The 288,358-nt window shown below is 42.8% G+C and overlaps 2 protein-coding genes across 2 annotated transcripts; one reads left to right on the top strand and one right to left on the bottom strand.

Annotated features, from left to right (window-relative positions):
* Positions 1 to 78,794: 78,794 nt before the first annotated feature.
* METTL25 (methyltransferase like 25) lies at positions 78,795 to 264,384 on the bottom strand. The gene is made up of 14 exons (XM_066591488.1): positions 264,273 to 264,384; positions 256,850 to 257,058; positions 185,742 to 185,906; positions 175,420 to 175,526; positions 169,942 to 170,565; positions 167,090 to 167,237; positions 132,907 to 133,001; positions 127,849 to 127,878; positions 121,612 to 121,685; positions 117,169 to 117,210; positions 116,528 to 116,621; positions 92,555 to 92,629; positions 84,442 to 84,513; positions 78,795 to 80,170 (listed from the first exon to the last, which is right to left on the bottom strand). Coding segments are annotated over exons 1-14 (1,827 nt in total). The 5' UTR covers positions 264,275 to 264,384; the 3' UTR covers positions 78,795 to 80,080.
* A 125-nt stretch (positions 264,385 to 264,509) lies between these two features.
* On the top strand, positions 264,510 to 285,843 carry CCDC59 (coiled-coil domain containing 59). The gene is made up of 5 exons (XM_066591487.1): positions 264,510 to 264,738; positions 268,573 to 268,807; positions 269,194 to 269,284; positions 271,154 to 272,624; positions 284,513 to 285,843. The coding sequence occupies exons 1-4, from the start codon at positions 264,546 to 264,548 to the stop codon at positions 271,313 to 271,315; spliced, it is 681 nt and encodes a 226-aa protein (XP_066447584.1). The 5' UTR covers positions 264,510 to 264,545; the 3' UTR covers positions 271,316 to 272,624; positions 284,513 to 285,843.
* Positions 285,844 to 288,358: the final 2,515 nt, after the last annotated feature.

Raw genomic sequence — 288,358 nt, 5'->3', positions numbered from 1 at the left:
ATATATACTCCCCTTCTCCCGGCAGCCGGAGCTCCGCGCGGCCGTCCTGCAGTGGGTGTGAAGGGGGTGTGAGTCAGACCTGCCCCCTGATTGGCTCAGCGCTGAGCCAATCAGAGGCATGTCTCACTCACACCCATTCATGAATTCATGAATGGATGTGAGTCAGACCTGCCCCTTATTGGCTCAGCGCTGAGAGGCAGCAGTCACTCACCCATTCATGAATTCATGAATGGGTGTGTAAGTGAAACCTGCCTCTGATTGGTCAGGGCTGTGACCAATCAGAGGCAGATCATTCAGCAGGCGGGGATTTTAAAGCCCCGCCGGCCGAATAGTGCCGAGAAGCAGTTCAGGAGAACTGACAGCGGCCGCGGCTGGACTCCGGCTGCAGCGGAAAGGTGAGTATACAATTTTTTTTTATTTTAACACATTTTAGGATGAATTGCAGGGAAGGGCTTATATATTTAAGCCCTTCCCGACAATTCACCCCGCGCACGCCGGCAGCCCATTGCTTTCAATGGAGCGGCTGTATTGCCGTCTCCATTGAATTCAATGGGCAAACATCGTTCTTCTCTGTCACAGCTGTTACAGCTGTGGCAGAGAAGAATGATTTGTCTTCTATATGCTCTCAATGGGGTCGGCGCTGCTGCCGCCGGCCCCATTGAGCGCATATAGAGAAGAGAACAGGAATCGCAGATCGCAGATAGGTGCGATCTGCGATTTCTGTTCTATAATTTATCGGACGAGCGCATAAAAAGCGCTCATGTGTCCGATACCATTGCAAAGCAATGGTTTTATAAAATCGCCGGACGCATGCGCATGCGCAAATCGCGGCTAAAAACGCCCGTCTGACTAAGGCCTTAAAATGTAGAATGTGAGAAGTTGCTTATGTGAAGGTTTGTTAGTAGAGATAAGTGAGCGTACCCGCTAAGGGCAAATACTCGAGCGAGTAGTGCCTTATTCGAGTACCTGCCTGCTCGTCTCAAAAGATTCGGGTGCCGGTGGGGGTGAGCGGTGAATTGTGGGAGTGAGCAGTGGGGAGGCGGGGGGAAGAGAGAGAGATCTCCCCGCCGTTCCTCCCCGCTTTCCACCGCCCCTCCCCGCCCGCACCCGAATCTTTTGAGACGAGCGGGCAGGTACTCGAATAAGGCACTACTCGCTCGAGTTTTTGCCCTTAGCGAGTACGCTTGCTCATCTCTATTTGTGAGCCTTTGGAGGGTAAAATACCATGAATGGCAACTTGAGGAAACTCTTTATTGGGAGCAGACTAGCTATAACGCATTGATTTTTAGATAAAGTATGGTTGAGGCCTCTTTCACTTGGGGACCAACGTGCGCAAAAATCATGCGCGGGAAAAAACTTGCAGCTATTAGAACCAATGGTTTCCTATGGCAACATTTAGATGATGGAATTTTAGACATGCCAAAAAACATCTGAACATTCCCATAGGAGACCATTGGTTCTAATGGCTGCAAGTTTTTTACGCGCGTGATTTTTGCGCGTGTAGGCCCCCGTGTGAAAGAGAAGTAGCGTGCACACAATGGCAACATGAAAACAATAAATAGTGATAGGTGTAATAATAACTTTACTATGTACTAATTACTATACTTTCCTGTTTTTTATTACACTGCAAACATTAACAATAAGTTCTTAATGGCTGTTATGACTGGAAATTAAATAAAAAGAAGTAAGGTCTCAGACTTTTGCACAGGATTGTATATGCACTGCGGATCCAGATGGCTTATGATTTGTTTTGTGCTTGATTCTGCATTTTTGCATATTTTGCAGATGAGAAATGAAGCTGGCAGAAACTATTTAGAACTGAATTGCTGGATTGTCCTTTTTGATTGCTATTTGATACATTCATCTCCTTTGTCATAAATTTAACCTTGATTAATAAATTCCATAACAATTATGCAAAAGTAATTGCAGTTATAAAACGGTGAACTAAGGCATAAAACAGCGATGAACTTAAAGCTTAAAACATCCAAACGATTAAAAGATGCTATTTACCCTTAATTTGGTAATATTTTGTTAACTATCCTATCTTTGGCAGCTTTAAATTTGGTTGTGAAGTCTGCAGTACACATATCAATAAGGCTGTTTATAATGCTTAAAGGAACAGTTCATTAGGATAGACTCTTGCCGACTATTAAAGCGGAACAACAATTATACTCCTTAAATAATCTCCAAAATGCTGACCAGAGGGTTAGAGACTCGTGTATATGGCAAGTATCAGGCCAATATGAGTGGGTGATATTTTAGTATTGTACTTTTCTCATACTTTGTATGAGATTTGGATTCTCTTTATGTAGTTAGGTCCTGCAAAAATGAAAACACTAAAGTGATGAAAGTTACCAAAGAGGTAGAACGTCTCTTCTGTTATATATAAAACTTTTTAAAAGAAGACTAAGAACTACAGTGTAAATGTACACGCTCAAATATTACTTTGTATTTTTGATCTAAAAAGGCATAAAATTCCGGGCTTATAAAAGTCCTCAATATATATTTATAGAAGTTGGAAGTTGCAGAGCACCATGAAAATGAATCGCAATGTCACAGTTGACAATGTAAAAATTCTAGCTACTTCTAACCTGCACCAGCTGGAGCTTAAAGGGCCACTCCTGCGAAAACACATTTTTCCATCCCTGCACCCCTCACCTGATTGCCTGTCACATTCTGGAGGTCTCCTCTGTGTATTGCAAATACTTCCATGCAGTGCAGCCCCCTGTCTGATACTTATCTGAGATATGGTAGATTGCTGATTATTTACATTTTAGGGTTTTTACCCAAGATGACTTTCATCATGATATTTATCTAAATACTACTTATCTTCTCCATATCTCACTCTTCGGTTAAAAGGTTGTTGCTAAAATTACATATAAATATATGGAGCCGATTAATATTACTACTATTGTCTAATGTATATATTGCTGATCGGTATATGTATATCTATTTGGTGGGTTGGAGCCAGTTTTCCTTGCAAGACTACTTACAAACAGTACTTTATACACATAAAGTGCTGTTTGCCACTGTATACAGGTGTTTCCGCGGTTCAGTGGTACCTCTATGACTATTCAGAACAGTGGAACCTCTAGCGCATGCGCACTTAACTTTTGTAGTCCCTTGTACTATATGGAGTCTAATGGTTATATCAGCGGCAACGTAGGACTCCAGGCGCATGCGCGATCAGACTCCCAAGATTCCCCCTGCTTTCCTTAATCTCGCGATAGCGGACATATTATGCACAGGGGCACTTGCACAGAAGACAAACCGGAAGCATCGGGCGCCATGGAGGACGTGAGCACATGCGGATTAGGTACTGTTCAGCTGTTTCTTGTGATTTTAATTTTTGTTCTACTATATATAGTCTGTAACTAAGGGTGTATGTATACTTGACAAAGATCACTGTGTTGATCGAAACGTCGTATGTGTATGGAGAAATAAAGGAAGAAGTTTTTACTGCATCGCTGTCTGCTGCCACAGTACTTCCCTTCTTGTTTGCACTACTTTGGGATCTTAGGATCCAGATCCCTATTGTGGCGTGCACAAGGTCGGTCCCACCCTGTGGGTATAAGTGGAGTGCTGCCCTGAATTGTATTACACGCATTGGATGGTGGATCCAGCAGGACGTGCACCCCCAGAAGAGAACCCCATGATGTAAAATCCCCTGGATGATGCTCCAGGCTCCATTACCACTTTTTCATATACCGAAGATGAGGTCAGTAACATATTTGCGGGGCTAAGATGCGATACTGCGTTCCTGAGCACCCCTTCTACTGAGAACTTATACCGAAGGTGGGAGAATGACAAGAAGAAAGAAATTTCATTGATGTTGCATCTTTCCACACTTAGTGAATATTATAGAGTCAAACGGATACCTCGAGGATTGCGTCCACATATACGCCCTACCCTGTTACCTAATTATGAAGCTTTCTGCAATAAGTTTGTGGCCATCATCAACAAATTCTCGTTTGACATTATTCTCCTTAATTTGGAGTATCTACAAGTTGAAATTGAGACCTACAGGAAGAAGATTGCAGAAACTGAGAGGATGCTCCTGGAGAAAATCTCTGCGCAAGACTGCGATGTCTTTTTTCGCAGTAAAGCACCAATTCTGATGAAATATAAAGAAGAACTCGAGAACAACAAGCAGTCGAAATGGTTCCGAGATTTTAATGATTATGCCCAGAAAAGGGTGTTTAATTGGCAGAGCGCAAAACAGGGAGATATGTCTATATCAGGAGCCAGTAATAGACGAATTAAACCCAAAAAGAGATATCCTAAACAGAAGAATAGGGCTGTTTTTTCCACTGCCGGGTCTGACTCGACTGATGACGCCTCTAGGGGCAATACCTCTGTAGAACCCTCTATTTCTGCGTCTTCCTCTTTTTTAGGGATCCATACGCGTACCAGACACAAGAGGAAAGAGGCCCCCGCATCTTCTGGCGGAGAGGCGGACAAAGACACTCCAGGGCACGGAAGAAATACTACAGGCCTGAATACTCTACCACCGAATTGGCAGTTGCCACCAACGCAGAAGAGATCCTAAATAAGGACATAGTGGTAAATATATCATCCAGATAACTAACTGATACTGAAATTAAGGTATTGGCAAAGGGTTTATCCTTTTGCCCGTCTAATCATATAGACTGGTTTAGCCTAGAATTAGATCTACAGAGGTTCTTTAGAAATCTCAACCTGAAACAGTATTTTGGTTTACAAGAGCATGTGCCTATTGAGGCGGCAGCCACTCCCTTGGGGGGATTTTCCCTCAAGGAAGTGGGTTTACGCAATAAAAGTCGGTTTGTACCACCTACAACTAACTATGCCATTGAGACTTTTTCCTCCCTTGTATTGAAAGACATCTCCAAATTGAGAATGATATCCCAAAAAAACAGGCTAATTTCAACTTGAATTTATCTAAAGCAGAATATCGGGCTTTGAACGACCTGTCCCAGGACAGGTCGATCATTATAAAACCTGCCGATAAGGGCGGAGCAGTAGTTGTGATGAATACAACCGACTACTGCTCCGAGATAGAGAGACAATTGACTGACCAACAAATCTATGAACCTTTGAGGGGAGACCCCACCCCAAAATTTCAGGTCCAATTAAGGATCCTACTGCATGATGCACTTTTGGAAGGTACAATAGATAATGCACTGTACAAATTTTTGGATGTACAACACCCTATCGTCCCGGCGTTTTACACGCTTCCTAAAATCCACAAGGATTTAAGCCATCCGCCCGGAAGACCCATAGTAGCCAGTTGTGACTCACTCTTTTCTCACAGTGCACAATTCCTTGATAAGATACTCAGATGTTTCGCCGAAAATGCTCAATCATACTTAAAAGATACAAGTGACTTTCTGAGGAAACTCAGTAATAAGATGGTAAATGATTCCACGATATTGGTCACGTTTGACGTGGTCAGTCTATATACGTCCATCTCCCATACGCGAGGTCTGGCGGCAGTCGAACATTTACTGGACTCCTCCTCTTATCCTGTCAACAGTCGGCGGTTTACCCTGTCGCTGCTGGGGTACATCCTGGAGAATAATTATTTCTTGTTCTCCGGGGTGTACTACCGGCAGCGACAGGGCACCGCAATGGGCTCAAAAGTAGCGCCCACGTACGCAAATATATACATGCGTGCGTGTGAGGAACAGTATATTTATTGTTCCGAACACTGGAGCCATATTATATGCTGGTACCGCTTCATAGACGACGTTTTTGTCCTGTGGGGCGGTACAGAGGATGGATTGACTGCATTTAACCATTTCCTTAACAACATCTTCCCTGAATTGCATTTTACCATGACCTATTCTCATACGGACATTCATTTTCTGGATGTCAAAGTAATCCATGAGGGTACTGTATTGAGGACGGATTTATATGTTATATATTATTTGTTGCTTGGCTTCCAGTATACATTGTCTCCCCTCCAAAAATATTCTTTCTTCTTGTGCATTAATGTGTGCCAAATGTGCATCATAAATAAATATTATTTCATTCTATGTATTGGCTGCTTCATGAGGCATTACTACAGGTTATGATTATCCAGGAAGCTGTACTCTAAGTGTTGGACCCATGAGTTTTTTGTATGAGATATGTATTATGATTAAAGATTTATTGCTGTGAGATATGGTAGATTGCTGATTATTTACATTTTAGGGTTTTTACCCAAGATGACTTTCATCATGATATTTATCTAAATACTACTTATCATCTTCTCCATATCTCACTCTTCGGTTAAAAGGTTGTTGCTAAAATTACATATAAATATATGGAGCCGATTAATATTACTACTATTGTCTAATGTATATATTTCTGAGCGGTATATGTATATCTATTTGGTGGGTTGGAGCCAGTTTTCCTTGCAAGACTACTTACAAACAGTACTTTATACACATAAAGTGCTGTTTGCCACTGTATACAGGTGTTTCCGCGGTTCAGTGGTACCTCTATGACTATTCAGAACAGTGGAACCTCTAGCGCATGCGCACTTAACTTTTGTAGTCCCTTGTACTATATGGAGTCTAATGGTTATATCAGCGGCAACGTAGGACTCCAGGCGCATGCGCGATCAGACTCCCAAGATTCCCCCTGCTCTCCTTAATCTCGCGATAGCGGACATATTATGCACAGGGGCACTTGCACAGAAGACAAACCGGAAGCATCGGGAGCCATGGAGGACGTGAGCACATGCGGATTAGGTACTGTTCAGCTGTTTCTTGTGATTTTAATTGTTGTTCTTCTATATATAGTCTGTAACTAAGGGTGTATGTATACTTGACAAAGATCACTGCGTTGATCGAAACGTCGTATGTGTATGGAGAAATAAAGGAAGAAGTTTTTACTGCATCGCTGTCTGCTGCCACAGTACTTCCCTTCTTGTTGATACTTATCAGGCACCATCTTGTTAGTAAAAATTTTCCTTTGACTTTCAAATCACGTGGCCTTGTGTGGTGCAGAGTGGGCAGCAGAAATGCAGTCCTAGGCTCTCACTCATGACCTGAAGGTTGCAGGTTCCCGCATGGTTCAGGTAGCCGCTCAAGGTTGACTCAGCCTTCCATCCTTCTGAGTTCAGTAAAATGAGTACCCGGCTTAAACAAATTATCTAGAAGCACTGCGGATTAAGTTGGCTCTATACAAATAACAAGTCGCTTCCCCCTTTTCTTCAAATCAATCCTAAGATGCATTAACTAAAGGTTGTACCATTTGTGCCTGCTGGGAGATTGATTTTATTATCTTTACCTTCTATATTTATCTAAATTAGCTACAGATCATAAGTATACTGTTATGGTATACTACCCTTGATATGCCAGCCCGGGTGTCCTAGATCTCACCCACAACCCCTGTCCCTGCCTGCTTGCCTCCACTCCTGGCTAACCCCAGGTGGGCAACTGGGCGGCGGTCCCTACTTCTCTTACTAGGGACCGAAAAGGGACGCTGGCGTACCTGGATGGAAAGGGTAGAATACCAACAGAAAAGGCAGATGTAAATAACCAATTCGAACAATACTAAGCTGAACTGAGGCAGATGGAAAAACCTGGCGGAAAATGGTAAATTATAGTAGACAAGATGACAGAGGCAGGAGACCAACAGAGGCAGACTAGCTAGCATACTGAGGAAAACCAATAACTGGCAGTGATTGCAAGTCTCTGCCAGACATTTAAAGAAAACCCTCCGCCCAGGGGTGGAGAGAGGGAGACAGCCAACTCCCAACAGAACATAATAAAAGGGAGCTCATGCATGGCAGCTGCACTTACAGGTGCGTGCGCGCTACCAGCCCCACGCCGGCCGGGCACCTGCGCCCCCGGCAGCTGGACCACAAGCCGGGAGGATGCGCCCCGACCCCGGGAACCCACACGCCGCCGCCCCAGGAGGACCAGCAACTGCCATATGGTAACATATACAATCAGCTGGATGAGGTATGATTTCCTCTATTATAACTGTGTGACAGGTGCTGTGTGATCATCATCAGTAACTGTGATATGAGTGCCTTCGTCCCCTTCTAAGCAGTTTCTGGTAGGTTTATGTAATAGCATCACACAGACTGAGAAACTGAACATATAAAACCCAGTAAATCTGAGCTGGTCAGAACTGAAATCACATGACCATCTAAGGAGAAAGAGGCCAGGAGTATCAGACAGAGAGAAATACCTAACAAAACACTAGCTCACATATGTACACTGAGGGGCTATCTGCATAGTGAATATTTTTTTTTTTTTACAAGAGTGGCCCTTTAAGAATTGACCGTAAAATATGTATTCATTACAGATACATAGAATACTGCTTATACTTTGAATTAAATTAATTATGGTGATTTCTACCTTTGTGTGAGAAAAACAGAGCCCTGAAAGTGTTAATGCCAAATTAACACATTAACAAAACATTGGACCCAAAGATTACATGTGGAAATCTGTTTGACTGGCGTATACAGTAAATAAAGTGCAGCTTGTTTTTAATGAAATGTAGCTCATAGAAAAGCAAAGGTATTTAGAAGATTGAATCTGTCTATCACAGGAAGACAAATTAGGTGTCATCACCATTAGACAGGGCAGATGAAAATGGCTTTGGAAAATGCAGGTTAAATGTTAAAGGCACCAAGCAGAGAGGAAAAAGGTGTTTGCCTCTTTTCTCACACAGCTGCCTCTCATCTTATAAAAACAATTAATTTCTATGAATCTTTTGGTAAAAACGGAAAAACGTCTAGATGAGGTATAAACATGCTGCAAGCTGTATCAGTTACTCATTACAGTACATGTGGGGATTATGGGTGGAGGCATACACATTTAACCTTGTGTCTCCATGCACATGGAATAAATTATGTCCCATAGGCATTCAGTAGCGGTTTGAAACTTCTGAAACAAAGACTGAAAACGAGAAAATAGAAACCAAAATACGGAGTACAAAATCATTCATAGGACTCTGAATGGGACTCTCTCCTGGGAAGGAGTAGTACACCAAAATGATTCAAGAATTAGTTTCAGTTACTTGTTGTGCATGACGGTTACCACAACTGCAGTATACCATATCGTGTATCGAGTATTGTTCACTTTAAGAAGCATGATAATTACATTACTTTTATGTAATGGTTTTACTCTGAAACTTTATGCAAATTTCTCTATTGATGTACATGATACAGAACTGCTTTCAAAATTATTTTTGAGAGAACATAAAACAATTTGAGCAGATCAACCCACTAGGAGAAAGTATGGTGGAAGTGGTGCATTGATGTACTTGAATAAAGGCCGGGGAGAAACCAATTATATAATGGTGCTGCCGGCCTAGTGAGCTGATCGATCAATGGTCAAGTTAATGTTAGATAATGTGATGAAAAGGGATTAAAAAGAGTAGGACTTTGGCGCAATCTGTTGGTGGGTATCAACTCAGAAAAGTAGAGGCCATAGTGTGGGTTAGAAGGATGATGCTTTATTTTAAAACTTGCAGGTAACGCATTTCGAGGTTCGCAGACCTTTTCATCAGACAGCTGGGTAGATATATGGAATATTGTTCAACATTTCTGAACCAAAAAGGCAAAAGCAGAGGCAATACAGACCATGACCAGCTAATAAGGAGTGTGTGGGTAGCCGAGGGCAGTAGAAGACATAATTGCAAATGCATCTGGATAAGCTCAGGGCTTGGGCAGAATAGTGGCAACACTGATAAATGTAAGGTTATACACATAACCAGGGAAGTACCTGTTATCATTACACACCAAATGGGAAACTACTGGACAAAACTAACATGGAAAAGGTCATGTAGATTTTACTTAACTGTAAACTGAACTAGAACTACCAGTGTCAGGCAGCTGCTGCAAATAAAACATTGCTCTTCCACTTTACAAGTCACTGGTCAGATCACACATGAAATATTGTGTACAGTTTGGGGCATCGGTGCTCAAGAAGGACATATCAAAGTTTTAGTGGGTACAAAGATGGGCAATTCAATTAATAAACAGCACCCTATACTGGCTTTATTTGTGTTGACAGGTTATCAAAATTGGGGTTATTTAGTTTAGTAAAAAAAAATTCAATACAGAGATCTCTCCAATCATCTAGTTATACCCAGTAATGTAACAACGGGGCGCTCTCTGTCTAGAGGAAGGAAGGTTTCTATACCAACATAGAAGGTAGTTCTTTACTGTAAGAGCAGTGAGACTGTGGAACTCTCTGCCTGAGGAAGTGGTGATTACAAACTCACTAAAAGAGTTCAGGAGGAGCCTGGATGCCTTTCTTGAATGTAATAATATTACATGTTATAGTTACTGATTACTCCAGGAGGATCGTTGATCCAGGGAGTTATTCTGATCGCCAGACTGGAGTCAAGAAGGATTTTTTTCCCCTCAATTGAGGAAAATTGGCTTCTACCTTATCAACTTTTTTGCCTTCCTCTGGATCAACATTGGGGAGTAATAGGCCGAACTGAATCAACATGTGTCTTTCTTTCTGCCTTACACACTATGCTACTATGTAACTGTTATTGTTGACGTTTAGTGTCCTCAGGTGTTGGGAGCAGAAACTGGAGCTGCAGGGGTTTGGTTTTGTGAGAGGCAAATGAGTTAAATAGGGCAGCTGATTTGCTTCCATGTGTGTAGTATAGAGATGAGCGAGCACCCAAATGCTCGGGTCCGCGTTATTCGAGTCAAGCTTTTCGTAAAATTCGAGAGCTCTACCCAAGTAATGAACCCTATTGGCTACAATAGGAGACTCGAGCATTTTGTATGTGGGACGCCGGGTCCCGAGCTTTTTCATGGTTCGTTCTCTTTCTCTCTCTCCCCTGCCTGCCAGACAAAAAATTTGCCATTGGCGCGCGCTGCATCGCCGCAGGGAGGAGCCAAAAACTGGGGCGTGATCGAACACGGCTCGATGCTTGTTCGAGTAATGAGCACCATCGAATACGCTAATACTCGAACGAGCATCAAGCTCGACAGAGTACGTTTGCTCAACTCTAGTGTAGTATTTACTAAACTTTCCTGAGAGCAGTTATGCATCCCAGGTAGTGGAGAAATTTGGCTTCAATTATGAGAAAGAAGCTGGAGGACCTGTGCCAGCTTCTTAGATCCAGTGTTGCCTTCTACTTTTTTGTTGCCGGAGACAGTTTGCATATCATAGGATATAGTTCCTGAGAGGGGTGATGCAGCAACTGGACACGGGGAGATACAGACCCTGTACTTCCTATTCCCTGCAAGCTACATCTGAAAGACTGAGTCCTGCTTTACACTATTAATAACAGTTCGTTGACAAAGACCGATGTGATCAAGCTCCGGCAAAGAGTGTACTAGAGGCCATGTGACTTGGCTTATTTGATGGGCTGCGGAGTGCTAGCAGTGATGCCGACATGTGGTGCACGCCCTGAAGTGATATATGACTGCTTTAGTTAGCCTTCCTGTGCCAATTCTTGAAGTTTGGACCCCCTTTCCACCACCCAAGAGGATGCAAAAATAATGCTTGATTATGGGACAATGTTTATAGGCTAGAGACATCCATGTGTCAGATTTCCATTGTGCTAAAAAATGGTGGACACATGTAGGGAACTGTAATGTATAAAATGTAGCACAACATGGAGCAGGGAATCTAAATTACATTGTGTTTATCTAATATTCATACCTATAAAGAACAGGTATTGGAAAGTCTTGACTGACTGTCTTACTGGTGAACTCTCTCACCTGTATTAGATGTCTTACCTCTTACAATACACAAGGAAAACTTCCTAAATAAAGAAGATATTGACAGCTGTGAAGAGATCAGCACAATCTTCTTATAAAAGGGTCTGTAAATTATGCAGTAGAGTCTTTGGCTTAGTCTAACAATGTGCATAAATTCTGAAGAAATGAAGCAGGTTTAAAGGCAGTGTGGTAAGTCATTTATTCAGTCTGCACTGATGATATGTACATATTGGATCAGGTCTCTGTTGTGCAAGTGGTGCCGTAAAATCATTATCTCAGTTGGGAGCAGATTTGTTTTACAGAAACAAATGCATCTTTATGGCATTAAAACTAGCTGCCTAATATTGTGTACGTGCTCTGACCCCTTAAGGCATGCAATCCACAAGACCTATGAAAGTGTCTTGTGGCATACAGCACCAAGACAGTCCTATACATTGTGAGGCAGGGTCTCCATGGATCGGTCTCAATTGAATTTGGAGGCTTCAAACACATCAACTTCAAAAATTGACTATTTTCTGGCTGCCTACTATATCGTACCTCTTGGCAGGTGCCGCTGTAAAGAGATAATGTTATATACTTTACCTTTCATGGATTTAATGTTATTAATATGTGCAGTGGGAAAAGACGACCCGGACGCAAAAGGACACGATGGCTGATACTGACATGGATATCGCACAACTGAAAGAGGCAGTGCAAACCAAAAAATATGGAGGGAGCTCACCTTTAGGGTCGTGAATGACTAAAAGACTAACAACAACAATGATGGTTCTATACTCCTACACACCAATAAGTCGTAACATTGCTACTACCTGCCTAATGTTGTGTAGATGATTCTTGTACAACCAAAACAGTTCTAACCGATTGACATAAGGACTCTATTACTAGACTTCTGAAGGTATCCTGTCATAACTGGCCTAAAGACTGGCATCCTGTGGTATCTGGAATCTCATTGACCTTACCAGTGCACATCGTAAGGGATTGTGGAGTGCGGCCTTCTGTTTGACAGTTTATGGACTAGGAGATTTCAACTGCACCTAAAAAAATTGAATGTTGAATCTTAGTTTTAAGAGTTTCTTGACAAGTATAAATGGTTTTATGTTACTGACAGTCCAACATTAATCCAAGAATAACATTCATATGGATTTGTTATTGATGAGAAGATCTTGTAATATTGTATTACTGCTACAGGAATGGTGTGGTTTCTCCTTAGGGAGAGAATCTAGTGAGGATACTTCTAAGGCCATGCATGCTCCTCTGGGAAATTTATGCAGATGAGAAGATGGAGCAATGCCTTTCAGAAATGCAGCCTTTCAATAGGTGATGCTGTAGAGGCATTATTTCCTCTTCTATTTGCATAAATTAACCAGAGGAACAGGCATAGGTTCATAAGTCTCCTCACTAGGTTCTAGTTTAGTTCACTTATGTGCCATATTATACTTTTTGATGACTTTTTCTAAGGTTCTTTATATTGCAGAGCATCTTTCAACTGAAACTCTTTTTGTTGGTACACAGGTTTTCTGAGAAGGTCCCCCTTAAACCGGGATTCTTGTTTGATTGCATCTTCTTGTGAGACGTACGTGTTGTAATGGTCCTCTACATATGAAAAAACACTGAAGAATGCCTATAGTTACTGATATAACGGTGCAAGAGCATGTAGATAGATGAGTTCCCAGAAGCATCCTGGAGGAAAATGCCATATGGGGGAGGTAGCAGGTGAAAAATACTGATGAACACAAACTCACACACCCATGACATAAGTGGCTGCTTAGTATTCAATTTGCACACAAACAAACCTAGTATAGGGTGCTGTTGCCACAAGTGCATATGGTGCATTATGGAGGCTTACAGCACCATTAGTTTCGCCCATGCTATTAGATAAGGCGGGCTACACTTTCAAAATGTACCACACAAAGCGCTGATACCCTGGGCTCCCCCCAGCATGTCAGAGCTCAACACATTTCTGCACATAAATATGAGGTACTAGTTAGTATTTTTGACAAAATGTGTAAATTCAAATTCAATGGTCCTCATGTCTTGCAAGTCCCTACACTAACATTAAAAACAATTAAATGAAAATGACAAAATCCACCAAAAAACACTGAAAATGGCCATACGTACTGATATAAGAGTACAAGGACAGGTACATAGACCAATTCCCACCAGCATACAGGGGAAAAGTGCTACATATGGGAGGTAGCAGGTGCAAAATACTGAGGAACACCCACAAATACACCCATGACATATTGGAGGGGTGGCTGCTTAGTATTATATGTGCGCATAAATAAAGCTTATATATGGATTTTGTTCTTTTTTTATTGAATTGTTTTTAATGTTAGTGTACCGACTGTTGCCATTGTTACCGGCCATTGGCCGGAGCCTACAGGAAGTGCCAAGCATTGTCACCATAGCTCCCATTAAAGTGAATAAGAACTATGCAAACAGTGTAGCACAGCAAGCCACTTAGTTTTCGAAGCTCTCATTCACTTCAATGAGAGGTTCTTGGCTAAAGTACTTGGCTCTTCCCAACGGGCGGTTAGCACAAATTCTGTACTTTCTACCTTCTTAAACCCTTAAGGACCAAAAGCTGTAAATTTACGGCGCTTGGTCCTGGGCTTTAATCCCGTATGAGAGCAGAAATACAGTGGATTAAAGCCCCTGCTTCTGCAATCAAGCAGGAGCAGCTTGGTTTTTCAACTGTTAGTCACAGCTGAGAACCCAGAGGAGGTGGACTTTAACCACCTCTGCCTTCTCCTTTCCCTGCTACATAGCGCTCAATGAGTGCTATGTACTAAAAAGTGAAAGTGGAAGTTTTTCTTCCACTACACGGCCCGGCGATCAGATGACCGCTGGGAGATCATGGCACAGCAGAGCTGCAGGGTTCTGATCAGCTTTTACAGTGACTATTGTCACTACAGGGGGATGTTTTCCCCTGTAACTGTGGCTCCTATGGATGCTCCAGCTACAATGGAAAAGTGTTAAATAAAAAAAAAACCCATATGAATGTCCCACAAGGTTTTCACCCCCAATATTTAAAAAAAGCCCTATATGCCATGGGAAATAAAATGCATCAAAAATAATTTTGGTAGCTGAAGGAAAAAAAGTAGGGCAGTAAAAGCACCTCATGGGTTAAATCCATAAAAAGGTACAAAACTGCCTAGGTGGCTAAGACCTGGTTTCACATTTATTTGAAAGATTTGGAGTGGATGGATCACTCTTCACATGACGTACCAGGAGAGAAGGGGACAGGAATTGTGCCTCCTGTACTTTTTATGAATACCGCATGCACACACCATTTGGGGAGTTGATCTCCTTTTCTATAGTATAGGATTTAAAGACTTTCATTAGCTAAGCCACCAAGTTGCAGAGCCAGACCTTGCTTCTCACCATGGCATCCTATTTGGTAATTATGAATAGGCACCATAATAGGAGTGCTTTCTTTTGTCCAGAGTCTTGGAGCAGTATGAATCCACGCTATATAGGCTTTCTTCCAGCTGTTTCTATCTTGATTCATCTATTGGCCTCTAGATTTAATTTTTTTGATCTATGTGTTCTGCCGACCTTGATCATGATTCTTGCTGCAGCTCTTCTGTTATGATGTCTAGAATATCTATTTTTACATTGATGAATAATTTGGATGTCTGCAGATATAGCAGTTCATATTTTCTTCTTATGCGAGTGAAATGTCAAATGGACATAAGTGGGTTAATTTTATTAATTTTAGAGTGCACCATAAGTCAACTCTGAGTTCTAGGCAATGTGCAGGCCTCATCTATTTTTCACATTACTGAATGTGCCTATCCTGTGAATGGTTAGATTACTAGATGTGACATTATAGAAACGGGAAGATTAAATATATTCTTTTATGGTGTAGATGCTAAGTAGAAAATAATTACAAATAATGTAAGGATTTATTATGAGGAAAGAAGGTGGAATTATCCTCTAAGTATGTACATAGTCTACTTACACAAGTATTGCTAGGTGAAATCATATTTCCGAAATTCCAAATATTTATGTAGATTAACACTGAAAAGGAAAATTGTGTTTTGCAGTTCCTGGGAGTTAATCTTAAAATGTATTTAGTGGAGGGATTGCAGCTCAAACTTTGCGGTTTGTCTTTTAAGTCAATGTATACATGTAGAGGCTATTGAAATATTTCTTCTCACTTTCTTTGAGGCATCCCAGTAAACACCTCACACAAAATATCATTAAAGGGGTTGTCCCGCGGCAGCAAGTGGGTCTATACACTTCTGTATGGCCATAATAATGCACTTTGTAATGTACATTGTGCATTAATTATGAGCCATACAGAAGTTATAAAAAGTTTTATACTTACCTGCTCCGTTGCTGGCGTCCTCGTTCCCATGGAGCCGACTAATTTTCGCCCTCCGATGGCCAAATTAGCCGCGCTTGCGCAGTCCAGGTCTTCTCCTGTTCTCTATGGGGCTCCGTGTAGCTCCGTGTAGCTCCGCCCCGTCACGTGCCGATTCCAGCCAATCAGGAGGCTGGAATCGGCAATGGACCGCACAGAAGAGCTGCGGTCCACGGAGGAAGAGGATCCCGGCGGCCATCTTCACCGGTAAGTATAGAAGTCACCGGAGCGCGGGGATTAAGGTAAGCGCTCCGGTAAGCTTTCTTTAGGTCCCTGCATCGGGGTTGTCTCGCGCCGAACGGGGGGGGGGGGTTGAAAAAAAAAAAAACCCGTTTCGGCGCGGGACAACCCCTTTAACATCATTCCTAGATTTTATTGTTTTTAAGGTAAAAGTAAACTTCTCAATAAATAAACAATTTGTGAAGTACATATCCAGGCAACAAAGTTTTTCCCTTTATCTCCCTTCACCATTCTAGCCACTTTACCGCACACACTACGTGGGAGATTTTTGAAACTGTCTAGAACAAAAACTGTCTTTGTTGCCTATAGCAACCAATCTCAACTCGGCTTTCAATCTTCATAGCGCACTTGGAAAATTAAAGCTGCTTTTACATGGCCAAAAGCATGTGGCCGCTTGACCATCATGCTTATGTGAGGTGATTGAACATCACATTCCAAAACCATGGGCATTAACCCCTTAAGGACCAGGCTGTTCTGCACTTTAAGGACCAGACACTTAAGGGATTTTACCCATGTGGTGGTTTAACTGCCCTATTTTTTTTCCTTCAGCTACTAACATTTTTTTTGCTGTGCTTTCTTTCCGTGACATATAGGGCGATTTTTTAAAATATCTTTTTCACAATTTTTTTTTCTGTTTTTTTAGTTTTATTGGGGGTAAAACGCTAAACAAACATTTATAGTTATTTTTTTTAATTATTATATTTACACTAAAATAAAGTAAAGGAATGGGTTCCTCATTTTGCTTCAGTTTTGACATGTAATATGTATGATTTTGGATTACCGCAAATGGCGACGGTTTTCGATTTTCTCTCTTATGTATATATTTTAACCCCTTCCCTCCCCATGACGTAAGGGTACGTCACGGGAGCGGGGTACTTCCCACAAAATGACGTACCCTTACGTCATAGGGATAGCGCGAGATCATGACAGTCATAGCCGGACTTCCGCTGCAGCAGCGGGGGTGCATCAGAGATGCGCGCTCCCTCTGTAAAGTTGCCGAGCTCTCACGATATAATCGCAGAGAGCCTGGCCTGTTGCCATGGCAACAGGACACCAGATACTGGCGTCCTGTGTTGCCAGAGCCTATGATTGCTGTATAAGCGATAAAGCATGGCAGGGCAGTAGTCCTGCCATGCCTTATCACAGCGATCATCAGTGCTATACTGTAAATGCCCCAGAGTGACACAAATTGTGTCAATAAATAAATAAATAAAAATGTAAAAAAAGAAAAATGTAAAAAAAACCCTTTTTTTAATGCTTTTTCTTAAATTAGCATACAAAAAGGTAAAAAAAATTAAAATGGCACATATTTGGTATCAACGCATCCATAACAACGTGTACAATAAGCTGAATATGCTTTTTATTCTGCACAACAAAAAGCGTTAAAAAAAACTCACAAAAAACTGAGGCAAAATGCAAATATTTTGCCTCCCAAAAAAATGCAATAAAAGTGATCAAAAAAGCCATATATTCCCCTAAATGACACCATTAAAAGCTACAGCTCGTCTCACAAATAATAAGCCCTCACAGGGCTCCGTACATAGAAAAATAAAAAAGTTACAGGACTTTTAGTGCAGCGATTTAGAAAAAAAAAAGATTTCCAAAAAAAGGGTTTTATTGCAGAAAAGTGGAAAAACCTAAAAAAAATATAAGAATTTTGGTATCGTTGTAACCATACCGGCCTGCAGAAAAAATGTAGTGTGTCATTTATGCTGCATGATTAACACTGGAAAAAAAAATCTATGGCAGAATTGATGTGTTTTCTCTCCCTGCTATCATACAAAAATAATAAAAGTTTTACAATATAGTCTATGTACCCAAAAATGGCACCATCAAAAACTACAGCTCGCCACGCAAAAAAAAAACGAGCCCTTATACGGCCGGGTCGACGGAAAAGTAAAAAAATTATGGCTTTTGAAAAATGGAGATGAAAATCCGCCAAAAATCGTTGCGTCCTTAAGCCCAAAATAGGCCCTGTCCTTAAGGGGTTAATCTTATTCTGTAATTTTGTTTTACCTATTTATCTAATTATTTTTTACCATCTATGTCCTCCATGGCGTCATATAAGACCTCTGGGGGACATTCACATGTTTGCTTTTTTTTATTTGATACTTTCCCACTGTAGCTGAAGCATCCATAGGGACCCCAGTTACAGGGAAAACATCCCTTGTAGTGACAATAGTCACTGGCAGAGCTGATCAGGGTCTGATAGGACCCTGCAGCTCTGCTGTAGCAGAGAATCCCGGCGGTCTTGTGTCTGCTGGCTCTTCTGGTGGAAGTTACACTTCCACTTTCACTTTTTAGTACATAGGGCTCATTGAGTACTGTGTACTAGGGAAAGGAGAAGGCAGAAAGGGTTAAAAACCCTCCTGCCTTCTCCTCCGGGTTATCAGCTGTCACTAACAGCTGACAACCCGACATGCTGTTTAATTTATAGAAGCAGAGGCTTTAAACCCCCCGCTGTATTTTTACTATCGGCTGAGTTTAAAGCCCAGGATCAAGCACTGTAAATTTACTGTGCTTGGTCCTTAATGGGTTACTAGAGTTAGACTTCCTTTTTTTATTATTGTCATGGCACACAACTTACCCTCTACTGCGGCCGCTCCTGGGCCCTCACTTGCAGTCCTCAGATGCTGCATCCACTTCTCAGCAACATCGTTGCCCTCTGCCTAAAGGGTGCACACACGCTCCCACCCACCTTCTAAAAGAGTCAGTGCAATTTTTCCTATAGTTCCCCTACCTATCACCTGTCAGGCTTGGCAATAGTAGCCATCCTCCCCCTAAGGATCATGCCTAAGCAATTTGTGTAAGGCTATTTCCTGTGATCTGTGTGTTCCTGGGTTTTTTGACTTTGGCCTACTTTCTGATTGTTCTGAGTTCTCTGTTCTGATCATGGTTATGTTTTTTTTAGATTACTCTTACTATTCGTACTGCCCCGACCTGGATTGATTACTATATTGAACCCATTCTGCCAGCTGTGACTTTGCACCTCATCTCCGCATTGAAGTTTACGTTGCCTGCCCTGACTTTGGCTTATGTACTGGTTACACCTCTTTCTATACTATCAAGTACCACTCCTTGACCTTGTGTCTCATCAACTGCCACACCACTGTGACTATTTCTGTGAGATCCCCTCAGAGAACACAATATCCCAGTTGGAGGGGTAAAGGGTGCAAACTGGGGTTCACCAAGTGCTGTCTCCAGAATTAAGCTAAATAAGTGTGTTTAGCAAAGCGGCTTCACTACTCCGACAGTTATAAGGGTCTCCAGTATTCTGTGAAGACTTTCTTCAAGACTTTGTGTTGGAAGTTGTGCCCATTTAGCCAAGAGAACATTTGTACAGTCAAGCACTGATGTTGGATAAGAAGGTCTGTCTCACAAACAGGGTTTCAATTCATCCCCAAAGTGTTCAATTGGGTTGAGATTAGGTCTGTATGCAGAATAAAGGAGTAGCTCCACAGAGCACCAGTTAAACTATGACTTCTTGCATAGGCACATCGGAGCAGGAATGAGACTTCCCTAAACTATTGCCACAAACATGAGAGCATACAATTGACTAAAATGCCTTTGCACACTGTAGCATTAACATAACTTTCACTGGTAATAATTGGCCTAGCACAAACTCGGACAAACAGCCCTGTACTATTAGGTTTCCTTTTGTGGTGGACAGCTGTCTTTGTCTGCACAGTTATACTCTACAAGCAAGGCTGTTAATCTCCGAGCAAGACCAACCACTTGACTCCTGAGCACGGAAAGAGCAGAGATTTAAAGAAAACAGTTATACTGAATCTTTTCCCACAAACTATATCTCATCCTACTCAGCTTGTCCTGCTTTAAACCATGGAGCCTGCAGATCAGACACCCTGTTTAACCCCTTAATGACGCGGCCCTTTTTTTTTTTTCCTTTTCCTTTTTTCCCTCCCCCTTTTAAAAAATCATAACTCCTTTATTTATCCATCGCCATCGCTGTTTGAGGGATTGTTTTTTGCGGGACGAGTTGAATTTTTCAATGGTATTATGTAATGTACCATATAATGTACTGAAAATTTTTTTAAAAAATTCTAATTGGAGTAAAATGTAAAAAAAAAAACTGAACTTCCGCTATGTTTCGGTGTATCTGGTTTCTACGACGCACAAACTACACCAAAAGTAGGTTTATTCTGTGGGTCAGTACGATTGCTATGATACCAAACTTATATTTTTTTTTCTTTTGCTGTACTACTAGAGATGAGCGAGCACCAAAATGCTCAGGTCCGCGTTATTTGAGTGGAGCTTTTCGAGAGCTCTACTCGAGTAACGAACCCCATCAACTACAATGGGAGACTCGAGCATTTTTGTATGTGGGACGCCGGGTGCCAAGCTCTTTTCGTCTCTCTCTCTCTCCCTCTCTCTCTCCCCCTCTCTCTCTGGGTCGAACACGGCTTGATGCTCGTTAAGGAGCACCATCGAGTATGCTAATACTCGAACGAGCATCAAGCTCGGCAGAGTATGTTCGCTCAACTCTATGTACTACTTTTATTATTTTTTTTTCAAAGACCTTTATCTTTTAAATTATTTTCTGCCGCCATCTCCTGCACACAATAACTTTTTTATTTTTCAGTTGGCTCATTTTTTGTAGAACATCCTGTAGTTTGCGTTGGTACCATTTTGGGATACATATGACTTTTTGATCGCTTTTTATTGCATTTTTGAGACAGGGTGACCAAAAAAGCGCATTTCTGGCGTTCGTTATTTTTTTGCTGACAACGTTCATTGTGCGGGGCAAATAATGCCTTACTTTGATATTGATATTTTTGTTTTGCAGTTTAGATTCTTTTATTGTGAATATGACAAAAGTTGTTTGTTTTTTTTACTTTTATTAATATTTCTTTCTTTCAACAATTAGAAAAACTTTATTGTTATTATTTTCACTTTTTGTTTTTGCCTCCATAGTGGACAACAACTAGCGATGCTTTAAACTGAAAAAACACACCTCACCTTCCGCTGTCGCTTCTATGTTTCAAATAACGAAGAGTTGGTTTCAGCAGCGATATACTCACGTACTTACCTCTCGGTGGTTACACTTGACTGTAATAAATGATGTGGAGGAGAAAAGGACTTGATCCGAGTACTTAATCGTGACTGCTTTTATTAATATAGTGCCGGGAACAACAAGGAAGACGCGTTTCAGTTCACAGAACCTTGATCACGTCATGCCGTGTCTGCATTGTTCATTCATTTAAATATGAATGATTGCTCCTGCCATAGTATTACATCATACTGCGATTGGGCAGGCAGTCTGTCAAGCCAACCCACCTTTCAAAAGGTCCCTATCTGCCATGACACCCACACGGCTCCCTGCGATCTCATCGCAGGGGGCTGTACGGGCTGTACGGGACTCCCAAACATTATACGGGGGATTTAAAGGGTTAACTGTGCGGCTTAGTGAAGCTGTTGCCGCTGAGTGTCGTCTGTAATAAACAGCCATCGCTCGCGCTGTATGAAGGGAGCTCGTCCCATGATCTCTCTTCATACATACCCTGACCCTGCAAGACGTAACTGTACGTCCTATAGCGGGAAGGCGTTAATATAGGTTTCCTTTACATAGCCACTCTGGTGATTTTTTTTTTCATTCATTATGTAAATAGCCTTCCAGTATATACACATCAGCTAGCATTAATACCTTGTTTAGTTATTTCTCTCTATCTGAAACTCCTGGAGTCCTTCACTACAGGTGAGTCATGGGATCCCATTAGTACCACCTGATATTTACTTGGCTTTATGTGCTCTCAAATTAGTCAGTTTTTCAGACATAATAACTCCTGTATGATGGAGCCTACTACACAAGCTTGTTACTGTTACAGCTCAGTTATAACAAAAGAGATCACAATCCACACTCATGACTGTATATTTAGAGTCTGTAGCTTATCTAGATGAATATACCTGTAGAATAAAGATGATAATGGCATTTTCCCCCTACAGGCAGAGATGGTACATGCTCTACCTGCTGATTTGATGTTGTGCTAATGTTTAATGGGATTGATAGCACAGAATAGTGATAGAGAAAGCAGGGACAAATATCTGAATCAAGATTTATGCCTCGTAAAAATCAGACAGGAGGCTGTTCTGCATAGAATTGACTGAATAATACATAGGAGGCATCTAAAGTGTTACAGGCAATCAGGTGAAGGGTGTAGGGTTTTTCACCAGAGTGACCTTTTAAAGTTATTGAGCTTTTTAGTCTGACCCATGCTACTACCAGTGTTTGTCTACAGAGATTTCTGACATAAATAAACCTAACATAAATTTTTAGGGAAAAATTGTCACCACAACAAAACATAATACTGTCACATTCCATATGTAAATAAGACGTAATTGTCAAACTTTGGCTACTTCATCGTTACTGATTGACCATTACATGATATTTTGCATGAAGATACTCTTTAAAAAGTCTCCAAGTTAATGCAGTCATTAAAAGTTATAACCTTCTTTGCTGATGTAGATGCTGTTGATAAAAGTCATACATATAGTCTTTTAGCCTAGCCAAGAGTGCACCTACCATTAACACACATAAACAGGGTCTGGGAATTGACCAAAGCTTGGAGAGGCTCATAGATTTTCTATTAGGGAAAGGTTGAGTCTCTTCAAGGGGCTTCGATGAAGATAAAGTTGATTGATAGAGTATGGAGAGCAATGTGGAATAAAAAGCAAACTGGAAAGCGGTTTGTGGGGTTGATAAATAGGTTCAGAGGAAGAGGAAACATCACAGTTTTCATGCTCTCACAAGACCGTGCTGCTGTAATATCCATGAAACATGGTTTATGGGAGAGCAAAAAAGAAAGACAGAGCCAAGAGGTCGTGCTTCAATTATTTTGTAAACCAGTCTAGTGAGAATATATTGTCATGGGCATTGTAAAGATCCATATGGGAGGTTATGAGCAGAGATAGAGCAACTAGCACACTATAGTACAAGCTCTATGTCTTAAAAGAGCGTAATAGTAATGTCACTTGCTAATTATAATAGACCACTTCATAATATACTCCTTAGATAGACATGTATAAAATGCACAAAAACTAATATGTTACATGTATGGAGATTTTATATATCTTGGGCTATGGGCTCATTACTGACCAGGCGGACCTCTGCATTCAGTTTCTATGTTTTCCCTAACTGTACATGTACCAAAAAAATAAGTAGCTTTTCAGCATCTCTAGAATTATATATCTGTGATTTTTTTTGAAGATGGAGCAGTATCAGACTGGCCCACCGGAGGACCAGTAAATCCTCTGGTGGTCCCCAACCTGGCACTGACCTATCATGCAACATGCACTATACATATAATAGCGCTGCAACATAAACTATAGATAGAGCAAGAGGGGAGAGGGAACACAACAGCACTTGTAGCAGCTAGTACTGTCTGGCACAACTTATGGCCGCATAGTTGAGATGACAGCGAGTGCCACCCCGATCCCCGAATCCTCTATGTCGAGTATTCCTCCTCCACTACCTTAGTCTTCTGTTCCTCCATATTTCCATCCCCTTCCCACTCTGCATCTTTACATTTGCAGTTATTGGCAGTGTAGTGTCTGAGGAGCAGGCCCTCAACCGGCATGGTGGCCTTGCTGTGGCCCATCAGGCTATGCGTTTTGGCCAAAATGCAGAACTAACACCCGCATTTAGTAGTATGTAGCAGTATTTTTTGTATGCAGTTTGCTAAAAATTTTGGGGAGCCCAAGATGTCAGCCAGTGTGGCCAACTTTGTAGATACAGGGCAACCCACTGCTATATCAGTGAGAGTTGCTATCCTGTATGGTTGGCACACCTATCTTTGGCTGGCTTCTTTGCTATCGTTCACATTGCAGGCTAGTTTTGTTTGCAGCCACTCCTCCTCAATCTGGGCTGGGTTGAGTGGGTGAGTACACATAAGTAGGCACTGAATAATTTGCTCTTCTATATCATAGTCTAGCTAACTTCATTCTATTAGGGTTTACGGCGATTGTGCCTGCCCTATGGTGAGTGTGCCTGCGGTGATTGTGCCTGCTCTGCAGCATATCAGGTATTACATTTTTTGGCCTTTTCAGTGAATGTTGACATGAAAATCATACATATTTTGCTGCAGATTTGCTGTAAAATGGCTGCTTGTATAAAAGTACTGTGCAGACCTTTCCCTTCATCTCAGCGGGCTGCAGAGTCCTCTGCTCTGTGCAGAGTCCTTCTCTCTCCTCCTCTTCTTCTGTGCTAGCTGCCCAATCCAGTCTCCTGTCTGCAGCCCTTCGCTTTACTTTTGCAGGCTGCATCATCCGCTATAGTGTAGAGATTTTGTTTTGTCTTTTTAACTGTGAGCTAAAAGCAACAATCCTAGATTGGCCCATTGAGGCTGAAGAGCAGAAAACAAGCAATTTCTTGCCAAATTGTTTCTCATGCATAGTGGCAATCGACAGTGCTGACGTTACTCAACAGCAAGTTCAGTTACAAGAAGCTCTTCTTCATTATGGTGGGCTCACACAGCATTAATTTCTTCACACAGTTCAGTTGAACGGTGGAAAACAGTATGTAGACAGAGCTCAGAACGGAATCATTGACTTTAGTGAGGCAACAGTGCAAAGTTTGGTCTTCGTCTGACCTGACTTATGTTCCTTTCTATCTTTTTGAAGACAGAATACTGTAGTCCCCATGTTCAAAGACAACAAAGTTGCTACTTGGTTAAAGTGCCCCTTTAATGTTACTTTCATTTGTCCACAGACAGATTGGGCATGGAGAGATGGAGATCCACGTTGGGTGATCACATTGCCATGGCCATGATATAAAGCTCAGCACGTTTCTTGAACAGAACCTATTCTTTGGAATATGACCCATGCACAAAACTTGCTGGATGTTGGGGTTGGTTGCCCTCCCAGTATGGAGTTGTATTTCTCAATGCCCAATCTAAAGATCAGACACAAGAATGGAGGGACACTTTAATGCGAGAGTATAAAAATAACTGCATGGTGCAAGTACTGTCTCGAAAATTAGGGCAAGAGTGCAGAAAACCGTTATCATCAAGCTGCAGCGCGTGGTGCGCAAAGTCAGAGAATGAGAGGCAAGGTTTGCTGTCAGATGATTTGATGAAAGGCTCTGCTGACATTCCCTTTAAATCAGATGTCATTTACTTTGCTTGCACAGTTATTGCAAGATTCATTTTCTTCGAAGTGTTAACTGCTTTAAGGAAACATTTGCTTTTGCTGTTCAGCTGTTTAAGCAAGCTTTTGAGAGTCTTTAAAGGAGATGTCCCGCGCCGAAACGGGTTTTTTTTTTTTTAAACCCCCCCCCCGTTCGGCGCGAGACAACCCCGATGCAGGGGTTAAAAAAACCACCCGCACAGCGCTTACCTGAATCCCGGCGGTCCGGTGACTTCAATACTTACCGCTGAAGATGGCCGCCGGGATCTTCTACCTTCGTGGACCGCAGCTCTTCTGTGCGGTCCACTGCCGATTCCAGCCTCCTGATTGGCTGGAATCGGCACGTGACGGGGCGGAGCTACACCGAGCCGCTCTCTGGCACGAGCGGCTCCATAGAAGAAAGCTGAAGACCCGGACTGCGCAAGCGCGGCTAATTTGGCCATCGGAGGCCAAAAATTAGTCGGCTCCATGGAGACGAGGACGCCAGCAACGGAGCAGGTAAGTATAAAACTTTTTATAACTTCTGTATGGCTCATAATTAATGCACAATGTACATTACAAAGTGCATTATTATGGCCATACAGAAGTGTATAGACCCACTTGCTGCCTCGGGACATCTCCTTTAAATATACTGACATTTGACAGTTTGACTGGGCTGAGGAACTTTTGTCTTTCTGTACTTCTTAGTCTGTATTAGATATTTGATTTAGCTCAATAGCCAAAAACTGGAGACGCAAACAACCTATATGTGACATCCAATACTATACTAGTAATCTGCACTAGTTATATATTAAAGGACACCCTCAAAAAATGGCATTGCAGTTTAGAGCAATCTATTGTCTGTCCGCAGCTAACTCAAAATCAAGAGAAGTTGATTGCCTTGTGCCGAATAAAGATATGAGCAGTACAACAGTTTGAGTTATTAGTTTAGTTAGATTGTATTTGTCTAGAATTGTGACTAAGATAACGGTCAGAATACATTACATCAATATCAATGCAGAAATCCAAGTCATTCCAAAAGGTTCATTCCCTTTTTCTTGCAACCATTAATGTTAAGTATTCAATTATTGGATCTGTTTGTGTCACCAAGGTTGCTTGCTTCAGTGACTTAAATCTTGGAAAAGATACGCACTAGTAACAACAGGTTACTGCATGGGTGCGTTAACTAAATTACTTCAATTTAGAGCAAATTGTAACCAAAGAGCTCAGAGGATGCCAGTATTCCCTCCCAGAGCTGCTGTTTTGAGGTATACTGACGCCTACTCTAATACATCTTCCTTTTAAGGATGCTTCACAGGTTCTCAATAGGATTGAGGTCAGGAGATGATGGTGGCCAAACCATGATTTTTTTTTCCTTTTACATCCATAGCGGCCAAGAAGTCAATGTTTTTTTTGCGGCATGGGATGGTGCATTGTCTTGCATAAAAATAATTTTACTTCGTTTGGCATAGAGTGTTAAGGCAGCAGAAAAGCAGTCCTAAGCTCTCGCTCACAACCTGAAGGTTGCAAGTTCAATCCCCGCAGGTTCAAGTAGCTGGCTCAAGGTTGACTCAGCCTTCCATCCTTCCGCGGTCGGTAAAATGAGTACCCAGCTTGGTGGGAGGTAATATATAAATGATAATGTCGTACAAATAACAAGATTTTATTTATTTTTTACCATGGCAAAAAAAGGTTAGATAGGAATGCTGCATATTCATTCATTCAGAGTTCATTTCAACACCCTCAGTGACCCTAAAGGGGCCTACCATCTCGCTTCCCAAAATTTTGGCCCAAAACATCACTCTGCCACCTCCTTGCTGACATATTAGTCGTGTAGCAATACGGTGGCCGTTCAATAGCCATCCAGAACTCCATCCAATACCCTGGGAGGTTATCAAAATTGGGGTTATTTAGTTCAGAAAAATGACGGCTGAGCAACAACCTAACAACTATATCAGGGGACAATACAGAGATCTCTCCCTTCATTTATTTATACCCGGGATTGTGAGTGTAAGAAGGGGCTCCCTCTACGTCGACGAGAAAGAAGGTTTCATCACCAACATAGAAGGGGTTCTTTACTGTTAGAGCAGTGAGACTACAGAACTCTCTGTCTGAGGATGTGGTGATGGCAAACTCGATAAAAGAGTACAAGAGGGGCGTGCACAGCTTTCTTGAGTGTAACAACATTACATGTTATAGTCACTGATTTCTTCAGAAGCGTTGTTGATCCAGGAAGTTCTTCTCATTGCCAGATTTGGAGTCGGGAAATAACTTTTTTCCCTAAAAAGGGGAAAAATTGGCTTCTACCTAATGTGTTTTTTTGCCTTCCTATTGTCAACATTACAGGATAATAGGCTGCACAGGGTGGACATGCCTTTTTAAAGCCTTACATACTATGTTACTATGTAAGTGAACAAAAATATTGTTGAGGAAGCTCGTGCGTGACCAAAAAAATTCAATTACATGTCAACTCCACATTACTACTAATGATACTAAGTCTGGACACTGGCATAACTATAGGGGATGCGGTTGCACCTATGCCCAGGAGCCTTAAGGGGCCCATAAGGCCTCTCTTCTCCATACAGGAAGCCCAGTACTATGAATAAACCATTATAGTTGGGGACCTTGTTACAGATTTTGCATTAGGGCTCAGAGGCTTCAAGTTATGCCTCTGAGTCTGGATATATGTACTGGCGAATCAAGAAGAGAGTTCATAATTTGCATCACCATCTCCTGGATTCTCTGGTACAACATGTTCCTTTAAGGCAGAAGTCTGCTCAGTTGTTGCTTAGCGCATTAAAGCTATATGTGAATGGCCCAAAGAATGTGACTATTATGGTAGCAGGGTACGTGGTCCAGCAGCTGAGGTGGCGTCAGTCTCTGGAGCATCAGAGATGAGGGACACTTCATGAATATTGGGTTACTTTCACTGGAAAAAAGAATAATTGGAGAGGCTGTGGATAACTGAATGCAGAAAACCAAGACACCAGGAAAGGTTCAAAAAGCCAAAGAGGACAGAGTGATAATTATCAATTTTCTATCATGTTCCACCTCAGCTTTTGCTATAGAGCTCTATGGTTAATTGATAACAACTGGTTTCTTCATCCTTTTATAAGTAATCTAAAGATGTTCCTATTCCAAGTCCTGTTGATTTGTGTATTCTATTTGTTTTTGGCAGCACCATGTATACCTTATATTGTGGACGGATGAATATAGGGTATATATTGCTTTTAGTGTCTGCGTTACTGATCAAATCTTCAGCACATCTAACATGCTAAATAGTAATTACTGATCAGAGATGTTTATCCCTCCAGCACTGAACTCTGCCAGGAGAGCAGCATAGAAAATGATCTTTTATATTAGCATGTTATTAGTGTTACCATATTCTGGTCGTAGAATACACTTGGTGGCAGAGAACAAAAAACTCAATCTAATTTATCCAAACGTAATGCATTTTCATTATTTCACAAAATCTATTATATATTTGTGGCATATTTATAATGAGAAATACTGAACAGCTTTATTGGAGCAGAAAACATACAGAAGGCTTGTAGCTGACATTTATTTCCTTAGGACAATATACGGTATATATAAGGAAGGTCGATACTGACCTCTGCTGGCAATCATTTTTTGGTGGCAACGATTCCAAATTCTTTATAATTATTCTGTTTTGTTATTAAAAGACAAAAATCTAAAAGTTAGTTAGAACTTCATAGATTTCAATTGAGGATTTAGATCTTCCAAATAACATTGCATAGTCAATTTCCATCACTTTTCTCCTCATTAACAATTAGGTCAATAAACCTCCCAGCAGCATTGACAACGCAGGAGAAAAAAATTGCAATGACACTCAGTCCATTCATATCAGTGTATATAGGCATCATTTTACTACTTGCTCATCAAGGGGTGGATGTGTGAGATACAGCCAGCATAGCATTCATGCCAAGTTCACAGCGTCCAGTACCATCACTTACTGTCACGGCAGATGGTCAGTATGCTATAAAAGTAAATGCTGGAGCAAATATAAAAACACACAGAGCTCCATTCTAACAGAACCCATATTATGGATGTTTTATTACATAAGCACCACCAAATTCACAGCTACAATCCATAAACAACATAGAATTGATGACTGTGAACACTGGGATAGCCTGAGGGCTGGCTGTTCGGAGGAAAACAGTATTAACGGCTGAACTAACAAAATGTATTTGGAATCCACGCACCATGTGTTCCTAGTTTTTCCTCAAAAAATCCTCTACAGCACATTTGGGGTGGAATACTTTTTGGAATTTATTGACTTCTCCTTTCGAAAAAAACTACAAATTCTGGCCATCGATTTACTCGAAGCTCCTTTGTGAATTGAGACCCACCCTTTATTTATACCACTATCTAAGCGGCCTTTCACACGTGCACCTAAAGACACAGCTAAATTTGATGCTGCAGATATCTTCTCCATAACCCATAATATACATATGCAGATATTGTTGCAGAATCTTCTGCATCTTTAAGTGCGTCCTGCAGAAACATTCTGCCTGCATGAAAGCTCCCTAAAGGAAATAGACCTGTGGGATCTCTACTGCTAGAGTAGACAGTAATCTCCATATAGATATGTCACTTTGCACTAAGGACCCTTGGATATGAATGTGTATTTATGTATGTGAATTAAGGAGTTAATCTCAATCCCAGTTATGAGATCCCAGAAAAAGTAATGTAAACAACTGTGTAATTGTTAAACTTGTGGAGGATGCAAGTATGTCATCAACACTTCAGACCAAGACGTAATTATGGTCCACACTAGATCAATATAGCCATACATCATATCACGAAAACATAGAGAACGCAAAAAAAAAGAGCAAACACTAACAGAAATATGGGGAAGGGAACCCTATCCCTAACCAACTTTGGTTGTCCGGAAGCAGGGCTATCGCCCCAAGAGGGGTGGCTCCATGTCAGGAACCTAGGAGGCCTAGTCTATCTCTAGATGGAGGATAGGGAAGATATTTAATGCAGATGAAAAAATCAATGCACACTTTTTGACAAAAAAATCAAGCACCTAGAAGGAGTTTTGTTTTGCTGCAAAACTTGGCATCAGTTACATATCTGGCAGTGGTTCCACCCCTGATCTATATAAAGACTTTCAGAGGCTACTTGTGTGTAGTGACCCCTTTTTCCACTTGTGTAGAGCTTGTTGACCACTAGACGCCTCTAAGATGCAATCAAAAAGATTTCGCCCAGCTAACAGAGTTTGAGAGGGGCGCTTTATTGGAATGCAAGAAACTGGATGGCCGTGTTGATGAATTGCAGGCAACTTGGGCTGTTCTTACCAGACTGTTAGGAGGTGTTGGAACTAGTGGATGCATGAGGGCATGCATACGAGGTGACCAGACTCAGGACTCTCTCAACACACCACCAGTAGAGAGCATTGTCTGACCATCCAACAGGCACAAGCTGTTCCAACTGTTTTGTTTTCCACCATCCATAGACAAGTAGCACCATCATTATAGGTACCAGTGACTGTTGAAACTATTACTAGGCACTTGGCTTAAGGACATTTAGTCTCTTGGCACTCGTTACATGTACTGCCTTTGACACAGACCCACCGTTGCCTCTGTTTGCAATGGTGCCATAAAAACTGGACTGCTGCGGAATGGAATCAGGTTGTCTTCAGTAATTAATCCAAGTTTAGATTTGGCACGGACAATGGCCATGTTCGTATCTGGAGATCTGTTAGTGAGCGCCTCAATCCTACCTTTACTGTGGAGTGGCACACTACCCCCACTGCTGGTGTGATGGTCCGGAGGGGCATCTGGGATGCTAACTTTAACAACTTATGAGTTTTCATGATCTAGAGCCTCAGTTACAGCAAATTTGGACTTATATGTCGCAGGACATCATACAGAACCTGTATGCCTCCATGGCCGTCTGTGCCACATCTTGTATCCAAGCTAAAGGCGCTACAACAGGGAACTAGATCCTCCCATCAAGGGTTCAGTTTTCCTCACTAAATTATCCTTTTACTCTGATATTCTAATCACTTACTTATATGAATGTTACAATCACACATGTAAAGTTTCATTAGATTCTGACAACTCCTTCTAGGAGCTTGATTTTTTTTACAATGAGCATACATAACACAGTATTTAGTAGATATGAATAAGCTCCACACAAAATAAATAGTCACAGGTACTTGGCTGCCAGGAGTCTTCTGCCTCACCAAACAGCTCAGGCTTGACAATAACTGGTGCCCATGAAGGGGCAGGCCTGGTATAAATACACTCATTGGCTGGCTAGGGGAAACACCTCCCTGTTAGCCAATCAGTTCAAACACCATGTGCAATCATCAGCCTCCTGACAATTGTGAGAGTTAGGTCCTATCAAACAGGCAGATGTGAATCCACCTTACTACACACCAGTCTGGCTGTGGGATAACTGTGGTAGCAGCACATGGGGAACCCCAATTTTAGCGCTCAACCCCTCCAAGCAGGATATCTGCTTTGCTGTGGGGTCCTCAAGCTTTTACACAAACAGATAGCCAAGGTGCAGTACTCAAAGGTCTGAACAGGTGCATAGTAAAAGGCCAGGCTTGAGTCAGGGCTTGCGGCACAGGTGCACAAAAGAGGTCCAGGCTAGTAGGTCAGGGCAGGCAGCAACAAAACAGAGTCTAGAAACATAGCTAAAGTCAGGACACACCAATGTCAGGATAGTCAAGAGTAGCAGAGGTTAGAACTAGGAACACAGACATAAGGGCTTTATCACAATGATATGGAACCAATTGCTTAGGCATCCTCCATGCAAAAAGAATGCCTGGTATAGGAGAGGAGTGATAGTGATTAGCTGAACAGAGCCAGAGGGTGCACACTTTCCCTTTAAGGAGGAGGGAAGCAGCATGCACATGCCCGATGGGCAGATGTCTGTGGGCAAGCAGAGACAGCAAAGAAGCTTGCATCATGCAAGAGGCAGCAGCGTCTGACCACATATAATGTATTATTTAACGTTTTGGGGGGAAGGAAAACAACAGTAAATATAAGCAGTGCTCCATGATTGACATGGGACAAAATAGTAAGATACGCGCTGGCCCTTTTGGACTGTGGTCATACGCATTTACATGTCCTTTGGACAGCAGATCAGGCTGGAGCAGAGTTCAGAGCCATATTTTTGCCACAGACATATATGCAACTGCCAGCAGAGAAAGATAAGGCAAGACAGTGGCCATGGATTGTAACACTCATAACATAAATATAGCACCAGGACCAAGCTCAGTAGATAAATACAGCAACAGAACCAAGCTTAGTAATATATACAGTGCCAGAGTTAAGATCAATAAGAGGGATAAAATTGCAAACTCAAGTCAGCCCCTCCTATAAGCATTTGTAATTAACAAGCTGTCTTGTCCTCCCCAATAATTGACAAGCTGTGCCTGTTACCCACAATAATTAATAAACCACAATGTATCCCCAGAATAAAATAAGCTTACTCACCTGCCTCACACTCCCTCAGCATCTTCCATCTACTCACTTGGCCTCTTCTGGCCCCGGATCTCACAGAACAATGCAACCAGTGGGTTGTTATCATCATGCCACCTGCATCACAGAGAAGATGCCAGAGCAGGGAGATGTCCTTCAGCCAGTGTCACTGCCATGGTCCAGATCAGATGGGCATCCTGGATCTCCTCGGTTCTGTGAACTGGCTTATATTTTAAAAACTACCTGTTTGGTAGAACGAGTTAAATACCAATCCTGGACCTCCTGATCACCTGGGCTGCATACTGCAGTACTTCATTATTGCAGTGTGTTATGCCTGTGAGTATAAAACTGACAGACAACCTATTAGTTCCTGCCTCTGTACCAAATAGGCTTCTGTATTGGGCAAGACCTGGGGACCACTTACATACTTAGATGTTGCATTCAATGCTGAGCAAAGGGCAGATGCCGACTGGCAAACTTTAGCCTGGGGGGCAAGCACAGAATACTGGCCCATGAGTAGCGGCACACCCTTGGGGTATGTTCATACGTGGCTGATTTGCTGTGGATTTTCTGCAGCTGAAATCACAATTGATTTCCGCTCGTAGGCAGGAAAATTACTTTGCCATAGCATGCCATAAATGGTTATTGCTGCGGAATCCGGGGGCAGACGCCCGCCCATGTGTGTGAGGCCAAATAGCTCTATATGTCATGGGGAAAAAGAATGGCAAAAAGAATTTTGGCAGCCCAAGAAACAAATATCGGGCTATATAACTAGTACATACATAAAATCTCTAAAAAGTGTCTGGTCCTTTAGAATCAAAACAGCCTTCTCCTTGAGGGGTTAACGACCAGTTGAGTTTAGAGATGATGTAAGATCGCTAAGCAGAGAAATTAGACACGATAAAGTACTAGTTAATTCAATTACAATTTTGGCTAGGGGGGGCCAAACATTGTGGGTAGAGATGAGCGAGCGTACTTGCTAAGGCAAACTACTCGAGCGAGTAGTGCCTTATGCGAATACCTGCCCGCTCGTCTCTAAAGATTCGGGTGCCGGCGGGGGAGAGCGGTGAGTTGCGGCAGTGAGTAGGGGGAGCGGGGGGGGGGGGGGAGAGAGTGGGAGAGAGATCTCCCCCCCGTTCCTCCCAGCTCTCCCCCGCTGGCACCCGAATCTTTTGAGATGAGCGGGCATGTACTCGCATAAGGCACTACTCGCTCGAGTAGTTTGCCTTAGGGAGTACGCTCGCTCATCTCTAATTGTGGGGTATGCAGAATCTCAACTTTTTCATAAATTCTAAATATCTATGAAAAGAAAGTCAACATTCAGAGCCTTCATATATTCTTACTTTCTAGTGACTTTTTTCGCACTCTTTTTCTACCCAACTGAATGACTAAATAAGAAAGCCAAGAGATATAATGGTTGTTCATGTAGTAGCGGATGTGGGGTAAATAACCACTGATGATCATTATCAGAAACGTGTGAAAACGTTCCTGCCAACAACCCCTTTACGCATTTTTGTAACGAGCACAAATGGAACATTTACACTGTGGTTTTGGAAGCTGTGCAATGAGTTTTGCTGTTGATTCCTGTGAAATGTTCCATGGAGCATTCAGCAAACTCGGGCGTTCAGATGAGAAAGCAAGGCATTTCATAACGCAATTCATCAGACGAAAGCTCAGTTCTCAATTCTATATTTTGTCTCCAAGGAAATAATATACTGAATTAAAAACATCAGGTTTCCCCATTAGTCCCATGATTAGGAATTGAGAAACATCTGATTTGTACATAGCATTAAGGATAATGGGAACATTTCAGCAAAGTGTGACGGCTTCTAAATGTAACCGTTCCTTTCTATTCTGTCATGTGGTGTAAGTGATAAATGTCATATTTTCCCAAAGCTTTAGACATCACCTCTTAGCACATCAGTTCTTATCTCTACAAATTCCCTTGCAGCCTTTCCATTTATTTCCAATCAGTCTTGTCCATTCCTTCCCGTCTGCAGTTGTCTCATTCTACAGGACGGCTCGTTTGGACTGAACAATTCAAATTTCTGCAAGGAAACTCTCAAGGGGTTGTCTGTCGGAAAGCAACTTTACTGTAAACTACATGTCCATGTTTGAATTAACTCCAAAAGTCGGTGCCAAATAATTTCATAATATATCTATAGAAGGGTGGGGGATCTGTATTTTCTCTCATAGAGCTACACATTCTCTTTTTTCACATTGCTATATAGTTAAAGAACACAATTCTAGCAGCCTGAAGCCACCACAAGGTGAAGCTTAGACTGCATTTCCCTCGGGTGGTTTTTAAATGCTTTTACTGCACTTTTGCAGCGTTTTGCAATTTTTTGTAATTATCGTAAAAAACACTTTAGGCCGTTTTTGCGCGGCCTGAGAAAATCGTGCGAGATTTGTGCGTTACAAGACACACACATCTCGCATGAATATGAACCCCATTCTTTTGAATGGCGGTATACATGTGAGCAATGCAGGAAACTAATCGCAGCATGTCCTATCTTTGGACGTGCTCTTGCATCGCATTGCCCATTGTTTTCAGGTGCATGCAGTGCGATGTGATGCGAGGTTTCGCCGTGAAAACAATGGGAGAAATTCCGTGATCCTCCCCGAAGTGCTGCAAGGCGGTTTTGATATACTAACGCTTCACATCCACAGGGATATCGCATGTTGGTAAGTGCGATATCGGACCATGATTCACTACCTGATATCGCACTCACTCATGTGAAGTTAGCCTTAACACCACATGCATTTGACTGCAAATCACCATGGTTTTGCAATGCAGTTTTTCTGCATGAGGCTTTTACAGGTGTAGTACATAGTTTAGAAATTAGCAGTTTTATTGTAATTGATGGTATTAGCTGCAATACCATGTTGACATCTACAATGAAACTGCTTTTATATGCCCTCAATTAGAAGACCATGACGATCTGCATGTAGTGCAATTTTGGCCGGAATGTGCCTGCAAAATGTGAACACAGCTTTAAATTCTGCCACATCATTCATTGTATCTTGAGTATCAGTGTACAGTTCACTGTTGCAGTTTCTGATACCAGTCCCATTTCAGCAGAGTGGCTGCTTAGTATTATACTTACAGGTAGTATCACACACACATATCAGTTGGTCTGACACCCTTTGTATGCCTTATCTATGTGCAAGTATAATAATAAGCAGCTACTCCCCTCAGTATGTGGTGGTGTGGGTGGTTGTTCATCAGTATTTTGCACCTGTGCAATGCTTCTCCATATTGCAAATTTGCCTGACTGCATGCTGACGGATGTTGTGCCGACACCTGCCATGTATTTTGCATCAGTATATCATCAGTAAGTATGGCCACTCGCAGTGATTTTTGTCTTAAGCTTTTACTCTAAGAAACATTTGCAACTTTTACCTTGCAGGAGAAGAACTTTGAAAGCAGTCCTTTCAGTCATAAAGAGTGTAAGCGAAATCCTTAAAATCATTTAAAAGGGTATTTTCATTATATAAAGTAAAGCCATATCACTTAGATTTCATTTTATGATGTGTAACTTTTCAACCTCTCGAACCTCCACCGGTATGGAATGATGGGGCACTGTGCTGGCATGAGACTCTTTTGGCTCATGTCCATGGCTGTATGGGTAAAACACTGCAGCCAGCCAGCCAGCACATCTGATGTGCAGTTCCACCGGGTCAGAAACCAAAACCCTGGATACGAGATAGCAAGCACAGAAAAGAAAAAGCAGAACAAAGTTGTTCATGGAGATGTTCCTCCAATGCAGTCAACAAGATTTAAAACATGAAAGAACCAACTTACTATTAGGTTGTGCTTCTGAGACCTGTAGTTCTATTGGTTTCCAAGAGCACACTGCCACATGTATGGGATGTTTGAGCTTGTTTAGTGTGAAGTTCTTCAGCCTGCAGCAGACCGGTGATGGCTGGCTCATATATACCAGCCCCTCTGGCTAGAGGGCGCTGGTTTCCTCATTCCTCCTTTTGTTTGCTTTCATGCTTGTTGCTCTGTGGGTGTGAGCTGCAATGTGTTCTGTGTATCTGTGCTGGGTGCCGTACATGTGTGAACAGTCCTGTTCCGTTATGTATGCATTCCATTATGTGTTAGGGTGAACTGTGTCCTATGCTGCTTGGATCGTTTACCATCTAGAGTGAGTTAGGTCCATAGGTTCCAGTGTGGGGCCGTCCCTATAGGGATGATCAGCCCGCTTGCAGGCAGGACTTCTGGGGTAAGTTGTCTTGTGAGAGTAAGGACCAACGAGTCATCAAGGATCCTTGTCGCGAGTCGTGGGCTTAATTGTCTTGGCCACAATACGAACCAATACCTTGTACTCACTGTAGCAATTACATCTGTTTATGCATGCAGGTATGCCAGGTGTTTTGGTTGTTAGTCGGTTGCTGTTTTATGTCTGTATTCGGTTCTATGTCTGATCGACCCATCCGTTTGTTGTTGGATGTCTGGTTCTTATTTGTTTGTACTACCCGTCCGTTAGTGGGCGGACACCGAGCCTTATCCTGTCCCCTTAATCCGTTGGTAGGTGGATGTTAGGGCCTTTTTTGTCTGTCTGACCCTGCGTCTAGGCACCTGTAGAGCAAGCTTACACGTCTGTCCTGGCTGCCTTAGTACCAGGTGATCCCTGGGTCTCGTTGCCAGTGCAGAACAGACGTAACACTTACTTTATTAGGGAGGTATAGCAAGAACAATAATTCTTCACAGCATTTCCAGAGTAAGGTTCACAGCAAATACCACTCTGTCAAGCACATGCAAAGAACACAGGACTAACTTGAATATAAATGATATCACTAATAAGGTAGGTCTACACCCACAGTTCGAATTGACACACGTCAAAACCGGATGTCATGCGTCCGCCGAAAATTCAGGTGGCAGTATTTCATCTGTGCGAATTGCATTCCATAAAATGATTGCACATAATTTTACATGTTGTAGCTAAAAACAATGCTAAGCATAAAAATAAATAAGCATAACAATCAATGCCAAGGATTTTAAAAAGTATAAAGTAAAACAATTAAATACCATAACTACAAAACGTGAAAAATATATAAAGCTAATGTAACTTAGAAATAAAAGAACATAGTATGTAAAGCCAAAAGTACAGATCTGTGAATAGAGGACTACATATATTCTAGGGCCTCATTCAGACCGTATTGTGTTAATGCATTCAAACGATAGATCCAACACATCTCTTTCTTACATAGTCTCTGGAATTCTCCCCATGGGACTTGTTCCATCATGGTGATTGACATGAGTGAGGTGTTTATTGTGGTGTCTCAAAAAATTTCTTGAAACACTGTCACTATATTGGATCTCCGTGCATGTTTGTTGATTCTTTCTCTCAGGGTATTAATTATCCGGCTTACATATTTACAATTTCATGAACACTCCAGTAAATAATGCACTTGGAGCTACAATCAAAATGTTGCTTGATCTCATAAGGTGTTTCACTAGCGCCAAGTCAATATACCATATATATTCGAGTATTAGCCGACTCGAGTATAAGCCGAGTCAATAAGTTTTACCACAAAAAACTGGTAAAACTTATTGACTCGAGTATAAGCCGAGGTATACTCCGGTATATACTGGGTAAAAAAACCCCACAATACTCACCTCCCAGCCGCTATTCTGTCCCTGGTGCGATGGTCTCGCTGGCGGTGCAGCAAGCTGCTTGAGAATTCTCCCCGATCACAAACGCCGGCTGGGAGGTGACTATTGCATTTTTTTTTCAAATTTTTTTTACCTCATTCAAGTATAAGCCGAGGGGGGCTTTTTTAGCATAAAAAAATGTGCTAAAAAACTCAGCTTAAACTCAAGTATATACGGTACTGCTTCTTGGGGGTGATCTCATCACAGCACTTACATCTTAAACCAGTACACTTAAAAACCCCAGTATTACTACTCAGGGTGGGGAACACACAATATCTCTTTATCTTCTTGGGCCATGAGGAGGCCAAAATGTTATCTAAAGTTCTTCTTCTTTGGAAATTTATTTTAGGTCTAATAGGTAGACGATTTCTCAAAGTGGGGTCTCTCTCTAAGATATTCTAATATTTCTTTAGAATCCCCCCATATTGTGTGTCCTATTGAGTAATGAAAGCAGTCGCTATACCCACTTGAACTTTTTCTGGATTCACTCTGGAGAGACTACTGATTCGTTGAAACTACCCACTTTCTCATCAGCTGATTGAACCAATGTTTTGGGGTAGCCTTTCTCTAAAAAAAATCTGTTAATTAAAGTTTTAGGTTTGGATATGAAACTCACATTTTTTTATACAGTTCCTTCTTTTAAACTAGTCATAAGATATATTTGTCTTCTAGCTTTTAAGGTGGCAGCTACCTAATTTAAAGGTGTTGTCTAAATTGTACGATCTCAGTACAACCTATTCCCCATTGAATAACAAAAACTCTTATATGCTCCCCACTCCCTCCATTTCCTGTAAGTGTACTTGGTCCTCCGCTCTGGTCTCTGTTTACAGCTGTCGTCCCGCCCAGTTTATGGGACGTCACATTGGCTGCAACCAATAACAAACCTTAGGGATCGATCGCTGGGAGAAACTCTAAGAATGATTGGGGTTTAGATTTCACTGCCTAGACGAACCCCACTTACACCATTTGTGTCCTCATTTAGACTGTATTTTTATTTTTATTTCGGTAGCTGCCACCTTAAGAGCTGGAAAACAAATATGTCTTATGGCCAATTTAAAAGAATCAGCAGGAACTGTACAAAAGATGTGTTTTATGTCCCAATCTATCTTTTTTCACATTTTGAATCTTGTTTGCTTCTACTTCTACATTGGAGGAACATCTCCCTCAGCGCCTTTGCCCCATTTTTTCTTTGCTGTGCTTGCTTATTTCCCTAGTTGGAAACACGGAATGTGACTACAATAGATGTTATACAAATATATATAAAGCTAGATGTTACTCAATTCCATGGACCAAAAAGGTTCAAGAGGTAAGATGTAACAACACTCCAGAGAACACTAGTAACCAAATAGACTTATCTGAACTCAGATGTCAGACTGGACCATAGGCTGCTGACATGACCAGAAATACCTTCACATCAAAAGTATAACCCGCATCCTCTGTGAGGAGGAGCCAGAATAAATGTTTACTAAAGCCGATTGGCCAGCTGAAATACAAGCCTCCAGCTGACCAATGAATCCACACACTATCAGAAGTGTCTCCACTGGTGTCCAGCACCAAATGCGTCTGAGTGAGAAACACATGGGCCAGATGCTATTATGTCACCCCAGTCCCGATCCTCAGACATGGCTGTCTAGCCATGGCAACTTTTCTGTAGTTCCCTGAACAGCTAGAAGTCTAGGAGCATTGCTGTGCAGAATAGACATAGAAGGGGACACAGTGTTAAATCAGCACCATGGCCCCTTCATTCTCAGAACTGGTGGAGCTCCCAGAGGTAGAAAAGCCACAGGTCATAAAATGATGGCATATCCAAATAATATGCCATCCCTTTATAACATAGGAACCACCCTTTAATAAAGGTTACAAAACCAATTCAAATTTGTAGGCAAAGTGGCTTTCAAATAAAACTTACAAGGAAAAAAGGAAAAGTATAAACATGACAAATATCCACATAATGTCACAGGTGTAATATTGTAAACCTCATATGTTTGGTAACAAGAGGCATGTATCAATCTTACATCATTTAATTTTTACAGATAAAGAAGGTCAAGCCATATCATTCTCATTGGCACAAATGGAGCTGAGGAAAGTCAGAGAGCAGATGGAAACATTCACCACAATTGCTAATTCTACTCTGAATAAGTAGATGATTTAGAAAGTTTCAATTTAATATGCTTGTCATGTATCAACCACACATGGAATCGTATGGCAGTTGCCCTTTGTCTATCACATCAAAGATTTTCTCATGCTATATCCCGTTCCAATGATGGACAACTCCTGTATTCGGATTTAGCGACTGCAGTATACAGCAGCTGTTGCCGTGTTTTGCAAACAAGTTCTCGTATCCCATAACCACTATTTATTTAGTAATATTCGAGTCGAAGACATTTTCCTTTGCATCTCTTCGCAATGCCAAATTAGAACGAGTCCATATATTTCAAATAAAAGCCTTTCTCCTGTGGGTATATGGCATTACACACTATTCTAGGTGAAGCCAACACAAATATCTTTCCTAATAGTGCATTCTGCTTTATAATTCCCATCATATTGTTTGCTGAAATGACTAGTGTGTCAATTACTACTTTTACATGAAGTCATTTTAACCATTTCCTTGTGTAGAGCCTGTATGGAGCAGTAATCTCGCTGGACCATTTACATCTTTTCATTTAAAACAGAAACTCGAAAGTAGTTTCCAAATTTCTAAATTGTCAGAACACATGACCTCGCTGCAATTTCCATAATCATTTTACTGCACTCAATTCGGTGCTCAGTAGATGCTCCTGTATTTCTCATTAAAAAATAAGGTTTGGTAGAAAATGTATATTTGATCAGACTATATAATAATTTTTAACCTTTAAAGGCAACTCCACCGAAGTGGATAAAAGCAATCTTTTCTTTAAAATGGTTTTTCCACTTAGCAGTAATGCTGTCCAATAATTACTAATAGCAACAAATAATCTACAATTTACTTAGCCATAAACATTTTCACAATACATCATCAGTAGATGTAAAAATATAAATACATAATACATAAGTTGAGATAAAGATGAATATTCTGGAAGGTGTCCTGAACCTCTAGACATTTTTAAGGTTCTCTCAAGAAGTATTAGAGATGACTACTACTCCCTAGATAGCAGTTAGTTGGACTTCACCTTCGAAGGTGCATGAAATCATGGTTTGTTAGTAGAGATGAGCGAGTATACTCGCTAAGGCACATTACTCGAGCGAGTAGTGCCTTAGCCGAGTATCTCCCCGCTCGTCTCTAAAGATTCGGGGGCCGGCGGCGGGCGGGGAGCGGTGGGGGAGAGTAGGGAGGAACGGAGAGGAGATCTCTCTCTCCCTCTCTCCCCCCCGCAACTCACTCACCTGTCACCGGCGCCGGCCCCCGAATCTTTAGAGACGAGCGGGGAGATACTCGGCTAAGGCACTACTCGCTCGAGTAATGTGCCTTAGCCATACCATTTACTTAATATAAGCCACTGAAGACTCATCATTATGTCCTGGAGCCATTCTTATATGGCAAATTGACCTGCTGGAAATGTCGAACCCAAGAAAAAGAAAGGGCCTCCAGGAAACACCGGCAAGGAACTTCCGATGCATGGGCTCAAGCTAGGAGTAAGGACTGGTTCACAGCCGGAATGTTCTTGCTTCCACTGTTACGATTCTGGATGTTTTTATTCTGCTGAAATAAAGTTTTTCATTTGGAGTTTCAGCTGAATGTTTACAACTTCTTGGGAGTCTGCTGAAAATATTCACTAAAGCTGAGGATTAATGATTGTTATAAATAAATTAAGTTTGTCGACAGTGCTAAAGTGCTAACCAGAGATGTGCTAAATTATACCACCCAGCAAGAGATTAAGATATTGATGCTACATGGGATAAATAAGTCCAAGAACTCGTCATCCTGCTAGTACCACATTGTACTCTTTGGAATGGGAATATTAGCTGGGGATTGCCTGGGATGGGTACCACATGGCACACCTTTATTTCAAGCAGCCTGGACACAGATCTTCCAAACTGAAAATTACATTTATTCTCTTCACTTTAGGTGCAGCAATATGGACACCAGCCAATTCAGATAACACCACAAAATAAAATCTAGCCTGTCCAGTACTAACTTTATGTAAACAGCCCTCACTGCTGACTGATGAGCTACCCCCCAGCCAAATCGCATGAATAATTCAAGTCCAGTTATGAGTTCCTTACTTACACAAGTCTTTCCCAGTATAGCAGCTCCCACAGCCTGGGCTTTCTAGGTCTCTAAGGCAGAGCTCAGAAGTGCACATCTCCTTGCCTTCTACATCCACCCACTGGTGCTTCTAATTAATTAGCTAGCAGAGGAGCTTTCTCCCTGCTGTTTCACAGAATGACAAGACTCTGGAGCAATATGCTTCTCGTATACTATGACTCCTGTCATCTTGTCACACTCCCCCCTCTCTGTTCAGGCACTTAGCCTGAGCACTTACCATAGTACATTCATAGACAGGGCATCAGTACTCCAACTTAACCAGCGGCCAGCAGGGAGGCGGGGCTGCTGCAGGAGATTTCACTCCTCACTCTCCCCTGCCCCTCTCCATTGACTTAACATAGCAGCCATTTAGTACTGAACAGCTATTTACACTGAACGATGAGCTCATCATCCATTGTATATGCAGCATAAACGACGGACGATGAGTTAATCACTGATCGCTCAATGTAAATAGCAGCCATTGAGTACTGAACGACCGCTATGTTAAGTCAGCGGAGAGGGGAGGAGGAGAGTGAGGAGAGAAATCTTCTCCAGCCGCCCTGCTGTGAGCCAGCGATACAAGTTCCTGTACACGAGCATGGGAGCGTGCATGCGCGGGGACGAGTGTCAGACATCGTTTGGCAGATGTTCGTCCCATCTAAATGGGCCTTTATATCTTCTCACTGAAGCTTCTAAATTATTAGCTAGCAGGTGAGCTATCAACCTGCTACTTCAGAGAATGACAAGACTCTGGAAGAAATATACCTGAGATATTAGAACTGATGTATGAGAAAAGCTTCTAACCATTGACCTCCCACTGAAAATCAAGACTGGAAATCTGGATCTGCACATTCATGATCACATGGTAAAAGTCAACCTAGCAATATTCTCTCAACACTGATGACTGGGGAAGTTAATAAATTTGTGAAGACACCCTGGATACCACTTAGATTATCAATCCTGCATGCAATAGATAGCTACTATTAGATAAAGGCTAAAGAATATGACAGACCCATGTATAAGTATGATGAGTGAAGTGCAGCCAGTCACTGGCCTTAGCAGTGACCTTCTATAGCCAGTGATTGGCTGCAGCAGTCACATGTTCTGGTCAGCAGCAACCAGGAAGGACAGCGTGGTTGTGAAGCTATTTTAAGTCATGGGAAACCCCTTTAAAAATATTCAACAAGACTTCTGCCTTAACATAAAGAAAAATGTACAAGTAGTTATACTGTAGGCCCTTCAACTTTCTACTTTAGTCAAGTTGTTAAAAATTCTATTCTTCTCGTAGTTATGACTGATTCGAGAAAAATTAGGTGACAATCAATATATAAATATATCAATATAGCCACCAGTACAAATTCTACTTTTCTAGAGTGTAGAATAACATATATCTAACCCATATACATAATGCTGCTCTTAGTACTACTTTCCCCTTTTTGATAACCAGACAAGCTTTTTAGGCCTCTTCCACGCGGAGGACAGTGATATCGATGCTACAAAATCACTGCAGTATCGCTGCTATGTACACGCAATTTTGTAGTTCAGTGAGGCTTATTTCTTGAGAAAAATGTAGCATCGCGTCGCTGCTACCCGCGATTTTGTCAGAAGGAAGTTAATAGACGTTTCTAATGTTAAAATCTCATTGCACAAAATTTTCAAGTTTGTGCTTTGCGATGCGATAAAAAGGAGGCTCCATAGGGAAACATGGGCTACAAAAAAAAAAATCGCAAATTGCGGCTGTATAGAACATGCCATGATTTTGTATTCTCGCAATGTAGCAGGCTGGAAAACATTGCTAATGTGAAAGAACCCATAGGAAAGTATGGGCTTTACATACATGCGATTTGTAGTTCTGTCGCATTGCGAGAAAACCGTGTGATTTTGTAGCCTGTGTGAAATGGCCTTAATCCTTTTGCTCAGTTACAATGAGGGTCTAAGCAGTGTCCAGGGAGATATTGTCATCCTTGTATGCAAAGGCAGTCATCATTTCAGTCCTGGAAATGTCATCTTCTTCCCATACAATCACCATCCAAATGTTTGTTGGTCAATCATACACATAGTCAAACAACACAGCAAATAGTTCATAAAGTTCATAAAGTTCTGGGCTCCAGCATTGGCCACACACCTTATAATTCACGTTGTTTATATATTAGCTGACCTCCCGCAAACAAAAACTGGGAAAGCCACAACTTAGCATATCTTTCACTGTAATATTAAACAAATAGCCCTCAGCAAGGATATTGTATTACATTTGTACATATCTTATATGGGTCATAAGAAAAGGAAAAGTCACGATAGACTTTGCAGCTGAAATCTAAGTCTTGCTTTCACTTGTGTCACAGCTGGTCTGTGTTTCAGGCATCCTCACCGTTCTTCACCACATGAACTTTCCACCATGAGATGGAGTCCCATGGTGATACTGAGATCCTATGGCATACAGTAATGGCTCAAACTCATTTTTTTTCTTTTTTTTTTGCCAGGCCTCACACATCGAAGTAAACTTCACCTACAGCGTGCCAAGAGCTGCAATGTACAAATGGTATTATTTTCTTCAACAGGCTGGTTAATACAGAAGAAAATGTACTGGGGGGAAAAGGTTATCAAATCCATAAAGCTACAAGGAGATATCCTACTGTGTGTTTTTAGCTTATATAGAACTCAATGACCAACTTAGGCCTCATGTACACGGCACGCACGGATTCTGTGTGGGAAATCCCACATGGAATCCTCCTGTGCCCGCTCCTGGTGATCCTGCATACCTGTCAGATGAATTCTTCTCCTGTAATGCGGATGTGCCGTAGGCGAGGCTAAAATGCGCAGTACACATTTCCCCGTGTTGTCGCCTAGGCAATGACGCGGATCCGCGTCACTTCCACAATGTTCATTACAGACGTGCTGCAGCAGGGACGGCTTCCATTGACTTCAATGGAAGCTGTCCCTGTGTATCTGCCCTGAAAATAGAGCATGCTGCGATTTTATTTTGGCATGCAGCATCCGCAAATAAAATCTGCTTGTGTATGTGGAGAGAGGAATCTCCGTGCACATCAATGGGCACATTGAGCAGCGGATCACCCGCGCCTGCTGACAAGCACAGGATCCGCAATTCATTTTGCCCCGTGTACATGAGGCCTAAAGCATATTAGACTATTCATTTATAGCAAAAAAAACTTTAATTCCTCCTATATTTAGCAAACAGCTTGTAGTGTTGAAGAAACTACATTCCTGGAAATTGGTGGGTGTGCTGATGAGCCTGGCTCCTGCCTAGAAAGGACCCACATTGCTCAGTTGATTCAGTATAAGGCCTCCCTCACATTTGCCTCCCTCACGTTTGCAGAAACGCTGTGTTTTTCAATGCTGCATTTACAGCGGTTTCAGCAGCGCTGTCATGTGTTTCCGACAACGTTTTGGCTGCATTTTTGACCCAGCTGAAAACAAAAAAAAGCAATACTCACTTAGCAGGCGCCGTCCGAGTTCTTCCCACTGCTCTCCGCCGCTCCTGCAGGCTTCCTGTACAGTTGTCAGCGCCGATAGAGCATCTATTGCTGGTAATGGGGATTGAAAACCCCGCCTCCAGGAAGAGATTGCTCTGATTGGTTTTTGAGCGCCAGCTGTGATTGGTCCATTGAGCGTTGGCTCTGATCGGCTGAGCAAGCGCTCAAGAACCAATCAGGGCAATCTCTTGCTAGAGGTGCGGTTTTCAATCCCCGTTACCAGCTATACATGTTCTGTCATCGCTGGCAAGTGCACGGGAAGCCTGCAGGAGCACTGGAGAGCAGCGGGATGGAAGGCGCCTGCTAGGTGAGTATTGCTTTTTTTTCTCACATAGCATAGCTTGGGCGTTTAGCGGTGCCAAGTTGTGCCGCGTTTTCAGCAGCACCGAAAATGCTGCCCATTCATTTCAATGGGTGACGCACAGCATTTAAAAACACTGGAATGCCCAAAAATAGAACATGCACTGCTCAAAAATTGCAGCACTGAAAAGCGTCGCGTTTGAGCGGCTGTGTGAGCAGTCCCATTGAAAACGATGACAGCATTGTACTCCAATAAGTGCGGTGCTGAAAAACAAACAAAATGCAGTAGATAAGGGGGGTTTCCCATCTGCACCCGGGATCTTGCTTTCCTGCTCCATCTGGGAAGTAGGAAAGGGGAATCCCCATAGCCAAACGGCTCCGTCTCTGGATGGAACTAAAGAGCACTGGATGGATCCCATTGACTATAATGGGGTCCGTCGACTTTCCATCCGGCTGTCCAGTTTTTGGACGGAAGAAAAAGCGCTGCATCCGGTGCTTTTCCTTCCGGTATTTTGAGATGGACCTGCGATGGAACCTTCAGCTGGAGGTTCCAACGTAGATGTGAAACCGACCCTAAATCATTCTCTTCAATTGCATTATACTAATCCATCTCAAATATATTGTAATTGGAAGGCGGTTGGACAGAATCAATAATTGGTCTTGCAACGCTGGAAATATTGGATATATGTTTTTCCACTTTTTCGAAATACTAAAAAGGCGTTGATTGAGATTTCAAAAAAAGTCTGTCTTATAGAAAAAGGGCCATTTCTTTCCAGAGGCATTTGGACCTACAATATAGGTCCATAGACATCTATGGAGGTTGTATAATGGATTTGTACAGCACACTATTGTATATATTAACGTGTGATATATATCATGTTTATATATGTGAATATACAGTATGTATCATAATAAAGGTCTTTAACTCTTACTTCAATAAATTGTCTTCTCGGGTTAGTCATCAACATTTGATGTCTTCTGGAGTCTGTATCTTATGTTAATACTCAGATGGAATATTCTTCATTTCCTATGAGTTCAACCTTGAATGAAACTGCTGAAGGTATGATTTCCAAGTTTTATTTTAGCTGTTTGAGGAACTTGAAACCTGCCACAGCAGGGGCGCGCCATTTCAGAAGAGATTTTCGGCAGCTGAAGTATCGACCATTACGGCACAAAGCATTTCATAGTCAGCACACAGGTGCATTTCTTTTTCTAACCATTTAATAATGCAGAAACTGTTTCATTCTCAGATGATGCTGCATACAGGGAATGCAGGGAAAGCTCGTGCCCACTGCCAAGTATGTGAAGCCGGAGCTTTGTTGTATCCATAGAAATGACTACACTCAGCATGTCAATATATGCACCACTGGTTTATTGATCTGACTAACAGCCAGGTACAGAACATCACAACAAATAGTCATATCTTTCAGGAACCTGCTTTTGTAAACTAGCAAAGAATCACACAAAATTCCAAATATAATATTTTATGTTGGGAAGAAATCGGAGGAGTCGGTCTACTTCTAAAACTCACAATACAATTTTCTGAGAAATAGTGCATTGTGACACTAAAGAAAGTGATACTCTCAATGCGCATAAATTACAATAACTGGCCCCGATTCTAACCTCTAGGTTGGCAGCTTCCCAGCATACACAATATAGGGCTGCGACAAGGGCTAATATGCTTTACTGCGACACAAACAATCATTAAGACAAAAAACAGAGAAAATTAAAGTGATATTTTGGGACCTAATCTACCAATGACCTAACCCCAGGATAGGTCACTACTAGTTGATCGACAGGGGCCTACTGCTCAAGATCCCCGCTGATCGGTCGGTTGGCCCGCTGTAAGTGCAGTAGGCGAGACATCGCCATCACTGGTCAGTGCTGGAAGTGTAATAGCTGACTTCACTCCCATTGAAATCAATGCCTCCTATGACTCTTCCGACTCCTCATTGCAGTCAGAACCAGGTGAACCACAATGAGGAGCCGGACGTGTAATAGGAATCAGCGCTCTAATTGAATTGGAGTAAAGCCATGCAATTAAACTCCCAGCACTGACCAGTAATGACAACATCCAAGCCGCTGCACCGACAGCGGGCTGTACGATCAGCAAGGATCCTAAGCGGCGGGCCCCCATCTATCAACTATTTTAACTATTTTTCCCTGTGCAGATGCATAGGAAAATAGAGCATGCCGTGTACTTATTTGTGAAAAAAATGCATGTGCAAAGTACGCTTATGTGAATTAACCCATTAAAATCAATGGATTCTATTCACTGCGTATTGCATGTGCAAATTTTTGGTGCATAATATGCTGCGCAAATATGGTCATGTAAATCTGGCCTAAGGGTGGCCTTGCATGAGTGTAAGCGCAAAATTGCAGTGAAGGAGTGTTTTTGTGCCAGTGCCTTCACAAATACTGAGCATATTTGCGCAGGGACTAGAGATGAGCGAGCATACTCGCTAAGGGCAATTGCTCGATCGAGCATTTGCGGGGAGGAACGGAGGGGAGATCTCTCCCCCCTGCTCATGGCCGCAACCTACCTGTCCCCCACGGCGGTAGCCGAACCTTCTCTTCCGAGCAGGGAAATACTCGCTAAGGAGAATGCTCGATTGAGCAATTGTCCTTAGCGAGTATGCTCGCTCATCTCTAGCAGGGACCCCTGATTCACACAGGCGGGGCAATCAGCTCCACTTTGATTTTAAAGGCTAATTGGCCCAATGAGGTGCTGGCGGTTGTGGGTATGAGCATTTGCACACCCTCATAGAATCCTATGGGGACCTTGGGTGTGCAATTTTGCACCAAAATACAGCACGTCACTTTTTTTTCCACACGAGTGATATGCATGCGCAAAAAGCAACCATGAAAATTGCTGTGCATTGTCTGTGCAAATACGCCCGTGTGAGGCTGCCCTTAGTCTCATCAGACCAGAGAACCTTCTTCAACGTGTCGGGTAGTCTGTCGCATGCCGATTGGTAAACTCCAAATATGTTTTCTTATGTTTTTCTTTCAGCAATGGCCTTTTCTGGCTGCTCTTCTATTAAGCCCCACTTTGTGGAATGAAAAGCTTAGCAACTTTGACGGCGGCATTTAAATGCCCTGATTAGTATTCCGGAGTCCTGAATGCCCCCCCCCCCCCCCCCCCCCCACACCTGTAATGAGAATACAAGTTGCAGCTCAGTTGTCATGGCAGCCTGGGACTTGGGCACTTCAGGACTGCCATGGCAAATTGCCTAATCAAGACTTGTGTATGGCATAGCTTGATGGACTGCCTGGCAGAACTCAGTATAATGCAATACTACAACCTTGCATTGTACTTTGTGAGCTTTGTGAGAATTTGTTTTTTTGGCATGACAGACTATAGTTTTTAGGCTTCTTAGGTTCCCACAGGGCGGAATCCCACCAGAAATCTTGTAGTTTGGCCGCAGCGAAAAACCACGAGATTTCCGCCGGGAAAGCACTGAAAAGCACTTAGCTGCAGGCTTTCGAGCCCCTTGGCTGCATGCTTTTCTGTTGCGAACGGCGCTCCCATAGAGGTGAGCGTGGCCGCAAGAGAAAAGCAATACAATTTGACATGCTGCGGCCGGGCAATCTGCGCCACAGCACCGGCTTCTGCCAGCTTTACCGCGTCAGATTGGCCATCCCGTGTTGACGATATTTTTGACAAATCTCGTCCACATTGCGGGCTAACCATGGTATTAGCGGCTGCAGGCAGATTTGCTGCAGTGAAATTCCGGACAGTATTTCCGCGGCAAATCCGCCCTGTGTGAAACCAGCCTTATAAGTACCATTTTGTGGTACATAAGGTTTTTTCGACCACTTTTATTGTGTTTATTTTGGTGGGCAAAGTGAATAAAATAAGCATCTTTTTTATAAGCAATTTATTGTACGGGTCATTACAGATATGATGGTACCAATAATAAGGGATTTAAAAAAATTTTTTTTATACAAACGGAAAAGTGCATGAAAAATTTTTTTTTTTAACACTACTTTTATTTATTTCATTTTTTTACATTTTTTATGTCTCTGCAGACTTGAACCATACAAGTTGTGATTGCTATGATAATGCATTACAGTACTTCTGTACTGCAATGCCTTATCGCTTACAATAGTGGTAATAGGCCATGGCAGGCCTCTGCAGGTAACCCATCAGCCCTCCGCAATTACACCTGTGAACCCTCTACATGCCACGATGTACATTGATAGGGCATGTAGGGGGTTTGTAGTGGTGATCGCCGTTCTCACTGATTCTTGTTGTTGCAGCCGGAGGCCGGCTATCAGTCAAAGCAGGCTCCGGCTGTGGAATGGCACAGGCTCACTTGTGAGCCCGTACCATCCACAGGACATAAGTTTATATGATCTTGTGTTAACTACCACCCTGTCAGGACGTAACCTTATGTCATGTGGCATTAAAGGGTTAAGCATGAGGGGCCCAAAACTATATGAAAATAATAACTCGGACAACCCCTTTAATGACCTCCTTGCCAGGTCTTTCAGTTTTGGTGAGTGGTCTGGTAGGGACCCCCCAACTGGTATCACACAGCTGTCAATTGAGTCAGAAATCTCTAAAGAGATAAGCGGCTAAATGTATAAGTCTAAGAAAAAATTGTCCAGAAATGTTTTATCACGAAGAATAGAGGTATTTACTAACATAGAGAGGACCTGTCAGTTCTGTTGACTGGTCTAACTGTACGTTCCCAAGGGGCGGATTTGTAACAGAAATCATTGCAACTGAAAATATGCTCTAAACATCTAAATGGGGTTCTTTGTGCAGCATGTGATCCATTCAGATGTGGAGAACAGTTGAAGAAGTTTCTGCAATCAATCTGCCAAATGTGAATATGACCCAAGAGGGGCAAAAGAACAGAAAGTTGTCCGTGTGAGATAACAGAGAGCAGGTATTCAAGTTAGGAAATCTTACAATATCATAGATTTACTACAAGAGCTCTTAACCTCTAAACCAACCTTCCTGTATTTTTACGATTTTCGAAATTAAACTGTACATTGAGCTTTAGGATTAGGTATAAGCATTTGAAATGACTTGAATGAGCAACTATATCTTTCCCTTACATCCACAGAATGACATATGTTTATTGTATTTCATCTAATATGCAGGCACCGGATCATATTTCATAATCCATCTAAGTGCAAATGGTATATCACAAAGGGTTTGTGGAATGTTTGCCATTTGTAAACAAGTAGTCTGAGAGTTCGACAAAAAGGCAAAAATTCTGAAGTGATCCCAAAGTGAATATTGTTGAAAGGAACAGAAATTGCCATAAACCAAAACAAATGAAAACCCTGACAATGACACCCCTAGCAGGATTATGGAGGATATGCTGCCATGGAGTCAACTAAAGTAATACAATGTAATAAAGTTCTCTTACCTGCTACAGCAACTCATGTAAAAAACTATTAAAAGCCCTAGATACAAGCCAGAGTACTCAACTTTATTGAGGCCTGGGAAAAAGTGACAACTTTTGTTCTGAAAGTGAATCACTATTTGTACTAATGAATTCCTCTAGGATTTAATTGCTGATATAGCCACTGGCGTAACTATAGGGGATGCAGTGGATGCAGTTGCACCTGGGCCCAGGAGCCTTAGGGGGCCCATAAGGCCTCTCTTCACTATATAGGGAGCCTATTACTATGAATAAAGCATTATAGTTGGGGGCCCTGTTACAGGTTTTGATTGGGGCCCAGGAGCTTCAAGTTACACCTTTGCGTTAAGGGGTTAAGAGAAGATGGGGGGCCCCAAGATAAACTTTTGCACCCGAGCCCATGAGCCTTTAGCTATGCCCATGGATATAGGATATTCTGGTAGTCAAATACTATACTGTATATCAATCATACTGTAATTGTTCAACAAGCAATAACATGTGGAAAGCATTGATTTACAACAGAAGACAATAGTTCTAGACACTATTAAGCAGGGTTCCCCAACTCCAGTCCTCAGGGACCACCAACAGGACATGTTTTCAGGATATCCTATAGTAAGAACACCTGTGGCAATGTCTGAGGCACTGACAATAATTACATTACCTGTGCAACACTGAGGAAATCCTGAAAACATGACCTGTTGGCGGTCCCTGAGGACTGGAGTTGGGGAACACTGCTATAAAGAGCCGAAATGAGGAAAGATACCATCAAAGCCACCTGACAAAGCCAAAAGAAGAGGAAGGAGCATTATCCAGAAACTAGGCCAAGGTCAGGATTGAGAGTCAGGAACTGAGCTAAAATAAACAAAGAATAGCCATGCAAAAGGATAACTGAATTTGCAAGCAATCTTTGAGCCTTGGCAAGTTGATGCTACCATCCAAGAACAATTGTGGCCCAACAAAGAGCATTGACTTAAGAAAGGGGTCATGCTGATAGACTGAGTGGCGTTTTCCCAGGAGTGCCAGCACAGGAATAGGGAGCTGGGTTAATATAAAAAACACATCCCTGGACTCAACGTTCCCTGCCCTATGAACACCATAACTTTGGTCATTGTGCCTATAGGATATAATAGCTCAATCATATTCAGTAATGTAAAGAAGAGAACATGTTTAAAATACAGCAGTATTCCCTTCCCCTCTCTCCCCCCCTTGTTTACTGTTTCAATATAGTTCTCCAAGTGTGGCTTGCTGTTTCCACCCAAGATTATCAAACGGTCTCGTCAAGTGTGTCTGCAAGAGTTACTAGGAGTCAGAGGTGGACACGGTGGATGTAAAATGTGATACCAGTATTTTTCTTGACAGTGGATTGTTCTGCATAAAGTAATAAAAAATACCAATAAAACTTGATTTAAAAAAAATACAGCAGTTACATTTAATTTTTAAAAAGGGCAAAATACTAATTTAAAAATATAACAGATTTCACATGGGATCCCCATATTCAAGCTGAGTAGACAGTACAGTCTTAGGGTGTTATTACACTGAGTGTCTTGATTCATACCATTATAAGGAGGAACACTATTGTTGAAACATAAAGGGAGCATTATTGCCGATTGGGTTGTAAGGCAAAACATTATGAGTGATGAGGGCATTAGAATTGAGTGGGGGTATAAAAGGGACACTTTTACTATGGGGAGGGCACTAAAAGCGGCACTTACTGTGTGGGGTCTAATTACTATATGGGGCACAATGGATGGGGAGACTGGAAAACGTACAGGGTACTGGTAAAACAAGGAGCCATAGATGTATGTCAAATTCTGAAGAGATAAGTTGTGACCAGGAGGTAGTCATGGTGGTCTGTGCCAGAAAAGAAAAGGAAAAGTGAAAGACTCCATTGAACAATAATAGAGTAATTAGGAAAGTGCATTAGGAAAATTAAAAATTATACTTGAAGTGTATAAAATAATCTGGACTCACCTGGTGTAGACACCTAGACCCATTAGATATACCATGCGGCAGTTGCTGGTCCTCCCGGGGTGGCGGTGTGCAGGGTCCTGCAGTCGGGGCGCGTCCCCTCGGCTTGTTGTTCGGCTGCCGGGGGCACAGGTGCCTGGCTGGCGTGGGCGGCATGGTGCTGGTGGCACGCGGCACCGTTCGCGCGCTCACCTGTGAGTGCAGCTGCCGTGAACGAGCCCCCTTTTATTATGTTCTGTTGGGAGTTGGCTGTCTCCCTCTCTCTGCCCCTGGGCGGAGGCTTTTGTTTAAAGGTCAGGCAAAGACTTGCAATCACTGCTAGCTGTTGGTTTCCTTCAGTGTGCTAGCTAGTCTGCCTCTGTTGGTCTCCTGCCTCTGTCATCATGTCTGCTATACCTTGCTATTGTCCGCTAGGTTTTTCCATCTTCAGTTCTGCTTAGTATTGTTCATGTTATTTTCATCTGCCTTTCTGTCGGTATTCTACTTCTTTCCATCCAGGTACGCCAGCGTCCCTTTTCGGTCCCTAGTGAGAGTAGGGACCGCCGCCCAGTTGCCTGTCTGGGGTTAGCCAGGAGTGGAGGCAAGCAGGCAGGGGGGGTCGTGGGTGAGATCTAGGGCACCCGGGCTGGCGTATCAAGGGTAGTATATCGTAACATAATAACTGGCCCTTAAAATTGCCCAGTGGGTTTTGTTTTTTGCTCTCCAATGGAGGCCATGAGAACCCTCACAAGTCAGTTGCAGAATTTAGTGGTCGTGATCCAAGACCTGTCCGGTCGTATGGTGGCCCAGGAGCAGCGGGATTTAGTCCATGTTTCTACCGCCCCTTCTATTCCCGAGCCCAAGTATCCTCTTCCTGAGGTATTTTCAGGGGAGAGGAGCAAGTTTTTTTGTTTTTCAGCAGGCATGTAGATTGTATTTTTGATGCGGCCCCGCTCCTCCGACTCCAGAAAGTTGGATTGATTATGTCCTTACTTCGGGTTCCCCCCCAGACAGGGGCCTACTCCTTGCCTGAGAGTTAGGCTTGCCTGCAGTCAGTTCATTTGTTTTTTCAGGAACTTGGAGGTATTTTTAATGAGCCGGACCGTGCGGGGTTGGTGGTATCTCAACTCATGTCTCTACGTCAGGGGCAGCAGTGGGTAGAGGACTATTGCTCTAAATTTAGATTGTTCACCTCTTGGAACAATAGTGCCCTTAAAGATGTGTTCCCCGACTAGCTCTATCCTGTGTTTTTCCTAATTAGTCTCCCTATATAAACCTGGCCCTCCTTGCATGATTATTGTGCTTCCAACCTTTAGTCAAGCTCCTCCACTTGCCTGCTCCTGTTACAAAAGACTGCTCCCGTGTAACGACCTCTGTCTTACTTAACTACTCCTATTGCCTGCCCCTCTGTGCTTCATAGCTGCTCCCAATGTACAGACCTCTGGCTTGCCTGACTACGCTACCCACCCGAACCGGTTATGACTAGAGACTGCGAACCAGAACCTGATTGCTACAGTAATGTTAGTCTTGGTATAGTGTGTTTTGTTCAGTAATAATATAGAGGTGATATGAATAGTGATTAGAGATGAGCGAATGTACTCGTCTGAGCTTGATACTCGTTCGAGTATTAGCGTGTTCGAGATGCTCGTTACTCGTAACGAGTACCACGCGATGTTCGAGTTACTTTCAGTTTCCTCTCTGAGACGTTAGCGCGCTTTTCTGGCCAATTGAAAGACAGGGAAGGCATTACAACTTCCCCCTGCGTCGTTCAAGCCCTATACCAACCCCTGCTGTGAGTGGCTGGCGAGATCAGGTGTCACCCGAGTATATAAATCGGCCCCTCCCGCGGCTCGCCTCAGATGCGTTGTGAGATAGCTGTTGGAGCTGCTGTAGGGAGAGCGTTAGGAGTTAGTGTAGGCTTCAAGAACCCCAACGGTCCTTCTTAGGGCCACATCTAACAGTGTGCAGTAGTGTGGAGGTTGCTTTTAGCAGTGTTGTACATTTTTTTTTTTTGCTATATCGGCCGTGCAGAGCATTGCGCCCTGCAGTAATACTACAGGGACAGAAGTGGTGGTTAGGCAGGGAGAGTGTTAGGAGTTAGTGTAGGCTTCAAGAACCCCAACGGTCCTTCTTAGGGCCACATCTAACCGTGTGCAGTAGTGTGGAGGCTGCTTTTAGCAGTGTTGCACTTTTTTTTTTTTTTGCTATATCGGCCGTGCAGAGCAATGCGCCCTGCAGTAATACTACAGGGACAGAATTGTGTAGGCAGGGCCAGAAGACATATATAGATTGAATATACGCAGTGGTCCTTTTGAAAAAAATATTTGAAGAAAAACAAATATTTGGCCTGCCTGTCACTCTGCTCAGTGTTCTGGGTCTGTGTCTGCTGCGGGTTGTAGTTCTCCAAATAAATACGCAGCCAGCTAAGTGTTACAGCAGGCTTGCGCCAAATTATTTCCTGGCTCTGAAATCACCGCTCTGTTGCACTTAATAACAGTGCAACACTGCAGTTCCGTGACACACACATCAGGGACAGAATTGTGTAGGCAGGGCCAGAAGACATATATAGATTGAATATACGCAGTGGTCCTTTTGAAAAAAATATTTGAAGAAAAACAAATATTTGGCCTGCCTGTCACTCTGCTCAGTGTTCTGGGTCCGTGTCTGCTGCGGGTTGTAGTTCGCCAAATAAATACGCAGCCAGCTAAGTGTTACAGCAGGCTTGCGCAAAATTATTTCCTGGCTCTGAAATCACCGCTCTGTTGCACTTAATAACAGTGCAACACTGCAGTTCCGTGACACACATCAGGGACAGAATTGTGTAGGCAGGACCAGAAGACATACACTACCGTTCAAAAGTTTGGGGTCACATTGAAATGTCCTTATTTTTGAAGGAAAAGCACTGTACTTTTCAATGAAGATAACTTTAAACTAGTCCTAACTTTAAACAAATGCACTCTATACATTGCTAATGTGGTAAATGACTATTCTAGCTGCAAATGCCTATTTTTTTGTGCAAAATCTACAAAGGTGAATAGAGGCCCATTTCCAGCAACTATCACTCCAGTGTTCTAATGGTACAATGTGTTTGCTCATTGGCTCAGAAGGCTAATTGATGATTAGAAAACCCTTGTGCAATTATGTTCACACATCTGAAAACAATCTAGCTCGTTACAGAAGCTACAAAACTGACCTTCCTGTAAGCAGATTGAGTTTCTGGAGCATCACATTTGTGGGGTCAATTAAACGCTCAAAATGGCCAGAAAAAGAGAACTTTCATCTGAAACTCGACAGTCTATTCTTGTTCTTAGAAATGAAGGCTATTCCATGCGAGAAATTGCTAAGAAATTGAAGATTTCCTACAACGGTGTGTACTACTCCCTTCAGAGGACAGCACAAACAGGCTCTAAGCAGAGTAGAAAAAGAAGTGGGAGGCCGCGTTGCACAACTAAGCAAGAAGATAAGCACATTAGAGTCTCTAGTTTGAGAAACAGACGCCTCACAGGTACCCAACTGGCATCTTCATTAAATAGTACCCGTAAAACACCAGTGTCAACATCTACAGTGAAGAGGCGGCTGCGGGATTTTGGGCTTCAGGGCAGAGTGGCAAAGAAAAAGCCATATCTGAGACTGGCCAATAAAAGAAAAAGATTAAGATGGGCAAAAGAACACAGACATTGGACAGAGGAAGACTGGAAAAAAGTGTTGTGGACGGATGAATCCAAGTTTGAGGTGTTTGGATCACAAAGAAGAACGTTTGTGAGACGCAGAACAAATGAAAAGATGCTGGAAGAATGCCTGACGCCATCTGTTAAGCATGGTGGAGGTAATGTGATGGTCTGGGGTTGCTTTGGTGCTGGTAAGGTGGGAGATTTGTACAGGGTAAAAGGGATTCTGAATAAGGAAGGCTATCACTCCATTTTGCAACGCCATGCCATACCCAGTGGACAGCGCTTGATTGGAACCAATTTCATCCTACAACAGGACAATGACCCTAAACACACCTCCAAATTGTGCAAGAACTATTTACAGCAGAAGCAGGCAGCTGGTATTCTATCGGTAATGGAGTGGCCAGCGCAGTCACCAGATCTGAACCCCATTGAGCTGTTGTGGGAGCAGCTTGACCGTATGGTACGCCAGAAGTGCCCATCCAACCAATCCAACTTGTGGGAGATGCTTCTAGAAGCGTGGGGTGTAATTTCACAAGCTTACCTCAACAAATTAACAGCTAGAATGTCAAAGGTGTGCAATGCTGTAATTGCTGCAAAAGGAGGATTCTTTGACGAAAGCAAAGTTTGATGTAAAAACAATGTTATTTCAAATACAAATCATTATTTCTAACCTTGTCAATGTCTTGACTCTATTTTCTATTCATTTCCCAACGCATGGTGGTGGATAAGTGTAACTTTTCATGGAAAACACAAAATTGTTTGGGTGACCCCAAACTTTTGAACGGTAGTGTATATAAATTGAATATACGCAGTGGTCCTTTTGAAAAAAATATTTGAAAAAAATCTATTTGGCCTGCCTGTCACTCTGCTCAGTGTTCTGGGTCTGTGTCTGCTGGGGGTAGTAGTTCTCCAAGTAAATACGCAGCCAGCTAAGTGTTACAGCAGGCGTGCGCCAAATTATTTCCTGGGGTTCCGTAAACGAAGTCAGCCTCCAACCACAGGCCAATAAGCGGCACATTTAATTACAGCGTTCTGTTTCTGCACTACTGCTAATACACCATGCTGAGGGGTAGGGGTAGGCCTATAGGACGTGGATGTGGGCGAGGACGCGGAGGCCCAAGTCAGGGTGTGGGCACAGGCCGAGCCAGTGCGGTGGCCAGGGGTAGAGGCAGGGCCAGACCGAATAATCCACCAACTGGTTCCCAAAGCGCCCCCTCGCGCCATGCCACCCTGCAGAGGTCAAGGTGCTCTACGGTGTGGCAGTTTTTCACAGAGACGCCTGACGACCGACGAACAGTGGTGTGCAACCTTTGTCGCGCCAAGATCAGCTGGGGAGGCACCACCACCAGCATGCGCAGGCATATGATGGCCAAGCACCCCACAAGGTGGGACGATGCCGGTTCACCGCCTCCGGTTTGCACCACTGCCTCTCCCCCTGTGCCCCAACCTGCCACTGAGATCTAACCCCCTCTGAGGACACAGGCAGTACCGTCTCCTGGCCTGCACCCACACCCTCACCTCCGCTGTCCTCGGCCCCATCCAGCAATGTCTCTCAGCGTAGCGTCCAGACGTCGCTAGCGCCACAGTTTGAGCGCAAGCGCAAGTACGCCGCCACGCACCCGCACGCTCAAGCGTTAAACGTGCACATTGCAAAATTGATCAGCCTAGAAATGCTGCCGTATAGGCTTGTGGAAATGGAGGCTTTCAAAAGCATGATGGCGGCGGCCCCGCACTACTCGGTTCCCAGTCGCCACTACTTTTCCCGATGTGCCGTCCCAGCCCTGCACGACCACGTCTCCCGCAACATTGTACGCGCCCTCACCAACGCGGTTACTGCCAAGGTCCACTTAACAACAGACACGTGGGCAAGCACAGGCGGGCAGGGCCACTATATCTCCCTGACGGCACATTGGGTGAATTTAGTGGAGGCTGGGACAGAGTCAGAGCCTGGGACCGCTCACGTCCTACCCACCCCCCGAATTGCGTGCCCCAGCTCGGTGGTGGTATCTGCGGGGGTGTATGCTTCCTCCACTAAACCCTCCTCCTCCTCCTCCTCCTCAACCTCTGTCTCGCAATCAAGATGTGTCAGCAGCAGCAGCACGTCGCCAGCAGTCGGTGTCACGCGGCGTGGCAGCACAGCGGTGGGCAATCGTCAGCAGGCCGTGCTGAAACTACTCAGCTTAGGAGAGAAGAGCCACACGGCCCACGAACTGCTGCAGGGTCTGACAGAGCAGACCGACCGCTGGCTTGCGCCGCTGAGCCTCCAATCGGGCATGGTCGTGTGTGACAACGGCCGTAACCTGGTGGCGGCTCTGCAGCTCGGCAGCCTCACGCACGTGCCATGCCTGGCCCATGTCTTTAATTTGGTGGTTCAGCGCTTTCTGAAAAGCTACCCCCACTTGTCATACCTGCTCGGAAAGGTGTGCAAACTCTGCGCACATTTCCGCAAATCCCACACGCACGCTGCCACCCTGCGGACCCTGCAACATCGGTTTAATCGGCCAGTGCACCGACTGCTGTGCGACGTGCCCACACAGTGGAACTCTATGCTCCACATGTTGGCCAGACTCTATGAGCAGCGTAGAGCTATAGTGGAATACCAACTCCAACTTGCGCGCCGCAGTGGGAGTCAGCCTCCTCAATTCTTTACAGAAGAGTGGGCCTGGTTGGCAGCCATCTGCCAGGTCCTTGGAAAATTTGAGGAGTCTACCCAGATGGTGAGCGGGGATGCTGCAATCATTAGCGTCACCATTCCTCTGCTATGCCTCTTGAGAAGTTCCCTGCAAAGCATAAAGGCAGACGCTTTGGAATCAGAAATGGAGGCGGGGGAAGACAGTATGTCGCTGGATAGTCAGAGCAACCTCATGTCTATATCTCAGCGCGTTGAGGAGGAGGGGGAGGAGCATGAGGAGGAGGGGGAAGAGACAGCTTGGCCCACTGCTGAGGGGACAGATGCTGCTTGCCTGTCATCCTTTCAGCGTGTATGGCCAGAGGAGGAGGAGGAGGAGGAGGGGGAGGAGCATGAGGAGGAGGGGGAAGAGACAGCTTGGCCCACTGCTGAGGGTACAGATGCAGCTTGCTTGTCATCCTTTCAGCATGTATGGCCAGAGGAGGAGGAGGAGGATCCTGAAAGTGATCTTCCGAGTGAGGACAGCCATGTGTTGCGTACAGGTACCCTGGCACACATGGCTGACTTCATGTTAGGATGCCTTTCTCGTGACCCTCGCGTTACACGCATTCTGGCCACTACGGATTACTGGGTGTACACACTGCTCGATCCACGGTATAAGGAGAGCCTTTGCACTCTCATTCCCGAAGAGGAAAGGGGTTCGAGAATGATGCTATACCACAGGGCGCTGGTGGACAAACTGATGGTAAACTTCCCATCCGACAGCGCTAGTGGCCGAAGGCGCATTTCTGCGGCCCAGGTAGCAGGGGAGGCGCAGAGATCAGGCAGCATGTACAGCGCAGGCAGGGGAACACTCTCTAAGGCCTTTGACAGCTTTATGGCTCCCCAGCAAGACTGTGTCATGGGTCCCCAGTCAAGGCTGAGTTGGCGGGAGCACTGTAAAAGGATGGTGAGGGAGTACGTAGCCGATTGCAGCACCGTCCTCGGTGACGCCTCTGCCCCCTACAACTACTGGGTGTTGAAGCTGGACATGTGGCCTGAACTCGCGCTGTATGCCCTGGAGGTGCTTGCTTGTCCTGCGGCTAGCGTCTTGTCAGAGAGCGTGTTTAGTGCGGCTGGGGGAATCATCACGGGTAAGCGTACCCGCCTGTCAACCGACATTGCCGACAGGCTTACACTCATCAAGATGAACAAAGCCTGGATTTCCCCAGACTTCTCTTCTGCACCAGCGGACAGCAGCGATACCTAAGCAATACGTAGGCTGCACCCGCGGATGGAAGCATCGTTCTCTATCACCATCCAAAACGGGGACCTTTTTGCTTCATCAATCTGTGTATAATATTCATCCTCCTCCTCCTGCTCCTCTTCCTGAAACCTCACGTAATCCCGCCGAACGTGCAATTTTTCTTAGGCCCACAAGGCTCAGTCATATAATTTTTCTAAACAATTTTTATACGTTTCAATGCTCATTAAAGCGTTGAAACTTTAACCTCAACCAATTTTTATTTTAACTGGGCTGCCTCCAGGCCTAGTTACCAATTAAGCCACATTAACCAAAGCCATTAATGGGTTTCACCTGCCCTCTCGGTTGGGCATGGGCAATTTTTCCCAGGTACATTAGTACTGTTGGTACACCAATTTTTGTGGGCCCTCGCCTACAGTGTAATCCAATAAATCTTTGGCCCACCTGCATTACAGCTGACATAACATCAGCTGTGATGGGCACTGCAATGGGATATATTTATGTACCGCCGGTGGCTTCCTGGCACCCACCCATGCTGTCGGTCCACAGGGAGTTGTAAATGCATCTGTTTCCACTTCTAAAGAACCCCAGTCTGACTGGGGCATGCAGTGTGGGCCGAAGCCCACCTGCATTAAGCACGACATTACTACCTCAGCTGTGTTGGGCAATGCAATGGGATATTTTTATGTACCGCCGGTGGGTTCCAGGGAGCCACCCATGCTGTGGGTCCACAGGGAGTTGTAACTGCATCTGTCCACTTCTAAAGAACCCCAGTCTGACTGGGGCATGCAGTGTGGGCCGAAGCCCACCTGCATTTAACATGACATTACTACCTCAGCTGTGATGGGCACTGCAATGGGATATATTTATGTACCGCCGGTGGCTTCCTGGCACCCACCCATGCTGTGGGTCCACAGGGAGTTGTAAATGCATCTGTTTACACTTCTAAAGAACCCCAGTCTGACTGGGGCATGCAGTGTGGGCCGAAGGCCACCTGAATTAAACATGACATTACTACCTCAGCTGTGATGGGCACTGCAATGGGATATATTTATGTACCGCCGGTGGCTTGCTGGCACCCACCCATGCTGTCGGTCCACAGGGAGTTGTAAATGCATCTGTTTCCACTTCTAAAGAACCCCAGTCTGACTGGGGCATGCAGTGTGGGCCGAAGCCCACCTGCATTAAGCACGACATTACTACCTCAGCTGTGTTGGGCAATGCAATGGGATATTTTTATGTACCGCCGGTGGGTTCCAGGGAGCCACCCATGCTGTGGGTCCACAGGGAGTTGTAACTGCATCTGTCCACTTCTAAAGAACCCCAGTCTGACTGGGGCATGCAGTGTGGGCCGAAGCCCACCTGCATTTAACATGACATTACTACCTCAGCTGTGATGGGCACTGCAATGGGATATATTTATGTACCGCCGGTGGCTTCCTGGCACCCACCCATGCTGTGGGTCCACAGGGAGTTGTAAATGCATCTGTTTACACTTCTAAAGAACCCCAGTCTGACTGGGGCATGCAGTGTGGGCCGAAGGCCACCTGAATTAAACATGACATTACTACCTCAGCTGTGATGGGCACTGCAATGGGATATATTTATGTACCGCCGGTGGCTTGCTGGCACCCACCCATGCTGTCGGTCCACAGGGAGTTGTAAATGCATCTGTTTCCACTTCTAAAGAACCCCAGTCTGACTGGGGCATGCAGTGTGGGCCGAAGTCCACCTGCATTAAGCACGACATTACAACCTCAGCTGTGTTGGGCAATGCAATGGGATATTTTTATGTACCGCCGGTGGGTTCCAGGGAGCCACCCATGCTGTCGGTCCACAGGGAGTTGTAAATGCATCTGTTTCCACTTCTAAAGAACCCCAGTCTGACTGGGGCATGCAGTGTGGGCCGAAGCCCACCTGCATTAAGCACGACATTACTACCTCAGCTGTGTTGGGCAATGCAATGGGATATTTTTATGTACCGCCAGTGGGTTCCAGGGAGCCACCCATGCTGTCGGTCCACAAGGAGTTGTAAATGCATCTGTTTCCACTTCTAAAGAACCCCAGTCTGACTGGGGCATGCAGTGTGGGCCGAAGCCCACCTGCATTAAGCACGACATTACTACCTCAGCTGTGTTGGGCAATGCAATGGGATATTTTTATGTACCGCCGGTGGGTTCCAGGGAGCCACCCATGCTGTCGGTCCACAGGGAGTTGTAAATGCATCTGTTTCCACTTCTAAAGAACCCCAGTCTGACTGGGGCATGCAGTGTGGGCCGAAGCCCACCTGCATTAAGCACGACATTACTACCTCAGCTGTGTTGGGCAATGCAATGGGATATTTTTATGTACCGCCGGTGGGTTCCAGGGAGCCACCCATGCTGTCGGTCCACAGGGAGTTGTAAATGCATCTGTTTCCACTTCTAAAGAACCCCAGTCTGACTGGGGCATGCAGTGTGGGCCGAAGCCCACCTGCATTAAATATGACATTACCTCAGCTGTGATGGGCACTGCAATGGGATATTTTTATGTACCGCCGGTGGCTTCCTGGCACCCACCCATGCTGTCGGTCCACAGGGAGTTGTAAATGCATCTGTTTCCACTTCTAAAGAAGCCCAGTCTGACTGGGGCATGCAGTGTGGGCCGAAGTCCACCTGCATTAAGCACGACATTACTACCTCAGCTGTGTTGGGCAATGCAATGGGATATTTTTATGTACCGCCGGTGGGTTCCAGGGAGCCACCCATGCTGTGGGTGCACACAGAATTCCCATTGCGGCTTTGTACCTGCCTGTGACTATTTATAAAAAACCGCGGTCTGACTGGGGCGTGCAGACACCTTGACAGAATGAATAGTGTGTGGCACATAGGTTCCCCATTGCTATGCCCACGTGTGCAGCTCCAGATGCAGGTGGCACAGGATTGGATTTCTCATTGCTTCTATACAGCATTGTGGGCTATCGTCCCGCCCCTTTTAAAGAGGGTCGCTGCCTAGCCGTGCCAACCCTCTGCAGTGTGTGCCTGCTTTTCCTGTGGCAGACGCCCTTATAAATGGACATGAGGGTGGCGTGGCATGAGGGCAGCTGAAGGCTGGGCAGGGACAGTTTGGTGTGCGCTGTGGACACTGGGTCGTGGGGGGGGGGGGGAATTGGCAGCATGTAACCCAGGAGAAGTGGCAGCGGAGTGTCATGCAGGCAGTGATTGTGCTTTGTTGGAGGTAGTGTGGTGCTTAGCTAAGGTATCCATTGCTAATGAGGGCTTTTCAGAAGTAAAAGTTGTTGGGAGGGGGGGGGCCCACTCTTGCCGGTATTGTGGCTTAATATTGAGACCTGGGAACTTGAGATGCAGCCCAACATGTAGCCCCTCGCCTGCCCTATCCGTTTCTGTGTCGTTCCCATCACTTTCTTGAATTGCCCAGATTTTCACAAATGAAAACCTTAGCGAGCATCGGCGATATACAAAAATGCTCGGGTCGCCCATTGACTTCAATGGGGTTCGTTACTCGAAACGAACCCTCGAGCATCGCGGAAAGTTCGTCTCGAGTAATGAGCACCCGAGCATTTTGGTGCTCGCTCATCTCTAATAGTGATATTTTCACCCTTTGTACATAGCATGTGATATAATTTAGGGGTCTGGTCTAGGGTAACATATCAGTGCTTAGCAGTTTCTTACATTACTCAAAAGGCCTCATTTAGATGACAGTGTTTGGTGAGTATTTTGTATCAGTATTTTTAAGCCAAAACACTCCTGGTTTTGGCTTACCAATACTGCCATTTGAATGGGTCCTAAGCCTATAAGAATAAGGGCAGACTTCTGAGCCTAGTTCTTTTTATCTTAGCACAACTGAGCAAGAAAGTGTGTTCTGGAACGAATATTTTACACAGGACTGGTAAATATTCACGATCAAGAGGGGGTGTGGGTCATTCAAAATTTTGCTATGGGGCACATCATTCTCTAGTTTCGTCCCTGCTCGCAAATCATCAATCTCTGTTTTTTTTCATAAAGCTGTACGTTGTGTTTAATTTGGTATACTCTTTCGGAATTGACGTTTTTACAGTTTATATTGCTGTATAAAGAAATAAAGAGAAATTTCTAAAATTAACGGGGCTTCCTGCATTTTTTTTCAAACGGATGACCTATCCTTTGGATAGGTCATCCGTAGTTGATGGACAGGGTCTGCCGCTCCTGACACCGTCCATCAGCTGATCATCTGGACAGCTGTTCAGTGCAGTCGGTCAGATGTCATCAGCAGACAGGGGAGAAGGTGGAAGGACAGCTTCACTCCTATTGAAATCAATCGCAGAACCGTGCTGCTATTCTACTTCCTGCCCCAGACAATATGTCAGTAACAGGAGCAAGAAGTGGAACAGCAGCTTCTATAAAGAATAAGAAACATCAGACAAGTCAAAAGAGAAGATGGAATCGGCAATGGACCGCACAGAAGCCGTGCGGTCCACCGAGGGAGAAGATCCCGGCGGCCATCTTCAGCAGGTAAGTAAGAAGTCACCGGAGCGCGGGGATTCAGGTAAGCGCTGTGCGGTGTTCTTTTTTAACCCCTGCATCGGGGTTGTCTCGCGCCGAACGGGGGGGGGGTTGAAAAAAAAAAAAACCCGTTTCGGCACGGGACAACCCCTTTAAATAAAAGATACTGCAGTCTCCAATAAACTCATTATCACAAGCTCGGATATTGTTTTTGCAGGTGTTGCTGCAGCTGAGACGTTCTCACTTTACTGGTCCAAGGTAACTTTGTAACAAATGGATTGGAATTTTACTACGGCAAATGAACATGATAAACAAAATTAGTTGCGGTACGGGGTGAAAAATCATTCTTTCATAGCTGATTTGTAGCATAGCATGCAATCACACAGAATACAGTTCCCCTGTGGAGAAACAGTTACATTTATGACCGCGACTGATGGTGGAATTTCCAAGAGTGATAGTGATATTTCATATAGAAAAGCATACAGATGCCGTTGAAAAGTATGGGATGGGCACTGTCTGATGTTGTGCTGCAGATAAATGGATAATACGTGTATGGGAAAATAAAGAATATATCTGTAACAGAAGACGTTAGTCACAGTTTCGGTGTATTAGGTTACATTTTGCTGTCTAGAATAGATTGAGGCTCTATAGACATTTTAGATTGATCACTTTTCTTAATCTTAGATGCAGAAACAAAAGTAACTATTTAACAGTCTCCCCCTTTTGAAAGAAATACCAGGGTTTAGAAGTAAAGTGCTTACAAAAACCACAACTACAGGATATCAACACCACGAGTATTAGATTTGTAATGCAATTCTTTCCATAATTTTAGATGGTAGATTTTTAATAAAGCCTATTACTATAAACTCAGAAGGGGATGTATACTAATTGATTCCTATTTATCTACAAAAAAGTATTAGTGATTAGCTGCTTTCCCTGTATGCACAGTCATAAACAGATAGCTGTTGATCACTAATAGCTCCGCCCATTGGACTGTTCAGCTCAGAATGTGAAGAGATATAAAGTGATAAAATACAAGATACACTGAATCTTTGCCCATAACACTATATATCAATCTGCTCAGCTCCTCCTGCTCTATAATGTGACACTGGTTATTTGGACAATACGTTTCAGCTGACAGATTCCCTTTAACTCAATGGTTCAGAGGGGGTAAGGTTAGTAGTTCTGATGTGGCTAGCACTGCTAGCTAACTCAAACTTGCAAGCAATCAAGCCCAATATCTCAGCCTTATCTTTCCTTATGCCAAGAGTGTGTAAGAATATTTCTAAACTCTTTTCCTTTAGCACATTCACGCTCTGCACACTATTTGGAGACAAAGGTTCGGTTGATGTTTAAGAATTTATGGGGCAAATATTTAGGAATATTTTAGATAAAACTATTAAGTTACTTTTTGCTTCATATTAGTTAGTTTTTCTCTCTTTTTCGGTGATTTCTTAGTCTACAATCTCTAAACACTGAAAGTTAATGTAAATGTTTGTGCCTCATGTTCATATTTTTTGCAATATGACAGTTATATCAATAGTACAGTTTATTTAACGACGATGAACAGCATCAAAATCAAGCACAAGACATTTCAACAAGTACTCTATACTATTTACAAGAACTGCAGAGGCCGGATCAGTCACACTGAATCTTAGAAACAGACCTGATGTTATTGTATAACAGTCCCTGCATTTTTTTCGCACTGAGCTTAGTTGCTCTACTCTACACCAGATCCTGCAATTTTGTAGTATTGTGCTTACTTGATTGATTTCTTAATATATTCGTTTATTTTCAAGCTAAAACCCAAACTGAGGGCCGGCTGATCACTATGGGTCTGGCAACTAAAGCCCCAACGATAAGCAGTTATCACCAGAAGCAGCAGGTGAAGCTTAGTTGGTATTACATGGTGCCCATTTAAATGAACATATGGTTGAGCCAAGTTCAACAGGAGCCATTATTTGCAACAGCTATCCACTTTGGCTAATGAGTGGGTGTCTTTCCAGTGGAGGAACCCTTCTATGATGTGCATTTGCCCTAATACGACAGGGATTGTCCTAATGAGACAGCCTCTTAAATCCTTTGTATAAAACTGCTAAATGACAGAATAGGACCAGTTATGTTTTATTACAAGTGCACTAAATGGCCATAAGTATGTGTGTTTGTTGGTCATCATTAGAGATGAGCAAGCGTACTCACTAAGGCAAACTATTCGAGCGAGTAGTGCCTTATGCTCGTCGTCTCTAAAGATTCGGGTGCCGGCGGGGGGCAGGGAGCCGCGGGGAGGAAAGGGGGGGGAAGATCTCTCTCTCACTCTCTCCCCCCCCGCTCCTCCCTGCTCACTCCCGCAACTCACCGCTCTTCCCCGCTGGCACCCGAATCTTTAGAGACGAGCGGGCAGGTACTCGTGTAAGGCACTACTCGCTCGAGTAGTTTGCCTTAGCGAATACGCTCACTCATCTCTAGTCACCATATTGTGGTTAAAATAGCCTACTCCTTTGCCCCCACTAATCAGGTGTTTTATGGGTGCTGGGCTCTGCTATGGAGCCATCATTATCACACTATCTCTGGGCTTCATAGCAGAAGCCATCGGCCGCCCTTGCAACTGCTGCACCTCCGCCCCCACTAATCAGCTGTTGGGCGGGCTGCTCTGCTCTCCTGCTGTGCTGGCTTTGTATGCCTGCTGCACATTCGCTCTATAGGACATACTGACTCCCCCCCCCCCCCCACTTTGGAGGGAAAAAAAGTGCATCTTATAGAGCGAAAAATACAGTATGTCTGTGGTCATTTTTGCTTATACAGACAAAAGAACATTTGTAAGGTCAGACACCAATGTTGACAAGTAGGTCTGATTAGCAAACGGCATTCCAATTCATGCCAAAAACTGTTTAGTAGGGTTAAGGCCAATTTACACATAACGATTATTGCTCAAAATTCGTTCAAATGATCGAAAATCAGAAATAATTTTTATATGTGAACACGGCATTGTGGACTTTTCGTCTGAACGATGACTTTAAGGTGAACTTAAAATTCATTGTTCATCTGCAGAGAGATAAAGTATCTCTCAACGACCTTATGCTGTGTTCTCCATGGGAGTCGGGTGATTACATTGTATTTTTCCAGCAGTCCTTGAGGAGAACAATGCAGCTTTGCACAGCAGGGTGTGTGATTATTCACACACTGGGCTTTGCAAACAGCTAGTGGAGGTCCATTTACATGCAAATGAAGATGATAAAGTGTAAATGGACATTAATATAAGCCCTTCCCTGAATAACAAGAAAAAATGGTGATAAAAATAAATTTAAAAACTACTCACCTTTCTTCAGCTGCTGGGGCTCAGCCGCGTCCAGCCGCCTCTTCTCCTGCATTGCTCTGAGGAGTATTCAGCAAGTGGGGATTTAAAATCCCTGCCTGCTGAATGAGCTGCCTCTGATTGCTGTGCTACCCTGCAGGAATGAAGAATTCCTTTGCTGCATCTGTCACAGATGTGGCAGGTGCAGCAGGGAATTCTCTTTCCTCGTGGGCATGGAGGAAACATCTGCCGCATGCAGATGTGTTCTTCATCCCCGCGGGGACACAGCAGCAGCGGACAGGTAAGTATTTTGTTTTTTTAACACGTAAATTCTTGTTTTTCAGGGAAGAGCTTATATGTAAAGCTCTTCCCTGAAAAACAATTCAGGGGTGCCGGCAGATCATTGCCTTTAATGGAGCCGCCGGTAGCAGCCGCGGCTGCATTAAAGGCAATGCACGGACCTGCATTCATGCGTTTTTGCACGTACATGGGTGCGCACTTATGTACACACAAAAACACGTTCGTGTGAAGCCACCCTTAACCATCACTGAAAATAAGGCTCTAGCCCAAACCCTAAAAAACAACCTCATGCTATTCTCCCTCCTCAATCAATTTTACAGTGGGCATTATGCAATCTGGTAGTGATTTATGGGCATCTGTCAAACCCATATTCAACTATTAGACTGCCCGATTGTGAAACATGATTCATTTCTTCAGAGAACATCTTTCCATTGATGCAGACTTCAGCGGCAGGGGCCTTTACTCCTCTCCAGTCTAAGCCTGGTATTGTGCATGGTGATCTTAGGCTTGTGTGCAGTTGCTTGACCATAGAAATCAATTTTATGAAGCTCCCAGCTCACAATTCTTGTGCTGAAGTCACTACTAGAAGCAGTTTGATATTCTATTGTGAGTGATGCAAAGAGTTTAGGAGAGGTTTATATACCATACATTTATGTCATGGATTATCTTAAGGATCCATGCTGTGCATGCATGCCATGGTGATAAATGGAAAGAGTGGAGGAGGACCAGGGGAGAATGGAGATCAAATCCTGTATTGAGATACAGGCAAAGCGATTCTGTGCTGGACAGTCACCTTCTTCTAGCCATTTATACAACACTCTGTTGTGTAAATGTCCAAAAAAGGGTGCTGGCATTGAACGGTTATCATGGCAGCTGTGCCATAAGCATCTGCCTATTATGCCAGTATAACACAGAAAGGCAATAATGCTTGGGAATACTATGTATTCCAAATACTTATCTATAAGAGATCTATTCCCCTAGAGGGAAAAAAAATCAACTTCCCACTAAGACATTGATCCTCTATCTATTGCATAGCAGATGTCGGCTCACTAACGGTCCAATCATTGGGAACCCCAGCAATCCAGAGATCAGTGTGTCCATAATCCTCCAAGAGATTGGCGCGGTGGTGCACATGCGTGACCACTACTCCATTCATTTCTATGGCAAAGAGGAAGATTGCCAAGTGCGAACATCCTCTGTCCCTTATAAGTCAATGAATCAGTAGAGATACATGTGCCCATCCACTCCAGCCTCATTCACGGAGGATTAGTGCATAGAGATATCAAAATCAACAAGCGTCCCAGCAGTCAGAGCACCAGGCGATGCAACATTTATCCGATATGCAGTGGACAAGGCCTCATATAGCTATATTGATAGAAAAATAGAAAACTACTATGGCTTTTGTAATGTGATGATGAAAACGCAAAAAAAAAAATTTGCCTGGACCTTAACGTTCAGAATATGCTGACCCATAAGCGGTATGTACACTGTGGCAACTATTAATTTTAATACTCCAATGCCTCTGAAATGAAGCAACTTGTTAATACTTTTTAATTTAAAAAACCCAATTTTTTTCCCGCCTTTAGATATTTTGTGTATATAATAACAATGAGGTGTTTTTGAATGGGATTTTTTTTATCCATCGAAAGGATTATTTTTTTTTTTAAAAGATACTATTTTTACTCAAACATTGGCAGCTGTATTTAAGACATTGGGTTATCATATATTTGGATTCTGAAGTCCAATTTGGGAGCCAAACGTTTGGGCACAAAGCACATATTTCAGTGTGATTTCATATTTATTAAAAAAAAAAAAGTTGATGAAATTCATGGATTGTTCAATATATATTCCTGAATGTAATTTAACACATTTACCTTAGCTTTCATATAATCATATCCTCTACTTTTAATTATGTAACCTATAGACCAAGTATGATTGGGTAGAGGGTTGTCTACAGAAAAATTTATGTGCAAATAATTGTATAAAAGGCTTCAGAGCATTTGGTAATAATTCAGAGCAGCTGTAGCGCTAAAACCTGTGGTGTGTTAACATGCACCTAAGTCTCTGGTTAATGTATTGCCCCGCTGCAATCTGTATTTCAAACACATTTTCAGTGTTTCATAATGTGGTGTTTTAAGTTAAAACAACATTCTCTCACTTGGTTGCAAAGGTAACGCAAAATCATGGTGCAGCAGATTATTTTAATATACTAGTCAATGTGACAAAAAAGAATAAAACTATGGCAAATGTATATGAAAACAATATTTGCCTCTTGAAGATGTTCCCTATAATCTTATATTCATCGGGCGAAGATGATCTGAGTAAAGTTACAATTCAGTTTTTTAATTATTGATATATTTAGGGAATAAATGTATCCAGCATTTTTATGGTCAAACCATGATGTGTGGGCCTAACCTAAAAGTTCACAAAGTGAAAAAATTCTGAGATAGATGTACTAAGACCAGTGTCTTATATACCGGTCTAAGATTACAATTGCAAGAAGTGAAAAATTTGTCTGAAGAGGTAGAAGGCCCAAGAGATTTGGCTCATCTTTGGCGCATCCATGTGTGAAATCCGACATCAAAGTTTATGGCATGAATTATAGTAAATCTGACATGTCATTACTGGCCATGCTCCTAAAATTGAAAAAAAGTGCACATTTTGGAGCACAAGATTGAATGTGCCAAAAAGTTCAACTTTAATTGGCTTCTGCCTCATTCAGGGGTTTTGCCTTCCTCTGGATCAACAAGGAAGGGCGGAGTGGGGAGGGGGTGGAAACAGGCTGAACTGGATGGATATTTTCTTTCAGCCTACCATACTATGTTATGTTACTATGTTGCACACTGTAAACCTTTTAATAAATGTGTGCCTATGACTTTACTCAGGTTGGTTCTTTCTATTACCACATTTTAATACGACAAATATAATGAAATAAACATGAACATCTAAAAGAAAGCTTTAAATATCTGAATGTAATGTTAATAAACATATACTGTACGGTGTAAAAATGTCAAGCAGGTTTGGAAAAAATGCTGCAAAGTAAGAATGCTTTAAAAATAGAAGTGATAGTTTTTGGGTCAGCTAACTAAATGCAAAGTGAATTAAAAAAAAGGGAAATCTAAATCAAATTAATATTTGATGTGAACACCCTTTGTCTTCAAAACAGCATCAATTCCACTAGGTGCACTTGTACACAGTTTTTGAAGGAACTCAGCAAACAACATGTAGGCTTCCTTAAATCCTTCTGACTCTTCCTGTAATTCCAGACAGACTGGATGATGTTGAGATCAAGGCTCTGTGGGGGCCAAATCGTCACTTCCAGGAGCTCCTGTTCTTCTTTACACTGAAGATGGTTCTTAATGACATTGTATGTTTGGGGTCGTTGTCCTGCTGCAGAATCAGTTAATCAGACGCCTTCTATTTTTGAAAAAAAATCTTAACTTGCAACATTTTTCCACACCTGCCTAAAACTTGTATACAGTACTGTATGCAAATATCTTTAATCCAGCACCCAATCTTCTGAAAGCTAAAACAGTCCTATGTCCGATCAGCACTGATGTTTGTGTATGCATTTAGTGTGCTGTCACACATGCAGGTTTCTTCAGGCGTTTTAAAGAAATTTTTGAAGCAAAATCAGGTGCAAACTATTAGTAGACATAGTACAAACGACAAATAGTTTTTTTAATCCATTCCGGATTTTGGCATCAAAGAACCTGAACAAAACTTGCATGTGTGACAGGACTCTTACAAACTAGGTATATTGTAGTCATATAATCTGACTTACCCTTGGATCAAACTAAAGGCCATTTTATACACAACGATGATCACTCAAAATTAGCTCAAAAGCCATCTTTTGAGCAACGTTGTGTGTAAATGTGCACCAATCATGCAGTTTTCATCCATTGCTTGCTTCAGGTGCGCATGAAATCCCCGTCCCTCGGGATAAGATAAGACGAGTTCTCCATGGTCAGCACTGATAACAGCTGATAACATTCTTTAACAGCTGTCAACAGCCACTGTCCTGCTGAAGAACAATAGTGATGTATTTAGAGAACAGACCACCCGCTGTTCTCTAAATACAGTGATACCTTGGGTTAAGAGTGCCTCAGCTTACAAACTCTTTGACATAAAAACGGGCTCTCTCCCGAATTTTTGTTCTGATTTAAAAGCAAAAACTTGGGTTACAAGCCTTGCTCTCAATGGGGCTGCCTCTGCTCCTGGTGGTCCCATTGAAAGTAATAGCCTGCCAGCAACCCCTGCACTGATTTTCGGGGAAGGGCTTTAAATACAAGCCCTTCCCTGAAAATCGTCCCTAGCTCTAGTAAAAAATATGCTGCTTGTTCCCTCTGCATTTTTAATCCCCGCCTGCTGAAAAGCTTCAGATCAGTGCAGGGAGAACAAGCAAAGTCTAGACACACCTGAGCCCCGGCAGCAGTGGAGAGGTGAGTATATGCATTTTTACTACAGCTAGGGGTGATTTTCATGGAAGGGCTTATATTTAAAGCCGTTCCCCGGAAATCACTGCAGGGGCGCCGGCGTTCTTTAGCTTTCAATGGGGCAATGCCATCCCCATTTAAATCAGTGGGAGAGCTCTGCAATCCAGAACGGATTAATGGATTTTCCATTCATTTCAATGGGGAAAATTGATTTGACTTTGTTTTGGGTTAATAGCTCCGTCACAGAACGAATTAAATTCTTAACCAAAGGCACCACTGTATAAGTAAATGAAGTACTGAAGGGCTGATTAGCCCATTAGTATCTATGCAAAATGAACGCTCAGAACTGTCAGTTTCTGATGAATTTTGAGCGATCATCTGTGCGTGTAAATGCACTTTAAATCATAGTTGGAGCTATCTATTCAAAAGCAGGCAGTACAACAGTACAGTAAAAGCCATTGTTTAAGACTACGTTCACACTCAATAGCTTTACTAGATTTTCGAAGCTCCAGGATTCAGTTATGGTGGCTGGATATTACATGGCTGTGGATGGATATTTAAACTGACCTATTTGAAATATAAAGCCAATAGGGATTAACTCCTAGACTCCAAAGATCAAAACCTGCATTCGTGGAAATAGAATCCAGACCAGAAATATACAGCACACACAAAATGTGACCAAGAAATAGAAGTAGAGTAACAACACAATAAATCTTAATAAGACACAACCTTTTTCAAACAATTCTATTGATACACATTCAGTAAGAGCAATGCAAGAAAACCAACCATGCGCTTATAGCTTTATTCTACAAAGCAATACTGCGCAGAGACTAATGGGTTAAATATCTACTGTGTTTTCTATAAATTACTAATAGAAGTTCATATCTCTTTTCAGACTCCAGTAACTAGGAGAATGTTAGTTTACTTGCAATTCTTGCTTACAGAAAAACATCCAAAGGCCATAACAGACAACTGAGAAAGTGATGATGATCCGTGACAGTCAGCTGTCATTCCTTGGTTGCCGAGACTAAATTTGTAGGAAAAATAAAAATTGGCTGGATACTTAAACAGGAAATTAAAATTTCTTGGCATTGAAAGAGGCAAGTTATAGAGGGTAGGGGAATACAGAAACATGGGTACGCTGGCCTCCAACTTATTTCCCTTCTGTCCCCTCACCTTATGGTTTTCTTCTTTCTATACTATAGGTTACGCTGGAATAACGTTCGTCATGATAATACTAGACATGATCTGCACCTCGATATTTAGTATGCAAGTCTGTGGCCACCTACAGTCCAGGTTTATAGATTGCCATGATTTACCAAATATTTTGAGATGATTTCCATGTCTTTATCTACTTTGTTTCACTTTTGTATGTAATATACAATCTAAACAAAGCAAGTCACCAAGAAAGGCCCTTGAAAATGGGTATTCTAATTTTATGTAAATAACGACTAATCACTGTTTGAAAAGTGTTATACAACTAGTTAAGCATGATTCTACATGGGTCGATAGTCGCCCAATTAAGAGCGATCATGAGCGACTGTCATCCCGTTCAAACACAGCATCCGACAGGGCAAGTGGGGGAGAATCATTCACTTGTCGGAGTTGCTCGGTTTTTAGTTCACCTAAAAATCAAATGACTGTTGACCCATTTAAATAGGCAGTTGTTTATCTATGAACAACTGCGTGGTTGCTCTGTATGGGGCTGGCAGCTGAGAGAAATCTCTGGCACACTCCATCTCTGTGTAAAAGTACCTTAACGGGTTGTCTAGTTACAGGACAACGCCACTTCAATTGCATTAACCCTTTCCAATCCACTGTTTGACGTCCAAAGACATTATGATTTAAGGCTGTACAGCTCCAATGTTGGAAGACATCCGCCGGGGTTCTCTTACTGTATATTGCCAGCCTCTCTGCTGTCCGAGCCTATCCAACGTGTCACCTCATGCAGTACTGGCTTTAGCCAGCATATAGCACTGTTGTATAACGGCAGAAAAAGAGTAATCCCCCTAGGAAAACCAGGATAAAAATTGGATTGGAAAGGGTTAAAATAATAAACTGCAACATACTTACCCCTCCGCGGCCGCAGGGATCCAGTGTTGCTGCTGGTGATTGTTGTGACAGATGATGTCACAGAAAATAAAGTGACCGCTGCAGCCAATGAGAGGCTGCAGCGTCACGTTCCCAAACTCCTGGCATCGTGGCGCTGAGAATGTGAGTGGTGATGTCGGGAGAGTCCGCAATGACATTGCATTGGCTACAAACCAGTACATACCAAGCCTTGCTATCATAAAGGAAGTGGATACAAATTCTACATCATCTAGGCAACGCTTCATGAGTTAATACATCAGCAGCTGCTGAACAAATCTGTCTAGTAGTTTACTATAATGCATCACTCTGAAGTCCAGGCTGTTTAGCTTACAAAACTTTTTCTGTAAAGTCTATGGATACTTTTACACTACTGTTTTTTAAACCGTTCATTTGCCTTCTAAACGCAAAATAAAAGAACTTTCTAAATAGTCATTAAAAATTACTCAACATCTTGTATCAGTAACTCCTTCATGTAGTTATCGTCCTGCTGCTTTTGACATACATCCAACAGAACAGTGCTCCTGAATGCGTCAGCCTTTGTGCACGCTCCACATCATCTCTTAGGGTTAGGGTCCTTTCACACGGGATGACCTCTGAGGCACAGATGCCCGACAGTCCTCACAGCCATAATCATTCCTGTGCTTTAACACACAAACGATCGTTGCTCAGTGAATGAAGGTGGAGCCGGTCATAGATTGTTCTGGCAAGCCTGCCTCATTTCACAGTAAACAGGCAGTTGTTCATAGATGAACAATTGCCTGTTTACACGGGCTCATATGTCATTCGGTATTTAGGTATGCATAAACTGAACGATCAGCGAATTATCGTTAGTCACTCAGTCGGTACATGCCTTTACACTGAATGACAATCATTCAGATTCTCACTAATCATGGGAATCTGAAAGATTTGTCAGCCCATGTAAAAGGGCCCTTAGAAACAGTAGAAGGCATGAAGGAGGGTGTGGGGGGGGGGGGGTACAAACAGGGTCAGAGTGTGGAGAGGGGAGAAACTATCATAGTCTGCAGGAAGGGCAGATCACACAAGCTAAACTGTATCACAGTATAGTGAAAATACACACGGGAGGGAGGTGCGAATCACACATGGGTTACAAAATAATTGCTACAAAACGCATGTATATGAAGCCCATGTTCTCCAATGGGTTCTTTCAGGCTACAACACAACTCTCATGTGAAAGATCCCATTGGAAACCATGAGCTTCACATACATGCGTTTTGTAGCCCGTGTGAAAGAGGCTTGGGGGTACGAAGAAAGAGAGAACCCTCTGTAGACTCAACAGGGGAGGGAAAATTCCACACTCCTCAGCATCAGCCAGCACAAGGAAGAAGAGATCCCTTGTGGTTTTAAGAAGGAGAAATCAGTCCTGGAATGAAACCGTGTTGATACATAAGAGCTAGTGAAAGCAGCAGCACCCCAGATCCACAGAACTTACAGTCTACATGTATTACTAGGAGGGACACGTGACAGAGGTCATCATTGGGTCTAAAAATGAATGAAGAAGTGAAGATTGCATTTTTAACTCAAGGCAAGCACTTGCAACAAATGTATATGTGTTTCCATCTCAAAATTGTTCACAGCCTTTTTTCTTTTATTTAAAACTAGAAAGCAACATAAAAGAGATCAGCCGATGTACACTAAAATATCATCCACAACTCATTTGGCAAAAAAAAAAATGCCATGGATGAGGCAGACATTTACTGTTGTACAATCAGCCCAAGAGGCAGTGTAAAGAGCAGCCTATTTAGGTTGGTGTCCATAATCATTCCACTCTGGGCTGAGATATACAACCTATAGCCCGCGGTGCGATCTGTTAGAGGTGTAACTAGGTTCTCCTGCACCCAAGGTAAAGATACAGTTACAGAGGCGGAGATAAAGGCTCATGGGGCCGGGTGTAAAATACAGTTTGGGGCCCTTTTGCACAACTTCTATTCATGGCTACTGGTAACCCTCCATCCATAACTTTCTGCTGCATCTCCCAGCAGTTCACACAGCGTACATTTTATAAAAATCCAAATCAGATGTGTTTTAGACACTTATAGGCTAGATTCACATGTGCTTTGGAGGTTCCATTTGGAGCATCTGATGCAGATCCAACATCAAATCCTGATCGAAGCAGCACAACATGGTGCGCTATTTCATCCAGGAACATTTCTCCCCGAATGCCAGAAGCTAAACAGACCCCATTACATTTATTATAGCCAATCCCCCATTTGCCATTATTCTGTTCGGCTCGGAGAACTGTAGTGTGACCCTATCCTCAGAAAGTTTTTTACTAAGTCCAAAAAAGGGAGTCTGGCTTCATGGGAAATGGGGACATTGTCTAAAATAAAACATCTGGCACGAAAATCTGTGTAAAAAAGACAACTAATAGGTGGTATAAAATGAGACTAAGCGGTCTAAAGATGCAGCAGATTTATCATCCAGCAGTCACTGATACATCGGGCACATTTTACGACTCTCCAAGTTTGCACTTTTATATTAGTAAATCTGCCTATTTCTTTAGGCTTACATCTCCTGAGTCGGCATGAAATAAAACAAAAAACATACGTTTCTACAGAATTCAGATGTGACAGGGAATTTGTGGGCAAAATATCATGTGTTTTGTAAGTAAAGTTAAATAAAGTATTATCAAATTATCTTTATTAATCAAATAGTCCAATCATGATCTAATAAAGAGTTTAAAAGCTCGGGATACATGTTCTAAAGCGTAGAAAACCACTAAAACGTATTTACAAAGACAGAAATAATGATTTCCAGCCATATTAAAAAAATATTTATATTCAAACAGACATATGTAAAAAGTAACAAACCTCTCAGAATACGTTGGGGTCGGCTGAAAACAAAAGCGATCTGTTCTACATTTGAACATAAAATACACAAAATATTTTTATATAAAAATCATTTACATTGGAACCAAACAACGAGGCTTTCTTCATGTTGCCGCAGAGCACACGTGGTCACAGTGCAAAGCACGCTATGTCCCACTAATGTCTTCATAGTAATACCTAGAAAGCTGCAGATCTATAAATGCTGACTGTAGCGTGTGGGTGGGTGGAATGCCTTTTAATACGTCTGTATTATGTGGGTTCCCATGTCATTCTGAGTAATCACAACAAACATTGAGATTAATGAGTTTTTTTTATTTTGTTGAACCATGTGTCTTCTATCAGAAACTCTTAAGGGTCCACGTATGGCTTTTCTGAAGTAGAAGCCTAAAATGTGATTGTGTGGCATGGCCCTTACATGGGACCTGTCATGTCCTTATGTCAGTGCAACCGGCTGTATTGGCTCTTCTTAGTTTTAGTTCCCAGAGTGGTGAATGTGTCAGGTGCCCCGCTACTCCCCCCCCCCCCCACTGCTCACTAACGATGGGTGATGTCAGATTTGATTGACAATAAGCATTGGTATGAGATCCACACAGACATGACATATTCACACTTGAATAAAGAAGAGCCACATGGAGGAGTAGAGGAAAAAGAGAGACATCGATGAGGTCAGCGGGGGAGTGGCTGTAAAGTTACGTAGCTGGTCCCGCTGACATAAGTACATGACAGCTCATTTTTAAACAGTAGCTGCACTTTTAACTAACTTTTAACATGTCATAGAGACATGTCAAAAGTACTGATCAGTGGGGGTCCTGCTGCTGAGACCGCCTGAAACTGAAAGGGAGGAGACACAGATTAGAAATTAGAAAGAAAACTTTCTGACAGTGAGGGTGATCAATCAGTGGAACAGGTAACCACAGGAGATGGTGAGTTCTCCTTCAATGGAAGTCTTCAAACAGAGGCTGGACAGATATCTGTCTGGGATGATTTAGTGAATCCTGCACTGAGCAGGAGGTTGGACCAGATGACCCTGGAGGTCCCTTCCAACTCTACCATTCTATGATCAATACTTTTGACATGTCTCTATGATATGTCAAAAGTTAGGTGAAAGTGCAGCTACTCTTTAAATTAAGCTAGTGACCATTATTTGATATATGTCATTTGTAGCTCATGGATGTTACAGCTGCTCTGTACACGATTATCTTATTCATACTAACATAATTCATCATGGCTGCTTCAATGAAACCACTGCATAGCATCGTGGAGATTTCACAGGATCAAACAACTTCACCAGTCCAGACCAGGCGATGTTGCCCTAGAAAAAACAAGAAAAACACTGAAAGCAAAACATTATAGTTCAACAGAAAAAAACCTAGACTCACCTTTTTTGTTTTAATTTTCAGAAAAGTAAATCATCCCAACCTCTCCCTCTCTACCCCTTTCTCTCTCTCTGTATGTGTGTGTGTATGTGTATATATATATATATATATATATATATATATATATATATATATATACATACACACACACACACACACGGTATAGACTGTAATTAATCTGTATACAGGGTACTATAGCCTCCATGCCCCCCTGTATTACATCTAGTATACAAGCTAGAGTCGGTACAACAGGGTACTAGAGCCTCCATGCCTGTCCGTATCACATCTTGTATCCAAGCTGGAGGCGGTACAACAGGGTACTCGAGCCTCCCATCAAGTGTTCAGTTTTCCACAATAAAATTATTCTTTTGCTCTGATTCTTTTGCTGAGAACAATCACATTTTGCTCTACTGGCTAACACGGTACCAGATCTTTGTTTTCATTATTTGCTCTGATAGTAACATTAATATAAGTAAATGATTACACAATCACACAGAGAAAGTTTAATTTGATTCTGACAACTCCTTCTAGAGGATGGATCTATTTTGGACAAGAAGTGTAGTTACTGTAGACCAAGCATTTAGAACTCATGCATGAGACTGGGGGGCCAGAAGAACAAGGGCGTATGGTAGAGACTGTTGTAATTCTGTGTAAAAGGTCCAGTGAGCTTGTTTAGTGGGTACCCATAAATGTTTTACACAAGTCACACTTAGAAGGAGACAATGGGCAAAGGGTTCTTGTGCTCCGCTGCCACAGCCAACTATCAGCCAATCACATGAGCGATTTTGACCAGTAGCGGCCCTGAGTAAAAGTGGGATCCAGCAGGGCACTGACCGAGAAATCACTCATTAGTCATGAGCTGCTTCGTTTCAACAAAGTGACTAATGAGCGACTGCTCGCTCAGTGTAAACAGGCAGTCACTGATCTTTGAGCGACTGCCAGTTCACAGTGAATGGAGGCAGGCGGCCGTAAGAGATCTCCAGCGTGCTCCACCTCCATTCACTATCCTTACTGTGTGAAAGTGCAGAATAGTGGTTGTGACAGTTGTTGTCCGACAGTCATCCCATGTAAAAGCACCCTTAGGCCACATTCATAAAGCATGGATGTGCCAAAGCCAAATCCACCATGGATATTTCTGAACAGAATCTGTGGTAACAATAAATGAACCGTGGATCTGAAAATCTGTAGTGCGTTCCTTATCCCTCCCAGCTTTTAATATATAGCACGCGTGAGACATAAAATACCCCATTCATATGCACGTGCATCAGCATGTCACTGGATTCTGCCAGGACTGAGGCATTTTAACCGGATCCTGAGCATGTGAACATAGTATCTACGTGAGACTAAGGCCTCATGTCCACGGGGAAAATCAGGCCCGCTACGGATTCTCCAGGGAGAATCTGCAGCGGGTCCCTCCTGCCCCACGGACAAGAGGGCTGAAAATAAGAATAAATCAGAATAAACTTACCTCTCGCACACTCCGGATACTTCCTTCGATGCGGCGTCATCTTCTCTGCGTCACGGCCGGATCTTCTTTTTTCGGCCCGGTGGATGCGCAGGATGACGTCGGTGACGTGCCCCGCGCATGCGCCGTCCCGAAGCAAAATGATCCGGCCGTGACTGAGAGAAGATGACGCGGCGGCGAAGAGAAGAAACGGAGCGGGTGAGTAAAATCTGATTTTTGTCTCCCGTGGATCCGGACGGCTTCCATAGGCTTCAATAGAAGCCCGCGGGAGCCGTCCCCGCGGGAGACCCGCATGAAAATGGAGCATGGTCCAGATTTTTTCATGCTCCATTTTTTTTAAAATCACTTTTATTGACCATCCGCGGGTATTTATCTACCCTGCGGGTGGTCAATGCATCCCTATGGGGTGCGGATCCGCGGGCAGGAGAAGAGTTAAAATCTGCTGCGGATTTTAATTCTTCTTTTGCCCGTGGACATGAACCCTAACTCCCATCTAGCTATGTGGCTTCTGTTTATAGTGAGGGATCTCTGCAGTGTCAAGAAGGACCATGTGACTTCATATGATACATTCAATCAAAATCAGACCCCTCTTTGTTAAGGTAGATGGTTCTCTGCTAGTAGTTGCTTTCAAGCTCAGAATGCAATTTAGGAGATACTTAATGAATATCTCATTAACTACCTGCATGGTAAAACAATGGAAAATCTCAAAGAGTAGCCTATGATGTTGTCTCGAAAACATACATTTCCATTGTTCAGTCTGGAGTGTGATAGGAATGACTCTAGGACCACATCTGGTATTTGTCTTAACAGTCTTACTAGCTCACAAAAGAGAGAGCTTATACCCAACCGTACAGGCCGGTCTCATACTTACCCTTCAGAATAACAGCATAACCCTACCAAAAAACTTGTCAGAAGCTACTGCGGGTGCTTGGCTCTGGCCAAGATGAGATGCCCTGTGCATGATGCCCACTGCCGGAGACTAGCAGTCAGCGTGAAACATGGGTGGTCACATGAATGCGATGCTAGCCACATGTCATGTGGCTTCAGATCACCATGATAACTTTTTTTGAATAAATTTTTTATAAATCCAGCTTTGTTACAAATAAAGAACTAATGAAAAAATCCATGGCAGAAGTTTCCATTTTAAAGTGCCCTACTGTTAAGAGCAGAAATGCAGTCCTCAGCTCTCGCTCATGACCTGAAGGTTGCAGGTTCAATTCCTGCTTGGTTCAGGTAGCCGGCTCAAGGTAGACTCAGCCTTCCATCCTTCTGAGGTCAGTAAAATGAGTACCCAGCCTGCTGGGGGGTAAAAAGATGACTGGGGAAGCTATGGCAAAGTACCCAGCAAAAACAGTCTGCCAAGAAAATGTCACAAGGTGATCTTGCCCGAGGAGTCAGTCGGGACTCGGTGCTTGCACCAGGGGACTTTACCTTTACCTTACTGCAAAAAAAAAGTACCATGTCCGTGCCCTAGCTCCACTACACCCCTATGCTGGACAGCTACGGTAGAACTGTTCTCATGCAAACAACTATGATGGGGGGGGGGGGGGGGGGGGGGGGAGGAGATCATTTACAAGTTCCCAAAATGCACAAAACCATTTCATCACACTAAACTAAATCTTTCTCACTATTATATGCATCTACAGATCGGAGCACGGGCCGACTATGTAGCGCGCACACTGCTATTCTACATTAAAGCTGCAGCATTTGTAAGCCATCTGTGCATGATTTAATAGCTGATTATATAAATAATTACCAGAGATCATTCTTGATTATTAGACAAGAACATCTAAACACTAAGCTCTTCTGGGGCTTCCTATTGTTGTTTTAGGACAATAGTTGACAGAGCTCACCATCGCATATGCAGCATTGTGTAAACTAGGTCAAATCTCCCTTTGGTTCAGTGAAAGTAAATCAGTAATACATGATGTATGCCTGATCTGCACGCCTGGAAATCATACAGAATTCTGATTTACTGTAAACTGGCAGCCAGAAAAATACATCATTATCTGCACATTTCAAAATAGCTTTTGTGTGTGTATAAAATACCATTTAGAACAATATCAAACATTTATAGCAACCATTTGATTCCAAGAAAGGATTAGAGAGGACGGCACTGCAATGGACACAGTGTTACTGTTAAAATGTTTATAGTGGAAAAACTGTGGCATTGCATTGCTGTGGAGTGTGTTTAATTTACGGAGATTGCAAACATCCTTTAGAGACATCAAAGCAAAAGTTGCATAAGAAAAGTTTTCATTTCAAAACGCTGCCAATGTATTTCCTAACTTTTGCTAAACAAGATTTCTGGCACTGGGGTACCCGTTAATGATACTGCAATCATAGATAATTGTAGTCTTTTAAATTAGGTGGCAGATTTAACGGCAATCAAACGTCACGGCGCAGGCTAACTGGAGTAAATTAGACAGATTGATCATTTCAACTAAAGCGAATGTCTGCGACTCCAACTATCTACATAGAGTTGCTACAAACATAATGCCTGGCGTCTTGCAAATTAGACTTTAATTAAAATACCATTAAAGTTATTGCTTTAACTTTACCAAAAATAATAACATCTGCTGGGCATATGTTCGAAACTATTTCTTCGCTTGCTTTCCAAGTGATGCACATTATCAAGTGTGTAGTCTTGCGAGTGAGAACTTTCCTTATACAGTAAGTGTGAATGATCTCATGTTAATGGGGCAAACCTGCTATGGGTCACACGTGTAAAAGTAAACATACCTGTTCTCTCAGATAGCAGAGGCGGTCCAGGAGGATCAAGGCTTCAATACAAGGAGCCAGAAAAACTTTAAGCTGAAAGGAAGATTGATGAGGCATTAATGGAGAGCGAAAAAAAAAAAAACCTCTCTCACAGTTTCAGGCAAAGACTGATGTTACATATAGAAATTGATCTTTGCAATCTACAGCGCCCAATGATGCAATGTAAAAAGTTAAACAAGAGTGACAGGGCAATATGTCTGCTCACAGATGCATGGTGACAGAGTAATACACCATGATAGTTCCCAATTCGGACAATAAACACGTACTGTAATGTAGGCCTGGCATATTAGCACAGCGGGCATCGAGAGGCTGGCGTGTCAAAAATGTATTCTTACCATTGAAATGTTTATACAAAAATGAAACAAAATGAGAAAAGTGTGGGCTTTTACTTTTCACATACCCAATCAACATTCTTTTTCTTGATTTAAAATTAAAGTGACCCTCCAAGTCAGGAGCTTAAAATTCTTATAAGTCAGTATCTACAGGAGAGGACTACCTGCTATGTATATTTCCTTAGATCTTGTTACTTGGCTGGTTTTTAGCTCAGCACTATCAGGACAGAGCTGTCATCTGTGACTGTAGTTTAGCTACAGTGGCTAATCTGAAGTGGTCTGGGACACACCCCCTGTCTTATCATTGGTTCAGGCTGCAGAGAAAGCAGCCTGAACCAACAATTAGGCAAGAGATGTGTATCAAGACAGAGCTGTGATCTGTGACTGTAGTTTAGCGATAAGGTTAAATCTGAAGTAGTCTGATACACACCTCTTGACCAATCATTGGTTCTGGCTGCTTCCTCTGCCACCTGAACCAATGATTAGACAGGGGGGGGGGTGTCCTAGACTACTTCAGATTAGCCACTGTAGCTACAGTGCAGTCACAGATCACAGCTCTGTCTTGATACACAGATCTTGCCTAATTGTTGGTTCAGGCGGCAGCGGAAGCAGCTCCTGACTACAGGGTGAGGTTAATGGAATGGTTAAAATGAGAATTCAAGAGCTAATAGACTCCTCTATTTGCTAATATACAGAATGAGCATTAATTTTAAAAAATGATGTAATTTTTTGGAGCCTCAATCAAGTCAACTCCCAATGGAAAGACTTCTAATACGGATACTGCTTCTTCATATCTTCCTCATATATGAAGGTGCACAATTCTAAAATGCAATTATCAAAACATTTAGAGTGAGACAGATCTCTACAGGGTGACACATTTGATTTCAGCGATTCAATAAAAACCAGGATACCCTAAGTGCAGCCTCCTTGGATAGCCCAAAGTCAAACCGGTGTGTGCGTCAAAGCGGATCCACATCTGTCTGTCTGTCTGATAACTTTGCATAGTACAGTTTTACAAAGGAGTAATAGCATGGCATGTTATACTATTATTTGTTAAGCTATCATTGCTAAACCCAGTAGTTCCAGTAGCTTTCCCATTGTCCTCCTCTGTTGTACTTTAGCACTGTTATGAACATAGCCTCACTTTTCCTCACATGCAGAGACAAGACAGAATACAAGAATGCACCATCTCCAGCAGCGGACTAGTGGAATAAAGACTTAATCATATTTGTGTGAGTCACTGCCTTTTGGAAAAATAGATGCAAGTCATTTCCCTATTCAAGTCAAGGATTTAATCTGCATCTTTATATAGAGAGAATTTTAGAGAGGGAACAAAATAATTGGATGGAAACAAATGTTCATTTTGAGAAGTGAAGTAAAATGGTATTAGTTGACTACAATAACATATGGCTTATACATTTCTAAGACGCATACAAAACACATCTCCAGTGATTATAGACCTAGACAGAAAATGACCCATTTGAGAGAAAGGCTCTCATGACGCCATACAAGGGAAGGCACTGTATTATGTCAAAGGCAATCACTCCCTGCGCTGTGCATACATATATCCCCATTGTGCACACTCTAGCGAAGTAACAACTTGTCACAATATATATACAGTGAAGGCTACAGAGACATGTAAATAAAAGTTATCTCCGTGGTGGTGAAAATGTTCTCCGTCTACAAGATACGCATTTAACTAAGTTTACATAAGGATATACGGCGAAAGTTGAAGCATGATAATATTCTGCAAGACTGAAGCATTGCATTACATATCTTACAGAAAGACCAAATATATGAGACATTGGGGCCCCTTAACTCTCATTGGGAAGATATACATGTGGGAAATTACCAGCACTATACATATCAAAACATTTCTAATTCTGAAAACACTCTGCGTGTGCCAAAGAGCCTGACGTATTAGACGAGGGCTTCACAGTAAATGGAGAATACATCTGTATCTCATACTCTGGTCTTGGATCGAAAGAAGGAATTCTGGCTCTATCTCAAGTTTAAATGCACTAAAAATGGTAGAACTATGAAACATTCGCATAGAAATGTGACTTACTATGTTACTGTAATGAATTTACAAGACAGACGCGCTACTCCAAATGGTTCCATCCTAAAAATACTCTTTACATAAATCCAATAAGGAAACACGTTCCCTGACATTTTAAGAGGTGAAAATTGAGATTTCGTATTTGTTCCTTCTTAGAGTCTTTAACGTTTTAAGGCAATCTCTAGAAACCCCGAAGGACTGGATAATGTGATGTGTGGCTCAACTGGAGTAACATGATGATGGAAATTATAAGACAGTAGTTCCCAATATTACAACTACAGGGTAATCACTAAAAAGTCTATTCCAGGGATCCCCCTATGTCAATTCGCACCTCAAAGAAACTTGGCAAAGAGGCAATGCAGAATGTATATTCTGGCCAAGATACATTGAATAACCACTTTATTGGCTACTTGTCATTGGCTCCACTAGGTATTTAAATCACTATAATATTGGCCTATATGGACAGGATCGTTTATTTTGGTTGCAACCAATTAGATGGAGGTATTGATATGATCTAAGAGGCTGACAAAAAAGGGTTCAGTGATTTATGCTGCTTTCGCCAAATTCTGACTCTTCCATCACCATGCTGCAACAAAAATTTGGATTCATCTGACCAGGCGAAATTTATCCACTGCTCAGTAATCCAGTTTTTGCACTTTTTTGCCCATTGCAGACTTGCTTTTCAGTCTGTCCTAAACAGCAATGGCACTGGAATGGGACAACTGCTGTTATAGCTCATTAGTGCTATGGAACGACAGGTTGTGTGCAATCAGACACTTAAGGTGGAGCACCAGCATTTATTTGGCAGCAATTTGCTTGACTCTTCACTGCTTGATCATTAGAACAATGCTTGACAACTTCCTCTGTACCCTCTCAGCGCTGAGGTGTTTACATCCAAAGGCTCCTCTTTCATTGAATGTTCTTCCTTGATCACACCATTCTCAGTTTACTATTGACACTGCTGCATAGAAACTTCAACAAGAATGACAGTTTTTGAAATAGTGGACCAGGCTAGTCTAGGATCGATGACCGTGCCTTGTACATTCAAGTAGAAGAATATCTCAAGAGAGGTACCACGAGGCTTTGTTCTGGGCCCAGTGTTGTTCAACATTTTTATAAATGATCTAGAGGAGAGAATTGAGGGAAACTGATAAAGTTTACAGATGACACAAAGCTAGGAGGGATGGCTAATAGAGATGAGCGAGTGTACTCGCTGAGGCCTTAGTCAGACGGGCAATTTTTCGCGCGATTTGCGGATCGCATGACGGATGCGCATCTGCAAATCGCGTGACCGGTGCGCGCAAGTCGCCCGCAAATCGCCCGAAAATCTGCTCCTAGCCGCGTTTCATTAGAAACGGGCCGGAGCTGTCCAGCGCATTGCATTCAATGGAGACGGCAATACAGCCGTCTCCATTGAAAGCAATGCGCTGCGGGCGAGCCCGGGATGAATTGTCGGTAAGGGCTTAAATATATAAGCCCTTCTCTGCAATCCATCCTAAAATGTGTTAAAATAAAAAAAAATTGTATACTCACCTTCTCCCGGCAGCCGGAGCTCCGCGTGGCCATCCTGCAGTGGGTGTGAAGGGGGTGTGAGTAAGACCTGCCCCCTGATTGGCTCAGCGCTGAGCCAATCAGAGGCATGCCTCACTCACACCCATTCATGAATTCATGAATGGATGTGAGTCAGACCTGCCCCTGATTGGCTCAGCGCTGAGAGGCAGCAGTCACTCACCCATTCATGAATTCATGAATGGGTGTGTGAGTGTTTTCAGCCTCTGATTGGTCAGGGCTGTGACCAATCAGAGGCAGATCATTCAGCAGGCGGGGATTTTAAAGCCCCGCCGGCTGAATAGTGCCAAGAAGCAGTTCAGGAGAACTGACAGCGGCCGCGGCTGGACTCCGGCTGCAGCGGAAAGGTGAGTATACAATTTTTTTTTATTTTAACACATTTTAGAATGAATTGCAGGGAAGGGTTTATATATTTAACCCCTTCTCGACAATTCACCCCGCGCACGCCGGCAGCCCATTGCTTTCAATGGAGCGGCTGTATTGCCGCTCCATTGAATTCAATGGGCAAACATCGTTCTTCTCTGTCACAGCTGTTACAGCTGTGGCAGAGAAGAATGATTTGTCTTCTATATGTTCTCAATGGGGTCGGCGCTGCTGCCGCCGGCCCCATTGAGCGCATATAGAGAAGAGAACAGGAATCGCAGATCGCAGATAGGTGCGATCTGCGATTTTTTGTTCTATAATTTATCGGGCGAGCGCATAAAAAGCGCTCATGTGTCCGATACCATTGCAAAGCAATGGTTTTATAAAATTGCCGGACGCATGCGCATGCGCAAATCGCGCGAAAAATCGCCCGTCTGACTAAGGCCTAAGACACATTACTTGAGCGAGTAGTGCCTTAGCCGAGTATCTCCCCACTTGTCTCTAAAGATTCGGGGGCCGGCGCGGGTGAGAGGTGAGTTGCGGCGGGGAGCGGGCGGGAGAGGGGGATCTCCCCTCCATTCCTCCCCGCTCTCCCCGCCGGCTCCCGAATCTTTAGAGACGAGCGGGGAGATACTCGGCTAAGGCACTACTCGCTTGAGTAATGTGCCTTAGCGAGTATACTCGCTCATCTCTAATGGCTAACACTGGAGAAGAGAGAGTATTTAAAAAGATCGAGAAAAGCTTGAAAAGTGGGCGGCGACTAACAGAGTGGTATTTAACACGGAGAAATGCAAAGTCCTACATCTGGGCTAGGAAATGAAAAAAGCACATACAGAATAGGAGGCATTGAGCCAAGCAGCATATGAGAAAAAAACTTGGGTATACTAATAGATCATAGACTGAACATAAGTCAACAATGTGATGCAGCAGCCAAAAAGGCAAACACAATTCTGGGATGTATTAAGAGAAGCATAGAGTCTAGATCACGTGCAGTAATTATCTTCCTCTACTCTTCTTTAGTCGGACCTCATCTGGAATACTGTGTCCAGTTCTGGGAACCCCACTTTAAAAAAGACATAGACAAACTGGAGCAAGTTCAGAGAAGAGTTACCAAGATGGTGAGCGGTCTGCAAATCATGTCCTATGAGGAACGGTTAAAGGATTTGGGAATGTTTAGCTTGCAAAAAAGAAGGCTGAGAGGAGACCTAATAGCGGTCTACAAATATCTGAAGGCCTGTCACAGTGCAGAGGGATCAGCCCTATTCTCATTTGTACAAGGAAAGATTAGAAGCAATGGGATGAAACTGAAAGTAAGAAGACATAGATTACATATTAGAAAATAACTTTCTGACAATGAGGGTGATCAATGAGTGGAACAGGTTACCACGGGAAGTAGTAAGTTCTCCTTCAATGGAAGTCTTCAAACAAAGGCTGGACAATATCTCTCTGGGATGATTTAGTAAATCCTGCACTGAGCAGGGGGTTGGAGCAGATGACCCTGGAGGTCCCTTCCAACTCTACCATTCTATGATCATTTATAGACAATAATGGGATCCTGTAACTACCTAATCTCAATCTTTGAGAACATCAGTTTTCTTGTATTCCCACCAAAAAAACAAACATCACTATCACATTAGTAAATAAGAGATTTGAGTGATACTCATAGTTTGGTCGTTTTACTTGCTTTACTTTCACAAATCTAGTCATTTTTTGTTCTGCCGTGATGGCCCAATTTGTAAAAGTAGCAACAAGAAGTGCGGTCATATTGGTCAACAGAACTGAATTATTTTGCCAGGAAACTAGGTCTAGAACACACAGACAAAATGATGGATTGTCAAAACTATCTGAGAAAGGAATTGAAAAGTAACAATCATTAAGACTACCCTTTCTGTTGCCAATTTTACAAAAATAAGGTTACAATAAAACAAAACCTGACAACATCTCCAAATGTAATAACCATTATTCCAAAATTTTGGCAACTCTCTAATCAGTGATTTACTACTACATGCCCAATACTATGTTTTGGTTAGAAGTCTGATTTAATATTGCCCAAAGCATTGGCTGTGTCACATAGACTTTACATACAAAAAATAAGCTATTGGAGTCACAAAGCCACATAATGAGCAATAATATTTTTACTATGAATTTCAACTGAATCCTAAATTAAATCTACGCAAATCAATAGAAGTAGCAATTGGTATATAAAAGAGGAAAACAGCAATAAGAGTAAGTTTACACATAGTGGAACGTGTGCAGACTTTCTATAGCGGAAAATCCACACCAAATCTGTGTTCCACGTTAAAATATGCATCACTGATGTAAATGTTGATGTGGATTCACAGCAGACTTCCCCTTTTCAATTGAAATTGAAATCATCTGCAGGTCCGTGCCATAATCCACATCAAATGGTACAAAATTTAACGTTGATTTTGGTGCAGATCTGCACCAAATTCTGCTTCATGTGAACATACTCTAATAAAAACATGAATGGTACAACTGTGTGTCATTAGAGAGATTATCTAGATTGTGTTTGTCTATAATGTTGACAAGGATAATTAGACCACATTTAATTAGTTATCAATACAGAAATCACAGCGATTCCAAAAGGTTCACTTGTTTTTCTTGTATGGTTTTTCCAAGACAAAATACTCCAAGCAAAATGTGATTGTTCCCAACAAGAGAAACCAAGTAATCTTGTAGATATGATACCTCTTAATGGCTAACAAAAATACATGTTATAGCAAGCATTTACACACACATTACTTACCTATGTACTAGAGTATAAGCCGACCCGAATATAAGCTGAGGCACCTAAGTTTACCACAAAAAACTGGGAAAACTTAGGTGCCTCTAGTATAAGTCGGCACCCCCCCGCAGTGATTTTCGGGCAAGGGCTTTAAATATAAGCCCTTCCCTGAAAATCATCCCTGCTAGACGGGGCTCAGGTGCGTCTAGCAGCTTGGGTCCCGTGACTATAATGAAGTTTCTTTTAGCAGGCGGGAATTTAAGATCCCTGCCTGCTGAAAGGGCTGCGTCTGATTGGCTCAGCACTCTGCCAATCACAGGCAGCGCTCAGCCATTCATTGAATGACAGCTGAGCGCTGCCTGTGATTTGTCACAGTGCTTAGCCAATTACAGGAACTCGGCCATTCAATTAATTTAATCAATGTCTGAGCACTGCCTGTGATTGGCTGAGTGCTGTGACCAATAACAGGCAGAGCTCAGCTGTCATTCAATGAATGGCTGAGTACTGCCTGTGATTGGCTGAGCACTTAGCCAATCAGACACAGCCCTTTCAGCTGGCAGGGTTTTGAAATCCCCGCCTGCTGAAAGAACTTCATTACAGTGATGGAACCCAAGCAGCTAGACGTGCTGAGGCCCTGGCAGTGGCGTAGAGGTAAGTATAGATTTTTTTATTTTTTATTTTCAGGACCCTCACTTGCACATAAGCCGAATGGGGCATTTTCAGCATAAAAAATGTGCTGAAAAAGTCAACTTATACTCAAGTATATATGGTAACCTGCACTTAAAAGAATATTACAACAGAAAGTAGTTAAAAGGTATCATATCTACAAGATTACTTGGCTTCCCTTACTGAGAATAATCACATTTTGCTCTACTGGCTAACACGGTACTAAACCTTTTTCATTGCTCCAAGCAAAATCACAGATATTTTAGTAAATTTAAAGTATGTTTAGAGCCAACAAATGCATGCTGTATGCTTAATGCAGTATACATATTTTACATTTACCCTGTTGAATGCTTCCAACTCATTTCTTCTTGGTTCATAATTTTGGTAGTATCCCATTATTTCTTGATCTGTTAGCTGAAAGGAGACAAAATACAATTAAAATTGTGTTACAGCTGCAGTGGAAAAAATAAAACCTTCTCAGTAATTTATGATTATGCAGAAAAGAGCAAATACCGTATATCATTACCAACATCTAAACAAAATTTCAAGGTTCGACTCAGAGATATGAACAATGGGAATCATCAAATGTAAGCAAAGTCATAATAACAATTTATGCAAACTACATTTATGATAAAGAGACGTATTGGCACCTGTTTTTCTTTTTATGTTTATTTTTTGAGTATACGGGTCGTCATATATGTACTTCACTTTTCTATATGTGCATCTTTTATTATGTATCCTGTAACATTTATATTGGGTTGTTTAATACAATAGAGCAGGAACACTCATCAACCTTTTTGTTTTTCTGATCATTTTAGCAGAATGACAAAAACAGGTTAAATTAGCTTTATTAATATAAAACTTTAAATGGTCACTGATTTTTTTTTTAAAGAAACCCTCCAAATTCAGGTCAAAATTATGTTCTGGGACTAAAACAAAAGAGGAGTACATTACCTGCAGCTGTTTTTTCTGCCATCCCTCCAATCCACTGGTTCTGGGTCACGTTTTTGTCAATTCAAGATGGCCGATGTAATCTCCAGATTCCCTAATCCCCCACAGAGCATTGGTAGTAAGACTACTAATGCAGTATAGCGTCACTTTGTTTAGCCAGAGCTGCTCATGTGATCATCACTGGCCAATCAGGGAGCAGTGCACAGTGTGCATTAGGTAGTAAGAAAATGGGGCATAGAACCGGCAGATTCGAATAGAAAAACAACTGCAGGTAGTATACTCTCCCGTCCCTCCTATCCCAGGTCAGAATTTTGTTGCGAAACCGGAGGGTCACTTTAAACAACTTGTACTTCCAGTACATGATAGCAAAGTTAATATCAAAAGTGTAAGCCCTTTAATTACCTAAAAGGAAGTTGTTGTGCTGGAAAATCACTCTAAAGTACTAGCCACTTGGTGTTTTTTTTAACCTAAGTTTCTGTCCACTTCCTGTTGTCCAGTGATGCCCCTGTCTATTAGCAGGAATGATAAGACAGAACAGGAAATAAAAGAGGGTGATCACTCATCCTAAAAATAGAAGTATATAGAGAAGGGAGAGGAGGGAGAAGGAGGAAAAGAGAAGCAGTAAGAACTAATGATAAGTTATTTATTCACATCTCCACTGCACAGTACTGCTCTAGTGTCCTTTGTGATTATAAGTCTGTTATGGCTCTTTTGGCCTGTTACAGACAGGTGGCAAAATCTGCTCTTTTCTCTGTGCATTGAACACAGCATGACAGCAGGCCCCTCCCACCACCTCAGAGATGACTGAAAATCAGAGGTATAATCTGCAGAGAGGAAAAACTGCGATAAATGCAAGTTGAAGAGAGACACCTAGTAGTCAGCACTTCACAATGATGTTTCAGCACAAAAACATCAGTTTAAGTAAATTAAGTGAACGGGCACTTTGGGTAGCTATCACCTTCTCAATCACCTAAGCACAATAAGTCTAAAAATTCTGTGAACATTTAACGAAAGGTCTACGAAAAATAAAAATCTACACTAAAATATATATTTTTAAACAGGTTGCATTTGTTTTACGACCTTGATCTCCAAATTTCCGGCATAGACATTCAAAATTTTATATATAGACATATATCAAACGGGTTAAAAGTGTATGTTTTGCAGTTCTGTACCCAAGAGCTACAGAAAATTAGCTTAGAAAACATGACAAATGAAACTCAGAGAAAAGGCCTAAAACTGTCGCTAAATGAGTTTCTTTAAAAAAAAGGGACACCATTTATAGCCCAGTCATAAATGTAAAGTAATGTATTCGAGATCAAAGGTGCAACTCCAAACAGTGGCAAGTTATTCTGCACTCAGTCCGTTCATCCCAGCATCATAAGGAAGATAAATGGACACGCCGGAATAGTGTGGAGCCGTTATAGATATTGCAATCACAAACAAAATGGTTCTGTTGTGTATTTATGACACTTTTTACGCAGAGCGCTGTAACCTGGTAATGTGATAGCAGCTTTTCCAATACTACGCCTGCACACTGTACTTCTGTGGAATATTTTGGCAGTGCTTACGCCTTAAGTCACGCAAGTTAAAGTAATTTGTACAAGGATAAAACCAACCTCTTACCATGCTAAGAACCTTAGACTACCACAATAAGACAACAAAGTCCCACCACATGCTGATACTTTCTAGAGTTACACAACTCATGGCGAGTACAACCGCTTTATTTCCAGAAAAGTACATTTGTAAACCCATTTATATGTACACTGCTATAATGGGAAATTATTTTGAAGGGTTTGGGATTTTTCCAACAAGTTTTTGTATCGTGGCAGTAAACTGGCTTTTGATACAATATTACCGGCATCAGAAAAAGCATAGACCGACCAATTATTCAAGGTATTGTTTAACAGACATGAAATGCCTGACCTGCCAAATATTGTACTTTTAGATATCAGTAATCCTGGTTACAACCACAAAAATGCAATTTCCTTAAACATTTTCTATTAAATCCCACACCGGGCAGTAACACAAGGCAATCTTTATTTTAGGCGGCATAGCTATCTGGATAATCTGAAATTCTTGAAATAAATGTGCTAAAAACCTGTAATAGATTAATCTCTGCATAAACTAGCTTGGTTTCGGACAATGAACTCTGCAGTTAAGAAGGATTAAACACCTACAGAGGTAATAAACACGGCATGAAAGTGTATCAATATTGTATTACCTGGTAAATCGAACAATTTAAGCCATAGTAATGACTCTTACTTATGGCAATTACTGGAAATGAGGTCAAAGTGCACTAAAGTGATCATTAACAAATACCCCCTTATATATAAAAGGCGCACAGTGTTATCTGTTATATTGTACTTGCTACCTACTATATGCAAAGAAAAACTTTGTTGACTAGTTCTGGTCAGCATAACTCACTAATGAGCAGTTGCTACTCTTCTATTTCTGATGTAATGAACATCGGATATTCTGCCATACTTGATACAGGTAAGATGTAGCAAGGTGTTGTTCTGTCATTGGGACAACTACCTTTAAAGGAGAATTTCGGGCAATTACTATTGATGGCCTAACCTTATGACAGGTCATCAATAGTTAATCAGTGGGGATCTGCCGCTTGGGTCCCAAAGATCAGCTGATCCTCTGCCAGTACAGCAGGGCTGGATGTCGTCATCAGTGGTCATGGCCAAAAGTGTAATAGATGGCTTCATTCCCATTGAAATCAATAGGAGTGATGCCTTCTATAGAAGTGTAATAGAAGGCATTGATTGCTCTCATTGACTTCAATGGGAGTGAAGCTGTCTATTACACTTCCAGCCCTAACCAATGTGGATGTTGGGCTCTGCTTCACTAATGACAGCAGGCTGGGGTATCAGCTGAGTAGCGGAGCTCCCTGCCTTCAAAAGGGTGTTCCGGGAATTTACTATGGATGATCTATCTTCAGAAAAGGTCATCGATAGGTGATTGGCAGGGATCGTAAGCAGTTGTCAGTGGGCCAGAGGATCAGCTGAGGTAAATGCCAGGAATACCCCTTTAAACATAGAAGGGTCAGATGAAACAAATAATAAAGGTATGTAATATTGTTTGGGCTACTACTAGAGATGAGCGAGCGTACTCGGAAAAGCACTACTCGCTCGAGTAATTTGCTTTATCCGAGTATCGCTGTGCTCGTCCCTGAAGATTCGGGTGCCGGCACGGAGCGGGGAGCTGCAGGAGAGAGCGGGGAGGAACGGAGGGGAGATCTTTCTCTCCCTCCCTCCCGCCCGCTCTCCCCTGCTCCCCACTGCGACTCACCTGTCAGCCGCAGCGGCACCCGAATCTTCAGGGACGAGCACAGCGATACTCGGATAAAGCAAATTACTCGAGCGAGTAGTGCTTTTCCGAGTACGCTCGCTCATCTCTAGCTACTACTAAACCCAAGATGGGAATTTATGAGATTTTAAGACTAAAGTTGGCCATACCCATTAAATAAATGCCACCAGCCAAATCCACCATTTCAGGTGGAACAGTTGACCATCTAATGCATATGGGGTTCCCCCACTGGAAGATGTCTAGGGAAAGAAGAGTCATGCTGATCGATTTCAAAATGCCCAATCATTTTGGTTTTACAGAAGATAAGCCACCACCACATGATCAAGATCTGCACAGACTGAGCCACCAAGGAAAGCTGGGAAATTCCTGCTCTGAAGCGTCCACAATTGTAAAATTACTTCTGCACTAGAATATAAGCTGTAGTCTCAGGAGCCATTCAACATATGTAATACATTTACAAAGATACTACACTTTTTCTGTATATAATCCAAAAAACCCTCAGCAATCACAAGATATTAAAGGAAATGTAGTTTATTCACCTAGACCGCCATCTTAGCCCCATACTGGGGCTTTTTTTCCCAAAACCATAGGGAGATAAGCAGTTTAATTTATACTGATGGTGTTCGATGTAAATTTGTGAATTTCATCAGCGAGACAGACATAATGTGGTGATGAAAACATAGTAGTGGACTATATTCATTAATCAATTAGAGGCAAGAATTGATTTTCTGATCAAGAAATACAGATTTGTATTTCAAGGATCAAAAACCACAGAAAGCTCTGAAGAAACACCATTACTTTAGTCAAAAAATATTGGCATTGACTTGACACATATTTTGAAACTGTACAGTGAAATAATTCTACTATGGATAGCACGAACCCTACTGATTTCCATTGGAGTATACAGATGAGTGTTTTTTACTCGCAGGAAAAAAATCTTGGCATGTTAAATTTTGGTCCCCATCATGGACCGAAATCCCTAATTAAAAAGTCTATAGGGTTGTATAAAGATACAGCAAAACACACACAATTACATGCATATTCACTGCGTTTTTATGCATGTTGCCAGGAGATAGTGGGTAAAAAACCTGTGACATCAGTTGGGCCTTCTTGCATTTTTTTCCCAAGTGTAAAAAACACAGGTGTGTATGGATGCAACATATACATATGTACAAAAAATGCACTAAATATCCACATACACATGCAGTGAAAATAGCTGAAACTGCATACACCCATGTGAATGAGTCCAAACCGATGAATATCACCAGATTACGACAATCTCTTCCTTCAGTAATTCCCTAAAAACCCTATGCCCTGTACCCAATTACTTAATATAGGCGAACACTGTTAATCGAGCATGCTCATTGGTAATGGAATATTAATTTTAGGTAATCTGTTAGATTTTCGAATGTTTCCACTAATACAAGACTCTAGCCTTAAAATTTAGATTTCAGATTTGAAAAATGCCAGACCATTTGGTCAATTTCTGCACATGTTGAAATATGTAACCTGAAGAGTCATCTATATAGGATCACTATGTACAACGGTAAAAAGCTCACATTGTGAAAGGTTTTAAAGGGGTTGTCCAGTTGTAAACGATTGATGGCCTATTCTTAGGACAGGCCATCATTAGCATGTTGGTAGTGGATGACTGCCCAGGCCCCCGCTGATGAGCTGTTTGCCAGGACAGCGTGCACATGCACTGAGCTGATTTCTGCAAAAAGCAGACAGCTCTAACTGCAGTGGCCAGGATTGGTATTGCAGCCATAGATTCCATTCTTTTCAAAAGGAACTTTGGCTGCAATACCAATGCAGGCCACTGCAGTGGAAAGAGAGCTATTTGCTTCCTGCAGAAATCAGTTCAGTGCACTATGCATACCGACCCAGTGAACAGCTGATCAGTTGGGTTCTTGGGTAGCAAACACCTGCTGATCTACTACTCATCGCCTCTCCTTCCTTTAAGGGTGCGTTCACACGAGCGTAGGCGTATTTACGTTCGCACGAGCGCAACGTATAATCGCCGGAGAGAACGTTTTTCGCCGATCACGACCAGAGCTAGAAAGCGTATTTTCGTTTGTTCCTACTTTGCAAACTATCTTTTCGGCCATTGAATATGCGTTGGCGCGTATTTCGGTCGCATATGTTCCGTTTTTTTTCGGGTTGCCGTTTTTACGTGCCGTAAAATCGCCCGTGCGAACGAATACATTGGAAACCAATGCCTCAGATGGTCACGTATATACGTTTGGTCGCAAAAACGCGCCGTTTATGCGCTCGTGTGAACGCACCCTAATACTGGTACAAAGACCAGTGTAGGTATAGGACCACATACCAAGCAATATTTCAGACACCTCTAACTCTCCATGTGAAAACTTTTACCAGTTGACCTGAAACTTAGTTCACGAAAAATAGTAACCACCACAAAACTCCTTCCAAGTTAAAAAAAGAACCTTAATTGTTGGAGATGCATAAGAATTGGGAATGATTTATTGCAAATCATGAGTTACCACCTGGCTTATCTGAAGTAATGCATGAAGCAAATTGAATCATCTCGAATCTGCAGGACTAAAAGCAGTTAAAGAGACAGAGCAGCCATCAGTGTGTCTTAACACAAGCAATTATCATTAGCCTAATGTATTTAATGAGTAGGAAGTTTGAGCATTCAAGGTTTAGAGAAAAACCTTCCTTCATACACAGCAATCTTGTCTGTCAGAAATATAAATAAATGACTGGTATGATAGCGACACAGGGAATAAGTGATTGTATTAGTCTGCATCAGATAACTCTAATTGCTTCCTCCACAGATGCAGCAAGCAGATCTAAACGTGCCAAAAATGGGTAGGAAATTAAAAAATAATCATCATCTATTATAGTTCTTCTGGTTGATTATAATTAGTGTGTTGACCATGAAGATACGTTACTATCATTTACTGCATTGGCTTTAACCTGTTAATGATCACGCGGTATACATGGACAGTGCGTGAGCCAGGCTGCAATCATCCAGCACAATTTTAAATGCAGTGTGCACCCTACAATCAAGTAGGGACAAGGCAGGTGACCAACTGGTTGAGACCGCTGCAAACTGCGCCGAGAAGATAGAACCGATTTACTTTCATTTTGCACAATGTGCCCCTAATAGCAATAAAAATAAAAAAGGAAAAAAACATTTTTGTTAAAAGTTAGGGCTGTACCCCATGCACAAACATCAGTAAAAAAATGTTTGGTCATCTAGTTGTTAATTGGATGACTGAAGATCCTGCTGGAAGTGAAGGCTATCTGCAGGATCTCTGACCAAGCCAATCAGCGGCGTGATCAGTGAATTTTAATCACATGATCTAGGAACTGCTGGTAGGTACCATGATGCAGATTTTGATTTTTTTCATGATAACCCATGAATTTCCCAGTATTATTGTATCTTGATGCCACCAGAAGCTAGAGGGTTTGACAAGGAAACGCCCCTCTCACACCCCTAGCTTCCAATTGGCTAGATTCAAGAAGGTCCTAAGAGCAGCATCTGGAAAGCTTTTAGCGTGCCCTGGAGGGTTAGGGATTGGTATTCCGGACACGAATACTAATCCTTAACCGTAACCCTGCAGGCCAGGCTTAAGGGGGTTGTCTCGCGGCAAACATCAAAATTTTACCTTACCCCATTCCCCCTGTCACCCCCCTGGCATAAAATAGCAATTTAAAGCGGTTTTTAAGCCGCTTGCTACTCACCGATCCGACGAAATATGAACTTTAAAAAATCTTCTGCCTAAGATGGCCGCCGGTCCTTTCCCAGGGATGCACTGCTGTTTTCTCCCATGGTGCACCATGGGCTCTGTGGTTCCATTGCCGATTCCAGCCTCCTGATTGGCTGGAATCGGCACACGTGACGGGGCGGAGCTACGCGATGACGCGTAGAAGGGGGCGGAGCCAGAACGCCGCTCGTGCCGGACCGAAGAGAAGCCAGAAGACCCTTCTGCGCAAGCGCGTCTAAAAACGCCAGAAGACAGCAGAATTAGACGGATCCATGGAGACGGGGACGCTAGCAACAGAGCAGGTAAGTGAATAACTTCTGTATGGCTCATATTTAATGCACGATGTATATTACAAAGTGCATTAATATGGCCATACAGAAGTGTATAACCCCACTTGCTGCCGCGAGACAACCCCTTTAAAGCAATGCACAGATTGGTCAGGGAACATAGACCCCGGCCCAGCTGCTGGACAACTCCTCCGCTCTTCACAAGGCGGCCCATGGCTTTCAGCACCGCTGACATATAACACTGCAGCGCAGACATGTGCCGAGCGCCGGTTGCCACCTACATGCACGGTCACTGAGCACATCTTGGGACTGCGGCCTCTCACCTTCCTCCACATCGTCGCACTGAATGTGAAGGGAGGTGTGAGAGGAAAGCCGCAGGGAGACTCACCAATGCCCCGGTAAAAAGGAGCGCTGCCCATGCCGTTCACCGCTGCTGCACAGCCGTCACCACCTACAGCACCTGTGAGCGCCAGGAACGGGAGACATACTGAGGGAGCTCTAACATGGAGAAGGCCACAGGACATTCAGCTCTGCTGCTAAGCCGCTGGCTGCAGGACCTGTGAGGTTGAGCAATGGAACAGCGTGCAGCCAATCACAAACAGGGGGCCTGAACCCCCTGTCAAAAACTCTGTATCTTGACTCCACCTGTACTTGCGGTGGCGTCAAGATACAATAATACCACAATTCCTTCTCTTAAAACATGTGTTATTATTAATTGTAATTATTATTTGATCTGTTATGTTGATAAGAATAATTATTTTGATCATCACTACTTTTCCTGGCTAATAAAATGTTACGTTGGATAATGTTATTACATATTATAAATTATTTCTTACGTACCGGTCTATTGTTCGTTATCACTCTATTATAATATTGCCTATTTTAGTAGCCTATCCAACATACCCGATTGCATTAGCTGTCCAGATTGCTGTTGAACCAATTCATATCTGCATCATGAACTACCAGGCATAATGTTTCTCTTTCCATACCAATATTATTAATTATAGTTATCACTATTATTTGAGAAATCCTTACAAACTTCTCCAAGACACACAACAATTTCTAGAATTTTCTTCAGACCATTTGTAACCCTTTTTGTCATCTAAATAAGTTGCCTTGATGGAAAGCTGTGTCGCACCACTGATCTTGAGTGTTGACACCTTTACACAATTTGCTGAGTCTCCTGAATGCACCCTGTGCCATTTAGTGTGCTGAGTTGAAACTACATGATATATGACAAAATGCAGCCCAGACAGAGTCCTACAAGTAGGCATCTTTCAAAAGTTATAAGTTTGTTGCAGGTCTCTACCAACAGTAGACAAAATCCTTCAGGTAGGGACGTGTCAAATTAATTATTAAGGAGTTAACTGAAAATTCAAAAAATTGCTTCTTCGGACTCTAAACCCCAGGCTGATACAGTTTGTATATTGTAGCAAAGTATCAGTATCAAACTAAATGGTTACATGGAGCAAAATGTAGATACCATTTTAAGTATAAATGTCAGTCGCCAATGACTAAGGCTGCCTGTCCACGGGCGTTCTTGAATTGCGTTCCCCATTTCGATAATCTGGCCACGGGGAACACAATGCACGCTTTCCATAGCGTTGTTATGCCCCACTGCCCACGAGTGGAGAATCATTGCGATTCTCTGCTCTCAGACGGCAATTTGCAGCATGCTGCGAAATGCCGCGATTCTCCGCGGTCAGCCTATCTGTCAGATAGGCTGACAGCGGAGATCCGTCTGCCGGCTCCTGCTCCCAGGCTGCGGGATACCGCAACGCCCGTGGACAGACAGCCTAAACCCCACACATTAAAAGGGGTATTCCGGAGGCTAGGCGAAATTTCCCTATTGTTTAAACTCACTGCCATTATTCCAAACGTCCATCTAAATTGTCAAACTGAACTCCAATAACTTGTTTACTCATCTGCACCTCTGCCACATTCTAGCCAACTTCAAATTTCCACATGGTTATTAAAAATGGACACTGGGGAGGGCAAAAATTACATCTCCCACAATGCCCTATAGCTAGCTACTGACATACATAACTGTGCAAATTGTGTTAAAGGAGATGTCTCGAGGCAGGAGTGGATTTTTTTTTCCCCAGTCCCCCTAATTAAGCATACATTACTAAGCCCCCTGTAAATGACTTTTCTAGCTGGTTTGTACTTACCGTTCCAGCGTTTCAGCAACTTATAAAAATTTTCCCAAGATGGCCGCCGGCTCTTTTCCCGTCGCTTGCTGCAGCCCGACGTGCGCACTCCCGAGACGCTACCAGCTGTGTCTCCCTGACAACCAGACGCCCCGCAGCCGCCGACCGGACCCCTGGAGTGAACACGGCCGACCAGTCACCCACCGCCAGGCAGCAGGTAACCGGCGCAGCCCCCCCCTGGCACAGCGGCAGCCCCCCCATCGCAGCGGCAGCCCCCCCATCGCAGCGACAGCCCCCCCCCATCGCAGCGACAGCCCCCCCCGGCACAGCGGCAGCCCCCCCATCGCAGCGGCAGCCCCCCCATCGCAGCGACAGCCCCCCCATCGCAGCGACAGCCCCCCCCATCGCAGCGACAGCCCCCCCATCGCAGCGACAGCCCCCCCCATCGCAGCGACAGCCCCCCCCATCGCAGCGACAGCCCCCCCCCCGGCGCAGCGGCAGCCCCCCCGGCCCATCACTTACCATGACGGCGGGACAGCTGGACGGCGGGACAGCTGGGCGGCTTCTCCGGACAGCTCGGCAGCTCTGCACCTTCCTCTAACAGAGGATGGTACAGAATGGCCGCTCCAGCGCGCTCCCGAGCAGTGACAGCTCATCTGCGCATGCGCAGAAGAGCTGTAGCGGGGAGCACACTGAAGTGGCTCGTGCTAAAAGGAGAAGAACGGACTGCGCACGCGCGTCTAAAAAAGCAAGCTGCCAGCGAATTTAGACGGAACCATGGAGACGAGGACGCTAGCAGGTAAGTGAATAACTTCTGTATGGCTCATATTTAATGCACGATGTATATTACAAAGTGCATTAATATGGCCATACAGAAGTGTATACCCTCACTTGATTTTGCGAGACAACCCCTTTAAGTCATAACCATTGGATACCAAAGGAGAACTCAGCAGGGGGTGGGGAGGAGGGCACAGGTAAAGCAATATCTCTGCAGGTTTGTAAAACAAGGTATAACATTATATTACAAAATTACAAATGATCACTTTATGAAGCATATAACTTTCACTTTGAATCCCTGGAATACCACTTTAAGTAAACACATTAGAAGTTATCCCATCTGATAATATAGAAGCTCATCCTATTACATGTGAATCTAAATAGAGGAGAAGAGAAATTATTTTGCTGTCTTCAAGTATCAACTTAAAGAGTGTGGTGTGAACACAGGAGTCCGTGTGAGACTTCATGGCCTGAAATCATCCATATGTGTTGCTATCATGCAATCCAATTCCTTTATATATTTGCGTTCTGCACACAGTTGCGCTAACAGCTTTGAAATACCATCTCATGAAACATGACAGGTATTCATTGGACTTGAAGAATTTTACTTTATTAGTAATATCTTATCTCATGTCTCATATGTTTTCTATGTGTGTTCCATCTTCAGTCCAGGGGTATGTCCATGGGGGCCAACATCGGTTGCAGACCTGGTGATGTGTCTTTTTGGGAGGAGCTATATTTTCTCTTCTTATAATGTTTTTCAGCACTGTATTTTCTGGTATGGCAGGTGCATCGATGACCTTCTCGTGATTTGGAGGGGGTTCAGCACCTGTCATACCTGATTTTATTAAGTACATTAATGACAACAAATTTAATATTAGTTTTTCCCATAACTTCAATGCTGATATTCATTTTTTGGATCTACAACTATTCGGCATTCCTAATGAGATTATCCATATTTTTATGTTTCGTGCACCTTCAGCAAAATACACTATACTCAGGGCTGATAGTAACCATCCACGCCCCACTATAAAAGCTGTGCCAGTGGGTGAAATGATGAGATCTAGGAGAAACTGTTCCTGTAAAATTGATTAGATTTCGAAGCACAATGATTTTTGTCAATGACTTGTAAGGAAGGGTTGTCCCCTTGGATGTTACAAAGTGCCTCCAGAATTGTTGATGCCAAGTCTCATTAAATGGACAGGTCCTCTGTAGAGATGAGTGAGTGCCCAAATGCTCGAGTCCACGTTATTTGAGTCTAGCTTTTCGTAAAATTCGAGAGCTCTACTCGAGTAACGAACCCCATTGGCTACACTGGGAGTCTCGAGCATTTTTGTATGTGGGACGCCGAGTTCCGAGCTTTTTTTCTTTCTTTCTTGGTTCGTGTTCTCTCTCTCTCTCTCTCCCCTGCCTGCCAGACAAAAAATTTGCAATTCACGCGCACTGCGTCGCAGCGGGGAGGGGCCAAAACAGGCACGTCGCAGCAGGTAGGAGCCAAAAACTGGGGCGGGGTTGAACACAGCTTGATGCTCGTTCGAGTAACGAGCAACATCGAGTCCGCTAATACTCGAACGAGCATCAAGCTCGACAGAGTACGTTCGCTCAACTCTAGTCCTCTGACGTCAATGAGCATGGTCTAAATACAAAATATGACAAGCCTGTTCTAATATTAAATTATATTAATCAGATGAAAAAGATCATTTCCGAGTACCTACCCATATTATTGGAGGATGGGAAGCTCCATACCATTTTAAGTGATGGCTTTGGAATTGCCTACAAAAAAGATCCCTATTCTCTCCAGTATTTTGTCACCTAGTTTATTTATTTCCTCCAATTCTTCCAATAAGTGCTGGCATGTCCTTTTGCCGAAATTGTGAAGAGTTTTCATAATACTGACAATTCTCAGCATTCTGCTGTCCAACATTACATTAGTTGCACTTCAGATCATAATCTATGTCCTGGAATGTACTGTTTGCAACAAGTTGTACGTTGGATGCACTACTAGGTAACTCAGAACGCGCTTTTTGGAACAATGGTAATATTGGATCCTGGGTAACATATGAGCTTTAGTGGATCACTGTCCTTCGGTTTCACTCTGTCATGATAGTTTTTTAGCCCACTTTTTAGCCCAGCTTTTTAGCCCACAATGTGTCAAGCAGGAACATTTTGTTACATTTGGTTTATTGTCAAACCTACTCTGCTATATCTGTACGTTTCAATATTTATATATCATTATTTTGGTGGTCAATCATTATATGCTCTGTGTTTTTTATGTGAAACCTAACTATTAGTACAACATTGCCCAGCATGCTGATTACACCACACTAGGCATGCTCTGCACTTTATGCGGATGCTTGATACTTGTAAGTGGTATGGTATTTACCAAGCAGTACAACAATGCCCAGTATGCTGATAATAGAGCATTTACTGGACGTTAGCTGTGATCTTGATAGCAGGTACTGATTCAGCAGAGCTCAATATGCTCTTTGGGGCACAGTGGGCATCCGTTAGCTTCAAATTAGCATGGTTACTTGTGCACACATTGGCATCCATAACATGTATTGCACTAGTGTCTAATCATGGCGTCTGCAGCTACTTGAGTACTCAACATGTTTGTCTGAGCTGGTACACGTCGATAGCACAACATTTCTTTTATGTCACATAACACTATATTCGTCCGATCTTCAACGTGGTGAGTGAAGTTTACTATATTTTGGCTTGTGTTTTTTATCAAGCATTCCATGGTGATTTATATCTCATGTGTTGCATTTGCATTTGTGGCACTCATGACATTTTTAATTGCACAGATAGTGTCCAACATGCTGGTGATATTATATTAAGCATCTGTTGGACATGTATTGTGATCCGTGATAGTGCTAATGGATATAGCAGAGTATATCGCTTGGAGCGGATTGGTCATACGCTAGTTACGGGATTCCATGGCTACCTAGGTGCATGCCAGTATCCACATTACGCATGGATTGGCATCCAGTTATGGCGCCTGCAGTCACATGAGCATTGTATATGTTTATGCTGGCACAGGGTGGTACAAATTCTAGTGTTTGGCTTATTTGATATGACTTCCTAATGGGATAAGCAAAAATCGTAGTTACTATTATTTAACATCTTAACTTGACTGTGTTTATCACTAAACGAATGATTCCCTGTACTCTATTAACCCCTGCGAAAGAGGAAGAACTACAGTGCTATATTATAGAATATATGTGGTTATCACAGCCAAGATAATATCTTAGTTGTGTGAGCAGAAAGGAGCTTTAACCTCACGGCCTGTGATACCACCGCTAGTGCTATAACACACTGTTAGGCCACTCTTACAATGTGCTTTTTACCACAGCATTTTGAACATGCAGTAGAACGCTTCCATTGTTTTCAATGGGACCTCGCCTATATGCCCTTAAGCGCAGTCTGCTCTATTTTACCGTGTTTAGCGCACCTCATCAACAATGGGGTGCGCTAAATCCAGCTCTCGGAGACAGGAACATGCGGCCGGAAATGAAAGTTAAATTGTGGCATTTGCCGCCCGCATTTATGAGAGTGGCTTTAGCAGATGTCTGCCCCACATCGGCCGGTCTCCTCAGTGCTTTCTGCCTCTTCAATGTTTGGTAAAAGCTCCGTTCTGCTCACACAGCTAAGATCTTATCTCAGCTTTCACAGGGTTACTAGTGCACTGAATGATTACTGACAGAGGAGAAAGGAGAGCAGATATGTACCCAGTTCTCTGTCCTGACGCTACCATACAAGCAGAACAGGTTCTGTGTTTAGAAGTCATTTTCATTTCCTAAGGCCTCCTTCCCACGAACGGATTTACGCCGCGTAAATTCGCGGCAAAAATCCGCTGCGTGGCCCCCTGCTATTAGGTTCTATTGAACCTAATAGCACAATGCTCACGATGCGTAATTCCACCGCGGAATTACGCACCGCGATTTCTCCCGTCCTCACCCGCAGCATGCTCTATTTGCTGCGGGTGAGGACGGGCTGTACGCGCTGACGGCTTCCATTGCAGTCAATGGAAGCCGTCCGTTCACGCTATCTCCCGCTGTAACCAGCGGGAGATAGCGTGAAAAAACGCTTCCCCACCTACCGCCGCAGCGTCATTTGACGCGGCCGGCGCGTCACGTGACACTGCCGGCCGCGTCACGTGACGCGGTGGGCGTGTCACACGACGCGACGGCGGTGGGCGGGGAAGCGTTTTCACGCTATCTCCCGCAGGTAAGTATAGGGGCTCTGGGGGGCGCCGTGACGGGCTTCACTGCGTAATATTACACGGCGGAGCCCGTCACGCTCGTGGGAAGGAGGCCTTATGATGGTCCCCAGGATAAAATGAACAGTAAGAAATGACTAAAAGCATTTAGGGATCTATTTATTCTTCAGAATTAACTTTATTTGTTCTCTATTTCTCAGAAAATGCCTTTAAAGAAATTATTTCAACACTACTAGAAAGTTTCATCTATATGGCTGATTTGTCTATTTAGTGAGGATCTGAAGAGCATTGATTGCAAAGTCAGATTCCAGCCATTGTTAAAAAATTGTTAGTTCAAAAAATGAAGAAGTCAGCACTAAAGCATGACAAAAGTTATGAGCAATGAATCCACTTCTTATTTGCACAAGTTCTAGGTATGAGATTAGTAACTGGGCTCCACCAACAATCCACTGTTGATGGGAATGTCAGACATTAAAGAATTTTTGATCTGCAACTGTAGACCATCCTGGGATTCGGGATTAGTATTTTTTTCCGGAGTGAATGCAAATTATTGGAATATTTTACAGTAATACTTTTAGAGGAGGTTCAATTTTCCCACTTAGTTTCCCAAAGCAGTCACCATCATGTTCTAGTAATATTTTTCACGGTCAGCTACAAAAGGCTTCAACGTTTTCCAGCTAATAACGCTGCCAAACTAACAGATCTATTAACATTCCACAAGGCTTGCATTTGTAAGTGAACATTATACAGAGGGACACATTGAATTACATGATGTCCTCATTTGCATGCTTTACACATAATCAATTACATCTGCAAAGCTTCAAAAACATTTGTTAGTCAGACATCCTATTTGATTTTCAAAAAACCTAATGGCCCATTTTAGCTCATCAAATGCACAATTATTCATAAGCTATCCCAACTCTAAAGGCCCATTTAGGCACAACGATTATCGCTAAAATTCACTCAAAAGCCATCTTTTGAGCAATAATCGTTGCGTCTAAATGTGCCCATCTTTCAGTTTTCTGCCAAATGATGGATTTCAGTTTGGCTTGAAATCCGTCCTTCAGCAGAACAGATGATTACATTGTCTCAGCTATTCTCAGCTGTCAGCCCCGCCGGAGGAACAAAGAATTTATTCAGCAAACAGCGGGTGGTCCTCTGAATAAATTCAGCTCCCTGCAGCTCACATGCTACTAATTGGTACTAATAGGCATTAGTACCAATTAGTAGTTTATGCAAAATGGACCCAATACATAGGAGTTTGAATCTTCCATCTTATATTAGATTTTCCAATCACTATGTATAGCATCCAAGCTTCCAGAACTTCCAATAATTGGAAACTCTTTACAAATTTCCATATGAGAAAAAAACTATGGGAAGAGATGGACCCAAAAAATCCATGAAAAACATGGATGCATAAATATAAAATGTATATAATTAATGTGAAAAAATACAGAGACAGCAAAGGGAGCAATAAAAAAACAATGCCATCTCCATATTCTCCCCTAAACCGTTCACGTTTCCATGGAATGCTGTAATTCAATGTCAAACCTCACAATTATTCCTACAGTAGTACTTGAAAGTTTGCGAACCCTTCAGAATTCTCCAGATTTCTGCTTATTTTTGACCTTAAATTAGATCAGATTAAAGAGAATATTTATTTATTCAGGAAAATGATCCAATATTACATTTGTGAGTTCTAAAAGTATGTAAATCTTTGTTTTCAGTATCTTGTAAAGCAATAACTGCATCTAAACTTTTCCAGTAATTGTTGATTAGTTCTGCACATCGGCTTGGCAGAATTTTAGCTCATTCATCCGTACAATAAAGCTTCAGCTCTGTTATGTTGGTTGGTTTCCTCCCATGAACTGCTGGCTTCAGGTCCTTACACAACATTCCTATAGGATTAAGGTCAGAACTTTGACTTGGCCATTCCAAAACCTTAACTTTATTTTTTTTAACCATTCTATTGTTCTATTGTAGAACAACTTTGAGTCGTTACCTTGCTGCATGACCCATGTTCTCTTGAGATTCAGCTTACACATAGATATCGTGACATTTCCCTTTAAAATTAGCTGATATAATTCAGAAATCCATGTTCCATCATTGATGGCAAGCCCTACTGGCCAAGATGCAGCAAAATAGGCCCAAACCATGATACATCATCACATTTCACAGATAGTATGAGGTTTTTATGCTGTACTCAAGTGTTTTCCTTTCTCCAAATATAATATTTTCCATTTAAAGCAAAAAGCTCTATTTTGGCCTCATCCATTCACAAAACATTGTTCCAACAGACTTCTGGCTTGTTTACATGATCTTCAGCAAACCTGCAGATGAGCAGCAATGTTCTTTTTGGATAACTGCTGCTTTCTCCTTGCAAATCTGCCATGCACACCATTGTTGTTCAGTGTGCTCCTGATGGTCGATTCATGAACAGTAACATTAGCTACCGGTAATACGAGATAGGATTTTAGTTGCTTTGCAGTTACCTTGGGTTCCTTTGTGACCTCGAAGTCTATTATATGCCTTGCTCTTTGGCATAATCTTTGTTGGTCAACCACTCTTGGGAGGATAATAATGAGCATCAACAATACTTCTGAGGTGTACAAAAATCCCCTCTGTTCATGCCATGATACACTTCCACAAACGTGTTGTGAAGATAAGACTGATCTCTGTTCTTTAAATAAAACACATTATCCACTTGCCATTCCATTGGTTAAAAACATCTGACTTTAATTTCACATTTAAATTATCTCCTAATCCAAAAGGTTCACATACTTTTGCCACCCACAGACATGCGATACTGGATCATTCTCAATAAATAAATGACCATATCTAATATTTTGGATTCATTTGTTTGATTAGGTTCTCTTTGTCTAATTTTAAAGACTTGTGTGAAAATCTGAAGTAGTTTTAAGTCAAATATAAGCAGAAATATGAAAAATTCTGAAGGGTTCACAAACTTTCAAGCACCCTTGTATAATATAGAATATCTCTGCAATAACATTATACAGGTTTTCTGCATCCTGTGGGAATGACCCGAGGTGTTCTAAGAAGAGTCCAACATATAATGAACTTCTCATGAGTGTTGCATATTTTCATAATACACATTGAGGAAGAACTGGCACATCAGTTAACCCTTTCCAATCCACTGTCTGACGTCTTAAGACATTACGATTTAAGGCTGTACAGCTCCGATGTTGGAAGACGTCCGTCGGGGTTCTCTTACTGTATATTGCCAGCCTCTTTGCTGTCGGAGCCTATCCAACGTGTCACCTCATGCAGTACTGGCTTTAGCCAGCAGATAGGCCGTTGCATAACGGCAGAAAAAGAGTAAGCCCCCTAGGAAAACCAGGATACAAACTGGATTGGAAAGGGTTAAAGGGCTGCAGAAAGGGCAGAGAGGTAAAAATGACAACCATTTCCATGCTCCAAATTCTCCCTGCCCACCACCTTAACCTCCGTTTGGACTTGACTTTCAGTACCTTACTATTTAATATTTCCCAGTTTACCCCTTTCCCTTACTCCCCCCCCCCCCCCTCTATGTCCTAACAAGTATAATCAACTTTTGTGCTAAAATGTAATAAATTGGAAAAAAAGAACTCATGCTTAATTTAACTAGGAAACTGGAGTTGCAGATCGATATATTTCTTAATGTTCCATCCCAGTAATTTGAGAATGACCACACATTCAGATGTTTTTTATCTGCACATTTTTTTTATTTTGTCTGGCTAATGGACTAAAATGATGACAAGAAAATTGTTTTGTGTCAGTTGAGCACAACAACTAGTTTTTCCGTTGCTTCAGAATCCTAAAAAGGTTATTTTTAAAATCGTAATTCCAAAGTATTTCAGTAAGTCTGCAACGCCAGAAACACATTAAAAACCTTTTACTCTCTACACTTTCATCTGTGAATAATATGGAGAAGACGACTAAAATTATTTTTCAGAATGATATAGCTCTAACACCTGCGGCGCACAGCATAGTGCCAGTTCATCCAGAATCCTTATTTTTAGACATACAGCCTAAGTAAAGCATTTCCCTCATTAGACTAAATCAGATGAAGTAGCATGTCATTACAAAATATTTTAACAGTAACGTATTTCCCAGAACACTTTAGCACCACACCCTGAACTCTCCTAACAAGTTTTACAGTAAATTAGGGATGATATAAAAAATAGTTCTTCATACCAAGGATGGTGCAGGAAAATGGATTTGGTTACTAAAGTAACTGTATATTTATTTCCACCCAAAACAAGAAATCCTCTTTTAAAATATGACCTTTATAATAAATGCATTAACAGAGTCCTGTAAACCCAAGATATTACACCAACAATCACATGTATATGATTATCACCAAATGCATCCAAATAAGCAGGGCCATCTGTCCAAATTTTTCTTTAAGTGAATCCATATTAATCAAAGCCTCCGACACGGGCAGCTTATACTCATAGTTCGAATATAATACCTCCATATGTATCAAGCAGTAATGAATATGCATTAATCTGTCAGAGGAGGATGTGTACTCACAAATCCATAGGGTCAGCCCAAATAGACCAAGCAAATAAGTCAAAATATCAGTCAAGAGGTATGATGGACCAGGGTTGATGAATTTGTTCCTAGTCACTCACTATCTGCCTGCAACTAAAGCAACCGCCATGATAAATCATCTCACTGTCCACCACTGCACCATGCATCATATGCCATCAACCTGGCACTCTTTCCATATCCCATAACTTTCCCTCACAAGTCACATGGTTCATACAGGGCACACCAACATATTTAGTGGGTGCTACAACTGCCTATAATGGCAACAGAGAAGAAGGCACTTTAAAGTCCCCTGAATGAAGTACCGTGTTTTTCGCTCTATAAGATGCGCCGGACAATAGGACGCACCCCAATTTAAAGGGTGAAAATAGGGAAAAAGTATTTTGGACTCACCCAGGGACAGTTTAGGGGATAGTGCCGGGTGACGGAGCACAAGAGGTCTAAAACAGCAGAGCTCCGTATCATAGCAGCGCTTATCTATGACAGGTGGAAGGGAAAAAGCCAATTGGTGGAGGCGAGGAAGCAGCAACAGTTCCCGACGGCTTCACCACCAATCAGTGGTACGTATGGGCGTTCTTCAGGCCTGGTCCCTCATCGACTGATATTCTAATTTATTTTTTTGGGTCTATGGGTGCTGATTCTATGGATTTGTGAGCATAAGTACTATTCTAGCAGATAATGCAGATTTATAACTGCTTGCTGGATATTGAGATATTATAGTTGGACTATGAGTATAAGCTGTCTGAGGCTTTGATTAATATGGATTCACTCTAAGAAAAATTTGGACAGATGGCCCCTGCTTATTTGGATGCATTTGGTGATATTAATATACACATGATTATTGGTATAATATCTTGGGCTTACAGGACTCTTTATATATATAATAGATATGATATTTTAAAGGAGTTTTCTTGTTTTGGTTGGGAATTATGGACATTGAACCCCAATTATATGTGCTGACATATAAACATACACTACCGTTCAAAAGTTTGGGGTCACCCAAACAATTTTGTGTTTTCCATGAAAAGTCACACTTATTCACCACCATGCGTTGTGAAATGAATAGAAAATAGAGTCAAGACATTGACAAGGTTAGAAATAATGATTTGTATTTGAAATAACATTGTTTTTACATCAAACTTTGCTTTCGTCAAAGAATCCTCCTTTTGCAGCAATTACAGCATTGCACACCTTTGGCATTCTAGCTGTTAATTTGTTGAGGTAAGCTTGTGAAATTGCACCCCACGCTTCTAGAAGCATCTCCCACAAGTTGGATTGGTTGGATGGGCACTTCTGGCGTACCATATGGTCAAGCTGCTCCCACAACAGCTCAATGGGGTTCAGATCTGGTGACTGCGCTGGCCACTCCATTACCGATAGAATACCAGCTGCCTGCTTCTGCTGTAAATAGTTCTTGCACAATTTGGAGGTGTGTTTAGGGTCATTGTCCTGTTGTAGGATGAAATTGGTTCCAATCAAGCGCTGTCCACTGGGTATGGCATGGCGTTGCAAAATGGAGTGATAGCCTTCCTTATTCAGAATCCCTTTTACCCTGTACAAATCTCCCACCTTACCAGCACCAAAGCAACCCCAGGCCATCACATTACCTCCACCATGCTTACCAGATGGCGTCAGGCATTCTTCCAGCATCTTTTCATTTGTTCTGCGTCTCACAAACGTTCTTCTTTGTGATCCAAACACCTCAAACTTGGATTCATCCGTCCACAACACTTTTTTCCAGTCTTCCTCTGTCCAATGTCTGTGTTCTTTTGCCCATTTTAATCTTTTTCTTTTATTGGCCAGTCTCAGATATGGCTTTTTCTTTGCCACTCTGCCCTGAAGCCCAAAATCCCGCAGCCGCCTCTTCACTGTAGATGTTGACACTGGTATTTTGCGGGTACTATTTAATGAAGATGCCAGTTGGGTACCTGTGAGGCGTCTGTTTCTCAAACTAGAGACTCTAATGTGCTTATCTTCTTGCTTAGTTGTGCAACGCGGCCTCCCACTTCTTTTTCTACTCTGGTTAGAGCCTGTTTGTGCTGTCCTCTGAAGGGAGTAGTACACACCGTTGTAGGAAATCTTCAATTTCTTAGCAATTTATCGCATGGAATAGCCTTCATTTCTAAGAACAAGAATAGACTGTCGAGTTTCAGATGAAAGTTCTCTTTTTCTGGCCATTTTGAGCGTTTAATTGACCCCACAAATGTGATGCTCCAGAAACTCAATCTGCTCACAGGAAGGTCAGTTTTGTAGCTTCTGTAACGAGCTTGACTGTTTTCAGATGTGTGAACATGATTGCACAAGGGTTTTCTAATCATCAATTAGCCTTCTGAGCCAATGAGCAAACACATTGTACCATTAGAACACTGGAGTGATAGTTGCTGGAAATGGGCCTCTATACACCTTTATAGATATTGCACAAAAAAACAGACATTTGCAGCTAGAATAGTCATTTACCACATTAGCAATGTATAGAGTGCATTTGTTTAAAGTTAGGACTAGTTTAAAGTTATCTTCATTGAAAAGTACAGTGCTTTTCCTTCAAAAATAAGGACATTTCAATGTGACCCCAAACTTTTGAACGGTAGTGTATATACCTAAACGCACACCTCTGAATTCCTCCATGTATAATGATTAGGTTTCTGTTGATGCCTATGGAATGGTTAAATCAGCACTTGGGGATCATTTAACAAGGACAGATGCTTCAGATTGTGGCCAAGTTAATATGGTAGCCATTTTAACGAAAGGGCTTTGTTACAACAGGAACAGTTTGTGTATTAAAATGGAAAAACAATAACTTTAACAACTTGTGACAGCATGTTAAACAATACTGGAAAAGCAATAAACATGACATTCATATACAAAGCATAGACACATTTGCTTTTGGTCGGGAGGGTGTCAATGCTACACATTGTGTGGAATTAATCCTATACGCCAAAGATTCCATCCAGTGTTCCGTGACAATAAAGCAGCTGCTATCATTTAAGTCCGATCCCCACTGCAGGGGACAATGGAAACAGAAAAACGCTTTCTCAAGCATTCTTCGGAAAACAACACAATCTATGCATTAATCTACAGCCACAAACAAGCCGCAACTATTTGCGTGCCTGCTTTCTTGAATACAGATCACGTACAGACTGCAGATACAAAGCTTCAATATTCACTTATAAGTTACACAACATCTTCGAGCTATTGAAATGTGCTAGGCGGATGACCAACTTGTGAAACATACTAATAGTCTGTTTCCAATTCAACCAATATACTTAATATCTAGTGGAAACTGTGGTCTCCACAAGTCCTGCCTGGGGGATCTCATGACTCTCTAGAGGCCCGGGGTTTAGGCATGTATGCCCATAGCAGAGTGTTAACTGTTTGATCATTTGTTACCTGCCTTTAGCGATTCGATTTTCTGCGTAAAGAAGGCATTTGTTGAACAATGCTAAATAAGGGCATATTAAAAACATTTCTTGTCCTTTTGATTTCATCCAGGAAACAGCTTTACAAAACAAAAGAACACCAAACCTAATGCGGTAATGCAGACTGAACACCTGGAATCCATTCTTTTTAGTTAATACCTATTGAATGGGCAGACTTCACAAAAAAACCCATGCATCAAATAACAAAAAATGTATTTCTTTAACACATTTATGAAGGGCATATGTATTCCACAGCACTGTACATCACTTGATTTACCCATTAGGGCTCACAGCCTGAATTCACCTATTAGTAGGATTTTGGATGTGGGAGGAAATCCACTCAAACATACAAACTCTATAGAGATGCTTCCCATGGCTGGACTTGAATTCAGGACTTCAGCACTGCAAGTCAACAGTGCTGATATTACATCATGAGTAGCCATACTTATATAACATAGGGTACAAGGTCACAGACCAAGAAGACTCTGTATGCAGTCACCAATCACAGAACGGCAATGTGCACATCCTACATGTTAAGAGTTGGGTTCCGCTGCAACATGCAATGCAGTAATGAAACGCTCCCACTAAAACAACCAGTTTACATTTTGCCTTTATCCTACTATAAGGGCTCCTACCGACTTGCGTTTTTTTTTTAACGCGAATGTCAATGGGACTTTCTAATGTTAAAAATGCATCGCGAGTTTGTGCTTTGTGTTTTTTGAGTGATGCGTTTTTAACATTAGAAAGTCCCATTGACATTTGCGTTAAAAAAACGCAAGTGGGTAGGAGCCCTAGTAAATATTTTATATGAACTGGACTTAAGTTATGATACATAAAAGGTAGATATGACCATGAAAAGCAAATTTAAAATAAAAAGCAAAAATTTTTATGCAAAATTAGGCTAACCTTTGAGTCATCTTGCCCAAATTTTTTTAAAGACTTCCTCACATAGTCTGTAAAGGATGATGACTTGGAAAAGATCTTTCCAACACGTTGGTCACTGAAAAATAAGTGTTACAAATACATTGTTATTGGTACAAACTCCAAGTATTAACCTTGGAATCACAAAGAAGTTAACAGGAAAAAAAAAACAACAAGAAAATGAAACAAAAAATTAATAGAAATGCAATGGATAACCCACCACTAGAGATGAGCGAGTATACTCGCTAAGGCACTTTACTCGAGCGAGTAGTGACTTAGCCGAGTATCTCCCCGCTCGTCTCTAAAGATTCGGGGGCTGCCGCGGGTGACAGGTCAGTTGCGGTGGGGAGCGGGGGGGGGGGGGGGGGGGGGGGAGAGAGGGAGAGAGAGATCTCCCCTCCCTTCCTCCCCGCTCTCCCCCGCCGGCCCCCGAATCTTTAGAGACGAGCGGGGAGATACTCGGCTAAGGCACTACTCGCTCGAGGAAAGTGCCTTAGCGAGTATACTCGCTCATCTCTACCCACCACCCAAACTATTTTTTTATAATACTATAATTAGTTTACACGATGAGACATTTCCCTCTTTGTACAAGATTACAAACTTAAACGGTATGATCAACTTCTTACATTTTTAGGATAGTCTTGTTCTGTGGAACTAGCGAATAGGACCTTGAAGGAAAACAATTGTTGAAATTTGGCATAATTATGTTTGGGTTTAAAATAACTTTAAAAATAAAACCGGTCACAAACATAACATATTAGAACAATGCATTATTCATAATGTAAAAAAGAAACAACGCTACAAAATCAAACAATAGAAACATGTTTTCTCAACAGTCCTACGAGTTCAACATATGGAAAAACTTAAATTTTCAAATTAGAACAGGTCACACGGTGGTTAGTGGGAGCCTCATGTCCTGGTTTGAGAATTTATAGCTACAGGACAAAAAAAAATCTTAGCACGTCAGATTAAGATCTAAATCATATCACAAAGACTACATTCACATACAAAAAATATTGGATGATGTGCAATATTTTACTTTACGAAGTTAAATGGTTGACAAGGTTAAAAAATACACAGGGCCATCAAGGGCAACCTCTAATCCTATCATGTTGATCGAGAGAAAGGCAAATCCCCCCATAAGGCAGGTGCCAAGTGCCCCATAATAGAAGACAAATTCCTTTCTGCAATCAGAATAAATCCCTAGATCAACGTCCCATATCCAGAAATCAGGTACCCATAACTAACAGTATACTTTTCAAGAAAGGCATCCTAGCCCCTTTTGAACCATCATGTGGCAGAGAGTTCCATAAACAGTACAAATCGTGATGATTGCAGAACTTGTTTCCACGGCCCAAGTGCATAACCCTACATTTATCTGCATTAAACTTTATTTGACTTTTCTTCACCCAACCTTCCCCAAATCCTTCTATTATATTATATTATCCTCCTCTCTGTTGATTACTTCACAGAGCTTAGTCTAGGGCTGGGCAATTTTGCTAAAAATTTAAATCTTGATTTTATAAAACATACGGACAATTCTTGATTTTAATCTCAACTTTATTTCACTAAATTAACTGAAAAAAAATAGCCCTATGAGGCCTTGATTTTTGCTGGATGAGTTGAACTTTTTAATGGCACCACTTTTGGATACATATAATGTGTTCTTGTACTTTTATTAAATTAGCTTTTTTTGAAAGGGGATGGGAAAAAAAACCCTGAAATTCAGCCATGATTTTTTTACGGCATTCACTATAGAGTATAAATGACATGCTACCTTCATTATGCAGATCCCTACGTTTATTGTGATACCACATTTATAGTTTTTTTCATATATACAGTACTACTTTTCCACAATTACTTAACCCTTTACTGATGAGCCTATTTTTGCCCTTAAGGACCAAGAGATTTTCATCATCGCATGAGCCATAACTTGTTGACATAATCATGTGAGGGTTTGCTTTTTTTGAGACAAGCTGTATATTTTAATGGCATCACTCTGCGGTACATATAATATGCTGTATAACTTTTATTACATTTTTTTTTGGTAGGGATAGATGGCAAAAAAACCCAAAATTCCACCATTGATTTTGCGTATTGTTTTTGTAGTGTTCACCAATGAGTAAAAATAGCACGATAATTACCGTATATACTCGAGTATTAGCCGACCAGAGTATAAGCAGAGTCAATAAGTTTTACCACAAAAAACTGGTAAAACTTATTGACTCGAGTATAAGCCTAGCTATACTGAAGTATATACTAGATAAAGAAAAAATGCAATACTCAGCTCCCAGCCGGCGTCTGTGTCCCCAGCGTGATGGTCTCCCTGGCAGTGCAGCAAGCTGCTTGAGAATTCTCCCTGCTGTCATCTCCCTGCTCAGCTTTGAATTCCCCCGCCATCAGTGCTGTGTAAGTAAGCGCTATGATTGGATTGAGCGCCAGCCAATCAAAGCTAGCGCTCAATAAACCAATCACAGCCATTCAGTGATGTCATCAACTGAATGGCTGTGAATGAATGATCGAGTGTCGGCTGTGATTGGCTGGTACTCGATTCAATCACAGCGCTTACCTACACAGCGCTGACGGCGGGGGAATTCAAAGCCGAGCAGGTAGATGACAGCGGGGAGAATTCTCAAGCAGCTTGCAGTACCACCAGGGAGGCCATCGCGCCGTGGACACAGATGCAGGCTGGAGGGTGAGTATTGCATTTTTTTTTTAACCTCACTTGAGTATAAGCCGAGGGGGGCTTTTTCAGCATAAAAAATGTGCTGAAAAACTAGGCTTATACTCGAGTATATATGGTATTTTATCTGGATCAGCATAATGACTGTAATAGCAAGTTTATATAAATGTTATTTTTTTTTTTTTTACTATTGCACAATTAAAACATGTTTTTAAAGACGAATTGAACCTGCATCGCCGCATCCTAAGATCCATAGCATTGTTATTTGTCCAGCAGCAGAACTATGCAAGGGCTTGCATTTTGCAGGAACAGTTTTAATTGGTATCATATTTTGAGGGACGTATGACTTTTGGATTACTTTCTATTGTGTTTGTTTTTGAGGAAAACAAAAGAAAAATATGTACTTGCATTGCTGAATTCCAAGGTCCATAACATTTAATTTTTTATGCCAATGGTGCTCTACGAGGTTTTGCTTTTTGGGAGTCGGTTGTAGTTCCTATTGGTATCATTTTGGGACATTTTGAACACAGCACATGGAAATGTACTAATCTTGTCCGAAAATCGGACAAGAGTAGGACATGCTATATCTTGGGTGAGGTTGTGGATTCTGATTATCTGTACATTTCAAAGGCATTTGATACTGTGCCACCTAAAGGTTGGTGTATAAAATGAGAATACTGGAACTAGGAAAAAACATGAGTAATTGGGTTACCAACTATCTCATTGATGGAAAGCAGAGGAGGATTATTAATGGTGTATCCTCCGATTAGATTAAAGTTAACAGTTGGGTACCACAAGGGTCAGTATTGGGTGCTTTTTTAAACCTGATTATTAAATACATTATGGAGGGCTTACAAAGTATAACTTCAATAAATGTAGATGAGACTGCGCTCTGAAAATTAATCTACAGATCTACAATATCACAGAGGAATTTTTGGAAGCAGGAACCTTGGGTGCAGAAATGACAAATTAAGTTTAATGTGGATCAATGTAAGTTTAGGCACTTGGGTAAAAAACCATTGGAAAAGACTTGGGAACATTAGTGGTTAGTAAACCTTACTTTTGGAGAGAAAGTCAGGCAGCTGCTGCCAAGGCAAATAAAATCACTGACAAAAACACAGTTTTGCCTCTATACAAATCACTAGTCAGACCACACTTATAATATTGTTCACAATTTTGGGCATGTGCATACAAAGAAGATAAGGGAATAAAAGAAATGGCTGGATTGCAGATGATCAAAACAGGTTATTAAGCTTGGGGTTATTAAATTTTTGAAAAATGGCTGCTTAGGGCCAATGTAATTATAATGTACACATATGAATGTAGATGACAGATGTTTTTAATAATCTTTTCACGCCTAAGCCTGCAACCACAACAAGGAAATATCCAAAATTTTGCCAATTTTAACCTATATGGAGTTATACAACTATTTTCATACACATACTCCAAGATAGCATCTCTTAGAAAACCCTAACCTATTTTATCCACAATAGATTAGGAAACTGTAGCCTAGTTTAACAAGCCCTTTTTAAATACTGCCCCACATCTGCTACGTACAAGTCCTGTGGGACAGACCATATCATTGTAGAAGCTTTGAGGGGAAATAAAAGAGAAGTACTGCATATATGTTATCAGGTATTATAGAAGCCTTAAATATTAGAAGTAAAGGTTTGCCTCTTCTTGAATCAAAAATTCAAAGAAGCTTTATTGGCAGAACCAAATAAACTTTAGCAGCGCCAAATCCTTCAGAACTTAGAGGTGCAATGCCATCAGGACCCACTAATTTGTTTACTTTTTACATGTCCCTATAACATTATTAGTTTGCTTTTTTTGGTAATTTAAATATATTTGTTGCCATTGAGGACCCACCCAATATTAATTAAATATTCATACTACACAACTGACTTAAATAATCACTAAATAGAGTTGAGCGAACGTACTCTTCTGAGCTTGATGCTCGTTCGAGAATTAGCATACTCGATGGTGCTCACTACTCGAGCGAGCATAACGCCGTGTTCGACCCCACCATAGTTTTGGCCCCTCCCTGCTGCGACATGTCAATTATGACCCCTCACCGCTGCGCATGTCCACGGTAGTTTGTGGTTGGAGAAAGAGAGAACACAAACCAAAAAAAAAAAAAAGCTCGGCAACCAGCGGGTCCCATACAAAAATGCTCGAGTCTCCCATTCAAGTCAATGGGGTTCGTTACTTGAATAGAGCTCTCGAATTTTACGAAAAGCTCGACTCGAATACGAGGACCTGAGCATTTGGGTACTCGCTCATCTCTATCGCTAAACATTGCCAAACTACATAAATAGCCATGCACCCTATTCTCCTTAGACTTTTATTGTATTCTTCCTAACAGAACTTAATCCAGTATCCATACCTTTGTGTGATGCCATACACTTCTTTGCAGATGACTTGAAGAACTGCTCGATAAAACAAGGACTCGGTAGGAAGCTTGTAAAAGCAAAGTGAACACCAAAATGTGCAAGATTATTCATCAATCAACTGCATTTGAAATACTGTTTACATCAAGTGCCTATAATATGTCTTAAGGAAAATTATATAATGTCTATGTATTGTATGAAATCTTTTCTATTCAGGCTTTTGTAATCTTGGTCTAATACATGCTAGAGTCCCCAAGAGGACAATCAATAATGGTGGCCATTACAATGTCCAAATGTAGAAGCATCTCTGGTTTAGTATGATGAAATCAATTGTGGGTAATAAAGATAATATAAGAGGCTGTTGGGCTCACTTAGTAGAGATGCACTATAAATGAGCATAACAACATGAAAGCACTTGTATGAAGCCAACCAAGAGACCTTTAATGCATAGGAAAATACAAGCTCAGAGCCTAGACTACTGAAAGGGTTCTTCACGGTACTCCAAAACAGGTTCAAAACCATATACAAATATATAGAAATGGCTACTAAAGGCGCCATGTCCGAAATAAAACTGAAGAATATAATGTCAGAATGACGAGAGTAAAAAATAAGTTGATTACATCACAAAAAGACAAAAACAAGCAGAGCTTCATATGTATGTATGTTTCTACCACACGTTTAGTGAGGTCATCTGTCCCCTTCTTCTGGGTTGCGGTGTCTTTTGACTTAAGGTTATAAGTATACTGGGACTTTATTTTAGTTAAGCCTGAGAAAGACTCCATTCTGGAGTTGAAAAACATAACTTTGATTGGCTTTTCTTTTGTAATGTAATACATTTATTTTTTGCTGTCATCATTCGGACATTATATTCATCAGTTTTATTTTGGAAATAACGACTGTAGTAGCCATTTCTATATTTTTTTCATTAATATCTAAAGGTAGGTCACCCATCTAATTCAAAAGAAAAGGGTTGGAATGTTTTTTCTCCCTCACTCCCTATGGAATCATAGAACCTTAAACCATAAACTATTTCTAAACAATTTGAGATTGTATATAATAGCCATCACACTCCCTTGGGATCGTTAAATGAATACTGGGTTTATTATAATTAAGCTAAAGTTCAAATGTAATGTGATTTTTAAACAGACGCATGTCCGTGAAATGACAGAACTAGATGAACAATGAAACAACTGATGTAAGCATTACAATATAATAAAAATGTGCTTGGTTTATACTGTAATACAAAACCTAACCCGTTAGTGACGAGCCTATTTTTTGTCTTATGGACCAAGCTATTTTAGTTGTCGCATTGTAAGAGCTATAACTTGTTGACATAGCCGTATGAGGGCTTGTTTTTTGGGAGGAGTTGTATTTTTTAATGGCAGCACTCTGGGTTACATATAATGTGTTGTATAACTTTTATTCTATTTTTTGAGGGGAGGGACAGATAGAACTTCCCCCCAGAAACTCCTCTATTGTTTTGGGGTTTTCTTTTTATAGCCCTCACCATTTGGTAAAAATAACCCAATAACTTTCTGATGTGAATCAGCACGATTACTGCGATACCAATTTTATAGAGATTTGAAATTTTTTTTTTACTACTTTTGCACAATTAAAACACATTTTTAAAGAAGTATTGAATCTGCATCGCTGCATTCTAAGACCCATAACATTTTTATTTTTCCATGATGCAGGGCTAATAGGCTGAGTTACATGGCAGACATGAAGGCCTTTCTCAGGCTTCCCGCTGCCATGTGAACCCATTGGTACCTTGCCATCACACTTCATGTGCTAATGGGTGACAGAAGAAGTCCTCTCATTTTGTCATCTGCTCGCATGCTGCAGTTGCTATTGATTTTGGCATATAAGGCTTTAATTTGCCAGGATCTGAAGTTTCTATCCTAATCGTAGTTCGAACAAGAGCTTGGCTGTCAGCAGCCAGCCAATTTATCACCTTAAAAAGATGTTTGTGCAGGTTTAAAGCCCATTTGTGAGGTTAGTAAAAATACATATTGGCAATCACTAAGGGGTTAAAAAACACCAACATGTATGTCCTTTACAATATGGTGAACAAAGAAGCAGATAGATTTCTATTAATGTACAGATTACCAAAAATATACTTTAAATATATTTCTATATCACAGCTACCAGTATATTCCAGTTGAGTTTCTATTCTAGACATAGATAGAAACTTCTCTCAACAATGATTACAGGCCCTGTATAAAATTAATAAGATTTTAAGTATGGACAGATACCATTTAAACAGAAAATCGCATATGGAGTCTATAGGATTTAGTATGACAAAAGGAGTACCCATACCCTGGTTCAGCTCACCATAATGGACTAACAGTTTTCACCCAGATGTTTATTAGTTATATATGTAATTGAGAACCCAACTGGTCAACTAAGTTAAGAGAAAGCCTTTCAAGAACCTTCTCAAAACGTTCTAATAATCTGGTGTTCTTGTTATTTTATTTGCCACTTCAAAACTACCCAAAGGTAAACCATTTTATTATTTAGGTCCTTTGGGTCCATACACAGGACTACAGATTTAACAGAAACAATGATTAGGTCCAGATTTAGAGAGTACATGATGACGTATGATTTGTAAGTGATGAACACATTATATTGTAAAAAGACTAGGTAAGCAAAAACACCATTCTTGTGATTTTTTAAAATCCTTCTCTTTTGACATTGACAGAAAGTGGACAAGAATAAGAGATGTTTCGCTCATCACAGGTGTTTGTGTTTTAGATGTCATCAACATTGAAGGTGTTTCGCTCACTAAAAAAAGGATATAATCATATATATTATGAGCAAGGAGTGCAATAAAATACAAAAATAATCCATACTCAACTCCCTAAATGGCCACCGGATCCTCATCACTCCAATCCCGGAAGAAGCTGCAGTGGTCATGTGACTGCTCAGCCAATCACACACTTCAGTGGTGATTCTGCATGAACAGTATGTGGCCGCCGAAGCCTGTGATTTTCTGTGTGTTTTTTCCCCTGGTTGCTGAAGTAGGGACTGGAGCTCCTGCACTGAACCTGGGGGCTACTTAAGCAGAGTATGGCTTATTTTCTATTTTATTACATTTCTTGCTTATAGTAGTTTTTTATTCTTGGGAAACTACTTTAGTAGCCAATTACAGTGAGCTGGTATTCCTCTATTGAATAATCCAAGCAGCATATTGATAACCATAATTAAAATAATGCAGAGGGACAAAGTTCAGAAATTTTCAGTTTTGTACTGCATTAAAAAAAGAAGCATGAAGCAGCATATTGAAGCAGAACAGCTCAGAGACAAATCCTTATCATCTTATATTCCTTTTACAAGAGAGACAAGTTTAGGTAATACAGGCGAGCAGCTGTAGGGAAAATTCTCGGCAGCTGCTCTCCCTGACCTGCTAATAGTATCTTGCGAGTGCAGAGAGGAAAAGGGCTGCTGCTCTGTTCTGTTCGCAGGGTGAATGTAAATAGCACCGCAGTCTGCTTACAATGTTGTGTCTGTATTTGATATTTAGTCCTGTCTTCAGCCTTTTTTATGTATATAGCGCCAACATGTTCTTTACACTTTACATGAATATAATTCTTAAATGGTCACTACAACGGTGGCAAATCATTTTAAAAGGCCACACCAAAGAATTTCTTTTCCACTCATTATGTTAATAGCTCCCCGGTATATATAAGTCACTTGGTATTACCTTGGTGAGTTGTCCTTTTCACATAGAATATTCCTGAAATCCTTTTCTCTTCAGTTGGGTCATGTAATTTTACTTTGTCTACCGAAGATTTCTTTTGTTTTGTGCTCTCTCAAGAAGTCACTATCTCAATCACTACAATTCCTATATGATGAACCTGCATGAACTATATCACAAATGCTCTTCACAGGGGAACACAAAAATTCCTAATCACAGTAAGGCCCCCTGTCCACGGATGTGATTTCGCTGGTGGTAAATCGCTGGCGGTAAATCACCGGCGAATCACGCCGTCTGACACTTCCATAGCGCTGGCCCCGTGTCCACGAGCGGAGAATCACTGAGATGCTGCAAATTGCCGCGATTCTCCGTGGTCAGCCTATCTGTCAGATAGGCTGACCGGGGGAGATTCGTCTGCCAGCTCCCGCTCCAGGGCGGCAGCTCCCACGGCTGAGATTCGCGGCGGGACTTCGCAATGCCCGTGGACAGGGGGCCTTACTGATAATCTTCCTAAGGGCTCCTTCATACTGGCGATAAAAATTCATGTTTTTGAGTGATGCAAGACTGAGTGAAAACACAGAAGTATGAAACTAATGACCATTGCTTTTAATGCTTTTAATCCCATATGCAATGTTTTTCACTCACGCAATGTTGCGTGAAAAAAAAAAATACAGCCTGTTGTAGCTTTTTGCAATATCGCCCATTGTCTTCAATCCCTCCAACCTCGGTGGGGAGAACCCCTTTGCCGCGGCAGGGGTGAAGGGATTCCTCGTGGGGATGAAGGCATTCCCTGCAGTGATGTGAGGCTGATTTTACATGAAAACACCCTGCATCCAGGAGTTTTACATGGATTGCGAGGGTGATATTGGGCCGTGAATCATGGCCCGATATCTCCTTTACTAGTGTGAAGCCCCCCTAAAGGTACCTTTACATGGGACAACCGTTGGGTGCATTAGCACCTGACACCCGTCCCAGTTACTGTCACGTCTGTACTGTTACTCAAGAATGATGGTGTCCAGGGTGAGCAGGGTGTCCAGGGTGAGCAGTCATATTTCATTCTGTGTTGCAGCTTGCTGTGTGACTTGTGTCCTGTTACTTCTGTGTTGCAGCTTGCTCTGTGACTTGTGTCCTGTTGTCTGTGCTGTTGCTGCTTGCTGAGTGAACTGTTCCCGGTGCTGCTGGATCATGTGTCTCGTTAGAGTAAGGACTGAGAGACACGAGGACCCTTGATCGCTGGGCTCGCGGCTTAAGTGACTTGGCCAATTCACGAACTAATCCCTCTTATGTATATTTCAGCTATTCCATCTGCTTTAGCATGCAGGGATGTTTGGCAAATGTGTGGCTGTTTGTCCTATGTTATGTCTGTCCATGAGTCCAGTCTGTAGTATGCAGTTCTCTGTCCAGTTGGTGTTACTGTCAGCACTTTCAGTCTGAAGTCCATTTTAGGTCCCTGTGTTTTTGATATCCCTGTCTTAGGGCACATCCATGTGGGCCTTGTCTTTATTTGTCCACACGAACTCAACAGTTTCTAGCGATAATTTGGGCAATAATCGCCCTGTAAGGGTATCTTTACTGTATACTTATGGTCTTCAGATTATTTAGGCGAATACACAAGGAAATGACAATTACAATGATCTCCCAGCAAGAAGAGATGGTACTGGCTCTAGCAGTTCATGTGATGCTGTGCTAATGCATTGTGGGATTGCTAGCACAGCATAGAGGAAGAGAAAGCAGTGATAAATCTAAAATGTCAGACAGGAGGTTGTACTGCATGGAAGTGATTGCAATATACATAGAAGGTCCACAGTGTGGCAATCAGATGAGGGGTGTAGTGATGGAAAAATGTGTTTTGCTAAAGTGGCCCTTTAAAGGCTTATTCCCATCACATAACGGGATGGAATATCACAAGAATGCGCTATCACTTTTTGATTGGTGCGGGTCTGACTGCCCTACTGATCTTGAGGATGATGGGGCCCCATTGCTGATTTAGGGCTGCATTCACTTCATAGTTTAACCACTGTGCAGGAAAAACCTTGAGTAGGAGCCCCACATATTAGAAAGTGAAGGCATATCGCAGTGATATACCATCACTATATTTAGAGCTCAAGGTTGACTCAGCCTTCCATCCTTCCAAGGTTGGTAAAATGAGAACCCAGCTTGGTGGGGGGTAATACGTAATAATTACCTGAAAGCGCTGCGGAATAAGTTGGCGCTATACAAATAACAAGATTTATTTTTTATTTATTGGAATACGCTTTTAAATAAAATTATTTTGTGTGTGTATGGATGTGGTTTTATGAAAATACACAGAAGAAAACATTTCTAGCAGAGACAACTGAATGGCTAGAGCAGTACATTGACAGGAATGGTCATAAATATGAGCAGTCAAGCATAGGCAGCACAAGACTCAGGCAGGAAACATGGAAGCAGAGCTAGAGTTAACAGTTGGAAGACAGTAGGTTCACATTTAGGTTATGCACCAACAGGAATCAGACAGAAGACAGATGCATGCAATTCAGTAAACAATACTACTTACCCCTTGGCCGACCGCAACACGCTCCAAAGCCTAAAGTTTCAAGCAAAAGATAAGGTCGATGTGTTTATCATTTTGTCAGACAATGTTATAAACGTACTGGCAGAATGAACAGATTAATTATGTGACGTTAAATAAACTCACACACTGCGATGTGTTAGCTTGTTAATCAGATCTCTTATAGCGACTTTGGTTTATTTTAGACAGATGAAGATAGGAAAAACACTTTCATACAAATCAGGAGTTTTAAAAAAAAAATTCCATTAAACTTGGCCGTGTGCCTGACACTCTGCAGCAGCCGTAGTCAGTGCTGCGCATTTATGTGAAACCAGAACCTATCCACTCCATTTTTTCCTTTTCCAAATCCTGTCAAATGACATAATCAGGAAATGTGATATATTTACTGAAAACATGTTTGCTGGTGTTACTGAGCAGGCAGCAATTTAAACAGATTCTGTATCATTTGAGATTTAGTGCCCATTTTAGGTTAAAGACCTGATAGATAATTAAAAAACTGTCTAATAATATTTTAGCTCGCTACCAGACGTAGGTAAAAACTTTGTAACTACAAATGTGGGTAACTGGATCACCGAGGGAACCACTAACTAAGAAATAAAATATAGCCTTTATTAATTAAATTAAAAAGTGTAACAAATATTAAAAGGGCGTGTTTTGTCTCTTTATACGTAGCGTGCCTGTCACGACCAATAGGCACTTTACCAATGATGTAATACCTTGAACCGGTCTTATTAGAAAAAACCACTAATAGTGTATCCTGATAGTACCTTTAAGCTATATACACCTGGGGGGTGAGTACCCGAGTATATGCTCAAATGGATATGATAACACTATTATCACCATATCATCTATCCCATTGGGGATAACGCAAAAGGTAAGATATGTATCCTTTATGGTGAAATGTAGACAAAAAATCGTCTTTCAATAAAGCCCACACGATTTCGTCAAATCACTTGTTCAAGGTATACGTTCATCTAGTATGCGATTGGTGGTTAAAGTATACTGCTCACCATCTGCATACAAGAGAATTGCTGCTTAGTGCTTATTAACAAAATGCACTAAGTACTTATAACCCCAACAGTGGCACCCAAGGGTCATAATTAGACCCGGTACCACTAACAATTTATAAGTTATAAGTGACTATAAGAAGAACCAATACAGAGGACAGGACTAGATGTTAGTCCACAGCAAATTGCCCAATGATTGGACTTCTGTACGGTGCTAAACCCGTGTAGATAGCACATATGGAATCAGTGTCCAGGAGCAGGACTGGTTAAATAGCGTCACAAACACTCCTGACACTTGATATTAACAAGCTGATTAGCCCACTTGGTCATATAGTAGTAAGTGACCACAACATACAGTCACACTACTGATCACTTAATTTTATGCACAATACCATCAATTGTCCTACCATCAGTGTCCTGCTCCTGGACACTGATTCCATATGTGCTATCTACACGGGTTTAGCACCGTACAGAAGTCCAATCATTGGGCAATTTGCTGTGGACTAACATCTAGTCCTGTCCTCTGTATTGGTTCTTCTTATAGTCACTTATAACTTATAAATTGTTAGTGGTACCGGGTCTAATTATGACCCTTGGGTGCCACTGTTGGGGTTATAAGTACTTAGTGCATTTTGTTAATAAGCACTAAGCAGCAATTCTCTTGTATGCAGATGGTGAGCAGTATACTTTAACCACCAATCGCATACTAGATGAACGTATACCTTGAACAAGTGATTTGACGAAATCGTGTGGGCTTTATTGAAAGACGATTTTTTGTCTACATTTCACCATAAAGGATACATATCTTACCTTTTGCGTTATCCCCAATGGGATAGATGATATGGTGATAATAGTGTTATCATATCCATTTGAGCATATACTCGGGTACTCACCCCCCAGGTGTATATAGCTTAAAGGTACTATCAGGATACACTATTAGTGGTTTTTTCTAATAAGACCGGTTCAAGGTATTACATCATTGGTAAAGTGCCTATTGGTCGTGACAGGCACGCTACGTATAAAGAGACAAAACACGCCCTTTTAATATTTGTTACACTTTTTAATTTAATTAATAAAGGCTATATTTTATTTCTTAGTTAGTGGTTCCCTCGGTGATCCAGTTATTCCTCTAGGGAATTTTTTTCTGTCTCGGTGACGAACTAACTACAAATGTGGACTACTTTCTTGCTACAGGAACTTCCATAGAATAAATTACATTGGGCGAGTTATTTTATAACGCAAGTTGAGAAAAAATATAGCCATTGCCATTAATGCTTCTTGAAAAGAACTCCATATTTAGGATACCTTTAACCCTTTGCAATCCAATTTTGGATTCAGGGTTTCCTAGGGGGCTTTCTCTTTCTGCCATTATACAATGGCACCACCTGCTGGTTAGAGCCAGTACTGCGGTATGTGACATGCTGGAGAGGCCCCCAACAACAGAGCGGCCAGTAATATACAGTAAGAATACCCTGCCGGATGTCTTCTGACACCGGAAGCTGTAAAGCCTTCAATCAAAATGTCTTTAGATGTCAGACAGTGGATTGGAAAGGGTTAAATGGAACGCCAGAAAATCACAGAGATAGCAATCCCCTTATCTGATTAATTCAGAGCAGAGTTCCAATAGTTTGATAACAGGTCTGTAAGAAATTTCAGACATAGTGTTTTGCAGGATGTGCCAAAGTTTAAAGTCTATAGTTAAGCCTGCGTTCCCATGTACAGGTATCAGCTTGCGGCTTAGACTCCACCTAGCCATGGCTGTCAGTAGTTGACCTCTATTAGCAAGATGGCACTTCCATTCGCAGCCGCGGCTGGGTGGAGTCTCAGCCTCCAGTCGGTACCTGTGCCATACGGTAATTTAAATGTCCTCACTTAAATACTATTTAAAAGGTGTTAACCCCTTAATGACCAAGCCCATTTTTTTTCATCCTTATATTCTAAGAGCCATAATATAGACCCATAATTCTGTAACAATTAATTTCCTAATTCATCTTTATAATAGCCAGAACTCCTTTTTTTTCCTAATAAAAAGCTTCAAATCCTCTACATAGAGAAAATGATAAAATTCTTGCAGTCATGACTAGAGACAATTTAGTACTGTAGTTTATTGCATGCTACTTATACTTGAACTCAATTAAAAAAAGAGGATTGCAATTGAGAGTTTTACATTTCATGGCACTGATTGATGGAACTTGCTCAAATAATTTGGCGATTTTGAAAGACAAAATAAAAAAAAATTAAAAACTGCACACTAAACCGGTTGCCAATCAGATGAATATCTGTAAACTTCTCGTAAAAGCTCTCTAGAGAAAAGTTCATGTTTCTATAATTCTATACAAGCTCCCTTGAGACTGCCGGTAAAGCTTGAGAAATGTCAGACTAACAAGAATATTGGTGGAGTACAATGAGAAAACTGGCCAAAAATTAGAATTTTAAGAACAATGAGCTGTCAGATGTGAACAAGACCAACTGACTATTTGTAAAAAAAAAGAGCAGAGGGTTAATATCTAATCCAAAGGAATTAAACCAGCCTAAAAAAAAACAGTTCCAATGTTTATCACTGAAATCAGGTTAATCGGTGTAAATTAGTCAAATGATTTCCTAATCGTATTTTCAATGACAAAGATTAACACAATAACAAAATTTGTGTTTTTCTTTGCAAATTTGAATATTCTCACAAATGGACAAAGTTCCAGTATACACATGGAAGCTTATTGCTCACTTGTTGGGTATAAACAGAAAATGTAAAAGGGCTTTCCAGTTGTAAACGATTGATAGCCTATCCATAGGAAACGCGATCAGTAGTAGTAGATCGGCCAGGTTCTGATGATCAATTGTTTGCCAAGCCAGTGTGCACATGCACTGAACTAAATTCTACAGGAAGCAGACACCTCTGTTCCAACTACAGTGGCCAGGCTTGGTATTGCATGCAAAGTGCCCATTCTCTTCTGTTGGAACTTTGTCTGTAATACCAAGCCTGGCCACTGCAGTGGGAATGGAGGCGTCTGCTTCCTGCAGCAATAAGCTTTGTGTACAAGCACATTGACCAGTCAAACAGCTGATGAGTGGGAACCCCGTGCGCCGGACACCTGCTGGTCTACTACTGATGAGCTATCCTAAAGGATAGGCGATCAATAGTTTACAACTTGACAACCTCTTTAAGCGTATGTTTACACGTAGTGGAAATGCTGCAGAATTACCACAGCATTTCTGCATCCAAAACACTGCTGTGGATTTTGGCTTGAAATCAGCTGTGTATCCGCAACCGATTTTATGAGATCCGACGCTCCCCTCAAATCCGAAGTTTTCACGCTGCCAGCCCTCCCTGGCAACTGGTGGCCTGTATTAAGTGCAGCACAGCTGGTCAGGTGATGCTGAAGTGGCATCAGCTGAGCAGCGGTACCATGCTCTCTATAGGCCCCCGAGTCCTGGGAAGCACTGACAGCTGAGGACTTCAAAGGTGAATGGGGTGCCATATCTTCTGAAATCATCTGTAGATACACAGCCGATTTCAAGTCAAAATCTGCACCAATGGTTTTGGATGCGGAAAAGCTGTGGAATTTTCAGCTGAATTTTCTTCTACGGAACTTCTGCATCATTTCCGCTGTGTGTACACATACCCTAAAGACAGAATGGTCATAATACTTGGTGATCGCTTCATTGATGCAGGCCGCCATTTGTGTATTATTAATACACATGGCATCTACAAAACAATTACTTTACATGATGTTAAAAAAAACAAAACACAAAACTGTGTAGTTTTCAATTGTTTACTGAAAAATATTTTTGTCTGGATCATTTTATGAAATCACAGACAAATGTCAAGTTTTCCAGTTCTATTCAGCCAGGCTTAATAAAGTATTTTCTTTTTTTTTTTGCAAAGACATAATATTTTGGCTATAAAACATCTGTTTAACATTTCATTTGTTCTGGTCACACATTTTGCACGAAGCGAAGGTTCTTTGTAGAACTTTGTATTGTTAGAAGGGACTGCAATGGAGAATCAAATGAGAAAGTATTTACAAAGGTAACCCACCAAACAAGCGGACATCCTAGCATTCCGGCCAATGTGCCAGCCCATATCCTTCAGATACTGACTCATTGGAAACCCCCACGATCCTTCTGTCGGCTCTGTGGAGATATAAAAAAAAAAAGCACAAAAGTTTTAGTGCAACATGACAAACAGAAGTCATCGTAGCTTGTAGGCTCCTTAAAGGATCTCACAAGAAAGTCATATAAAAGGTCTTTTCAGGATTTAATTTTGAAGCCTTTCCATGACTATGTCTTGCACACTTTGCATATTCTGTACGCATCTTCTTTGCTAACGATCTATCTAGGCTAAGCAATGTAATGAGATATATGGAATAACAGCGATTTAATCTCTTTGGCAATCCTCTGGCTGTCCAGATTGCAGAAAGTGAAAAAAGCCATGAAATCATACATATTGCAGTTAACACTACTTTCCCCTGGATCCTTTTGACACATACTTATTAAGTGATTTGTGCTTTTAATGTTTACTTATGTGTCATACTCAAGGTCAATGTTTTGTTCTCTTTCAGCCTGGAACAGCTGCAAGGCTCTCAGTTGTTTCTCCTAAATGTTTAGCCGTGTTTTACATCCAAAAGCATAATTCGATTTGGCTTAGCATCCATTTATTGCCTTAGCAGACAACGAAGCTTAATGTGACCAACGGGCTTAATAAGAGATGTAATGCTAAGGAACCCCTCAAGCAGCACAAAGTACATTACATTAAGAATTCCTTAAAATCTCTGCAAAATAAAGCTAAAGGGGAAGTCTCATCCAAGACAAGTCCTTTCAAAATGCAACTTCTGGGACAATCCTGGAACCCTTTGCAAACAGCTGAACTTGCCAGAAGTAGCCACAGTCAGCCAGGCTTTTAGTATTATATGACGGTCATTAAACTGAATGGCCATTCATGTACTAAAAGGACAGCTTGAGTCCATCAGAACAGGAGCTGATCTCCCTTCTGGCTCCAAGGGATCCCAAGCCGGAGACCTTACTCTATGATGTCCATATGCCCCAATACTGAATATGAGCAGGGTTTGTCTTCATGAGACAACGCCTTTAAGCAAAGTGATTGACAACTTTTCTCTCCACATATATTTTAGATTTCAAAGCCTATAAAGTTATAATGTTTGACCTAATAAAGTGATCAAAATAGAATAAAACTAAAAGACTGGCAGGACATAACGAACGCTAGACTCTTTACAATGTCTACCGCAAATCAAAGGCAAATAGTACGTTCTTGAAAAACACACAATGATGAAAAATGAAGCTTTCCAAACACATTAAAATGTGCAAAATAAGAGAAAAACAAACAAGAAGGGGAGATAGAATGGCTGAGGATCAAGTTGGAAAACAGCTTGAAAAAAAAAAAAAGTTCCAACATCTGCAGCAAATAGTTTGAAGCAGTAATTTATACCAGCTTGTACTTAATGGGATCTTCTATTGTAAGCATTATCCTGCATGTGGCTTCGGCTCTGTTCACATGACATTTGTACAGTTGAGAAAAGAGAAATAAATAAAAGGTGATTATGTATAGATTTTGTAAAGGTAGGCTTCTTATATGCACTAGATCTAATACGCTTTTCTAAGTTTGTTTCTGAAAACTACACCGAACTCTGCTGTGTAAACCTAGCAATAAAGAGCCATGCTGGAAGCAGCAACCTGTTCACTTCTGTGATCATATATAAGTGTGTCTAAGGCAAATAACGAGCATCAAAAGTTTATATACAAGATCATTGTCTGCCATGGGTGTCAGTCATCAGCGGTTAATAGGCAACATCCTTGACATTAAATGGTAGAAGTCTGCACTATTGTGTCCCATAGAAAGGGTTTGATGTCTAGTACACGGGCCTTTTCACATGTACCAGAAATCAGTTACCTTGGCATACGCATTTCCTTCCCAATCCATGTCTAAATAATAGGAAAGAACAGAGGTGGCGTCTTTTGGGGTTAATCGTATTCAATTTTTTTTAATGGCAAGTCCTATTATTTACTGGGAAGAATTCAGCACAACGTTATAGGTTTTCCAGGGAGAATACGATCGATGACCTATCCTCAGGATAGGTCATCAATAGTTGATCGGCAGAGGTCCGTCGTTCGGGACACCGACCGATCAGCAGATTGTACACCCGCTGACAGCACCACAATTACACAAGAGGTCAGAGAGGAAGCAGTGGAAGTCTTTGCTCCGACAACTGTATAGTGGCCAGGATTTGTAACTGCAAGTACAGCTCTCACTGAAAGTAATACAGGCTGTGCCTGCAGTTACAAGTGCTGGCCTTTTCACAGAGATTGGAGTAGAGACTTGTGCTGCTTCTGCTCCGATCTCTGTGTAATTGTGGTATTGTCAGCGGGTGCACAATCAGCTGATCAGTTGGGGTCCCGGCCAGACCCTAGCTAATCAACTACTGATGACCTATCCTGAGGATAGGTCATCAATAATATTCTCCCTGGAAAACCCCTTTAAGATTGGGAGAATCAACATAGCATGTGAATTATTTGGAAGAAGTCCATTCCAAACCTTATGTACCTTGTTTCAGGCATGCATATTACGCTAGGGACAATTTTCAGAAAGATGATCTATTGCTATAGTTTTGGAGTAAGTTCTACATGTATATATCAATGCACTGCTGACCCCAACATAATAAAACAAATGAACGGTCTGACCTCATTACCCTTCATGTAATCTAAGAATATTTTATCATTATATTTGTCGTACATGTACAAATTTCAGAAGCAATACAAATATTGTAGACTGTAACTCAAGAATCAATGTCTTCTATAACTATGAGTTGTTGTATCCGGGCCAGAAAGTCAAGTAACAACAAGCACTCCCGCCTGCATTGTCCATGTTAAGCCACAAAAATATATAATGTTTATGGTATGATATACGATTTCATAACACTTGATAACGGACCATATGCTGCATACTGAAGAAACGGAGTCTATCCACTTGCAGAGAAATTTGAGAACAAGTATAAGGTTCCAACCACCTACAAACTCGGGAGATCAATCAAATGGGTCAAAAATATTGAAATGTAACTTTTACAAATACTCCACAAGTTTGTACTTGGAGTTTCCTCAGGTTCCTTGCTGGAAATGTGGCAAATGTTATACGAGATACATATCAATGGGGAAGAAAGGATAATATTTGGTTTTATTCTGTGGGAACATAAGGTTGCAATTTAAGCCACTCTGGGATGGTGGGTTTTATACAAAATATAACAACAATTTATAAATCATTACACCTATCTCCTGAAACCTAAACAATTTTTCCGCAAAGATTTAAACCAGATGTAACGTAAAATATTTTATAAACACGTAGGTCTCTAGCTAATATTAAGGGTGTGTAAGAGGTCAGAGCAAGTGGCTTACACTCAAGTTTTCAATATGTATATCTGGCTAGTCAGCCATTACGCATGCATAGCTTATCTACTGGAATGCACCTGCTCCTCTGATCTGCACAGCAATGAAGAATGGAAGGGAAAGGCAAGCAAGTTCGGCTTAGATTTATACTTAAAATACCTAGAAACTGCTGGAACAATCACAACTATTTACAAGTGTTGTTAATTTTCGGCCTGTTCTGGATTTTGTAGAAAGGAGGTTTAAGGATTACATTATTTAGTGGCCAGCATGGGTGTAGGGCCAATAGAGCTATCACAAGATGATACTTTACACATTTGAAGAGGGAAAAAATGGTCTTCTGAGAAAAGAACACAATTATATTCCAGTGCTAAAAAAAAGCAGTAAAACACAAAAAATAAGAGATTTATTCTGCTTGTAAGGAAATGTTTGTTAGGCTGCATAACTCCAGATGTTCCCTATCCTTGTAGATTTGTCACACTGAATGGTTTCTGATCATAAAGAAAAAATGTCTTGGAATTATTGCTACATTTTTAATGGACAAAGTCACACAACAACCATAGCACGCACGTGAAAAAGGAACTGTCCCGTTAAACATAGAAGGTTGCGCAACCTTAGCGGAAATAATTGCAAGTAACCATTTCTTACAGAAAGATCAGGCATTGACATCATCCTCTCTTCCTTGCGAAATTGATGTAAGGCTAAGGCTCAATGGTGAGGTGACCATAAAAGACTTTAAAAAAATGGTGGAAATCTAAAGAAAGAAATACTGTAGCTGCAGGGTCGCTTGAAACCCCCCTTCCATGAAAGGGACACTGTTACTATGGAATAGCACTGTAAACAAAGTTATGGTACTGTACCGGGTGGTGACGCCAGGGGGGTGTTTTTTTATACTCAATCGCTGCCCGATTTATGAAGTCTGTGCATGGCCTGAAGATTTGACTCCTTCCAGACCACTGTGCTTGCGCACTCCCATGGACTCGTATAGGAATGCACACACACAGTGGTCTAAGAAGAGTCAAGTCCTGGAGCCACACGTGAATTGCACAGAGGGACACCATAGGAACTGGACAGTGGTTGAATATAAAAAAAAAGAAAAAGCAACATACCTCCGGGGTCCCCATCATCACCAAGGACAGCGACACAAATTTGTTTATGGTGCCATTGTGTAGTGACAGTGTTCCTTTAAGGAAACATTGATGTCACAGTGCAATCAACCCCCAATTTTACTAGGGGTGGGTGATGATTTTGCTTTGTTAGTGTGGAGCCTTGCCCAAGTACAAGACATTTTTAGGTTTTGTGTATCAACTGTCTGTTTCAAATGAAGAAGAGATGTGAAAGCAAGTTACTGAAATATATCTGTTTGGAAACGTTGACAAAAAAAATGTATTCTTTGCTTAATTTTACTCTAAACTATACACAATTTTTAATTCTAGAAACATCCAAAACTGATGACAGGATAAGACCAAATGGCTTATCGCCCTTTATATCATTTCCTTTTTATTTCCTTCTTAGGATAGATAAAGGTTTATGCCACAAATGCTTGAATTCAATACTTTTTTCCCCCAACTAATCTCAGATTGGGCTCTTTGTTCTTGTGCTAAGTTTTGTTTGCACAACACATGATAGAACATGATGAAGTGAACACCAGTAAAGAACTCTATTATACTCAAGTGTTATTTGTTCTTGACTTGCTTGTGTGGGTTTCCTCGTGGTACTCTGGTTTCTTCCCACATACTGATAAGTTAATTTGGAAATTAAATTGTGAGATCCAATGGTAATAGTAGGGGATTACAATCTATATAGTAAGATTAAAGAAAGGATTATTTTGGAGAGTTTTCACAGAACAAGGACAATCGTACAATTAATGTGTTCCAGCAAAACTACATCCAATGCTATATTGGAGATTGTCCAAAGTGGAGAATTTGGTTATAAAGGAACCACCCAAATCTTCTTAATTTCCATCCAACTGATGTATGCTGACCAAGCTGGTAATCTTCTTAAAGGAGATGTCCCGCGCCGAAACGGGTTTTTTTTTTTTTAAACCCCCCCCCCCGTTCGGCGCGAGACAACCCCGATGCAGGGGTTAAAAAACCCACCCGCACAGCGCTTACCTGAATCCCGGCGGTCCGGCGTCTTCATACTCACCTGCTGAAGATGGCCGCCGGGATCCTCCGTCTTCGTGGACCGCAGCTCTTCTGTGCGGTCCACTGCCGATTCCAGCCTCCTGATTGGCTGGAATCGGCACGTGACGGGGCGGAGCTACACGGAGCCGCTCTCTGGCACGAGCGGCTCCATAGAAGACTACAGAAGACCCGGACTGCGCAAGCGCGGCTAATTTGGCCATCGGAGGCCGAAAATTAGTCGGCACCATGGAGACGAGGACGCCAGCAACGGAGCAGGTAAGTATAAAACTTTTTATAACTTCTGTATAGCTCATAATTAATGCACAATGTATATTACAAAGTGCATTATTATGGCCATACAGAAGTGTATAACCCCACTTGCTGCCTCGGGACATCTCCTTTAAATATGCAAACCGATTGTATTTTATTATATCGGGAACTGCCAGACCACCATGAACTTTACTTGTTAGTAGAATTTGTTTGGGAATTCTCTATTGTTTATGTGCCCAGATAAATTAAAGTACAGAAGCTTGGATTGCTTAGAGTTCTCAATGAGGTACCAGGATAGGCAGTATTGGGAAATATTGTTATTTTGACGGCTGCAATTTGGCCAAAAATTGAGGGTGAAAAACTGCATGTTTAGTTTAAGAGGAGATATAAAGTATTTCTTTAAGGAGTTCCAAGAAGTTGTGGATACATAGAGTTGAATATGATGTAGTCAATTTAACTGCAATGTACTTTAATGAGGAATTCTGGCATTGATAATGAAAGTTAAATTTGAGGGAATCAAGCTGTGTTTGTGTTATGTTTAGACTAAAGCTTCCATTTCCATTGTATTAACTTTATATCCTGACAGGTGTCTAAAATCTCTTAACAGGACATGAAGGTTGCAAAGAGTGTTATGTAGCTGTGCTAACTTTAACAGGACATTGTCCACAAACAAAGAGGATTTTAACTCTTCATCCCTGATTTTACAATATCATAGATGTTTGGGTAAAGGTGAATCGCTATCGCCGAGCCTCTATACATGAAACCTTAACAATGGCAAAAAGGGACAGACCTGATGTGTGCAGTTTATTTACCTGAATAGGCTGATATGAGACCAGAGTGATACAGAGCCGGCAATGGGGGAAGCGGAGGGCCTAGAACCCCTTGGTGTCCCAGATCAACAGGCAAACCCAACACTCAACTGTAGTTCTAAAAAATAGATTATACCTACCCGATAAACGGGTTTCCAGTAGTCTCCACGACAGCAGCAATTGAGATTGCCTCCTCCTGATAGGACAGGAACACACTGAGAGGTTAAAAGCTCCCCCCCTTCCCCACTTTCCTCAGTGGATTCTAACGAATTGCCAGGGTAGGAGCTCAACTTAAATTTCTTCCCTTAACCGGGGTTTTTTGTTTTTTTTAATTATAAAACTATATTATATATTTATTTATTTTTTATATTATATTCTATAGTTTCTTTTCTATCAATTTAGGGGGGGAAGGTACGGGTGCTGTCGTGGAGACTACTGGAAACCCGATTATCGGGTAGGTATAATCTATTTTTTCCCCAGTCGTGTCCACGACAGCACCAATTTAGACGTACCAACTAAAGCTTCCCTAGGGTGGGATTGCTGCCGAGAGGACTTTGCGGCCGAAGGCCATGTCCTCGTCCTGCTGCACTTTTACCCTATAGTGTTTAACGAACGTGTGGGGTTTCTTCCAGACTGTGGCTTTGCATATCTGCTCGACCGAGGCTGAGCTATGTTCGGCCCATGAGGATGCTACTGCCTTGTAGAATGGGCTTTAAGAGCTAAGGGGATTTCCTTCCCGATGGCCTTATAGGACTCTATGATGGCTAGGCGGATCCACCTGGATATGGAGCTTTTCACTGCTTTGTTCCCTTTATTTGGGCCACTGAACTGGACGAACAGGTTGTCGTCCCGTCTCCAGTGGCTTGTCGCCTCTATGTAGCCTAGGACTGCTCTCCTAACGTCCAGGCAGCTTAGGGTTTTTTCTTCCTCGTTTTTAGGTTTACTAAAAAATGAGGGGATTATTATGTCTTGGGACCTATGGAAATGTGATACTACTTTTGGCATAAACGCTGGGTCCGTTTTAAATACTAATTTGGTGTCCGAGATTTTCAGGAACGGGTGGCGAATGGACAAGGCCTGCAGCTCGCTAAACCGTCTTGTGGAGGTGATGGCTACTAAGAAAATGGTCTTGATAGTAAGCATTTTTATGGGTAGTGCTTCGATCGGCTCGAATGGTACCGTTGTCATGGCCCTTAGAGCCCAATTAAGGTTCCAGTCTGGAAAAAGATTTATGGGCCTAGGCCGTAATCTAGTTGCTGCTGCTAGGAACCTGTTGACCCATCTGTTGTCTGCGAACTTTGTGTCACATATGGCGCTAAGGGCTGCGACCTGGACCTTCAGGGTGCTTGGAGAGAGGTCCATCTCTAGGCCCTCCTGCAAGAACTCTAAGATTAGAGGGATGTCCGGGATAGAATCCCCGCGATCCCTTCCCTGTCTCCATGAGGAAAACCTTCTCCAAACTTTCTGGTAGATAAGGTGGGTCGTCTTTTTTCTGCTGGACATTAACGGTTCTACTACTCTCTCTGAGAATCCCTTCTCTTTTAGTGAGGATTCCTCAAGAGCCATGCTGTTAAGTGGAGCTTGTCTAGGCTCGGATGGTTTAGTGGCCCCTGCGATAGAAGATCTGTCCAGGTAGGGAAGGTGACTGGTCCTGGACGCTCAATGTTGCTAGAAGACCGAACCAGCTTCTCTTGGGCTAGAAGGGGGTCACCAGGATTAGTTTGCATACCTGGGTTCTGAAATGTTGTAAGACTCTGGGGATCAACGGTATAGGGGGAAAGGCGTACGCCAGCCCCTCTCGCCAGTCTTGGCCTAGGGCGTCTACTGCTGTCGGCCGAACTCTCGGCCGGAGGGAGAAGAAGTTGCTTACTTTGGCATTTTCCCTGGTTGCGAACAGGTCCAATTGTGGGGTCCCCCACCGGTTGGTCAGGATTCTGAACGCCTCCAGGGAGAGAGACCATTCTCCTGGGTCTATTTGCCTCCTGCTCAGAAAGTCCGCTTTTTGGTTTAGCGTCCCCTTCAAGTGGGTTGCTGTGATCGAAAGGATCCGGTCGTCTGCCCAGTGAAAGATTTTCTGTGCGATGTTTTGCAGGGCGGGAGATCTTGTGCCCCCTTGGTGTCGTATATGGGCGACCGCGGTGATATTGTCTGACTGTATCTTTATATGCCGGTTCTGTAGCGAGTTCCCTAACTGCTGTAGGACCTGCCATACGGCCTGTAGTTCCTTGTAATTTGAGGACTGTGCTTTCGTCCTTTGAGGCCAGGGGCCCTGAAAGAACTGGTTCCCCACATGCGCTCCCCATCCCCAGGCGCTTGCGTCCGTTGTGATGTGAATGGCTGGGTTTTGTAGCCAATGAACCCCTCTCCACAGGTTCTCTGGGGATGTCCACCAACGCAGGGATGTTTTCACCATGCTTGGGATGTACATTCTTGTCCCTAGAGAGGACTGCCTCTTGTCCCATGTGGATAGGACTGAGGCTTGCAGAGCTCTGGTGTGAGCCTGGGCCCATGCCACTCCTGGAATGCATGACGTCAAGCTTCCCAGGAGAGACATGGCTTCCCGAATTGTGCATAATCGTCTCCGTAGGAAAGTCTTGACTAACCGTCGGATTTTTTGTATTTCTTCCTCGGGTAGGCAGGAGCATTGCGATTCTGAGTTGAGCTTTATTCACAGAAACGTCTTCTGCTTGTCGGGATCTAGGCTGGATTTTTCCCAGTTTATGATCCATCCTAAGGATTGGAGAAGTTCTAGCCCTATCCCCAGGTGTTCCGTTAGGAGTTCTCTGGACTCTGCTATTATTAAAATGTCGTCCAGGCAGGGTACTATTAGGACCGACTTCTTCCTCAGGTAGGCGGCTACCTCTGCCATCATTTTGGTGAAGATTCTGGTTGCTGAGGGGATCCCGAAGGGCAGGCATCTGAATTGATGGTGCTCTATTCCCTTGCCCATATCCACTGCGAACCTTAGATATTTCCGGGACCCCTCGTGGATCGGTACGTGGAAATAAGCATCCTTTAAATCGATGGATGCCATGTAGGCTCCTTTGGGAATCAACTTTGTCGTTGAGGAGATGGACTCCATTTTGAATTTTCTGTATCTGATGCAGGTGTTCAGAGGCTTTAGGTTTACTATCATCCGCTGCTTCCCGCAGGGTTTTCTTACTAGGAAGAGCCTGGAATAATGGCCCTGGGTTTCCTCGTCTTGCGGTACGGGGGATATTGCATTTAGTTGTTGCAGGTCCCGAAAGCTTTGCCTTAGTAGGTGTAACTGTTGTTTGGAGCCTCCCGTGATAATGAATTTTCTTCTGGGGAGGGACACCACCTCTATCCGGTATCCCTGCTGTAAGATTTTTGGGATCCATGGGCCTTCGCAAATCGCGGCCCATTGATCCACAAAGCTCCCCAGCCTTGCACCTACGGGGATGGCGTCAGGGTCTCTGCTTTGGCTCCCTCTGGTGGGGGTTAAAGAGGATGTTCCTTCCTCTGCCCCCCTTGGGGTAACTCCAGCGGCCTGTCTTGCCCTTGCCTCGGTAGGCCTCGGGCTGTTGCACTGGGGTCCGGAAGAAGGTCTTCCCTCTCTGTGGCTTTTCTTCCGGGAATCCCTTCTTTTTGTCGGCCGCCTTCTCAAGAATCTTGTCTAAGTCCGGTCCGAACAAAAACTGTCCGTAGAACGGGAGGGCACATAGCTTATTTTTTTAAGTCGTCTGACCACGATTTCAGCCATAACACTCTTCTGGCTGAGTTAGAGCGGGCTGTAGCTTTCGCCGAGAGTTTGACAGTTTCAGCCGCAGCGTCCGCTAGGAAATTTGTTGCCATACGCAGGATCAGAAGGGAATTTAGGATCTGTTCCCTCGGCGTTTTATTGGTTAGGTGTAGCTCCAGCTGCTCTAGCCATACCCCCAGAGTCCGCGCCACACAAGTGGCTGCGATCCCTGGCCTAAGTATGTTTGCCGCTGCCTCCCATGATTTCTTTAGAAGGCCTTCCGCCTTGCGATCCATGGGATCTTTTAACTGTGCGGCGTCCTCAAAGGGCAGGGTCGTCCTCCTGGCTACTTTGGCCACTGGGACGTCTACCCTAGGTACTTCCTCCCAGCTTGCGCAGACTTCCTCCTCGAATGGGTACCTTCTTTTTACCCCTCTAGCGGAGAAGGAGCCTGCGTCTGGTTTCCTCCACTCTTTCTGGATTATTTTGGTGATATTCTTGTGGACAGGGAAGGTATGCTTGCGCCTCTCCCCTAGTCCCCCGAATATCTCGTCTTGTAAAGTACGTGGCTCTCTGGGCTCTTCCATTTTTAGTGTAGCCCTGACTGACATAATCAATTCCGTTAAATCGTCCTAATGGAATAAGTATCTTTTGGGGCCCTCATCATCTGAGGACTCCTCGGCCGCCTGTTCCTCTTGCTTCGACCCGATAGAACTCTGGGAGTCGGAAGGCTCGTCGGGAACATACGCCTTTTTCTGGCGGTGCCAGCTGTGACGTTAGGGCTGATCTAACTTCCTCCTTCACCAGCTTCCTAACGTCCTCCATGAATCCCCCCGATTCATCTCTGACTAGCCTAGCTACGCATGCCTTGCATAGGGGCCTCTGGTACGTAGCTGGCAGTCTCGTCCCGCATTCCACGCATTTTCTGGGTTTTGTTCTGGGGGGGATGTCTTTTTTATCCCCCTGACAAACAAAGCATTTTTGCGGGTAAATATGCAATTTTTACATACACAACATACTGGATATTTGCATTGTATTTTTGCCACACTGGCTACTTACGTCCGCTGAGGCTGAGGTTTCAGCTGTCTCTGGGGCTGGAGCACTCATTTCTGTACCGGTGCTGCAGACACCCTGCGACCTGTAGTGCTGGCTGTTCTGGCTTCTCTCAGGTTCCTATGTTTTTTTAAATTTTCGCGCTCCTGCGCTAAGCCCCGCCCCCTCCACTCCTGATGCAGACGCGATGATGTCATCGCGCTGGACACGTGACGCGGCGCCCCGCCGTCAAAGGGCTTCCTAGAGCGCCGCGCTGTAACTTCTGCAGGGAGGAAGAGGGGGACTGAGGCTCCCGCTTTGTACCCCCCATGGGCCGCCGCAGGAGGAACCTGGCCCGGGGGTTACCACCCCATGTGGCATCCCGGGAGTCGTCTGGCTTGGAAGGGAGGACAGGCTGACCCACTGCCCTCCGATCCGCCTGTAAGTAATCCTGGCTGGCTTCTCCACCAGCCCCTCTCAGAGATCCTGCCTCCTGGCAGGAAGACACTGAGGAAAGTGGGGAAGGGGGGGAGCTTTTAACCTCTCAGTGTGTTCCTGTCCTATCAGGAGGAAGCAATCTCAATTGGTGCTGTCGTGGAGACGACTGGGGAAATATGCATTATCTCAGTTGGTGCCTCCTTCTGTTTTCCATTCACAGAAATGTAAAAAAAAAAAAAAGAACCATTTTTGTTCTGTTTTTCGAACTGGAAGCAAAAGTCCAGCAGTCTGCGTTTTGCTTCCCTTTTAATAACAGAATGGCGATGGAAAATTGACAAATGCATTGAAACTGAAGGTCTTCAGTTTCAACACACATCCAAGGGCACCTGAACTGAAGCATTTTCTTTTTTGTTTAGGTGCTCCCAAGATGGAACAGCTAGACAAAAATAAAAAACACTAGTGTGAACATATCCCAAAAGATTTGGAAAAACGATGTCTCCATTGCCTCAAGCAAACAACCACCCTAAAGGTCGAATATTTTATCTATGTCTAAATAGATCTGTTTCATTAATAACATCTATTTCATCAATCGCTCTCCGTGTATTGTCTCTTGCTTGTCCACAGAAAACAAAGCCCACTTGCTCTTTGATAATAAGTTGAAAAGAAAAAACACAAGGACAGAAAATTGTCCAAAGTCTTTGGGAAAATTAAGATCCGAGTTGAGGAGAACAATTGGTCTATAGTTAGTTGAGTCCATGGGGTCCATACCGAGCTTGGAAATAAGGGAGATTATATAAGTGTAGCATTGATTAAGGAATCAGTTTACAAAAGGTACTGCAAAGTTTGGCAAGCTATGGGGTGAGCTGGGGACTAAAAATCTGATCATATAAATAGACTAGCCCATCTTTGGGCAATATACTCACTGCCCCTCAACTAAAACTCAGGTTCTGGTTCATATAAGAAAATATTAATATAGAACTTGCTACTGTACACCCTCAAAACTGAGAGAGAGGCCATTTCCTTTCGGATCCCACATGCTGATCACATGGATTCCCCGAAATCTCACCTCACCCCTCAGATAAAACACCATTTGCAACTTAGCCGCCAAATGCATGTCATCTTGATCAGTTTATAATCTGCAGTTACTTGTCCCTTAGGGCTGACGTAGAGGTGAAGAAGTACACGTAGAGGAGATGTCTGAAAAGCACTATATTATGTAGTGCCAAAGGACTTATCAGTCGTCACGTGGGAGGGGGAACATTAGTCTTCCCCATTAACCAGGAAGTGTCGGAGAGAACATTATGGTGATAAAAAAGGCAAAAGACGAGGCAGACATATTTAAAAAAAAAAATGTAAGTCATTTTATTTTGGGATCATAAAAATAGTGAAGTTGATGAACCGACTTCTTTTCGATGTGTTTTAGCAAGTGTCCAGTGGCGTGTATGAGTAAAACTACAGGTGGTTTTGAAAATGATAATAGTGCAGATCCAGCCACGTGATTGAACCCATGTATGCATTTGATTTTAATGGCAAAAAAATAGTCAGTGGAGGTGTGGGTTCTATGTGATGGGTAATAAAAAAAAAAACTAACTTCTGTCCTGGCTGACTTTGTGCCCTACTGTTATTACAGAACAGTTATTCATGTGACTAGCCGTCCTGCAATACTACATTTCCACTGCAGGGCAAATGCCTGGATGGCCGCAGCTTCCCTTGGCAAAATCAGCCAATTACCAGTGTAGAGAGCAGGATCCAGGGAGATCAGCTGTTACCCCTGGGCCCTACATTCAGGGAGGGGTTGAGTCTATTGGCACAACCGCTTTAAAACTTTATAGATCAGATAAAGAATATACAAAACTATTTCTAAAGTTTTGAAATTCTAATACCCCAAATGAAGAGACATCATCTATAAATATAGAATAAGGCTGTTTATCTTCTTGAGAAATGGCCTGAATGCCAAAACTACTCTAAGGTCATGCTGATAATTTATAAAACACAGAATACTTCTGATGAACATCCAGAGGAACCACAGTCCTCATTCCGGTATATGAATTCATAATAAAGAATACTTGAGAATACAACAATCAAACAGGAGTATCATGAATGGGTATACCTAATTTGTTAGAATATTCTATGGACTGAGTCAGAGTCAAGAGTGGATATCTTCCAGAGGGCTGTACTTTGAAATATATTAAATAAAAGAATGAAAAGTACAGAATGCACATTATTATAAAAATAACAGCTATAATAAATATGGTCTGTTGTAGCAGGTGTTAAAATTGGAGGATGTGCAAGCTGTCCAATTTAATATGTACAATGTAATGCATTTGAAAAGTCACACCTACTCAGCAAAAAAGGGCATTCCATGGTTCAGTGCACAAAGCAGGGCTGTGAAGAACAACACTACCGGTATGCTGTCTTTTGTTTTATTCATGAACAGAGTTGGTAGCTCATCTAATGAGAGACATTTCCTTTACAATAAGGGTGTGCTTCTCTAAAGCGTATACATTGTGAAGGCACAAATTATAATGGTAGATTACAAAAAATTTAAACGTCTGCAAAGTACATTGGCCAGCCCAAAGTCCGGATCTCAATCCCATCGACAATGTTTGGGACGCACTAGAACGCTGTATCTATACTCACCCAACATCATCCACCGCATCATTATCTGAAGGTCTATTCAAGAGATGGAGGCAAATCCCTTTACACATCTATCGGATTTTGCTGGAAAACCTGCCTAGGAGGGATACTGTAGTTATTGAGGCCAAAGGCGGCCCATTGAAAAATTTAATTAGAATTGAGTTTCTATTCCATCTATGTGTCCCAATACTTTTGTCAACATAGCGTATAATGTAATTAAAGGGGTTGTCCCGCGCCGAAACGGGTTTTTTTTTTTTCAACAGCCCCCCCGTTCGGCGCGAGACAAACCCGATGCAGGGACTTAAAAAAAAAAACGCACAGCGCTTACCTGAATCCCCGCGCTCCGGTGACTTCTTACTTACCGGTTGAAGATGGCCGCCGGGATCTTCTCCCTCGGTGGACCGCAGGGCTTCTGTGTGGTCCATTGCCGATTCCAGCCTCCTGATTGGCTGGAATCGGCACGTGACGGGGCGGAACTACACGGAGCCGCTCTCCGGCACGAGCGGCCCCATTCAGAAAAGAAGACGACCGGACTGCGCAAGCGCGTCTAATCTAGCGATTAGACGCTGAAAATTAGACGGCACCATGGAGACGAGGACGCTAGCAACGGAACAGGTAAGTGAATAACTTCTGATAACTTCTGTATGGCTCATAATTAATGCACAATGTACATTACAAAGTGCATTAATATGGCCATACAGAAGTGTATACCCCCACTTGCTTTCGCGGGACAACCCCTTTAATGAAATAAAACTAGACATGGGATAAATTCCCTTTAGAAATTCCCATGTATTAGTAAATCAGCAAAGCTGTAGTCAAGGCTTGGCAATTTTTCTTTTTAGAGAAGGTTAAAGTGTTAGATCCCCAAGGGTTACATTATAAGATAATTAAAATTATTCATTGCAAATTAGGCTTATTTGCCAAATTTACTAACTTTCAGCGGGTTGCAAAAAAGAATCAAACAAGATCATTTTAAATACCTTAACACAACTAATATTACAAGTAGAGATGAGCGAGCACGCTCGGATAAAGCAGTTACTCGAACAAGCATCGCTCTTCTCGAGTAACTGCTTACTGGTCTGAGCGTGCTCGGGGGGCGGGGGTGAGCGGCGGGCGGTAGCGGGGAGGAGAGTGAGAGAGATCTCTCTCCCCCCGCCGCCTACTGCAGAGATTCAAGCTTCAGAGCATGGGAGTTCTGTAGAAACTGTTTGGGTAAGAATACAAGGAGAGAACAACAGAAAGGACACCATTGTAGGCATTTACTATAGGCCACCTGGACAAGCTGAAGATATGGAGGAACTCTCTCTACATCAGATGGCCAAGCTCTCAAAAAAGCTTGACATAGTGATTAGGGGGGATTTTACCTACCCAGACATTTGTTGGGAATCTTTCTCGGGTAAAAGTAATGGATCCAACATATTTGTATCCGCTCTTGCTGACAACTTTATCTTCCATAAGGTAAAGGAGAAAACAAGGGCATCTGCTATCTTGACCTAATTCTTACCAGCAGGGAGGGAATGGTTGAGAAAGTAAGGGTGGCTGGGACCCTAAGAGGCAGTGATCATGCTATCCTTGAATTTTGCATAAAAGGGACCTGAGAAAACTCAGACCTCAAGGTTGGATTTCAGAAAGGCAGATTTTAATGAACTCAGAAAGAGGATAGAAAGAATCCAATGGCTGGATGTTCTTAAGGACAGAAATGTCCAGGAAGGTTGGGAAATATTGCAAAATGACATTCTCAAAGCACAATTGTTAACAATCGCTAAAAGAAGGAAGAATGGAAAACATTTAAAGAGACCAGGATGGATGAACATACATGTTAAAAACGAAGAAAAATATGTTTATCAAATGAAAAGAGGGGGGAATATCTAAAGAAGAAAATAATGCGGTCTGCAGAAACTGTAGGGCAAGTGTCAGAAAACTTGTCCAATCAGGAGGCTGAAATCGGCATATGTGACGGGGGCGGAGCTACGCGATGACGCGTACAAGGGGGCGGAGCCAAAACACGGATGGTGCCGAGCCGAAGGGAGAAGACCCATCTGCGCAAGCGCGTCTAAAAAAGCAAGAAGACACCGAAATTAAACGGAGCCATGGAGAAGGGGACGCCAGCAACGGAGCAGGTAAGTGAATAACTTCTGTATGGCTCATAATTAATGCACGATGTATATTACAAAGTGCATTAATATGGCCATACAGAAGTACTTAACCCCACTTGCTTTCGCGAGACAACCCCTTTAAGAATGATGTTGAGACGGCTGAACTTTTAAATTCCTATTTTGTATCCTATTTTTTTAAGAACGTAGAGGGTCATCAACTGATCTTTCCTGTGCTATTGGTGGAATAAAGGAATGCAGGCTATCTATAAGCCGAGAGATGGTGAGGGAATATATAGCTAACTTAAATGAATTCAAGTACCAAGGTCCAGATAAATTACATTCTAGAATACTAAAGTAAGCAGCGGAGGTAATTGCTGAGCCATTCGCCATAATCTTTGAAAATTCCTGGAGAACAGGTGAAGTCCCAGAAGATTGGAGAAGAGCAAATGTTGTCCCCACCTTCAAAAAAGGGAAGAAGGTGGAAGCAGGAAACTACAGGCCTGTGAGCCTGACTTCTATATCGGGAAAGATCTTTGAACACATTAGTAAATAGAATGTATGCAAGTACTTGGATAAAAATGGAGTAATTAACCAGAGCCAGCATGGATTTTTAACAAACAAGTCATGTCAGACGAATCTAATTTCCTTCTATGACAGATTCACCGACTGAGTTGATCAGGGAAATGCGGTGGATATAGTTTATCGTGTCTTTAGTAACGCATTTGACAAAGTATCTCATACTATACTTACTGAAAAAAATGACCAAATATGGGATTGACAAGGCAGCTGTTATGTGGATTCACAACTGGCTGAGTGATCGTACTGAAAGAGTGGTCATAAATGGCTGCACATCCAAGTGGAAGAATGTATCAAGTGGGGTACCACAAGGCTCTGTCCTAGGTCCAGTGTTATTCAACATTGTTATAAATGATCTGGAGTTGATGGGAAAGTGATCAAATTTGCCAACAACACAAAGCTAGGAGGGATAGCTAACACTAGGGGAGAGAGTATTTAAAAAGATCTAGAAAAGCTTGCATAGTGGGCGGCGACTAATAGAATGGCATTTAACAAGGAGAAATGCAAAGTTCTACATCTGGGCAAGAAAAATGAAAAAAAAAAACACATACAGAATGGGAGGAATTGGGCTAAGCATCAACACATGTGAAAAAGACTTGGGTATACTAATAGATCAAAGACTGAACATGAGTCAACAATGTGATGCAGCAGCCAAAAAGGCAAACACAATTCTGAGATGTATTTAGAAAAGCATAGAGTCTAGCTCAGGTGAGGTAATTATCCTCCTCTACTCTTCCTTAGTCAGACCTCATCTGGAATACTGTGTCCATTTCCGGGCACCCCACTTTAAAAAAGACATTGACAAACTGGAGCAACTTCAGAGAAGAGTTACCAAGATGGTGAGCGGTCTGCAGACCATGTCCTATGAGGAACGGTTAAAGAATTCGGGAATATTTAGCTTGAAAAAAAGGCTGAAAGGAGAGAAATAGGAGAAAGATAGCTGTCTACAAATATTTGAAAGGCTGTCACAGTGCAGAGGCATCGGCCCTATTCTCATTTGCACAAGGAAAGACCAGAAGTAATGGGATGAAACTGAAAGGGAGGAGACACAAATTAGATATTAGAAAAAAAAACTTTCTGACAGTGAGGGTGATCAATGGGTGGAACAGGTTACCACAGGAGGTGGTGAGTTCTCCTGCAGTGGAAGTGTTCAAACAAAGGCTGGACAAATATCTTTCTGGAATGATTTAGTGAATCCTGCACTGAGCAGGGGGTTGGACCAGATCACCCAGGAGGACCCTTCCAACTCTACCATTCTATGAGTAAGGAGCACACTAAATACTGAAGGTCTTCATGCTCCAAGATGTACAGCTTTACTGATCCAAGAGCACAAGAAAAGTCAGCTCCAATATGCTCAAAACTGTATAAATAAGCCACAGAAGTTTGGGGATTCTGTTGTGTAAAGTAATGCAACAAAACTAGAAGTTTTTGGGTCTATGGATCAGCAGTATGTCTGGAAGAGGAAGAATGAAGCATATGCTGAAAAGAACACCCTACCTTCTCGAAAAAGTTAGCAAAGTTACACGGCAGCATGGAACCTTTTTTTAAAATTTCTTTAATGGGTCTTGATTACTTAAAGTTTCATTAATAGGTAGCTTTAGCTGCAAGGTTTTTTTTTTTAAGTAGCCCTAGAGCCAGCATCCATATTTCAAGCCTAGGTGAGAAAGGGCTGGTGTTGCTTTATGAATATGTATTATTAGGACGTTTACAGAATAGGGATAACAGCTGTATGTTGGTTATCTGATACAGACACTTTGGTTTAAAATGTGTCTGCTACTTGACAAAAGGTCCAGACACTCACAGGCAATACTGCAAATAAAGAAAACTATTCATTTGGGTGTGTGAATTACTACTTATTTGCATATATTTCCCAGAGGAGCATGAATGGCGTTATAAGTATCCTCACGCAGCTTCTAGGTGCTCTCCCTAAGGAGTGATGATAACCCTCGGACTCACGTCATTGGGGCAAAAACCCAGAACCAGTGGTATGTGTATGGATTCTGGCTTGGTTTTCAATTCCCAATCATTGTTGTGAAGACCTGTGTAAAGGGTCAGGCATTGATTTGAAGGAATGCTGCCATCCAATAGTTAGCACGGCCAGAAGAAGCACTGTGATAAGAGACTAGTGTGACATAACATGCTCTTATGTTGAAAAATAAGATGAAAAAACAGAAACTGATATTACATTATGTGTACTCACATAGCAAACTAAGATGATAAAGCAGAAACAGACATTCTATGAAAAATATATTTTTTCCAGAGTTGCATACCTGATTTCTATTGGATAGGAAGAAAGGCACACATGTGAACGAAAAGTATAATGTTTGCTGTATGGTAAAATAAATCTGAGATCACCTGATTACACTAGCCTGAGTGTGACATGTCATTAACAAATTAATAATAATCAAGATATACCTGGGTTTTGAAAGTTTTTGTGATAACTATAAAAAGGGCATGTTAGAGAGGCAGAGTATCTCAGAAGCAAAGATGGTCAGAGGTTCATCAATCTTCATAAAACTGCATCTAAAAATTGTGGAACAATTTCAGAAAAAATGTTAACATAAGAGTGCGAAGACTTTGGACATTATGTACTGTAGATGGTGCGATATTCAAAGACTGATAATCTGGAGAAATTCATGTGTACAAGGGACAAGGCTGACGGTCAGTACTGGATGCGTGAGATCTACCGGCCCTCAGGCAGCACTGCATTAATAACAGACATAATTCTATAATGCAAATCACTGCATAGGCTCAGGAATACTTCCAGAAATCACTGTCTGCGACTACTCTTCGCCGTTAAAACTGTATCATGCAAAGAATAAACCATGAATCAACGCAATCCAGAAATGCTTGACGTCTTCTCTGGGCCAAAGCTCATTTAAAAAGACTGAGGCAAAATGGAAAACTATTTTTTGTTCAGATGAATCAAAATCTGGAAACCAAGGATGCAGTGTCCTGCGTACTTAAGAGGAGAGGGACCACCCAACCTGTTATGAGGGCACAGTTCAAAAGCTTGCATCTCTAATAGTATGGGGTTCCAACAGTGCCTATGGTATGGGCAGCTTACACATCTTCAAGGCGCCATCAATGCTGAACAGTATATGGAGGTTTTAAAACAAAATTTGCTCCCATCCAGATAACATCTCTTTCATGAAAGTTCGTGCATATTTCAGCAAGATAATGATAAACCACATACTGCATCCATCACAACAGCATGGCTTCACAGAAGAAGAGTCCGGGTGATGAACTGCCTGCAGTCCAGAACTTTCATCAGTAGAAAGCATTTCACGCACTGTGAAACAAACAATTCGGCAAGGACAACCCAAGACTGCTGAGCAGCTAGAATCCTACATCAGCCAAGAATGGCCTTCCACAAGACCAGCAATTGGCCTTCTCACTTCCCAGAGTGTTGTAAAAATTAGAGTGGGAGAGGTGATGCTATACAATTGTAGACATACTCCTGTCCCAACATTTTTTTAAAAATCATCTTTTATTGGAAATTTTGTATAGGAACACATATCACATTTTACATAAGACTGCAACGAAGGTACATTGACCGTTCCTTGTATATCCCAATTAGCACTCAGTGGCAAAATAATATACACAAAATCCGTATACACTCTAAGTGAGGCCTAGGAAAACAGTCTTGGGCCTTGATTGAGACATGTCAAAATAGAAAATCATCAGAACCTTTTAACCTACAACAATAAAATAGAAGAAGAAAAGAAATAGAAAAGAAAATAGAATCAAGTGTTAGTAAAAAGGAAAGAAAGGGAGGAGAGAAAGAAGGGGGAGTATAAAAGGGGAAAGGGATAGCTCCTTTATAACCTAAAACAGATCACTCTGTTACAATACAAGGTAAACTTATTGTCTCACTCAATTCAACGCTCGGGCAGTCATTTGGGCTTTACCAGATCGTTCCTCAACAATCTTCAGGGGTCCCAGATGTGTAAGAACTCATATGTTCCTCATGCCCAGCTGGTATGCTCTTCCAGGTTGTACGTAAGGTCAACTCTTTCTATCCATTGGTCTAACGTAGGAGGGAGTTTTTGCATCCAAAGGTGCGGTATGAGTGACTAAGATGCATCTAATAAGAAAGCCACCAACTTATGTTTTTGGGGGTGGAAATGTGTAGATGGCCTCCATAGAAATACCATTTCTGGGGTAATTTTAGGATTTTGTGAGGACAATTTTCGCAGCACCGATTTGACTTCCTGCCAGAATTGAACAGTCCCACCAGATATGGATATATGAGCCAATGCAGTCATCGCACCTCCAGCATCTGTTGTGAGAGGCAAGTTTGTGGTCAAACAACCATTGGGGTGTTCTATACCACCTCACCAGTAGCTTATAATGACTCTCTTGAGCCATTATACAAGGGGAGTGTCCGAATACGGTACTTAAAATCAACTTGGCATCTTTAGCTGGAAGCGAAATACAAAGATCCTTCTCCCATGAGATGAGACAGGCCGGTTAAGAAGTGCTTAGCGGAGCGACAAAATTTCTCCTGAGAAGTGCAATTTTCCTAACACTCAGATCCTTATTACCTAGAGTTTTCTCAAAGGGAGTTAAGGACCTAGTGGATTTATGAAATCTGAGAAAATTTCTAAAAACCCTGTCAAAATGTGTCTTATACAGAAAGGAGAAAGTTTGATTTGGCAGGAGAACACTAATAATATCCTCTGGGTTCAAATGTGCTAAGGCTTGTAAATCTCTTATCTGCAACTTTTCTAACTTCGTCCAAAGGTTCCCAGTACAAGGGTCTCCCTCCAATCCCAGGAGTTTAGGTAGAACACGTAAAAGGAGTGGCTGGAGATGGACTGGGGGCTAGGGATTCTCTCAAGTTGTCCCAGACCTCGCAGGGTCCACGAAGCCAGGGGTTAAAATTTTGGGCTCTATATTCGTATTTTGCCGGGAACCACAGAACCTCCAAGAGGGTAGGGCTCCCAATGCGAGGATTTGCAAAAGAGAGTTCCTATCCGGAATGGCCAATTCCATCCAATAATTTAGATGGGAGGCTCTGTAGTAATCGTGGACGAGCGGCAGACCAATACCACCCTTTGGGCGTCTCTTATCGTCATAAGAGAGAATGCCATCCTCGGTCTCCTCTGTCTCCAAACATAACCTGTGAATATATGTCCCAAGATTTTTTAGATGTGTTGCTGCCATCAATTTCTACATGAGTACATTTTAAACATGTAATGGAAAAACGTCTCACTTTCAACTTTTGCTATCTGTTCTATGTTCTAGTATGAATAAAATATGGTTATATGAGATTTTCAAATCATTATATTCTTTTTTCTTTACATGTATTTACATTTTACAGTGTCTCACTTTTTTGGAATTAGGGTTGTATGTCTAGTTGATAACTGGGTCCCCATGGTTAACGCCCGGGATCGGAGCTAGCTACAAACTAATCTATAATAAGTATCATCTTTTAAATTTACATAGCACAGAAGACATTTTCTGTGTGATACAAAAAATATTAGCTAGCAACCAATTCTGAAAATGGCAAACTAATGTAGCACATGGTACAAAGGGATGCTTCCAAATGCTTAGTATTAAACAATTAGGATTGCCATGACATTCCAGCTGTCTGATATGCTGCCAGATTCTTTGGAGGCAAATCTTAGAGTCACACAACTCTGTAATGCAGTATTATTTATGAGGTTACCATATGTCAAATGAGGACTCTCGACCCATAGTTATGTAATGCTGTAGCATGCAGGAGAATTGAAAGTGTGAAAATATACAACTGTTCTCAACACTGGACAAGCCATAATGAGGTGAAAATTACAGGGAGAATGGAGAAAAATTGTAATAGCTTATTTCTGCCTAGTTATGGGCAAGGGTAGCACAGAGCAAAGGGCAAGGAAGTGCCAAGTGTGTAGAAAACACGCAAGTGACTGAAGATCAGATGCAGCTGTCAATGTGAGGTCATATACTTGGCGCGAGCATACAGAAGAATTCTACTAATCATATACATATTGGCAAAAATGACTACAGTGTAAGGAAATAAACTCTCGTAGGTCATAAACCTTATATGGCCACTGCTAGAATAAGCCACTTTAAGCTACTATACACAGGAACAAGTCACCATAATACATGCAATCACATATGGAATTTTCTGAAACAACTAAGTAAGATGGAAGGACCACAAACTTTTGAGTGAAATGAAATATATTCTTGTCATATTGGAAAGAAAAAAAAGCCAAGGATCCTGCAAATGTTTGTCCTTCTCATTCACCAATACTTAGAAACTTCAATGGCCAATAGTGACATCAATGGTGACAACAGTAAGAGGAAACAAGTATTACTGATATGTTGTGTTACCTCAACTTTAACACAAATTCATAGATGATTTGAGGAGCATTATGATTAGTCAACTATATCAGTGACATATTAGGTTTCCTTAATTTCCAATAATGCCTATTTGAGCCCCTGTCTTGATATATAAGACACATTGCTGGTTCCCCATATGCCTCAAACTGAAATTTACACCAGCCACTGGCTGGCATAGATTTACACTATAATATACACCATTTTCTGGCAAAAATTAAAGTCAATCTGACAGGCCATGGACGGCTATGCCTACATCACACTAAGGCACTTTTCAAAAGTGGCAAGAAAAGGTATAAGTTGCAAATGTTGGCAGAAATACAGTATGTATCAACATTTGCAACTGTTCTACACCAGTATCCTGGTGGACATAGCAACATAGTATGTTAGGTTGAATGAAGACAATGTCCATCTAGTTCAGCCTGTTTCAACCTCCCCCTCTTCCCCCTTGATGGTCCAAAGGAAGGCAAAAAAAACCCCAAGCAGCCATTTAGCTGGAAAAAAATTCCTTCCTAACTCCATATGGCAGCCAGAGTAATCCCTGGATCAACATTTGAGATCATCAACCCCACTGGTCACCTAATGTCTGCATTCTGTAACATCATAGCGTTCTAGAAAGACTTCTAGTCCCCTCTTAAATTCCTCTATCAATTTTGCCATCACCACATCCTCAGGCAGAGAGATCCACAGTCTCACTGCTCTTACAGTAAAGAACCCCCTTCTGTGTTGGTGAGGTGTTGGTTCTCGCAATAAACCTTATTTATGTTAAAAGGGTTGTGTGATATTAGAAAAACATACTGCAACACACTACTCGGTAGTGTGTGTCAGATACTGCAGCTCAGCCCCATTCACATCAATAGGGCTGCAAAGTCCTTGGGCTTTGTTAATTAAGAAAAAGTTCTGTCTGTAACAAGTTAATCAATTCTCAGTCAATTCCATCAATTCCACAATGCAGAAGTCTGCAAAACAATGAAGTACACAAGTAAACTGACCGAAAGTAGATTTATAGAGTTCAATTGTAAAGAAATTCTGAATAAAGCTTCTACCGACACAAGAAATATAGAAAGTGCAATAATTCCTTTTCATTTCCCCAGGTCACAATAACAGTGAACCACGCAGCACTCGCTACAGCAATCTGCAATAACCATTCTGTAAGGATTTAGCTTGCTTATTCTCTTTAGTAACCAATTTGCCCTAAACCACTGTTCCCTACTTTCAATAAAAGTTTTCTGTCTAATTCAAAAGACTGGGCCTCTTATTTTAATTTCCTCCAGTGTTTCTTCCAATACAGTTACATTACAATTTTGGACAACAGAAGAAAACTCTCTCATTGCAAACATTTACAAGATGATGATGATGATGATGAAAATATAGAGTCAAAGCTACCGCAGAGTGCTGCACCCACGCAGTTATTAACCCTCACTAAAAACTCCTAAAGCCAAATTAAAGAGCATTTCCTTCCCCACCCTAAAAATCCGAAATAAACTTAAATTCTCACAGGTTAACCCTTTCCAATCCACTGTCTGACCTCTGAAGACATTATGATTTAAGGCTGTACAGCTCCGATGTTGGAAGACGTCCATCGGGGTTCTCTTACTGTATATTGCCAGCCTCTCTGCTGTCAGAGCCTATCCAATGTGTCACCTCATGCAGTACCAGCATATAGAGCCGTTGTATAACAGCAGAAAAAGAGTAAGCCCCCTAGGGAACAAAGAATACAAATTGGGTTGGAAAGGGTTAAAATTTCCAACAGACATTCCTTAGATCTAAACTTTCCGTGAAAGCTAGAGGACAGTGAATATGTCCTGCAAAGTAACTACCAAACTTGTTGCCAATTGGCTTTTGCAGAATCCTGATTAACAAAACTGTTTCAATGTAGCGATAGACCCACATTCCCTGTAAGTAGGCAGATATGCCATCGAAGGCGACTGGGTGACAGCCCCTGTGGGAGCTAGAACTACATCCACAAGGTCATTTATTCAAAATATAGAGCAAAACGAATTCTCACTTATACGTTATAAGAAATGCACAAAGTTTAACATGTTTTAATCTAAATGGAATTAGATGTTTACATAAGGAGTGTATTCACCTAAAATGACCTTTTAATCTGATGATAAATGGATATTATGACATGGCAATCTAAAATATCTCAAACTAGAGTTGTGGAATTTAAAAGAGTTCCATAACACCACTGATGGAAGACTGAAAACATCGACTTTATAGCAATGTGATGTGAGGTTCAGAGAGGAGGAGCGCAAGTGGACTACAAAATGTAAAAGTTAAATACAGAAATTGTATTTACAGATATGAGCCGACAAAATAAATATTAAAAAAATCACTGAAGGAACCTAATATTAAATACTAAAATTTACCTCTCATTAATTATTTCTAAAAGAGTTCACTATTAGAATTATAGATGAAACATAAAAGATGAAAAAAATACTCAAATATAAGCAAAAAGGATCAAAAGAAAAAAAAAAGAGAGAAAAAAACCCAGAATGATGATAGAATAACCAGGTTAAGTGATTAGTACCACTAGGGTTATAATAGAGATGCTGCTAGGGAACCTCGGATCTATAATCACTATATATACAACAAAAGGCTGCTCATATACAACATAGTGTTAACGGGTATAATCATAGGGAAGATCCATCCAGACACACAAGCCTATATTGTGTGTGGCAAATAGCTGTAGCATCAGCTGCTGCATCTACTCTCTGGGGTTCCTCCGGTTGGAAGTGTTGATTATTACAGTCTATAAGAAAGAGCTAAGGAAACATAACCATTTGCCACTAAGGCCTTATGCACACGGCCGTGACGGGCTTCGCAAGCGGAATACCGCAGCGGAGTCCGTTACGGCGCCCCCCAAAGACCCCATACTTCCCTCCGGATCCGCTGTCCGAAGTCCCACATGACACTTCGGTGCGCATGCGCAGTACAGCGCATGACGTGCCGGAAGTGTCATATGACACACCAGCGGTATCACATGACCCTCCGGCAGCCTCATATGACGCGGTGGGCAGGGCGCGTATTCACGCTATACTTCCGCTGTGCTACAGCAGAAGTATAGGTCGACGGGCGGCTTCCATTGACTACAATGGAAGCTGTCCGCGCGTATGCCCGTGGAAAATAGGACATGCTGCGGGTAATTTCATGCTGCGGAATTCCGGGGTGGAATTCCGCAGCATGTACATTGAGCTATTAGGTTCAATAGAACCTAATAGCTGCAGTGAAACGCGACGGAAATCTGGCTGTGGGCATTAGGCCTAATAAGGCAGTGGGTAAGATGGCTCGGACTTTATTATAAATAGAACTGTTATCCCATTAGGGGAACCTCCCATCCCGTTTAAAACTGTTATCCTATTAGGGGAACCTCCCATCCCGTTTAAAACTGTTATCCTATTAGGGGAACCTCCCATCCCGCTTAAAACTGTTATCCCATTAGGGGAACCTCCCATCCCGTTTAGTGCTGAGGAATGAGTCAGAGATATCCAGACTCGTGTCTCTGCTATAAAGATATTAATATGCTCATAGCCGGCCTAGCAGCAGAGTTATAGTAATCTCTAGTAGTCTTGTTGTGACATTAGATGATATAATCCTACCTAGAAAAATTCCTCACCACATGATCTAAACAGTCATGGAGGGAATAATCATCTGATGGTAATAAAATGTCCTTTATTGTAAAATGCAGTGTCCGCTTTTTTTATTTGAGCTTAAATATCTATTTCCGATGACTAGTAATGACATTTTATTTACTGTCACTCAGAATATCTCCTTGCATCGACGCGTTTCTTCAGCTGCTATATAATTGTAGCTGATGTATCAGGATGAATGAAGTCTATGTGAAGTCATGATGATTGCTTTACTGAGAATGATAGAAGTCTATGTAAAGCCCTGTCTTATTAGGGATCTTTATGTTGGAGACACAGGAGAAAAAGTTAAAGCAAGGATGAGGTCTCATGGCCACACAACTGAAGAAAGACTAAAGGTGCATTTACACAGAAAGATGATTGTTCAAAAATCGCTCAAACAACAGTCTGAGTGACAGTTTTGAGGGATCACCTTTGCATAACTCTTAAGTAGATAATTAGCTACTTAGGGTGGCTTCACACAAGTGTGCTTTTGTGCGTACATATGCGCGCACAAAGACACGCTTCTATTAGAAACAATGCATTCCCTATTGTGTGTCCGTGCACCATAGGGAATGCACGCATGGTCTTCAATGGAGCCGCTGCTGCTGCCGGCGGCTCCATTGAAGACAATTGTCTGCCAGCACCCCTGAATTGCTTTTCAGGGAAGAGCTTTACATATAAGCTCTTCCCTGAAAAAACTGAATTTTAGTGTTTAAAAAAAAAATAATGCACGCATTCTCTTCAATAGAGCCGCGGCTGAATTCATGAATGGGTGAGTGCTGTCTCTGATTGGCTGAGCACAGGGACCAATCAGAGGCAGCTCTCGGCTGTCATTCAATAGCTGAGAGCTGCCTCTGATTGGTCACAGTGCTCAGGCAATCAGAGGAAGCCCATTAAGCAGGTGGGGATTTTAAATCCCCATTTGCTGAATACCCCTCAGAGCAGTGCAGAAGAAGAGCTGACTGGACACGGCTGAGCCCCAGCAGCTCAAGAAAGGTGAGTATGTTTTTTTTTTATTTTTATCACCTTTTTTTCATGTTTTTCAGGGAAAGGCTTATATTTAAAGCCCTTCCCTGAAAAACAATTACAGGATGCCGGCAGCTGGATCCTCTACCGCGGCTGTCATCTGTGACAGCTGTGGTAGGGAATTCCTTATTACCTGCAGGGCTGAAGAATTCATTTGCTGCCTCTGTCACAGATTTGGCAGGTGCAGCAGGGAATTCTTTTTCCTCATGGGGATGAAGGAAACATATGCCGCATGCGGCAGATGTGTTCTTCATCCACACGGGGACATGGCAGCTGCGGACAGCTAAGTATTTTTTTTTTTTGTCTTTTACACCAAAATTCTTGTTTTTAGGGAAGAGCTTATATGTAAAGCTCTTTCCTGTAAAACAACTCAGGGGTGTCGGCAGACCGTTGTCTTCAATGGAGCCGCCGGCAGCAGCCCTGGCTTCATTGAAGAGAATGTGTGCATTATTTTATTTTTCTTTCTTTTTACACTAAAAGTCTTGTATTTCACTAAAATTCAATGCAGGGGTGCCGGCAGACCATTGCCTTCAATAGAGCCGCCGGCAGCAGCCGCGGTTCCATTGAAGGCAATGCACGGACCGGCATTCACGTGTGTTTTTGCACGTACACAGGTGCGCAATTATGTACGCACCTATGTACGCACAAAAACACGCTCGTGTGAAGCCACCTTAAAGAGTTAAATGCAGGTGAAGCGAGACACTGCTGTTAACTCCGAGAACAGCAGCTGTTTTGTATATGCAAACAGCTGCTTTGTTCTCTGAGATTTCAGCGGGTATCCTGCTGAGAAGTCCCAGCGGGATACCAGCTGAAAGAATACTATCAGAATACTAAAAGATGGCTTTTGAGTGAATTTTGAGCGATAATCGTTGTGTCTAAATGGGCCTTAAGGGTCCTCTTCCATACATATGTTTCTCATTCAGTCGTTCACTTTTAGTTACATTGTGGCTGAACATTTTTGTAGCCAAGGACACAACATAGAACATATGAGGGTTGTTATATTAAACGGCAGCTTCAGAACCCAAAGAGGCAGGAGGGTGCGGGACTATTCATTTATAAAAATGTTCGATTCTTTGAACACAGGTATAAATCTTTCTAACGGACTTATGGAAGGGTATAACATCTGAGATATCTGGTACAAGGATAGTGGGGGGCAACAGACATCTGAACTAACATCAATATAGAGACCATAAAACTTTCACACTCCTTTCTGTGGATTAATTAAGGACTCATGTCCACGACACGCATGGATTCAGTACGCGGATTTCCGCCACGAAAGACCTGCAAGTCAGTGCGGAAATAATTTTTAAATGCTTGCCAGCGTTCGGGGATGCAATTTTGTTTTCTGCACGGATGTGCGCGGATACATTGAGGATAGTCTGCATGGAAAAAAAATAAAAATCACAAGCATAAAGTGTTTGCCTTCTTCTTCCTCCGCTCTTCCCTGCAACCAAAGAGGTATCTGCCTATAAATCCGCAATGCATCCACAATTGAATTGCAGATCCATTGCGGATCGCTCACTTCCACAGAGATTAATGGAGCCCATCTGCATGGAATCTGTGGTAAAATGGCATGCTGCGATTTCTTTCCCGCACGTGGCATCCGCAAATCAAATCCACATGTGTTAATTGAGGTGTGGACGCCTCATGCTTCCCTATGGGCAGCTGGAACTACGGTTGTCCAGCAAAACAAATCCACCCATGGACATTGGGCCTTACTATAGATATGTTTTATCCTTCAGATATATTTTGTTACACCAGTCTGATGAAGAGGTCCCAGTAGTCTCGAAAGTTAACGCCATTAACATCACTTTATTGTTAGTCATTAAAGGGGTTGTCCCGCGGCAGCAAGTGGGTCTATACACTTCTGTATGGCCATATTAATGCACTTTGTAATATACATTGTGCATTAATTATGAGCCATACAGAAGTTATAAAAAGTTTTTTACTTATCTGCTCTGTTGCTAGCGTCCTCGTCTCCATGGTGCCGACTAATTTTCGCCCTCCGATGGCCAAATTAGCCGCGCTTGCGCAGTCCAGGTCTTCTCCTGTTCTCTATGGGGCTCCGTGTAGCTCCGTGTAGCTCCGCCCCGTCACGTGCCGATTCCAGCCAATCAGGAGGCTGGAATCGGCAATGGACCGCACAGAAGAGCTGCGGTCCACGGAGGCAGAGGATCCCGGCGGCCATCTTCACAGGTAAGTATAGAAGTCACCGGAGCGCGGGGATTAAGGTAAGCGCTCCGGTGAGCTTTCTGTACGTCCCTGCATCGGGGTTGTCTCGCGCCGAACGGGGGGGGGGGGGGGGTTGAAAAAAAAAAAAACCCGTTTCGGCGCGGGACAACCCCTTTAACAGATATTATGTCTACAAGTTGATGTTGTTTCTCTTACTGACAGCAGTAATAAATAAAAAATAACAGATAGCCAAAGCAAAGTAATTTTTTTCCCTCTTAATTCCCAAAAAGATATTGACATTATTTCTTGCTTTCATAGGCCGCCTGCAGATGGCCGGGTCGGATCCCGCTGCGAGAATTTTCGTGGCGGGATCCGACCTGCTCCCCTGCAGCGACTAGTGAGGCTCACCTTCTTCCACGTCTGCTCTGCTCTGTAAACCCTGAAGATAAACTGTAGTCCCAAATACGACAGATGAGTAAAAGAGCAGCCAAACTGCAAGATCTGAGTGAACTGAAGAGCAGGTAATAATCACTTTTAATACAGACGTACATATTTTTGTGCTGACGATTTTACAGTGGCTTTAGCGTTAAATAGTAATATTCACTACTGCTGTGTTTCTCAGCATGCAGCAAGTCAAGAGTCTGGCAGCCTTCAGTGAATGTATTCTCCTTTAGGTAAGGCTTCGACAAACACTGAGGGGAACTTATTAAACTATTTACGGCAGATTCTTGGTGTAAAAACAAGTCGCAAAGTTTTGTGCAAGTCCTGCTTGTGCAAAAAATGTAGCATCTCTTTAGCAGGTGCACCAGCTCACACCACCTTTCTGAAAAGTGGAAAGGCTTGATGAAGGGGGCAAAGCCACCACATTCCATTTATGTATAGTCTATGCCAGAATCTAGTGGTGGACATTTCTATGTGGGCATGTGTCTCTTCATATATTAGATGCATCATGCGGCAACGTGGATAATATTAAGACCAGCATTTGAAATGCCAGTATTAATATATTTACTCCATTGTGTTTCATTTCAAAAGACGTAGGAAGACCCATGTGAGAAAACCAAGAATCTTTCAGGTACAAATTGAAAATGGCTTGATTATTGTTCACCCCGATGGCAGGCATAAAGGCACTGTCCGTGGAAACAGGAACATATAAAACTTCCTTCAGCACATTGACCATTATACCCAGAACTCTCCCAATCAATACGAAATATATCTGCATAAAGGGACACAGATGTGAATAATCTTTGGAACAAGACTAAATAGAAATGCGGCCAAACTACATTCTGCACTCTAATCAAAAGACAAAGCTTTTACTGAGCTATAAACCACACAACGGTGTGAAAATACTAGAAAATATCTAGTTTGTAGTGTGGAGAGCAGCATGATAAACTGAATGTCAACATAACAATCAATAGAAGAAATTGGGTAAGATTCATCAACTATGCCAATCAATACAGTTTGTGAAGACTAAAACAACCACAAACATCTTAATATATCAAAAAGATCAGAATAAATGAACAGCCCTGGCGTCAGCATGAAGATGAATGTCTTAAAGCAGGAACATAAACACTGCAGAATCATTTTTAATACGACTACAACACAACAGAAAATAATTCAGGAAAGACCTAAGGAGTGGTACAAAGACAAAGTCTTAAAGGGGTTGTCCCGCGCCGAAACGTTTTTTTTTTTTTCAACCCCCCCCCCCCCCCCCCCCGTTCGGCGCGAGACAACCCCGATGCAGGGGTTAAAAAAAGAACACCGCACAGCGCTTACCCGAATCCCCGCGCTCCGGTGACTTCTTACTTACCGGTTGAAGATGGCCGCCGGGATCTTCTACCTCCGTGGACCGCAGGGCTTCTGTGCGGTCCATTGCCGATTCCAGCCTCCTGATTGGCTGGAATCGGCACGTGACGGGGCGGAGCTACACGGAGCCCCATTGAGAAGAGAAGAAGACCCGGACTGCGCAAGCGCGTCTAATTTGGCCATTAGACAGCGAAAATTAGACGGCAACCATGGAGACGAGGACGCTAGCAACGGAGCAGGTAAGTGAATAACTTTTGATAACTTCTGTATGGCTCATAATTAATGCACGATGTACATTACAAAGTGCATTAATATGGCCATACAGAAGTGTATAGACCCACTTGCTTTCGCGGGACAACCCCTTTAAAAAATGTAGACTGAGAAGTAAAGGCCAATCAAGATGTATTGAGGTTAAAGAGATTACCTTATGCCAGTCAAGAAGCTACTGTGAGAACACAGTATGGGGACACAGATTGGTTTGGGATTGGCAAAGGCGTCCAACAGGGCTGCATCCTCTCACCCTTCTTGTTTAACCTATATGCGGCAGTGATATTGCGGAAAATGGACCTAGACAAATTGGCAATCGGGGTGAAAATAGGTGGCAGAAACATCAACAATATCTGCTATGCGGATGACACAACTCTGCTTGCAGAAACAGAAGCTCGTCTGAAGCAGCTGATATGTAAGATTAAAACTGAAAGTGAAAAAATGGGCCTCTACCTGAATTTAAAAACTAAAACTGCAAAAAATGGGCAAATTCAAATCAAAATCAACAGTGAGGTCATAGAATGCCTACGAGACTCCATCTTCCTTGGCTCAAAAATTGACTAAGCTGGGGAATCTAAGCCAGAGATAAGACGTAGGATAGCATTGGGGCGAAACGCAATGCTAAACACATGGACCAAATCTGTAGAAGTAGTGATATCAGCATAGCAACTAATAGCAAGAAAGTGCAAACCACCGTTTTCCTTATAGCCATGTATGGATGTGAAAGCTGGACTGCGAAAAAAGCTGATAGGAGGATTGATGCGTTTGAGCCTTGGTGATGGAGATAGCTGCTGCGTATGCCCTGGATGGCGAGAGTAACAAACAGAGAAGTCCTGGATCGTACAACACCCAACATATCACTGGATGGCAAGATGACCCAGCTAACGTATTTTGGCCATGTAATGCAGGCTAGAAAAACCTATAATGCTTGGACAGATCAGTGGCAAAAGAAGACCCGGCCGCCAAAGAACACGATGGCTGAACACAACCACATCCCCAAATATAAGAAGGTGTGAACACTTATGCAACCACATTATTTTAGTTTTTTTTCATTTTTCTTTTTCCACCCTAAATAATTCCAGCTTGTTTTTCAATGGAATTATAGTGATAACGGGTCATACTGAAGGTGAAAATAAATCTGAAATGATTCATCATAACAAAAACCTGACATTTTAACAGGGGTGTGTAGACTTTTTATATCCGCTGTGTAGGAGTCAGCTAGTATTACCTTGGTCAGTTATTCTTTACTATCAGAATCCTTCTCTTCAGATGGGTCATGTGATCTCTCTGTAACTGCCGAGGATTTACCTGTGTTTCTGATCTCTCCAGTTGTCACTATTTCAGTCACCAAAACTTTCTGCATGGTGAAACTGCATGGACAGAACCAGAAGGGCTCTTTATGGAGGGTAGATACTTCTATCACAGTTACTGCGGATTAGTGGCTCCTGTCACACAGTTATAATCAAAACGATGATCGCTCATCCTCCCCTGACTGTATATTTATGGTTTTTATTATATTTAACAGAATATAGAGGGTAAAAATAATCATACTTTTCTCCCAGCAGGCAGAGATGGTAATGGCTCTAATTGATGGCGTACTGATGCATCAAGGGACTGTTAGCCCAGCATAGACGAGAAAGCAGGGAGAAATATACAAATCAAGCTGGTGTCTGATAAGTGTTAGTTAGCAGGCTGCACTGCATGGAAGTGACTACAACATATATAGGAAACCTCCAGGATGTGACAGACAATCAGGTGAGGGGGGCAGGAATGGAAAAATGTGTTTTTGCTGGAGTGGCACTTTAAAGACATAGGACATCATGATAATCTCTTTACAGTATAAGTACATTAACGGCATTACACCATAACCAGTATTATTGTCCCCTGAGCAGTTTATACTCTACCTTCTTCTAGGTGCTCAAACTGTTCTGAAAGAAAGTGATAACAGCAACCAACACTGCAGACTGCCTTAATTTCTGGTTTTGAGGAAAAAATCCGAAGAGTGTTTGGGGCAAGATCACCACATGTGTGCAGTCCAACCATAATGGAATCCTAAGGCAAAAGAAAAAACATTTTCTTAGAAAGCATGCAGTATCCGCCCTGTTATGAAGGTAGGAGAATATTTTTATAAAAGTAATGGCCTATTTAGACACAACGATTATCGCTCAAAAGAGGATTTTTGAGCTACTTTTGAGCGATAATCGTTGTGTCCATTTACACAAGGTGATCCCTCAAACGCTGAGCGATCACCTTGCGCTCCCAACAGGGAAAACAGAAGACAAGCGGGGAGCCGCTTGTTCTCTGCATCCAGCTGTTCCCCGCTGGGAGCGCCCGGCTGTTATTCACCTGAGCCCTCCCAGCGGAGGATGCAACGGACAAGCGGCGAGCCGCTTGTTCTCTGCATCCAGCTGTTCCCCGCTGGGAGCGCCCGGCTGTTATTCACCTGAGCCCTCCCAGCGGAGGATGCAACGGACAAGCGGCGAGCCGCTTGTTCTCTGCAGCCAGCTGTTGCTCAAACCATTCCCGAATAATCTTTACAGTGTGACAGGGTGCATTATCCTGCTGACACAGAGCACAGCCATGAGGGAATACCACTGCCACGTAGGATTGTACCTGGTTTGCAACAATATTTAGCTAGGTGATACGTGTCAAAGTAATATCCATATACATACCGGGACCCTAGGTTTACTAAGAGAACATTGCTCAGAGCATCACACTACCTCCACTGACTTACGGTTCCTGCACACTGGCAAGAGTAATATTGGGCTGTGATTCACTCTTAATGTTTCTGAAAAGCCCTGAATGCAAGGTGATTTCACATAGAAACAGCCTTGCATCTCTGCGGGGCTAAAGGAATCCCCCATAAAGAGGAGGGTGGAGCTACAGGCGATCTCCTAGAGATCTACCCATATTTAGAGGGATAGGGCTTCTCCGAGAGCGGGGGTGAGAGAGGGCAGGGCTATAGAGGGGTTCTCATAGTGATTCCTCTAAAGCCAAGAGGCAAGGATAAAGGGTGGATTCTCTAGCCCCACCCCCTCTTAGCTAGAGAGGAATCACTATGAGAACGCCCTCTAGCCTCGCCTCCGCTCTCGTGGAAGCCCTGGTAAATCCCTCTAGCCCCGCCACCTAAATCTCCAAATATGGGGAGATCTCTAGGAGATCCCCTGTAGCTCTGCCCCCTCTCTCTCCTTGTTATGGGGGATTCCTTCAGCCCCACAGGGTGTTTTGTGATCTTCTCACATTGATTTCAATGGGGCCGGCACAATGGGCGCTATGGCTAACAGAAATGACATGCTGCGATTTGTTCTCTGTATCGCATCACAACGCAGTGCTATGCAGGAAAACATCGCAAATATGAATGAACCCATTCAAAAGAATGGATTTCATATTTGAGTGAGATCAGTGTGTCTCGCAACGTACAAATCTCGCACGATTTTCTTGCTAGGGTGAAGGAGCCCTTAAAGCACATCCTGGTGCCATGATGTAAAAGAGAAGATGATTCATCATACCAGGGCCCCTTATTCCATTGCTCCATGGTGCAGTCCTGATTGAACACATACTCAATTCAGGTACTTTTGTTGGTGGACAGGGTCAACATGGGCACACATGACCTGCCTGCATCTACGTAAACCCCATGCACAGCAAGCTGTGGAGCACTCAATGTGTGTTCTGACAACTTTCTCTGATAGTCAACACTAAATTTTTCAGTAATTTGTGATAAAGCAGCTCTTCTGTGTGATTGGACCAAATGTTCCAGACTTTGCTCCCCATGAACACCAATGATCCTTGGGCACCACAGGTTCACCTCTTGTTCTTCCTTGGACCACTTTTGTTGGTACTACCAATTAAGACGATTTTAGAGACGGTCTAAATCAGGGATCACAATTTGGCCCTTGTCGCTTAGATCCTTATGTTTGAGAATGGTTTTCTGCTTTTTGCACATCAACTTCAAGAAGTGGCTGTTCACTTCCCGCCTCACTGGTAAGCGCTTTAGTGTTATGGCTGATGGGTGTATAGTGTTCGTTTTAACCTGTATTCCATGTGCCTATTGGGTTCTTCTTTAAGTTTATTATTTTGTGGACAAAACCATGTAAAATCTGTAATATATAATATCCAGTATTAAAGATTACAGATTAAGGGTGTATTTTTACAGGGGAGAGTGCAATATTGGTCCTAGAAGCTCAGACCCATATGACACTTGTAAACCTGCATTTTTTCTACGACTGCTGCATGTAAAACATATTGCATAGCTGTATATGAGAGTTTCACGCATGTTTTTTCCAAAAATAGGACATGCTGTGATTTTTCTGCCTGTGCCACTGTTGTGTGTGTGGGGACGAGGGGACTAGTGTCCCCCTTCCCAGCGGATGGTGAGGGTCCCAGCAGTTGAACCACCACTGATAACCTTTATCACCTATACAATGGATAGTGCCAGTGATGAGTGCTTTAGGATGAGATGTCCCTTTAAACTGTTCGTTTGCAACGTGCATTGAAAAAATAAGGTATAAAATACTTGCATGATTTGAAAGTATTTTTGTATATATTACATCTAAATCACTACATCTATCAGTTATGTGGGAATGAGCAAGAAAATATAGCAGCAATCACGGCACATCTAATGCCATTAAAGAAATGCAGAGAACAAAAAAGAAATGTAAACCTCCTGTACTATGAAATCAATTAGAGTGTATTCTCCGGATATCATAGACAAATGACAGCTGCTTATACATATGAGGGAAGATTAAAGAAAGATAACCTCTAGATCAGCAATTATGTCATGAAGTTCGGTGTCAGCGGTGACATGGGAAGTGAGGGGTGAATAAACATGGGACTCTCTAAGTTTTTTAGCCTTGATGTTCTCCATCTTCCTTTGCTGTTTTTCTTCTTCACTGAGAACTCTGCTCATACTTTGTGACATTGAGGACACCTCAACAGCTCCAGCAGGCAAGATGTCCAAAAAGGAAACTGCAGAGTCCGAGGAACTGTCAGTCTGTGCCTTCTCCACCTCCTGAATGTCTTCCGGACTACTTGTCAACTTGGAGGAGTCTGAAAACAGGCTATTAGCATCGATAAATAATTCTGAATTGGACAATCTTGAACATCTTATATCACTCCTCGGTCTTGAAAAGTCTTGATCAGCATTAACATCTTGACAAGAGTTCTTTGGCAATAAACCTTCTTTGTTCTGGTCAGATTTCTTTGCCTTTGAAGTGGTTCTGGCATTAGTTTTATAGACTTGCCAATATTTTTTCAATTTCCGGTTTCTCTCGTTGGCTCCATCTGTATTGGTATGAGAAGAGTCAATCCCATAAACGTTTAGGTCATAACGCATGGATAAATATGAACTTAAATAACCTTTTCCAGCTCCCAAGTCTATGACCTAAAGAAAGAAAAAAAAAGAAAACTGGTAAAGCATAGTAACTAAATCAACAGCAGTGCTGTAATGTAATACTTATTAGGCTCAGCTTATTTGGACTACAATGTATGTGTGCTATGTAATTATAAAGCAGTCATAATGAAATATGAAAGGAAAGCCTACAGAGGCCACTTATTGTATGCAATTGTGAGGATCTGTTCACACCATGCTTGTGGTGTACATCTGGGGTGTGTGCCAGGAAACAATCCTGTCGTATACATCAAACATATCCACAGATTTGGGGTATTTTGTACATTGGCATACTTTTTTTTTTTTTTTAAAGCAGAGTTGATCTTGCAAAAAACAGTATACAACATAAACTTTTATTTTTACGAGGGGGTGCAGTTCCTGAAATATGCAACTGTATGGCAAGCATCAGCGTTCTACTAACCCTTTTCATAATAGTCCAGCTACCTTCTAAATTTCAGTTAGGTTAGACTGCAATCTACGACTAGTGGTTTAGAGGAATAGTTCTAGTTTAAGAAAATACACTGAGCGATTACAGCATTAGGAACACCTACTTAATAATGGGCTGGTCAATCTTTTTAGGCAGTCATGACTTTCACATGTCATGGAACGGATTCCACAGGAGGCAAATATCCTTCATACTCAACTCGACCCATGCCCGCTACAGCAGCTCTGTCAGTTGGTGCACATTTTGGAGTTAGGTGGGAGATCATCTCACAGCCCTTTCCTACATATCCCGAATATGTTCAAGTCCAGTGACTTTGGGGGCCAAGACGGTGTGGAGGATTCATTGCCATGTTATTCCAACCACTCCCTAGTGATCCAAGCTTGATGACATAAAGAATTATCCTGCTAAAAAGATAACACTGGTTCAGGGAAGACTTCCTAAATATATGGGTGCAGATGGACAGCTAACAGGTCTCTGTAGTGTTCACCGTTCAAGGATTGTGGTATAATGACCAACGATCCTAGGCCATTCCAGGAAAACACTCCCCAGATTATGACACCACCACAAGTCTGCTGAATTCCAATAGTGCACCCATGGGATACGTTATGGCAAATACAGACCCACCATCTATGTTGTTCAGCAGGTAACAGGACTCATCATTCTAGACAACCTTCTGCCATGTCTACAAGGTCCATTGCTGTCTTTTCTGGACCCATGTGAGATGTTGGAAATGATGCAGGATCTTCAGGGGCACCCTTGTCGGTCTTCAGTTATTGAAACTCAGTTGATACAAAATACACCGCAGGATCATTGTCAAAGTTTGTCTAACTTACCCATTGCTGTGCTGCAGTCTGCTGCGGCACATCACTGTTGGGATACCAGTCATGCCATTTGATCCTCGAACCTAGGATCAACCACACATGGCCTGCAGCTGTGTGGTCTTCTGTCTGATATCTGTCTATGGTTCAACCAGTATTGGTACACTCTCAATACCGTGGTGTAGGAAAGCCAACAAGTACGACTTTTTTAGAAATACTGGCACCACAGCCCTGGACACCAACAATTATCAACGGTCAAAGTCACTACGTTTATCCATGTCTGCTAAATGTTGCCTTCTGCCTCGCAGAGGAGAAGTCGACACATCATCTGAGAGCAGTATGTCACGCGGTCATTACATGATACCGTGTTACTGGTCACAAGACGTCAAGCAACAGCTGTCCCTAATGCAGTAATTATTCAGTGTATAAAGTTTGGATAACTGATTAACACAACAAAAAATTATGGTTTTTACAAAAAAAAGCATGCATTCAAAACAAAAAGTAGCCAGACTATTGTGAAAAGGGGTAGCATATCCTCAAATTTTCCTGGGGTATATGCCAGATTAACATATATAGCAATGGTGTAGTAGTCAAACAAATACCCTAACAGAAAAGGGAAAAAATGTATACAGGGTGAGAAGAAATGCCAAAATAGCAGCTGTAGTGACTTGACAAAGTGCCGGAACTAGTCGAGGCTTGGGTTAATGAATACGCACTACTAAGACCAAGGCTTGTGCATGGACAATATTAGATCTGGCATCAGACTACACCTTTGTTGGCTTGAAACTTTTTCAGTGTGGCTCCCAGAAACAGAAGAAATTTCTCCTTATCTGACAGTACATAAGAACACTGAACACTTTTGATTATTTAATGATTTCCCTATTATGTCTACATTGGCTATAGCTACAGCATCTATAACACAATTCATTTGAGAAGAAATATTGCTACCCCACAAAGCCATTTCTACAAGAGCCAGTAAAAGACCACAACAAAAAAAACATTTCCATGCCGACCATTAGAGATCAAAGTTACTCTGGTGTAGTACAGAGTAGTGAAAAATTCATTACGCTTCTATAATTTTAAACCACAAGGCTAAAAAATGGTGCCCAAAGGACATGTGAATGGGTGTAAAACATGTGTCAAGATGTCAGGGCTCCATATTTTTAATTAAATCTATTTTTACACAGTTTTATGGACTAATTTGGCAACAAATTCTTAACAGTCCCTCTTCTGGATTTACAATTTCAACTTAGCTCAACTTGCAAAAGGAGCGAAAACAAACACAGCTCTCCATAACCAAGGGCGTTTCTGCAGCCTGGTAGCCTTTATTTCCCTTAGATATAAAAAGTTTATTTGCTGGAGGAAAAAGGATTTGAGCGTTTCATAGGCAAATCAATAGAAGCGAATAGCATGCACCTGTGTGTTATATATTTAATGCTATATAAAGAGGTAAAACGCCTCAAAGATAAAAAATCTCCAAAAACCACATCAACGCAATCTTTATAATGAGTGAAATTTCAAAGTGTTCTTTAGTCCACAAATATTCTGTACAGAGGGTGCAGCCCGACAATAAGAGGAACATCTGAATCTATTTATCTAAATTTATTATGGAAACATTCGCACCAATTTGAAACAGTGAGCATTCGATTAAAGCTGGGTTGGGGAGAATTGTGCGGGCTCTATCACAGCGCTGTGAATTATGAGATTCATTTCTCCCTTGATTCCAGCTGCATGCATACCCTAGAGACAACTTCTTTAATTTCCTATGCCGCATAGAAAACTGTGACATCACTAAATCAGCTGGTTAAATATGAATATACTTTATGGTTTGGTGAAATCTACTGAAAGCAGAAACCATTCTACAATCCTGGTACAAAACATAGATGCTAGACCATAAACCTACAGACAGAATGTTTGCATGCGAGCATCATGGAATGTTCTTAAAAGTACACCATAGGCCTCTGTTCGGTTCAAGCACATATGCCAAACACAGCCATAGGTCCCCTTTCCTACAGTAAGGGCCACAAAACCAAAAAACGAACTGTAGTTAATGTTTTTTTTAACCCCTTAAGGACCAGGCTGTTTTGCACCTTAAGGACCAGACACTTTTAAGGGATTTTACCCATGTGGTGGTTTAACTGCCCTTTTTTTTCCTTCAGCGACCAAAATTATTTTTGCAGCATTTTTTTTTTCCGTGACATATAGGGCTATTTTTTTAATATCTTTTTCATTATTTTTTTTTTCAGTTTTACTGGGGGGTAAAAAGCTAAAAAAAAAAAAATTGTTTAGCATTTAGCATTATTTTTTTTTTAATTTTCAAATTTAGGCTAAAATAAAATATGGAAATGGGTTCCTCATTTTGTTTCGGACGTTTTGATATATAATATGTATGGTTTTGGATTATAGGGTGCATATGACGACGGGTTTGGTTGGCGTCGGCTTTGGGTTATTTTCTTTTTTATGTATATATTTTTATTTTATTCTGTAATTTTGTTTTACTTATTTATGTAATTATATTTTTTACTATCTGTGTCCCCCATGACGTCATGTAAGACCTCTGGGGGACATTCACATGTTTTTTATTTTTTTTTTATTTGACATTCTCCTACTGTAGCTGAGGCATCCATAGGGACCCCAGTTACAGGGGAAAACAACCCCTGTAGTGACAATAGCAGAGCTGATCAGGGTCAGTAAGGACCCTGCAGCTCTGCTGTAAAAGAGGATCCTGGCGGTCACGTGACCGTCTGCTCGCGTAGTGGAAGAAGCACTTCCACTTTCACTTCTTAGTACACAGCACTCATTGAGCGCTGTGTACTAGGGAAAGGAGAAGGCAGAATGGGATAAAAACTAGAGTTGAGCGAACGTACTCTGCCGAGCTTGATGCTCGTTCGAGTATTAGCATACCCGATGGTGCTCATTACTCGAACGAGCATCACGCCGTGTTCTACCCTGCCCCATTTTTTGGCTCCTCCCCTCCGCAGCGCGCACCAATGGTAAATTTTTAGGCAGGCAGGGAGGGAGAGAGAGGGAGAGAGAGAGAAAGGGAGAGGGAGAGCGAACCTAGAAAAAAAAAAGCTCGGGACCTGGCGTCCCACATACAAAAATGCTCGAGTCTTCCATTGTAGTCAATGGGGTTCGTTACTCGAGTAGGGCTCTCGAATTTTCCAAAAAGCTCAACTTGAATGACGCGGACCCGAGCATTTGGGTGCTCGCTCATTTCTAATAAAAACTGCTCCTGGCTTCTCCTTGAGGATTCCCAGCTGTGACTAAAAGTTGACAGCTGACCTGCGTCTGTTTGATTGCAGAAGCAGGGGCTTTAATCCCGCACCGTATTTTTACTTTCGGCGGGGATTAAAGGCCGGGACCAAGTGCCGTAAATTTACTGTGTTTGGTCCTTAATGGGTTAATACAGTGTGAAGAGTGTAGTGGATGACGTATGCCACTTTATAGCTGTTGTGTCAGAAGTATACATTGGGTAATGATAACTATTAAAGAGGTTGTATTGTAGCGATGGAATACGCATGCCCCCCCTTACCCATCCACCCAGGGTTAATGCAATATGAAACTTACAGTGTATCAATTTACCTGTTTAACGCCATAAACATTTGCAAGGGCTTCTACAAACTGAGACATTATAAAAACTTCATGGGACTTTTTATCATTCATGAACTGGTCAGTTTTCGTTTCTTTGTCTAGTATATAAAAGAACAAAATAGTAATGTTATTAAAAAATAGTAAAGCTATAAAAAAAAATTTTAATTTTATTAAAAAAAACAACAACTCCTTTTTCACAGGATTGTTTTTTTTCAATATGATTATTATTTAAATGCATCAGAAAATAGTAAATATAACAACAATCATAACATTAAAGGGATTTGGTCTCCGGGTTAATGCTGCCTGAACCACGTGTAGCATGAACCCAGGGCAGGTATGTCTATTGAACCTATGTATATGTTATTCTGAAACAATGCAGCGCTTCAGAGTAAACACACTTTGAGGTTTGATTTGGAACAGAGCTCCGAGTCAAAGAGGTGGGCCGACGTCTCCCCGTCTGCAGCATGTAGACTGACAGCTCTCTTCCTATACACAAAACGGGAGAAAGCTGTCAGCCAACATATGGGTGCGGCCTTCTTTAACCTCTTAGTGACGGAGCCAAATTTTGTAAATCTGACATGTCTCACTTTAACATAGAATAACTCCGTAAAGGTTTTGCATATGCAGGTGATTCTGACATTGTTTTTTGTCACATACTGTACTTCATTTAGGTGGTAAAAAAAGACTGATAGAATTTATGTATATTTATTAAAAACGCCAAAATTTTGAAAAAAATGTCATTTTTTCACACTTTCAATTGCAATATCTCAAATATATACAAACATACTGTACAAATTTTTGAAAAGATATATATTTCAATCTGTTTATTCTATTCTTGACACACATTTGAAAAACTTTCATTTTTTTTAACCATTTAGGAGCCGTACAAATTTAACATTGATCAACATTTTGAGGAACACTTTGGCTTGGTGCAGGAAAACAAGATTGCAAAGGCTCATAGGTGTCAGAATGATAAATACACCCCTTAACGTATTCACTGTGGGGTATCATGAGTTTTTTGACCGCAATTTTTTTCAGGAATTAATGCAATTTAGAGGAGAAAAAATAAAATTTCATATTTTTGCAAATACTTCATTTTACAGACAGTTTTTTCTTTCTATAGTGCAGGTGAAAATGAGGATTTACACCCCAAAATGGATCCCCCTATTTGTTCTGTGTTCAGAAACATACCCATTGTGGCCCTAATATGTCTGTCTGTATGCACTACGGGGTCAAAACCAAAAGGAGGTGGCTTTCTGAACAGACATTTTGTTTGAAGACATTTTAGGCCCCATAGCACACTGGTAGAGCCCTTGAGTGGCCAAAACAATAGAGAACCCCCCCCAAATGACCAGATTTTGAAACCTAGACCCCGTAACAAATTCATCTAGGGGTGTACTGCGTATATTGACCCCAGGGTTTTTGAATGAATCTAAGCCAAGCAGAAAGAAAAAATTACGATTTTCATTTTTTTGCAAATTGTGTGATTTTAAAAACAGTTTTTTTGTACAGCACACATATGAATGAGGACTTGCACGCCAAAATGGATACCCCTGTTTGTCCTGTGTTCAGAAATCTCCCCATTGTGGCCCTAATCTTATATCTGTATGCACAACGGGGTCCGAACCGAAAGGAGCAGCCTGTGGCTTTCAGAACAGACATTTTGTTTAAAGGTGATTTAGGTCCTCATTGCACACTTGTAAAGCCCTTGAGCAGCTAAAACGATAGAGAACCCCCACAAATGCCCCCATTTTGAAAACTAGACCCTTTAATGAATTCATCTAGGGGTGTACTGCATATTTTTACACCACAGTTTTTGAATGAATCTAAGCAAAGCAGAAGAAAAAAATTACGATTTTAATTTTTTTGGTAATAGTGTTATTTTAAAAACATTTTTTCTGTACAGCACACATAGGAATGAAGACTTTCACTCCAAAATTGACCCCTCTGCTTGTTCTGTGTTCAGAAACATATCTATTGTGGCCCTAATCTACTTGTAGGACACATAGCTAGGCTTATAATGGAGAGAACACACGTTGGATTTCAGGGCACAACTGAATAAATTACAGGCCCCATTGATCACTTGTGCAGAAAAAAAATTGACTCCCTAAAAAAAATTCCCGCCCTCTGTGCCCTTTTTGGCATTCCCTAAATCTTAGATAAAAGTAATAATGTAAACTATGTGGTACATCTGAAGTCAGGGGTAATTACGGAGGCCCGGTTGGGATGGGCACATGGGGCAATAAAACCGGGTATTCCTCCTCCTCCTGTCATACTTTTTTGGGGGGCATTTCCTGACCACAGTGGCAGGGACGGAGTGTAAAAAGTGGCGCTCTGTGAGGCTTCGTAAGCTTGCTGAGGTGCGGCGGGCTCACACAGAAGGCGCTCAGCAAGCTGCTCTTGGAAATACAGAAAGGCGAGCGTTCCCGGGGCTTCTTGTAAATTACTCACTGAATATATTCCTAAAACGTAACTTTTAATAAATAATATTTTAAAACCCCAAGGTGCCTCAATGACACGACGTAACATAGACAAACATACACATACAAGGGCAGCTCTATATTGAGCTAGTAAAAAAAGATGCCAGGAAAAAAAAGCCCCATATGAGTGGATAGCTCATGTAACAAAAGGAAGGCACCTATATACGAAATTGGTATACGTTGGTGCCAACCAACAGTAGTACAGGGTTAATGACTGAAACCATAGTGGAGCAACTCATAAATGTATAACAAATCTCTCAGAAGAGAACCCTGGACAAATGCCAGAGGTGTATGAGTTGTTTCACGAATATAATTTAATTCGTATTTGGTTCTTGGTTTAACCGGAACCGCGGTAAAGCAACTCAGAGATATGAAAAAATTTTTCCTCAGAGGGGAATCCTGGACGAATGCCAGAACTGAATGAGTTGTTCCACGAAATGTAATTTAGTACGCATATAGTTCTTGGTTCACGAATGTGATTTAATTCATATTTGGTTCTTGGTTCAACGCGTTTCCGTCAGAGAACTGACTTCATCAGGAGCAAGAGAGCTAAGCAGCAGCACCTCCAGTCTGGATGGTAGACTGGAGGTGCTGCTGCTTAGCTCTCTTGCTCCTACTTTATCTATCTTTACTGGGGATTTTGCCCTATTAGCAACAGTATTGAATATGGTTACTTTAGAATAGGCTGGTTATAAGTATCTACTTTTCGGCTTTATTGAAGGCTTGTTGGTTAACCACTATCTTTGGGTGACTGTCTGTCTGCACAGACTGTGCTTTTAGACGACTGGTCTGGGTGATATTTGTCCACCCTCCAGGAGTATTAGAGAGGGGTGCACGGTCCACGAGCCCATACAGCATTACCTTCGGGCCTCGTGGTATCGTTGCATCCGTGTTACGCCAAGTGACGGCAGCCTTGCTCTTTTACATTAGCTAGGGTTATTGCACCCATTCTTAGCACTACTCTTCCACAACAATAGGTTCCTGATAAAGTCAGTTCTCTGACGGAAACGCGTTGAACCAAGAACCAAATACGAATTAAATCACATTCGTGAACCAAGAACTAATGCGTACTAAATTACATTTCGTGGAACAACTCATTCAGTTCTGGCATTCGTCCAGGATTCCCCTCTGAGGAAAAATTTTTTCATATCTATGAGTTGCTTTACCGCGGTTCCGGTTAAACCAAGAACCAAATACGAATTACATTATATTCGTGAAACAACTCATACACCTCTGGCATTTGTCCAGGGTTCTCTTCTGAGAGATTTGTTATACATTTATGAGTTGCTCCACTACGGTTTCGGTCATTAACCCTGTACTACTGTTGGTTGGCACCAACGTATACCAATTTCGTATATAGGTGCCTTCCTTTTGTTACATGAGCTATCCACTCATATGGGGCTTTTTTTCCTAGCTCAATATAGAGCTGCCCTTGTATGTGTATGTTTGTCTATGTTACGTCGTGTCTTTAAGGCACCCTGAGGTTTTAAAATACTATTTAATAAAAGTTACGTTTTAGACCCCCCCTACTTCCCTCCCCCCTTTTTTTTTCCCTTCCCCCGCCCCACCTCCCTACCCCTCCCAGTTATATAAAAATGTTATGCAAAAGTGAATCAGGATGACTTATATACTCATGATGCTAAAACAGCAAATAACACTGCAATGTCAAAGTTTGTCCTGATTTATTTATTAAAAACAGTTTAAAAAAAAAAAAGTTACGTTTTAGGAATACATTCAGTGAATATTTCCAAAAAAGTCTTTCTCGGTATTCCACTGCCTCTGTGAGTTCTTGTAAATTACGTATTAGAGGTAAGTGTATGAATAACGCCGGGTTCACACAGCCATATGTGGAATCCGCTTGCAGAGGCCCGCAGCAGATCCCAGCTGTGAGCCCGGCCATGGCGCTGCCTATGGCCTCGTAATGTACTGCACATAACTGTGTACTCACACAGACGGTCATGCGCAGTACACCTTTTTTTGTTTGTATTTCCAACACTGTCGCTTAGCGATGATGCGGGTACCCGCAGCCTGTACACAATGTAGTTGTGTAGATCTGTGACCATGGAGCACAATGGTCACAGGTATACACAACTAAAAAGACTGACTGGACAGGAGACTGAAACTTTGTGAAACCGGACCAAAGTAGTCTCAATCTCTTGCATTAAAACCTATGGTTTGATCCCAATGCCGTTTTCGGCATGTGAGACAGAACCCAAGATAAAGAGTGAGGGAGAAGGCAAAGTGTAGTGTGAAACTGGTTTGACAGATGCTATACAATGGCATCCGTTACCCATAGACTAATATGGTATCCATTTAATCGATACCATTTTTATAGGACTCCATGGGATGAAATAGCATACTCTACTACACTATTCCATACCTTTTCAGTATACTGACCTATACGGGCCAAATGGAGGCCAAAAGACACTCCCTGACTAATGGAGCCCCATGGCCAGATTTAGCATGTACATCAGGATCTTTCCCAAAATATATACTAAATGTAAAGAAAACCATAATTTGAACCACTGACTAGGAAAGAACATTATGTTATGGGCATATAGATGAAATGCAGGGGCCTACATGGGGCACTATTCCTGTTTGGGGGCCATTATCACTTTGTGGGTACTATTACTACGTGAGGCACTAAACAAGCCATCATTACTGGCTGGGGTATTATAGTAGGCAAGTTTATCTAGAGGTGTGGATAGTGCCAGTAAAGCGAGGATCTAAAGATGTCTGTGCAGCAAATTCTAATATAAATATATATATATATATATATATATATATATATATATATATATATAAATATTTTTTTTTTTATTTATTATTTTTAAATTTATCTTCGGGGGGTGCAAAACAATCTTAGAATTGCCACTTTGGCACACACAGCGACGAACAAGCTGGTGGTGGGGAGGTTCAAGTTCAAAATTTGCTCTGAGGTTATAGGACCCTAGTTACGCTCCTGGTGGACTGCAAGTTAATTAAGACTGCCACAGAGTACTGATTAAATATGTGCTGTCTGGAAGGAATTAATAAGAAATAATCCCACATCTATGTGTAATTCTAACAGTGATGCACATGGCTGCCTAACCTCAAAGGGCAAGTTGCAAACATACTTTTCATTATCTCATTCAATTGCTTAAAGTTCAGTAGTTCAAATGACCTAATCGGCATAACTAATAAAACAGGTAAACCTGGGAAGTCCCCACAGCAGAAATAGCTAGGAGGGAATAAGATCCTCTGGAGGAAATGAATGGGCGAGACGGCAGACAAGATTCCATACAGTCACTACAGTTATAAATGTATACTCTGGCCAATTTGCCTAGATCAGAATTTCTGGAAATATCTGGCTTGACTCAAATTCTTACTTAACGCAGGAATACTATAACCTTTTTAAAACTGTAAAAGAGGAACACAATATGCAAAAATGTTATATTTAACGCACTTTATCATTCACATTCAGCTGTTGGTCTTTGCCGTTACAAGGCGTTATCTCATGAAGTCAACCCTGTCATGGCATAGAGACATCACAGAGGAAGTTGGGGGTGAGCAAGGGATCCCTCTATAAGTTAGAACAGGGGGCTGCTCTATACGGCGGATGCTGCAGGGAAAATGTTTGGCTAGCCATGGCTTCTCCTAGCAAAATCAGCTCTTTCTGGTGGTGCGAGGAGCAGTGCCCGCGGTGATTAACTGATTGCCCAGGCTGCACAACCTGAAAGTGGTTGTTTTGACGAGACAACCACTTCTAGTTTCCCAAAGCAGATTACAGAGAAATTCATCCAACTACTAACGACGACCTGTCTGTCAGTGTGTGCGTGAGGGAGTAGGTTTGTGAGTGACTTACATGCTCTGCCCCTTATCACATGACGGTGACGTCATCAAAGGTCTTTCATCCCCAGTTAGAAAGAGTTACATGCTCCAACTCTGATCATATGACAGTGACATCATCACAGGTCCTGTACGCACACGACTGCTGTCAAGCTAGATGTTCGTATTTCATGGCAACTGAGGCCGCAGGGGGGTTGTAGTTCACCTGTCATCTGCACGAGGACTGCATACATCCCTCATGTGTTGGCAGAGAGAGCAGCAAGTACATGAGACTTGTGCTTGAGAAGGAAACTCACTCACGCTCAAACGTGTTGCACCAGGCCTAACCCCAGTCTTGGGTTTTTATTGAGTAGGTCCTTAATAAACTGGAATTTTGTACTCCAGCCAACATTGGTATTTGATTATACACGGCAACCTGGGACCATCTAGGGAGGCATTTCACCTGGCCTTATCTTAGTTGGGTGTTTTCCCCCCTCCTGAGTGAGTACCTTCTCTTTTTTTCTATGGGCTTTCTAGTCTGAGTGCATTGGGCCACACTCTTAGCCTCGTATTACTCTACTGACCCTTAGTTCACCAAAAAATGTCAACATTTAAGGACGCCTTAGAATAAAAAAAATGTATTTATATAATTTGAGGGGAGGGGATATAATAATGTCATCTGTGTGCAGAATTTACCCTTAGAATCCTACTGTAATGTCTGACTCTCAAGAGTTTGCATAAGTACAGCTCTTGAGCATGTCATCACAGTGTTGCACAAATACAACACATTGTAAGAAGGGATTAACATAGCAGTTCTGAAGCCCCTTTTCTTAGAATTCGGCATTGTGTCTTTCCTCTGTTATTTTTTTTCTGAAAATGTATGAACACATTGATAATTTAGTGTTACAACGTGTGATGAAAATCTAACATTGACTGTATATATTTGGTCCACAGGGTTAACATGCTTTTATCCTCTAAACTCTTTGAACTGGCCAAAAGGTTTATTGCAGGAAGGAGCTCAGGGAGGGAGGGGTGCCATCATCCTTGAGGAGGAGTGTTGTGTTTGACACCTAAACCTATGTTCTGCAAGCTTCAAAGGAAAGGATGTGATTGTTCCCAGCAGGAGAAACCAAGTAATCTTGTAGATATGATATAAGATTACTTGGCTTCTCCTGCTGGGAACAATCACATTTTGCTCTACTGGCTAAGAAAAAGAACAGGCTTATGGATCTTTGCTTGTCCAAAGTGAACATCCCCCCTCCCCATTCTACTCAGGGGGTTCCATGGCAATGGGCTGCTGAATATTAAAGGTATTTGACCCCTTATTACTTCAGTAGTCCTAAACTAGAGATTTCATCAATGAACTCTGAAAGCAGAGTCCTGGATTGGAACTATAAAACAACATATGTTCATATATGTGAGACCAGCCAAGCTGAAATAGGTTCCATTTCTTCATTCCAGCCTCCGGAATTGGGAGACCTTAGAACACCCTGAAAGTTGTACATCTCTGTGTTTCTCCATTTTATTTTCCAGTTATGCATTTAGTTGTAGGTCCTTTTATTTTGCCTTCTTTTTTATCATTTTTGTGAGCACTGCATTTTTTGTTATAAAGCTTAAAACTTTAATAAGTTTGATCCTTCTTACTTTATGGCTGGGGTCACACGGGACATAATTCCAGCGGAAGTCTCGCAGAATGGCTGCACCGAAAAACTACAAGAATTCCAAGGGATAACCGCAGCTTCAAAACCCGCGGCCTTTAGCCGCAGGTTTTGGAGCAGTTTCACCGTCGGGAATTCCACTGCGGCTTTCTCTCCCCATAGAGGGGAGAGGCGCTGCAAAAACGAGAAAAGAATTGACATGCTGTGGAACTTAATTCCGCTGTGCATGTCAGTTTTCGTGTGGCTTAGCCACAGCGTGTGGACGATATTTTTGCAAAAGCTCGTCCACTAAGCTGGCTAATACCGGGGGAGCCGTGGGCAGAATTGCCATGCGGACTTTCTGCACGGAAATTCCACGGCAATTCAGCCTAAGCCTTCGGAGGTGTTAACTCTTTGACTGCTGGGGAGCAGTATGAGAGTGTATTTAGGACTAATGGCTCCCGCATTCCCTGAGTAGTGGCAGAATCAATTTTGGGGTGTATGGACTGTGCTGGGGTATAATCTATGCTCAATTTGCAACCTGAGTAGAAGGCAAGTCCAATATTGAGTGAGCAAGAAAGGTTAACCTCTTGCAGTCTCACCCACGTCACGTGTTGATATGCTTTCACTGTTCACAGAATACAGGTATATTCACACACACAGTAGATTTGTTGCAGAAATTTTAACGAATGAAAAGCTGTTCTATACATGTGAATGGGATTGTTTCAGCAGGCTGTTCATCGATTTCTGAATGCCTCATACAGCTAAATCTGACAGTCACAGAAATTTCTGCAATAAATCTATGGTGTATAAATATACCCTTACACTGTCAGCAATGTGTATGGGGACATGGGAGTGTATAGGGCAAATTTGTGTATACATATTTGGGAGAAATAATAGAACAATGGCAAAATACAATGTTGCTCTGGCATTGTTATTTCATAGAGAATGAAAGTATATACATGTCAGAAGATCAAAAGAGTCCTCTTTAAGGCTGGGTTCACACGGGGCGGATTTGCCGCGGAAATTTCGTGCAGAATTTTGCCGCGGCAAATCCGCATGCGACCGCTAACCCTGGGATTAGTCAGCCATGTGGACGAGATTTTTCAGAAATCTCGTCCACACGGGATGGCAAATCCGCTGCGGCTAAGCCGGCAGAAGCTGCTACCGCGGCGCGGATTTGCCGAACGCAGCATGTTTATTTTTTTTTCCCGCTGCGGCCGCGCTCTCCTCTATGGGAGCACCAGCCACAGCGGAAGAGCGAGTGGCCAGGCCGCTTCAAAGCCGCAGCGGCTTTTTCCGCGGCGGTTCTCCCGGCGGAAATGTTGCGGTTTTTGCTGCGGCCAAACCGCGACATTTCCGTAGGGAATCCGCCCTGTGTGACCATGGCCTTAAAGTAATCCTGTCTGCATTTCTGACATGGTTGTTTTTTATTACATAATTGTATATCCATAACGGAATTTGGAAGCATCTTTTCCTAGATCCTTACATACTGCCATTCCTCTGCAATGCAAGGTATCACCAGATTCGTAATGACTCATACTATAAAAATATTAATGTCTGTTGTCCCCCACAGTGAACTAAAAAAAAAAAAAGAAGAAAAAAAAACTATTCCCCAATTGCCATTTTTTATTCATCAATCTCACAAAAACACAACATAAGGTGAACAAAGAGCTGCATTTATCCCAAGACAGTACTGATAGAAACTACAACTCATCTCGCGATAGCTCAATACCCCCCATGGCTTGACTGGCAATGAAAATAAATATATTATGGGACTTTTCTTTATTGTGTAAAAACAGTAAAAAAATAAAAAGATATAATATAAATTTGGTATCCCCGTAACTGTATTGACCCAAAGAGTACACTTTACGTATTATTTATATCACCTAGTGAACACTGCATTGTTTCTTTGTATGCCCAAAAAAATGCAATAAAAATTCATTAAAAAGTCACACGTGCCTCAAAAATGGTACCAATAGAAACTACAATTTATCCAACCAAAAACAAGACCCTAGACAGTGTAGGTATTTATGATGTAAAAATAAAAACCTCATGGGTCTTGGAATGCAGCAATGCTTTTTTTAAGGTGTTTTTATTGTGAAAAAAATTCCAACAAATGCCCACAGAATAAAGGTAACATCACTTATCCATATGGTGAATACCATTAAGAAACTATTAAGAAAACAATGGAGGAATTTCATTTTTTCCCAGGACTTCAACAGTGCTGCCATTAAAAAAATGCAAGTTGTCCCACAAAGAACAAGCCCTCACGCGGGTATGTTGATGGGAAACTTTAAAAAGTTATGGTTTTTGGAAGGTGATGATAAAAAAAAAATTACCTTGTCATTAAGGCGCAAAATTAGACAGAAATAAACTAAATACTCACCAAGCTTATTGGCTTTGTGTGAAGCAAAAGCTTCATATATTTCTTCAACAGGAGTGCAAACCCCCAAGTGTAGGAGTGAATTGTACTGAGCAGCTTCTACAAATGATTCCAAGTTCACCAGTTGGTTGGTTGCTGGAGAAAATATAGCGGACGTGTCTGGGGCTTCTGTAGGAAAGACAGACATGTTAGTGATTGCACACCATAACGTATCTGCAGCTTGGTATCTCTATTGGGGAGCTATTATTCTCATTTGATAAATACACTGAGGTCGTTAGGCTTTAACATCCGGGGCCCCAAACGAGATGATCAGGAGCACAGATGACCCTGTACTCCCAGCAGCTCACAGGGCGTGAGACTGATGACAAGAAGCAGGGATCAGGTCTGAAGGTCTTGTTAGTTTATCCTGTACTTACTGAACGGAAAGGCCCGTATTCATCGTTTAACTCTTTAGAGGCAGTGGCCAGTGCAACTATGGCATCTCAGAGGCTAACAGAAGGAGGGGCTGCATACTATTGCAGTGCTGTAATCCTAAATTTATTGGCACAACGTGCTAGCAAGTGGGATTATTATTAGAAGGTTTATTTTAAAGCCCCGCCTACCCAGTGGGCGGGGCTAGCAGCACTTCCTGAATAACCTGAACTCATCTCTTGTTGGGAGCTGCAGGAACAAGCTGTAAGTTCTTAAAAGGAGCCTGTCAGCTGGAGCATGCTATCCAAACTGCAGGCATCATGTTATAGCGCAGGAGGAGCTGACCGTAATTTAAATATAATTGATCAATAATTGTAAAAAACATTTTACACATAAAAATAGTCAGAAAAGGAAAGACTACATAAATAATTAATGCTAAGAACATTCAGGTCCAAAAGGCCCAAAGTCCCTTAAAGGGGCTATCCCAAAAACTAAAGCTATCCCCTATCCACAGTTACCCCTGAGAACGGGTTTCTAATCCCCCTGTCCTCCTCACCGCGGGCTTACTGCACTCTCCGCAGTGAGGAGATTAAATGGAGCGGCAGTCACACATACACAGTATATCTCCATTCACTTTCAATGGGCCTGCCGCAGTACAGGTACATACGATTTGCATATATTAATTAAAACACACCAAAGTAGAGGAATATTTTTTTTTCAAAATTGTCATTTTTTACAGCAGTATGTCAAATATGTATATACATATTGCACACATTGTCTAATCACATATATTTTTATTTATTATAGTAGCACTTTTGAAAACTGTTGCATGTTTGAGCAATTTAATAGACTATTAATATATATATTTTTATTTTGAAATATGTTGATTTTAACTTCTATTTATCTTTATTAATTTATATAAATGGTATTGATGATTACATTATGGAATAACTAATTGATGTGATAAGTTAATGTAAGGGTACATTCAGGGGTAGTGAAATTGGTGCGGATTTTCCTTAGCAGAAAATCTGCACCAAAATCTGCATTAAATTCCGCATTACACCATTGATTTGGATTACAACAGAGGTTTTTATGTGGATTCTCAACATCTATGAAATCAGCACAAAATATAATACTATGGATTTTGATCCGGATCCGTACCAAAATTCAAAATGTGTGAACATACTCTTATAAATGTATTACTAGATAAATTATGGTATTTAAAAAAAACAAAACAAAAAAAACCCCTACTCTATACAGTCACCTATACTAAATAAATATTATAGGTGATTGTAATAGAAGGGGTTATTTTGGGGTTAATGTGTGATGTTTTGGTGTTTCAGCTTCTTCCTCCTCCGACCTCACACTGACAGGAGAGTGGGGGAGATAGAGGCTGTTACAGCGCAGAAATGCCAGGAAAGTTTGTTACTGCCACAAACGACCAGCCAGCACTACGAGTGGCTGTCACTCTGATGATGAAACCAAAAATGGCAACAGCACGCAAAATAAATTTACTATCAGAGGTATACATACCTATAATCAATACTCTAACCACATTAAATAATGCAAGCTTCTTGGCATATAATTTGATCAAGTTACATTGGCCCATCTAGCAACGTCCAGCTGACCAAGCTTTCAGATGGGTCCTAATACTAATACCAGGTGGTAAATCTCAACCTGGGAAAGCTGAGTTCCTACCTCTCAGAATGCTTCTCTGATAGTAAAATTATTTTGTGTGCTGTTGCCATTTTGGTTTCTGCTTCTACTGTATGTTGCAGCCATGGTTTAACGTGCACCTATATATTTTTATTGGGATATTTTATCTTTCTTTTGTCACTCTGATGATGTCATCGGGTCCTGAACCAATTAAGTCCCAATGACACTACCCGAACCACAGGCTGTTAGTAACAGCCTGTTTTTAGTGTTCCATGCACTCTGGCAGATGCAATCAGATCGCTGCAGAGCCCATTTTACAGGAGACGGTTGCGAAGCAGTTAATATAAAAGTCTATGGATGCCACTTAGTCACTAGCCATGATATAAATAGGACCTTACATGTGCCATGATACAAGTACTTGGACATTGAGACAGGAACCAACACAATAAGTTACCTTTTTGTATTTTGAGGGGAAATGTGCTTTAATTCATTTCTAGTCTCAGTAATCTAGTTCAGCCATAAGAGGTGTATAAAGTACCACACTGGCACCTTAATTTCTTAATGTGTATTTCTGTGCCCACATGTCTAAGTGGCTAAATGCACCTGTAATAATACATTTGGTATTTGGCTCTGGAAAGTATAACACAAAGTTGAGGTCGCAAACAAATCCCTTGAAACATAGTAAATTGTCCACCAATATAGGTTTCGGTATGGTACGATACACATTTCACCTACCCAAGAAAATAGTTAGGGAATAGGCTGAAGGGCTTCATGCTATATGCATTACTGCCCAAGTGTTTTCCTTCCAGCTAAGTATTATTTGGATTAGGTTCATTTAATGCTGTAGGGAAACATCCTGACTTTCTGGTTTACCATTGAGTGAGAAGCCTGAAATTTAATGAGCTGGCTGTGAAAAGGTCTCAAACCACATAGATAGATCATTTGGACTTTCTGTGCATTGCATCTTATAGAAAGTGTTACTTCTAAATTTATGTTTGGCCAAACATCTACCTTTTCTGGTTCCAAGGCACATTTTAATACCTGGCTCGGATGAAACTCAAAGTTGAAATTTATTGCCTGTCCTGGCTCGATTACAACCCAATGAATTTACAAGGAGGACTCTGCACAAGATGCTGTTAAACTGCCAACATATGGGAGAAAAACCTAAGGTGTAAGCTTTCTCTTTAAAACCAGTATTGGTTCGTGAAAAAACTTCAAGTCGTGATCGCCATTAGGATATACATAACAGATTGTTATACAACTATCAAGTTATTGTATTAATACAGACTTCATCATTCCACTACCTCCGGGACCAAAACACTAGATACTAGACATTTTAGCACCTTCTAAGTATACGTGTTACGGGAAAGTTTCCCCATGAAGAGCTTATTTCTATTTTAGGATCAGTTTGGAGAAGACAAATGTAATCCTTAGTAAGAATATAAAGATACATTGCCATCAATTAGCAACAAATAAGAAAAGCAGGATATCAAGTATCTACCAACTCAATCACCAGAATTAATACACTGTGCATACAGTTACACCCACGGAGGTGGACAGAGAGAAAAAGATATGTAGGGAGTTATCCGAATGACTAGAAAAGTCTGTATTAAACTGAAGCTCTGCTTTCCTGCACTGCAGTGAAAGACAGCTCCATCCTCCATTACTATAGCTCCATAGGCTAATTCTTTGTAATTGATTATACCCTTTATCAAAATCATGTGCATACACTATAACGTCCATGGTCATCCCCACCCATCCACCGCAAGTATTGTGCCTACAAATGCCAACTTCTCATCCATAACCAAGTAGATTACACCTGTGCTGCCAGACCATATTGCGTACGACCTGGTGCCACAATGTACTAGACAGTATATACATAAGGGGCACATTTCAATTACACCCACATTATCCTACCTAAAGTCATTGGTTACCAAGTGGTAATTATTTACATATGTTAATACTCAGTGGGGCCTCCTTTGGCCCTAATGACATCAGATACTATCCATGGCATACATTCAACTAATGTCTGCTACACTTCAGCTTGTATTTCCCTCCATTCAACCTGCAAACGGCTGTCAAGTTCTCTCAAAGAAGATGGACGCTGTTCATATTTTCTGACCCGATGTTCTAGTTGTCCCAAAGTGTTCAATAGGGTTCAGTTTGGGACTCTGTGCAGCCATTCCCATCCTGGAACATCCATATCCCCAAACCAACGTAAAACAGCATTGGATTTGTGACGTGTTGTCTTGTTGGAATTATTGCTAAATGTTTCCAGTGTATTGCCACATTGTCAACAGCACAGTATTGTCTAGAATGTCAAGACACACTACAAACAATGGACCAAAACCATGCCACGTAAACCATCCCCAGACCATAGCAGAACCTCTGCCATACCTAACTGTTGGCAAAACACACTTAGGCAAAAGACTCTCCTCAAGCACCCTCCATACCCAGATACGTCAGTCTGATCTAAAGATGGAGTAGCGCGATTCGTCACTCTATAGAATGTTCTTCCTTTGCTCAACTCTCCAGTGAGGACGCTCCTTGCTTCAATGTTGATGGGCTGATTCATTGCATTTCATGATGGATGGCTTGTGTGTAGCAGCATAACACATATATCCAATAGCGCGTGGATCCTATCAAAAAACTATGGCTGAGACCTCCAAGAGTCTGCAACTTATGTAGCGTGGTTCAGGACCCGTGATATGCTAGTGAGACACAATCCATTCTACTGTTAGGGGTGTCCGAATACTTTTGGTAATATACTGTACTTTTTGCAGGCATGTCAAGCTTGTTTGAATTAGTTGTATGATAAATATCTAACATGATATATTTTGACCCACTGACTTTTAAGCTAGGTTTTATACTTCTGTATGTTTAGGATATTCCTGTAGTTTTACATTGTAACATCATACTATTTTGCACAAGCGTGCATGTTTTGTGGAGCGGTTAATTCACTTATTTCAGAGTTACCTCTTTTTTCTCCTGTGAAAGTTACATGTACCTAATCGTTAAGATCACGGATGACACCTCAGCAGCAAAATAAGGCTGGGATGGTCTGAAACGCATCTTCTGCCTCATCGATGGCCTCGTTTACTCCCCTATCCATCCCTCATGCTTTTCTACTGTAGAGCTATGTACTCAGATTGGCTGCCGTATGTGACCACAAGCTCATCTGGATGTCAGGGCATAAAGTGCCAATTCCCATCACAGCAAAGATTAGAAGGATTATAACCTAGAAGCAACTAAGCCCTGGAGAAAAAGAGATATCATTATTACCAAACATATACTGTAGTAAGCAAGACGATATTTATCACTTCTACAGTAGAGAAAGTAAGTAGGATGCTCAGTTGCATAGCCAGAGGTATAACCAGTAAAAAGAGGGACCTTGTGAACCCGCTGTATAGAGCTCTGGTAAGACCCCAACAGGAATACTGTGCCAAGTTCTGTAGACCTCACCTACAGAAAGACATTGATAAGATAGAACAATTCCGTAGATGAGCTACAAAAATAGTGGAAGGTCTTGAATGGGTTTTTCCTTCTGGGACTTTTATGGTAGATCCTTTGAAAAATCCAATAAGTGGAGATCCCAGAGATGGGATTCACATCTATCTTGAGTCTTGGCCCTTACCAGCCCTCCCCGCACGGTATGTGGTGACTGGAGGTGGTTGGGATGACATAAACATCCGAGTGGGCTTCATTATGTAACTTCCATAGAAGTCACGCTACAAATAATAATGTGTCCATTCTCTACCAAAAAAACCATGACCATTATATACTATACTATACATTAAAGGGGTATTCCGGGCACTGAACAACATTTCAAAAGTACATAGTGTACGTTACGGCATCTAATATGTTCCCTTTACTTTTTCTTCTCCGTACAGTGTTTTCGGGGTCAGTCACATGGCCCATCACTAGTAAAATTGGGACACTTCCGCTGACATCTTGTCCATATTAGCGTTTTCTCCCCGTACATTGTTTCATACATCCGGCTCTGAGCAGTGCAGGGTAGATAAGACAGAAGCGGACATGGGCAGAAGATCCTATGTGTTAGCTTCTGCAGTACACTATACAGTGTTCCGCTTATGTAATATTCAGCTTGGCAGGAATCCCAACTACTTTGCATGCATTCCAAATTTTGGCCATAATTCAGGAAGCTTGATGGTGGCAGCACTAATAGGTGCAGAGGGCAACGGGTCTTAGTATGATAAAGGATATGCGGAGGATAGGGAGCTCAATAGCGCTGCCTGGGACACCAGTGCTTAGTATCATGGGATTTGTAGGTATGAGGCTGCCGCTGCGTTTACTGTGAAAGTAGGTCGGGATGGGTAACTTTTTTCGAAAGCACCAAGAAGGTGAGTGAGGAGACGAGTGAGGCTCCTCTTGGTAATATGCAAAAAAGGAAAATAGAATGATACCTTTTATTTACTGTGAAAGTGCCGCATGTGATCAAAGGAGCATCTGCATGGGAGACAAGATAAGTATCCCGATTGGCAAAGCACTAGCACCAATATACAGTGTTTGTAAAATTTTCAACATCCCTTTAATATTTCTTTTAGTGCTCAAGGTCAAAACAATGAAGTATAGTGGGAAAATCTTTATTCGTCAGTATGAATATAAAACTCTGTATGGAGCCTGCAATAGAACACCCCCCCCCCCCCCTCCAAAAAAAAACACAAAACTTCGACAAGGGCCATACAACTGAGTAAAATCTGAATTCCCCAGATGATTGGATCAGGTGCTATACCCATGGCTCAAGCAGAAGAACCTAGCAGCGCATGGAAACTTGTGCTAAACTTGTCAGCAGTCTCCCGGACTCTTATTACCCCTCTTTAACAAAGTTTATTTCATCCCAGCCCCAAAATAACCTTAATAATGTATGTATTTGAGATATAAAGTGAGGATTGGAAATGTTAAGTTCCATAGCTTTACTCTAGCATAATCCAGTTGATCTTTCTTTACATCTTTCCAAATAGCTAATGTACCCGAGTGTCATATGTACGCGAGCCTGCCGGCAGCCTACGGACACATGTAGCGGGCTAATTTATGGTCTAGATTTATTCCCTGTAACTCCCGGTGTGATCTGATATTGGTTTCTACAAATGGTTCTACTACTTAGAAAAACAAAACTCCAATACGCAGTCCCTCCAACTTCACTTTACTATTACAGTAGAGCCCTTCTCTCGCTTCTTCAAGGGAAAGGTCCTACTTTTAAAATTTATTATCTGCTTTCATCCATAGCAACAATCTGGTTAGCATTTTAATGTTTTACGAGCAAAAATTGATTAGCGCTAAAAAGAGTCCGTTAATGTGTTTAAGTAGGGAAATCTGATCCTTTCAATACTTACCTTTAACAATGGCTCTCCACATCCTTGTAAAAGAAAGCTTTGAACTCGCAAGTCTTATGGGAAAGAACGTATGAAACACCTAAATTAAGCTTTATTGGGCCATTTGCACTATCAAAGCTGATCGTTACTTGCGCTGTTGTTTTACAGCTTCTCATTTCTCTGCTGCATTTAATATACAGAGCAGTACGATAGCTCATTGTGCTGAATTTAATCATTCGACACAAGCGTCGCCTACATTATTACTATTTTTATTGATTCTCTGTGCAGTACTGTAACAAGCCTGTCCCCCATATAATATGCTAGATGAAAAGGTTTACTCCCTTAAAGTGGAAGAAACACAAAATTAAAGTTCCGTGTAACAGGAAGAAAATTAAGTAAAACGTACATGAAAGCACTTCACTCAGGACGCCGCCACGGCTGAAGACTCTACTGAAAGCAATCTAAAGAGAAATGACACAGACACAAGATAGATGGTTTAACGGATTAAGTTAGGTAAGTGTGTATATGTATCCTTAAAAGGGTAATGAACTAGAATGGACAATCCACGGCATCTTAGCAATTACTATGTGATCAGTGGGACGTCAACCCTCGGGACCCCTGTGATCAGCAGAACAAGCAGCTGGAGAACCACAGACCTGTTTTCCAGGCACCATGACACACCTGTTAACCCCTTAAGGACCATGGTGTTTTGGAACAGATGCTTTTTAGGGATTGTCACCCTTTTGGTGGTTTTACTACCAAAATTATGTTTTTGCTGCAGATTTTTTTTCCCATGATGTACAGGGCTATTTTTCAATATCTTTTTTTTATACCACTAATAAAACTAAAAAACTGAATAAAAAGTCAGTGAAAAAAAAATGTTTTTTAATAAATTTATAGTAGTTTATTTTTAATATAAATACACTACAATAAAGTACAGTAATGGGTTCCCTATTTTGTTTTGGACGTTTTCATATATGATTTCTATAGTCTCGGATTACAGGGTACATATGGAGACTGTTTAGATTCGCGTCTGGTCATTTTGTTTTATGCATATATATCTATTTTTTTTTTAAATTTCCTTTTGTAATTTTTTTATCACTCATTTTTGGAACTATTTTTTTTAATCATCTATGTACCCTATGATGTCATAAGATCTCTGGGGGTCATTGACATGGTCTACTTTTTTTTTCTAATTTCATAATTTTCCACTGTAGTTGCGGCATTCATAGGATCCCCAGTTACAGGGAAAAACATCCACCTGTAGTGACAGTAGTCACTAACAAAGCTGATCTGGATCTGTTAGGACCCTGTAGCTCTGCTGTGACAGTGGGCACTCGGTGGTCATGTGATCGCTAGTTCGAACTGAGGAAGTAACACTTCCGCTTTCTCCCTTCACTACATATCGTTCATTGAGCAGTATGAAGCCTACAAGAGAGAAGGCAGAAGCAGTTAAAAAACGCTTCTGCCTTCTCCTCAGGGTGCTCAGTTGTCACCGACATCCGAGGACCTGACCTGCTCCAGCTACTTTGCAGGAGCTTTTTTTTTTTTCAAACATCTTTTTATTTCAAACTTTTGTAAAATTTTCCAATACAACTCAAAATAAAAAAAAGAAAAATATGGCACAATTTGTAGTAATACAATGATGATTTACAGATATGCCATACACGGTCACCTTGAGAAAATAAAGCACTAAACATACTGATGTTTTCTATTGTTTCCTTATTATGACTCACTCATCCCATTTAATCCTTCTATTATATTCATGCAGAGCTATTTATTTTCTGTCAGACAAAGAGAGAAATAGCAATAAAGATTATAAGAAAATAATAAAATGTTAGGAAAAAAAAAGATAACCAAAAGGGTATACTTCTAAAGTTTTCATCTTCCACCACTCTCCCCTCCCAACCCTGTCCAGGCCCTATTCTACGTCTCATATTCAATTCCTGTGGAGCAGGAACATTAATACTGTTCCATATTTTTGCTATGGGCTGGGATTAAAGTCAAGGACCAAGCGTCATAAATCTCCAGTGCCTGGTTCTTAATGCGTTAAAATGAATGGCTTACCAGTCACAGCTGCATGTATGTATGTATACACCACTGTACATGCATACAAACACAATGAGAAGCCATAGGTGGGGTTGCGCTTTAGTGCCAGGTACAGTTACATTTACATTGTCTCTCTATTAAAACAAAAAAAATTATCTAAAAAAAGCCCACTGGAAAAACATTGAAGAAGAGGCTGCAGTCCTATAGCTCAGACCCACCCCAATCACAGATGTATATTCCTAAAAATCACGTTTAAAGAATAAATGGCTATTTTAGCACATACATTTCCTTCTCTCTTAGCTATCATGTTTTGGACAAGAGTTCAAACTTTGTGATCGCTTTTTATTGCATTGTTTCTTGAATACAGGGTGACCAAAAAAGTGCATTACTTCAATCTCGCAACGCACAAATCTTGCAGGATTTTCTTGCCAGTGTGAAGGAGCCCTTAGAAAGATATTTTGCAAAATAGTAAAACGCAGTCTATTTACTTGGAACTTTCTATACAACTCTCCATTGTGATAGTTTTCAAACACAGACCTAAATATTTGCTTGGCTGCTACTTATTCACACAAACCACCATAAGTGTGCGGTCCGACATATCAGCAAAATAGTCAGCAGAACGGTTAGAATTATTCCCACCACTATCTTGAGACAAAATATTGAAATCATCCCAGTCATTTACCACGTGCGCCAATATATCCTCATGCTCCTCTCTGGCCAGTATGGTACAAAGTATAGGATACTGCTCTAAGCAGGCAGCACCATCACCAATAACAGGTACGGCGGGGCGAGGCACCTGTTTATGTTTAACCCCTTAGTGAGAGCCCTATCGTAAAACTACGTCCTGCTGTTGCAGGACGTGTATGGAGGGAGGTAGCAGCGCTATCTCCCTCCATACAGCGCGGGCATCAGCTGTTTACTACAGCTGACACCCGCGGGCAATAGCTGCGCTCAGCCGTTCGGCCGATCGCGGCTATTAACCCTTTAAATGCCGCTGTCAATTCTGACAGCGGCATTTAAATCCCCCGAACGCTGTTCGGGGGGGTCCCGCAGGCCCCCCCCCCCCCCCGTGGTGAGATCGGGGGAGCCGTGCAGGTGTCATGGCAGCCGGGGGCCTAATGAATGGCCCCAGGGCTGCCTTAGCAGACTGCCTATCAAGCCATCCACACAGGGTGGCTTGAAAGACTTTAAAGTAATGTAAAAAAAATAATCAATAAAGTTTTTTTAATTGTTAAAAAAAAAAAAAAGTTATAAAAGTTTAAATCACCCCCCTTTTGCCATATCCATTATTAAAAAATCAAAATCATAAAATAAAAATATGTATTTGATATCGCCGCGTCCGTAAAAGTCCGATCTATCAAAGTAGTGCATTATTTTTCCCGCACGGTGAACGTCGTCTGAAAAAAAAAATAAAGAACGCCAGAAATACACTTTTTTAGTTACCCTGTCTCCCAGAAAAAACGCAATAAAAAGCGATCAAAAGGTCGAATGTATTCCAAATTGATACTATCGGAAACTTCAGGACATCCCGCAAAAATGAGCCCTTGCACAACTACGTCGACGGAAAAATAAAAGTTATTGCGCGCACAAAATGACCGCAGAAAATAATTGAAAAAAATTAAATATCTTAAAAAAAAAAAATTAAAGTACAACAGCAAAAAAAGTACTATACAAGTTTGGTATTGTAGTAATCGTACTGACCCATAGAATAAAAATATCAGGTCGTTTTTGTTGCAATTTGTGTGCTGTAGAAACAGGACGCACCGAAAGATGGTGGAATGTCGTTTTTTTTCCATTTCTCTCCGCTAAGAATTTTTAAAAAGTTTTTCAGTAAATTATATGGTACAATAAATAGTGCCATTGAAAAATACAACTCATCCCGCAAAAAACAAGCCCTCATACAGCGACGTCGATGGATAAATAAAGGAGCTACGATTTTTTAAAAGGGACTAGGAAAAAACAAAAATGGAAAAAAGCTCCGTCACTAAGGGGTTAAAACTTCAACAACCATTATAGATGAAATATATGAAAGAACTGTCTAAAATAAAATCTGTCTTTGTTGCCCACAGCAACCAATCACAGTGCAGCTTTCATTTTACCTCATTAGTCTAAGAAATGAAAACGTTATTTTAGCCAGCTTTCATGACAGTGCGGTGCCGGCCAACTTTTCCATGGCCCACCCTGTATTATCAGTCACTCATATGCATAGGAATATGATTTGTTTGTTACCCCACTACAGTTATCTTCTCCTCATTCTGATATGGCTGATAACAGGGAGCAATAAATAACATTTAACAGGAGGAGATATTGGCACGGGTTGTGAATCCCTGGGGTGATTGCACCCTTTTTATCTCCCGATAGTGATGGGAATGATTAGAACACTTCTGCTGCCTATTTTGCTGATATATCGCCACCGCACACTTATGGTGGTCTGTGTAAATTAGCAGCCGGACAAATATTTAGGTTGGTGTTTTCGACAATCGGTAAAATACGTGCATAATTATTTGTTCGATAGATTCTTTTTGCCAAATTCCAAGTTCATAGCTGCTTTAGATAGTTTTACCATACAAACTTTGCCCCCCCCCCCTTTACTCCCTGAGGGGTTGAATCTCAAAAAGTCCTTTCTTAGTGGATCTCTACGTTCTACAAAGAAGCTTCTGACCACATGTCATGTTTCTAACCTCAGTAGTTCCAGCTCTGCGTTGATTAATCAATCAGTCAGTCAGGACGTAAATGGTACATACTCTGATTGGGTCACCGTTACTAGTGGGATACCACAGGGGGCAGTATTAGAGTGGGGTACCACAGGGGGCAGTATTGGAGGGGTCACCGTTACTAGTGGGGTACCACAGGGGGCGGTATTGGAGGGGGTCACTGTAATTAGTGGGATACCACAGGGGGCAGCATTGGAGGGGTCACTAGTGGGGTACCACATGGGGAGGGTTCTCCGTTACTAGTAGGGAACCATAGGGGGCAGTATTGGAGGGGTTACTAGTGGGGTACCACAGGGGTCAATATTGGGCCCAATTATTTGTAATGTATTAATGACCTGATAGAGGGATTGTGCAGAAAATATCAATATTTGCAGATGTTACAAAACTATGTAAAGTAATTAACACAAGAGGACAGAACACAGTTACAGACGGATCTAGATAAATTGGGGGAAGAAAAGTGGCAAATGAGGTTTAACACTAATAAATATAAGGTTCTGCGCATGGGAAGGAAATACATGTCACCATTACACACTAAATGGGAAACACTGACATGGAAAAGGACTTGGGGATTTGGGGGGACAATACAGAGATCTCCCCCATCATCTGTTTACACCCAGGACTGTTACTGTAAGGGCTCCTGCAAACTGTCGAGAGCGATATCGGGGCATGAATCATGGCCCGATATCGTCCTCTTCTGAAAACCCCCAGATGTGAGGCGTTTTCACATGAAAACAGCCTTGGATCACTGCGGGGGCTCTCTTCATCCCCGCCGCAGCTGTCACAGCCGGGCAAGAGATCACAATGTTCTCCCACTGTTTTCAATGGGGCCGACACTGCTGCCGCCGGCCCCATTGTGAACAATGGGCGATATCACAGAAAGAAAGGAGATGCTGCGATTTTTTTCCATCAGCATCGCAGGAGTGAAAACATTGCAAATGAGAATAAAATCATTGAAAATCATGCATTTTCACTCACTCTTGCATTGTGAGAAAATTGCGCGATTTTATTGCCCGTGTAAAGGAGTCCCTAACAAGGGGCATTCTATACATACAGAGGAAAGAATATTTCTACACTGACATAGAGGGGGGTTCTAAAGAGTTAAAAGAGTACAAGAAGGGCCTGGATGTCTTTCTTGAGTGTTACAATATTACATGTTATATCACTGATTACATCAGAAGAGTTGGGATCCGGGGATCATTCTGATTGCCAGATTTGAGTCGGGAACAATTTTTTTCCCTTATTCCCCTAATGATCGCCAATATGCCTTTTGACGGCCTACCAAGCTGGGCCTTATTCCACACGTCTGTCAAAAGACGGCCTCATGTGGAATAGAGCCACGGGCCTGGGGAGTGTCACAGGTCCAGGCTCTCACCTACCAGAGGTAGGTGGGAATCTTGAGCATACACTGAGATCTGCGGTAAATGGTCGGTGATTGCATAAAAGTGTAGAAGATGTTTCCAGGACCTGCTGTGGGCTTCTGCGCATGTGCACTAGACAGACAATGTCACGTGCAGAAGGCCGGGGAGCTACCAAACGTAGCCGAGAGCCTGGAGATCTCACGGCGGTAGGGTTGCCACCTTTGTCACTAAAAAATACCGGCCATAGTAGAAAAAGGGGCGTCGCTTATCGCAGCATTTTTTTCCCCTTTATCTCCTGGATCCCGTCCAACGGCTGTGCGCATGCGCTGGATCCAGGCCAGCGTGTCCTCGCGAGTAGATGACGTTTAGTGTTAATCGCGAGAACACACTGCAGTCTGCAGACGCTCACATTGCATATAATCTACAGACAGGCGCGTGTGACATCCCCCAGAGCGGGCCCAGCATTAATAGTGACATCCCCCAGAGGGGCCCCAGTGGTAATAGTGACATCCCACAGTTGCTCCCTGTAGTAATAGTGACATCCCACAGCAGCCCCCTGTAGTAATGGTGATATCCCACAGTGACCCCCTGTAGGAATGTTGACATCCCACAGTGACCCCTTGTAGGAATGTTGACATCCCACAGAGGCCCCTGTAGTAATGGCGACATCCCACAGCGGCCACCTGTAGTAATGGTGACATCCCACAGCGGCCCTGTAGTAATGGTGACATCCCACAGCGGCCACCTGTAGTAATGGTGACATCCCACAGCGGCCACCTGTAGTAATGGTGACATCCCACAGCGGCCATCTGTAGTAATGGTGACATCCCACAGAGGCCCCCTGTAGTAATAGTGACATCCCACAGCGGCCCCCTGTAGTCATAGTGACATCCCACAGTGACCCCTGGTGTAATGGTGACATCCCACAGCAGCCACCTGTAGTGATTGTGACATCCCACAGCGGCCCCCTGTAGTAATGGTGACATCCCACAGCAGCCCCTGTAGTAATAGTGACATCCCACAGCGGCCCCCTGTAGTAACAGTGACATCCCACAGTGACCCCTGGTGTAATGGTGACATCCCACAGCAGCCACCTGTAGTGATTGCGACATCCCACAGCAGCCACCTGTAGTAATGGTGACATCCCACAGCAGCCCCTGTAGAAATGGTGACATCCCACAGCGGCCCCTGTAGTAATGGTGACATCCCACAGTGATCCCTGTAGTAACTGTGTCCCCTGCGGGGATAAACAACACATCTGCTACATGCGGCAGATGTTTTCTTTATCCCCGCGGGGAATAAAGAATTCCCTACCACAGCTGTCACAGATGACAGCTCCAGTAGGGGATCCAGCTGCCGGCATCCCTTAATTGTTTTTCAGGAAAGGGCTTTAAATATAAACCCTTCCCTGAAAAACAACCCATACTGGTGTCAAAAAAAAATATAGCATACCTTCTTTCAGCTGCCGGGGCTAAGCCGCGTCCTGTCTGCGCTGTTCCTACCTCTGCACTGAAGTTCTTTCAACAGACGGGGAATTAAAATCCCTGTCTGCTGAAAGAGCTGCTTCTGATTAGCTGAGGCGCTAAGCCAATCACAGGCAGCTCTCTCTTGTCATTCATTGAATGACTGAGACTCTCGTCCCGGCTCCAGCTCATACCTGGCGTCCGCTACAGTTCCCCCGGTGGCTGCTGCAGGCAGCCTCGCTGTCGATTGTCACTCTCCCTGTTTCTCCTGCGGCCACTGCAGCCGGCCTTGTTGGCACTGTCGTCCCCACCATGGCGCGTCGTTCATAGCTGTCCTCCGCTACGGTTTCCCCTGCGGCCGCTGCAGGGGGAAGCGCTACCACTCTACTCCCTGCTGTCACAGCTGGCCAACCAGCAGCGATAACAGCCGCAGCTTCAGGGCTGGCCCTGCTTCCAGCGGCATGTGAGTGGGGACCAGGAGGATGAGGCAGGATATCGAGCTCAGGGAGCACAAAACGCCATTTCATCTCCACAAGCGGAAGTCGATTGCGATCTCCTTTACGGAGAAGAAATCGCAGCATGCTGCGATTTTGTGCAGGCTACGAACAACCAGCTTCCACTGAAGTCAATGGAAGCTGCACTTCCACAGTGAGCACTGCAGAAGTATTGTGGGACCCGCATCATCGCAGAGCGCCAACGCGACAGAGTGCCGGCCAGCACATCCACAGCGCTGAACAGAAGACACCAGACAGGTGCACAGGGGTCACCGGCCAGGCATTGGGTCGATCTCCGCTGCGGGAATCCCACATGCAGGGTCCGAACCGCCCGTGTGCAGGAGGCCTAAGCAGTCTCTACCGTCAGCCGCAGTAACGGATCTTCAGTTGGGACTCTCAATTCGCAGCAGATAGCAAAAATGGCCTATATAATACCAACAGAACAGCAGTGTAATTAGTGAAAGCTGCAATGTGATTGGTTGCTATGGGCAACAAAGACAACTGACTTTAGTTGATGTTATACATCTCCCATTGTCACAACCCCCGCCCCTGTGTGTTAGATTAGCTGTTATATCCCATGATGCATCATTTTCAACTGCCAACCATGGAAAACAATGGATCATTCGCCGTTTATCTGCCACGGTAAAATATGAAGAAACTCGTGTGGACCAGCCAATACAAAGTCCTGACGGCGTGAAGGTATTCAACGCTCAGGCTTTGGCAGAATCGGAATTAGGCTTTCTGTCACCCAGGGCAAAGATTTCATTTCCTGCCCCACCTCTATGTGTACATCAGGCCTGAGGTTTGTTGGTGCCCCTCCTGGTACCCAATATTAGGGACACATACTATGCAAGCCCACCTGCTACACCCATTCCCAGGGGGACACAAAGTTACTGCGTGCTATACCTCCAAATGTGTTATATCCATAGCGACAGTCAGAGAGACAGTATGGGCATTGTTACCGCTGTTGCCATGGTAGCAGCAGCCATTTTGGTAAACGGGTATGCAGCTACTGGGCCTAAATGTAGACAGAGACGGTAACATGGGAAATGATAGAACATAAAGAGAAACAACAACCTGCGAGGGCGGAAAGATCCGTTTATAAATCGTTTAATGATTAGTACAAACTCCATAAAGCAGAAGAGAAATATGAGGGGGGGGTGATATAATTATTCTATTATAAGGCGCCAAACATACTACATAGGGCTGTGAAACCACAGGACAATACAGCAGTTACAAGAGAACCCTGCCCAGAAGAGCTTGCAATCTAAAGAGTCCCCTCCATACAGGCAGCTCGTACTTCATAGATAATCCAGCACCCTGAATTCTCCAACAGCATGTTTTTATAAGGGTATTTTCTCATAACATTTCTACATTTCTTCTTAGGGGAGTCTTCCATCTGCTACAGAAACATACAACAGCTTGAAGCAACAATGTATCAGACAAATGGAGCTCGATGTGAAGATGAAGATGTAATCCTGCAGCTACCTCCTGCTGGATAAGTCATTAGTAGTTAGGGTTGCCCCCTTAATGGCCCCAATAGCAATACCACGCCCCTTAATGGCCCCAATAGCAACAGTGTGCCACATTAATGACCCCAATAGCAACAGTGCGCCCCCTTAACTGCCCCAATAGCAACAGTGCACCCCCTTAATGGCTCAAATAGCAACAGTGTGCCGCCTTAATGGCCCCAATAGCAACAGTGCACCCCCTTAATGGCCCCAATAGAAATAGTGCGCCTACTATAGGGATGGAGGGAAGTGGTGGTGGTGGGGTTTGTGGGATAGGGAGGGAGGTGGTGATGGTGGGTGGCAGTTGTGGGATAGGGAGGGAGGGTGGGGGATGTGGAATTGGGAGGGTATATGGGATAGGGAAGGAGGTGGTGGGGGTATGTGGGATAGGGAGGGAAGTGGTGGGGGTATGTGGGATAGGGAGGGAGGTGGTGGAGGTATGTGGGATAGGGAGGGAGGTGGTGGGAGTATGTGGGATAAGGAGGGAGGTGGTGGAGGTATGTGGGATAGGAAGGGTGTGTATAGGACAAGTAGTTTTACTCACCGATGCTGATTCTGTTTGTTGAGTCTAATTTGGCCTGATGCTTATCTCTACTGATTACCCAATACTGACTCCACAGTCTGTTGTTTTCCTTGTTGCCTGTTTGCTCCACCAGTCAGCGACTAGAGATGCAACCTAGGGATTCGTAGCAGTGAAGTCCAGATCCCTGTATAGGGGTTAAAGGGTGAAAACCTGCGGTCCCTAGATCCTGCTATCCAGAGTAGCCAGCTCCAAGTCTGGCTGTGGAAGTGCAGTTGCTGAACAGGCAATTCTGAACACAACAATGTTACAGGAATTTAGCATTACAGGAAATGTGAGAGTAAATAATTAGAAGTTGAAGGGATTTTCCAGTGAAATACTATCGATGAACTATCATCAGGATAGGTCATCAGTAGTTGATTGGTCAGCATCCGTCGCTCAGGACCCTGACCAATCAGCTGAGTGGGGTATGCTGTCAGTACTGCAAAAACACAGAGGTTGGAGCTGAAGTCTCCACGCCGACTTATATGTAATGGCCAGCGCTTGTAACTGCAGGCACTGCTCTGATTCATTTCAATGAGAGCCGTGCCTGCAGTTACAAGCACCGGCCACTACATGGGAGATCAGCATGGAGTCTTCCGCTCCAAATACACAGAGGTAGTAGCGGAAGCCTCAGCGTCGACCTCCGTATAGTGGCCTCCACTTGTAACTGCAGGCACAGTTCACGTTCATTTTAATGCGAGCCATGCCTGCAGTTACAAGCATCGGCCACTACACAGGGGTCAGCGCGGAGGCTGCCGCTGCTTCTGCTCCAACCTCTGTGTTATTGCGGCGCTGACAGCATGCACCCACTCAGCTGATCGGTCGAGGTCCCGAGTGATGGACCCCAGCTGATCAACTATTGATGAGCTATCCTGATGATAGATCATCAATAGTATTTCACTGGAAAACCCTTTAAGTTGGAGATGGTATATGGGGGGAGGGGCAGGGTTTGTGGGATGGGGAGGGAGGTGGTTGGGGTTTGTGGGATAGGGAGGGAGGGTGTGTATAGGACAAGTAGTTTTACTCACCAATGCTGATTCTGTTTGTTGAGTCTAATTTGGCCTGATGCTTATCTCTACTGATTACGCAGTACTGACTCCACAGCTTGTTGCTTTCTTTGTTGCCTGTTTGCTCCAACAGTCAGCGACTACTCTGGAGATGCAACCTAGGGATTCGTAGCAGCGAAGTCAAGATCCCTGTACAGGGGTTAAAGGGTGAAAAACCTGCGGTCCCTAGATCCTGCTACCCAGAGTAGCCAGCGCCAAGTCTGGCTGTGGAAGTGCCATTGCTGAACAGGCAATTCCGAACACAACAATGTTACAGGAATTTAGCTTTATAGGAAATGTGAGAGTAAATAATTAGAAGTTGAAGGGATTTTCTAATAAAAAACTATTGAGGAACTATCATCAGGATAGGTCATCAGTAGTTGATTGGTCAGGTTCCAGAGCGACGGACGCTGACCAATCGGCTGAGCGGGGTATGCTGTCAGCACTGCAATAACACAGAGGTCGGAGCCGAAGTCTCCACGCCAACCTATATGTAGTGGCCAGCACTTGTAACTGCAGGCACGGCTCTGATTGATTTCAATGAGAGCCATGCCTGCAGCTACAAGTCCCGGCAACTACGCAGAGGTCAGCGTAGAGACTTCCGCTCCAAACTCTATGTTATTGTGGCGCTGACAGCATGCGCCCATTTAGCTGATCGGTCAGGGTCCCGAGCGACGGACACTTGCCAATCAGCTGAGCAGAGTATGCTGTCAGCACTGCAATAATCAGCACAGCACTGCAATAACACAGAAGTCTCCACGCTGACCTATATGTAGTGGCCAGCGCTTCTAACTACAGGCACGGCTCTGATTGATTTCAATGAGAGCCGTGCCTGCAGTTACAAGCGCCGGCCAGCACGTGGGAGGTCGGCATGGAGTCTTCTGCTCCAAATACACAGAGGTAGGAGCGGAAGCTGCTACGGCAACCTCCCTAGAGTGGCCAGCGCTTGTAACTGCAGGAACTGCTCTCATTGATTTCAATGAGAGCCATGTCTGTAGTTACAAACGCCGGCCACTACATGGGAGGTCGGCATGGAGTGTTCCACTCCAAATACACAGAGGTAGTGGCGGAAGTCTCCGCGCCGACCTCTGTATAGTGGCCTGCGCTTGTAACTGCAAGCACAGCTCGCATTGATTTTAATGAGAGCCATGCCTGCAGTTGCAAGCGCCGGCCACTACACAGAGGTCAGCAAAGAGGCTACCGCTGCTTCCGCTCCAATCTCAGTGTTATTGCGGCGCTCACAGCATGCGTCCAGTAAGCTGATCGGTCGGGGTCCCGAGTGACGGACCCCAGACAATCAACTATTGATGACCTATCCTGCTGATTGGTCATTCAATAATATTTCACTGGAAAACCCCTTTAAGTTCGAGATGCTATGGTCGTGGTGTGGGTTTTGTGGGATAGGGAGGGAGGTGTGGGTTTTGCGGGATAGGGAGGGAGGTGGTGGGGGTTTGCGGGATAGGGAGGGAGGTGGTGGAGGTTTGCGGGATGAGGAGGGAGATGGTGGAGGTTTGTGGGATAAGGAGGTGGTGGTGTATTTGAGAAATTTATATATTAAAGAAGTGTTCCAGTTCCAACAGGTTAGCCCCTAACCACGGGATGGGGGATAACTAGCTGAGCGGTGGCGGTCTGACCACTGGAACCCCCACTGATTACAAAGAACAGGGGCTCAGTCGGTCCTTGAATGAAGGAAGCCCAGGTTGAGCAGTGCAGAAATCACAGGTTGGGCAAGCGCAATGTCCTCCATTCATTTCAATGAGAGCGCCAAACGCTCTCATTGAAATGAATAGAGTGCAATAAGCTTGCCCGACATCTTCTTCCTGCACTGCGCTCTCTTCATTCGGGTACCAACCGAGCCCCTGTTCTTGTGATCAGTGGGGGTTCCAGTGGTCGGACCGCCACCGCTCAGCTAGTTATCCCATAGATAGGGGATAACTCGTTGGAACCCTTTCATGCTTTTAGCTAGAATACCTACTCGAATAAAAATTATTTTTTTTAAATCAGCAGTGTCTATAGCTTATTCTTACGAAACCGTTCAGTGTTACCACCATTAATGGCTCTCTCCTTCCAAACTTTTTATTCCTACAACAGTTAAAAAAAACTAAGCAGCTTAAGTCTAATTGGGACATATGTGTGGTATTCTTGTATCTTGTCACCACAGGCTGATGGGTGGAGACGGCCTATGGTGAAGGGAACGCCCAGAGCTTTTTATTGGCAGCCACATACACACACTCACTGCTGTGCCCAGAGCTCAGTGCTAGCTGCTGACTGGCTGCTTTTATACACACCTTCAGCCACCTTCAGGGAGCTGCAGAGAGTAGCAGCTCGGTGGAGACGTGAAAAGGCTTCACAGAGGGAGGGAGCTCCTCTGTGTCGCTGGGTTGTCATAGCAACGGGACGCCAGATACAGGCGTCCTGCTCTGCCAGCGACTAAATCAATAGTGTACAAAAAAGTAAATAAAATAATTTCCCCTATTCTCATGAAGCACATTAAACATTTCAGCTAAATCCCACATATGTGATATCGCCGCTGGTCCCCTTTAGGGCTGGATTTCTGCAGCAGCTCCAATGGTAGCACGATGCTGCTGCTGATTTACGCCGCGAAAAAAGATCATGCTGGCATGTTGCATTTTAGAGCGTTTTTGTGCCGCATGAGGTCTCCATTAATATAGTATTAAAGGAGACCTCCCGGACACGGCAGAAAAACGCACGTTTTTCCACAATCGCTAGCAGGGACTTTTTGGTTATCTCTGCGGAATTCCCACGGCATTAAACCACGGTCGTATATCACTCCGTCCGTGGGCAAGAGCCCTTAGGGCTCATGCCCACGGCCATGGCGGACTCTGCCAGCGTCATATCGCAGTAGAGTCCCACACGGCAGCCCAGAAGACCCCATACTCACCTCTCCGGATTGCATGCCGCGCCGGTGATGCGTAATCACACGATACTTCCGCTGTGCTTACAGCGGAAGTATTGCGTGACAGAGGGCTTCCATTGACTGCAATAGAAGCCGGCCAAGCGTTTTTCAGCAGTACTTCCGCTGTGCTCACAGTGGAAGTATCACGTGATGGACAGTTTCCATTGACTACTACGGTCACCGGGAGGTCTCCATTAATACTGTATTAATGTAGACCCACGTAGCGGAATATCGCGGTGGAATAGAACACGCCGCAAATTCTTTCCCGTGGTGTAAATCTGTGGCAGAATCTTGCTTTTGGGCACTAAGCTATTAGGTTCAATACAACCTAATAGCAGCGGATTTCCGCTGCGTGAACTGCAGCAGAAATCTGGCCGTGGGCATTAGACCTTAGGTTCATTAGAACCTAATAGCTGCGGGATAATGCCATGGATTTCTGCTGCATGAAACACGGCAGAAATCCATGCGTGGGCATTACAAGGACCACTTTCCACGGGAGCAGGGGGGAGAACTGACTGGTCTCCGTTGTGAACCTATCTGATAAATGGGCTCACCGCGGAGAATCGCGCAAAATCGCAGCATGCCGCGATGTGAATCCCGCAAGGGGGGAATCGCTATGATTTTCCACTCGTGGACAGTGGGCTGCGCTTTCCATAGTTAAGTCTATGGAAAGCGGTCACAAGCAAGAAAGTCATATGTACCCCAAAATGATACAAATATAACCTACGGCTCATGACACAGAGCTCCGTCCATGAAAAAGTAACAAACATATGCCACTTTCCATGCGACGCTTCAAAAATAAGTATAAATTTTAAAAACAAAAGGGTTTTTAGTCTGCAGAAGAGGAAAAAAACATACCAAAATTATAATTTTTTTTTGTATCGTTGTAATCGTTCTGACACCCTGAAATAATGTATTGTCATTAATGGTGTATAATGGACGCTTTAAAAAAAAAAACAAAAAAAAACATGGCAGGATTAATGTGTTTTCTCTCCTCACAAAAAATAAAAAAAATATGTTTTACAATACATAATACTAACCCAAAAAATGTACCAATAAAAAATACACTTCTCAACGGCAAAAGCAAGTCCTTATACGGGTGAGACTACGACAATAAAAAAAATCTATATATATGGCTCTTTAAAAGTGGGAAATCAAATCCACAAAACATTGTGGCGTTCTTGAGCCCAAATGGGCCATGTCCTTTGGGGTTAAAGGCCACAAGCACCGCAATTATACTTGTATGCATCTGAAGAACAACGAGAAAATGTTTTTAGCAATCGACTTGAAGAAAGCAGCAATGTCACAAGAAAACCAGTTAGTTACACTAAAGGAAACTGGGCAGCGATCTCCGCCATTATGTCCTTGAAAGGGGTTTTCTCATTCCCTTTTTTCCACCAATATTCTGCCAAATGTCCGGGCAGCATGTTTGCTGGCGTTCCCTTCATATGTCACAAAATGTGGTTCTTTATGTGTCCCCAGGTAGTTTCAATACGTTGCGTATTGGCACCACTTACAGGGTCAATAAAATGATGCTGATGATTAACAGTCCTATGGATATAATAAAATCCCGCCCAGTTTGGTTCACTTCGGTATGCAGCCCATTAATCTGACCACATTTCTGTACCTGGTGCGATATGGCGTTGCATAATGCCCTCTACAGTTTGTTTATTTCGTTGAAGGGCATGGTACATTCATGTTTCTTGAGTGTCATCATCCCCACTTCAACAGCAGTCCGAAAATCCAGGGCACAACTACACATTTTTCATAATTTTGGCGAGCTAATGGCACAGAATTAAGGCCCATTTACACTAGCAGATGATCCCTCAAAGATCACTCAAAGATCGCTCAAAGGACAGTTTGAGTGACAGCTTTCAGTGATCTTTTTGCATAAACTATTAAGTAGCTACTCAGCTACTTAAGCACCAATTAGGTGTGTAAATGAAGCCTTCCCTGAATGCAGTTAATAGCTGGAGGGCTCTTATCTGCACTCAGATCCTTTGCTCTCCAGCGGGAAACATTGCTATCAGCACTCCCCATGGAGAACTTCTGATAAGAGTGAAGGACGATTTTTAGGTTGCACTGGATTTAACGATCAGCTAACAATGCATGAAAAGTGCATGTTGGGCGCACATTTACACGCACCGATTATCGCTAAAAACGATCATCGTCTGGTGTAAATGGACCTTTACGTAGAAGCAAACGCCCTCTCATTACGCTCTTAGCAATTTAAACAATGAGTGGTCCTTTATTTAGGGACTTATCAATTAAATTCATCAATAAGAACAATAGGTCATCGACTTCTACTCAGGGACTGTTGGCAGACTTCTTAATAGAAGTGTTATCAATTGATGGGCGGAGTGGTCCTTGCTGGCTTGGATTAGTATTGCAAGACCATGCTGCATCAGACATTTACTACTGGTAGAGCCATGGCTTCTAATCCCAATATGTACGAATTTTGCCTTGTTACTTCCAGTGAAGAAGCTGCTACGAAATTTGCCAAGCAAGCTGGCCTATTGCTTTCTGCTGAGCAACTGGCTGAACAACATCATCAAGAACAGCCAAAAAATGCCTTCTTGGAACAATGGGATGCACAGGCCTAGTTACGGCAGCCAAGAGAACCTATGCTAGGCATGGGAAGGCCCAGGAGGGATTTCGATGCTCAAAATGTAAGACATTCAGATCAGTCAAAAGCACTGTTGTGAAGGGCGAAATTCGAAGAGCCGATGAGGTACACGCCTAAGTATCGTTTTTTGCAACTGTTGCAGCTGATTCCAGATTGCATACAGAGCTTTCAATTAAGGATGCGCTTTGTGTGATTTACCTTTGGGCGAAAGATCTGTATGCAAGCTTCAAAAAAGATGTGCGGTTTGGTCGCTCAAATGTGAACATTTGTGGACTGGAGAAACTACATCCGTGAAGTGTGCCAAAGGCCCCCTAATGAAGCAGCACCCATTGGAGGTCCGGGGCAAATTGTTCAAATTGATGAAAGCTTAATGAGAGGTCAATGAAAATACAACAGAGGGCGTTTGCTTCTAGGTAATTCTGTGCCATTAGTTCGCAAAAATTACGGGAAATGTGCAGTTGGGCGCTGGATTTTTGGAATGGTGTGGAAGCGGGCTGATGGCACTCAAGAAATACGAATGTTCCACATCCTTTGCCGAAATTAACAAACTGTAGAGGGCATTATGCAACGACATATTGCACCAGGTACGAAAATTTGGTCACATTAATGGGCTGGATAACTATACAAAAAACATTACACCGTATATGCTCGAGTACAAGCAGAGTTTTTCAGCACAAAAAAAGGGGTTAGAAAGCAAGCCCCCCTCTGCTTATACTCAAGAAAAAAAATAAAAAAATCAATACTCACCCTGGAGCGAAGTTGTCCCCGGCGGTGCGGCAACCTACTGCAGTCTTTTTCCCGGTGGTGCGGCAAGCTGCTTAAGTCTTCTCCCCGCTATCTTCTCCCTGACTTGCTTTTGAAACCCCTGCCGTCAGTGCTGAGATTGGATCGAGCGCCGGCCAATCACAGCCGGCGCTCGATAAACCAATCACAGCCATTTAGTGATGTCATTCTGAATGGCTGTGATTGGTTTATCGAGCGCCGGCTGTGACTGGCCAGCGCTCGATCCAATCACAGCGCTGACGGCGGGGATTTCAAAAGCAAGTCAGGGAGAAGATAGCGGGGAGAAGACTTAAGCAGCTTGCCGCACCACCGGGGACAGTGACGCCGGCTGATAGGGGAGTATTGCTTTTTTTCTTTACCCAGTATATACTCGAGTATAGCTCAGCTTATACTCGAGTCAATAAGTTCTACCAATTTTTTGTGGTAAAATTTATTGACTCGGCTTATACTCGGGTCAGCAAATACTCGAATATATACGGAAAGTTTGGTATGTTTTTTCCTCTTCTGCAGTCAAAAAACCCTTTTGTTTTTAAAATGATACTAATTTTTGAAGCGTCACATGGAAAGTGGCATACGTTTGTTATTTTTCCATGGACGGAGCTCTGTGAGGGCTTGTTTTTGGCGTCACGAGCTGTAGGTTATATTTGTATCATTTTGGGGTACATATGGCTTTTTTGTTGCTGTTATTGCGCTGTCTAGGAGGTAAAATTATTACAATAAGCACGTTGCTCCTTTTTTCTTATGCGCAGGATTATTACTGTGTTAAAATTATTGTACTGTTCGTTACGGGCGCGGCGATACCACTTATGTGGGGTTTTGCTGAAATGGTTAATGTGTTACATAAAAATAGGGGGAAAAGTTTTTAAAAATGTGTTATTTATACATGTATGTATATTTATTTTGTTCTCTGTTTCTTGTGGGGTTTTTTTGCACTCTTAAGCTCCTGTCCACGGGCGATATGTCACTGCGTTATCCGTGGCAATAATCCAGACGCGGGTAACGCAGTGACCGCTTTCCATAGACTTAACTATAGAAAGCGCAGCCCACTGTCCATGAGCGGAGAATCATAGCGATATTTCGCTTGCGGGATTCACATCGCTGCATGCTTCGATTTGCCACAATTCTCTGCAGTGAGCCTATTTATCAGATAGGTTCACAACGGCGACCTGTCAGTTCTCCTCCTGCTCTCGTGGACAGGGGGCCTTGTAATGCCCACGGACAGTTTTCTGCCGTGTTTCACACGTCGGAAATCTGTGGCGTTATCCCGCAGCTATTAGGTTCTACTGAACCTAAGGTCTAATGACCACGGACAGATTTCTGCTGCAGTTCACATGGCGTAAATTCGCAGCGGAAAAACGTTGCTATTAGGTTGTATTGATCCGAATAGCTCAGTGCCCACAAGCGAGATTCTGACGCGGATTTACACAACGGGAAAGAAATCGCGGCATGTTCTATTTTACTGCGTTATTCCGGGGCGTGGGTCTCCATTAATAGAGTATTAATGGAGACCTCCCGGTGACCACGGAATAACGCATGTTATTTCGCGAACGCCAGCAGGGATTTTATTGTTTATCCCCGCAGGGGTAGAATCCCACTCCGGCCGTGGGCATCTAGCCTAAGGTCTCATGTCCACGGGGAAAATCGGGCCCGCTACGGATTCTACATGTAGAATCTGCAGCGGGTCCCTCCTGCCCCGCGGACGTGAGCGCTGAAAATACAAATAAATGAGAATAAACTCACCTCCCATCCGCTCCGTTTCTTCTCTTCGCTGCGGTGTCATCTTCTCTCGTCGCGGCCGGATCTTCATTCTTCGGCTCGGCGGATGTGCATGATGACGTCGGTGACGTGCCCCGCGAGCGTGTAAGTAAAATATGATTTTTGTCTCCCGCGGATCCGGAAGGCTTCCATAGGCTTCAATAGAAGCCCGCGGGAGACCCGCATGAAAATGGAGCATGGTCCAGATTTTTTCATGCTCCATTTTTTTTAAAATCACTTTTATTGACGATCCGCGGGTATTTATCTACCCGCGGGTGGTCAATGCATCCCTATGGGATGCGGATCCGCGCGCGGGAGAAGAGTTAAAATCCGCTGCGGATTTTAATTCTTATTTTCCCCGTGGACATGAGGCCTAATAGCTCAATGTTCACACTGCGGAATTCTGCAGCGTGAAAGAAACCGTCGCATGTTCTAATTGCTACTGAAAAACGAGCGTCCGGCTTCCATTGTAGTCAATGAGCACAGGGGAAGTATCTTGTGATTACGCATCACCATCCACTGCCGCCGCGGTATGCGATCCAGAGAGGTGAGTATGGGGTCTTGTGGGCCGTTGTGTGGGACTCCTCTGCGATATGCCGCTAGTGGAGTCCACCACGGCCAAGAGCATGAGGCCTAAGGGCTCCTGCCCACGGATGGAGCAGGATATGCCTACAGTTTAACACCGCCGGAATACGGCTGAGATAACCAAAAAAGTCCCTGCTGACAATTGTGGAAAAACGTTTTTCTGCAGTGTCCGCGAGGTCTCCTTTAATGCTATATTAATGGAGACCTCATGCGGCGGAAAAACACGTTTAAATACAGCATGCCGCAATTTTTTTCTGCAGCATACATCTGCGGCAGCATCATGCCGCCGTGGGAACCTCTGCAGAAATCCCGCCCAGCGGCGATATCATATATGTGGGGTTTAGCGAAAATGTTTAATGTGCTTCATGAAAATAGGGGAAAGAAGAGCAAAAGAGGTTTTTTTAAAAAGAAAAAAAAAAGTGTTTTATTTTATGCACACTATTGATTTAGTCGCTGGCAGAGCAAGACATCTGTATCTGGCGTCCTGTTGCCGTGACAACCCAGCGACACAGAGGGAGCTACCTCCCTCTGTGAAGCCTTTCCAATCCTCCCTATCTGAAGCCTCTTCACCGAGCTGCTGGTCTCTGCAGCTCCCTGAAGGTGGCTAAAGGTGTGTATAAAAGCAGCCAATCAGCAGCGAGCACAGAGCTCTGGGCACAGCAGTGAGTGTGTGTATGTGGCTGCCAATAAGAAGCTCTGGGTGTTCCCTTCACCATAGGCCGTCTCCACCCATCAGCCTGGTGGTGACAAGATATAAGAATACCACACATGTCCCAATCAGACTCAAGCTGCTTAGTTTTTTTTTAACTGTTGTAGGAATAAAAAGTTTGGAAGGAGAGAGCCATTAATGGTGGTAACACTGAACGGTTTCCTAAGAATAAGCTATAGACACTCCTGATTTAAAAAAATTTTTTTTTATTCAAGTAGGTATTCTAGCTAAAAGCGCTGCCTTCACCTCAGTCCCTCTCCATCCATCAACCTGGTGGTGACAAGATACACGAATACCATGTTAATCAAGGACTGGGAGCCAATAAGTCGAACGTCCTACTGTTTTTCCACACCAAGACTCCTTCATAATTGGATATGTATATAATTCATAACAAATTTATTGCAGCAAAATGTTAACATCAGCTTTATTATATATTAATATATAGTATTAAATCTTTTTATTTGGAGTTGGAGCCAGGACATTCTCCAAAGGACTGCCTGAGGCTACTGCTGAACAAGTACTAATAGTTCTGGCAGCTACAGTATTGCATTGCCAGCTGCAGAGGACAGAAAGTTTAAGATGGGCAAATAGGCACACAGTTTTGGTGGTTGTGCCAAAGTACCATCCAGATCTGCTTGGCTACATTGAGTTAAAGTGTTTCTCTTAAAGGGGTTGTCCTGCGAAAGCAAGTGGGGTTATATACTTCTGTATGGCCATATTAATGCACTTTGTAATATCGTGCATTAAATATGAGCCATACAGAAGTTATTCACTTACCTGTTCCGTTGCTAGCGTCCTCGTCTCCATGGTGCCGTCTAATTTCAGCGTCTAATCTCCCGATTAGACGCGCTTGCGCAGTCCGGTCTTCTCCCTTCTGAATGGGGCCGCTCGTGCTGGAGAGCTGCTCCTCGTAGCTCCGCCCCGTCACGTGTGCCGATTCCAGCCAATCAGGAGGCTGGAATCGGCAATGGAACGCACAGAGCCCACGGTGCACCATGGGAGAAGACCTGCGGTCCACCGTGGGTGAAGATCCCGGCGGCCATCTTCGCAAGGTAAGTAAGAAGTCACCGGAGCGCGGGGTTTCGGGTAAGTACTATGCGTTTTTTTTTTTAAACCCCTGCATCGGGTTTGTCTCGCGCCGAACGGGGGGGCTATTGAAAAAAAAAAAAACCCGTTTCGGCGCGGGACAACCCCTTTAAATCTCTAGATGCCATAATGCTTCACTAAATTTGGGAAATCTTCCAACTCCCACATAACCAAACGGATATGTAGAAGCTGGCTTTCACTACTTCCTTCGATTAGGCTCTGTCCACGTTGCATATAACCCATTAAGGACCAAGTACAGTAAATTTACGGTGCTTGGTCCTGTGTTTTAATCCAGACGATGGTAAAAATACCGTGGGGGGGATTAAAGCTCCTGCTTCTGCAGTCAATCAGCAGCAGGTCAGCTGTCAACTGTTAGTCACAGCTGATAACCCAGAGGAGAAGGGAGAAGTGTTTTTAATCTCTTCTGCCTTCTCCTTTCACTAGTACGCAGTGCTTATGTACTATAGAGTGAAAGTGGAAGTGGTTCTTCCACTACGCGAGCCGGGATCCCCTGCTAGCAGACCCTGATCAGCACTGCCAGCAACTGATGTCACTACAGGAGGATGTTTTCCCTGTAACTAGGGCTCCTATGGATGCCCCAGCTACAGTGGAAAAATGGCAAATAAAATTTTTTTTTATAAAAAGATTTAAAAAAAAAAAGATATGACATCATGGGGGCATAGACAGTAAAAAAAAAAAAGTAATTACATAAATAAGTAAAACAAAATTACAGAATAAAACAATATATACATAAGAAAATAACCCAAAGCAAACGCCAACCAAAACCATCGCTGTATGCACCCTGTAATCCAAAACCATACAGATTATATATCAAAACGTCTAAAACAAATAGAGGAACCCATTCCTGTACTTTAGTGTAAATATACTAAATAAAAAAATAACTATACATGTAAAACAAATCAATTTTTAGCCTTTTACCCCCAATAAAACAAACAAACAAAAAAAGAAAACGGGAAAAAAAAGCAGTAAAAAAAAAAAAAGAAAACGTGGCAAAAATAATTTTGGTAGTTGAAGTAAAAATAGGGCAGTTAAACCACCACATGGGTAAAATCCTGAAAAAAAGTGTCTGGTCCTTAGGCCTCATGTCCACTTGCACGCTCGGATACCGCTGCTGAATCCCGCAGTGGTATCCGTGCGTGCCCGAGGACATGGAGAGGGAAAAAAAACCAAACTATTTCTTACCTCTCCGGGTCCAGCACGGATCTCCTCTGCGCCAGCCAGATCTTCTTTCTTCAGCATGGCAGATACTTCTGGGAGTGCCGGACGATGCTCCCGGCACATTCGTAGTGCTATCTTTTTATTTTTAAATCTCCTGCTCTCCCGTGTATCCGCGGCACAGCACAAATACAGCTGCGGGTGTGCCGCGGATACGGATGGCTTCCATTGGCTTCAATGGAAGCCGCGGGAGCCGTCCATATGGGAGACCCGCAAGAAAAAGGAGCATGCTGCGGCATGTAAAGGGTTGACAGAGAGAGGGCACTCCCTCCTTGAGGTCTTCAGCTCTCTGCCACAAATTCAGAGGGCCAATAGGTTGCCATGGCAAACGGACACCAGACATTCGTGTGCGGGTCCTGCCATGGCCTGCGATCACTATGATTATCAATAATGTATTGCAGTACATAAGAAGTGCAATGCATTGTAGGTTCAAGTCCCTTACAGGGACATTGAAGAAAAAAAAATGGAAAAAACAACAGTACAAAAAAAACATATTTGGCATATCATATCAGCCCATACATTGATTTGAGCACATTTTTTTATTCTTCACGGCAAATGATATTTTTTTTAAATTGAGCCAAAATACGCTTTACATTCATTTTGCCTCTCAAAAAACACAATAAAAGTTATCAAAAAAATCATAAGTAACTCAAAATGGTACTAAAAAAAACTGCAGCTTGTCACCCAAAAAACAAGCCCTCACACAGCTTTGTTGATGGAAAATTCGAAAACTTATGGTACTTTGGACACAGTAATGCGAAAAATATATATTAAACGAAAAGGGAACTTTTTGTGCAAAATTGGAAGGCTCTAAAAAATACACATAGAATTTTGTTATTATCGCAATCGTACCAACCTGCAGAAAAAAATTATTGTGTCGTGTGCTGCATGATTATTGCTGTAAAAAAAAAGGCAGAATTGCTATTTTTTCTCCCTGCCCTCCAAAAAAAACACGAATTCAAACGTTATGTAATCCACTATATGTATCCAAAAAATGGTACCAAAAAACTACCATTTGCCATGCAAAAAAAAAAAGTCATCATATGGCCATGTTGACTGAAGAATATAAAAGTTATGGCTCTTGAAAAGTGGAGATGAGAATCGTTGGACCCAAAAAAGTCGACACAGAAATCATTGCGTTCTCAGGTCCCAAATGTCGCTCACATTTCACTTACTTTGAAATGATTTCCATAACAGACTTTAGTAGTTTGTCCAATGGATACGCTACAATAATTTGATTGGCTGAATGGTTTAATGAGTCTGTTGTTTTTATGGGTGTTTGATGGGCGGTGCATGCATGTGCACTACTGTACCCATCTCTCACAGCTTAGAGACCTGCAAAGGCCTGTTGGGATGAGTGGGGATTCCACAAGTAAAATCCCCACTAACAAGATTTTTTTTTTTTTTGCGATATGCAATAAATATTTCTTAAAATTCTGCCATGGAAAAATCTCTTTAAAGGGTCTGCTCAGTTATAAACTATAGATGGCCTATCAACAGGATAAGATCATTAATAGTAGATCAGTGGGGGTCGATCACCTGGGACCCCTGCTAATTAGCTCTTCTCAGTAGTGGTGTGCTTATCCACTAAGCTGGTTTTTGCAGGAAGCGGACAGCTCCATTTCCACTGCAGTGGGCAAGCTTGATACTACTGTCAAAGTTCCCATTTTAGTGAATGGCCTGTAATACCAAGCTCGACCACTGCAGTGGGAATGACCTGCCCTGCGGAAATGAGTACCGCGCACGAGCAAACCAACCCAGAGAACAGCAGATTAGCAGGGATCCCAGGTGGCAAACATCCACCGTTCTACTACTGATGACCTAATCTGTGGATTGGCCATCAACAGTTTATAACTGGACAACCCCTTTAAAAGAAAAAGCTATGGCAAAACATACTATCAGATATATGCCAAAAGGACGCACTTAGCCTATGCACGACCCATTTACCATATGCATATACTCAGTGTATTAGTTGGGAACATGTGCAGATGCAGAATGCCATGTGTCTACCCTTTGAGATGCAGAATTATCCCTTACGCTCGTAGACTGTATGGAATCTATCACACTTTTATTTTCCTCGTGTAGTTCCCTTTTTCAGGATAAGATTGTGTCATGTTCCGTAGGCTGCACTCTTTCACACCGCTTAGGCACAACTGTGGAGGTACTCAACATTGATATATTTCTAAAATTAACATGTTTTTATTTTAAAGAACCCCTTTTTTGGAACGCAAGAACAAAATCCGTATAATTTTCAGTTTATTCCCTTTATTTATTACCCAAGAATCGACTGGATTAGACGTCTCCAATCTAAATGTCTAGCCTAAGTGCCTCTCATACTGATAAGTACGCAGATCTTGGTGAAAGCCCAAATACTACCCCCTGTCAGCTGCTATCTTCTATGAAAGCACTCACACGGCGGCTGCTCTCCTATATCCTGTCCCACACACGGCTGGATTCAGCAGGCTGCATTCCACTGCTGGCAGGTCATGCCAACAAATGGCACTAAAATGGATTTTCCTGCCCCGAGAATCAGAGCCAAAAAGGTTTTGCAGTTATTTATCAGAATAATAACAAAGTCAAAAAGTTAAAAAAAAGTTCCAACAGAAGAGCCCCACAAATTCTGTGCCTATTACCTGCAGAGCATCAGACGTGAGCCATAACTTACACTTGACGTGACATAAACCAGTTCCCCTATCTAACATCACTATACTGTATTCCTAATGGCCAAAATGGCAAGAATAAACAGCAAGAAATGGAAACCCTGGAACAAAAGGCGCTCTGTAGTGCGGAGCCGGAGGTGTGAGAATAGTAAACACTCGAGTGCCATAGAAGCCACTTATTTCATTTTTTAGGAAAACATTAGAAGGGTATTTCACTTTCATCTTCGAATGTGGTAAATTGCAAGAGTTAAAACCGTAGGAGAACACCTGCAGACCCTACGAGAGCCCAATGGTGCAAGCGTAGAGCAAGAGCAGAAATCTAAAGCAGCTCCAGGCAGAACGCTGTACCCAGAAAGCTGTAAATCTTCCACACATATTCATAGTAGATGTCCTTTCCATATGTGTCCCGAGGAACGTAACCGCTCTACACTATACTATAGCCATATTAACTTCCAGGGGGGACAAATTTGCATGTATATACACTGCCGAGTGGAAATGACTGTACAAGATGTACGTCCGAAGGACTGTAAGGAGTGGACATTGAAACACATTCCATGCTAAATTAAAAAGCCTCAAGGTATTAAATTAAGTCTAGCAATATTGTAAGGGGAAGTCTCACGTAGGAGAGTAGGCAGCATTCTGACCTTGCAGCAATTACAGGAACGGTAAATGCATTATTTCCACAGTTCCGTTCAGGCCGTACATTACTGGACGGATACCACTGCCGATAGACTTGTCAACGGAAAAAGACCTGCTATGATAAAGGCCGGCTAAGTGAAACATTAAACTTAATGGGTGACCAAGAAAAGAAGAATTTATTTGATTTGAAACTCCTCCAGATGTTATGGCTTCCTCCTTTTTGATGTGGGGTACAGAGAGCTCCTCAGTCTGCCACTTTATACATAATTATATTTAAAGGGGTTGGCCACTTTACAACGAATAATAGAAAATGCTTCTGAAATCCGATAATTACTAATTTACTAAATGAGCTTTCCAATGCTGCTGTCGGCCTTATTACTTGAGCCACATCCCCTGGTCCTATTCTCACTGCTCCATAAAATGGTGATATGGGGTGGCATGGGACCATAGGCATCATTCAGTCTCCTCTATAGCAATAGACGGCATGCAGCGGAGGAGGCTAAGAGACATATGTATGGTCACATGCCCCTCCATATTCAATGAGGATGGGATGCGGCTTAAGTATTTAAGGAGAATGGAGAGCTACAGAAAAGAGTGCATACGTTAGTTAAAGGGGTTGTTTTGGTACCTTTTATAATTTTAATGTCAGGTGCAGATGTATTTCCCAGTCTCTGACAGCAGAAATCAGGTGACCACTGCCTGCAAATTAGAGGCCGCTACATCACGACCGCTCTCCTCGCATCAGCGCTCACATCCTGGGTGCCATTATGCTAGGAGTTCGAAACGTTGACACTGTGGCCTCAAAGTACCGTGTTTCCTTGAAAAATAAGACAGTGTCTTATATTAATTTTTGTTCAAAAAGGTTTAACTTTTTTACCTGTATAGCTGCCTAAACACTATTTTTAAATTGACTTTTTTTAATTAACTGTTAGCAGGGCTTAACTTTGGAGTAGGGCTTATATTTCAAGCATCCTCAAAAAGCCTGAAAAATCATTTTGCATCCTCAAAAATTCTGGAAAATCATGCTATGTCCTATTTTCAGGGAAACAGGGTAGCAGGCATTAGTCAACTCACTGCCGCTATTAAACATGGGGAAAACCACGGGGCAGCAACCCTGGATCACCGTAGCGGAGGACGGGTAAGTACTGCTGTTTTTGTTATTTTCACAAATCTGCAACTGACATTAAAATTTCAGAAAGTAACCAGACAACCCCTTTAACAATATTCAGATTTCATAAGCATTCTCTACTATTAGTTGTAAAGTGGCCAATTAAAGTGGTGTTATTGTTGATCTCTGGAAGAGACCTGGTCATGAGCAAAACAAAGATTTTGTAGAACAGACCTAAGGGAGTTGTCCACCACTAAACTACTGATGACCTATGCTCAGCATAGGTCACAATAGTTGATAATCAAGGGTCCTCTTCTTGCCACTCTGGCCGAACAGCCATTTTCTCGGCAACTGACAGTATGTACGGAGCAGGAAGCAGATGGCTCTGTACACGTTGTAGCAGCCAGCACTGGTAATGAAGGCACGGTTCCTACTGAATTCGATGAGAGCTGTGCCTACATTGCCTGATACAATGTGCCCGGACCTATCTGCTTCCTGCTCTGTGCACGTTGTAATTGAGACAATGGCTGATTGGTCAGTGTCCCAAGCTGCAAATCTCCACTTACCAAACATTGATAATGTACCCTGAGGGCAGGTCATTAATAGTTTGGTGGTGGATAATGCCTTTAAAGAGCTCCAAGGTGAGATGAACTGGTGGGTCCTGTTGCAAGGACCACTCAATCTTTTTCTACTTTGAAGACCCTAATGACCTAGTTCCCTTCCACTTGGAATTCCTTAATTACCAAGCTAGCCCCAACTCTGACTTTCTACATAAACCTGGCCCATGCACTTCCTCCATGCCAGATTATTGTGCTCCCTGTCTTGTTTTATGCTGCTGCCTCGAGGTCCATTGACACGGGACGATTAGTCATTCAAACATGTAAATGGCACATTACATCCAGACTGTTTCAGCTAGTGGACTCCGAACCCAATACCATACCATGACAATTAGATTCTAGATTCCTGGAGGAGTAACCAAGTCTAGTAATCTAGTACACATAGCTTGGAATATTATTAGACTCTAGGAAGGAATCCAGGACTCTTGCTGTGCTTCTTTAATTTTGAGCCCTGAAACCATTGGCTTCGCTGGACACCGACTACACAAATGCATAGCATTCATCATCTTAAACTTGTAGTGTTGCGAAAAACAGAACTGAGGGGGTAAAATTCAGGAGAATGCCTGATTATACATTTCATGTGTCTTTAATATAACCTTTAAGAACAGAAGATGCTGTTATTAATGTAATAACGTATAATAATGATTTTTGGCTTTATCGTATGTCATGGAACAGTAAACAGGCTAACCTTACATGAGCCAGAAGCAATGTAATCACCATAAAATGTGGAAGAAGTATTCTTTTTCACAACACTCAGAGCAGAACTCTGATGTCATTGTACTGAAATTGTACAAGTACTTGCTAGTACGGTATGATGCATCCCAGGATATCTGTATAAATCATTTGTGGAATGCATAATAACTGGGAATCCAAGTTCATCAACAAGTCAAAGTGTGGGGATTCATGCTTGCAGATACTGACCTAAAAACAGGAAGACTTTGGAGAACTCTACTTGTAGATGTCAAGGAAACTTCCATTTTCATTTGCCGTAGCCAGCGATTGCACAATAGGGTCTGAATGTAATTTACTGTTGGCAACACATGAATCGCGGACTACTCCGAGGATGAGAAAAGGCTCTTCTAGAACAAGGTCAATATTCAATAGCCGGTTACAACAGCAATCTTTTTGGCTATCATGGGAAAACTTGCTTGGCACATCTTTTGTTTAGAGAGATTCGTGCACCAGAACTTTGTCTTTTTCTTCGTGTTCAGCAAAAGCAAAAAAAAAAAAAAAGATACATGGTGTGTACCAAATTTATTAATTTTTCGGCCACTTTTTACTTTTACAATTTTGAAAAGTATTGAAATTGGCGCGTTCAAGAGGAGTTAGGAACGCTATCTTTTCTCCTTAGGTAAGGCGCCTAGAAGGTGAGTGAGTGTGGAGACTTAGAAGGCCATTCATCCTCCTCTGGGTAATATGCAAATAAGGGAGATGGAACAATACCTCTGCAGTGCCACCTGCAAGTCAATGTTAGACTCCTTATACAAGCCTTGTAACAATGACTGGGAATTCAAAGCCAAGTCAGAATCCATAAACAAACAAACAAGAGGGGTTATACATGTACATCAACATACTTGATGCATTGTATAATAGCCATAACAGCCATGAGGTGGCATAAAAAATAGGTCTAACATTCTTAGAAAATGACACGAATTATAAAATACCATATATACTAGAGTATAAGCTGGGTTTTTTAGCACATTTTTTAATGCTGAAAAAGCCCCCCTCAGCTTATACTCCAGTGAGGTAAAAAAAAAAAACCACGATGGTCTCCCTGGCGGTGCGGCAAGATGCTTGAGAATTCTCCCCTCTGTTATCTCCCTGCTCAGCTTTGAATTCCCCCGCCATCAGTGCTGTGTAGGTAAGCGCTGTGATTGGAACGAGCGCCAGCCAATCACAGCCGGAGCTCGATCATTCTAAGCCATTCAGTAGATGACATCACTGAATGGCTTTGATTGGTTTATCGAGCGCCAGCTGTGATTGGCTCGCGCTCGATCCAATCACAGCGCTTACTTACACAACACCGACGGCGGGGGAATTCAAAGCCGAGCAGGGAGAGCAGCTTACCGCACCGCCGGGGAGACCATCGTGCCGTGGACACAGACGCGAGCTGGGAGGGGAGTATTGCATTTTTACCTAGTATAAACTTGAGTCTAGCTAGGCTTATACTCGAGTCAATAAGTTTTACCAGTTTTTTGTGGTAAAACTTATTGACTCGGCTTATACTCAGGTATATAGGGTACTATGTGTGCCATTTTGTTAAAGCCTACTCTACTTTGTAGAAACTCTCAAAATCATACATAATAAATTGGCGCCATACAAAGATTATTGCTTTGACCAGAGCAGTTGGATGGATCTCTCAGGGACCAATCCAAGACCTGGATTTCACCACAATCATGCTTTTGGACAGACAACATCTGACGCTTGTCTTTGGCTTTCACAATGTTAAAGAGTAGCTGCACTTTTACTTCGGAGCGCTCCTGCTCTGCGGACGTTTTCAAGCTCCTTCCGACAGCTGAAGATAGTCCCATGTAGTGCCATACGGGGTCATTTTCAGCTGGTGGAAAAAGCCGAAAACAGCCGACAGAGCAGGAGCACTCCGAAGTAAAAGTGCAGCTACTTTCATTATTTCTGCTTGCTGGGTAACATTCTTCGTATTGATTTTAGACAGAAACTGTGAAAACTGACAACCACTTTGAGCACATTTTTGGTTTATAAAGTGGTTGTTACATTTTCAAACACATTTCAGTCCCTGTTACCAAAATGAGGTAAGATACATACTAAGGCCTCAGGCACCATCCTATTTGGTATACATTTTCTACAAATCTGTAATTCGGCACCTATAAAAAAATTAATAAATCAATGCATGCTCTTTGTCTCATGTTTCATAGGGCGTTCTGGAGGCAAGCAATAGTCGCATGTTCCATCTGTGCCATACAGTCACAGGCTGCCTACAGCTCCAAAATAAAGAATGAGCACGAGCACACATTGCCATGTACACGTGGAGCTTCTCAGAATGTGTTCTGGTCTTCACCTATTAAAAATGGAAGCTATTTGAGTAAAAATCCAAGGCAACGTATAAAAATGAAAACTGAAGCCCCATAATACTTAAAGGGGTTGTCCCGCGCCGAAACGGGTTTTTTTTTTTCAATAGCCCCCCCCGTTCGGCGCGAGACAAACCCGATGCAGGCATAAAAAAAACAAACCGTCCAGTACTTACCCGAATCCCCGCGCTCCGGCGACTTCTGACTTACCTTGTGAAGATGGCCACCGGGATCTTCACTTTCGGTGGACCAAAGGTCTTCTGTGCGGTCCATTGCCGATTCCAGCCTCCTGATTGGCTGGAATCGGCACACGTGACGGGGCGGAGCTACGAGGAGCCGCTCTCCGGCACGAGCGGCCCCATTCAGAAGGGAGAAGACCGGACTGCGCAAGCGCGTCTAATCGGGCGATTAGACGCTGAAGATTAGACAGCACCATGGAGACGGGGACGCTAACAACGGAACAGGTAAGTGAATAACTTCTGTATGGCTCATAATTAATGCACAATGTACATTACAAAGTGCATTAATATGGCCATACAGAAGTGTATACCCCCACTTTGTTTTGCGGGACAACCCCTTTAACACTAGTACAAAACTCAGCAAAATGTAAAGCAACAGCTTATAAAGACTGAACTGATATTAAAGGGGTTGTCTAGCTGTAAACGATTTAAGACCTAACCTCAGGACAGATGATCAATAGTAGAGATGAGCGAGCATACTCGCTAAGGACAATTACTCGATCGAGCATTGTCCTTAGCGAGTATCTCCCCGCTCGGGAGAAAAGGTTCGGCTGCCGGAGCGGGTGAGCGGTGAGTTGCAGCAGTCAGTAGGGGGGAGCGGGGGGAGAGAAGAGAGATCTCCCCTCCGTTCCTCCCCGCTCTCCCCAGCAGCTCCCCGCCCGCCGCCAGCAGCCGAATCTTTGCTCCCGAGCGGGCAGGTACTCGCTAAGGGCAATGCTCGATCGAGCAATCGCCCTTAGCGAGTATACTCACTCATCTCTAATCAATAGTAGATTGATGGATGTCCATCACCAAGGACTCCCACTGAACAGCTTTTCTCCAGATTGCATCACTCGCGCAATAGCTGGTTACTACAGGAAGCAGACGGCTCCATTCTTACTGCAGTGGTCAATCTTGATATTACAGGCCAAGTTCCCATTTACTTCAATGGCTGCAATACCAGCCAGTGCAGTAAGAACAGAGATATCAGCTTTCTGCAGAAACTAGCTCACTGTACAAATGCAGCAGTGCATGAACAGCTGATTGGCATGGATCCTGGGGGACAGACACTCATCTACTAGTGATACAACCCCTTTAATTCAAAATTAACTAAATTTAAAATTCTATATTACTCAATTCTGACCTTATATACAAAATATAAATCAAAGCAGACATGAGCGACCTTTGATCTAAAAATTATCCCATATGATTTAACTGAAACACATATAGTATTCATTATTTCTTTGCAACATCGGGAAGGATATGGTGTTTCCATTACTTTTATCTTTCCATTTATATTCAGAAAGTGTACACTTAATAATATGTCTGTGTGAATGTAAGCACTTTTGCCATAAAGCCCCAATAGTCCTTCACTTGTAAGCCTATGAGCTGTCACCATTTCATTACATGTGTGGCCCATGTATACAACAAAAGAAAAGTTTCTGAAGACCACTTACTAACACTTTTAATTTGTGTTACTTCATCTTATTAGTAAGTTTTAGTACTTGAATTTTTTTATTTTGGTCAAAAAAATTCTATGGCCAAAGAGTGCAACAAAATAAAAATATACCCACCTTCTTAAATGGCCACCAGGGGGGCGCCTGTGCACAGATCATGGAAGAGGACGCTTTCCACGAGAACTCCATACCTACCACTTCTAAAAAGTCACTTTAAGAGTGCTCAGCAGCTCAATGGCGATGAGCGCACCACTGAAGTACGGGGTAGTATGCCCAGAGATGCTCAAATAGGAAGAAAACGGGATCTACTCTCTGCAGAGCAGACCGTAACGCAGATCGTCTGCGCTGCCCCAACTTCCAACATGGTGGCCAGCAGCACTACTCCACCAGGCCACAAGTCTGAAGAGGCTGTACAGGAACTTGTGCTGTCCACTGATATTGTAGTGCAGTGGTCCCCAACCTTTTTGGAACCAGGGACCGGCTTCAAGCAAGACCATTTTTACAAGGCCCGGCAGGGTGGGGCGGGACATGGGCGAAGCTTTGGTTATATGGGGCGGGGCTATGAAGGGAGTTGGAGTTTAGTGCATTCTTATTTAATAATGACATTTAGAATGTCCTGGCAGTATACACATAGGGCAGTATAATACATCCCCCCTGCCACCCTCCCCCCCCCGCCTGGCATCACACACATAGGGCAGTATATAATCTATCCCCCCCAGCACACACATAGGGCAGCATATAATTTATCTCCCCCACCCCTCAGTAATAGACAGCCCCCACCACTCAGTAATAAGTAGCCCCCTCCCCCAGTAATAAGTAGCCCCCCCCAGTAATAAGCAGCCCCCACCAGTAATAAGCAGGTCGTCCCCCCGTAATAAGCAGGTCTATCCCTCCCCCCCCCCCCGGTAATAGGCAGGTCCCTCCCCCCCAGTAATAGGCAGCGCCTTCCCCTGTAATAAGCAGACCCTCTCCCTGTAATAAGCAGCCCCTTCCGCTGTAATAAGCAGCCCCTTCTGCTGTAATAAGTAGCCCCCACCCCCCCAGTAATAGGCAGCCCCCCCCCAGTAATAAGCAACCCCTTCCCCTGTAATAAGTAGCCCCTCCCCCAGTAATAAGCAGGTCCCCTCCCAGTAATAAGCAGGTCCCCCCCTGTAATAAGCAGCCCCTTCCGCTGTAATAAGCAGCCCTTCCGCTGTAATAAGTAGCCCCCACCCCCCCAGTAATAACCAGCCCCCCCAGTAATAGGCAGCCCCCCCAGTAATAAGCAACCCCTTCCCCTGTAATAAGTAGCCCCCCCAGTAATAAGCAGGTCCCCCCCTCCCAGTAATAAGCAGGTCCCCCCCAGTAATAGGCAGCCCCTTCCCCTGTAATAAGTAGCCCCCCCAGTAATAACCAGCCCCCCTATAATAGGCAGCCCCCTCCCCAGTAATAAGTAGCCCCCCCCAGTAATAACCAGCCACCCCAGTAATAGGCAGCCCCCCAGTAATAAGCAGCCCCTTCCCCTGTAATAGGCAGCCCCCTCCCCTGTAATAAGTAGCCCCCCCCCCAGTAATAACCAGCCACCCCAGTAATAGGCAGCCCCCCCCAGTAATAGGCAGCCCCCCAGTAATAAGCAGCCCCTTCCCCTGTAATAAGTAGCCCCCCCAGTAATAAGCAGGTCCCCCCAGTAATAGGCAGCCCCTTCCCCTGTAATAAGCAGCCCCCCAGTAATAAGCAGGTCCCCCCAGTAATAGGCAGCCCCCCGGTAATAAGCAGCCCCCCAGTAATAAGCAGCCCCCACCCCCCCAGTAATAGGCAGCCCCTTCCCCTGTAATAAGTAGCCCCCACCCCCCAGTAATAGGCAGCCCCTTTCCCTGTAATATGCAGCCCCCCCAGTAATAGGCAACAACCCAACCCATATACTTACCTCCTCCCTGCTGTCAGCGTCGCTCTCTCTCTGCTTGCCCTGACGTGTGCAGCCCGGAACGCTTCCCCCCCTCTCCTGCGGAACTAATGAGCAGGGGACTCGGGGAGGAGAATCCTAGCTGCACAGACGTCAGTGTGCGCTGGGATCAGTGCGATTACCAGCGGGGAGCTGCGGCGCCCCCGCTGGTAATCGCTTCGGTGGTCAGCGGCGTCGGCACGCCGCGGGCCACATAGCACAAGGCAATGGGCCGGATTCGGCCCGCGGGCCTTATGTTTAGAGCAAAAGTTCCCGGCGGTGCCGCGGACCGGCGCTAAACAGCCAACGGCCTGGCCCCGGTCCACGGACCGGTGGTTGGGGACCCCTGTTGTAGTGGACATTTAACCCTTTGCAATCCAATTTTGGATTCAGGATTTCCTGGGGAGGGTGGGCTTTCTCTTTCTGCCATTATACAATGGCGCCATCTGTTGGCTAGAGCCAGTACTGCGGTATGTGATATGCTGGAGAGGCCCCTGCCAACAGAGCGGCCAGTAATCTACAGTAAGAATACCCTGCCGGACGTCTCCCAACATCGGAGCTGTACAGCCTTCAATCAGAATGTCTTTAGACGTCAGACAGTGGATTGGAAAGGGTTAAGCCCTGCAGAGATGTATCGCAACATACAGCGGATGTTCTGTGAGGAGCTTTTGCAGACTACTGCTTAGTTTACCTAGTAGGTACAACTTGAAGGCAAAGGGTCTCTGAAACTAAAGCAGACGTACTTGATGCTGATAAACAATATATTGCAGATAACAGTATAGAGATATTAGAATTCAAAATAGAGGACTGAAAGAACCATTCCAGGAGGGCGAACATTTGAATAAGAGGACTTCTAGAATCTACTACCATCCTTAAAGAGACAGTAGCCTCTTTATTCCAAACTTAACTCCCACAAACACCAGCCAAGCCACTCCGATTTAATCGCATACACCGCACGTTGACTAAACTCCGGAGCCCTTTTTGCCCTAATCATGGAGCTTTTGGCTATTCTTATCCGACAGAGCACAGATGTAATAGGCATTCCCATTGGCTCTACAACATATAAGGTGAATTTGTTCACTGATGACTTTATGCTGCATAAACGATTAGCTCATTGTTCAGTTTAAACAGCGGCTGTTCAGTAGTGAACGGCCGCTGTGTATCGCAATGGAGAGGGGCGGGGGAGCAAGAGGAGAGAAATCTCCTGCACTGCCCCGCCCCCTGCTGGCCGCTCTGTGACCCAGCCAGCTCTGCTAGCTCCCGTGAAGAAGCACGGGAGCGAGGAAACACAGGGACAAGTGTCGGGCATCGTTGGCCCGACATTCATCCCATGTAAATGAATGTTTATTAGATACTTTAACTAACCCCCCTTACTTCCCTTCCAAATCTTAATATTTTACATTTTCTCAGGTGTCAGGTCTTAAAATAAATCAGACAAAATTAGAAATCTTATTTAGTAGTAAAAATGTACTATTGCCAACTTTGGATTTCAGTCCCCCGCCCGATATATACAATAATTATGGATCTGTCATCCAGCCTCAATGGAAAAGTTATATTCCTTCAACTATCTGAAGCTCTATAGAGCTATCAAAATTGATCTCCATACCTGGAATTACCTGCATCTCTCATGGTTTTACTTGGTTGCTTATTATATTTATTTTACATCCTTCCCATTCCTGTTCGAGATTTAATGTCTTTACAAAAGGAGGCGTTTTGTTTCATTGGAATCAACATCTACGAATTCCTCAAAATATCATGTATTTGCATAAAAGAAAAAAAAAATTGGTGGCCTTTTTGTACCACATTTTCTGAAACACTACAGAGCTTTTCACATTGCCCAGCTGACTTTAGTTAATGCCTCATCTGATTTTACCTAATGGGTTTGATTAGAATAGGATCTCATCACACCATATTCCCTTGCTAACTTAATGTGGACTAGGACTTTTATCAAAATGTGATTCCTTCATCTGCGTTACTTACTCTATATTGGTTAAATCTTTGGAGAGCTGCACAATTGAAATATAACCTCCAATCTAAAATATCGCCAGGTAAAATAACACAGATATTCGCTAATCCAATATTCCCACCAGGATTATGCCCTAGTGACTTTACATGGTGATACACGATGGGTCTCACGAAAGTGCAGAACTTTCGAGTTAAAGATAGGCTTATGTCTACAACTGCCTTTAAGACTCGATTTCTGCCCCTAGTTTTGAAGGTGTTCTGAATTCATCCGATTTTCTCATTTTTGGGATCTCCGTTACATCGAGGTGACTATTTCCTATTCCATGTTGGAGTGTCTGGCTATATATACTCTTTTGCGTACAGGGTTATTATACCATGTTTCCCCGAAAATAAGACGCGTCTTATATTAATTTTTGCTCCCAAATATACGCTACGTCTTATTTTCAGGGGGTGTCTTATTTTGCCGCGGCAAATCCGTCTGTGGCCACTAATCCCTCAATTGGCCAGCTTTGTGGATGAAATTTCTCAGAAATCTCGTCCACATGGGACAGCAAATCCGTCACGGCAAAGCTGGGAGAAGCCGGTGTTGTGGTGCGGATTCACCGGCCACAGAAACTGAAAAGCGTGCAGCCAGGTCGCTTCAAAACAAGCGGCTGAGTGCTGTGGGCTTTGAAGCAGCGCTTTCCCGGCGGAAATCTCGCTGTTTATCGCTGTGGCCAAACTGCGAGATTTCCGCTGGAAATATGCTCTGTTAGAACCCAGCCTTAAGAATCACACACAGTTGCCTGACTCACACACAGAGCCATAAAAAAATAAGGGCTGTAAAGTAACGTACCTGTCTGCAGACAGAAGTTCCTGTACCACTTGTAAGCAGGGATGGTATTGCAGCTTCCGGCCACCAGGGGGAGCTCATCACAGCAGACATGTACAGCAGGAACAGAACGTACAGTATGGACTTTTCCAGCCAGCAAGGGGGGCTCACAACAGCACACTCGTACAGCACAGCAGGGACAGGATAACAGTAGACTGTCTGCAGATCTACCTATACATCTGGAGGTAGGAGACAACGGGGATGGCAGCAGGGGACAGGCCTCTTGACTTGCCTGCACACTTTACTATGCCTTACTATTGGGGGGTGCCTTATATTTGGGACTTCTGCAAATTTCAGGGGGTGCCTTATTTTTTTAGGGGGTGCCTTATTTTCGGGGAAACACGGTATTATATGGTGCTATTAACTCTCCCTCTTCGGATTCTAAATTGCCCTTTATGCTGGAGTGGGAGGAGGACATCCACGGAACCCGGTCATTACGGCGGAAATAGTGTTGAGAGGTACTTTCTAAAGGCAGTTGGCAGAACACCCTTACAGAGACCACATTAAAAATTCTCCACAAGATGGCTTCAACTTTCGAGTTAAAGATAGGCTTATGTCTACAACTGTCTTTAAGACTCGATTTCTGCCCCTAGTTTCGAAAGTGTTCTGAATTCATCCAATTTTCTCATTTTTGGGAGCTCCGTTACCTTGAGGTGACTATTTCCTATTCCATGTTGAAGTGTCTGGCTATATATACTCTTTTGTGTACAGGGTTATTATATTATATGGTGTTATTAACTCTCCCTCCCTGTGGCTGTCCTCCCCTAACGCCCCTGATGTAAGGTATTATATGGCTCTATAATATAAATTCTATTCAGATGTTCCTGTCCCGTGTATGATGGAATTTCTTTGCGTTCATCAACAAATATTCTAGGTCTATGCATTACTATAATATTCGGCCAATTTAGTCTTGCTTTAACCATGCTTTGACACGTCTGATACACCATTCTATACATGTACATACATTGTTGATTGTATTCCCTTCTGCTTTTCGTTTAAGAACCTTTATACCTTTGAAACATAGATGGCCACCAGTCCAGAGTAGGAATCTGGATTACCGCCTCTCTGAAGTTGGTAGCATCATTTCTCCAGCATCCTATTCACAATTTGTAAGGATCTATATAACTATAGCTTTAGATAAGTTACATCAGGCCGGATTACCCTATGTTGGTATCTCGGGACATACAGTTGCAAGAACAAGTGAACTCTTTGGAATACCACAATTTCTGCATTAATTCCTTATAAAATGTAGCCTGATTGTCTATAAATGTAACTTAGATAACAAAGCATAATTTAACTAAACTAACACCACAGACGGTTGTACATTTAGGCCTTATATAAGCACACTGAGTAAACAACCACAGTGCAGAGACAAAATTGTAATGATATTCTGCGTTAATGACTTCTCCAACAGCTAATTAGCAAAAGGTGTTTCAATTAAGTTGACGAGATTGGAAGTGTGGGTTTCACGGTTTGATAGGTATTTTGGCCATTATAGAAAAGGTAAAAAAAGTACATAAAGCTTGGTTACTGACAAATGTGTTCTTCTCAAGAAAAATTGCTTCGTGTGAATCATGCCTGGAAGCAAACAACTTTCAGATGACCTCAGAAGACGCGTTATAAAGATCCATGCAGCTAGAAAAGATAATAAAAAGCATTGCTAAATACCTAGCTTTACATCATGCACAGTTAAGGCCCATTTACATGCAACGATTATCGCTCAAAATTCGTTTAAACGATGGCATATGAGCGATAATCGTTGTGTGCAAATACTGCCATCATTCAGTCTTCGGCTGAATGATGATTTTGAGGTGAGCCTAAAATCCATAGTTCAGCCAGAGAGAGATAACAGGGACCGCATGCTGTGTTCTCCACGAGATTCAGAGATTACATTGTATTCTGCCGACAGCCCATGTGAGAACAATGGAGCTGTGTGCAGAATTTAGACCACATGCTGGGATCTGCAAACAGCTCCCAAAGGCCATTTTACATGCAAATGAAGCTGATGGAGTGTTAATGGATATTAGTGTCCATTAACACTTTATGCAAAATGATCCCTTAAACTGTCAATCTTTCATTCATTTGAAAAATTGTCTTTGCGTGTAAATGGGCATTCACAAAAATTATCTACGAAAGGAGAAAATTTGGGAATTTTACTATTCTTCCTAGGATTAGGTATAGGATCACTACAAGATCACTATGAACAATGCTGAAAGAGGTGAGAAAGGACACAAGGGTAACAGCAGAAGACCCACAGAAAACTCTACAAACTGGAATTCTCAGTTCATGTATCCACTCCTAGAAAAACACTGAAGGAGAATGGTGTTCATGGAAGACCACCACAAAGGAAGCCCAAATAACATTGCGGCATCTCACAAGTTTGCACAAGGCCACCTGATGTTACAAAGTGCTTCCGGAAAAATGTCCTATGGAGAGATTAGGAAAAACCTTAGCTTTTATGCACAATGTGATGTTTGAGGAAAAAGAACACTACAAACAAACACCGCTCCCCAATTGTGAGGCATGATGGAGAGAGAATCATGGCTTGCTGCCTTAAGACATGGAAATCTAATCTAAGGTATACGAAACAATTTACAAAGAATGTGAAGACAGCAGTCCATGACTTCAACCTGAAGAGATGATGGATGATGCGACAAGATGCACAGCAGCTAAAGAATGGGTAAAAAAGGTGGGCAATTTGGGTTTTGGAATACCCAAGTCAGTCTTCTTGACCATGACACCATCAAGATGACGTTGCATGATCTTAAGACGACTGTTAGGGCAAGGCATCCAAAAACACTGACGAAATGAAAGATATTTGTAGGGAAGAACGTTCTGCAATTCTTATTTGCAGCAATTTTTGCTAAAGGGGAAGTATGAAATTAAAGGGTACACTTGAGGGTGTTTAGTCAATGTGTTCAACAGAACGTATAAATGAAACAACTGTGCTTTAGGCAGATTGTGTTGGTCTATAATTGTGATTTAGATAAGGCTGGGCTCACACAACCGTATGTGTAAAACCCTGAGTCATGCAGGGTCTTACAGCGGGGGAGCTGGCGGGGAGCCAGCCTATAGCAGCGATATTGTGCTGTGCGTGACAGCGTGTCTCACGCATGCCATTATGCGCAGTCTTCCTGTTACTTTTTTGTTTAAAGGGGTTGTCCCGCGAAAGCAAGTGGGGGTATACACTTCTGTATGGCCATATTAATGCACTTTGTAATATACATCGTGCATTAATTATGAGCCATACAGAAGTTATTCACTTACCTGTTCCGTTGCTAGCGTCCTCGTCTCCATGGTGCCGTCTAATTTCAGCATCTAATCTCCCGATTAGACGCGCTTGCGCAGTCCGGTCTTCTCCCTTCTGAATGGGGCCGCTCGTGCTGGAGAGCTGCTCCTCGTAGCTCCGCCCCGTCACGTGTGCCAATTCCAGCCAATCAGGAGGCTGGAATCGGCAATGGAACGCACAGAGCCCATGGTGCACCATGGGAGAAGACCTGCGGTCCACCGTGGGTGAAGATCCCGGCGGCCATCTTAGCAAGATAAGTAAGAAGTCACCGAAGCGCGGGGATTCGGGTAAGTACTATCCGGGTTTTTTTTTTACCCCTGCATCGGGTTTGTCTCGCGCTGAACGGGGGGCCTATTGAAAAAAAAAACCCCGTTTCGGCGCGGGACAACCCCTTTAAAACTTCCTGCTCTGTCGCTTTGCAATGTAATTGATTATGCGCCCATAGTGAACAGTGGGCTCTCACTGCAAAATAGCTGCTTTCTTTTTACCGCTCATGTATTACGCAATGCACCTGTATCGTTACAGTTGGTAAAGCAATTTTTCTCCTTAAGGCTCACTCACAGGAGCATATGGGGTCTGCGCACACAGTACACAGTTAATTAATCATGTAGCATGCGTATTTACTGCGTCTTTTAAACTCGCATAGGCTATCATGCATGTAATATGCACCAAAATAGGACAGGTAGGGGGTTTTTTCAGGCAAGTAATATGTGCATGAAAAAAATTTATGCCTCAATGGCGCAATATAAATGGGCTTTTTGGACTGTGTATTACTCATGTGAAGAATATACATATAATTCACAGCCCCTATACGCCTGTATGAGTGAACCCTTAATCTCATATTACTATCTCAAATTAAAAGGAATGTGTCACCTGCCTAAAGCAACATAAACTGAGTTATGGTGCTCTCGGGGCAGGTGGCAGGGAGCCGGGTGCTGCATTAGTTATACTCACCCACTCTCTAGTTCCCACCGGATGAAAATCTGACTTTTCTCAGAGTCTTATACAGGCACTCGCCTATACAAGTCGATGGGAGAGAGTCCACAGGGGACTCTTGAAAAGAGTCAGACTTTCGTCCAGCGCACAGACTTCAGTGGCGGGAACCAGGAAACGGGCGAGTATAAAAGATAGAGCACCCGGCTCCCTGTCACTTGTCCGAACAGTACCGTAAGTTTATGGTGCATTAGGCAGGTGACGGGTTCCCTTCAAGTACTGCATGTGTACAAATGTTAGGGCTCGTTCACATCAACACTTTTGGGTTCCGCTTTCCTACTTCATTACAGAACAGGACAACAGCACCCAGTGCCCGACAGAACAATAAGATAATGGAACCGAACACCTCCAAACAAACCCCATTGACTATAATGGGGTCCATTTCGTTTTTAGCCTGGCTTCTGTCATTCTACAGAAGGAAATAGCGCACCAATCTACGCTATTTCATCCTTTTTCTTTACCATAGTTCAGCAATGGAGGTTCTGAATGAAACCTCCGACGCTGTTGTGAACAAGCCCTCAGTTATGACAAGATCATGGCTACAGACGAACTTTACATGTCAAGTGTAAAGCAAATGAGAGATGGTATAATGCCTTTTCAACGTCATCTATTAGAAGGTAGCCTCTCTAAGTCAATATTCAACTTTGCAACAGGCCTATTAAAAGGTTGGACATTGACTTATAGGGAAGCTACTTCCTATAGTTGACAGCAGAAGGCGCTCCACCCCTTTCTCTTCTTGTCTTACTTTCCAATAGGTGGCACTACAGAGGCATTATGCCATCTCCACTTGCATATCAAATTTCCCAGAGAAGAATTTCATGTTCTATAAGTCTCCTCATGCCAACAAGGAGATACAGTACCCCTTCTGCCCCTAATTTGAAGAAGGCAAGCATGGAACCTTATGTATACCTACTTTGTCCGTGGATGCGCTCCATGTAAAATAAAATTTAACCACTATTCCCAAGATCTGCGTGGGAGAACTGAATGTCCGTGTAGGAGTATAATGGAACGTGCAAGCACTTAGTGTACTCATTGCGATAACTTAGATGGTATCCCGAAGAACCCTTTTACGGCCACTTTTCAACAGCCATATTTAAAGCTTGTGTTCCCCTCCAATACTGCGTGCCAAAAACAGGATTGGATCCTCGAGGAAAAGGATTTCCTAATTGCTTCAGTTGGGATCCTTTCCTGTGTTAGGCAAAAAAATAGTAAAATGGGAACATAGACCTCAAATATGTTCTTTCGCTAGTTGTTATTTCAGCTTTCTGTACTTAAAACGTGTGAAAGAAAAATTAAGCTCACACTTTGACCAACATAAAACTGAAGACTGTTTATATTCCTATTTGACACATCCTGGCGAGTATTTGATCATTTGCATTAAGTGTCAAATATATGGAGAATTTTCCTGGAAGATCACACTTGTCATTTTTAGAGATTCACAACGCTATCCATTTACCATGACAGCGCAAATAAAAAAGCACTCCTACTGATTTATGTAAGTAATCCTATAAATAGAGATGCTTTGTTTTAATGTGTCATGCTTGAAAAAGGCACTGGTATAGTGCCGAAACGCGTTGCAAGAATTTTTATTAGTCATATGTTTTTTATGTACTTATTGTACAATTAAATATATTTTCCTCATTGTGGAGACTTTTTAGTTTCCCTTTTGGTTTGCAAAAAACCCCGATTAAGAGCGCAGGAGGAATTTTTTACTGAGTTATATCTGTTTCTTTCCCCATTTGTGTGGTACAACACCCACTGGGGTTTTTTCTACTGCTGCATCTCCTCTTATGAGGATTTTTGGGGACCTTGCATTAAGAAGAACATCTATAGTTCTACAGGTGACCGGGGATCATCGGTGCAAGCGGGTTTTTCTCCCTGAGGTGGGGATCCCGCTTTGCACCAGGTGAGTAAAAATCCCCTTATTTCTCTATTTCGGATCCCTGTATGGTGGCGCGGATCTACACTTTGAAATATGTTCTTTCGCTAGTTGTTATTTCAGCTTTCTGTACTTAAAACGTGTGAAAGAAAAATTAAGCTCACACTTTGACCAACATAAAACTGAAGACTGTTTATATTCCTATTTGACACATCCTGGCGAGTATTTGATCATTTGCATTAAGTGTCAAATATATGGAGAATTTTCCTGGAAGATCACACTTGTCATTTTTAGAGATTCACAACGCTATCCATTTACCATGACAGCGCAAATAAAAAAGCACTCCTGACTGATTTATCTCTGTACATCATCAATGGGCCACACATACGGCTACTGCTAATGCAGACACCCCATTTGAAAGACCGTCTATGATTGAAAATGGCCTCAATTCACCGAAAAAGGTTTGAGAGCTGAGGAAATTTATAGGCTATAGGTTAAACCATGTGCACTGGTATTTTTTTTTTCCATTTTCTGCAGTTTAGCAAAACCATGTTAAGAAAATGTCAAGAAATGTTAGGAATATAATCTCTTCAGACAGATCTTTTGGGAAGATATCAAAGTAGTTTCTATAGTAAGTAATAGCCACGTGATATGAATGGTAGTCAGGTTGGCATTCCAAACCAAAAAGGCCTGCCTATATCCTACCAATTCCTATCATCTAGTTGAGGATATCATTTAAATCCCTGATATCAATTCACTATGCATGTTCCCCATCCAATGTATAGCCACTATCAGACACACAGAATTTCTCCCGTCATTAGACTAGCATTCGCCCATCTACGGTTTGTACTGTAAAGCTGTATATTTTTAGTGTGGAATACAAATTACACTGTGTTATTATTTAGCAAAAACTAGGCCAAAATGCAGAAGCAGTGTGTGAAAAAGTAAGTACATCCCGTCATTAGACTAGCATTCGCCCATCTACAGTTTGTACTGTAAAGCTGTATATTTTCAGTGTGGAATACAAATTACACTGTCATTATTTAGCAAAAATTAGGCCAAAATGCAGAAGAAGTGTGTAAAAATTAAGTACATCCCTACTGCTTCCATAGGAATTAAGATGATAAGTAGTACTCGGGTGATAATAATCAAATGCTGTTGATTAATTCATCAGCAGCAAATATGACCACCTCCATAAAACCAGACAGAAGACTGAACTAGTATGACTTTGGACGGGTTGCCTAGAGAGAGCCTCTTCTTTCTAAAAATACAGCATGGCTAAAAAGTTTGCAAAGTTGCATCTGAACAAAAAACAAGACTTCTGAAACAATGTCCTTTGGACAGACAAGACCGGTGTAGTGTTTTGAACATAATGCCCAGCACCACATTTGGCAAAAACCAAACACAGCATATTACACAAATACCTCATACTAACTGTCAAGCATGGTGGTGGAGAAGTAATGGTTTGGGTCTATTTTGTAGCCACAGGACCTTGCAGTGATTGAGCTGACCATGACCTCATCTCTATACAAAAAGTGTCTAATATGAGGCCATCTATCCTAAAGCTAAAGCCTGACCGAAACTGGTTCATGCAACAGGACAATGATCCCAAGCACATCAGAACAGCTGAAAATGAAAGAAATCAAGGCGTTGCAATCGCTCAAAGTCCAACTGCCAACCCAATTAAAATGCGTATGCAGGATCTAAAAAGAACTGTGCTTAAACAAATGCCCATAAACCTTATTGAACTGCAGCAATGTCATACAGAGAGTGGACCCAAATTCCTTCAGAATGATGTGAGGGACTGATAAAGTCATACAGAAAATGATTACTTCAAGTTATTGCTACTAAATGTGGTTCTACAAACTATTGATTCATGGGGTAACCTAAATTTTTCACACACTGCTTCTGCATTTTGACCTAGTTTTTGTTAAGTAAATAAAGACATGGTGTAATTTGTCATGCGTGGTTCTTCATCTGAGGTTATACATACCCTATTTTAAGACCTTCTAAAGGACCAGAATTTTTTTTTGTTATGTCCTGATACATAAACCTATAGAACTCAGAGAGCCAGTACTTAGTTTCTCTCATAACTATATAAATGTCAGAAAGAACTATAATTAGCTGAAGAATCACTTTCCATGGTGTAGACAGAAGCGACTTAAAAGGGTTGTACTAGAAAACATTTAACACCAGTCGATAGGATAGGTGATAAAAGTCTGATCAGTGAGGTCTCACCACGGACACCCCCAAAGATCATGAGAGCAGGGGTACCATGTCCTCCTCTCCTCCCTCCTGTAGGCTCAATGCACTCCCTGCAGTGAGGAGGAAATTGAATGGAGCAGTGGTCACGCATGAGTGGCGCTGCTCCATTCATTTTCAGTGAGACTGCTGGAGATAGCCGAGCGCTCGTACACGGCCATTTCCATCAGCCCTACTGAAATTCAGTGGCCACCGCTCCATTCAACCTGCCAGCGCTCCAAGAGTGTGCGGAGAGCCCAAAGTGACAGAAGGGGATACAGGACCCCTGTTCTTAGGATTGTGAGTGTCTCAGCGGTGAGGTCCCCACTGATCACACTTCAATTACTTATTCTATGGATGGGTAATAAACTGTTAAAGGCGTTTGCCAGACAGTGCCGGGATACACCTGAGTCGGAGCAGAAGACGCGGCTCTGACCCTTGTGTAGTGGCCGGCACTCCTGATTGCAAGTGCAGCTCTTACTGAAATCAAGCGGAGCTGTGCCTGTAATTACAAGTGCAGCTCCCATTGATTTCAATGAGCTGCGCCTGTAATTATGAGCGCCAGTGACTACACAGGGGTCATCCTTGTGATAGTGAGAATAGAGAACCTAGTTTGGTTATAAAATAGTGTGACTTATTTTATCCATGTCAGATCCATAATGCATTCTCTAATTACACCTGGTGCAAAAGAAATTACCATCCAAAACAAATTCAGGTTAGTTTCCGGATGAACGGAGTGCCCTTAAATGGGTTGGATAAATGATCGTTTACCCATGCACCAGTTTAAAGATAAAAACATCAGCGGTACTTACCCATCCTCAGCCCTGTGATCCTCCCGGTCTTTATTTTGGAACAGCACCACGTGACCGCTGCAACGCTCGAGTGGCCTTCTCCCGGCATATCTGCTCACATCCGAGTGGCCATAACAGGAGAATAGCAACCGCCAGCTGCAGCGGTCACATGGTGCCTGTTGCAAAACCAAGCCTGGGAGGACCACAGGGGTGCAGCGCTGGATCGCTGGGGGTAAGGATGGGATACTACCGCTGGGATTGTCATTGTTAAAGCTGTACAGCTATAGGCAAAAAATTATTTTGTAACCAAACAACCTCTTTAAACATATTAGAGGCATGCCTCAACGACTGAGTGCAATGACCATCCACGAGGCCACCTCCATAAAGAACAGGATTGTCCTAGCAGGAGTTGAACCCCATGGGTCAGACACTTGTGGCATATCCTAGTGGGATTTCTGCATGCAAGTTGTGCAGTGCAAAAAGAAATGGCAGCTAAAAATACTACAACATTAAAGCATGCAGATTTGTCTTGCGGATCGCAGCATGCTCCATTCTGCAGCGGCTTCCACACAGACGGCTGCTACTGGAGTCAATGGAAGACGTCCAATCTGCAGCCCATCCGCAATTGAATTGCAGACGAGCAATTTTTGATGTCAGGATCTATGTATAAAAAGGAAAAAATCCTAAAATTCTGCACTTTAAACAATGACCACAAAGCCTAACTATAATAGGATGATATTTCCTGTTCTGTAGAGAAACCTCTGCAGTTATCATCTCATTATCATCACAGACAGGATTACACTGAAAGGTAACACCTTTATAAAGACAACACGGGATCCACCATTCACAGTAGGTGATGATCACAGCTCACCTCCTCCCCTCCCTGCACAGTGACCTCTCTACATGACGTAGAGCATGCCTAGAACACTCTGCGTAGAAGTCAGCAAAGATGAAGTGAAAAATGAGCAGAAAGGAAGCGCAACTGCTGGATGCCATGTCAAGCTGTAGCATGGCGGCTGATCAACAGATCTTATGAAGCAGCTTAATGACAAAACGCAAAACAAAAATTTCCCATCTAGAAGGTCTGGGAACAAAATGAAAAACATCAAATCTTGTAGAGCAAAAAATTCTCTTTCAAATAGAGCAAAAATAAAAAAAATGTAAAAATGGAGTACATTCCGATTTTTGCCTTTGAAAAAAAGGTAAAAATTTGCATAAAAGTGTTTTTTGCCATTTTTGACTCATTGTATCTTAAGAGCTATGCATCCTTTTGGGTCCATAATGTGAATAATGAGAAACATTTCTATGGAGTACACATTGATAAATTCATAGCTGAGTTGGATTGCATTGATTAGGAGTTATTACTGCTTAAAATATGAGTTTTATTTTGCGCGATAGAATTTTCCAGCTACTTTGACATGCAATGGTGGCAGAATGATGATAAGAGTGGCAGTCTGAGTAGCTTAGCTGGATTCTGCACCAAAAGTTCTCCTAGTGTGTGAAGTTTCATTGCTCTATAGTCATTGGAACTGGCTTGGCAATGGATTGAAATTGCCACTTTTTTCAGGTTGCGCGCAGTAATCACATGACAACCCCCTAGATAAAGACCTGTAGCTCGTGAACCAAAGCACTTTGAAGCCTAATATTCTGGCTATCTTAGTTTAGGGTCAGGGTCTATCTTTGTGCAAAGTTTCATTGAAATCTGAGATGGTCGACCGGGAGCATTGGTTGAACTGACATAGAATGAACCATGCGGGACGTAGGACGCCGGATCCGCAAATAAGTATTGGGGTCTCTGGGGGGCGCAGCCGGCCTTAGAATGGAGTGATACACATTCAATTCTTTTTCTTTACAAACATGTTTTTATTATGCAAACGTAGTAAAAAAATAAATAAAATCTCTATAAACCTGGTACTGCAGTAATTGTGCTGATCCACATACGAAAATTATCATGTTACTTTTATTGAATGGGGAACGCTGTAAAAACAAAACCCCAACATCCAATTTCTGAATGTTTTTTTCATCTCCCTCTCCCCCAAAAAAGATACGAAAAGTTATACAGCACATTATATGTACCATAGAGAGTGGTGCCATTAACATATACAAGTGGACTAAAAACTAGCCCTCATACAGCTCTTTCAATGTGATGAGGAAAATCACTTAGTCCTTGAGGCACAAAATGGGCTGATCTCTAAGGGGTTAAAAAGAAAAATAAGTTTTCGCATAGCAACAATATTAACAATGCAGCAATTTTAAACACAAGCTGTGAAAATCTTGCTTATTACACCATGGAGTAGCAGGTGCCAGTCACACACATTCATGTCTAGCAGATTTATGCAGTTCCTAAACCTGCTGTTACTGGATTTGGGAGCTGCCAAAAGCATAAAGCCGTATAAAGTAGTATACATTGTACCGATTAGCTTCGTATCAAAGCAGCCCTCACTCCAAAACATTGTAAATGTATAGCCAACATACCTGGTGCCCTTGCTGCCTCTGTTACTCCACTATGGTCCTCCAGCCAGTTTCCCACTATGGCCACCACTGTCTCAAGACAGGTTGCATGTAAAGGGGCAAATGTGGCTTGTAAAGGGGGTAAAAAGTTGCATATGATGGCAAGAAAGGTGGCATCTATATGTAACAGGTGGCATAAAGTGGCATCTATACGTAAAAGGTGGCAAAACACAGCATCTAAATGTAAAAGGGCGCACATTGTGGCATCTTTATAAAAATGGGGGCAAGAGGTGGCATATACATGTAAAAGGGGCAAAACGTGGCATATCTAAAAGCGGGCAAGAGGTAGCATCACAACTAAAAGGGATAAAAGGTGGCACAACGAAAGCAGGCTATAGATGGCAGACATGGCACTGTATCTAAAGATGGCAAATTTAAATTGGCAAAAGGTAGCACTATATCTAAAAGAGGCAAAAGTGGACATTATATCTGAAAGGCGGCAAGAGAAGGTATTATTACTGAATGAACGCTGAAGGGAGTTTAATACTGAAAGTGGCAACTGAGTGGGGGCATAAAGAAAGCATTATTACTAAGTTGGGGCACTTTTACTGTGTGGGAGTCACTATAAACAGCACTTACTCTGTGGACTCTACAATGGGCACAAAAAGGAGGACACTATTACTGCGTGGGGCATCAAGGGTGGCATAAATACTATCTGGGCACTGCAGATGGGGGTGTTTCTTAAGGGCAGAAAGAGAAGATTTTATTACTGACTGGACACAGAAGGAAGATTAATACTGAACGGGGCAAAAAGAGGTATCATTACTGAGTGGGGGCGTAAGAAGGCATTATTACTAAGTTGGGCACTTTTACTGTGCGAGAGTCACTATAAACAGCACTTACTCTGTGGACTCTACAGGGGCACAATAAAGAGAACACTATTATTGCGTGGGGCATCATGGGTGGCATTACTACTATCTGGGCACTGCAGATGGGGATATTGTGTAGAAGTGTGGAAAACATAGTGATGCAGAGATATAAAAACGGGCCCTCTATCACCCGAGGGCCCACAAAACCTGGAGTCGGCCCTGCCTATCGATATGGGATAAGGTAATTTGGTGGGACAGCCCCTTTAAGACGTAAAATAAAGGTCATAAATTCTGTTAAGTGACTTTAATTCAAACCTTGAGTAGCCATCATTTATCAAGGGCCGCCAAGAGCTCTCCTAAATACAGCGCAGGGGAAGAAAAATAGCGCGTCCCATAATCATCCTTCACATCACAACTGGCATATATTGCACAGAAGTGGGTCGCGCTGTAATGAGCTTAGCCGCACAGCTATAATGTAATCAATAAAGCAAATGTGACAAAACCCTATCATTAAAATTGACTTAGCCATATCTTGTGAGCAAACGCAGTCAATTACTTGATCAGAGCAAAATAAAACTTTAAAGCAAATGAAAGCAATGAATTCTGTTTTAATTGACTCTAAGGAGACACTTGTGAGATCTGGGTAATAAATGGCGGAGGGAAAGGTTGCCTAATGACTGAACTCGTGTGAGGGAGGCATTCTGGGGGTTTTCGCACAAAGTTCATTTAGAGGAAAATATATTGTTCTCCCACAACAGATGCGGTAAGTAAAAAGACGAGGCGTCATTAAGATCCCATCTGCATGTCCTCATATCTGCGGCGTGTATGGAAGCAGCTTGTCACTGTCACAACTCGGGATTCATTGACTTTATGTAATACTTTCTCATCATTGCTGAGGCTCCTGCAATTACCGGAGAGGGATTACATAAAACCACTAACGGCACAATAGTCAGATTAAAACTAAAGCTCTCCGTTTAAAGAGAATCTGCCGCACCGCTGCCGTGTAAACCCATCCTACAAACACGTATCCAGCCCTACAGGGGGCTCCTGTTATCTTAATACCAGACATCGGGATCCTCCTCAATTTGGGGGTTTCTCAAAGTGACTCCACATAGGGGGCTTCGCTGTTTGAGAGCTGGACAGACAAATTAAAATCACCTGTTAAAAGGGAAACCGTCAGCAGGTTTATAAAAGGTAGCATGAAGTAGTGACGGCGACCCTGATAATAGCGGTATGTTGCTTACTGGTTCTCTTGCAGTAGCTGCCATATAATCATATGATGAGGTGTAACACAAGGAGAGTGCAAAGCTGTCGACATTCATGAGTTTGAGGCTCTGCCGTCACTGATTGACAGTGTTCTCCCTACATGCACAGATGTAGGGAGAAGGCTGCGGGAGAACAGAGGGAGCCAGAAACTCAAGAATATTGAGGACTAGATTTTATGTTTAACCCCTTAAAGGGGTTGTCCCGCGCCGAAACGGGGTTTTTTTTTTTTCAACCCCCCCCCCCCCCCCCCCCCGTTCGGCGCGAGACAACCCCGATGCAGGGACCTAAAGAAAGCTTACCGGAGCGCTTACCTTAATCCCCGCGCTCTGGTGACTTCTATACTTACCGGTGAAGATGGCCGCCGGGATCCTCTTCCTCCGTGGACCGCAGCTCTTCTGTGCGGTCCATTGCCGATTCCAGCCTCCTGATTGGCTGGAATCGGCACGTGACGGGGCGGAGCTACACGGAGCTACACGGAGCCCCATAGAGAACAGGAGAAGACCTGGACTGCGCAAGCGCGGCTAATTTGGCCATCGGAGGGCGAAAATTAGTCGGCTCCATGGGAACGAGGACGCCAGCAACGGAGCAGGTAAGTATAAAACTTTTTATAACTTCTGTATGGCTCATAATTAATGCACAATGTACATTACAAAGTGCATTAATATGGCCATACAGAAGTGTATAGACCCACTTGCTGCCGCGGGACAACCCCTTTAAGGACCAGGCTGCTTTGTATCTTAAGGTCCAGACATTTTTTTAGGGATTTTACCAATATGGTGGTTTTACTGCCTTATTTTTTTTCCTTTGGGGGTAAAAAGCTAAAAAAACATTTTTTTTACATTTATAGTTGTTTTTTTTAAATTTGTATATTTACACTAAAATGAAGTAAGGGAATGGGTTCCTCATTTTGTTTCGGACGGTTTGATAATTGTTTCTTACTTATTTTTGTAACTATTTTTTTTTACCAACTATGTCCCCCATGAGAACATAAAAGACCTCTGGGGGTCATTAACATGAGGATTTTTTTTTATTACTACACACTTTTCAACTGTAGCTGGGGCATCCATAGGAACCTCATTTACAGGAAAAAACATCCCCCTATAGTGACAATAGTCATTGGCAGAGCTGATCTGGGTTTGCTAGGACCCTGCAGCTCTGCTGTAACAGGGGATCCCGGCCGTCACATGACCATCAGCTTGCATAGTGGAAGAAACACTTCCACCTTTTAATACATAGCACTCATTGAGCGCTATGCATCCGGGAAAGGAGAAGGCAAGGCAGTTAAAAAACGCTTCTCCCTTTTTCTCCAGGTTCTCAGCTGTGACTAACAGGACCCCACTGATCAGCACTCTGCTGGGCCGGTGTGCATGCACTGAGCCAATTTCTGCAGCAAGAAGACAGCTCCGTTGCCATTGTAGTGGCCAGACTTGGTATTACAGACAATGGCCCTACTGAAGTGAACAGCAACTATGCATTTAAAACCAAGCTGTGCCACTGCAGTGGATTTCCTGCTGAAATCAGCTCAGTGCATAAACACATCAGTCCAGAGAACAGCTGATTAGTGGGGCCCTGGGTGGCGAACCTACTAATCATGGCCTATCCTGAGGATAACCATCAATAGTTTAATGCTGAACAATCCCTTTAAGTATATTTTCTTTGGTAAAATTAAAGGTTGCAAAAACTGGGTTTACACTATGAGGGTGACTCTTTTCAGCTGGCTCTATTAGCACGCTCTCCCATAGAGCTAAAGCCAGGGAATCAGGAGAGTATGAAACATAGCAACCCAAATTCCCTCACCTTTGAGCCCTATAACGAAGTTTAAGAGGCCCATAGGTGATGACAGGTTCCCTTCAATCAACCAGCAACTATTTTTAAGTGAGCTGAAACAAAGTGACTAGTGAACAAATTCTTGCTAGTCACCTGGTTGGTGGCCATGTTTACACAGAATAACCGTCACCTACATTTGCTCCATCGGGTGACTATTCGGATGGTAGTTGTCCCACATAAAGCCACGTAGAGTGGGCTGTGCAAGGCTGAATATGGAGGTATGAGAAACTATATTGTTTGAAATGCAAGACCAATAAAATAATATACTATTCACATGTTTTCTAATGTAATTATACTGTGTTATACCCATTTTCGCATACTAAATAGGAAACTGCCACTAAAATAAGCCAAAAACACCAGGTCCAATCTCTGAGCTCCTTCAGACTTCTCTCTCTGTACAGCTTTGTTTCAGACTCTGCAACCGCAACAAAGCCACATTCATAAATCTAACGGATCAAGCACTGTGCACAGAAGAGTCAAGGGGGCAACGGTGTAGCAATCAGTAAATTATAGCATGATTGGAGTGCAAATTCACTATCTATTACAGTCTGAAGGAAATGATTGAGGCCTTTAATAGGGAGCCCTGAAATGGAAGCTCATAAATGCAGGTGTTAAATGGAGCAAGCATCTTGACTTCCAGGATTGATTATGGATATATGAGATCGGATTGTTATAATAACCCTTCAGAAACTTTTCTACAGTTAAAGTAAACATCCTATTATTCAAGCTCAGGCATCTGCAGCTGGTCCCCAATTCATTCTTCACATTGCCACTGACAAATAAATATTAAAGCAGTTAGCACAGAGATTCATAGTAGTGTATCACTTCACTAGCTCCACATTATCTTCCCTTCACGTTAGAATGATGACTGCAACTGCTGAGAACACTGGACTAAAGTAAGAACTTACAAAGGTTGCTCAATACTACCATCTAGTGGACAACACACAAAGTGCCCCAATCTAAAACCTAGCAACTGCATTACACAAGAAACAAAACAAATATTGTGATGTGAAGTGATTAGAGCTTTAGTGGGTATCTTCCTTAAGAGCTCACTCTTACGGGCGTACAGGGGCTGTGTATTAGGTGCATATTTTTCATGTGTACAATACGCAGTTCTAAAAGCGCATTGATTTACACCGGACCATTCACACATGTTATGTATTATATGCATTAAAAATACGTGTATAATTCGCAGCTCCCCCACAAGCCCATATAAGTGAGTCCTTAGAAAAAAACTTTTAAAACTCAGTATAATCTTCTGATGGCCACCCAACATATGCAATGTAATGTCTATAGAGTCGCACGTCTGCCATCCAGATCTAGTTGCATTTAATGGGGTTGTGTGAGATTTTTTGACATCCGTTTGCACCTCTTTTCTAAGAACTCTGTCTTCTGCCATTCCTCTGTTATTCCTCTGAGAAATTTATGAATAAATTGACAACAAGGTGTTACCATTCTTTAATTTAAAAAAAGGGGTGTGTCCCTGCACAGTCAGCACTGATTGGACAGTGCTAGGATGTAAAAGGACACACCCACAACTAGTAACACCCAGCTGTCACTTTATTCATAAACTTCCAGGAGGAATAACAGAGGAACAGCAAAATACAGGGTTCTAAGAACAGCTGCTCCTGGATTGCCATTTCATGGGCATTACAATTATTTACTAAAACTGATGTGTCAGGACTTGTGAGGAGTCCTCTTTAAAAGCAAGGTAAACTATGCTTTCCAATATAGAAAAAAGTATGCCAAGTTATGTAGCCAGATGTACGCCAAAAGAACACTCTACAGGCTTGTCAGCATATATATCAGGAGTGCAGATGGAAATACTTCATATTAGTGTATATATAAATAAAAGGAGAACATTACTACAAAGGGGTGTGAAATTTACAATGCAGATATGCATGCGAATCACAGAATGAAGAGGGGAAAAAAACTTAATAATCTGGGCAGGAATATCGTCTCACACTAATAACATGGTGAAATCATCATAACCACAGAACATACATAATGGAAAGCACATGGACTGAAAACACATATCAGCCAGAGAGCAAATACATAATGCATAGATCACACACAACTGTAGAATGGCTGACACAATACAGGACAAGTTGGAAGGCATCTGATGGAGCCTTCAGCCTACCTAGAAAGCATCATTATGTGGTCAACCCAATTGTATCTTTCCATTCATATACATCAGCACCCATCTCACCCCACAGGTTGGCTCACACAACCAGCCTCATATTTTATTGCCCTTTAGTTTTGTCTTTGTATTGAAAGCTTCACTAAACAGGCCTGTGTCAACGTAACCTAAGACGTCATGCACACGGCAGCATGACCGGCCTGTGTGCCAAATACAGGGTCAAATCAGAGGATGTCTCATGGCTTGCCATTCAACTTCGGCCACAAAACATTCAGCTGTTACATAGACTTCTATAAACATCAATAGGAACTTCCGAAGAAACTGTAGACATTAAAGGGGTTGTCCGAGTTGTAATATCTCAGTACAATCCCTTCCCCATGCAATAATATATGAAATAGTGATATACTCACTTCTCCCTGCTCCCGCCACGTCCTGTCAGTCCCCCGGTGAAGTCTGCATTTACGGCTGTAGTCCTACCCAGTTTACGGTAATTAACAGGGCTGCAGCCAATAATAGAGCTCAGCGATCAATCACTGAGCGGGTAAAGGCAAGTATATCACTATTTCTTATGTTACTGCATGGGGAAGGGATTGTACCGAGAGATTACAACTTGGACAACCCCTTTAAAGGGTACTTAACTTTTCAGTATAAGCAGTACATGAGGAATAACACTATTTCTGGGCATTATATGACTTGCATCTGGTATTTTTTTGCCTTGCTCTGGATCAACAAGGGGGGGTGGGGGTGGAAACAGGCTGAACTAGATAAACATTGTCTCCCTTCAGCCTAACATACTATGTTACTATGTATTTTTTCCTCTGCAGACTATAGTTCTGATTCTCACTCCTCTCAGGACTCGTGGGAGGAACCTGGCAGTTGTGCAACGTGTGCTGGATTATATGGACTGTACAGATTCTGGTCCTTTTTTTTCAACACATCATCATCATCATACAGGAATGTGTAGCATGATTTAGTAGAGCATGTGTGTATAAACAGCAGCAGATATCTCAGCCTTTGCTCCAGTATTCTTCCTGTGTGTCTGTCCCTCTCCCTCTTCTCTGCATACAGTTCAATGAGCAGGATGCCTCACCTCCAGCTCTGCCATCCTAGCATGAGAGAACAGACAGTGGCAGCAAAATTGGGGAAGTGAAACAGCACATTAGAGGGACTTTTCAGCACAAAGTTTTTTGGGGGTAAATAAAGTAAATAGCAGTTTTACTAATTATCACACTGGCTATCATATAGATCAAGCTGTAAATGTGCTTTAACCTAGTTAGACACCGAAGATCCATACGTGGTTAGCACCAATCCTCGTGTCTAAAGCAGCAGGATACTGGGGTCCAAATTCCCATTTTTTTGCAGTGCTTGCAAGGGTTCCCAGGTAATATCAGGGCTGTTGGCTATTCTGCATAAGTCCTACTAGGACATATAGATGTGACCAACTCCCAGGGCAGAGTGATACTCGAGGACGCTGCACGAGTTAGCTTTTATATATAAGGCCATGTATCTTTAAAGATAAAATACGAAGATCAATAAATTCGAGACAAAGTTCAAGAATTTAAAAAGTCCCGGATGCTGCAAAAGTTTATTCTAGCAAAGAAACTAGCCAGCATGCACATTTCTAGTGAAGTTGTGGTCGTATAAACACAAGTAAATCACATTCCTTCCCAAGTGTGGTGTTGGTCAGGCCTCAAACACTAGACTGCGCAGGAGGAAAGTGACCACAGCAGTAAGAGCGTTGGAGATGGCGTGCTTACACACGACACCACTACAAAGCGCTGCGTGCCCACCAGACGACTGACAGCTCTACACATACGCAGAAGAGAAAGTGTGTTTGTCATCCCAGTAGTAAATTTACACACTGTTAGCTTAAAGAGCAGCTATTATCAGCTGGTGAGGGGCGCATAAAAGTCACCGCAGTGCTCAACCACTAGAGGGGAAAAACAAACTACTCCTAGTACTGTACAAAGAGTACATCGCTGTCCTTTGTCAGGACAATAAGGCGCCAGCTATATACAACACAGAAGACCTTCCGATGATCCACAGAAGGAAAATGACACTGCACCTATTAGGCCTCCCTCACACAGGGCATTTTCAGCGCTGCGCTAAACGCTGTACAACGCTCCCCTTCATTTCAATGGGGTGGCTCACACAGGGCTGAAAACGCGTTTTTCAAAGCGCTGCATGTTCTATCTTTGGGCATTTTCAGCTGAGTCTCCCATTGAAAACACAGCTGAAAACGCAGCGTTTTGCAAACGCCCTGTGTGAGGGAGGCCTTACTGTAGGCTCAGGGCTTCTTCATGACAACAGACATCAATGGTGGCACTTGATGTGTGTGCAACGTTCGATTTCTTCTCTTCTATGGTCTCTTCTCCTGCACGTAGGTCCTCAAAGACAGGGTCCCCAATGAAAGGAGCTTCTGAAAAAGGCCTGTGTTGATGTTTCCACCTTACAGTCTTTTAACAAGACTTGGGGACATTACTGAGTGTCTCGGCAGCTTTACCCTGCTCACAGACCTCTACCGCCATTATATTATGGAGTATCACTATCATGAGATATGTGATTGTTCTCCGTAAGAGAAACCAAGTCATCTTGTAGATATGATACCTTTTAATGGCTAACAAAAATACATGATGTTATAGCGAGCTTTCAAACCTACACAGGGTTCTTCCTCAGGCTTATCAATAAGTCTGAGGAAGAAACCTGCGTAGGTTCAAAAGCTCGCTATAACAACATGAATTCTTGTGTTGTTCCTTTGCTATTTCTTCTAAAAATGTATGAATAAATTGACAACTGGGTGTTTCCATTGCCCTTGTCGAATAAGTGTGTCACTGCACAGCTTGCAAATAAGGGAGATGGAACATTACCTCTGTAGTGCCACCTATTGGAAGGTAGCATTCATGCAAGCCAATGTTAGACTCTTTATACAAACCTTGTAACAAAGACTGAGATTTGAAAGTCAAGCTAGAATCCATACACAGACAGCTGTTTCGGGGTGTTTGCCCCTCATCAGTGTGTATTAGGTTTCTGGCTTGCCTAGTGAGAGGCATGTGATGTGAGTCAGGAACATTAGCTTTTTTCCTTAAACCTAAAAGGTGAGTGAGTGAGGAGACTTATAAGGCCATTCATGCTCCTTTGAGTAATATGCAAATAAGGGAGATGGAACAATACCTCTGCAGCGCCAACTATTGGAAGGCAGCATTCGTGCAAGTCAATGTTAGACTCTTTATACAAGCCTTGTAACAATGACTGGGAATTGAAAGCCCAGCCAGAATCCATATACAGACAGCCGTTTCGGGATGTCTACCCCTCACACAGCTTAGCATCCTCAGCTCTGAATGGATAATGTCAGATAGTGTAGGCACACCCACACAGCCGCTAACACCCAGTTCTCATTTAATTCTTACATTTCTAGAAGGAATAGCAGAGGAACGGCACAACACATAATTAAAGGAATAGATGCTGCAGAATTCTTATTTTATAGGGACTTACTAAAACAGATCTCTACGGATTGCTGACAGGTCCGCTTTAAAGCATTATCCAGAACAAGAGAGATATTAGCTCCTTAGATATTTAATACTGCAGCACACTCCCCAATACATTCAAAAGACTAAAAAAAAAAATACATGTCATGAAAGTTTAATTACCACGTTACAAAAAAAAGACAAAAAACACAAGAGAACATGCCCTTGTTTCTGTCACTGTCTCCTAAATGGAATAGCTCCATGTGCCCCGGCAATCATAAGAGTACCTCTTCTAACATCAGCAGCAAATTCAATCATTCTCTGCATACATTACAAGCTGGAGGATCAGAGGTATTATTATCACAGTTTTAAGGCTTTGTACTAGAGCGAAAATGAAAAGGCACACTTATCAACTTCCCCACTCCCAAAGTCAAGTGTGTGACTTTAGATTTAACTTTCAGGAAGTTTCCCCATCAAACTACTGAAAGTATCACTCATATGTGAAACACTTCTACTCTTAAAATACATTTATACTGGAAAATGGACAGCGCAAAACAAAAACTATATAGCATTTAGTCCTTGGAGATTCTGCTAAATTGTCGCTTCTGAACAGGTTTGCGGAAAGAATGCCATCTGTGCACAGGGACAGGAAAAGTTCTGTTGAACAGGTCAATGCCATGAAAAAAATTGAGATACTTTATGAAGATTACTGGTAGTTTCATAACAATTATTCTTTTCTTGTGACTATTCAAATTGAAAAAAATAAAAATCAGGAAATGTTGTTTTTAAATGACCCACTGCAACCTACACAATAAGCTAACTTTTCCAGTTTTTTGCAGCCCACTTTTCAGCTTTTCTGTTCAGACTGGTACAGAGGAGCAGAGTCATTTCATCAGTTTTCTGCAGCCCGCTTTTCTGTACAGACTGATACAGAGCAGCAGAGTCATCTCATCATCAGAGGATAGATATTTAATGACTGCTCTATTGTACTACTGTGATATCGTAGGATTACCTCATGTACAATAATTTATATCACAACTTGCTGTCCCAGATAAATGGAGTAAGGCTTGGCTGTGTTACAACTTCAAATTCTGAAAGCAAAAACCATAATTTCTTAGGAGACGTCAGGACAATCCATCAGAAAGTCTGGACCGTTATAGTCTACAACATATAAAAGTGTCAAACTTTTTTGCCATGAGGGAACATTTTCCTATCATAAGCAGCCCCTTCTGTCATCAGTCACCCCTATCAACCGAAAACATGCAAACAAAATCCCATTGCCGGGACAACATATACAACCAGTACCTTCCAAGAGCTGGTCAAAGGTATCTGACCCAGTCGACATTACTCTACTCTGTACGGATGAGGTGCATGGCAGATAGGTCTAGTCACATTTCAAGGCTCATTAATAGGTCAGATATTGACTTTCAGGGTAGCTACCTACAAGTTGGACTAAAGAGACAGTTTTCTTCCTTTTGCAGGTAAGTTAACTTGTGTACATTTTCCCAGGATGCATTGCCTGTAAGGCTCCCTATACCAGTTGGATCTCCGTAAGGAGAACCAGTATCTTTCAAGAGCACAGACAACATACACACATCCAAGGGTCCCTCCTATACGGATATATAACATAACATTGGGCAAAAACTATCACGATGCGCACAGCACTTACTGCAGCATGACCACAAGCTGCCAATTTGAGAAACCATTCAATGTCTTGCCTAAGGTGCAGTGCACAGCCTATTAGTTACACCATAATATTAGATCAGACGGGCTGTCCGGCATCTTTTATGTGTACCATACAAAGTACTGACATTGCTGGCTTCCCCAACTAATAACAGGATGGCTGCATGATGCACTATATGTATTTGTGTGACTGGCACACTATAGATGCATGTATCCATGTACAGGTATAATACAAGCAACCACCCTCCATGAATGGCAGGTATGTGTGAAGGATTGTTCATCTGCATGTTGTATTTTGCATTGGACCCGGCACTCTATTTTTGCTTTTTGTTTACAGATAAAAATCAGAGGCGAGAGAAAAAATGTACAAAGACATAACTCACAGAAAAAAAGCCAACTATGCACCCCCTGATACTGCAGGGCAGGCTCAATCCCCATGTTCCCAGGTAGCATGCAGAGAGCCAGACTGCAGTATGAGGGAGCAATTGTTCGGTGCAGACTAAAATGCAGCCACACACCTCAAACCAAATTAGGGGAGGGATGACTGCAGACAAAATAGTCTGTACATGTGATCCGATACCAAGGATGTCAGACAACCTGTAATCCTGTATAATGTGGCGCACCTATCTATGGCTGACATCTTTGGCTGCTAACTGATACCAAGGATGCCAGCCATAGATAAGTGCAGTGAATACTGCCCACAGCATGCTATGGGAAACTGACTCTTCCTGCATACTTGTAGAAACCAATTGCGGTTTCCGCAGCATGCTCCATTTTTGCGCGGGTTCCACTGTCCGATCCACGGCCCTTCCGCAATTAACATTTCAACTGGAGAAGATCTGCACCAATCCTGCTATGTGTGAACGTACCCTGATACTTAGCTCATTGACAGCCATGGCTGTAAGTGGATGATTGATCTGCCATATTCTTTCCACCTGGGTGGATTATGGGAGCAGACGGTTGGCACGGCTGGTGTATTCTGGATTCTTTGGCTTTGAACTCCACACAATTTATTCATGAAGTGTTGGCCACTTTTCTAGCTGAAAGAGCTGCCACAATTAACTTATTTCTGTTTCTTCAGACTGCCAGTGAATTCAATTCATAAGGTGGAAATAAAGGTTGCAAGGTAAGGAGTTGCAATGATGTCCACAAGGCTTAGAGAGTGTGAGGCAGAGTGTTAGGGCAGCAGAAATGCAGTCCTAAGCTCTCACTCACGACCTGAAGGTTGCGGGTTCAAGGTAGCCAGCTCAAGGTTGACCCAGCCGTCCATCCTTCTGAGGTCGGTAAAAAGATTACCCAGCTAGCTGAGAGGTAAAGATGACTGGGGAAGGCAATGATAAACCATCTCATAAAAACAGACTGCCAAGAAAATGTCACAATGTGACGTCACCCTAGGAGTCAGTCATGTCTCGATGCTTGCACGAGGGGACTTTACCTTTTCTTCATGGCTTATTGCAGATATTGCACAGCTGCAACTACAGCAATGTCAGTTCACAGTTACCTGATGTCACCTGAGACTTTACAGACGGATGGACATTTATCTTTATACTACATATCGGCATTGGTTCACACTTAGGAAGGGTTCCCCCAGCATTGTTGTACATGCTATGTGACTACTCCTGGGCGTTCCATACCAGAACAAAGGAACCCCAAGCGGGGCCACTCACTTCCACTGTGAAATGGACACCCATTTGGTGTGCATTTCCCAATGTTCCCGTTTACTTCCCCTTTTTTTTGGAGAACAGAGTAACATAGTTGACTGCGCTATTCTATATTTAATAGAGATGAGCGAGCGTACTCGGCCACGCCCCTTTTCCGCCCGAGCGCCGCGATTTTCAAGTACTTCCGTACTCGGGCGAAAAGATTCGGGGAGTGCCGTGGGTGAGTGGGGGGTTGCAGCGGGGAGTGGGGGGGAGAGGGAGAGGGCTCCCCCCTGTTCCCCACTGCTATCTGCCGCTCCGCCATGCCTCCCCCCGCCCCTCGGCGCCCCCCCGAATCTTTTCACCCGAGTACGGAAGTACTCGAAAATCGCGGTGCTCGATCGAGTAATTACTCGAAACGAGTAGGTTCGCTCATCTCTACTATTTAAATATAACGGAAACAAAATGGGAGCCTCATAAAACTGATGCACCAAATAGGTGTCCGTTTCATAATAGAAGCAAATGGCCCTGTTTGTTTCCGTACAGGGATTCCATCGCTGCGCTATTTTCAGCAGCCATCACGGATCCCAGAGTGCAGTTTCACAGCATATATAATAACATAGGGATGTATTTTATAATAGTTATATAGTGATATCCGCCACAGCTGTATTTTATGGCAATTTATCCCTTTTATATATAAAATGCAAAATCTGTTTGTTTGTGTCGTATACAAATCCACAGTTCTGAGCTGATTCAAGTGAAATTTTGTGTGAGCGTTCTTCAGCACCAAACAACGAATACTGGCGTAATTAAAAATCGTTAACTCCCCAACCTCCCCTGTAAATTTGTTGCCAACAGTAACCAATCACAGCTCAGCTTTCATACACCTGAACAATGCGAGTCCCGGCTTGAAAGGCAATGGATGAGGCAGGGTTAACTAAGGGAAGCTAAAACGCCTGAGCAACGCACAATACGCTACAAAACAGACCGCATATGGCGTACACAAATAATGCAACAACGTACACGGGCCGACTTACATTTAGAAGCCTTTCACTATAACCCACTTTATGACTACAGGTCACATCCGAAAGTCTTAATTGGTAAAATAGACATAATAGGTGACCACTGTAAAGCAAGAAAGTTTAAGTCGGAATTAACTGGAATGTGCTGCTCAAATGGGAAGGTCAATTTGATGCCTTTGAATGCACCTCCTGAACCCTGCGCTTATAGCGCCGTTTAACGCATGGGTACATCAACTAGTTTTGTATAAAGTCAGAATTGAAACAGGTAGATCTGCCAGTGGAATGAATTAAGTTTCAGGTTAGTAGAACAGATAGGAAGAGATGTATCAAGATTAGTGGGAAGGCCAACTAGGGCTGCTGTGCATGGTAACATATTGTAGCAAGCTCTTTGGTAATTGATAACCGCAACCTGACGAGGTGCCTTTAGTCAACTACTCCACTTCTCCTGTACACGAGTTCTGATACTCCTCCATCCATAAAGACCAAATAGAATGGTTTACCTTTAGCTTGGAGTATCAATTTAAAGAGGAGCTGTCACGTCCTCATATCAGCATTGGCTGTCTGCATAGCTTTGCAGGTTGGCCTTGCATTCTCCAGTAATGTCTCTTTTTCCTTCGCCTTCACACGGAAACTACGGAGAGTCCATATGGGGGAACGGGAGGGATGAAAGAGACATCATCAGCGTCAGTGGAGCCGTCACTACAAAGCTGTTCAGCCAACTGACATGGGGACATGACAGGTCCTCTTTGAGAGTTTACTAACCTGTGTGTTGAGGACGAGGCTTCTGCTGAAAGATTGCAAGGACAGATTCGGGAGAAACGGCCACATGCTTCTTCCAGACATCTTGTGTATAAAAATCGACAGTGTGAGCCCCCGAAATCTGCGTGGTGATCTGTAAAAACTGCAACAAGCTTTCCATGGACTCTCGTACTTTATCTGTGCTCGGAGCGGTCAGATGAGCAAACATTTCCCTGCAACAAAGAAAGTCCAAAATGACATAAGAATGACAAAATATCTACACATCAGTGAAGACAGCAGCGGTCACATATGCTCACCTCTACTATATTCATTTCTGTGGGACCGCCGTTATTACTTTTGCACATTTAGAACGTGCGGGGCAGATCACCTGATCGACTGTGAATAGCTGCTCATCAGTGTTCTGCGCCTGTGCCCCTCCCTCATATGGAATTTTGCCTTTTTTGCATGCTGTTGGCAATTGGTGCTTGTACCTGCCCATGTATCTCTATATCGGTAAATATGGCCTTTTTCTGTGATTTATTTATATCATATGACACTATATGGCGGCAAACTGAGGTACGGTAGAGGCCTGCCATAGATGTCTATGGACATGTATGGTAACCCTATTACTGTTCTGTATAGAATGGAGCCACAAGTCCTTATAGTCTCTAGAAAGTGATACAGTCTTCTTCCCCAGATACTACAGAGTGAAGGGGGAGCAGCATACAGAGCCCTATCTGTATGTATAAGGTATTGTGTACCTATCCTGTCTTATCTTGGTAGTCTAAAATACAATAGAGCTGCCAATGATCCCTCGCCCTCTGCTGACTTTGTCCCAGTCTACATAGTTAAGCTGAAAAATGAACTACAGAAAATACCTACTTATTGCTCTTCAGGCACCAGAATGCAAACAGCAAGAATTTAGGATTTTTAATATTGATAGTTCCATTAATAAAAATATTACATATTTCGCACACAAACCGATCAGTCATAGCATTAAAAGCAGCTTAAAATATTGGATATGTCATCCTAGTGTTCCCAAAACAGCTCTGACCCGTCCTCGGGTATCTAACACAAGGCATTAACAAAGAGGAGAAATATTTTAAGTAGAAGCCATCAAGTTTAAAATGTAGTCCAATCTACAGGCACTTTAGAGCAAAATGCACTGAGCAGATTGTTGTATGTGTGTATATATATATATATATATATATATATATATATATATATATATTCATTTTTGGGAAAAGACCCAGGAGAATCCAGTAAGTTATTTATTTACATCTCTGGTCATTCTGGCCTTAGGAGTCCAGTGGGCGGTCCTATCAGTGATTTACAGTGGGATCTTTGTGCATACAAGGAAGGCTGTCAACCACTGGTAGGACCGCCCAGTAGACACCTAAGACCAGAATGAGCAGAGATGTACATAAATAAATTACTAGCTCTCTCCAGTCCCGTTTCAACACAACGGGATCCCCTTCCGGCGAATAAATTGTGAGATGGGCCTTCCTGCAACAGATTGGTTTTTCAGCACATCCAACGGATGATTGGATTGAGAGCTGGGAACTAGGGGGCCAAGTCAACACCTTGAACTCTTTGTCATATTCCCTAAACCATTCCTAAACATTTTGTGTAGTGTGGCAGGGCGCATTATCCTGCCATTAGGGTATATCACTGCCATGACGGCCTGTACATGGTTAGGTAAATAGTACATCCACATGAATACCAGGACCCAAGGCTTCCCAGAAGAACATTGTCTTCCCTTCCCCAGAGACACGCAGGCACCTGTTGACCAACATGATGTAAAAGTAAATATGATCCATTAGATCAGGCATCTTTCTTCCACTGCTTCATGTCTGATGCTTATATGCCTGCTGTAGGCGCTCAGTCAGCCCAGTGTGCTGCCACCTATCATACGGTTTTCATCTACGCATACTACAGTAGCTCTTCTGTGTGAAGTGCTATGTATACTACAGTAGCTCTTCTGTGTGAAGTGCTATGTATACTACAGTAGCTTTTCTTGGCCTGTGTTGAACTACTTTCTTTTGGTAGTTATTAACCCCTGCATCCTGGGAATATCCATTAATACTTGCCGTTTAGTTCACATCCCAAGCCTGTTAGAATCATAGAATGGTAGAGTTGGAAGGGACCTCCAGGGTCATCTGGTCCAACCCCCTGCTCAGTGAAGGATTCACTAAATCATCCCAGACAAAAAACAAAGTTCAGAAAGGGAGCGCTCCAATGTTAGAGAGTAATGAGTAGAAATGTGATGAATAATATAGGTGTAGACTCACCCATACGCTGCAGGACCCACAGGGGGTGTCCTGGTGCGTCTAGTAGATCCCGATGGGCGAATAAAATCTATTATTAAATGTTTCAATGATGATATCCAACAGGGCATCCGATATGCAATAGCTCTGGTCCTGATGACATCCCCTCGGGAGAGCGCCAAGGAGTAACTCTAGGTATATATATATACCAGAGGACAAGAAGAGGACTAAGACAGCAAGCAAAATAACTCCTAACGCTCCAGTGGTATTGAAAAAAAAGGAACCTAGAAAAAAGAACTTACTTGGCTGGGGTGCCTGGTCCACGGCACCCCTCAATCCCAAAAGGCATGTAGTAGGGTTCGGCTTTAGATTAAGCCTTTGTCAAGCATAAACATAATTGAAATAATTGAAATGTTATTGATGCTTGACAAAGGCTTAATCTAAAGACGAAACGCGTTGCATTATCTTGAATAAATTCATCTTAACTTGGGAACCTCTCCAATTTTGACCCTACTACATGCCTTTTGGGATTGAGGTGTGCCGTGGACCAGGTACCCCAGCCAAGTAAGTTCTTTTTTTCTTGGCTTCTTTTTTGCAATACCACTGGAGCGTTGGGAGTTTTTTTGCTTGCTGTCTTAGTCCTCTAAATCATCCCAGACAGATATCTGTCCAGCCTTTGTTTGAACACTGCTGTTGAAGGAGAACTCACGACCTCCCGTGGTAACCTGTTCCACTCATTGATCCCCCTCGTTGTCAGATAGTTTTTTTCTAATATCTAACCTGTGTCTCCTCCCTTTCAGTTTCATCCCATTGCTTCTAGTCTTTCCTTGTACAAATGAGAATAGGGCTGATCCCTCTGCACTGTGACAGCCCTTCAGGTATTTGTAGACAGCTATTAAGTCTCCTCTCAGCCTTCTTTTTTGCAAGCTAAACATTCCCAGATCCTTTAACCGTTCCTCATAGGACATGATTTGCAGACCGCTCACTATGGTTTTCAATGGGTTCTTTCAGGCTACAAGACATGCGTTTTGTAGCAATGATTGTGTAGCGAGATTTTGTAGCCTGTGTGAAAGAGGCCTAACATCTAGCTTTGTGTCACCGGAAAATTTGATGAGTTTCCCCTCAATTGTCTCATCTAGATCATTTATAAAAACGTTGAACAACACTGGGCCTAAGACAGAGCCTTGTGGTACCCCACTTGAGATATTCTTGCAGCTGAATGTGCAGCCATCTATGACCACTCAATCCCATATTTGGTCATTTTTTCAATATGTATAGTATGAGATACTTTGTCAAATGCTTTACTAAAGTCGAGATAAACTATATCCACCGCATTTCCCTGATCAACCCAGTCTATGATTCTGTCATAGAAGGAAATTAGATTTGTCTGGCATGACTTGTTTGTTATAAACCCATGCTGGCTCTGGTTAATTACTCCATTTTCATCCAAGTACTTGCATACATCCTGTTTAATAATTTGTTTAAATATTTTTCTAATCACTGAAATGATCCCAACTTTTATTAAATAAATTAAAATATGTAATGCCCCATAAACATACACAACGAGAAAGACATAACAACATGTAGAACATCAATTCTACTGGTCCTATGAAACTGAAATATTGTGGTAACTAGTTACTATAGGGACCAGTAAGAACATGATTAGGAGGTACACGGGGGGGACCAGAGTGGTCCTAGTTAAATATATGCTGACAGGTCACAAATGGACCTGAATACTCCGTTACTGGGTGACTAGATGTGATAGAGCCCAGTATACATAAGTTTAATATCTCCAAAAGTACCTCCACAGCCCAAAAAAGAAAAAATGCTGGCTAATCAATGACTCCAGCAACCAACTTCCGGGCTTATTAGGGTTAGATGATATCTCTACAGAACAGAGATCCACAATCTTCTGGCCGGAGTATATTATCAACAGGAGTGTTTTAGTTGAAAAGTATACAATGATTCAGATTCAATGAGAACCATAGATTAGACTTGGATGGAGAAGGTAAATTTATAGATTCTGGTTTAGATTGAAATGTAGATTTATAGGTTCGACGCGTTTCTGTCATGCGCATAAACTCATCAGGAACCTTTCATTTAGCACACAAAAGATACTGAATCTAATACCTAACACTCTAGCCCAATGGCGCAAAGTGATGTATATTTTGTGGTTAGACAGTATGTTTTCTCTGAGTATGATTGAGAATAATAAGTCGCACTAACCCCTACTAATAGAACAGCGACCTAATAATACTGGCCCATAGAGGGACAGCATGAGCCACAATAGGAGAAGTGAGGTCTAAAAAGGGATGGACCACACCAAATCAACCTAGTGGTCTCATCAGACAGTGTATCACCTCTAAAAATGCACCAAATGGGGAACTTTTGAAAAATATAGCCCCAGGTACGAATGGCCTAGACTTTCAGATTAATGTCCAAGACACTCCTAAATATCCCTGCCTAAAGCTAAAATGATTATTAAGGCATTCTCTATAAATTGAGATCTAATAGGAAGCTATGATGACCCTACTCAGATACTCAGCTCATGTCCTGCATGTTTGAGCCGCATGTGATTGGCCAGGGGTGTACTTTTACCTCTCCTAATATTGCCTATGTGTCCTAGAATGCATCTCCTAAACTGTTGCGTTGTCTTTCTGACATAATTTAAAGGACAATTACATGTGGCAATATATACCAAGTTCGTAGACTTACAATTAATGAAGTCACGAATTCATTAGGTAAGGAAGAGTTAGATTATTCTATCTAGACTGTGTGTTGCATGTCACCAAGTCTGCATCTTTAGTTGAGCGCTCCCATTGTTGGAGTGACAGATTTTGCTCCGCCCCCTCTCATATATTATTGGTTATCGGACCTCACACCCATTAGGGGCGTTTTCCACTTGACCCTATTTAATGGACACACTACCTACTATCTTCATTCCTCTCCAGTCTGCCATCTGGGCTGGAGAGGCTGCCACATTCTATATCTCTGCTATCTAAGGGCATTTTTCTCAGTATCTCAGGGACATTTGCTCTTCTCCAATCTTCTGGGCCTTCTCCTGTTCTCCGGGAATTTTCAAAGATTGTGGCGAGTGGTTCAGCAATTATCTCCGCTGCTTCCTTTAGTATCCTAGGATGTAATTCATCTGGATCTTGAGACTTGAATTCATTTAAGTTAGCTAAGTGTTTCCTCACCATCTCTCTACTTATAGATAGCCGGCATTCTTTTATCCCCCAATAGCACAAGGAAGATCAGTTGATGTTCCATCTACTTTCTGAGAGAAAACAGATACAAAATAGAAATTTCAAAACCTTCTCAACATCATTCTTAACCAATTCACCATTTTCATCTTGTAAGCATCCAATAGCATCTTTGACTTTTCTTTTGCTTTTGACATACCCAGAAAATCCTTTATTTATTGCTTTTGGCCTCTCTTGCAAGCCTCAATTTATTATTAGCTTTAGCTTTTCTGACACTTGCTCTACAGTTTCTGCAGACCGCATTATATTCTTCTTCAGATATTCCCCCTCTATCCATTTGATAAACATATTTTTCTTAGTTTTTAACATGTGCAGGTTCTGTGTTCATCCATCCTGGTCTCTTTAAATGTTTCCCATTCTTCCTTCTTTTAGGGATTCTCAACGATTGTGCTTTGAGAATCTCATTTCACAATATTTCCCAACCTTCCTGGACATTTCTGGCCTTAAGAACATCCAGTCATTGGATTCTTCCTACCCTGTTTTTGAGTTAATTAAAATCTGCCTTTCTGAAATCCAACCTTGAGGTCTGAGTTTTCTCAGGTCTTCCTCCTATTTTAATATAAAATTCAAGGATAGCATGATCACTGCCTCCTAAGGTCCTAGCCACCCTTATGTCTTCAACCATTTCCTCCCTGTTGGTAAGAATTAGGTCCAAGATAGCAGATCCCCTTGTTTTTTCTTCTACCTTTTGGAAGATAAAGATGTCAACAAGAGCGGATAAGAATTTGTTGGATCCATTACTTTTACCTGAGAGACTTTCCCAACAAATGTCTGGATAGTTAAAATCTCCTATAATCACTATGTCATGCTTTTTGAGAGCTTGGCCATCTGATGTAGAAAGAGTTCATCCATATCTTCTGCTTGTCCAGGTAGCCTATAGTAAATGCCTACAATGGTGTCCTTTCTGTTGTTCTCTCCTTGTATTCCTACCCAAACAGTTTCTACAGAACTCACATGCTCTGAAGCTTGAATCTCTGTGGAGATTAATGTTTTCCTTACATACATTGCAATACCTTCTCCCCCTTTTTTAGGTCTGTTTCTTATAAATAAGTCGTACCCTTCTAGACTTGTATTCCAATCATGTGTATCATTCCACCATGTTTCCGTGATGCCTGTGACATCATATTTCTCTTCCTGTGTTAGGAGCTCCGATTCCCCTTGTTTGTTTCCCATGCTCTGTGCATTGGTGTAAAAACATTTTAGTTTGTGATCGGTGTCTCTTGCTCCTCTACTTGCCTTCTGAATTTCCTGTTTTTGTTTCCTCCTAATAACCAGGCTCTCAGTTGTATCCATTAGCTCTATATTTTTGCCTGGCCTCTCACTTCTCTTCCCAGTGTAGATAAGTGAAATTCTCCCTACATTAACTCCTTTACCAGCGATTTTTCTGCAAATTTCAGACACATACAATGCATTTTCGTATTAAAAATGCGCAATTGACATCAATCTCCATGTATTTTTCAGGAGCACGAGAAAAAACATTTCAATGTGGTTCGAATAGTTAGAATGGTAACTGGCATGCGGGTATCAGGCATTTTTTTTTCCACTGCCACGGCAAATAATGGGCAATTCTTGAACAAGAATCTCCGAAAAATAGAACATTCTGCGATTTTTCTATCCAGAACTGAAAAATCACTAGTATGTATTAACCCATGGTTCTCTACATGTGCGAGTTCTGTCCTTCTCGCAATCACACAGAAGTCGCGTGTGAAAATCACCCGTGTAAATACAGCCTTACGCTTGCTCATTTCTGCTGCTTCCATAAAACAGGCAAATACTTTTTTTTTTTACGGACAAATTGCCAGTGAGAACAGTACAGCTTTCAGTCCAGAATGGTTGATAACAGGGAATAATAGATACATATGTTCTATGGGATATATAAAATAAAATGTGCCTTCTGTTCATTCTGCTGTTACTCACATGCTGTATATGTGCCACCAGCAGCGGCGGGCTCCTCTGCAGTGTAACACAGCAGCCACAGCACGTTTACATGGTACTACTTCCAGTGCACTGACGTCACTCGAGCACGTGACTCCTGAAATCACCTGGTACAAGAGAAGAACTGCATTCTGGGAGTTGTAGTTTATGCGTGCACTCTGCTGCCGTAACTGAATTGGCTGATTGGACTGGTGGTCGCGTCATCACCCTGCGCGATGACGTCAATAGCAGTAGACACGTGAAAAGAGTAGTAACATGGCGACCACGAGCGGCTCCGTTGTATCCGCACAGTATAGAAAGGGAGGCAGGAATGTTAGTGGTAAAAGCGGAGCAGGCTCGGACGGGGAGAGGAGGGGAGCGGCCTTTGTGGGGAAAGGCGGAGGGAACGTTAAACGGAAATGGAGACCGAATCAAGAGCAGAAAAAGTTCGAGGGCAGCGCAAAAGAAGGTGAGTGTGACCAGGTGGGGGCGCTGTGAGCCTCGTGCATGTTACCAATAGCAACGAGTCCCAGTAGGCTGTCGTACGAGGCCCCCTGTGTGCTACATGCATGCAGCTAGCAGAGTACCCAGCGGTGGCCTCATAAAAGCATCATGGGGGGCCCGGCTCAGGAGCCCATCTGTGAGCATCATGGGGGCTCAGGCCCCCCATCTGTGAGCAGGGACAACAATCCGGCTGAGCAGTACACGGACGAGATGTCCTAGTAAGATCCGCGGTGATTAACTCGCACGCGGCGCTCGCATGACACACTTCCCATAGAACTATGGAAAGCGCAGCCTGCCGTCCCCGAGCAGAGAGTCCTAGCGATTCTGTGTCACGTGATTAAGATTGTGATTGGCCGCGATTCTCTATAGTGAGCCTATGTATTAGATAGGCTCACCTCGGAGACCTGTCAGCGCCCCCCCCCCCCCCCCCCCCTGCTGTGGACAGGTGGCCTTACAGATAAGTTACACAAGTTCTGCAACAACCTGCGCTGCTGCCTACTGAGGCCAACAAGAAAGATGGCGGCACACTTTACCACCATAGTGTGAGAACATTGCGGTCACAAGAAGCTAACGTGCCAGACGTGTAAAGCGGCTACACAAATACTCACAAAACCGATGGGAAGCCGTGCGTACTATACTGTAACCAGCCGGGGGGTCTATATGGTACGCCGCAGGTAAGTAAGGCAGAGGGGCCGGGCCGTCGCTGCTAGCGTCTTGTTTCCCCCATAGGTCCGCCCCTCTCGCTGCCTCTGATGTAGTAGGCGTCCTCCACGCACCGCTGCAGAGTCTCAGATCAGCCGTGAGGCCAGCCACCGGCAGATGTGCAAATAAATAGTCGCTTGTGGATAGAATGGCGGTGCTGATCTGCGCGTGTGCCAATGGCTGACCTCACCGCTACCGCGAGACTTTGCATTAGCGCTTGAAGGACACATACTACGTCAGAGGAGGCAAAAGGGGCGACCTTGTGGGGGAAACCAGCATCTAGCAGAGACGGTCCAGGGTGTTCTGCTTGATTTACACGCAATCGTTTAAACTGCTGTTGCTGAAGTATGCTCTTATTCCCCCCCCAGGTGCGCGTCCACACGGCCGCCTGCGTACAGCGCTGCGTGTCTCCTGCAGCGTTTTGCACATTACAGCCCATACCTTCTGCCATCAGAGACCAAGGATCGCACTACGCATGCCCGCGAATGATCCAATCACGGACATGTGCAGTGTGGGTATTTTTTCTTTGTAATTTCCCGCTCCGTTCAGAGCAGGCATGCGTATGGAAACGCTGCCTATACATGATGTATTACATGTGGACAGTGTATCCTACACTCCCCATACAAGTGTATAGGGCTCATGCTGTGTACATACCTAGAGACATAGAGCCTGCTGCGACTTATTTCTCTTGCTTTTGGGTACGCAGTGTCTACACATATATGCATGGATCGATGAAAGTCCATTGACTTCATTCACCGTATGCGTAATATGCAGGGACAATACGCCCGTGTGAACAAACCCTAGCAAAGTAAGTGGGAAAGAGAGCCAACCACATTGTTATTGGTAAAACTGCTGACAGGTTCCCTTTAAAGGAAATGAAACCCCATAGAAAGACACTGAGCATAATGGAAACACATATATACAGCAGTATAACAAGTCTATACGGTACTTCACTACATCACAGGCTGAAATCAAGTGTCAATGCCAAAAAAAAAATATAAAAATTGATTTCTGTAATAGCCCCCAATCTCACTTCTCTGGGACATTCTACAACACTGAATAAGGCCCAATGCACACGGGAGTATTTGCACTATGGGATCCGGAATGAGCGTTCGCCTCCGGATCCCACAGCACATACTGCCCATAGCATGCTATGCAAAACACTTTTCCATGCCTACGAGCAGAAATCAACTGCGATTTTCCGCTCCCTGGGAAAAATCGCTGCATGTCCTATTATAGTGTGAGGCTCGCTTGGCCCGCTTCCATTGCAGTCAATGGAAACCGTTCATCCTGCGGTGAGTCACAGCGCAACTCCCTGCATTGCACATGTGCGGCAGCGCCAGCCGGAACATTCACAGAGCAGAAAGAAGACTTCAAGACAGGTATGCGGGGGTCACTGCCGTGGCACAGGGTCTGATTCTGCTGCGAGATTTTACAGTCGGAATCCAACCTGGCCGGCGGCATTCGGCCTCATGCCCACGGGCGGGTCGCAACGGAATCTGACCCTGCCTGTGGCCAGCGACCCTGCTTGCCTGTGTCTGTAAGCGGTGGCGTCCATGCGGATTTCTCTTCTTTCGGGACATTTGTACTGTGGATTGTCCACATGGCTCGCAGTCAGACAGATTTATTTAGTTTTTTAAACTTCTGATTCTCTCGCAGAATCCGCAGCCCATCCGCAGTGTCAATGCGGATGGGCCGCGGGTCGGACGGCTTCCATTGACTTCAATGGAAGCCATACGTGCGGGAACCGCAGGATAATAGAACATGCTGTGATTGTTTTTTGGTTTTTTTTGCATCCGTGAGCAAAAACTGCTTTTGGCTTCCGCTTGTGTGCATGAAGAATTTTTGGGCTTTAAGTACACGTGCAACAAGTAATGAGGAATAATCTACAAATGAGAACTATATATGAGGTGTACTTGGACTGCAATGATGGTTCTCAGGGGGTAGATGGACTATTACTCAACATAGGTTAATGTTGAAGTTGAGTAACTCGAGTAACGAGCACCATCGAGTACGCTAATACTAGAACGAGCATCAAGCTCAGAAGAGTACGTTCGCTCAACTATACTGGGAATTAAAAGCAAAGCCAGACTTGTATGAAGAGTCTGACTTTGGCTTGAAGGAATGCTGCTTTCCAATAGGTGGCACTGTGGAGCTTTTATTCCATCTCCGTTATTTGCATATTATCTATAGGAGCATTCCTCTGTTAAATGGCACCAGATGGTGCATGCCATCCGATACTCGATGGAATTGGGGCATATGCAGGTTCTTGTATATTGCATGGTTTTAGGATGTAGACCCTCATGTTTTGTTTTTTTTTTTTTTTTTTTTTTTATATATCATCCATCGGCTCACTTTTAATACCTTTTGTTTGTCTAAACAGCAGCTTAAAGGGGTTTTCCAGGGAGAATACTATTGATAACCTATCCTCAGGATAGGTCATCAATCCTAGATCAGTGGGAATATACGACTCGGGATCCCAACTGATCAGCTGATTGTGTGCTCTCTGTCAGCGCCACAATTACACAGAGATCGGAGTGAAAGCAGTGGAAGTCTTTACTCCGACCTCTGTGTAGTGGCCGGCACTTGTATCTGCAGGCACAGCTTGCATTAATTTCAGTAAGACATGCTTGCCGTTACAAGCGCTGGCCACTACACAGAGGTCGGCGTGGAGACTACCACTGCTTTCGCCCGATCCCTGTGTAATCGTGCACCCGCAATCAGCTGATTGGCTGGGGTTCGTTGCTCAGGATCGCAACCAATCAACACCCACACAATCTAATTGCATATAGACACAGAGGCCCGATCCATTGACAAGCGGTGCACCTCCCCACACATCTCTCCCTTCCTCTGCCACGGGCATGCCTCTTGTCTTTACAGCTGGCAGCGTGGGGAAGTCCTAATACCTGAAAGTGGCGCACATGTTGCTCCTGCATCTCCTGGCAGACGTGTTTGTAAGAGGCAGAAGTAACAACCCTTGCATTCAGCTGGTAGAAGCTCAGATGCGTTGGTCATCCTCTGCAACCCTGCATTGTACAGGATGGCTTACTTATCGGCGTTATTTACATGATCTCTGCATTTGTCTTCTCTTCTGTAGGACGAGGCTTTGCTCTGTGGAGAAAGAATAAAGTTCAGTCAGACTATAAAAAGTTACAAAGAAAACAAAGGACAAATACTAAAGCGGTCACGTTTAGCGATCACTACCCTGAACATCTGAAGCATCTCTATCTGGCTGAGGAAGAGAAACTGAACAGGGAAGAAAAAGAGAGGAGATCTGCAAGGAAGACCCCTGAGACCGTAGAGGAGCAAACAGAAGAAGAAGTAGTAGTAATGTAAGATCTTAGTAGTAATGGGCAATAATTGCATAGCAGCCCAGGAATTGTATATTGTCAGGTTTCCAACCACAACAAGCCCTAACAATGAATAGGCTGCTGGAGACCTCAATAACTCATATTGTTGTCCACATTTCTCTGTATTGTTATACTAAGCCAATGTCATCGGGCAACCATTTTATAGATATTAGTGATCTTCATTTGTATAGCGCCAACGTATTCTGCAGCGTTAGCAGGTCCTCCAGAACATTAGCTGATCCTTTCAGCAGCTCGGGGTGGGGGAGAAATACATGCTGTACCCCAAACCTTCCACGACCGCCATGTTCTTTGTTTAGTTTTTTTTAATGCATATTGCTTAATCAGTAAAATTTTTATTATTAATGTAGACCAAAGAAGAAATTTAAGAAGAAAACTTCAAACCAAAAGGCAAAAGAAGAATATGAACAGGTGCAACTCAAACGGGCAAAGAAAAGAGAAGTAAGAACACCAAATTGTTCAACATCCCTGTCTGCATGAGGCTTGCTTTGATCTTGGACCTCGTTTACATCTGTATTGGCAGCTCTGTTAGGAACCTCCATTAAAGTTCCACCAAACCTACCAGAAAAAAATAGCGCAGCATGCAGTCCTTTTTTTTTTTTTTGCCCCAGGAGACCGGCAGGTCTCTAGGGTTAGTCAGCGGCTGTTTGTAGCCAAATTATGACTGATACAACACCACCATTACTTTCATTGTTCTCCAACAGCAGAGCAGAAAGGAATTGCTAATGCCGATGTGAACGAAGCCTTAGGCCCGTTTCCCATAAGTGTGTTCTAGATGAGTGTCCCACTGACCTGGACTCCCAGCATCATGGATTTCTCTGGTGCAGCGAGTTCTTGTCAGTTGACCCCCAGTCGATCTGATGTAGAGAAAAAGTGGTGTGGTGCCGTGTTAGCCAGAAAAAAAAATCTATGTAATAATAAAGACAAAAGTATTGCATAGGTGATATCTTATTGATTTACTAAACAAGTTATATATTCAGACTTCCAAGGGTACGTAAGGTCTGTTCATCCGGCCATAGGCCTTATGTACCCTTGGAAGCTTGCATATATCATTTTTCTGGTTGGTCAATAAGGTATCCCCTATATAATACAAGAGCATTTACCATTACGTAGTTTGCATTGAAAACTGTCAAGCATGTGAATAGGCAGATCCCCCAACTGCTTATCTAAGTTCCTATTACACTGGGATCCACTTTCCCACTATATCATAACTGTAGGGACTGGTTTAATGAATACTCGGGCTGTAAATTGCCAGCAGAACCAATGTAGCATTATAGCTGCTACTCAACTAAATATACACAAAGCAGCTAATAAAACTTGACCTTAATCAAAAATCCTAATGCTACCATCCAAAAGGCAATAGATGCACATGACAGCATAGTGGTACCTCCTTCCAAGACACCAGTCAGATAAGAATGCTCTGAAGAGCTCCAAGAACTATGGCAGAGGGAACCATATGATTTTTGGACTATAAGATGCGTCCCAGGTTTAGTTAACAGAAAATAGGAGAATATATTTTGCACTGATTTTAAAGCGTCCCTTGGGGTCTAAGGAGATGAAGGGGTCAACATCGCTAACTTGGTGGTCTAGTGTAGCGCCTCCTTTCTTGGTATTCTGGGCGTAGGTGAGAGTCTGCACCCAGGTGTCCAGGACACACTTCCTCCTGCCTGAATCTGACTGCCCACTGGTTGTGTGATCGTGACATCAGAAAGGTCCTTCAGCTTATGACTTTCCATAATCCTTGCTTGCCTGTTGCCTATAGCTGCATTATTGCTGTGCTGGAGCCGGGAGGTCCGTTTTCCCTCACAGGTCTCTTTGGATGCTGAATGTGAAGCTTCATTAATCGCATGCAGTGTCATCTCCTGACAATAAGATGCAGACACTTTTTTAGCAAGATTTTTTTTCTTACTAACCAGTTTGTCTTGTAATCTGAAAAATACGTTAGCTAAAACTGAACTGGAAGTTTGATAGAAGTCTGGGCTAAAAGACAAACTGGTAAGCCCAACATAGGGGAAAGTTTTCGATTCTTTCCCCTCCTTTTCCCTCTTGACTAGCCTGACAGTCCGGCATACATCTTGCTTGTAACTTCTCACCCCATGTCTCTTTTTAAATCACAGAATGACTAATATTTGCACAGAATTTCATTATTGACTCCCTTCCCATCGCCTACATACAGCTTGTACCTCGGCCTAAAGATGAAACATTTTCTGTAACATAATTTTTTGGTCGCTGTCTTTCCATTTACCAAGAATAGATTATGTAATATTTTGATAATCTGTTCTGAAAATGTTTCTTTTGTGTGTATTTTAGGAGGCAGAGAACAACAGGAGGAAACGGGAAGAAGCACTCGGACTCCACAAACAGAGGAGAATGGAAACTTTTAAAGTTCTCTGCTCCAAAACCAAGAAAGGGCAGCCCAACTTTAATGTACAAATGGATTACTTGTTGAAGAAAATTCAGAGCACATCTTAAATTTCTTGTAAAACAACTTCTTGGAGTGCATCATGGGTGGTGCGTTGGACATAACATCCTTTCATGTGAGAGGCATTTTGCATAATTGTTTTAAACAAATGTTAATATAAAACGCCAAATAAACCAAAAAAGAGGTATAAGGTGAATTCTATTGAATTAAGCAAGCCTTGTTTACGGTAGGAGTTTTGTGTAAGGGAACGGCGAAACAGAGCGATGTCGTGGGGCACAAGCATCACTCGGTGGCCTTTTTGTGTAAGATGAGCAGAGTTGCCGGACAGCTGCTTATATCTATCTTCTGAAGAACTAACGAGCGCAGCAGGTTTGTTAATGCGGTAGCCAAGAACATAAAAGTTCTCGTAAAATTCTGGCCCGTTCTATCTGTCTGACTTGTACTGCAAAAGTGCCCGTAATAGTATTTGGTCATCATCTTCTGGTAGCTGTTAAAATGCATTAAGAGAAATGTTAATTCCGAGAATTGGCACGGGCCCGTGTTTTATCCTAGTAATGGCTAATTGAAATATTTGCATGGACAGGCTAATATGAGGAGATCATGGGAAGGCTACTGTACTAATTGAGGTGTTTGCGACCTTTCCCCCCCGCCATATGTATGTTGGTATGCCTTTATATAACACCCACAAACCTGAAGAGATGTTTGTGTATCATACACAGGTTATACCCCAGCTCTGTAGAAGGTCCTGCAGGCCATCGGCACAGAAAAGATTAGACCCCGCTAACTGGTCTGCAGCAGAAGTAATATAAGTATCTCAGAGGTTTCCACATGTCAAAAATCAATATATCTGCCTCTCAGCAGTTATCTAGGTTTACATAATCAACTTGTATTTGAAGATAAAATAGCGCCACATAGAGTTAGTATGTACGAATTACAATCATTGAAGAAAGACCTCTCTGGGCAGGCAGCCAGCTTCTTTCCAGATGAGTGAAATGCCAATCCAAGAATTCTGTGTTCAACTATAAAGAACAGGATACAATAGGATTAAAATGATTTAATGACAAAGTAAGAAAATAGAGGAAAGTGGTTTTTGGGAACTATAGTCCCCATCCTTAGGCATACATAAAGGCAAGCTGTCATGACCTTGGAGCCACATAAACTACACTTTGTGGCCCAAAGGTCAGGGCACTGGGTGTCCGCGGGACGGTGTTTTGTACTTGTTTGGTGCCCCATCCCTGCACTGTGTTTTCCCAAAGTCCATGCGGGCTAGCAGCGTGACTTTCAGTTTGCTCCGTGTGCGTACTCTCCCATATATCTGAAAGCTCGCTATAACATCATGTATTTGTTAGCCATTAAAAGGTATCATATGTGGGGGGCGTGGCTAGCCGGCAACAGGAGCACACGCACAGACCGGGGCTCCTGGCAGCAGGAGCATACCAGCGAGTTTTTGCCGCGCCTGGAGGCTTCCACCGCGGCGAAATCATTACCCTGGGCACCTCCGGACCGAGACCTGCGGAAAGAGACCCTCCGCGGGTCTCTAGCTGAACTTTTGATTTTGAGGCCTACAGTTCCGGCCGCATCCCCGGCCTAAATTTACAGACGCGGCCGACCGGAAGTGAGGGCCGGCCGCGGAAGACAACGGCAAACCCTCCCTGAGGAGCAGCGGAGGGGAGGGGGCAGCTGCTGGGACCTGAGGAGAGCCGGGGAGCGGACAGAAGGAGCAGGAAAGAGAACGGCAGGCCCGCAAAACAGCAGACTGGGTGAGTGACGCCGTGACTGCGGCCACCGGACCCTGCGGGCCCCCCCCTGCGCTCCCCCACCCCTACTGGACAGTAGCACCACGCCGAGGGCACTGAAACCCCCTGGAGCGAGCTCCCTGTCGTGCAGTAAGCACTTCACACAGGCAGACATATTAAGGGGCTACCCCTCCCCCCCAGTCGGACACCACCTAGACGAGGGAAGACAAGGGGTGCAAGAGGAGAAAGATCGGGGGCAGCGTGGGGGAAAGAAGTGAAGGGGAAACACAGCGGAGACCCACGCACACAGTGAGGAGCACCGCGCACGGAGCCACTCTCCCTCAGGGGAGCACTCTACTCCTGAACAGAGAGGTGCGGAGGCGGTTGGCGGCCCCCTCTTTCTGCGTATCTCGCCTTTTAACACACGTGGTACCCAGGGACTGCGCCGACTGCTTCATGCGCACTCAGAAACCAAGCCCGGAGCTGCCGCCTGCAAGTGTCGCGCTAAAGGTGCATAAATGCTACTACACTATGTTTGCACCCCAACAGCTATGCATTAAAGTTTAAACTGCGCATGAATCCCCCCCTGTGACATTTATAAGTTCGGACCGGTGGACATCCCCTACTACTATCCTTTGACAAGATGGCGCCAAGCAAGCAAGCCAAAATAACTAGCAAGCTGCAGCAATATTCTCGGCCCAGCACCTCAACGGACTCCCGACCTAACGCGCCATCCAGCCCGCAAAGTGCGCCCCCTGAGGCAACAGCACCAGCTTCACCTCCCGCATCTGGCCCAACTATCGCCGATGTGCTGAAAGCGATTACAGAATCGCGCTCTGCCCTCACAGAAAAAATCGACGCACTACAGTCGGACTTTGGTCTGCTGCGAGCGGACGTCCAAACGCTGAGAGAACGTACAACAGAAGTTGAGACGCGAGTCTCCAACTTAGAGGACTCTGTTACACCACTCAAAGATCAAGTGCGCACCCTCGGTTCTAACCTCACGGCGCAGGGGAAAAAACTGGATGATATGGAGAACCGCCTGCGCAGATGCAATCTGAGATTCATAGGACTACCGGAGGGCGCTGAGGGCAGAGATCCCTGTGATTTCCTGGAATCGCTCCTCAAACAGGAGTACGGCCCCAACTCTCTGTCACCCCTATTCTGCGTCGAGAGAGCACACCGCATTCCATCAAGAGCCCCACCGCCCGGAGGCCCTCCACGCACCTTCATTGCAAAACTGCTTAACTATAGGGACAGAGACAAAATCCTGGCGCTCAACCGCGAGAGAGACCCGATAAGGGTTGACGGACAAACAATCCGCATCTTTCCGGACTTCTCTCTAGAGGTACAGCAAAAGCGCCAAAAATTTGTAAAGGCAAAGAAAATGCTGCGCTCAAAACAACTTGTCTACGCCATGTTATATCCTGCCAGACTAAAGGTGATCAAGGATAACCGTTCCCACTTCTTTGAAAACCCAGAGGATGTCCTAAACTGGCTCGAACAAAATTAACCTACACCGTGAGACTTTCACAAATGCGCATTTGATGCGGCTGGCCGTTCGTTGCTTTCTCAGAATTATTGCGGCATAATGGTGGAGGGTGGCACCCCCCTTTCTCCCACAACCTACAATGCCTTCTCGCGCATAGATCTCTGTTTTGGCTCCCCGGACTGCCTCCCTATGGTTCGTGATATATCCTATCTACCCAGAGGCATTTCAGATCACTCCCCGCTCCAATTAGTTCTTGACCTTGGAGTTGGGGGCAGTCGCCCTATATGGAGACTGAGTCCGCTGTGGCTGGAACGGAGAGAAGTGCATGAGTATGTAGAACAAGAGGCTGAAATGTACTGGGAGGTCAATGAGGGGACGGCCTCGGAGCTGGTGGTATGGGACGCATTTAAAGCCTTCACCAGGGGATCCTTTACCTCGGCTATTGCCGAGCATAGAAGATCCCTGGGAGCCCGCCGCTTGGACCTGGAAAGGCGCCTTGATTTAGCAGAGGCAAGGCACATAGCAGACCCCTCCCCGGAAACTATTACAATTCTGGGTGCCCTGCGACGGGAATACAAACTACTGCTTATCGAATACACCAAGAAGAAACTCCTGTATTCCCGCCGCCGGATTTTTGATCAGGGAGACAAGAACGGCCACTTACTGGCCTACTTGGCTAGGGAGGATCAGACACTGCCACCAATTACGGCGGTGCGGGACGGCACGGGTACTCTATTAAATGATCCCAAACTAATTAATCAAACGTTTGCCCAATTCTATGGAGATTTGTACACCTCCAGACTGAGCTATACTGAAGCGCAGCTCCTGGCGTACCTGGGTGGCATTCCCTTCCCCACACTGAGTGGAGACAGCGCGGCCCACCTAGATGGGGATCTAAGTATAGAAGAAATAACGGAGGCTATTAAGGCACTCCCCAATAGGAAATCACCGGGCGTGGCTGGGCTCCCCGGGGAGTGGTATAAAAAAAATGTGGAAATCCTGGCCCCGCGACTCCTCACACTATATAATTCTATTCTGCGGGAAGGAGCGCTACCGGACACAATGCGTAAAGCTCTCATAATAATGATCCCTAAAACCGGAAAAGATCCCACGGACTGCGGCTCTTACCGTCCCATTTCCCTTCTCAACAACGACGTAAAAATACTCGCAAAAATACTGGCGACGCGTATAAACTCGGTACTAAAAGAGATCATACACGCGGACCAGTCCGGCTTCATGCCTGGCAAAAGCACGGACATGAACCTGAGGAGGCTCTTTAACCACTTGTCGTACAAGCACACTAACTGCGGGAGGCGCACCCTGGTATTTATAGATCAGGCAAAGGCCTTCGACTCAGTAGAGTGGAAGTACCTATGGGCGGTGATGCGGCGGTTCGGATTCGGGCCAACTTTTATTAAATGGATCGAGATCTTGTACGACTCCCCGGTGGCCAACATTAAAACTAATACACATGTCTCTGCCCAATTCTCCCTGAGCAGAGGCACAAGGCAGGGTTGCCCTCTGTCCCCTGCCTTGTTTGCCCTCGCCATAGAGCCTCTTGCGATCCAAATCCGAACGTCACCAACAGTGAAGGGATTTAAACTGAACAACTACGAAGAGCGCATAGCGCTCTATGCAGATGACACCCTACTCTTCCTCCAAGACCCGGGGGCGTCTCTAGACGCAGCCCTGATTATATTCGGCGCATTCGGCGCACACTCTGGCGTTAAGGTCAACTGGGACAAGACTCACTTACTGGCGGTGGACCCTGCGGCCGCCGAGCTCCCTCTGCCCGCCCCGCTGAGCTGGACAACCCAGACCACCTACCTGGGAGTAAAGGTCTCAGCGAAACTATCCGCCTTTTACAACTCCAACCTAGTCCCCCTCCTGGCATGGGCCGGGGAGGCAGCGACACGCTGGGCCTCTCTCCCACTCACGCTGGTGGGCAGAATAAACCTGCTAAAAATGAAATTGCTACCAAAATTCCTGTATATACTGCATAATTCTCCTATGTTAGTCCCTAAAAAATTCTTCACTAAGCTTCGTGGGATCGTACTGCGCATACTGTGGAGGGGCACTACACCCAGGATTAAATTGGAGACTCTGTGCCTCCCATTGAACGGAGGGGGACTGGCCCTACCGCACTTCTATTACTACTACCTGGCCAGCCAACTGGTATACGCGGGATGGTGGATATGCTCGTCAAATTACAACCCGGCAGTGGGCCTGGAACGTAGAATGGTGGACCCTGCTCAGAACCTACGGGGACTGCTACTGAGCGGCCCCTCATCCTCGGTCGCCCCTCTGCCTACTCCCATGCTGGTGACACTGGAGACCTGGCAACGGGTCACGAGACTGTCCACTACAGGGGAGACTGCGCGATCCCCACACACTCCCCTCTGGAATAACCCCAAACTGCCACACTTCCAGCGCTTCCCGGAGTCCGCCTTCTGGAGACGCCGGGGCGTTAATGTCCTCTCTGACATAGTCAGCGAGGGCAAGTTTTGCACCTTTATGCAGCTACGGGTTGCCCACGGCCTGCCCGAAAACTCCTACTTTAGGTACTATGAGGGTTAAAATTCTAAGTACAGCACCAATCGGCCCCACCCCACTTGCCCCGTTGCCGGCCGTAAGAATAGACACCACACAGAGGTCTGGTATAGTTTCTCACACGGGACAAAAAAACTGCGCACTTTATTACAGATTACATGAGATCTTATACACTTTGTCCCCTCCCCACTACGGGGTGATGGGCTCATAACCATATATGGGCAGTCCGGATTTGCGGACTGATACAGTGAAAATCATATAACAGTCATTATCTTGATACTGGCGCCTCTGGCTTACGTACAGAAAATCACGTATTCAATTAACTCCAGTACAAAGAACCACCCACTCAATTCTAAGAAGTCCGGATTTCGGGCCTGAGACAGTGAAAATTATGTACATGGTTGAACATCTTGATATGGGCTTCTGGGAAAACAGCCAAGTACATGCGTCCTTGCGTCTGGTTCGGTATCTTCTCTGAATTTCTAGAACATCTTCTTGCAAAGCCTTGGGATATCTGATGTAAGGTGACATTTAAGTTTTTTCTCATTTGGAATTGAATAAAACTTGCATATAGGTATAAAAGCATAAAAAACACATATGGCAATATATATATATACCCTCACAAACCCCCCTAAAAAACTTAATATGGAGATCAAGCATCAGACCTTGCACTTTTCCTCGGTCGTCTCTCCCTTGCGTCAGGGTTTCTCCACTGCCCGTAAGTCCCTACTCCTAAAAGGGGAGGGATCCCTAACTCACCTCAGAAGGAGGCCATGGATTCCCTGGGCTTATTTCCGGGCCTCCATACCCTCTATCTGTACAAGTTAACACCCAACAGGGTGTGCCCTCGCCGGAACCTAAGGTCTTCTGCACTTTCCCTAGGCAAATGGGAAGTCCACTGACAGTCCATCTCATGAGACTGAGGCAGACACAGTACTAGTCCATCTCTCCATTCTTCTGGTAACATATCTGGTTGTCATTATCGGAACTGGCTCTTCATCTTTTTCAAACAAGGGAAATTTTGGTCACATAAAAGGGATAATACACAAACAGGAAATTACATACCCCACCTCTTTCTGCTAAAATCATATCCACGGCCACTCTATTTTGGAACGACATGGATGCAGTGGGCCCTAACTGGTCAGCTAACCCTTGTAAAGCATCTCTGGTGTAGTTTACAAACCTCTGCTGATTGTAAAAGATATAATTCATCTAATCTACATTATTATTAACAGTGACAATAGCAAATAAGGACTCAAAACTTGCTTTAACCTGATCTCTAGAATTAAATTAATCTGGCACCCCCCTTGGCACTCCTATTGTATCTATGTATACATGTGGGTCAAAGTTACCACCTTGAGTGTCAACGTCTCTCTTAGCACAATGCAGTGTTGGATTCTCACCCTCAGTGTAGGCTTCATATTGCACATTTGATTGTATTAATTTGTTCTGAAACAGGGGCCTAATGTACAGTAGTCAAAGGTGTGTGTTGGAGGAATTGTACCACATTATAGCATGTAAAGGATATGCAGGATCATTAGTTTTTTCAGTGCGAAGTGTGGATCCCAGTGGGCTTTCCTTCGAGCTTGACTGCAGTTGGGTGAACAACATCTGGTAAGGACCTTTAAACCGGGTTTCTCTCTCAAACTTTTTCACATAGACCCTGTCACCTGGTTTCAGATTGTGACACTCATCTGTAGGACCTGGGAGAAAAGCAGAGACTACAGAATACATTATTGACAATTCCTTGGAGAGGCTCATGACAAAATTAACAAGAAAATCATTCCCCAAACTCTGCTACTGAGGCATGTACCCTCCGGAGAAAAAGAAAAACTAATGAAAGACACTCAATTCAAAATTTTACCATTTTCTTCATTGCCTTTTGTATCTACTTTCCCCCTACTCCGTGGATGGTAGGGTGTGTGAAAAACCTGGAATATACCCAAAAACAGACATGATGTGTTGCATTATTTCACCTGTGAAGTGTGTACCTTTGTTTGACTCAATCACTTCCGATACCCCGTATCTGCGGATTACCTCATTCATGAGCTTCTGTGCGGTTACCTGCTTATTTACTTTGGTAACAGAGTAGGTCTCCAACCTGAAAAACATTAACAACAACAAGCACATATTCATGCTTCCCAACAAGTGGTAGCTGAGTGTAGCCAATTTGCAATCCCTGAAATGGGTAGAGTGGTCTAGGCAAGTGTGATGTGGCAAATTTACTTCTGCCCTGTTGCTTTACGGCAAAGATCATGCAAAATTGGACAAATGATGCAGCAGCTACAGAAAACCAAGGAGCCACCCGTCCTTGTTCAAGCGTCGACCTCATTGTTGCTTTGAGAGGTGCGTCTTTCCGTGCGTCAGCTGGGCCATCATGGGGCACAGGGACTATGGTAAGCAAGTGCTGTTGACTGTTCACCATACGCCGTCCCTTTTTAGTCCATTTGTCTTTTTCTTCCTTGCTGGCTTTTAACTGTAAAGTCATTAGCAAATCAAAGTCCAAGTTTTTTATCAAAGTCCAAGTGTAGTCAAAGTCCAAAATTATTGTTAAATTCTTCTTTTCTTCTTTCTTCCACGGCTTGAGGGCCGCTGCTTTTGCTGTGTGGCCTGTGATGGCGTTGCCTCTTGTTTCTCCGGTGTGGGAATTGGTGTGAGCTTTCCACCTTGTCAGGTAGAAGTAGGGTCTCCATGAGACTGCACCGCTGCAACATTCTTAATTGGTTGTCCTGCTGTGGTAAAAAACTGTCTGGCCTTCCATGTTGGGCCGTAATCATGAGCTATGCCAAATGCATACCGGGAGTCAGTGTAAATGTTTGCCGTCTTACCTTCCTCCACTCTACACGCCTCCGTGAGTGCTTTTAGATCCGCTTCTTGTACTGCGACATGCGGAGGCATTCTGCTTTTTAGGACATCTTGTTGTGTAACCACTGTATATCCAGTGTGGAGTCGTCAATCACCATGGGTACCATCTATAAAAAACAACTCAAAATATGCATTATTAACAAGGGCTTTCAGTAACTTTTTAAAACTTACATTTTCTTGTTGCATCACTGCTAGACAATCAGGCTGGTATTCTATTTCAAATAGATCAGAATCTTGTTGCAAAAAATTAAAAATTTAAAAATGGCTTGCAAAAAATTTAAAAATGGCTGAATTTGCAATACCTAAAATGGCTGACTTACAATACCTAGATCACCTATGCCTTCTCCTCCCCCCCTTTGAAACAGGGTACTCAATTGGAACAAGAGTACCCGGTTTAAGTTATTATAACATTGTAAAAAGATTTGATGGATGCAGATAAGGCCTGTAAGATGTTAGCACCCATACCAGAAACATGAGTTACATCGGGGAAGACATAATCTACAAACACCTATTAATATTGGAAATGTGATATCCCTTTAAGCAAATTCATTATTAGTCTGTTCCTGCCTGCAGTCTTATCAAAATTTCAGACAGGAGAAAAAAAACAAAACAAAAATTTTTACTAGCTGCTCAAGCTCTTCACCCCCTCCCTTGGACAAGAAGGATGAAACATTACTACGTACTATTACATCATCTAGCTCCACCCCTTCGATATTGGCACATTGCGTCCGTCTTCTCAACTCCATTTCAGCTTAACCGTCCACACGTCCACATCTCAACCAAGCAAAGTCCAATGCATGGGGAGGACCTCCATCCCTAGTCAATATCCACATCACACATTCCACCACAGCTTGAACACGGGTCACTAACTCTCATCCATCCATGCGCTCAAGTCTGCTCCGTCACCCCCCCTTTGAAGGTGTACCAGTCCATACAGATGCACGGACAAAAAAAGTTTGACAAACATACATACATCAGTTGAAAAACACCCAGGTGAGTGCTATAATTTTACAAAGTACATTATTCTATTGAGATGAGATTGTGAATGAGCGCTATTTATGACAAATTATGTGAAAAAGTTTGCTGAGTGACTGAAATATTCTATATTTCTTATCTACTGAAGCTATTATATGCTGTATTAAACACTAAAGTATTTAGTTTCTGTGACCCTGAATTTGGAGTGAATCTGAAAGCCCCCACCCTTTTTTAAAACAAACCGTTATCTCTCCACGAATATGAAACACAAACTGAATTGTTGTTTTAGCTTAAACTATTGCCTGCATTTTGAAATCATAATTAACACATATGCTGGGACCTTGCAACATTCATTTTCAACCCCTGTATAAGTAAGAATATACATTAGAAATTACTATGTTTCCCTGCCTACTAAGACAGTATAACTAATTAAATTCATTTCAATTCATTGTAAGCAAGCAAAGATATTAACCAAGGTTGTTATTGAATTTTCTCTCTCGCTGTTATCTTCCGACCTTGGAAGGCTACACAGAGACTGAACACAAGTTCGCAGCTATATGTCAACAACCTCTTCTCCCCTAAAAGCAAGCTGTTAACTATTTGCACTATTTGCACATACAGTATATATATATACACATATATATCCACCTAGTATGGATTATACATATTATCTATTATCTATCTTGTATTATACACATTTCCATCTCTCTTTACCAACAAATCACGTGCATTGTAACTTACTTATCGACTTGCCTGCTTCTCATACTTCTCTCCCCTACCTAACTGCCAATATAACCTTTAATAGACACTCTCCTGACGCCCTCTTGATCACTTACTGTACTTTTCAACATTTCACTTACGGATACTTTCTTAAACAAATAATGTGTACATACCTAACTTACTCTGACTATCTCTCTGCTTCTAGCAAACCTTGATCTTCCAAGGCACCTCTGGGTCCTAAAGACCTCCCTCCCAGACACCATTTTGTAATCTGCCGTGCGGGTCGGTGTCACACATTTTCATTAGAGTTTTCTTACATTCTACAAATTCATCCACACGGCGGCAGCCCTTGAGGGGCTCTATCTTCTTTAATAAGATCTTACGCATATTACAACAACAAAAATAACACGCTCCATAGAGTGAATCCTTCTGACCCGAATTGTCAGCCCCTTATATATGGCAATACAACCGAAGGCATCTTCTTCTTATGGAACCAGTCCCAAAGAGTACATCCCTCTCCTCAGCTAAACCATCAACAACTAAACTAAACTAAAACGGAGGGTTCCTTCGTCAATGGGACCTATCTCACAGAGTGCTTCCCTCTCCTCTAAACCATTAACGACTAAATAAACTCAAACGGAGGGTTCCTTTGTCTGTGAGACCAAATGAAAAGTAAGAGGAAAAAAAATTCTGCAGATACAACAAACAATCTCCACTATCGCTAAAACGCTACGGACTTCAACAACAAATAGACTACAGACTAATTTCTGGGTGAGCCATTGGTGCGCATATCACGGTCAGTGGTCCATGACGGCAAACCCGGAGCCCACACGAGTTACCGTGTAGAACTCTTAACCCAACCCGTCCGGTCACAAACCACAGATAGTCAGTCCTGCTGCAAGACTCGCAGTGTAAAACACAACATAAATATATGTTTGTCTTACCTGGAGTTCTTGTGAGTTGATCAGGCTCGGTTTGCAGCAGGACGGTTTCTCAGTAGCGTGGATCCGGGTGAATTGCGCTGTAAGCTCCGGTTTTACCGCCCCAGTTGGTTGCGCCATTTATGAGGGTTAAAATTCTAAGTACAGCACCAATCGGCCCCACCCCACTTGCCCCGTTGCCGGCCGTAAGAATAGACACCACACAGAGGTCTGGTATAGTTTCTCACACGGGACAAAAAAACTGCGCACTTTATTACAGATTACATGAGATCTTATACACTTTGTCCCCTCCCCACTACGGGGTGATGGGCTCATAACCATATATGGGCAGTCCGGATTTGCGGACTGATACAGTGAAAATCATATAACAGTCATTATCTTGATACTGGCGCCTCTGGCTTACGTACAGAAAATCACGTATTCAATTAACTCCAGTACAAAGAACCACCCACTCAATTCTAAGAAGTCCGGATTTCGGGCCTGAGACAGTGAAAATTATGTACATGGTTGAACATCTTGATATGGGCTTCTGGGAAAACAGCCAAGTACATGCGTCCTTGCGTCTGGTTCGGTATCTTCTCTGAATTTCTAGAACATCTTCTTGCAAAGCCTTGGGATATCTGATGTAAGGTGACATTTAAGTTTTTTCTCATTTGGAATTGAATAAAACTTGCATATAGGTATAAAAGCATAAAAAACACATATGGCAATATATATATATATACCCTCACAGTACTATCAATTGCGAGATGCAGCCAGGGCTCAGTTTGGAGGTCTGTCTATCCCACTATCCATGACACGGCTGGAGAGCCTGGCGCAGATGTGCAATCTTGTCAAACCGCTGTCGAGTTTTTATGCCCATACGGTGCAGTGCTTGGCCCCGCTAGGCGAAAGGGCCGTACAGAGATGGGAGGGAGATATCCCTGACCTGACCTCAGGGGAGGATGAGGATATACTGGGTGGCTCTGGTCCCCCCCTGGTTAGCGCTAGAGACAAGCTCATCCAAGTTAAATTTCTGCACCGCATATATTATACCCCCTCCAGGTTGTGCACCATGGGCCTGCTCCCTACTGCAACGTGCCCACGATGTTTGGTGGCGGATGGGACGGTCATGCATGTGTTCTGGGAGTGCGCGGTCCTACAGGAATACTGGAGAGACGTGCTTGTCTTCATGGAAACACATCTAGGGGCACCGAGGATCATGCATCCTGGAACATGCCTCTTTGGGCTAGTGGGAGACCTGCCGGTGGCGGCAGCAACACGTACATTATACAAGTTGCTACTCTTCTATGCAAAAAAAGTGATCCTACTTAATTGGAAACACCCTGGGAGGCCGACTAGGAGCGCATGGATCCGGGTCATTAATGCTGAAATCCCAATGTACAAATTGACATACATGGCCAGGGGGTGCCCTGAAAAATTCGACAAGATTTGGGATAGCTGGGTGAGTTGCCCCGCGACCGCGTCGGGAGAGCCAAGCCGGGCGGTAGGGGGGGAGTGAGGGTGAGAGAAGGATAAAAAAAAGAGAGACACCTGCTAAATCTGCTTTCTAAGATAAAACCCTATGCTCAGAAAACTAATTTCTTCTCCTCTATTCCCACAGTTGTTCTTAAGAGAGTCGCGCCAAGGGGTTGCGGGGGGGGGCTAAGTTTAAGTTTTTTTTTTTTTTTTTTTTTTTTTTCCTGATTGATCACAGCTGATCTATTCAAGGTTAAACTACTGTTTAGCAATCACTGATAAAGTTAAGAGTTTAAAGGGGGGGGGGGGGCGAAAGAAATAAAAGTACTAGCCAGGTATAGCATGCCAAGAAGAAATATGTATATGTAAGCAGGCAAAGGTTATCTCTACCCTGTTTTTCATGCAATGTACTATCTGCTGAATCTGACACCTGCGGTGACAGCTATCCGTGTTTACGTGTTTACATGCTTGTTAATTCTGGCTAAATAAAATTCCTTTAAAAAAAAAAAGGTATCATATGTACCAGATTACTGGGTTTCTCTCACTGAGAACGATCACACTTCACTCTCCCATAGAGATGAATGGGAGAGCGTGCAGAGTGAACTGAAAAGAGTTGTGCTGCTACCACGAACGTTTGGGACAGCACAGTGTAGGAACAGGGCACCCAGTGAGTATGAAACGCCTCTTCCCAGAGATCCCGTTCCCTGACCTCTTAACCCCATAATGTAATTTATGGGGCTCAAAAAATACAAGCTTCACTTAAGTAACTTAAATATGGCGCTCATAACTTAAGGAGATGCGCCCTCTAATCTAGTGACTTAACCTAGTACAAGTAAATCACTTCTATATTAATAGTATATCTGATATACAATGGTAGCAACTATCATGTCTCATTTGCTTCTATACAGCACCAATGTATGCACTCTTTGTATAGAAGAAAAAATATCAAATACCTAGAAGTTGTTGTTGTTTTACCACAAAACTTGGCATGCAGCTACATCTCAGGCAGATATACAAATTAGTAGAATTGTGGTGGGATTTAGATGAACAGTCTTGCCACTTGGGGCCCTAAATGTGGTTCCACCCTTGGCCTATAAAAATATTCAGAGGCTCCTTGTGTGTAGTGATCTCTTTTTCCCCTTGTGTAGAGCTTGTTGACCGCTAGACGCCTCAACAATGGAATCAAAGAGATTTTGCCCCGTTAACAGTTTGAGAGGAGCATTATTGGAATGTGAGAAACTGGATGGTTTAATGGATAAATAGCCTGCCTCGTGGGCTGTACTGGCCAGACTGTTAGTAGTGTTGGCTCAATGGATGCATGAGGACATGCACATAAGGGGACCTGGCTCAGGCCACCCTTGCCAGATCACCAGTAGAGGGGATCATCTGATTGACCAACAAGCACCTTCAACTGTTTTGTTGTCCGCCATTGTTCAGTCCCCTGTGTCTGTTGGAACTATTTCAAGGAGCTTAGCTGAAAGAAGAAAGAAAAGAATAATCTATCATCTAAAAAGAGGGAAGAATTACAGAAATTATCAGAGGGTACAAACCTGTCAAGGGGAGAAATCTAGTTGTGTTGGATGCTGGTTTGTATTCAAAACTGACTCTGGATACATTGGAAGATGCTGCAACTTATAGAAGATTGGATCACAATCCTATGCAGGACTGCGTTCAAAAATTAACTAAGTTGACAAAGGAGGGGGTTGTAATGGGAGTTCTCATAAATATATTTATGTCCTGACAACCCCACCATGGCCATTTTTCACGGTCTTCCTAAGGTGCATAAGGGTGTCTTCCCTCCCCTCCTTTGTCAAATTGTTGCATTTCGCCCTATGAATGCCTCAGTGTGGGTGGATCGATTCCACCTGGTTCTCTGGTAGATGGCAAAACTTACTCAATTAATGCACAATGCTGTGTGGAAATCAGAATATAAATGGCTTCTTTGTGACGTGAAAAGTCCCTATTCCAGCATACCGCACCCTGTGGCCATGGAAGCAGTCAAATTTTATCTCGACAAATGGTCATTATGATTCAAATCTTAAAGAATTTATTTTGAGTAGTGTTTTTTTTGTTTTGTTTTGTTTTTTGAATTTTTTTTTTTTTCTGATCAGAATCCATTTCGTGGCCACATGGTTCGGTACAATAGATATATTGATGATGTTATCATAATATGGAGAGATATCGAACACATTTCAGTTAAAACCACATTAGAATCTTTTGAGGAGTACATCAATAAAAATGAGTCCAGTTTAAGCTTTCCAGTCACCACAGATAAAATAACTGTACCTTTTTGGGATTTAATATTAAAAGGTAACATTTTTACTAGAGATGAGCGAGCGTACTCGGATAAGCACTACTCGCTCGAGTAATTTGCTTTATCCGAGTATCGCTGTGCTCGTCCCTGAAGATTCGGGTGCCGCTGCGGCTGACAGGTGAGTCGCAGGGGAGAGCGGGCGGGAGAGAAGGAGAGAAAGATCTCCCCTCCATTCCTCCCCGCTCTCCCCTGCAGCTCCCCGCTCCGTGCCGGCACCCGAATCTTTAGCCCCGAGCACAGCGATACTCGGATAAAGCACATTACTCGAGCGAGTAGTGCTTATCCGAGTACGCTCGCTCATCTCTAATTTTTACACATAAGATTTAAGACGAGTATTTACAGAAAACCTCATTCTGGTAACATGATATTGCATGCATCGAGAGCCCATCATAAGCATTATCGAAGCAATACCAGTTGGAGAAGTGACTAGCGCTAAAAGATTATGCTCGGATGCCCATGACTATATATTACACAGAGACCAAATTTGCGGCATGGTCCACACGAGGATACAATAGAAGCACGCTAAAGAGCTGCTGAGAAAGTAGATAGAATAGGAGCGATTTATTGGAAGATGCTTCTTATAAAATACATACAAAATTAGTCAAATACATTGACATTTTCTACAGCGTATAGTAGGGATTTTTTTGCCATTAGGGAGATCTTTAAGAATAATTCTCTTATCTTACAACAGGACAACATAGATGAATTATTAAAGGATGGAATTATATGTGTTGCTAGAAAAAATAAAAATGTAGCTAACATAGTATCACCCAGCTTGTTTAAATCCCTAATACTTAAACATTCACACTGGTTGGGACATAAGGGGTCATTCTGCTGCGGCAAACCACAACGTGGAACATGTGACAAGACAAAAAACATATAGTTTCAGCAATAGCCAAAGAACACAACATTTTTCTATCAGCAATTCTATAAACTGTGAGAGCATAAATGTAATTTACATCATAGAGTGTATTCATGTAGTATGAAGCACATTGGCTGCACTAGTCGGAAACTTAAAGGGGTTGTCCCGCGGCAGCAAGTGGGGTTATACACTTCTGTATGGCCATATTAATGCACTTTGTAATGTACATCGTGCATTAAATATGAGCCATACAGAAGTAATTCACTTACCTGCTCCGTTGCTGGCGTCCCCATCTCCATGGCGCCGACTAACGCTGTCTTCTTGCTTTTTTAGACGCGCTTGCGCTGTGCGGTCTTCTCCCCTTCTGCTCGGTTCGGCACGAGCGGCGTTCTGGCTCCGCCCCCTTCTACGCATCATCGCGTAGCTCCGCCCGTCACGTGTGCCGATTCCAGCCAATCAGGAGGCTGGAATCGGCAATGGACCGCACAGAGCCCACGGTGCACCATGGGAAAGGACCCGCAGTGCATCGTGGGTGAAGATCCCGGCGGCCATCTTGGTGAAGGAAGAAGAAGGAAGAAGGAAGACGTCGCAGAGTGGGGATTCGGGTAAGTAATATGTTTGTTTGGTTTTTTTTTTAACACATCCCTTGGGGTTGTCTCGCGCCGAACAGGGGGCCTATGGGGAAAAAAAAAAAACCCGTTTCGGCACGAGACAACCCCTTTAAAATACGAGGATCAGAACATCTACACTATATTAACAATGGAGAAAAGGGAAGCTCTGGTGCAGCTAAACATTTCAAAGAATGATACAATAAAAACATTGAAACATTTATGTTCTATGGTATAGAGATTGTGAAAAAAGTTTAAGGTGGACCAGAAACAATTGTTTGAGAGAAGCTTTTGGATGTTAAAACTGGAAACTAGATAGCCTAAATGGGTTGAATTTCCGATCTGACCTTCTTTGCATATATTAGAGCATGTTTTTTGTTTTGTTTTCTTCTTGCTGCATAAGTGTGTATATATGTAGGTTTAATTGATTTATTCAATCTAAAACCTGTGAAAGTATATCTGTAGATGAGGAGGTCTATCATTGGGGTTACGCGATCTCCATTAATAATGTAAGAGTTAATGTCAGCTGTCATGCATTGTTTTTAATTGGATTTTAACTTTGTCTGGATATA

This window comes from Eleutherodactylus coqui, chromosome 2, assembly GCF_035609145.1.
Source record: "Eleutherodactylus coqui strain aEleCoq1 chromosome 2, aEleCoq1.hap1, whole genome shotgun sequence".
Taxonomy (NCBI): Eukaryota; Metazoa; Chordata; class Amphibia; order Anura; family Eleutherodactylidae; genus Eleutherodactylus; species Eleutherodactylus coqui.
This window is presented reverse-complemented; position numbering and strand designations above follow the sequence as displayed.

Bases quoted from the DNA above. Each gene is read 5' to 3' on its own strand.
- METTL25 (XM_066591488.1), bottom strand. The intron at 170,566-175,419 runs GTAAATTGATAC...TTCTTTCTTTAG, and splicing joins ATGTTTATGGCGTTAAACAG to GTCATAGACTTGGGAGCTGG. The intron at 133,002-167,089 runs GTAGAGTATAAA...ATATCTCCACAG, and splicing joins GTTTGAGCACCTAGAAGAAG to AGCCGACAGAAGGATCGTGG.
- CCDC59 (XM_066591487.1), top strand. From the start codon at position 264,546: ATGGCGACCACGAGCGGCTCCGTTGTATCCGCACAGTATAGAAAGGGA. The intron at 268,808-269,193 runs GTAAGATCTTAG...TTATTAATGTAG, and splicing joins GAAGAAGAAGTAGTAGTAAT to ACCAAAGAAGAAATTTAAGA. The intron at 269,285-271,153 runs GTAAGAACACCA...TGTGTATTTTAG, and splicing joins AACGGGCAAAGAAAAGAGAA to GAGGCAGAGAACAACAGGAG.